The sequence below is a fragment of the Lepisosteus platostomus genome, chromosome 8 (genome assembly GCF_059453375.1).
Source record: "Lepisosteus platostomus isolate fLepPlt1 chromosome 8, fLepPlt1.hap1, whole genome shotgun sequence".
In the NCBI taxonomy this organism is placed as follows: domain Eukaryota; kingdom Metazoa; phylum Chordata; class Actinopteri; order Semionotiformes; family Lepisosteidae; genus Lepisosteus; species Lepisosteus platostomus.
In genome coordinates this window covers 220,088-508,445 of record NC_142618.1, presented here as the reverse complement: position 1 = coordinate 508,445, position 288,358 = coordinate 220,088, and the positions used below count along the sequence as shown (strand labels likewise).

The 288,358-nt window shown below is 39.1% G+C and overlaps 8 protein-coding genes and 1 long non-coding RNA gene across 26 annotated transcripts in view; 1 reads left to right on the top strand and 8 right to left on the bottom strand.

Annotated features, from left to right (window-relative positions):
- LOC148655473 (uncharacterized) overlaps positions 1–8,346 on the bottom strand; it is an 86,179-nt gene extending 77,833 nt beyond the window's left edge. The window contains exon 1 of the long non-coding RNA XR_015940676.1: positions 7,959–8,346. This is a non-coding gene — a long non-coding RNA (uncharacterized LOC148655473). The remainder of the gene's footprint in view (positions 1–7,958) is intronic.
- A 3,614-nt stretch (positions 8,347–11,960) lies between these two features.
- Positions 11,961–44,825, bottom strand: LOC148655472 (histamine H3 receptor). The gene is made up of 3 exons (XM_088641985.1): positions 43,830–44,825; positions 38,177–38,343; positions 11,961–15,541 (listed from the first exon to the last, which is right to left on the bottom strand). Exons 1-3 carry the CDS (start codon positions 44,113–44,115, stop codon positions 14,696–14,698), a joined length of 1,299 nt encoding a protein of 432 aa, XP_088498111.1. The 5' UTR covers positions 44,116–44,825; the 3' UTR covers positions 11,961–14,695.
- Positions 44,826–72,677: 27,852 nt separating this feature from the next.
- Positions 72,678–146,031, bottom strand: impact (impact RWD domain protein). 3 transcript variants are annotated; one of them, XM_088641982.1, is made up of 12 exons: positions 145,755–146,031; positions 145,221–145,349; positions 143,338–143,390; positions 141,936–141,998; positions 140,416–140,501; positions 120,524–120,655; positions 119,682–119,776; positions 109,840–109,913; positions 99,421–99,511; positions 87,385–87,519; positions 86,030–86,129; positions 72,678–74,201 (listed from the first exon to the last, which is right to left on the bottom strand). In XM_088641982.1, the coding sequence occupies exons 1-12, from the start codon at positions 145,797–145,799 to the stop codon at positions 74,197–74,199; spliced, it is 1,008 nt and encodes a 335-aa protein (XP_088498108.1). In that variant the 5' UTR covers positions 145,800–146,031; the 3' UTR covers positions 72,678–74,196. The 3 variants fall into 3 exon arrangements, with proteins under 3 accessions (XP_088498108.1, XP_088498107.1, XP_088498109.1); XM_088641981.1 differs by having other exon boundaries at positions 120,524–120,658; positions 145,755–146,030; XM_088641983.1 differs by lacking the exon at positions 86,030–86,129 and having other exon boundaries at positions 120,524–120,658; positions 145,755–146,028.
- A 345-nt stretch (positions 146,032–146,376) lies between these two features.
- Positions 146,377–199,867, top strand: osbpl1a (oxysterol binding protein-like 1A). 2 transcript variants are annotated; one of them, XM_088641971.1, is made up of 29 exons: positions 146,399–146,969; positions 149,946–150,066; positions 151,607–151,692; positions 151,788–151,862; positions 152,176–152,287; positions 152,722–152,807; positions 153,632–153,776; positions 155,736–155,803; positions 156,266–156,310; positions 156,543–156,616; positions 156,710–156,773; positions 156,891–156,986; positions 157,865–157,987; positions 158,485–158,566; positions 161,188–161,294; positions 172,406–172,568; positions 177,311–177,476; positions 183,091–183,166; positions 185,646–185,780; positions 187,037–187,134; positions 187,444–187,626; positions 188,164–188,271; positions 188,955–189,044; positions 190,007–190,133; positions 192,421–192,537; positions 193,038–193,161; positions 194,110–194,200; positions 194,837–194,857; positions 198,332–199,867. In XM_088641971.1, exons 2-29 carry the CDS (start codon positions 149,946–149,948, stop codon positions 198,432–198,434), a joined length of 2,886 nt encoding a protein of 961 aa, XP_088498097.1. In that variant the 5' UTR covers positions 146,399–146,969; the 3' UTR covers positions 198,435–199,867. The 2 variants fall into 2 exon arrangements, with proteins under 2 accessions (XP_088498098.1, XP_088498097.1); XM_088641972.1 differs by lacking the exon at positions 194,837–194,857 and having other exon boundaries at positions 146,377–146,969.
- Positions 199,868–200,129: 262 nt separating this feature from the next.
- LOC148655469 (uncharacterized) lies at positions 200,130–202,586 on the bottom strand. The gene is made up of 3 exons (XM_088641984.1): positions 202,415–202,586; positions 201,034–201,844; positions 200,130–200,239 (listed from the first exon to the last, which is right to left on the bottom strand). The coding sequence occupies exons 1-2, from the start codon at positions 202,584–202,586 to the stop codon at positions 201,276–201,278; spliced, it is 741 nt and encodes a 246-aa protein (XP_088498110.1). The 3' UTR covers positions 200,130–200,239; positions 201,034–201,275.
- Positions 202,587–207,830: 5,244 nt separating this feature from the next.
- On the bottom strand, positions 207,831–221,679 carry LOC148655468 (uncharacterized). 10 transcript variants are annotated; one of them, XM_088641962.1, is made up of 20 exons: positions 221,540–221,679; positions 220,907–221,082; positions 220,759–220,812; positions 218,175–219,827; positions 217,534–217,674; positions 216,670–216,849; positions 216,161–216,367; positions 215,630–215,836; positions 215,268–215,453; positions 214,681–214,833; positions 213,981–214,094; positions 213,743–213,880; positions 213,327–213,572; positions 212,703–212,804; positions 212,142–212,279; positions 211,455–211,661; positions 211,206–211,337; positions 209,359–210,243; positions 208,220–208,285; positions 207,831–207,970 (listed from the first exon to the last, which is right to left on the bottom strand). In XM_088641962.1, exons 2-19 carry the CDS (start codon positions 221,052–221,054, stop codon positions 208,221–208,223), a joined length of 4,956 nt encoding a protein of 1,651 aa, XP_088498088.1. In that variant the 5' UTR covers positions 221,055–221,082; positions 221,540–221,679; the 3' UTR covers positions 207,831–207,970; position 208,220. The 10 variants fall into 10 exon arrangements, with proteins under 10 accessions (XP_088498088.1, XP_088498089.1, XP_088498087.1 ...); XM_088641963.1 differs by having other exon boundaries at positions 221,552–221,657; XM_088641961.1 differs by having other exon boundaries at positions 221,438–221,603.
- A 3,475-nt stretch (positions 221,680–225,154) lies between these two features.
- Positions 225,155–230,923, bottom strand: LOC148655467 (uncharacterized). Of its 2 annotated transcripts, none has more exons than XM_088641979.1 (5): positions 230,668–230,923; positions 228,585–229,421; positions 226,455–226,979; positions 225,606–225,661; positions 225,155–225,244 (listed from the first exon to the last, which is right to left on the bottom strand). In XM_088641979.1, the coding sequence occupies exons 1-4, from the start codon at positions 230,693–230,695 to the stop codon at positions 225,621–225,623; spliced, it is 1,431 nt and encodes a 476-aa protein (XP_088498105.1). In that variant the 5' UTR covers positions 230,696–230,923; the 3' UTR covers positions 225,155–225,244; positions 225,606–225,620. The 2 variants fall into 2 exon arrangements, with proteins under 2 accessions (XP_088498105.1, XP_088498106.1); XM_088641980.1 differs by having other exon boundaries at positions 229,272–229,421.
- A 733-nt stretch (positions 230,924–231,656) lies between these two features.
- On the bottom strand, positions 231,657–236,540 carry LOC148655466 (uncharacterized). Of its 5 annotated transcripts, none has more exons than XM_088641973.1 (7): positions 236,396–236,540; positions 235,479–235,648; positions 235,335–235,388; positions 233,678–234,709; positions 232,571–233,155; positions 232,146–232,221; positions 231,657–231,758 (listed from the first exon to the last, which is right to left on the bottom strand). In XM_088641973.1, exons 2-6 carry the CDS (start codon positions 235,624–235,626, stop codon positions 232,184–232,186), a joined length of 1,857 nt encoding a protein of 618 aa, XP_088498099.1. In that variant the 5' UTR covers positions 235,627–235,648; positions 236,396–236,540; the 3' UTR covers positions 231,657–231,758; positions 232,146–232,183. The 5 variants fall into 5 exon arrangements, with proteins under 5 accessions (XP_088498099.1, XP_088498103.1, XP_088498101.1 ...); XM_088641977.1 differs by having other exon boundaries at positions 235,479–235,627; positions 236,396–236,538; XM_088641975.1 differs by having other exon boundaries at positions 235,479–235,644; positions 236,396–236,535.
- Positions 236,541–237,693: 1,153 nt separating this feature from the next.
- On the bottom strand, positions 237,694–287,040 carry ttc39c (tetratricopeptide repeat domain 39C). The gene is made up of 14 exons (XM_088641978.1): positions 286,299–287,040; positions 270,904–270,952; positions 259,668–259,796; positions 258,856–258,970; positions 255,407–255,761; positions 252,524–252,692; positions 251,326–251,419; positions 250,909–251,016; positions 249,866–249,975; positions 249,245–249,368; positions 247,896–247,993; positions 247,251–247,355; positions 244,874–244,912; positions 237,694–244,439 (listed from the first exon to the last, which is right to left on the bottom strand). Exons 1-14 carry the CDS (start codon positions 286,436–286,438, stop codon positions 244,350–244,352), a joined length of 1,725 nt encoding a protein of 574 aa, XP_088498104.1. The 5' UTR covers positions 286,439–287,040; the 3' UTR covers positions 237,694–244,349.
- Positions 287,041–288,358: the final 1,318 nt, after the last annotated feature.

Here is a 288,358-nt window from a genome sequence, read left to right as displayed (position 1 = left end):
CCAAGTTCAACAGTTAAGATGCAAATACAATGAGATGCTGTTAACCTCTTCCCACTTGTGCAAGCTTCTAGATCTATACCAATAGCACCAGGTTTTGAACATACAATGGCAGCTGCTTCACTTGAAGACTTAACACAGAAATCACATGAAACTCTCATGAATAGAGAAATGCAGAGAGAACCCCAGTTCCAGAATTAACCCCAGGACCCTAGCACTGCAAAACAATACTAACCACAGTGCTTCACTTTCAAAATCTTCCAAATCTAAAAATAACTGGTAATACACACTTTGCACTGATCATATAACATATAGACCATTTTCAACATCATTCATAATCCTCAGTTCTGTTCAGAAATGTCTAAAAGCCTTAATACCAATGAAAATCTTAGATGCTGCATTCATTTTCAGTTTCAATGCTACTGTAAATACAAATTATTGAATTCCAACAGACAACAGGCATTTATGATTCTCTGGAAGAGATTTACTTCAGATGTGAATGTGCATTTCAATCCTTCCTTTAAACTGAATTTTACACCAGTATATAAGAAAGCACTGTACTGAACATACTTCCACTGGAGCAATAAGCTGTAACAATTTTTGAGTGTCTTTTTGGGACAGGGAGTTTGGCTTTTAGGATATTGTGATAGGACATTTCACAAGGCAGGTCAAAGACAGATGCCACCATACAGCTAAAAGGTTAAAAAACCAGTGTTCTTTATTTATAAAGTGAGGAGAAACAAAATCAATCCCTAGCCTAGCTCTTCTTTGAGCTAATTAGTTCATGTACCCAACTAACGGGCCATGTAGCTAAGCTGCTTACAGGCTTCAAAACAAAACTTTTAAGCCAAAAAAGACATCTAAAAAATTGGGCACTCACAGTGTCTTTGTCCTCTGTTCTGTTTGTCCACACAGGGCATCTACCTTCTGGCCTCCAGCTAGCAGATTCATCAACTAACTCAGAAAGCCTCATCCTTCCTTCTTTTTAAATGTTCACCTGACCTATCAGCTATTATTGACTAATCAGGTGGCTGAGGGCAGAAGAAGCTCATTCTGCAAAGGCTTTTGGGAAATGTGGTCCAGACAGAGTGGCCATTTTGTCTGAACTGGTTGTGCACTCACCATACTGTAATGTATGTGCTTGTTGTTTGTCAGAGGTTTTTTGGTTTTCAAATTATGTTGCTGCCTAGCTCTTCACAGTTAAATTCTGCCCAGTACTGTATTTCATGAGGAATAATGACATCAAGGAATCAGATTAATTGAGGTCCCATGTCTGAGTGTGCTGTTAACCAAGGAGTGGATTTGGGATGGAAGATAGATGTGAGACAAAAAGTGAAAAAGAGGTGTTTGCATGATACATATATACCTAACATCAGTAATGACACTGATTTGGAAGAACCACATAAAATTGCTTTGTTTGTCATTATCCCTCCCATCTCAGGTGAATCACTCCAGAATCAAATCAAAATAAGGTGAATAAAAATCCTAGAAAGCAAGCTAAACAGAGTCTCAACAGCATTTGCACCAGAGCAGTGAAAGCAAAAGCACAACAGGAATACTTCTAAACAGATAAAGAAGTAAAAAAGAACATCAAAAGAGACAAAAATAATTAATCAACAACTTAGTGTTGTAACTAACTAAGAATACAACTAAGAATGGATCAATTGTATTTCACCACAAATTATCAAAAACGATCCAAACCACAGGAAAAAAAAAACTTTGTGGTAACAATGTTCAACAAAGAAAGGGTGAGTGTGACAAAGCTGTTCCTCAAAGAAGGACAGTCTCACAAGGCAAATGCCCCTAGTGGAGTCAGATTTTCTGATACAAACGAGTCAAAGGTTGTTAAAAATAATCACACCCTTTTATTGAGTGGAAAGAAAATAAACCAAAGAAATTATGATTCACAAACAGAATGACCAGAGTCATGACAGCAGCCCAACTGAAAAGCTGTACCCTTGCATACATGAACTCCCCCACTGACAATGATGTAGGAATTGTGCACCAAATCACAGTCACTCACTAAATCTAACCATTGGGACTTCATGGGCAGTCAGAGCAGCCAGTACAGGCCTGTCTAAGGGCTGCAGTTAGATTCAAAAGCAGATAAGGTGAGCACACGTCCCTTGCACACTGAAAAAATATTAATTTATCCATCTTTTAATTAAATAATATTATGTGAAAGACTCCACCCTTAAACAAGGGGCTCCATGAATCTAAGCACGTGATGGTGATAACTATATAGCGCAGGAAGTTTTGTGGCAGATATCTTGTTTTGTGACAAGAACACTCTAAAGACTCTAAAGACTTTATTCTACAAAAAGTTTATTGAATCTCTTCTGACATTCACTGCTGTAGCCTGGTTTGAGAACCTTCATACATGCAGTAAAAACAGACTGAGGACCATGAAAATAGCCAGCAAAACCCTTGGTGCACGACACCTACAGCTTTCAGACATCTATGTAAAACAAATAGTGCAGAAGGCCAATATAATCACTGGCTGTCATGACCAACCTTTGCACAGTGAATCTGAGCTCCTTCCATCTGGACTTTGATTTAGACCCAGATCCAAGGGCAATACAGCAAAATTATACTTTATTCCCACAGCTATCTCCCTGTTTAATTTGGGTGATTGTAGATTTTACTATTGATTACATATTTATTTATTCTTTGATAATACATGCATGTTTATTATTTCTTAATGAGTTCATGTTGTGTTAAAAGTGATGTATACTGTGCATGGTGTTACATCTGAAAGAAAGGAAGTTTGCCTTTCTTGGGACAAGAAAGGCAGGAAGGCTCCCTAAACTACTACCAAAACTTTCACCAAACACTGTCAAACCTAAATATTCCACTAACCATGTGAGAATGTGGAAACCAACCACCATCAATTATCTAATTAATTACTTAATTACCACCCAGTGATCCTATTGACAGATCCTAGCAGCAGATTGGCTAATACTGTATTTCAGCCTCTCCGTAGCTCAGCCCTGCGACATGCTCATTTGGACTTAGAACTGCCAGAAAAGGATGGTGTCAAAATACTTTCAAGGAGTGTTGCATTACCCAGGGACCATCTATGACAGTACTTTATAGCCATGGGACTGTTCCGCTCTGTATGAGTAGCCTGTCCCACAGATGTCTTGTAAGCTGGAGACAGTGAAACTGTTGAATCCGGTCACCTCCCAGCAGTGCCCACACATTGCTTCCTCCCAGACACCCTCAGTCATACCCTGTGGATATTGTGCTGCTTACCAAGGCTGTGTCAAAAAGTACTGTTTCCTCAGTGGGAGCTTGTCTCTTCCTTTCTTCCATTTAGCGTTCATATTTAAGTTAAACCTCCTTTTTCCATTTCCTGCCCACCTTACACATACTGTAAGCTCATGAAGTATGTATTGCGAAGTGGATGTAAAGAACGGGCAATAACGTTAAAACTAGAAAAAGGGGAAGAAACACAAAGGAATTTGTCAGATTGTTAATTTAATGTACAGTAATTTAAAAAAAACTTGAATGGTACAAGTTCTGTATATGAATAATAATATGAAGAGGGAAGGGCAAGTAATTTTAAATTGAGGAAGGGATTAAATAGATTTTCACGAATAATTCTCAAAATTTCTGCTTTGATTCATGTATTGTATAATTTTATTTCTTTGGACAATAAATAGTCATTGTACACCCACAACTGGTCAAGGAGTTTTTTTATTAAATGCTTGAACTCTGTAGATACTGCCCTTGAACACTTATTTCTTTGTTTTTTAAAACATTGCTATGGCAACTGAGTTTCAAATCAGGAGGGGACACATCTAAATTAAGCTGTGAGAACAGTTAAGCAAGGTATTGGTGCTCAGGCTACAGGGCTGTTTTAATTTAACTGTTTTCTGCTTTCTTTGAGACTTTTGTCTATAACACAGTCCTAGAGGTCCTACAAAGTTGCATTACAAAATAATCACTATGGATTAATAAATAGAAAGACAAAGATTTTCATGTACAAATGCTGTGAAAAGAACTGCAACTTATTTAGGTTTCTGTAAATGTGCAAAGAATTTCTTTACTTACACTGATATACTTCACCACAATAGAATTTTTATGTCTTTTTCCTAAATGATTTGGGGGTCCGTCCATTTTTTAACTTTATCTTTATTATGCTCTTTTAGCTGTATCCAGTAAAGAATTGTGTAGTGTAAGAGACACCCTGGACAGGACTCCAGTCCATCACAAACACAGACACAGACATGCACATACAGTACAGTACATTCTCCCCAGGTACAATTCACACAGAAGTCAATTCACCTACCAGCATGTCTTTAGACAGTGGAAGGAATCCTGAGCACCCAGAGGAAACCCACCCGAACACAAGGAGACCATGTCTGGAACTGAAGTCAGGGCCCCAGTGCTGCAAGGTGGCAATGCGAAGCACTGTGTCACTGTGCTGCCCAAAGCATTTACTGTACCATCATGTCTTTTTCCTAATTGATACTTAAGCCCCTGGGTGAAAAGCAGCACTGAGTTCGCTACCTGCTGGCAGATAACCATAACAGCGGTCACTTTACTGGAGAAAGTTTGAAGAGATGAATGGAGACATAACATAATATATTTTAAAAGCTGAATTTTTTAAGTGTGTATCACACAGGCAAAACAAAAAGTAAAAGAAAAACAGACAATTATTATGTAAATTAAATATAATTACATGTTTTGTCTAATGTAAACAATATATAGTAGAGTTGTTATAAATATACTGATGGAAAAAAAAACACAACACCCCCTCCTCCACACTCTGGCCCTCCTGTCTGGGTGGAACAGGCTGAAGAGTAACTCATCCAGGAAGAGGACCTGATGCCACTGCTGTCAAGTCCATCACAGCCTCTGTCTGACCCAACCCAGTCGGGTGTGACGTCTAGGAGGTGTGAGCAGAGGGCCTCTGACAGGTCACCTTGCTCTAAGGCCAGCAGCATGGCGTCTCACTGTCCTGTCACTGATGCAGGCATTGTGTCTAGCAAATGTCAAGCCTGCCTGCAGTATGCCAATGTCCCTCTCCCTTGCTTCTGGTGACATTCAAGGCATTAAGGAATGCACAGAAAAGTGTGGCCTTCTTCTTGCAGTGACCTAAGCTTTGAATTAAGGCCTTTTTAAAGGTAACCTGATCAGGCATTGTTCCACCTGGACCTTGTTGGGTAAAAGTGCACCTAACGAGCTTTCATGTGATGGGCAAGCTGCAATGCCTCACTGCACAAGCTGTATTGCTGGTCAGAGGGCTTAAAACAAATTGACAACTTTTTGTGAAAGTACATATACTATAACTATAGTATTCTCATTCCAGAAAATGTTGCGTTTTTTTCCATCACTATATTTATGGACTAGTTTGAAATATATATTTATAACTAATCTATATATAACTTGAAAATGAATGTATTTTCCTGTTTGGATAATCCAAAAAGAAATGAAAATGTGAGCTGCATTCTAAATCTTTTAAAATAAACTCTTGTAGGATCATTTTTATCCTTATGAAATGTCAGAGGAATTGGAGGAAATATCATGTCATGTCATTTGCCAAACCGCTTTATACCATACGGTGTGGCGGGAAGCTGGAGCCTACCCGACAAGCAACAAGGGCAAGGCAGGGTACACCCTGGACAGGGCACCAGTCCATCACAGGGCCAGTGCAAGCCAGTCATACATGGGGACAGTTTGGAGGCCATGGTAAAGGCCGAGGTGGGAAATTTGGCCAAGACACCAGGATAATTCCCTACTCTTATTGAGAAATGCCCGAGGATCTTTAATGACCACCGACAGTCAGGACCTCGGTTTAATGTCTCATACGAAAGATGGCGCCAACAACAGTATAGTTTTAATGCCACTATACTGGGGCATTAGGACCCACACATACCACAGGGTGAGCACCCTCTGCTGGTCCCACTAACACCACTTCCAGCAGCTTTCCAGGAGGTCTCCCATCCAGGTACTGACCAGGCTCAACCCTACTTTGCGTCAGGGGCCTTTCCTAGTTGAGAACTGCAGGGTGATATAGCTGCTGGCTAGGGCAAATGTCTGAAATAATAATTATTATTATTATTATTATTATTATTATTATTATTATTATTATTATTATTATTATTATTATGAAAGCAAATAATTATGCCAAAGAGTCAGGATTCAGCTCTGTTGTTTATATTATTCTTCCAAAGAAGCTATGCTGTCACTACAACTGTAGTCCACCTACTTTCTCAGTCAAATATATTTTTTCTTCTGTTTAATCTTTAAAAATGATTTGTGCAAAATTTGTACTGTTTGTAATGCATTGATATTACAATACTTTCAAGTTATGGGTAACCTAGCAACATTGTTTCTGTTATCTTCTTTCTAGATATGATATGATATTGCAATCCTATTTGGAGCAACTACTATTGAAAAAGAGAAACACTGTTATTGCAAAGGAAATTATATAGAAATCCTCACCTGTGATTGCACAAGATTGGATTTATATTATATTAACCATGGTTCTTGAATTCCTCAACATCTGAGGAAATGAATCACCATATTACAAGAATTACTAGAGCTTATTGGAACAAAAACTCCAGGGTCTCTCTAAAGGTAATGATATTTGATCTGGTGCCATTGTGTAAATAAAAACTATATAAAAGTGAAATTGGCACTAAAATGAAAATGGTATATTTTAAATGCTAAATGTGTTCAGATTTATGTAATGTCAGGCAATATACAGGATGAGCCTGACCTCATGAGATTTCAGAAGCTAAACAAGTCTGGGCCCGGCATGTACTGGAATGGGAGACCTAATTGCTGCTGTAAGTGGTGTTGATGGACTAATAATCAGTCTTCCCTTTGGACCAGCAATTGTAAATCAATGCCTTAGTACAGAGACTAGGGACACTGTGCTGAAGAAGGTACTGTCCTTTGGAGAGATGTTAGTCCAAGATCTTGACTAGTTGGTTAATGAAGATCCTTTTCCACTATGGGCTTTAACATGTCCTGGTTAAACATCAATATAGCTTGAACAATCTCACCTGCCTAAGCTTTCCGCTTAATTCTATAGGTAAAGTAATTTCTGAATTCTCTACAGGTACCTGACCTTTTGTGTTCTGGGGCTGTTAACACATAATTGCCACATATCACCCAGGTGGATGATGCACATTAGTCGTCGATGAAGTGGGCCCCTCCTACTGTATATGCAAAGTGTTTAGGGATTCTTTCTAAGCGCACTTAGAAAATGCAAATTCATTAATGAATGGAATCAAATTGAATAAGAAGTTGTTCACAAGATGAGCTATTGCTGTCAAACTATTTTTTTAAATAACCTGGTGACAAAAGGATATATTTATAGGCAATTATTGCAAACAATACATTAGGTGTGGTGTAAATGCTATAAAGAAGCATTCAAGTGATCCTCAAGTAGATCCTTAATATGGGTGTAATAATGAAGGTTTTTATTTACTGTAACAATTAGAAATTGTTTACTAATCAATCATAACAAATAGAAATACATTGTCATGTACAGTATGCACATTGTACAATTTCTATTAATACAATAACAAAAGTGCAAAATAAACCAATAAAAGGTTAATATATAATTATAATAATATAGATAGGACAACAGGATAAACATGCATAGACTATAACTCTTATATAACAGATCATATTTTATTAATTTTTTTAAAGATTTAATTCCTGTCATTAATCTTTATTAAACACACTGCTTTGGAATAATTACTAAATTCTCAACTGTTACAATCTGAACATTGAATGTGTGGATGCTGGTCAAGCACATGTTATAATAAGATGAGTTGTGGAATGCTGTATCTGTTTTCAACCTTGTCCAAACAAAATTGTCAGCTGGCTCCATGCCAAAATTGTTCTATAACACAGGAAAAGGAAACAATTCAATTTCACTTTTCAGTGAACATGCAAGGAGTCTCAAAACTCTGGTACAGTTGAAGATTGATACTTACGTATATGAGTGGAGAATTGGAAGTCTGCACACTCAAGGTTGTACTGTAGATGCTATGCTGAGTATCTATTGATATCAGCGGTGTCAACAAAAGTCCAACTGTATTGTTTCATTAATCAGGGAGCTCATACAAAACATCTTGTGTTGCAGAGGGCATCTCGGGCAGACTTCTGGTTTATATACAGTAGTCTCACTTGATCTGGCAGCTACTTGAGGCTAAGATGGTTCGGTGGCTGGTCTGACAGAGTCACGTGATTCTTTTTCCTCTCAGTTTGCCTGTCAAATACCAGTGGGGCTGATTCGGAGCCTGTGCGGGGGAGGAGGGCAGGAGTGAGAGAGAGAATTTGTTTCAAAAACATTCAGATAGGAGCAAAAAACCACTGGTCCTTAACCTGTAGTGCATGAATGGTAACCCTAACCCTCCCTGTGGTCTCGCGATAGGTATCTTAGCCTCCCTGTGCATGGGATTTTAACATGTTCACTAAACCTAAAGATAGGAGGGGGAAACAATCAAGACCTCTGAACAAATCTCTTGTAATTAAATGAGATTCAATAATGCTTGGTGATAAATTTTGATCCCATGGGCTCAGTTTCGGGATTCAACTAGCACATGGTGCAATGTGCCACCCAGGCCCCAGAGAGTTTCTGAAAAAAACAATGTCAGCTAGGATCAAGAAACCACTCATTCTAAACCTGACTTGGGCCCCAAAATCCAACCCAGAGATTAAGAATTGTCTAAGTAGTGTGTAAATGCTGATTCTTACCCAACCTGGGGTGTCCACTGAGCATTTCTGCGAACTCTATCTGAAGTTCTCTGGGCATAGGATTTTGACATGTTCCCCAAACCTAAAGGAATTAGTGGGAAACAATCAAGACCATGGATAGAAGCACTTGCATTTGAATGAGTTTCAATAATGTTTGGGTACTCGTATGATCCGACTGACTCAGTTCAACTGCCGCATGGTGCACCATGACATCCAGGCCCCACTGAGTTTCGGGAAAAAAAATGTTCAGATAGTCTCAAGAAACCACTCATTCTAAACCTGACTTGGGCCCCAAAATCCAGCCCTGAGCTTAAAAGTGTCTAAGTAGTGTGTGAATGCTAACCCTAACCCTACCTGGGGTGTCATCTGAGCATTTCTACTATATATATCTGAACTTATCGGTTGTTGACATTCCCCAAACCAAAAACTATGAATATGAAACAAGTGAGTGTGATTCAATAACGTTTGGTTACAACTTTTGAACCAACCATCTCAGTTTTGGAATACAATTACCAAGCTGTGCGTCCGTCCAATTATCAAGCTGTGCACTGTGCGCCATCCAGGCCCCAGAGAGAGAAAAAAAAGTTTCTGTGTCTCAGAGTGTCAAGACTGTTTCTTTTGTGGTCTCAAAGAATCTCCTAGTTTTTTTATTATGGCCTTCAGATTTCCCCAGTGTATTTCCTTTCTTTGTCTGTGTTTAAAACGTTCCTGTTAGACAACGACTTGGACTGATCCCCGTAATTTGTTTCCCAATAGAATTTTATCAAACTTAAATTCGTCTGTTGAGCCATTAAATTATTGTGTTTGAGTAATATTGCTTTGCTGCATGTTAGCATAATATTGCATATGCTTGGTGTACATTCTATGGGTGTGTGTGTGTACAGTATATTGCAGTTGAAGCAGTTTTGTATTCTGCTATTGTTTTATTCTTATACCAAATTTTCTTCAGGATAATAATTTGTTTTCATAATTAAATAAAGTTCTGTATAAGACAACGGAGAGCTTTTAATGAAGTAGAAAGATCTATCACAGAATGTCGATTGTCACCTGCATGCAAAGAAATGTAGTTAATTGTTTTTCCATATTTAAAACTTTTAATATTTATATCTGTTGTATTTTTTCAGCACAGAGAAGGGATTGATTATTTATACAGAGTAATGAACCATCACTCCTGTATGGTTCAAATGGAACTGGTTGAGAAATTATTCTTTTTTATACAAACTCCAGCTTCCCATTATTATTATACAGTAAACAGAGATTTATAAAAAACAGTCAAGTTGAAAATGTTCTAATACTTTGAAAAGAGAAATAATAATATTCCAATAATTTTGAACAGTAGAAACGAAGCTCTGTTGTTAACGTTCAGGCTGTTTCTAATATACTAATTAAGAAAATTTCTTCTCTCCATGGGGCTTTTAAATGTCAGTATGTTTTGGATCACCGCAGATAAGCTTTCCTTTTGAACTGCTTAACTACATTATGAACATTAAAAACAAAAATCAAAGTGCAGCAACGTTTCTCAACCGACTAAAACTATTTAATTCAAGGCTAAATGTTGTGATTTGCAAATCAGATTTAATTTAAGCAGTCTACTTTCTTTTGTTTAGTTAACTGATTGCTAGGGAAAGACAGCTGATTTGAATGTTAGATGATGTTTAGTTCTTTGACAATTCCGACCATTGATATTTTCTTACCCTATCATACTTTAATCCATAGTGCCAGATAGTTATGATTTCTTTAAAATATGTGTAAGATCTTAAAATGTTGTCTTTGAAGCTATTTGAATTACATTGGAAGTAATATCAAAACAGCTTCCCTTTATTTGAGCAGTAGCTCATTAATAGTGAAAGTAATTCACATTGGGATGAGGTGTTATTCTGAGCAATCTTCCTAGAGAGATAAGTTGCAAAGAAAACCTAGAGAAATCTTCACAAACAACTGTCTCGCCTGAAAGAACCTTCATATGCTAGATAAATTATACAGTAGTAACTCTGTCATTTCCTAGAAATGATATAGAGTATGTCAATATACAGTATACACTATACTCAATATGTATTCCACTGAAGGATGATATCCATGATTGTGTTAATAAAAATGAAGAATCAATTTAAATTGTTAAATTTCTGTAATTACAACATGTAAACTGTTAAATTACAGAGTTAAAACTCTTACAGACTTAAAATAGTCACTAGGAAAAGCTTCACAATGTCTGCAAGAAGCAAACACTGTATCGACTCATTTTGAGATGACAAAATGAAGCAGATGCTTTATGGGTGAAAACTGCCTTAGAGTAAAAATATTCATTTTACAGATGAGTGAGATGAAACTGGCCAGGGTACCTCTTGCTCATGCAAGGAGCCACCTACCTACACCTATGGCTGTGATGTCCCTGACAGCAGTGAGCTTCCCGTGTCCTGCCCCTGCGCTGGAGAGGGACAGCCTGACTCTGCAGCTCTCAGAGATTTCACAGATACAGTAGTTTGCAATTCCATATCATGGGACAGTAGACCAAAAAAAAGCTATTCTTTTTTTTAGTTATAATATGCTTCAATAAAAATAATCTTTAATCTTTTCTTGAGAGTATTTTCTTCCTATAAAATATGCAATTCCAGGTACTTGTACGATGTGTAAGCGGCCTGTGAAAATTCAGATGTAAATTGGATTTTGTTTTATTAAACACCTCTCAGAGTGGGTTTTAATTTTTTTAACACTCTTTTGCACTTTAACGTTGATGATTCAAAACATCACCTGACATTCATCTGAGAATTATTTCAGAGCTCAGAGTTTTTCATGAAAAGAGATAATTTTATTCAGTCTGAAAATACTCAATTTAAATGTTTGCAGAAAGTAGACTTTTCAATTATTAAGTATCCGTGCAGTAAAGAGACTAAAACGAATGTATTGGCCTTGAAATTAAACCTAACTAGAAAAATAAATTGGTGACATAAATGGAATTAATGGATCTCCCTGCACAAAACTATTGATCTAAAAATCGTTTCTATTTTTCATGGGCATTGTTCCGTGTGTATAGCTATGAATTGCCTTATTTTCAGCTTGTGATACAAACTGAAATCTTCATGAATGAAGATATAAAATCTGTCTTCCATGCAGTCAGTGAAAAGAAGACCTTCGGCAACTTCCTTCTTACCTTTGGACGAATGTGGATCTGGTTTACTGATCTGAAGTTAGTGTAGATCTTGCACTTGCTATTGAAAAGAACCACTAGCAAGATTTAAAAATTACAGTTATTCTATCATCAGATTTATTTAATGTACTTCCTCTGCATGATAGGCTTTCAATTTGCTTTACAGAGTAATATTACATGGTATGAGATGGACACATCACAATACTTACATAGCAAATTAGAGTTAAAATAAATACATTAACAATAAAAACATACACATTACAGTAGCTGTCCATAACCCCACTGTAATTTTTAACCAAGTAAAGGACTGAGATTGTTGTTCAATCACTAACACCATGATGGGCGCCTGGTTTAATTATAATTACAGAGTTAATTGTATTTGCATTTATATCCAGCATAGAGCTTCCTATATCAGGGCTCCATGGTGTCTTTTGTTGCTTAACCAGGCTCATATTAGATCATACTATAAGTGCACAACTCCACCCCTAGCCTGACAGAGGTTCAGCAGGTTCAGCAGGTTTTCTGGGTCTCTTAAAATCAGGGAACTCAGTCTACTCATTGTTGTTCCAGCCATGTTGCCAGTTACATTCAAGGTCTAATTATTTAATAAGCTGTATAATTATAATCCAAGGTAATGTGTAGGAAAATGTACTTTAAATGAAGTGAACGTATTGTGCAATCAATTGTAAGGACCTTAATAAAAATCCTCTATATGTCCAATTTAGAAAATAACACAAGGCCCAGGAGAGACTGAGTTTGAGACCCATGCTTTAATTCCTGAACAGCCAAAGACCTTTGAAGACAGTTGCATGGTTCCAGTTAGGCTTATGATTAGATCAGTTAGGTCATTAACAGCTAGGCACTGCTGCTCTCCAAGACTGGGGTTGAGTACGACCGTCCAGATCAGGGCTAGACAGCACCTTGGGTGCTGGGGTCCTGCATTGAAGCACTTTTCAATCAGCACCTAACTGAGACCTGGAAAGCAACTGAATAGGCTTCTTATTCACCTAAGTGGCTCAATTAAGTTATTAATGAAAACCAGAAAGCAATGTGACACTTGAAGAGCGTTAATGCCTACTGGTCTTGTTCATTACTCAGATAGAGCTGTTTCTTTAAATAAGTGTAAGTCAGGGTTAGGCAACTCTGGTCCTCAGGTGCTCTTTTTTTTGGCTTTCATTCCACCTCAGACCTTTAACTATGAAAGGATTAAATGAATAAGAAGTCATATCAGATTTTTTGTCCTGGTCTTCATCAGGTGGTAACTAAAAGATGTTTCTAAAGCCTCCAAGAACTGAGAGCTTTAAGTCTAAGATTGTCTTCTCCAGGTGCAGGGGAAATGAAAAATAAACTTCAGCAAATATAAACATAAATGTAATGCAACAAACAAGATGAGATCTTCTCTAACCCTGTGACCCCACAACCTAAGCTCCCTGTATACTTTGTATACTTAAGATGAAATACGAAATTAACCATAGCGTAATTGTTCATATTGAACACTGCAATTGTGGTAACTAAAGCAGGGTTTTTCCAGATATGTTTTCGTTAATTGTCCAAACTCATGGGCTACAGATACTGTCTCTCTGGCACTACTTGGGAGTCACAATGTTTAACATGTACAGTTACACTGCCTGCAATGTACTGTACCTGGATGAGGCTGATTGGTCACGTTCTTGACCCTTTAACTGTACTTCAGCTGTTTCACATTTTCCTAAATTACTGTGATGGTTATTATTATTCTGTACACCTTTGTACCCAGTTTATCATAAGGAAGGCCACTTTTGCCTTCAGGCCCAGATTTATTTAAAGTTGTACACTTTAGTTAGCAGTGGTTCAGGTGGGTAGCTGCATCAGCATACTGTACGTACACTGCAAAATAACTAGTAATAGGTTTATTCCATGATGAAAAGAGAAGAGAGAACCTTCTTTGGGTGTGAAAAAGACAGGGCAGACAGCAAAGATTATATAGCACAGGAGAAGTTGGAAAAGTGGAGGAAGAGGGAGAGGGGAGAGGCCACTCAGGAAGTGCAAAGTGGAGAGGGGTGGGAAAGGTGTGAAGTCAAAACCTGCATGAGAATAGAGAAGATTACACGAAAACATGTCTGTCATTGAGAGAAGGGGGAAGGTGTGAACTTAGTGAACTTGGTGAACTTCAGGATGAGTTGCGTTTCTGTTGCCTTTCTTCTTTGAGAACAGAGACAGATTTATTTACCATACGTGGTTATTTAAAAAACAAACAAAAACAGAACACGGCAAATGAAGTTATCCATATTAAACATTCTTATTATCTCGCATGCTTCCTGTTCTTATAAAATGCAAATAAAAAATAAACCAATGCATAAAAACATTAAATATATTTACATCATTTCACAATCAAGCATGCAAATATAATAAAAGTCACTGTATTTTCTTCTTTCATTCTTATCTGAAATACAGTACATTGAAAGACAATGTGGTCAAAAAGATAAGAAAACTGAAACAAATACTGCCATTGTTTCAAGTGATTCCACAAAAGTCAACAGCTCTTCTATGTAAACCTTTAAATAAAAGATAAAGCATTTCTTTTCCAAACATACAGACAACATACAGTACAATTATTTTAATACATATACAGTAGACACACTGCAAAGCAATATGCAAACTGTGAAAAAACTATAAATAACCTTTCACCTAGTATTTTTTTCTCTGCTTCAGTTCCTCAAAATGTAATGCTGTTGGTCAAAGGTCCAAATCGGCTACATGTCTCACTTGGAACATCCATAGAAAAAAGATTTTCTATATTTGACAAGCATTTCGTTACCAGACTGCTTTGATATCCCACATGGTTTACCATCACTGGCAAGAATTAGTCTCAGTCTCAGGCTGTATTGACATTCTTTTTGGGCACAGTATCCTAGCAAAGGCTCTTCTAAAACTGCTGTGGCAGAGAGGATACAAAAATGGGTTAATAGCAGAATTTAACCACAGGAGCCAAAATGTGATTTCATACCAGTGGTGCTCAACACAGCTGCCACTGCAGGCTGCTCTGATGATCATCAACAGCGTATAAGGTGCCCAGCAGATCCCAAAAATGCACACGATGATAGCCAGTGACTTGGCAATTTTCTTATCTCTGGAGAGCCGGGAATGCTGAGTGATTTTGTTGTCCAGTCTCCTCTCAGATGAGGAGGGATTGACATTCATGCATGTCAGGTTGCTGGTTGTCGCCTTCTTTTTTAACACAAGGGAAGCGTTGCTTGGGCAGCTGGAGGAAGGTGATGCATCATCTTCAATCACCTCCGTCCTGACCGCTCGATCACCTGAAGACGTTTTGCGGGTTTTCACAAAGAACACTGAAGTCAACTGCTCTTCAGCTCTCCTGGCAGGCAGATGACTGTTCCTTTCCTTCATCTGGTTGATTCTGCTCCTGTTCCGTTTTTGTATATTTAGGTAGATGCTCAAGTTGAAATAGGCCACAGAGATAAATGGAGAAAAGAACTCGAAAGTTGAAGCACAAAGTAGAAAATACCAGGTGTAATAGAACTCTGCAAAGCACTCGTCATCGGGAACTATGCTGTTCCCCACCACAAACTCCCAGAAGATGATGGCTGGGCCATACAAAAGGAATGCCAGTACCCACACTGCAATCATCTTGCCAATGGCATGCTTGGTCATGTTTTGCTGGGCTCTGTAAGTAACCTGAAAGTTAAAAAAGAAAAATGAACCAAAAAAAAAGATCAGCATTTCTTTTGTCTGTGCTATTTTGAAAATAATTTTGATAAAATCAGAAAATAGAATCAGCAAAGATTTATGAATTTTGTTTCCCTTGATTTCTCAGAAAGAAATTGTCACCAGCATCTGTGCCCCACAATACAGTGCAGAGATAAAATTATTTGAATGGCCAATATAATTATAGGAATAACAATGTTTTACCATGACACCCTTGTTTAAATGATTTTTTTTCTTAAATAACTAAAATGATTTGTACATTTTTTGAGACTCAATGGTCTATAAAGTAGAAAAAAATGAATAATTAAGAATAAATGTGAAATACTAAAGTCAACACATGGTTTACAATTAATGGGGTAATTAGAATCAGCTACTAAAACAATTTGATAAACAAGGACTGTGTTTGGGTAGCCTTGTTCCATATAATGGTTTTAAATTTTGTTAAATTTGGTCTTCACCATAAAGGTTAGTGAGAACATGTCACATCATGACCAAAACAGTTTTCAGAGAAACTCTACAGGGAGAGCCTAGAGATAAATAAAATATATTTATTTAAAAGCAGCTGTTTCACTGTAAGCAAACAGCTACACACCACACCTGAAAATAAACTGTGCAAATAAACAGAAGAGAGGTACAATATGATCTTACTTTTTTTTATTTAGAGAGGGTTACAGACTATGTTTAAACATTTTGGGCTCTATCCATGCACTGTCAGACAGAAAATTAACAAAAATAAATTATTCGAGACCACGGTGGCTCTACCCAGGATCAGTCTTCCTGTCAAGATCAACTAGGTGGGGAGTATCATGGTTTGGGGCTGCTTTGCTTGCCATCACTGAGGGAACCATGAATCTGGCGTTGTGTCAGGAACTCCAGGAGGAGGGTGTCAGGCCGTTCATTCATGAGCTGCTGCTCAGCCAGAAGTGGGCCACGACAGCAGCAAGTCAATGATCCTAAACATACAAGCTGATCTACAACAGATCTATAATAGAATGGCTGAAGAAGAAGGAAAAACTGCAGTTTGGATTAACCAGTATGGATCTAAACCTAAACCTAAGGAGGCAGGTTTCTAATGAGAGAGAGTTTTATTGCCCTTAATCCATGCAAAATCCATGCAGAAATTACTACTCACTGAGGTTGTTTTGAAACATAGCATTTACTAGCACTATACAAGGCGCTCGTCAGTCTCCATTTGTTTTAGATAGGGAAGAGAGGGTGAAAGAGTGTGTGTGTGTGTGTGTGTGTGTGTGGGGGGGGGGGGGGGTCTCCACAGTGGTAACACTGTCTTGGGGCAAGGGTCTACAGGAGAAATCCCAAAATAACACTTAAACCAAAATGGAAGGGGGAGAATTCAGAGAAAAACTACAACAGAAAAACATAGAGACTAAAGTAAAAAAGAAGACTCAAGGGGAAAAACAAATTTCTCAGGAAAATATAATTAAGTGCTTATGCAGTACCTAAATGTAAGACGTATTGGTGACAATATGCATGAAATAGAAGGATTTGCATAAGTACTCAGTTATGATATACTTGAAATCATAGAAACAAAGTTAACAAAGAGCAATGGTGAAGATTATAGCATTAGTAAATAAAGAGCATTCTGAAGAGCCAGGAAAGAAGAGGAAGAAGTTCAGGACTATGCATCTCAAGTTGTAAATATTTCTTTTTCTATAGAGTTTTATGTGTGTTTGACTGGGATTAATATTTTGTGCAAACAAAGATGGTGAGTTGAGTTTTACCTTTTGTTATACAGTAGCTGTGCGTATCAGTATTTTAAGTTGTTTATTTAACAAATGTTCTTAGAAATTATCTACGTTTGCACAGCTCTGGTATAATGGGAAGCAGGAGGCAAGGTTGCCAAGGCAACAGTACCCATGTAGCCGTGTTACCAGGTAAAATAAAGGGTCACTGTGAAAATGTACACTAAAAGTAACTGCCATATATGGTTAAAGTGAGTGCTTAGGACTGCTCAGCAATCTTGATGTAGTTATTGTCTGTTGAGTCTGTCTAAAGACCCACTGAGATCAGATTCAACACAAGACTTGTCTAAGGTTTAAATAGGCAAATATGAAAGGGAATAAGAGGAAGGTGTTAACCCGTGTCTTGGTGATGTTACTCAAGACAAACGTAATTTTCACATTTTCTAGCTGCTAATAACAAATAGATCATGAAATACAGTATAACATAAAAACAGTAAGTAAAGGGTCAAAGAATCTGAGGATAGACTAAAACAAATATTAACAAATCTACCAAAATAACTAGAATTTTGAAAAGCAGATTACAGATTAGTTATTACAGAAAAATGGCAAAGTAAAGGATAAAATCATAAAAACCCCTGAAGATAGGATCGGTAGTTTGACGCAGGTTCTAAAAGCAGGAGCAAATTGTATGATGCCATACAGGAGTTAAGATCTGCAAGACCTTATCAGTTTGGAACGAAAGTTAAATGAAAAAGGTATGGTGTCAAAGAACATCAGTTATTAACAGCACGTTCTGTGACTTGCAGTCTAAAATACACAAATAAAGATGAGAGATACATGCCCTTTAAAAAAAATAAATTACAAAGGTTTTTGGAGCAGAGGAGCTGGAGGAGTGGTGGTAGGAAATAATGCTGCAACAGTAAAAGATATAGAAAAGAAAGGAAACCGAGTTTTATTTAGACTAATGAGCATTGAGATGAAAAGGATGAACAAAGAATTATGAAAAAATCAACACATAATGGAAAAATTACAGTGTGAAACAGTCAACTAGGTGATAAGAATGAAATAATGAAAATTGTAATTAACAGTATGTTTTCAGTAGAAGCCAAGTGTACTAAAATGTACAAGAATGAGGTGCACAGCTTAGAGTTATTGTGTTAGAGAGTTACGAGAGTTACAGATCTATGTAGCAGTGCATCTCGGGTTACACTTTAGTTTCCATCAGTAAAAAGCGTTAGATGTGCACTATGTGTAGACTTGTTATAAGAGTAATGCCTGTATGTGAGGGTAATGCGAGAATTTTAAAGAAACGTTAAATAACACAATAAATCTCCGTGGGCCCCTGAGTTTTCACAGATTCGGTTCTTGTGTGCTGTACAAGGATAACAACAGGGATGAGAAGCGAGAGAAAGAGACACCCCGCAGGAGCAGGAGAGAGAGAGCTGGTTGAGAGGGGAAGGGAGTGAACCTCTTTCACCTCCAGCCCTGTAGGCGAGCTGTCGCACTGTCAGTGTGAGCAGAGTCGTCCACTGCATTTACTTTCTGGTCCTCTCCGTTATCACTGCGCTGTAACGAACTGTATTACAGTGAGGCTGGTGCTTTCCTCCCACAGTCCAAAAACATACTGGTAGGTTAACTGGCTTCTGGGAAAACTGGCCCTGTTGTGAGTGTGTGTGTGCCTGTGTGTGTGTCCTGCCTTGAGCCCACTGCTTGCTGGGACAATCACCGGCTCTCCCTCGACCCTGAATTGGAAGAAGCAGTGAAAAAAAGGATGGGTGAAGTATTCCCCATGTGACCACTGCAAAGTAAGATTTGTGCTCAATTGGCTTACCTTGTTAAATAAATTATTTAAAATATGAATTAATGATAATTATTATAAAATAACTTAAGACATCAAGAATAATTCATAGTATATGATAAAGCACTTTTCTGTATTAAATACAGCTAAGAATCCTTTTCCTCACATTTGTCTTTCAGTTAATTCAAATCATTTTGCTAAAAGCCCAATCATTATGCAAGAGTAAACATTGGGACATTATTGTTCTGTGGATGTTTTAGCAAATAAGCATGATTTCTAGAATGGTCTGAGTATTCATGGTAAGCCTGTGTATCATCAGTATTATATATTTATACCATCAGTGTTTATTCTCCAGTAGGTGGAGGGGGAAGATGATCAAAGCAGGATTTTCCAAGCAGGAATCCAAAGTCCCAATATTGCTGTTAACATAGAACTTCAGGGCTTTACTGAAAAGAAAACAGTCTGCCAGCCTTCTGAGAGCCAGGAATACATTAGTGTGGTGTTAGAGTTGTACTTATGAAAATATACAAGTGGTCAGATATTTCATCACTTCTCGTATTTTTCAGGGCACGCTGTGAGATTTAGCTGGTGGCACACACTAGACTGCAGGCACCTTGTGTGGGGTTAATTTATAATACAAAGCCGCTGACAAAGTATATGTGCAGAGATAGTCCACTATTAATCATATGGAGGCTCACCACAGCGTATCACAGTATTGTCACAGTGCAGTATATTCAGTAGAGTTTTAATAGACTTGTGTTCTCATAGCAAAACCTGATATAAACCCAGAACACCATACTGAAATGCACGTGGTTTAACACCATATGAGAACAGATGTTTCAGGCAACCTCCTCAGCTCTTCACCCACTTAGTACAGCACAAACAAGCGTTGGGCCCTCTACGCCACCCAACAACACAGTGGAACACACCTTTCACAGAATTCACACTTCGGAATACTGTAAAGACACCTTTAACACTTTACATAAGACATGTTGTAGAAGCTTCATGAAACCACACAAAGGGTAGTGACTGAAGAAAGATGTTTACAATTGTCATAAAAAATATTACAGTAGAGTTTTGTAAGAGTATTTACTCTTTTATAATGAGGAAACAATTTAAAAAGAAGTGGAATTGTATATGTTCACAGCTGAAATTCCAGTCTAAGTGCTACTCTCTGGTGAACTTGTGGGATGACTTTACAGTGTAGGCTGACAGAGGGACAGGATAATATCCACTGTGGAAAAAGTACTGTACATTGAAAGCAGCAACACAGCTACTTCATCTCTGAAAAAGATCTGTCTTTCGATTTTTCTGGCATGGAGCTACAAAGTTTAAGATCTGTGAAGTTGGTGCCCCTACAGACAGCATAAACGATGAAACCCACCTCATTCGTTAGTGCTACGTTTGTGCCAGTTTGTGCCATTGAAAGTAGTGTTTGTGCTGCTTTCATTCCCGAAATAAAGTGCCTTATTTTTGTGTGATCACATGACCATGCTGTCACGCCCTATGCAGCCGGTGCTTTGCTGTCCTTCCGGTGTTTCTCTCTCTCTGGGGCTATATATTTCTGGGTCTTTCATTTGTCTTCGCTCAGCATTGACGTTCGGATGTCCTGAAACCCGCCTAGCACCAGGTCACCCCACGTCTGCTACATGATGGCATAAGTTTCTACACGGCATTTCCTGAACAGCTGAGCCCAGGCTAACCCCCATCTCGCCACTACGCTTAGGGTCTTTCACTCTCCTGCCATTCCGCGGTTCGTCCTTCCCGGCATCCGTGATACATGCATGCTGACCTTGACCTCCAGTGACCCCGTCTGCCGAGTTCAAGTGCTCTGTTACTGGTGCAAGAGTAACAATTTTACAATTGTGTTTCTCTGTTTGCCCGGGTGGGGGGCAGCGGTGTATTTTGCATTTAATACTAGCATCTTCTGTGAGTTTGTGTGGACAGGAAAATTAAATGTTACCAATATCAGCTGTGGATGTAGTCTTAAAAGACAAACATTAGCAAGCAACTGCATGTTGCAGTGAGACAGTAGAGTTTCCAATGTTGTTTTACAGTTGACCTATGGACTACCTGGGTCAACTTAGTGCATATTGCCCCCTTTAAAAAATCCTGGTTCTGTTTCACATTTACGATACTTTTTGCATAAGAAATATATAAAAACAATGGTCTTGTGATACAGGAAGTGCTACTCCTAACTTTAGCATCCTAACTAACTTTTTTAAATGTCCCGAAAGATGGGTAGAATCTTTAAATGACCCTTGATTTAAAAATTAATTTAAAAGGACACAATGAGAAACCGATTACTTTTTCAGATTTTTAAAAAAGGACACACTACGAAATATTGAGACATGCTAGTTAAAGCCTCTTTGTAAGAACATGCTGTAAGAATGTTCGCCTTTTAAGGCTACATCTGCAACTCTTCTGATTAGGGTATGATATTAGTGATATTTAATTTTCCTGTTCACACAAACACACAGAAGATGCTGGTATAAAATGCAAAACCAACCGCTGCCCCCCCACCCAGGCAAACAGAGAAACACAATTGCAGAACTGTTACTCTCGCATAGATAACAAAGCGCTTGAACTCGGCAGACGGAGTCACTGGAGGTCAAGGTCACCTTGCATGGTCATGTGATCACCTGAAAAAGAAGGAGCTGTATTTCGGGAACAAACAGCACAAACAGTACTTTCAACGGCACAAACCGGTACAAACACAGCACTAACAAAAGAGGTGGGTTTCATCGTTTGTTCTGTCTGTAGGGGGGAAAACTTCACTGAGCTCAAAGTTTATGGTAATCTATTTGCAGAAAATTATTCTCTTTCAAGATTTAAATTATTTTACATACTGTATACTGTAAATAAGAGTTCATACTAGTCTGAAAAGGAATTTTATCTGAATTGCTAGAGTCAAACTTTTCCGAAGTCAGGAGAAACAATGACTGACATTTAGCATATGATTTATCATATTTGAAGTATATAACTGAGGTATTACAACAATATTGAACAAACTAAAATCTCAAACTCTCAGGCAGACAGAACATTTTTTATAGATTATTAGCACTGAAATATATGTAACCTTTAAGAAAATAAATCTGTCCCTGAATATTTGAGTCCATACAATAGTCTCTTTAGAAAGGAAACGAACTACCTTTGATGTCATTGTTCTTTGTCTATTTGGACAGATACCTGAAAAAATGCTTTCAAGCAAACATGATTTGACAAATTCTGATGAGTTGCCTTTGATGAAACGATCATTATCATACACAATATTCTAGTCACAAGAGAAGGACTTAGAAGATCAAAGACTCTTTGTTTAGAAAGAATCCCTGGTGTTATCTTAAACAAGCCCACAAGTCCTAACTTCTAAAGAGTAAAAGAAAAAGGTAAATTATGATAATTTGTGTTCAGTGATGTAAAATGCACAGTGTGTTATGACTGAAACAATGTAAGGTTTGTTCTTAAATGAAGACAAAAATACTTTGATTCATGCATTCCTCAGAAATGAATATACATTTACACTCCATTTAAATATAGTTTTTAATAACAGATAGAGTTACTTTTTTCAAAATATTAAGAAAAGATCTTTAACTTAAAGGGCACATTGGAGGGAAAGCAAGGCTATAATTACTAATAAGTTAAATTACAGTTCAGTGATCTCAGCAAGGACTTATCATAATCAGTATTAGAAAACGTGCCTTCATAACTTAACAGAAGTCATGAAAATGTTAAGTCACGAAAACATTCCACTGCTTATACTACCTGTACGAGTGGCTTTTGCAGGAGTACGCCTTGTCTGAGCCTGAATAGCTCCCACATGAAGCAGGCATCCTTGGTGACGTTAGGGTATCAGTCTCACACGCATGGCATTCCCTGTGCTGCTTCACCTCTATCCCACTGCATTACCGCAGTTTCATGACATCACAGATCTAGTGTAACACCACAAGACCTGTACACACGTCCTCCAAACTCACGAAAACTGTACCTTACTGTACTGCAAACTCATTCATTTTTCATTCGTCAAAAAGATTTACGTACATAAGCTCCTTGTAATTATGTTAAAACAAAAGAAAAAGAAAATAAAACTAACCTGTTTGGTTCAAGAGAAGTGGAGAAGTTTAGATTTCTTAATAAAAGTGGGAGACTGACAAGCTTGATTTAAGAGGCAGACATTGACAAAGAGCAATAGCCATAGTTGTAGAAGTGAATTTGTTTCTGTTTTAATATTGATATCTTGCAAATAAATGGTGTATTTCTGGCCCACTGTTTACCAATTCATAAACATTTAAACCCATCCATTGGTTTGACATGTAAATAATGTATAATGCATGTAATTATTTTTTCAAAGACTAATCCAAAATTTTACATAATGAAAATTAAATTTGGATTACTTCACATAAAAGTATAAAAAATAAGTAAAAGCTTACAATCCATTCATAAGGTCTAAAAAATATTACGCTTAGATATCACCTTAAGAGTACTGAATTATCAAAATAAAAACATGATTCCATGTTTATGATAATTAACTTATTTGACTTCAGCAGTTAACAAGACAAAACATTTAACAACTGTAAAACCATCAAACAGTGGCACAGTCCACCTAAGGCAATGCAAATGTCTTTTGACTACCCATCTTTTTCTGATTCCTTCCAGCACTTCACATTTTACAGCCAAGGGAAGAACTTAGTTTTTTGGGATTTATATTAATCACTGTTTTTGTTGCTTTTAAAACCTTTTGTAAAACTGGCAACATGGTTTGCCAACTTGATGTTAAAAATAGGGAGGACATTCAGCATTTAAAAATACTAGCTAAGAGAGATCACAAATGTGGTGGCTTTGCTGTAGTTATAAATGGTGTATTAGTTGAGTGTTCATACAGCTAGGGATTAAATATACAGTTGCTTATTTTCAGCAGTTATCAAACATGATGCCTCATCAATATTCTTTTCACTATAGATATATAAAAGAATATAAACTATAATATTTTAAGAAGAGTTGAAGAGCTGACTGAAACTGGCAAAACTAATTGACTTTTGTGGCACAGATCAAGAGCAAATCGCTGAACCATCTTGAGGTAAACCAGTTGGACCAGCTAATGAGGATAAAGTCCGCCCAAGAAGCACATGGAGTCATAAACATTTTTTCAGGCTTGTAGAAACACTTAAGTCATTTTGTATACTGCAATTCTTTTGTTGTGTTTAAAGGTTACTACTTGGTCAATATCTTTTTTTTTTCTGATGCTGCATTCTTGACACCTAAGTTTTTCTTGTTTTTTTTTTTAACAAGAGCTGGAAAATGGAGCTTGAATGTTTTCTCCTTTTGGAAAGAGGTTTGGTCCATTGTGTTGGTGATTCATTTTTCTGAGTTAACTAACATTTTTGCTGACAAAGATGATTTGAAAGCTCAAAGCATCTGGTAGCACTTAATGAGCATAGGTGCACACTTGATTCAAGGATTTAAAATCCTCAAAGGTATTGAGAAAGTCAACTCAGGGGACATTTTCAGAATCAAAAGTGAATAAGAAATCAGAGGAAACAGATCAAAACTTAGAGGAAGTTCATTTAAAACTGAGAGAACTGAGAGTGTCAGGGTCTTGTCTGCATGTTTCATCTTCAGCCCACGGTCTGAGGACACCTCCATCAGATGTTCCTGCAGTCTGGCAGGAAGGCTGCTGCTGCTCTCAGTCACACTGACACTGTTCCTGACCCGGTCCAGTTTAGCAGACCTGGTTTCAATGTCACTGGACACACGTGCTTTCACAATGTTTACTACAGCAGCTCTGTCTGTGTCAGTGGTGGTAAGATGGGCACCAAGCAATGGGAAACAGCTCACATCTCCCTCCTCACATTTCCTCTCCCACAGTTTGACCTTCCTTATGAATCCATTCACCTTGTCATACATGTTCAGGATGTGTGTCTTTACCCTGTAGTGATAAATTGAGTTCATTCAGTTTGGTGAACACATCAGCAAGATAAGCCAGATGCACAACCCACTCTGGGTCCTCAGGCAGTGTAGCAAGAGGGTACAGGTGCTCCTTCAGAAAAACACATACCTCGGTGCAAAGTTCAAACAGTCTCACTAGTGTTTTGCCATGGGATAGCCACTGGACATCATCATGAAGCAGTAGCTGCTCATGCTCTGATCCAGTGTCTTGACAAAGACTTTGAAACAATCTGTGACTCACAGGCCTGGACTGGATGGAGTTTATCAATTTAACCACATCGTTCAAAACAGCACTTAAGTCAGGGCTCATTCTCTTACTGGCCAATGCCTCCCGGTGAATAACGCAGTGCGTCCGCTCTGTGTCCGTTTTACCTTCTTGACAAGCCCGCCCAGCCCCTGCCATCTCCCTGTCATCGCTGCTGCCCCATCAGTACATATAGGATTGCACGATTTCCAATGGAAAATGGAAAACCTTGGAAAAACTGTCTATCACTTGAAATATGTCCTCACCATTAGTCTTCCCTGTAAGCTTCTTGTAAAACAAAATACGCTCATTCATATCAGACTCTTCTTTGTAACGCACAAAGGCAATCAGCTATGCCTCCCCGCTAATATCTGTTGATTCGTCCAACTGCAGTGCGAACTGACCTGCTTGTTTCAGTTTCTCCACCGCTTGGCCAACAATATCAAGGAACATGTCACCGATCCGACGGCAGACTGTATCATTTGATAATGGAACTGTTTTGATTGTATCGGCTGGTTTCTTATCAACCATCGTTTCCGCCAAAATTATGCCTGCAGGGAGAAGGAGTTCCTTGGCAATGGGATGGGCCTCTTTGCCTTGAGCCACAAGTATCGACACAGCAAAAGACACCTCCAGCACTTTGGCCGACACGCTTGTGGCTTTCTTCAGTTTGCTTCGACTGGACTTGAATTCAGACAATTTGCGTTGGAAAAATGCACCAGTCTTACCAACGAAGGAGGGGTGTTTGGTGCTCAGGTGCCACTGTAGATGGGCTTGCTTCATAGGCCTGTTCATTAGCACTTCACCGTAGAAAAAACACAGTGGCTGTGGTGGTCCGCGGCCGTACATGTAAAGCCATACAAAACACATTGATTCTGGAACTGGCGATGTGTGGGCTTTGTCTCCTTTTTTCTTTTTTTCGGTAGGTTCACCTGAGTTTGAATTCCTACTGTTACTGCCACTTGGAGTGGCAGCAGCCAGATGTTTCAACCACTTATCCATTAGCTCTCTGCTTTTGCACACTAGCTTTCGCGCCTCTCTCAATCATAAGAAGTGGTGTCACAGTTGACATAGGTAGGTGGGAAACTAGATGAGGCACGTGCCGTGCAATAACATACAGTAGGGATGATTATTGTGATAAATAGGCTAGACATCAACTTCTCACCGATTTAATCTATTTATACTTTTATTTTGTTCCTAATCATAATTATGTTGATTGATAGTGAAACGGTATTTGACATATTTTTTAAAATGTCAAGTAGTAATTTCTATTTTGTAAATTAAATGTAATCCACAATCTTCCTACGTACAGTAGCCCCTGGTAACTGCTCACGTACCCCCTGGGGTACAAGTGTCCCCAGCTGGGAATCACTGGACTAATGAAAAAGTATCACCTTTTGTGTATTTCCTCCCAAAACCTACATTTTATGCAGATACAAACTGCAAGAAGCATTAAGGAAACAGTGAAATATTATGAGATGAAATCAGCAACCGATTGGACAATGAAACACTGCAAGCCTCTGTTCAGTAGTCCTTTACGTTTCTCTTCAGCCTCTTTATCTTTTGATTTTCTTCAGCCTTAAGTCAGTCATTTCTTCTTGTACATACTGTATCATGCAGCTGACAGGATGATTAATCCTTTTGAAATTAGAAATCATAATAACAGTTTAGTATCGGGCCATTTCGCCCCTCTTATACACTTTGATGGGAGCATCTTTGATTGTGATATAACAAAACTGCATATTATATTTCAGACTTATAGACTTCCATTCCGAGGACTCCTACTTTCTATCTGACTTCTCAGATACATACTGTATGTGTACTCTACAGCCTTAGCAGGCTCCACAGCTGAAACACTGTGTTCCTTTTCAGCATGGAAAAAATCTTTACTTGTTCCATATTGTGGTATTACATTTTCAGACAGGACTTACTTTTGATAAATGCTGAATTTCTAGGGATTATCAGATACATACAGAACAGTGCAATATAACAACACTAATTTGAAAGCATCTCACAATTAAGCAGTGTAGGTTTCTGTGCACTGCAGGCTATCCTAAAAAATCATGTGTAGTAAGTTTCTCACCAGTTTCAATTTATGATGCCTCAGTAATAAAGCAAAATGCACCAGAAAAACATGAATCTTGGAGCCAATGGCTCAAGGCGATTGGCATAACTCTTGGTTTTAACAGAATGCAAAAATGAATTAAAAAAACACATTGAAAATTCCACCTGCACCTGATATATAAAGATAAAACCTCAGGTGTTTGAAAGTCTTTCATTTTACTGCCACACTGAAGGGAACAGGCAAAAGATCTTTTCCTTTTAAGTTGCAGGATGAATAGATATTGTTCACTGTCAATCTGCAATGATATCACAGAAGTGAATTTTGCAGCAGGTTAGAAAGAAAGTACTTAAGCAACTTGAAGCCTCATCATCTGCCTGCTGTATGACTAAGATGATAAAACCCTCTCTAAGTGAAAGATATTGTTCAACAGAAGGTGCCATGTGCAATATGAAAAGGAATGAAGCCAAGAATTAAAAGTACCTAAGAGCAAACTTTGTCAGCTGTACATAGCTGAGTTATTTGTACAACTGTATTGCGATGAATGCTGCTCTATCAATAATAAAACCCCTATTGATACAGTTGCTTTTTAGTGATTGATTTCTTTTTAGTAATTGAAGCCATATCAGATATACAGAAGAATCATACAAGCTCACTGACCATCTGAGGTCCCTTACATCAATAGGGCCCAGCAGTGTATTGCACATCTCTTTGGATTTGTGCATATTTGGATATGTCAGATTAAAAAATGGAATCCCGTCTGGTTTACTTAGACTTTTTTACTTTCAAATTATTTTTTCAAAACAGAACTCTCCCTTTAAAAATTAAATTATTAAAAACAGCAAAAATTATGTTACAACATGCACTATATTACTGTATATTTTACATTTTGTTTTCTTTGCAAAGGTACAGTTTATAGAAATTTCAATTATTATAAAGTTATTTTTTAACATATATTCACAGTACCAGAAACATTTAAATCTTCAGGTATAAAAAGCTAATTTGGAAAAACAAATCTTCATTTTAAAGATTCAGAAAAGAATCACAATCAATAAGCAGAAATCCCTCCAAATGACTATACTGTATGTATTCTTTATATATGTCATTTTGGCAGGCTGACCTCTACTATAGCCTGTGATTCAATGTCATAATAGAGATATAAAATATTGAAGGCTATATTTCAGCAGCTAAATGAAAACCACACTACTGTCTGTTATGCTTGTTTCTAGGACAGTTTTCTTCAAATTGAGGTGAAGATATTGCATAGCTTGACCTTTTGTTTTAGGATTAAAAAATATAATAATAACAATCTAGATGTTATGTTTTACTTCTGACATTTTTGTCTTTAACTGATCACCCTACGTGATCTGACTTCATTATATGGAGTTTAAGTATGTTGATTGCATTAACATGGAAAAATTAAGCATAAGCATTGATTAAATGAAGGTAAAATTGGAGGTTTTTAAGACGTCAGCATACTTCATTCACTTTACTGAACGCAATTAAAATGTGGTCTTGGACTTTACAGGAAAACGTCTAAGGATTTAAAGTAGGTAGCTGCGTCAGCATGTGTAGTCCACAAAGGAACAAGTTAAAGGTTTATTCCATGCTGAAAAGAGAAGAAAGGAAACACAACGTTAACACTCAGAGACTTCTACAACAAATTTCATGGAAACTAATGCTCTCTACCATTTTCTCCCTTCTACCCTTTCTGACAACAACATCAAAGAAGCTAAGGATTTTTTTACAGCTAACAGCTCCACACCATCTTCACACCCGAAGAAGGCTACACAGCCGAAACACTTTGTTTGCTTCCTTCTCTTTTCAGCATGGAATAAACCTTTAACTTGTTCCAATGTCTAAGGATGACCAGTTCGCCAGTGGATACTGTTCTTTTATGCCCTTTCTGCACACTTTCCAAACGTTTCCCTTCGGAGAGATTTGTGTGCAAAGGAACAGCAGTATAAATTTGCTTAAGGGTGCTTGTGATGAAGCGCTACAGTAGAACAAAAAATCACATTTGAAACCCCCATGTGTCAAGCAAAAGAAACAAACGCAAAAACCAGGTAGCTTATACAAAAAATGGACAATGTGTCTAAATACAGTAAGTACAGTAAGGTCTCGATATTCACAAGGGTTCAGTGCAGGGAACCACCGTGAAATGACAAATTGACATGTAACCCAGTTCACCACCTACAGGAGATGGTAAAAAGATCCCAACTGCACAAAGAAATTGCGTATGTATAAATATTAACATACTGTATAAGCTTGGTTTTCAATATTTTACACAGCTCTTGGTCATAATGGGTCATGCAGTATGTACGAACATCATATGACTTTCAGAACCAATAGAGAAAGAATTATTTTGCCAAACTGACAGTCAGTGTGCTGTGATTGATAGTCCTGACACACAGAAATAGACAAATAAGCATTTAGTACAACACCTTATTTTCCTAAACTAAAAGGGAACTTCCATGAAAAATTCTCAAAAACGGAATAGACATAATGCAAATAAGGCTTTGTAAAAACAAAATCACGAAATCAGCACACAGGAAAGCAACACCGAAACCACCGCAGCTAAAATCCATCGTGAAGATACACACCTCTCTTTGTCAAAGAACCTACAGGAAGCTCACAGAAAACAGCTGGTCCTACAGTAGGTAGTTTAATGGAGCACCTGCTTGCCTCCGAACCAGACCATAATTTTTGTGCCGTCCAAAGGTATGATACGAGCTTTAGGACCGTGGCATTCCTGTATCCTGTATTCAGAGGGTCCTGTTGCCATGCGGTCCTTTGCAGATTTCACCTAAAGTTACCAACCCTTCGCCAGAGAAAGCACCAGTCAGGACCGGACACCCTGCTTCCCCTGACCTTAGGGAATATACCTTTGAGATGCTGCCATTTGTACTATAGTACTCTCCTCTATGTGTATTAATGTTCTGACTCACCTCCTCTGAGAATTCTCAACAACCTGCCAAGGAACCAGACTATTTTTCTTCATTAACAGATCGGATAATTAGTTAACCCATTGGGAATTGGGGAACTGCCTCTCGCTAACAATGGTCTTATAAACTGTTGCATCGCTAGCCCTTCACCACCTGCTTATAGCAGGACTCAGGTGAACTGTTTCCCTTCATCAATTTCCTCAAATCAAATCCAGTTTCAGATGGTCTACAAAGACTTGTACACTTATATTGAGAGAAGTATCAGACAGATTCTTCCCAGCAAAGCTCACCTTTGCTCCTCTCCTGCCTGACTTTCTTATATTCTTATGTTCGGTGTTTCCCAGCTCCTCTGGGACCATTATAGTCAGCCCATACTGTTCTCACACTGAGATACATATACGACTATACAGCTGGCTACCAGCTCCCACGACTGCTTGTGTAGTTGCGAGTGCTCTCCCCACGAGGCTCTCCGATGTCATTCTCTCTTTGGCTGTTTCTATGCCCTAGTGTGATTCAGAAGTTGCGCTGTCTGCACGCGTGAATGTTTCATTTTGCTTCTCATGTAAAAATGTGTGTTCATAATCATCACCCATATTTCCTCGTTTCCTTATCACTAATCCTAAAGATAATTATTTTCTCCAAGAAAACACAAGGTTTTGTTTACATCTGTCAAATGTGTGTTTATTCTTACTCCCACACATACTGTATGCTTCTCCCTCGCTACTCTCAGGAACCGGCTACAGTTCTAAATGGAAAATGAATATGCAGTTTAGAACTACAGTGCCATCTAAACGCACATCGTCAAACAAGGTTGCTCCACTTCAGGGCCTAGAACAAGTCAGGAATTTGAAGCTCAAGGCAGCCACTTCCAAGACACCACCCGCAGATAATGACATCCAGACACAGCAAGAATAATCTCAATCAGTGCCAGTGCCACCGGCTGCACAAGCAAAAGAGAAGAGGTGGTCACTGGAGACTAGTGTCAGAAACACTGTAATTGAGATATGTGTCAAGGACCCTGGGTCAACAACAGTATGCTGTCTCACTGGATCTGGCCTCATTGTGCAAAGTGTAGACAGTTCCAAGGAAAGGCTAATGAAGATTGTCATTCATTTATGGACAAGTGACATCGGCATAAACAACACACTTCTGATACGAAACCAATTCAAAGACCTTAGAAACAAACTGATGAGCAGTCACACATCAGAGGTTTTCTCAGGAATTCTGTCTACATCAATTTAAATATGAACAACTGAAAATGCTCATCAGGAAATGCAGCACATGGGTCAGGATGCCACGTGCTGAAAAAACATTCAGCTTTCATGGTCACTGGAAACCTTAATATGGAAAAGGCTGTCTAAACAGACATGACAGATTACTTCTTAATGAGAAGGACTAGGGACCAGTCATCTTGGGCAAGGTTCTATGGAGGAGCTGAAATTTATTTAAAAAAGAAGTGAAGCAGGGAGAATCCAAATAAATAGTACAAGGGAAGTACACAGGGGGTAAAGGAGAACCAAAGGGAAAAAGAAAATATTAAAGCACTATGTCCTTTAATGCTTATAATGTAACTACAGTAAGTGTCAAGAGTATTAGGAACATACTGTAAATCAAAGCTGATGAGTTATCGTGTAATTATGATATAGCTGGAATCATTGAAATGATGGACTGAGAGTTCTTCACAACAGACATTTGTGGAAACATGTCATGCCATGATCAAAAGAGCCTGTAGAAAAAGAGTAGTTGGTCATCATCAATCTGCAGAGGGTTGTAAAACCATTTTAAACATTTGTGGCTCCTTGATCAACTGTCGACAGAAAGAAAAGGAAAACATTCAAGACAACAGTGACTTTATGCAGGACTGGCCATGATGCCAAGATCTCCAGGAGATCAACCCAGAAAATCAACCAGGAAATCACAAAGAACCCCAGAGTAACATCTGAAGATCTGCAGGCCTCTTTCTCTCTCTGCACCTAATATCAATGTTCATGCCTCGTGCCTCAGGAAAAGACTGAATGGGAATAATTTTCTTGGGAGGATAAGCAGGGAGAAAACATTGCTCTCTAAAAAACACTCCCCATATCTCAAGTTTACCAAAGAGGACCTGATTGATTCACAAGCTAATGAAGGAATATCTTCTGGAAAGATAAGTGAAAAGCTGCAACCTTTTGGAAACATTCCAACAAAAGAACCTCATCCCTGCTGTCAAACATGGTAGTGGCAATAATATGGTTCGGGGCAGCTTCGTTGTTGTAGGACCCAGACAGCTTGCCGTCATTGATGGAACCCTGAATTCAATGTTAAATCAGCACATTCTGGAGGAGAATGTCAGGCCATACAACTGAAGCTGAGCTAAAGGTGGGTCATGCAGCAAGAAAGTGATCCTGATCATACAAGCAGATCTACCACAGATTGGCTGATGAAGAACAGCTTTTACATTTTGGATTAGTCAAATCAAAGTGTGGATCTAAATCCCACTGAAAAGTGAACTGTGAACTGTTAAATGCAAGGAAACCCTCAGTTTCGAGTTCTTGAAGTAGTTCTGTAAGGAACAATGAGCCAAAGTTCCTAAAACTCATTAGAAGAGAGTTACGGGAAATGACTAATGGGAATCGTTGCATTATTTTCTTATTTAAATAATCCAAATATATTGTAACCCTGACCCTTTTCTTTGCATCATGAACAAGGTGGCACATATATAGCTGAAGTTTGACTGATTTTCTTTTTTGGTGGCGCAACAACTACCTACAGCCAGCAACTCTAAAACTTCACACATTCAGGCTCACACATGTACACTGAACATTACAAATAACAGCATACGAGTTTCTGCTGCAGGGTCACTACACAGCCTCCCTTTTAGTCAATTTGTCCTCAAGAGAAGCAAAAGGTCCTGGATGGGACCCCGTCATCTTCTATTCTGAGCATAGAAGAAAAGCTCCTTGAAGATCTAATTATGCATTAGATCTAAATACGGTATAAAGGAATACAAGGACCCTAGGAAGTTTAAACATTGTCTAAATGTTCAAAGGCTGTATGTATTGCTAGAGATATGGCATCAACAACTGACTTGTTTGTGCAGTAAGCAAATTGAAGTGGGTCGAGGGAGTCTGGGACAGTGCAGTTTATATACAGTATGACAATACTATGCTTTCAAGGTACTTCATGACAAGTTACCTTTGTCTCCCTGGGCAGTGGCACAATTGTTGTTCCTTGAAGCACTCTGGTACGTCTGACAGGGACAGAGAGAGGTTTAAAATGTCTGTGTATAAAGGAGATAACACAGGTTTTAAGGACACGAAAGGAGACACCATCTGGGCCGGCTGCTGTACGGGTTCTCACTCTCTTAAAGGCTCCTCACACCTCATGTTTAGAGAGACACAAAGTTCCCTAGTTTGCTGACTTGATTTTGTCTTGATAGCAGGCTCAGTGTTCTGAGCTTCAAAAGCAGGACTAAAAGGTTTTCAGCTCATCTGACTGAAATGCATCAGCGGAGGAAACAACGCTCATGTTGTCTTTATAGTTCATGATATCTTGAAAGCTCTGCCACATGTGCCTTCAGTTGCCCCCAAGCTGTTTTTCTAATTTGTCCTTGTATTCCTGTTTTGCCAGTTTAGTAGCTTTCTCCAGGGTTTCTATACAGTTCTCTGTCACTTGATTGGAAGGCAGCAGGCTGCGCTTTAAATTTGCAGCGAATGTCTTTGCTAATCCAGGGCTACTGATTGGGATATTATCCGGATTTTCCTGGTAGGAACACATCTATCCACACAATAACTGATGTAGGATGTGACCACTTCTGCAAACTAATTTAGATCAGTGGAAGAATCTTTGAATCACACCAATTAGTAATTGCGGGTCTGCATGTGACCAGCGCTGCACGGTCTTTACTGCAGGTAGCGCTTTTTAGCTTCTTCCTGTTTGTTAACAGGAAAAAGGAGCACAGAGGCGTGGTCAGACTTCCCGAAGTCGTGGTCGTGAAGTGGAGCGGTATGCTCCTTTAATTAATTGGCGGTGTAACAGAGATCCAGTGTGTTATTGCCTCTAGTGGGAACAGAGACGTGTTGAAAGTGCCCACCATGATAGAAACAGCTTCCGGATGCATTTTTTCATATTTTCTAAAGACGCTGTACAGCATGCAGCTAAAAGGTAGTGAGGTATTCCAGATTAGATGAGCAAGACCTCTAGAGAATGTCTATGTCAGTGCACCAAAGGTTATTAATAATCGTCTCCTTTCTCCTTGCCGGTAGGATCAGCTGTGGGGTCCCCTCTGTACAGCAGTCTCTTAAGTCCAGCGGAGTGTTGAAGCGACAGTGAAGTTCGTCGATCTTATTGCCCAGGGATTGCAAGCAGAACACGCCACTCCTCTTACCCATTCTTCCGTGTCTCTGTTTGCTCTGTACTTGAGTAAACCTGTAAATCTCAAGTCCAGGAGTGTTGGTCGCAGGTGATGGTCGCGCGCGTATTGTTTGCACAGAAAACGACACATAACACAAAAATAACATAACCTGGGTCCTAAAATAACAGCACCTGAGATGTCCCCATGGAATGGCGCCATCTCAAATCAATCCAATCATGTTTTCTCTATGTACAGTATATTATAGTACACTATAATATATTTTATATATTGTCATTAAAGGTGCATTCAAATATAGATTTTCTAAGTGCGAAAGAAGAAAACGGGGGAAGCAAGAGGAAAAGAAATCTCCTTCCACTTCAAACAGAAGGCACAGCATTTCACACCTTGGTAACACATTTAATCAATTTCAAAACCACTTGTCTTGTGTGTCTTTAGAGTAGCACAACAGGTCTTATGGAAAAGGATGGTAAAGGCAGGGCAGCTCTCTTTGATTTAGGTAGCTCTTAAATTAGATGAATGAAGACTTTTGATCTCCAGAAGGACCATGAAACATGAAAGCTTTTTATTAGATATTTGAATAAAAATAAGATTTGAGATCTACTGAACTAACTTTAATGTCCAGTTTTGGAATTTCTTTACAAGAAACTGAATTATTCAATGCGGTAGTAACACTCAAAGAGATTTTTTCTTTTCTTTTTGGCATCAAATTAGCAATAAATGATAAACATGATTACTGAATGGCTCATTCATCATTCTGTAACATACAGTACACCCTAGATACATTAATGTCTGCTCTTGCAGATTATTTTCCAAATCACCTCTTTTGATTTTCACTTCCATTGCTGTGAATATGTTCAACTTTGCTTTGAGAGCACCATTTTCAATTAAAAATATTTATGAATTTGCCAAAAGCCCCCGCTTACCTAATTCTAATTCTTATTTTTATGTCTTCATAAAAAGAACCATCCTAGTTGATTGAACTTCAAAGATATGTGAGTACCTTTTTTTCCCTTTAAATTTTCATCCACGATCCTGTATTTCCAGCCACCATAATCTTACACTTCTATATGCTGAATCTCAGACCTCTCTCCTCTATTATTTTCTTCTATGTACACTCTCTGCGCCCTTTTGACATCTTAATGGAACTATGTTTTTTTTACTGTTGCCTCGACATTCTGGATTTTTGCATAATCTGTCATTGTTTATTGTTAATCCCTTTTCCCTAATTTTCATCCTCCCATTTACTTCTTCAAAGAAGTCCTATGAAATGTTGTGATCAGTCTAAATAACAGACACGGAAGGTTTTTGTTCATCTAAAACCAAAAGTTGGCAATAAAGCCACTACAATAAATCTGATCTAAAGTAATGAACACATCCCGAATCACTGGCTATTATAAAATATTCCCCGCAGTGAAGGACAATGAAGTCTGTTTCACAACCATGCATCTGATGGGAAAGCTTAGCTACGACAGACAGGTGATTTATCATGAAGAGGCTGAAATATATATGCTCAGACATACACAAGTTTTCAAGTTGTATAGCATACTATCTATCCATTGTAATGTTATGTACTGCATTCAGAATACCAAACACCACATTAAGAAAAGCTAGACAGCGTGTTGTCGAAACCATTACAAAAGACTGTCACATCTACAATCTGATATTTAAAAAAATTATAGCATATGTGGCTTACGAGCATTAAATACATTTAGTGATGTTTCCCAGGCAAGTAATATCTGTTATAACATAGCAGCAGCTCATAAATAACTGAACAAGGTTCCTGCCAAGCAATCTGACAAAAAAGATCCATCACAAGTCACAAGATTTTAAACTGTTGGAAGTGGACTCAAATCACACTGAACCGTAAACATGTGAGTCATCTTCACAAATGGCAATTTAATGCCATGCTTTCCCACATATATGGAAAAACACAGATTGCAGAAAGCTTTAATAAATAACAGCTGGTCAAGCTAAGGTCTGTCTGGGTCCCTTTAGCAGCTAGAAACACAGGCAACACATCAACCTGTTGAAAATGTTGAGAGAGCGTGGCAAACAGGCCTTTTCAGTTTGGAAATACATGAAAAAATTGAACTACAGTAACATTATCTTGTACCAGCACATTTGCACTGATAGAGTACAAGTACAGGTTGCATGTATTGCACCATACTGTACATGTACTGTACATGTATAGAAAATATGTTTTTCATAAGGAAAAATAAATTAAAATAGACCTGATTCCTTAAGTTTTATTTAGATTAACTGCATGTGGTCTGGCAGGTCATCTGAAGAAAAGGTGCAGAAACTCAAAGCCACCAGCAGCACATCCTAATTTAATGTAATGTGGGAGGTCGGCTTCAAATGGGGATGATTTTACAGCCAAACTGCCACCAGAAGCAACTATATGAAAGACTCTGATTCTTGCAAATAGCCACACTGGATGTGAGGTGGGAAATTAGATTAGACTACTCTAGCACTTTTGTACGTGGTAGATAATGCGTGTGTATGGCACTCGTAGTTGGGGCTTCTTGTTGTGACCTAAAAAGGCAAAGATAACCTGGACTTCTACTCTCAACCATCATGAGTGACCCTCACTTCTACCTGGTGGAGGGGAGGGCCTGTCACACATACACAATAAATTGTTTCTTTACAAGGAGTAGGTTAAATGCCATTATGAAAGTTAAGTGCCCATTTTCTTAGAAAAAATTGTGATTATATGCTCTAAAACTCCATATTAATGATGGATATTTATAACCTGTCTATGCTGTATGTTGCAATTACCTAGATATCTAGTGATATTCTTTTTTATAAATTAATTAAGCAATGATGCAGAGGACAGAATGGAGAACTTCAACATCTTTTCAGCTGCAAAGGAAAAAGCAGAGATTAATTCCTCACTGAAAAATAAAAATAAGGGAAAATACGTTTTGTAGATGTAGCCCTAACACCTGAAGATGGCTCCATAGTTCCACAGCTCAGATTTTTTTTTCAGGAAAAAAAACAAAATTGTATACATTAGACTGATAATTGAATTGCAGTTATGCAACTTTAGTCTAGCAGGACAAGGTACAAGTAAAGAGCAGCTCAGATCTGAAATTAGATTAGTTTTGTTTTTACAAAATCATGTTGGCTTGTACAGTACTTTAAAGCTACTTTTCTTTAGCATATTTGTTATACATGCCTAATTTTGTGAAACAAATTACAAGCACCTTCTTTTTCAACAGCTCAGTACAGTCAGGCTACAAACTTTTGTTCAAAATTCTCCTTCACCATCTACAGTACCTTGCACTCACAAACAAACATGGTGTTTTTTCACATTGTTCTAATGAATGTGCAACCATTAGTATCCGGCAGTGTCACAGTTTGATTCAAAAACTGGTTTAGAATATAAATTATATTTTCCATAGTAAAAATCATTTGGGACATAATCAGCGACTTGCCTGTGAATTACAATCTCAAATATTTGAGAAAATGACACAGGTTATCTTCTCAGCAAGGTAATTGATATATAACAAACATGCTTAAAGTGAAGGTGGAGAATAAAAAGGGCAAAAATACTTACAGCTCTGGTTACAGAGAGGAAGCGATCGTAACTTATCAGGACAATATTGAAGACGGAAGCAGTACACAGCAGGTAATCTATGATTAGCCAGAGCTTACATAAGCCTCTCCCAAGCATCCATCTTCCTGTCAGGATGTAAGGGATGTAGATAGGAATGCAAAAAGCACCTGAAATGCACAGATAGAAGTTATTAAATAAAAGACAGCTTGAAATGTCATTACAGAATAGTAAAGCTTTTCTAAAACCAAGCAATAACAACCATATTGAGGGTAATGCACATAAGCATTAAAATTCATTAACAGTACTGTATATGCCACCTCAAGCAAATGTCCACTTTTTAAAATGATATTGAACTGTTACCTACTTAATAGAGTCACTTCTTAAGGGGGCCTTTAGAGCAACAATATTTGCTATTTGCTATTATCTGTTCATTTTTTTTGGAAAGGTTCTGGATAGGGTGTTAGGAGCAAAATGTCATCCCTGGGAAAATGTCCTTTGTGTGGGAAGATGATCCTATAGCCTCCCTCACAGTGCTTTCAAAGCTCCTGGGTACCTTTCACTTGCAGGACGTAGATCTATTCAACCTACCATTGCCTTTTCTTCTTTGGCCACTTGAGGGTATTTCTGCCTTCTCAGTGACAGATTTAATCATGGAAAATCCATGGGACAACCCACCCACTAAGGGCCGTGACTCTGCTTCACTATGTCCAATTCACTTTCTTAAGCAGCACTACTTATTCTTCATGGTGGCCTCAGCAGGCCTCAATCTACTCCCTGTTTTCTAGATGTCTTGGAAGAGATTCTGTCTTCCTGGAGGAACTGAGCCTCCCAGTGACTCTCACTGCCTGATGGGTATATTTGTAGGGAATGGGTAGCAATGCAAGCAGCTCACACAGTGGGAACGTTTTCACTTGGGGAGACTCTGTGGCAGCTCTTGTCCAAGCAGCTGTCATCTCTGCTATTGATAAGACCTTGGTCTGTTGCAAAAAGCAGTGCCCAACGTCAGAACCATCTCCTGAAGAGGTCTCACAAAGCAAAAGAGTTTTTATAGCAGTTGGTGGCTTTTCTTCTACAGTGAAACTTACCTCCACTGTAGCTCTCATGACAGCACGGGATGCAAAGTATCCTCAGAGAAGACAAAGGAATTAAATATGCTTCCCATCCCAGTCCTGCACACACTCATACCTGACTGAACAAGACTGCTGAGCCAACATGCCTTCTGGCTAAAACAATTAAGTCAGTCAGGTGATGACTGATCATGATCCTTAGGTCCTGCACACCATTACAGAGGGCTAGCAACTGCAGTTCTACGGTTGATCATCCTTGTTCTTGGGCATGCTGTTGGCATCTTGCCTTGTTTCACCACATTGGCATCCTGAATGAAGAGCAGAATGATTCTCCCAGTAGATGCTGTAGACATTGAAAGGGATTTCTATTCCATTTATTTTCTGGTTCACAATAAGGATATTTCTTTCCACCTATTCTTGGATCTCGGGAAGCTCAATACCTAACAGAAGATGTTGAGGATCTTCATTCTTATCTAGTGTCAGCGACTTCAGACTGAACAGTAAACAGGTGTTTGTCCATAGACGTAAAGGTACCTACTGTACACCCACCAGGTGGCCTGCTGTGAGCTCATGCACACAAGAACATTCAAGTGCCCTTCAAGCATGACATTGACATTCAGAAAACTGTGCCTCTACCCAGTGATCATGCAGATGATCGGCTCGCATTTGTCTCTATGGTATCGGTAGTCCACTATTTGCTTTGGTTCTCTGATAGACATGGTTCCTGTTCTGGTCTGTCTCCTGGTTAGTTACCCCTGGAATCAACTAACAGGATGCCCTGTACCTGGATCTTCCGCACGTTTGGCTTTGGTTCCTCATATGGCAGCATCTACGCAGACCGGGCCTTCAAGATGTAATCAACCAGTGTCAAAAAACTCTGATAAGCACTGTGTCTTCATGGTGTCTTCATGGTCTCTTCCTGTACACCCAGAGACTGGAATTCCTACAATATCTCCTGTCTGCTGTCAGCTGTCCTCTGTTGTCCTGGGAGTTGTTGAGGACTGGCGTGACAAATCTGTCACGCCCTCTGCAGCCAGAGGGTGCTCCTTCTCTGTCCTGTCCCTAGTTTCCGGTCTGCTGTCCTTCCTGTCCCTCTCTTTCCCTTGGGCTATATATTTCCGGGTCTTGCACTCTGTCCTCGCGCAGCATTGACGTTCGGATGTCCTGAGACCCGCCTAGCACCAGGGCGCCCCACGTCCGCTCCCTGAGGGCATAGGTTTCTATACGGCATTCCTGAACTCTTTGCACTAATGAGCCCGGGCCTTTTTCCCGTCTCGCCGCTACGCATATGGGTCTTTTTCCACTCTCCTGCTCCCCACGGTTAGTCCCTTTGGACGTCCGTGACAAAATCTAAACTTAGAGTTGCTGCCGTATTGGCCAGCCATGATAGGTTGGAAGGAGTCAGTGACGGATCCCCCCAGATGGTAGCGGAGCACAGGGTCCGGCTCATGAAATCCAAACCAAATCAGGGGAAAATAAACTGCCCAGGGAACCAGCTCAGTGTTATGCTCGCTTCTCGTCCTTACAGTCCTAATTCACTGTATGTTCCAATACGATCTCTAACCAATAGCAGTGGAAAATCCCTCACCAGTTCGATTCTGTTTGCTCTTTAACCGTCTGCCTGTTGACTGGCGTCCCGACGGAAAACGATCAAGATTTCTACACAAGATGTCAAGTCTTAACCTTGTTGCAATGAAGTATTATGTTAGGTAATAGAACTCTCCTAAATTATCTCTCCCTAAAATGTTTTAAACTGTCTACTCCAAGTAACCATGAGCGTCTCACTAAACCAACTCTGGTTCTTCAGCCAGTGCTTATATAGGGAGCTGGGAACCCCAGGTGCCGCATGTTCACCGATTCCACTGTGAGAAGGCAAAGACTGCATTTCTCCGACTGCCGCACTGCCGCCCTCTGGTGGTTCGGCCCATTTATACCATCCCAATCCCTCTGCTCCGCTACAGAGACATAGCAGACTTGCACTACTCCATCTCCCATTTCCTGACCTGGGATATGATACGTTATTAATACGTTATGATACGTTATTAATAACAGAAAGCCAACTCTTCAGCAGAGTTCACCATTGTCTTTCAGACTTCAGAGACTTCTGTAACTGGCAGAGAGCATGCTCCCTGTTACACAGACACACCAACATTCAGCTGCATTAAGCTACAGTAACTAACACAACCATTGGGATCAAACTCAACTGCCTGATGTGACTTCTGTACCTGATTTGCACCTGTCTAGGCACGATGTGCACAGAATAAAAAGGGTGACATTTGAGATGAAATCTGAATGAAATGGCTTGTAAATGACTGAAGTGTTGTAGAGTTCCGAAACTAAGGATTACTAACGGAAAAATAAAACAGCAGAATACACCTCCCCTTGCTCATGGCAGCTTTCTGTGTCAAGTGCACTTGGCTCAATTGGCTTATTGAGACATGAATTGTGAGGTAAAACACAAAATGGTAAACTCAATACATTTTCAACCACAGAGAGCTTACATCTCAAGGTATGCATGGTAATTATAAACTTGTAATCTAGCCTTTCCTTTCCACTACAACACAGATGAATTAATTGAGGGTACCATTCATCTACACTTTATGGCATTATACTGTTTTTCAAATATAGATGCAAATGGAAAATTACCACATTACTGCAGGTGTGGTTATGTAAACTGATTTGCCATATACAATAAATTAAAATTCTATGAGATTATAACTACATGGTAAAATAAAGAGCTTCACTGATTGATCCTACAATTGTATATTAATAATGCATATTTTCAAGGTGAATAATTTTTTTATTTTGATTTTTAACCAAAGAAACCCCCAAAAACATTAAAGCTAAGTTTAGCAGTGTTTTGTCTGACAGTATCCAATGTACTTTTCAATATCCTCCTCTCATTCTAAATATGGAGAATAATAATAGCAGACTACTACAACTCAAGGATCAAACTGGACTTGAAGAATTCTTAAGTAGGAAGAAAAATCAGACAAGCAAGACAATTAAATAAAAAATGAAATCTCTGTGATCACAAAATATTTGTTCTTCAAATAATTTGTTTGCTTTAATATTACTCTGCATGTACAGAAAGATTCACCATGCTTGATAATCGGCAGCCTCCCTCAACTATCAAAATATAATTAACAGTACGATTATCAGAACCATATTCATTTCAAAGCTTGCTTATACTGTACTTTCGTACAATATTTAAATCAAATAGGTGCAAGTCTTATCGGTGAAGCATAGTTTAAGGTCTTCAACTGAGTAAAACATCTATTTTAGTTATGTTTACTTTTTACTTCAGAAATGACTGTTAAGAGCAAAGATGAGGAGATGAAATACGTGGACTTAATTTGCTCTCTTTGATCTGACAAGGAAGGCTAGTGCCGTACAGATCTGTTTCAAACAAAAACAGACCAACACCGGCGGCGAAGCCATGGTGTGTCTTGTGCCAATTCAAATTGGTCATTGATTATCAATATTTCGAGTCGTGCCTATAGTAATAACTTGAAGGGATTTAACAAGCAATACATTCAGTGTACAGTATAGTAAAAGTTAAATATCTGAATATAATTTTAATAATATCAATTATGAAGCGTTGTGCATTTCTCTCAGGAGGGTGGTTTTTGGACGAAGGGCTTTTTTTTTTTCAAAATGGTAAGCCAAAAAAATGCTTACCGGTTTAAACCTACAGTATTTACTTTTGAAGGACTAGCTACAGTACATTCTTTATACCGATGCTCTCGTCTAATAAAATCCCAGATCTGTAGCCTGACTGAAATCATGACGTGACAAGAAAACGGTCGAATTGTTAACCACTAGCTCCAACACACTCTGGGAGAATCCTGTGACGATACGTGTGCAACTCCGATCGCAGTTTTGGTATGAAAAGTATTTCGTAAAACAGTGGAAAAATAAGTTCTCCGTTGCATTTGCATTCGAGAAGTCCGACATTTTTTTCAGGTAAATGAAAAATGAATGTGGTTTTGCTCTTTTTAACAAATTGTGTGCAGGTGTAATTGCCTGTCCGCCTCTAACTCCGACCTACAGTACTGAAGTAAAGTCAACAAGACGAGAACAACATTTATTTGATAACATGTCAGGAAATAAAGCGTTTTTCAGTAACATGTTTCGTTATGCCGTGCAAAGTAATGATACCTGCAACACCAGTTCAGCCGCTAAGAAGAAAGAAAACGTTTCAGAAAACGTTGCTTTTGAGTCATTTTAGTGAATATACAGTATTGCATTTCTCACTATTGTATGATACATAACAACAGCAGGGCACAACAACTGTTGCACTCTACATGTTGTAACTTTAACTTCAAAGAAAAGTCTGTGCATTGCAATACTTGATATATACAAATTAATATTCAATGAAAAATAAAATATCAAACGTTATGAAATTGTCAAAAGTGGATGTAATTGCCCCAGGTGACTATCTTTTGAACTTTGACAGTTATTGCTCCTTTGAAATGAACAGTTTTTGTAACATCATGACATACTGTACCTGCACATTTTTGACGACGTTAATGACGCAAAACAAGAATAAAGCGCAGACAACCACTCAGATTTCTGACACTTACCAACTAGGAAATCTGATATCGCCAGGTTTAGGAAGAAATAGTTACTTTGATTTCTCAGGCTTTTGTCCACAATAAAAGCAAGGATCACCAGTGCGTTTCCCAGCACCGTTACAACCACAAGGGTGACCATCAGCACAGCCAGTATCACCATGATATATCCGGAGAAAGCGGCGTCAGTCCCGTTGATTTTAGCAGAATCTCCTGATGAAGCCGAATCCGAGCTTATGTTCAGACCTGGGATATCCCCTCCCATATTCTTTGTTGGAAATACAGAATATTCTTTCATAAAAGTGTAAAATGTATATTAAATGTAAATTCCGCTGTTCAATTGTGGACTTTTTAAAAGGCGCATTATAAAACTGAAGAGCGTTGCTTCGTGCAGATTTTTTTTCTTCGTTGTTATTGTCAAAGTAGATTTGGTAAATACTTCAGATCCATTAAACAGACGGACGCTGTGCACTCAAATCGTATGTATAATTAAAATGATAATATACAAATAAAGATGTCACGTAGGCTGTACTTGAAGTCCATATTGATGTCAAACTCGAAGAATGTCTAGTTTTATTTTACAAATGAAGCGCCAGACACCCAACTCTCACGAAGCCCGTGACTTCACAATCAGCATTACAAACTATTTGCGCTTTGATGTGTGACAGGTGCCCAGGTATAATAATACCTGGCAGAAAAAAAAACGTTACAGTTATCCAGAACTAACTACAGTTAGTTGCTAAGCGTGCTTGCTCGTCAAAAAAAATCAATCGATAAGTACAGAAAGAAATCGTGTTAGCGCTGTGCAGGGTCCGCTGTGTTGCCTCTTTGAAGCTGTAGATTTGACTCCTGATACAATCAATGGCTCTGTTGCACCGGAGACGTGTGCAGTGCCCTTACCTCTCCGACAGGCTGCTCTCGTCGCCTTTTCTCGTTATTTCATTCTTGCCTGTTGACATCAGTTTAACCAAAGGTCTGATCACCACAGCCGATATTCCTAACTGCTTAAAATGGTTTTAGCATGTCTTCGCTGTCACCACAAACATCCGGAGCAAATATTAAATAATAATAAGTAGTACTTGTACTAGTAGAAATAAGAATTCCCCAAAGAAGAAAGCAACCCTTTTGCTAATGCACATATTTCCTTGGTTTAATTAAGAAGTTTGCACTCGTTTACTTTTTAAAGTATTATCTCCTTTATGCTGTACATTACTGTTTCAGATCTGAATTTGGGTCACTCTGAAGCTTGATAACTATCTGCATTCACGTTTTTCTTACTTCACTGGGCACTAGAGATCTTTTTTAAAGAGGCATACGCGTCCCCGTAGTGTTTTAGGGAAATAGGAAATAGATGGAGTTATAAAGGCGACCCAGTGAACGACTTATTGACAGATCAATCCAGTGAAGGGTCTCTGTAATTGAGGGTGAATATTCAAATATTCCTGTAAGTATCGTAAACAATCAAAACGTTGAAAGTTTGGGCTGGATGTTGATTACTGTATCTCTAATTCCAAAACCTGATTAGTGATCTCAGATTTTAATAATAATTCCAGAGAAGATGTTCTGAGCATTTCTTTCAGTTACATGATTTAGCTGTGGGTGAAACTCCAAACAAGCCATGAGCAAATGTGTGTGAAGTGGCATGTCCTGACTCTTGGTCCTCCAAAGCACAGATGTGTAGGAAATTCAAATGCCGACTGGGGACGAGAGGAGGAGCGGGGGTTACAGTTCAGCTGGAATAAGAGAGAAACAAGACAGTCTTCTCCAGAAAAACATTCTGCCAAGAAGGTTTCGCGTCCCTTGTTCAAACGGCGTTTTCCTGTATAATTCTCGTTTTCCTCATGATGGCAGTACAACACATTTCCCAGGGATGCCTCGGTACAGCTTTCGAAATAGTTTGTATTTACAAGTTCAAACTGTCTACAATGTTGCAAGAAATTCTTTCGGACTACATGAAAAACCCTCGACACGGATATTCCAGCTATCTGCACTGTTGAATCTAACGAGTAACTAGAAAATGCGAAATGTTCCCCCCAAAATTGTGTTAATTCTTTCAAGACGTAAATTATACTTAAATGAATAACAACGTTTTTTGTATGATCTCTGTCATTAAGGAACAAACACAATTCAATTGTTTTGCTATTTTTTTCAGTGGCTGAAAATGCATGTTGTCCTATACAATTTTAACACGCGCTTAGAACATCTCTAGCGGAACATCTTGCCTAGGAAACGATTTTCCCCGAAGCAATTGGCTTCATAACATACTCTCAGAAATCACCTTCTGCTAGTGTTTCCTGCGTGCGCGTCTAATTATCGGGCCAGTCCTCACTTCTGAGCAGGCAAGTCCTTCCGAGTTTCATATTCTTATGAGAGAGAAAGTCACTCTCCTAACAGAAAGAGAAAAGCGCTCAGAGCGGGCTGTTATATGACATAATGTCAGGCACTATATGACTTCAGTCTGGGAGAAATAAGATAGAGGAGTATTAATTTTCTCTAGAAAATAGAAAGGAAGCGTACGAAATATAAATACATTCCCTTAATAATACACAGCGAAAGCACTGCCTTTAAACTGCCACACTTCTTAACATTCTGTCCCCATTTCTGTCCTCAGGTAGGTGGTAACTGCTGAACTGCTTACACACTGGCTTTGTCATCTGAATTTTTTGCACATCACTCCCAATGTGAGTGGAGCTGTCACATGGCTACACCATGCTCAGGTGCGTTTTTTAACTTGTTATTTATACTTGTTTAATTACTTTGCATCAGTACTGTGTAATGAAAAAAAAACAAGCTAGTTAGATTGTTTTACTTGAATCCTCTTTGATATCAAGCCTTTTGAATAAGGGAATGTCCAGCCCAGCAATCTGCTCGTTGAACCCTTTGAGCGAGAGACTCACACACACTTACAGTAGTATACTTTTTCAATTAATTTTACATTTGGTCTACAAGGAAATTCATGCACTTGACTTTTTCTCAGATTTTATGAAAATGTAAGGGTGACAAAGTCAAAATGAATAAGGTTTAATACCAGGATGCAAGGTAGTTTGGTAGGAATTAAAGTAAAGCTTGATATTATTCTCATTGCAATGAAACAGAGACTATTACAACAGACTACTACTACTTTGACTTAGGGCTAACCAGCCTAGAATCTTGAATTTCATCCTAATATGTTTGTATTTGCTCAGATATCCTACTGCTTTATAAAATCTGAGGGTGTTGTTGACAGTGGTGGACTTAATGAATACTGGCATCTTCACTCTGAGACACTAGGGCTGAGGGCAGAAGAGCTACAGTATCAATACAGTATTTAAATTTCAAAGTTTTCCATCTTCCAAAGCCAAACAGGATCATAGCAGGAATTTTGCCATTAAAATCATGCTCTAAGTTTAAGATAAAACAAAAAAATGAGGTTTTAGTCCTAGTTCTATGATCCCAAGATGAGAAACATTTCAAGCAAGAGAAGATGATACAAAACAAAAGAAACCATTGAAGGATGTCCATAATAACAGTTTGGAAATTCAAATAAAAAAACTGATACCTTAAACATTTTCATTAAGCTTAAATTAGTTTTTAAGTATTCATAATATCATTTGGAAGCATCAGAAATCTCAGAGCAATCACCAATAGTATAAATACACAATTTCTCAACTGTTTATGGAACTCAAAGACTCATTCATAAGTTATCATATGAATTTACATAAAAATTCAATAACTATATTTGAAAAGCATAAATAGCTATTAAATTGAATTTTTAATCATAAAATCAACCTTGATTGACAGAATATATTCATGTAATTTTCATTATGAATTTAATCATTCAACATTTCATGCAGTAAGAATGTAATGCAGATTTTCTTGGCACAGGAGAAAGTTATATTTCTTATTAAAGCACTGAGGCATTCCTCCAATGTTTCAGTAGCAATTTAAATTAGAATTTGTATACTAATGAAAAGCAGCTAGAAGTCAAACTCAGTGGTTGAAAAATACCTTCCAGCAGGGTTTAGTATATAACGGCAGATCCTGGAAACCAGAGTGGATGAGAGCAGATGGCTGTTAATATTTGCAAAATAATGCGTGGACAAAAAGGTGAGTTGTAACAGTAAATTCTTTAAATCCCCATACTACAAGGATGTTGCATAAATGAATAGCCTCACCTCCTTTGAGCTAGTGTGTTAGTAAGCATTTAATCAGAATGTCAGCTTGGCAGACAGGAATAACAAGAATAGCAGTAAGATCACTACAATCCCTGAGCACTAATTACTCAACTAAAGAGATATAGTCCTTGGTGAGATGTCTGCATGGAATGTACTAGATATCAGTCTATGTATTTCTAATACTGTATTCTAAGTCCTAGAATAGGTGAGTTTGCCTATTCTCCTTATTTCCACACGGGCTTTCTCTGGGTGAGTAGTTTCCTGTAGTCCAAAGACATGCTGTATAGCTTAATTGGTATCTCTGAACTGCTCTGCCCGAGAGCACAAGGTACTCCAGAGGGTGGTGAAACTGGCTCAAAACACTACCGGCTGTGAGGTACCAAACATCGTGGATATCTACTCTGTTAGATGCCTCAAGAAGGCCAGGTCTATCCTCAGGGACCCCAGTCACCCTAACCACAGCTTGTTCTTTCTACTACCATCCGGAAAATGATACCGCAGTAAACAGACCAAGACTGTTTCGTAACAGCTTCTTCCCCCAGGCAGTAAGACTGCTGATCAGCCAACCACAGCAGACGCCTGCAGTTACCCCAATGGTCGCTGGCGAATAGGCAACCTCCTTGAACTGACATGGTGCACCAGCGCCCTCCTGTCACTTGCACTTTCAGGACACATACAAAGAGCACTAAATACCTCCTATCCCTGTGATACTTTCACACAATCTGTAAATTGTATTGTAAGTAGCAACTGTGTAATGTATGGTATCGTAATCTTAACCTAATCCCTATAAAATTCTGTCCATCTACTCTTCTATTCCTCTTAACAAAGCTCGCAGATAAAGCATCTCATTGCTGACAACACCACTGTATGCTGTACTGTTAGTGCATTGATAAATAAACCTTGATTGATTGATTGATTGATTGAATTCCCCCCTGAGTCGGAGAGTGAGTGTGTCTGTGCTTTAGTTCCCTGCAATGGACTGGTGGCTGGTCCAAGGTGTAGGTCTGTTCAGGTCAGGTCAGGCCTACTGGTATCCTGGATGGGTGAATTGTATAAAGGTCCTAATATTTCATGTTTTTGAATAGGCACAATAGGTTATATGAGTTACAGTTTTACAGTTCATTTATAGGGAAAGTCTCAATAACACATGACAATATAAATCAATTATTATAAACTCATTCACCTGTTTACTGTATAGAGAAGTTTTGGAATTCAGTTGGTTCTGCTAAAAGCTTTGCTGTCATACATGTACAGTATTTAAGTAGAGCCTTTTTAAATATATTCAATCATGTGAAACAATGTACAGTTAGTTTTCAGTTGGTGGGGTTCTCCTTTGAAAGATATGGGAGGCCCTTTCAACAACTTTTATTTTTAATCCAGTAGAAAAATGTCTCTGCCCTGTCCAACTACAAAATATATTCCAACAGTTTTTCCAAAACAGAACCCTGGCCTTCTTTTCCTTTTCCTTGGCTACATTTTGCTATATCTCCCATCAATGTGTTTTCTTAATAAATTGTGAATTTAAGCGAAGCTTTGAAAATGTCCTTCATGCTCTGCTCTCAGTAGATTGGCCCACCTGGCCTCTCAGATGTGGGTGTCACATTGCAGATGGGCTTGAAACTCTCGCTCTGTTCAAATCTAATTTTATTTTGATTAACATTTCCAGGCATGACTTGCTTCACTTTCGTGTCTCTATGCAACCAAAGCACTTAAGACTGTTCCTCCCGTCCATCAAGGAGCAGTATGTGTCACTGATCAGCTTGTTTAGTTTTGTACCACATGAACGATGCATTCCTGAAGGTATTTTAAAATAACAAAATCATATTTAGATGACAGAGATTTAGGTAACAATCCTTCACAAGCATAGTGGTCCAAAGCTGTAAAGTTAACACAGAGCACAGCTCTCCCTCTGGGTGGTCCCAGACCGTCCTCATCAATGAAAATATCTTGCTCAAGGACACAACAGAAGAGTCCACATTAAGGATTTAAAGGGTACATTAGATGTGTTTTAAGAAAAAAAACAATACTTCATGTACCTTTCTATAATGCTTAAAACCTGGGTGTTTGTCACATCCTGTATGTTCATATAAAATCCTCTAAAAAATTACAAATACTTACCGCTAAATCAGGCCTTCCTGTTCCTGTCAAAAGGGTCATTCTGTTCTTGGATCCTTAGGAAAATCTGGGTGAATCTGAATCTGTAACCCTGGCAACGCCACAAGGTCCGTGAGGAAAGCGTTCTCCAACAATTTAGTCCGGACAAAACTGTACGCCACTGCTGTGTGAGTGGCTGAAGAAAAACATGAAGACGAGAAAAACACAAAAAAGATTTTAAACGACAGGAGGTCATTAGAGTACATGAAGATGTAAAGTTGCAGTCCCCTCAAAAATAATTGTGAGTTTTAAATGCATGCTTCAGATATATACTGTATATATATATATTGCTGCCATCTACTGCTGTTTTTGGGAAACACATGTGCACCTGAGCTACAGTATAGCATACAGGTCTGACCTGTATCATATGAACCTCTTCAATAACCCCTGTTAATCCCACATTGAATACTAACCTGGCATGGACACAGCAAAAGAGAATGAGCTATTACTTTTTAATATGGATAAATGTGGAGTGGTCCTCTGATTATAAATATGAGGAATGCCACTTGAAAGTAAAGATTTACTACTGGATATATACTGTATCATCCTTTTAAGACTGACCTGATCAAGTTGAATCAGACTCCTTGTCCTTCTGCAATACCTGTTCCCTTTAAATTTTTTTGTAGATAATAGGCATTCTCTATTCATTAACCACAAAATGCCTAGTATTGGTTGTTTAGTGGATTAGGGCCACATGAAGACATGTTAACTGTTATACGGTTTCACAATGCACGTTGGCAACACTTGTTACAAGTTGATGCCATTTTCAAGTTAACAGGGCTCAGAGATCTGAAAAAGAAAATGGAAAGGAAATGTGCAGAAAAAACTAAAATGGATAAAACAAGCATTTTCTTCTGGGCTAATAAAAAAATATACAGTATTGCATTCAGTTCATTGTTCATTGTTGTACAGTAATGTGGGTTCTGACTGGTTTTGGGGTCTTGCAGGCATCGGCCTCCAACACTTCAAGATCGATTTGTTCGACCATTAAAAAGACGTGCAGCAGTGAAAAGGTTAAAGTAGGACTCAGAAAAGACTGTGCCTATAATGTAACATGATACATTTTGCCTAAATGAGGAGAAATGTGCCTTTCCTATTGCTCCTTGCAGAGGAAGTGTGGCAGAGTACCTCCAGCAGAATGAGCAGGGAGCTCCTGTCACCGTCTGTCTCATTAAGACGTGCTGCTTGCTGTTGAGTCTCCTTTCCTGTATGAAGGCCTGAGCCGCCTTCCTGTTGGCACAGAAATACAGCCTGTCTTCATCAAAGGAGGACATAGATATGCAGCTGCAATGAGCAAAGGGCTGGGTGTGCTGACACCCCCTCAGGAAGCTCGCAGAAAGAGACGCTGCAATATGCTTTATTCAATTCTGTTTTGGAGAAAGTCAGTGAGTAAGCCCTCTTCACTGAGAATCTATAGATGTTTCTGAATTATGAACTCTGTACAATGCTATTTATTGATTAATAAGGAGTATGTGCTGTTTTTTTCACATGTAGGTCAGAAATACCATTACAATATTTGACTTTTATTTAATTGTAATGGAAATTAAAACAACCCCTCACCACTCACTCCTTCACATGAAAAATAGGAGGGGAATTGGCTATATAAATTTATAGACGATACTTCTCTTCAAGCCTGCACTGTATTAAGCATCAATACATCTGAAACAAATATGAAGTGTTTTTTTTATGAAATACTCGTACTAATATACAGTATATCAAATTAAAGCTGTATATCTTATTTAGGAATATATCAGCTCAGATTTTAAGTATTTCTTAATCCCTACTAAAATGCTGTAATCAGCATTATGTTCCACCTAATTTTTAACTTTGTATAACTATGATCTGAAGATACAGAAAATGTGTGCTTTCTTGGAAGAAGACTTCAAATTGTCACACAGTCCAACATTTCCAATGTGCTGGCAGGTAAGAAAATTTTGGCATTTTGAAAGTTTAGCAAAGTTACAATAAATAAAAATCTAATGAAATGTATATTTTTCATGTTGGTGGGATTCTGTCTGACTTGTGCTGTGGCTTCTGACACATCTTTTTCTGTTAGGAATCTCCAGGCTTAATACCAGAACACACCCATTTGCAGTTGATTATTTCTGTCTTTAACAAGATTAATCTGATTCACCCCATCTCACAAGTCCACAAAGACACTGACAAAGATAACCCAGCTGACTGCTTCAGAATCAACAGTGAAACATGAACCAGAGGACACAAGTGGAAATAACAAGAAAGTGCATTTAAAGTGGTGCACAGGAGGCATTTTTTACAGAAAGACTTGTGAGAGTGTGCAAAGGCAGCCAACCAAGTTAACAAAGCCAATATCTTGGCTTTGCTCAAGTAAGATGAAGTAGCTACTATCTTCCAAATACATTTGATGAGCTGAATAGCCCCTGTCCTTTGTAGCCTTTCTTATGTTCAGAATTTCTACTTTTATATGAGACCTAACCCACTTTTATAAGAGTTTAAGACCTAAAAAAGATTTTAAATTAATAAAAAGCAGACACACACTGCCACAAATTGAAAATAAGACGTCATTTTGAGGTTCGTGTCTAACAGAAAATCACTGAAAGTTTAGGCTCAGGAGAAATCTTCTCTGCAATGAAAAATAACCAGTTTGTTTAAAAAAATACAACCAATAAAAATAGTAGATTTTTTTGCTTTCACTCTCCGCAGCCTCAGTTTTTTGGTAGCTGTTAATGGCTGAATAGAGCTTGAATGTCCTGCTTACTTTTTTTACTTTACACTTTCACTTTTTATTACTTTGGTAACTGCTTGTTGGGCCCTCTGGAATGAAACTGATTACTTGTAAAGTTGCCTCCATTAAAGCCAGTACTCCAACAGCATTTTGTTTGAATGGAGGCTATTAAATGAAGTTTAGGTGGGATGGCAACAACAAATTAATCTCACCCAGTTTTTCGTAATCATAATTGTAGAGATGCAAGAAACCACAGCACAGTCCAGCGAAAGTCTGATATGAGTTCAATTGTAAACACTGGAGAACACTGAAGGAGACACACACAAGGTGTATTTACCACAGTGCCCTGCATTGCAGCAGTGACACAGAGAATTTTATAGTCTGAGTCTATCCATGTTCACCCTATGTTAATACCATGAATCGGGGTTTACTGTATGAGTGACCATTCCACTGATGTCCCAGTCAAATGGTCAGATGTCATGTACAACAGCAGATGTCTGCTTAAATTCCCTCAAGCCAGTTCAGGAGTAATGACCCCAGTCCAAAGTCAGATGTCTATATAATCATTACCGAGATTAGCTGTATGTCTAACACAAACTCCTCTTCCTGCATTTTTCTCAAGCATCCCTCTTCTGTCCCCTCTCCACCTTGCAGCTCCCTCTTGGTTAACTCCTCTCTCTGACTGAGGCTCGATCCTCCTCATCCGCTGGCCAGGAGTTAAGCTAAACCTATCCTACCTGAAATACTCAAACATTCACAAAGCATCTGATTCTTGGATGTTTGTTGTCCCTCGTGCTCAGGTGCTGGTTGGGGGGTAGCCGGAGTGCCACACAGCACTTTTATTAAAACAAATGTGCTTTTGGCTGGAACAGGCTGGGAAATATAGAGTGCCCTCTCCATGCTGATGAAGCTTGACCTCTGTAACGAAGTTGCAATGGTCTCTTTTGCCTACTCAAAATAAACAGCTACTCCAGTCTCTTTCATGTCCCTTTAGATATGACCTGAAATAGCTCATGCATTTCCATTCAACTATTCTTTTTATGCTAAAGGTTTCAAAGGCCATGGCTAATTTATAGATTTGGTGAATATTATTCCTCATCGGCATATTAAAGGCCAAAGTGGGTTTAATAAAATTCAAAGTGATCTGCTCTCTTTTTCATGCAAAACAGTTGCCCTCTTATTAATGTCAGTGCTTCTCTCAAAGTGCACTATACTCACCAAGAGTATAGTTTGTCCATCAGTCAAAATACAATTTCTAAATCCTATTTGTAGTCTAAAAATAAAAAAGGTACAGTTACTGATTTTCTGTTATTTTTACCAGCAACAGTTTTTACAGAAAGGTATGTTTTGTTTAGAAAGGACATAAAAATAAATATTTTTATGTGCTCTTCAGTTTTGAAACAATACTGTTGTTTACAGTAGGTATTTATCATACTGTATGTACAGTATATTTAAGAAATTCCCATTACCAATGCAATGATTGCTTTAAATAACATACTATTCTGCCTTGAACTTTCTTCCCTTACAGTTGTTTAATTCAAATTGCAACACTTAGAAGAATTCAAAGCACTATAGAAGACATCAGGCTGATAAACTGAGTACTGTTTTTTGTGTATGTTCGTTATGTTATATACTGTATAATGCATCAACCACTATCAGACAATGTTTCTGATAAGATTTTTTTCTCTTTAGATCAAGACTATTAAAATGATTGATAAAACAGAAACATTACCATATCTCTACTAAGCAGATATGTTACAACCACAGGCTGCAATAACCTCCTTTTAGTGGAGTAATATTACAAATTACTTTTATTTGCGTATTTCTGTATTTGCTGTTTTGTTTTTAAAAATGAAAAGTTTTTTATTTTCAAAATTAAATCCCTTTCACAAAATCCTGATACCTGACAGAGCTGCTATTTCTTGGAATCTTCTTTCAAGATTCAGAGATTTGGTAATGTTATTGTGTACACAAGAAAGCTTTATGATTCCTGTCTATATTAGCTTATACATTACTACCCTTGGTTTTGTTAGCTTAATCATCATGAGATACAGTGAAATGGTTCTCAGACTGATTTTTCATTAAGTGAGTTATTCTTATCTTTGATAAAAGGAATAAAAAAGTAGGCTCCCTGCCTAGATGAGTGACTTTCTAAAAATAGATTAATTTAATTAAATCAAAAGATATGTTTAGTGTACATATACATATGAAAAAGTTGTACTTCTGATCAAATAATTGTTCTGGAGTTAATATATCCCTGCATTTCCTTGACAAATTATGGGATTTTGAGAGAAAATAAATGTTGGAACCAATAATATTAGCAGTATTATTAAAGCAACTCGGTACATTAGTGCATTCATAGATAGTTTTTACAGTAGCAACGTCCAGAAAACTAGCTGCATCTGAGTGAAGTCTTTTCATCTTTTGTAGGAAAAATACTCCATTGAGATTGTATTTAGTGCTGGCACTTGGTGTCTTGAAGCTTTCCAATATGAGTGCAGCAGTTTCAGGAAGTTAATTAATGTACAGTACATTCATTTCTCATGTGTGATATTCCCATTAGTAGCCTGTCATCATAAATATCCGGAGGTTTCTGACACAAAATAACTACTACGATGTACTGTGGTACTTCTAGTAGGCTTTTACTTTTGTTTTCCAATTAGCTGAATAAGTTATGCCAAATATGTTTTAAGAATACCACAGAACATGTTTCTACCATTAATGCATATCAGTCTGGTCCTTAAATTGAGTCTGTTTTGCTATGGTTAATGTACATTCAATCAGTAATGTTCAAAAGAGGAAACGGATGTTTGGGCATAGAAAAAGGAAGGACGTGTCACCAGTAAGTATAACTTTAAGCCGCACCTGTGGTTATATGTTAGATTCAAAACATGATTTATTTTAAAGGAACAAGTAATAGGTTTATTCCGTGCTGAAAAGAGAAGAAAAGAAACACAATGTTGTGGGTATGGAGCCTTGTTCAGGTGTCACCTGAAGAAGGCTCCACAGCCGAAACGTTGTGTTTCCTTTCTTCTCTTTTCAGCACAGAATAAACCTATTACTTGTTCCTTTGCAGCCTACGTATGCTGATGCAGCTACCTGCCTGAACTTCTATATCTCTCAATGATGCCCCTTGTCTAGCCATTCCTTTACTGAGAGAATGGAGAAACACCCCTGTAGCCTCTGCACAACATCTCCTCAGGCTTAAGCCAAGGCATCTGCCTGGGTGTGTTTGAAATAGTGGTGAGTAGCACTTAGAGAAGAGGAGTGTGTGATGTGACCAATGCCACATATGACCTTAGAACTTTATTCACAAAAGCAAGAATACAAGTAATGCACAGTATTACTGCATGTCACAGACACAAAATTCCAGAATAAGCTCAATCACTTTGAGTGTTTTTGTTGTTGTGCTTCTAAAATTTTACACAGCAGTTTGCTAGGAAAGAGTCTCATACAAATTTGAATTTCTCTCAGACCACTAGCAGAATACAGCTGGGTGTCAACTTATTGTCTCTGACTCTTCATTTATACTCATTGTCTCCCTTTGCCTCATTTCTTTGTTAGGGAACATTATTTTGGTGAGCCAGACTAGACAGTATACATTCTTCGACACAATCAGTGGTTGGAATATATGCATGTTGCAATATACAGTGCCCTCCAAAAGTATTGGGACAAGAGTTCAAATTAGCCCATTATAGCTGTATGCTCAGGAGATTTGGATTTCAAAACACAAGATGAATATGAGAGAATATCTCCTTTTAACTATGGGTATTTTTATGCATAAATGTTTTACCTTCATACAACAACAGCACTTGTTTTGTTTAACACACCACATTTTAGATGAGCATAAGTACTGGGACAAACAGGTTTACAGGTGTTTCTAATTGCCCAAGTGTTGCAAACATTTCACACACATAAAAGAGCTGTGAAGGTCTGGCCATGGCTGAGGTCTTTGGAACTGCTTCTGAAGCCTTTCATTTGAGTTAGTCAGCAAAAACCAACATGAAGACCAGAGAACTGACTATGACAGAAAAGAAGGCCATTTTGAAAATGAGAGCAAAGAAAATGACCATCAGAGAAATTGGTAAGAATCTTGCAAAATCAACAATCAAACAATTTAGCCAGCAGCCATATCATTCTGCAACTCACAACTGGGAGCCCAATGAAGCGCAGCACGTGTGATCCTGGTCAGTTGCTGGATGAGAGACCTCCTTGGAAAAACTAAGGTTGGTGCTGGAAGAGGTGTTAGTGGGGTCAACAGGGGGCGCTCATCCTGCGGTCCATGTGGGTCCTAATGCCCCAGTATAGTAGATAGGACACTATACTGTAAAAAGGCACCGTCCTTTGAATGAGACGTAAAACCAAGGTCCTGACTCTCTGTGGTCATTAAAAATCCCAGGGTGTTTCTCGAAAAGAGTAGGGGTGTTACTCCAGTGTCCTGGCCATATTCCCAACTGGCCTTTACCAATCATGGCCTCCTAATAATCCCCATCTCTGAACTGGCTTCATCACTCCGCTCTCCTCTACACTGAGAGCGGGTGTGTGGAGCGCGTACTGGTGCATCATCCAGGTGGGGCTGCACACTGAGAGTGGTGGAGGGGATCCCCATTACCTTTAAAGCGCTTTGAGTGGAGTGTCCAGAAAAGTGCTATATAATTGTAAACAATTAGTATTATAATTAATTATTATTATAACAATCTATAATAGTCTTAAGAAACAGGAAACAACCAGAGGAATCGAGAACAGGCAGAGAACTGTGTGTCCAAAAAAGACAAATGCAGTGGATGACAGAAAAAAAAAGTGAAAGGAAACCACCACAATTACTGTTATAGAAATCAAAAATAATCTCCAGAATGTGGGGGTGTAAAACTTGAGTACAATCAACAGAGGAATTCACCAAGAACAATTCGGAGGCTGTACCGCAAAGTGTAAGTCCCTCATCAGCAGCAAGAACAGAAGGGTTCGATTGGAACTTGCAAATAAAAACCGAGATGAGCCTCAGGAGTCCTGGAGCAAGGTTTTAAAGACAGATGAGACCAAAATAAACATCTATCAAAGTGGTGGAAAGGATAAAGTGTGGAAAAAACCAGGAACAGCCCATTACCAAAACCGTATCACTTCTTCAGTAAAGCATGGTGGAGGGAGTATCTTTGGCTTGGCCATGTATGGCTGCTTCTGAAACAGGCTCCATCATCATTACTGATGACTTCACTGAAGGTGGCAGCAGTAGGATGAATTCAGAGATAAACAAACAGATCTTGACTGCAAATGTAAGGAAAAATGACACCAGACTTATTGATTTGCAGTTCATTATGCAACAGCACAATGTCCCGAAACAAACTGCACGCTTAACACAGAAGTTCATCAGACAGAAAAAGTGGAAGATTTTAAACTGGCCAAGTCACTCAAAAGATCTGAATCCAATTGAGCATGTATTTCATTTGATCAAAAGGAGACTCAAGGCAGAAACAAGCAAGAACTTAAAGAGGCTGTAGTTAAAGCCTGGCAAAGCATCTCAAGTGCAGAAACAAAGAGTCTGGTGAGGTCAGTGGGACAGAGGCTACAGTAGATGCAGTTATTTCAAGCAAGAGATCTGCAACAACATACTGTAGGAGGGAAGAAACCAAGCTTATAATTGAAAATTTTTAATTCACATTGATAAGATTGTTCTGAAACTAAATATGCAGAGTCAAAAAAAGTGTTGCAGGAACTAATTTATCATTTACCAATCAAATCTAGTTTACTTATTGTCATGTGTAAATCATCCTTTACAAATCCATGAGCCTAAAAGGCCCCTTTGAACTACAAAACCAAGATCTATCAGAGATAGTTTGTAAAAAAGGTCCGTTAACCTAAGTATCTGTGTGTCGAGCCATTGCCAGGCTTTTCTCCAGCATGTCTTTAATTCTTAAGGTTTTCTGCAGCACATGAGTTAATTAAATGATTAAGGACAACCCAGTACCTGAAGGGTTCACAGTCATAATGGCGTGGGATAGTGGAAAACCATCTATATAAATAAGGAAAAACTCAGGGTGAAAAGAGGATCCCAGATTTATTTGTGTGCTCTTCCCCTATGTGAAGTGATCCAGCAGTACTAACTTTTTTTTCTCCAATGCAAATGACTTACAGCTTTAATGGAAAATTGGCTCTAATTATCCCTCTGCTTTTCTACTTTGCCATCTTGTCTCACGGACAATGAATCCCTTGATGTCTAAAAAGCTTTTTCCATGTAATACAGGCAAGACTCAGCAATTAGTGGTGGATTCTAAGCAACAGCTGAAATCAGTTAGACCCTTTGCATGATATTCAGCAGTACCACAGTCTGCTTTCTCAACTCTTGGAGTACATTTTGTGTTTGTCATCCACACTTTATTCATGTTCTAATCTATTATTATTGTTAACAACAACATGAGCTGTCTTAACAAAACATGCTGAAGGTTCAGATTTATTAATAGCACTTAAACAAGTCTTGTAGTTAAGCCAATTCCAGACAGTTAACTTCCTCATTAGTTTTGATACAACTTTTAATTTATATTTTAAATATTGTAATATAAATGTTTCAGGAAGATTCCTGAATATGTAAACTGCTTTAGTTAAACATTTGCTTACAAATGTGTTTGCAATATTTTATTATGAAGAGCTGTCATAAGCAATATTTAATTGTGTTGAGTATAGCCTTACCTGCCAGATTAGAATATTGTTAATGTTAAATCATGTTACCAGTGACACCTTAGATCAGACCTGCTATTTGAAAAATAGAGCCACCAAAGACAGCAAAACCCTGAGGTAGAGAAATCTCCATTGGTGAGACAGTGTCTCAGTAAAGGCTTGCACTGAGCTGGAATTGTAAGGAGGACAATAAATTACTGTGATATAAAAGCAGCAATAGCAATAATTGTTAAGCAGAAATACATCTTACTTACCACATAACTTGAAACAAATAAAATCTAGTGTTCTTAAATCCAGTGCTGTTACCAAATCGGAAGGAGTATGTAGGTCACACAGAAAAATAATAGTGCAAGCTTTGAATTTGTCCTGTGCAATGACTTTCAGTCTATGATTACTAAGCTGTGTTAATCAAACAACCTGTAACTCATATATTCTTTACCTTCACGTACACATTGTTTTGAATGTGAGTTAAATTTAAATTCTCACTGGCCATTTAAGCAGAAGTACTGATGGTCTGTTTCCTAATTATGGATAATTGCTTCTTTTCCCTTCTGAACTTCTGAGCTCTGGGCATATCTGTCAGATGCTACAGGATGGCCATGGTAACTGCTTTTATTACTTTAGAAAGCCTGTGGCAATTATACACTTTAATGTGTATTCAAAGTCATATTCTTTTTGATGATGATATAAAGTATACTCAAACCCACAATCTTTGTTTGTGTATTAAATAAATGACCATGTAAATTAACACATTATTGAAATAATAATTGCGGTCCTCCAGGTGATCAGGTAGAGTTAAGTGTAACCTTATTAGGTGTGCACATAATCTAAAAAAACGGTAAAGGGAATGGGACTAATTAAACAAGCATAAAATGCATATGTAGTCATCTTGAGCTCTCATCCTATTTCAAAAAACAATACCAATATATTAATTCACAATGACAAAATCACAATGTTGTAGGTAAACGGGGGAACTCTAGGATAGAGATTCTGTGGGACAAGGGAAAGTATTTGCATAAGGACATTTTGGGATATCTCTTTCATGTAATTCGAGTCCTCAGAACATTATGTATTGGGGTGGGCAGTAGGGTGGGTGATCGTCTCTTTGGGCATGTGGACTCTAGTGAGGAGTGAGGAGAGATCACAGTTGACAACAAACACAGTTGTCAGGCAGTGCAAAGTCCTAATAAAGTACGGTTAATATGGTAACCGGAAATCCAACTTCTTGTCTCTTAAAGCATGTTTCCTGACAGTGGTATTGTGAAGAAGTTCTAATTTAAGAGAGTTACAGTACAGCATGTAGATAAAGATACTCACACAGGCCAGAGAGAGTCTCATTCCAGACACCACTTCTACATTTGTTTCAGTGCAAATTGAATTCAGACTGTGACTCTTTTCCGTTTAAAGTAATAGACACTTGATTATAGAATGTGAAGGGGGCAAGCTCTGAACACAGTTTTTGCACTTGGCATTTACATTGTTGGAGATTAATAAAATTATTGTATTTAATGTATTTTCTTTTTAGTTTAGAATTTTATCATATTTATCGATAGTAACAAAGACAGGAGTGGTAATGTCTTTAAAGACAGAAAAGCTTGTCCATAAGTCAAAGTCCATTACTGAAGATCTTCAGCATCTAAAGTGAATCTGTAGTCCTCCAAAACCAATGTATACAGATTTAATGGATACTATATGAACATGTAATACTGTATGTAAATACACATCCTTCTTTTCACATTATGGGCATTTCTTTTGATGTGTAATGAGCTGAAATGAAAAACCGGACATTGACCAGTTTTACTGGATTTATACAGTATCAGAATGAACTTAATAAGGTTTTCCTGAAGTCAATGAGTCAATTCTTATTCAATATCTGTATTATGCATGTTAGAGGCCAGAACTCTTTCTGAAAACTAAAAAAGATGATACAAAACCTATTGTTATATATGATATATATTGTATATATAAATGCCCTCTTCTTCTAAAAATAAAACCTGATAGAAGATATACTTTTCTGGCATTTTATAGCCATGTTTTTCTCATCCATCCCCATCACCCACATGTATTCTGTTACACAGCCTCAGCAGCATATTGGCTTCTACTGACTTTCATCCAATTCCAATTACCTGCAAGTGCATTTATGCTCATAGAAAACCAGCCTTTCAGTCTCCCACCAGGATTTCCTATGGAATTTTAATGGAATTAATGACAGGCAACTGACAGACAGGTTTGAAAGGCTGCTATTTTATACTCCCCTTTAAAAATAAGATTGAAATTGACTGTATGTTTAGGGTCCTTACCAAGCTGAACAACAAACCTTCACAGAGACATTTCCTTCACAAGAACATCACATTATGTTGAAAAATGAAAGGATACTGTCTCTTTATCCCAATGTACCATCTTTTACTATGTCCTCTATATGAACACCAGCAAAACAACAGTGCACAACCCACTGTTTTACTACATAAGATTCTTGCTGTTTCCCACTTGTTTTTCTTCCAACATACCTTATCACTTTGTTGTTTAAAAGTACACTAAAAACATATATCGATTTTAGTGTCTGTAACAACTGTAAGCTTGAAACCTATCCTGAGGGCAGCAATCAAAACAAAAAAGTATGAAGCAAAGGTTTATGAACAGCTACATGCCCATTGAGACCATCTTATGCTAACTTGAGGGTCTTGAGCAAAAGTTTACTCCAGTATTTGTGGCAAGCTTATGCTCAAGATCTCTGCTGGATCATAACCTAACACCTGGAGAATTTACATTGAGGATTCTGACATTAATATTTAGAGATTTGGGGTTTTCTTCCTCAACCTTTTCTATTTTCATTAGTATCAATCTCACAAGACCTCTTTCATGAAGCATCTGCCGAAACATGGGTATAATATGGGAAAACTCTAGGCTGAAATCTGTTGATAGAGTAGATTTAGTTAGCAAACCACTGATTTTTATAGTTTCTTCATGTGAAGAAATTTATTTTGCTAGGGATCAAAGTGTCCATCACATATTCATCACTCTACAATCATAAACTACATTCACGGTTTTCATTGTCCAACATTATTTCTAACACTATGTTAGTTGACATGTTCTGCTTGCCTAGAAAGTTCTTTAATAGTTAATTAAGAAAGTTAATAGTTTTGTGTCTATGTTCCACAGAGTTGGCCTGTGGGTACAGAACTCTTTTTGAAGTAGAAACAAAATTAGAGCTAACTTATAATCTCTATGAAAAGTGTCAATTTGCAATGCAAAGAAAGGATGCAAATAAGAGATGGCCATTTCCCCAAATTCAGTCATTTGTCAGTATAGTAACTAAGTGATCATGTTTTAAGCATCTTAAAATTCCCAGAGTCCCTGCCTCATCCACTAGTTTGTGAAGCTTGTTCCAGATACCCAAAACTGTACATGAAAAAATATGTTCATTTTTTCCATTCTAATTCTCTTTTAGTTTTCAATTGTGACATCATGTTCGTATTTTACTACTGTCTGTGAAACAGTCTCTTTATCTACACTCCTTATGATTATACAGTATACACTGTACTCAGATCTTCTCTCAATCCTATTTGCTCTGGATTGAAGAGATTTTGTTCACTTAATTTGTCTGTATATAATAATCCATTGACCAGGAATCTTACATTGAGCTCTTCTTTGAACTCTTTATGAGGCTTGGGACAAAATATTAGCTATGATTCTTAGGGAGGCGGAGCTTCTCATAGATAAGTGTGTGCTGATAAGCAATTACAGCTGTAGGAACTGCACAAACTAACAAGTAACAGCTGTGGGCAGTCCTATAATTTCATTCTTCCCTACAGGTAAAATAGCTAGGGAATCAGTCTGAGCTAGACTCAGACCTGAGAAGGAAAAAGCTCCTGTGTTATGTTGCGTCTCTGTGTAGTTCACCTGGCACGAGGGAAAGATAGAACTGGCTGAGTAGAGTGAGTGAGGTGCCGATGGGTGTATTTGTATCCACATAGCTCAAACTGAAGCAAGGCAGTGAAAGTGTCCAGGCTCAACTTATGGAAAGAGTGGGCTTGTTGGTGGCTGAATACAGCAACAGCACTTGTAGTGCAGTCAGCGTCAGCACAGTGAGAGAACTGGCTATGTGCTGTTGGCACGTATTTCTCAGCGGGAGCCAAGAATCAATCACAGCACTCAAGAAGAAAAGTCTAGACGGTTGTATTTCCCTGTGGCACCAGGTGGCTGAAGCAAGGTGAAAACTAAATTTTGGATGCAAAAAAGAAACATGATAAAAAACACAAATTGTAAAAAAAGGAAAAAAATCCCTCACAATGGATACAAAACACAAAAACAGTTCTTATATAGTGTAAGAACACAATGCACCCTTCTCCCAGGGATTCATAGAGAGGTTTACAGCACTTTGAACAACATTCACAGAACGTATGTCTCTGCTGAGCCTTAGAGCAAGACTGGACAGATTCGACTACTGATCATTAATTCAATCCCTCTTTTATACAAAACATAAATTTTAAAAGGAGAAAGAAAGAAAAATGTTGTATTTTGGGGAAACATTAAGGGGAAAAAAAAGACAATAAAAATAGCAGATAACATTACTAACATTTCTGGTAATGATTTCAAATTACTAAATTAAACAAATAAAACAAATGTACTCTATTTTGTACATTTTAGTACTGTATGTACCAGGCTGAGTTTTACAAGACATATAATAACCCAATATCTAGGCGCTGATATTAGGAGGATTATAGTGAGTTAGATAGGCTTGAGAAGCATAAATACAGTCACAGGTTCAACAGGATTGGTTTTCACAGATTCAAACCCAGATTATGTCATCTCCAGGTAAGTTTGTTTCACCTTAGCAGTAAAATGATATATGTTAAAAAAACAGTTAAGTCAGCTAAAAGAAGAAAAGGATGAGATTTAATTTCCTTTGACCCAACAGATCAAAAACAATAATACTGCCTCTAAAAAACGAATTTCCGAAATTATGGTCTAGTAACAGTTATATCATCAGAAAAAATAAGTAAACTCACACCATCAGAATCTTTAAAAATTAGCTTTCATCAAAGAGCACAGTGCCTGCAGGGACCAATTTAGTAATTTAGTATGAAATACGGCAGGCTAGTGAGACATTGTGTTATTGTTTGAGTTGCCCCACATGGAGGAGTTAGAACAACAATTATTGAAAGAATTGGGAGTAAATTGTTTGTGGTGCCCCAAAAGGGGAAGGATCAAGAGCAACATTCCCAGAGGAGATGTGTTGTTAAATGTTTGTAGTTTACTATTGTAGCCCACAAGGGGAGTGTTTTCAGAGCAACATTTCCATGGGGAATTGTTAACTAATTGTTGGTTAATGTTTGTATTGTTGTGTTACCCCAGAAGGGGGCAGATTAACAGCAGCAATTCTGGAGCAGGTTAGAAATTAGGAATCCAGTTTATTTAAAGAAACAGACAGTTCTAGAGGGAGAGGTCCACTGTATGAGAGTTTTTAATTGTGAGAGTAACTGTCCAGAAAGCAGAGGTGCAGTAAAGGGGCCCTCACTTGTTAAACTTGGAGTACAGACTGACAGAAAGGTCTGTCTAGTTGCTGGCCTCTGGAAACAAGTGATCCAGAAATTGGGGTGTAGTAGAGGGACCTTTGCTCTAAAAATACAATGTATGTGTTGATGGAAAGCATGTATCTAGGTATTGACACTTGGTTGTAGGCATGCAGTTAAGAAAGTGAAGTCTGAGGTACTGATGCGTGTGAAGACAGTGAGATCTGGGTGGGAGAGATTCACTGAAAGCTTGCAAGCTGCAAGTGTACACCTTGGAGTGAGAGGTTGAGACACCGGGGTCTTAGAGCGATTATGAGTTATGTGAGCCTGGGGAGTGTGGTTGAAGCACTGGAGACCCCATAGGGTGTCAAGGAGCAGGGAGACTACTAGTAGAACAGTCATTGAGGTGCAGGGAAGACTCACGAATAGTAGCAGCCTTGGACATGGTGACGTGGTGGTCCGACAGTAAGGTAAAGTATGTAGTAGAGTGGTTCCAGCCAAATGGAAACGAACAAGTGGAAAGTATCTTTCCTGCATCTCCCTGAAAGGGCTTAGTGTCAGAGAGAGAGAACCACATTTAGGAGCAAACTTTGCCTGAAATCCATGAGATACTGTATATGAGTCAACCTTGAAACTGACTTTGGAGACTATACTACCCTTTCTGCAATATAGTGCTCATTTCCATATCCATTAGGTGAGTAATACCCAGTAGTACAATCATAAACTGATAGGATTATGGCCCATCAGAGTTTTCCCAACAGATATTGATGGAAATTTTTAACTCCAAAAGGTAGAATTTGCTTCTCGATTTGTGAATACTTCCTCTCAGCAGGAGAAGAAGTACAAGGGAATTGAATGCATAAGCGATAGTACATGCTTGTTCTGAAACTATGAGGTGTTGAATGACAGCCAGCAACTTACATAAACATGCTAACATTAGTGCTAGGTTGGAGTTTTAGAAGATCTGGTCTCCTTTCAGCAGCTCATTGTCTTTGTTGAAAGCATCTTTTCTAGTTTTTCTGTTTCTTTTAGCAATGGGTAAAGTGGAGCAAACATAGTGCTTTGGTTTGGAACAGATCAACCATAGTAATTTACCAATCCTAGAAATGCCCTGCATCGGTGGGTGTGCAGCACTTGCCTCTTTTATGGCAAGCACTTTCTCAAGGGATGGGCGAATACCACTTTTATCTAGCACATACACAAGATATTCAGTTTGTCTTTTGCCAAACTCACACCTGGTTTCTTCACACGAAATCCATTCTCTTGCAAGCATTGAGGCACTTGTCTCAAGTTCTCCAAGTGTTCATCATCATGTCTCATGTAAACACCGAGACATCTAAACAGACAACTTTGAGCAAGTCCTCCATCACATTTTGCACTCTGAAAAGTGGCAGTTGCAGCACTGATTACAAAAGGCAGTTAATTGTATTCATACAGACCGCGTTGAGTATTGATGCTGACATGTTTCTTTGACTTGCCATCAAGTGAGACCTGTTGGTAAGTTGACTCTAAAACAGTTTTGGAGAACACCATTCCTCTGCTCAGTGCAGCTGTCAGCTCTTCTACACAGGGTAGTGGATATACTTTACTGTTAACGGCTGTATTCAGAGTAAACTTTTAATCCCCACACAAACAGATTCCTTTATCCCTTTTTCACAAAACGGACTACAGGAGCAGCCCACACACTGCAATCTCTTCAGCTCTTTGTCCACTGCTTCCCTGATAGTAAAAAGCAACATTTTGTTTTTGCAAAATGTAGGTGATACTGAAGGATTCAATTAAAAATAATAACTTTAACTCCTATTAATGTGCCTAGTTCTTTTTTAAACTCCTCTGAGATCCAGCTGTTCTATTGGGCTTTTGTATTGTATTTGCCTAATTTGTTTAATCCCTTTCCAATTTAAACTGTTTTTGTAACCAATTGCTTCCACATACTGCAATGCAGCGACATCACCTTTGATAACTGCTCAGGGGGGTTGCTCTGTAATAGGAAATAATTGAGACCAAGGAACCAGCATTAATAAACTTAGCTGTAAAAGGTGACCTGTTCCCAATGCATGACAGCGTAAACATTGCAAGAACAGTCTGCTCTGCTTCCATGTACTTTGTTTAGCAGCATGCTGTTTTGCTTTAGCTTGCGGCAGTTTCTTTGATCTATGGGCTCCTTTTAACGCGACCTGTTTAGCCGCCGTTGAAACATTGAGCTATCTCAATGTTAATAAATGAAACAACATTTATCTGGATTCTTACCATCACAGTATCGGCAACGATGTCTTTCTCCCGGTCTTAGCAGTTGGTTTCATTTTCCCAGTTATGTACAGCTCCTGGAGTCCCATTCCTCCTGCGTCACTGAAAAGACTCTTTGTCAAACGCTTCCATGCGCAAAGCAATTTCGTGCGCTTCAGCGAACATTGACGGCAACCTCGGCTGACGAGCTTCTTTCCACAGGCGTCACGTACAGTAGCGCATCATTTCAAGTTGCTCTGAACTCAGTTTACAGAACCCTGTTTTAACGCCAATATAACGCCACATATTGTGCCACAGATTCATTTGCGTTTTCGTTACGGTGCTGGAAACAGAAACGTTCAGCAATAAGCAGTGGCTCAAAAAGGTTCCCAATAACAGCTATTTCATCAAAAGTCCCGTCCTTCGGTTTCTGTGGCTGTGCCAAGTTCCGTAACTTATGGGCACACATCACAGTGCTTTTATTTCATCAGTGCTATGCAAAACTGTTCCACACATTCAACATAAGTGGACTGTGGTTCAGCTTCAGGCCTGAACTCAACAATTCTTCTAAATCGAGCCACGCCTCATTCACTTACTGTCTCTGTGCTTTCAGGTGCTGCTAACATCTGAGGAGTTCTCTTGCTTGACCAAAGTTTTTTAGCGCCCTCATCAGGCAATGATGAGGCACCAAGCTGGCAAGCTGTGTGCCTGGTGATGTCAGCCCCAGGAGAGCATGCAGGGATAGATACTGTAGGAGCTTATCTGGGATAGCTGGGAGATATCAGGGACATTGTTAACTGGGTGGGGGGGACTGGGGTTTTGTGTACATGTTATGTGATCATATGAGTATGGCTGTTCCATGTTTCCCAATCCTGCTCTGATTAATAAAAGTCCACTTACATTCTCAGTCTTCTGTGTGTTTATTGTCCATCTTACAGTATCCTCGTCATCAATATTGTTATGCATTGATGCAAGCAGAGATAGAATTTACATTATATTCAGGGAATGTTTCTTTTTATTATAAAACCCCCAACTATTAAAATAATTTCTGGAATGGAAGAAGTTAAGGTTTATACCTTGCTGAAAAGAGAAGAAAGGAAACACAATGTTCTCAAATTTTCTACCAAAGGGTTCTCACTACTCCCTGCAGCATCCACTTCAGAAACACAGATTGGTACAAGAGTCTAAAGTTTGACCACTGTTGGTTTGACAGCTTCGAAAACAGCCTTCTCTAAGAAAATGTTTCTAGCAACATCTTTGTCCTGGCTTTCAACTTTCCAATTCTCTCCTTGACTTGTCATGAATCATCACCATCATGTAAGTATGAGGAATCGGGCTGTTGTGACCAATCATCAGCATCTGTATTTTGCTCCCCTGAGCATTAGAGAATGTCAAAATTGTACAGCAACAGTGCTGCAAGCCATCTATGTCCTGTGTCATCTAATGTGGCAGTACCAAGCACATACTGTAGGTGAGAGGGTTGTTATCTGTGACTACTCGGAAATCACAATATCGATAATCAAGAGGCTTGTTGAGGACAGCCCATTGGAAAGAAACTCTAATTTGTGAGTTGTGTGTGCCACAACAGGAGCCCTTACATACTTAAAGACTTTTGTGGGAACCGGAGAACCGTCATCTATGGAGCATCTTGACGAGATTGTTCACAGACGTGGTTGCACAGACACAGGATTTGTTGACATTTGATGGTTCCCTAGACCTTGACCTTTCTCACCACAGTTATAACAGAAGGGGTTCAGCCTCACCGCTGCACATGCTCGATCCTGCTGCTCATTCACCGGATTCTGCAGACCGACCCATGGAAAGCAACTGTTCAAAGGTCGAGTTCTTTTCAGAAGATGGGAGTGACCAAATGTAGCGATACCACCCATGTTGTTACAGTTCGCAGTTCCATTGCTCGCTTCAGGCATTTTATTATTGGAGGAAGTTCTTGATTTTAATCATGGCTTGAGAGACAACACCTGTATTTTGTGTGACGCAGTCAAAAGCCTTCATTGAAGATAAGTTTGCAATGCTTATCTACATGTCTTAGTAATATTACTAAATTTTCTGATTGGACATTGTGCCAAATTTCTTATACATAAATATAGGCAAAAGTATAATTTTAAAGGTACTGTAGTTGATCCATGCCTTTAGTTTTGAGATGAATGCATTGCTTATTTTCCTGCCTTTAGATCAACACAGAGTGTTTTATTGTCAAATAATATGCAGACAAACTTCACTTTTGCCCTTTTTAATTTTAAGCAAAACAAAAAAGTTTAAACACACAGGAGGATTGTCAGAGAGCTCTGCATCTACACTTTGTCCTACAGAGGCAGTTGTATTGGAGACACCTATATCCCTCTCTGGACTAAACAAGCCAAGTTTCAGGACATAACAAAGGTAAATCATCCAGCATGGATAGCTTCCATCCTGACTTTTAGCTGACACTTTGGCCCCAATTCTGCTTGAATTGATAACCTAATACCATTAGAAAGGTTCATTTTGGAATAATGTTAACACTGCAGTTCTATAACCAATATAAAAAGGCAAATAATCCTGCACTTTCTGTGAGCTGTTGTGCCTTCTCTCTGATTTCCTTAACTTGCTATGCTGTATGCCAAGGTGCTAACACACAAGCTGGATGTCTAATGATGCATGATAAGATCTGACGCCTCCACTGAATTACACACCCTGGTGAAGACATTGTTCTTTCATTGTATGATCAGGTTTTTGATCAGTTCCACTGGAAATATCTACAGTATAGCTTGTCAGAGATGGATTTGGGTTTAGGTTTTATTACAATGATCAAAATTTTAGATGCCATTCTAATTGTAGATGCGATGTTGCTAAACAGGCAATAATCACTCCTACTGCTCTTTCTAGGGGCACTCAGGGATCACTCTTTCAGTCTGAAACAACCAGCTTGAACTGTTCATCACTCTGTTTCTGGCCTTATTTCTGCCTCGTTTGCTATTTATTTATCATTCTTCCTTATGTCCATGCTTAGTTGTATGATTGCTTTTTCTTTCCCATTAGGGTATTGGAATAAACTGCATACTAGAATTTCAAAATTCATATGAAGGAGGGGTCATGTAGGGTACTGAATTCTCCATTCTGCAGGACAGGACAGGACACCTGAACTCTGCCAAACCTTAAATTGTATTTCTTCTCCTTTGTTTTGCATTCACTGTTGGGTTTAATCTAAATTCTCCTTAACCTGGCATCCACTTAAAGAAAGTCTTATCTCTCTGTTATACACTTCAACTTATGTAATACCTGAGGCAATTTAGATTCTTTTTTGGCAAAGTACAGCAGTTAGGCAATTATGACTTGGCATTTAGTGAAGACTCAGAAAGTGACTCCTATTTCTCTGCTTCACTTTGATGTGACTTGGTTTCTTGCAACCTCTTTCCACAAATTGCAATGTCAGTCTAACTCACTTTCCCTTTTCTTCTTGTATCTCAGTTTTTCTGCCCTTGATGGCCAGGGGACCAGGTTGTGTAGACACCCGCTGAATCAAATACTGGACTTTCAGGGCAAAAAGGATTTAACTTTCACTGTTAGAGGACTTGGCACACTGCTTCTGATGCAGAATATATGAACCAGAACTCGCTTTTCTTCATTACAGAACACTACACACACATGCATATTGTTTTGTAGTGTCATTGCTATACTTCAAAGTCTGGGTAACTACCAAATGTCGATATTTCATTAATTGCATTAGACAGCTTTCAAAATGAAGGTTTTGTGCTGTGAAAAGGTTTTTAAATAATATACTGTTCAAACTTAATCTCACTTGAGTTTCACTCTAAGTTATCAATTTCAAATCTTTACTTCGGTAAGCTGTAAATAACTTGCTGCATTAATGTCAGCATTTGATTTTGAGATTTTAAACATGTCAATAAGTCATGTTTAAATAAGTCTATTGGAAAGAAATCATTTGAAGTGAGGAGTAAGCAAATAAATTCAGTTTAAGTACAGTACATTAATTTACTTAACTGTAAACAACAAAGATGTGTAGAGTGAAATAAATCATTTGTACAGATTAGTTTCTACTGTACAGTACATGCACAAAACCAGAATGTATCCTGGCTCAGTGACTGGCGTATAAACAAACCCAAAAGATTTGCCATTTTGCCATTAAACATAGTGAAGGAAATATGTATGTTTTTTTTTATACTTCAAACATAAATATTTTAATAGGCAGTTTGTACTTTCATAATGTATTATGTCAAATTAAAATCTAGCATTCTCTTTAGAACTCTTCTGAAAAAGGAATTTAAAAAAGGATGACTCATTTACACTACAGTATTACAGCATTAAGAGCAAGAGTTCTTCTAATGTATCTAAAAGCATAAAAATACTCAACATGGCAAAACATTAGAAGCTAATGGACTGACGGAAATAATTAAATCTGCATATTTAACACGAGAGTTCCAATATGAATGAAAGCACTATCCAAACCACCTCTCAGAGGTATTTATCTACCATATGAAATCACTCCTCCTCCGCTAGATGCAGTATTTAAGGTTGTGACTATCGCTTCTCCTAATGTAACCAACATTGTGGTAGCAAACGTCCATTCCTTAGCAGCTGAAATAATAACTGCGGACTATAAATTTCACATAAGCGTGGTCTTGCCACAGCGGCTCCTTGATGGCTGCCCGCTCAGAAGATGCCCCGTTACCTCTGACACAGAACTGCTCCCATCCTCACGACATCGCCTGCCCGCGACGCCACATTCTGACCCCCTAGGTGCTCAGCTCCACCCATGCAGGCCGTGCCTGCTGTTCTGCAAGCCCCCTCTTTTGTGGCAAGGGCTGCTAAGGCTCCGTCTCCTGGCTCCGTCTCCGTCCCGGCGACAGAAACCGTGCTGGCCAAGCCTGCCACCCAGGAAGCTGGTGTGGTTCCCAGAGAGAGGACGGTGGACTCTGCCCAATCTTAGCTCTGAGAAATCCCAACAGCCTCCTCAGAGTGGTGTACTTTGATATGCAACGTTCACAAGCACATTCTCGGGTCTGTGCAGCCGTGTGGCGTGATCATGACGGTGGTCCTGAAGGATGCTCACTTATACACCTAAATCTACCCACACCATAGGAGTTCCCTTCTGTTCTCCTCCCAAGGCAAAGTCTGTCACTCGCTACTCATACATTTTCCAATCTCCAACTACATGCAGTAGATCTAATACACAGAAAAGTTAGAACATAAATCAATTTTTCTTAATCGATAAAATGCACAGATATAAGTTTTCTTTTTTTAAGAAAACAAGGACACATTATGCAGAGATATTCGTCCAGATACATAGAGATATCGTCATCTTAGTTCCATAAGCATCCTCCTGACAATACTGGAAGCTGACCACTGTATCTGGTCAGCTTACGGATTTTAATATCCATTACAGGTGCTATTTTTTCTGTATGCATCAAAACTAACAACACAGGAAACTAAGCATGCTTTTATTCTGATAGGCTCTTATTCCTGTTTTAAGGCCACATTTTACTCAATGCACAGATAATCAGATAATGATGTGGTGGGGGCATCAGGAAAGTGCTATAAATCTGGTAAAACCTTAAAATGAAAATCATAAAAAAGCACTAATATCTGAGAAAGATATATAGTGGAAGTATAGTTATTTATATAAGTAGTAATACAGTATCTCTAGTACTACTTAACGTCCTTGCTTAAACGTTTAACCTCTGCTACAGAAATGATACATTTATTCTTTAGGAACAAATACCATTTGGTTACATACAGGAAAGTGATATAGAGAGCAAAATACAACAATACTATGGCCCAGGCCTCCATATTGCAACATGTTATGAGATCAATAACGCAAAAGCGTTTCATAGCCTTCCACAATAATATATTTAATGATGCTGTTCTTATTAGTTTCTCTTCAGAACTGGAATTATTGTCAAGTGCGCAAAACCATCTATGTATAAAAGGAAAATGAAATAAAATAATAATGAAAAATGCATGTCCTTTAACACTTTATATTTCAAATGTGCATCTGATTTTTAAGTTAAATGGCAGAGTGAAGAAATTAAGTGTCATTTTTAACATTCAGAAGTAAGACTCTTCATTTTTGCCCATATGAATTATGCATAAGCTGTACCAGAATTTGAAGTGGTTTAGCTTGAAACCATGAAAAAAGGATAGTCGTTACTTATGTCTAGGCTTGTTTGGTCAAAGATTACAACTGTGGATCTTCAAAATGCTGACACATAAAAAAAATGGAAACTCAAAACTGAAAACTCATAAAAACACATGAAATCAGAGAACGTAGAAAGAAACAGCTATTCAATTTTCTATCTTGATATAATATGTTATAATATTACTAAATAAAATATTAGTTTTATCAAAATAGAGTGAGAAAGAGATAACTGATGTATGATTATTTATGTGAACAAATTATTTAGTTATTAATTGTTAAGCTATCAAATTTACTTCTTCTAATATTTTTTTTCTTTCTTTGGTAAATTTTGAAATGATTAGAATAAGCATGCCTTAGTAAGTCATCTTGGATAATGTTTTCTGCCAACCAAACTTGATAAGAATACAAAGCACCTTTCAGGTTTCTTTCCATTTGTATTTCACAACACACTTATTGCTTAAAGTGAAGTACAGTTTATTCTTGGAGACAGTTTCTTTAAGATAAAAATGATCTTCGCTCTTTTTCCACAGCAGATGTCTTCCGAATTCAAAAAGCATCTATCTCAGATTAAGGCTGGTGTTGACAAGAAAATACAACAATACAAGTGCAAATAACATGGAATTTAAGGCTGATGCCTTACATTACTGAATAATTTAACTTCTCATTCAAGGTAAAGATGTGAGGTCATTTCTTCAAGTGGTAAAATGGAAAATTGTCTCTTGTAGCAAATAGTGTGTTCGGTTCTATTCTTCATCTTCCCTTTTTGTTCCGTTGCTTTTTGCTTTTTCCTCCTGCTTTGGCTGAGTCATCCTGTAAAAGAAAAACATCAGAAGAAAAAAAACATGATAGAATAAGAGACAGTACTCTGGTCATGTACTTCATCTAGAAAGAACATCGGCTTATTGAGATCAAACAGATGCATTGCTTTTTCAGACAAGACAACTAACATTCTTTAAAAAACCTAGTTAATCAAAGGAATAATTCTGTAACAACATATAAAAAATAATCTAATTTATAAAATGGACAAATCATAAACAGAATTTTCTGTACTTTTTGTATTTTTTCCCCAATGTAATCCTCTCCTTGCTTCCAAGCTAATAGTCTGATTGTTAATGAGAAGAGCAATGAAACAGATAAAGTGATTATGATGTCCAGAATACATGCGAGGATGTGGATTATACATTTGTGTGAATTTGCATTAAATTTCAGCACACCATCTTTTTAGCAAAATCAAATTTACTGCACAAACGGCGAATGGTTAATCGAGGAGGGTGCGTAGCCAGGACACAGGGAGAGGGTCATACCCGGGCTCTAAGAAGTCAGTTGAAAATTACCCCGCAACCAGGGCTGGGAACAGGGAACAGGCAGCAATTTCCTTTGACTGATGAGATTACTCACTTGAAAACTAAAGTAGCACAGATTCTTATTCAATAATATTGAATTATAATAGCCCAGAAATGTTCTCACACAGTTTCATTGGTCCCTGTTAAAGAAAACATGTTGAGTTCTCAAAAGGTACAGGTTTTAATTTGATTTCGAGCTTTCATTTCAAATGATCTTTAAACTAACAACTTGCCTTGTTTCATTGGTCAAAACAAAACTTGAAAACTCAGAGTATATTTTTGAAAATTAAATTGTTTAGAAAACTGAAATTGTTGATTAAAGGTAGACCAATAAAAACTAGTGCTCTCCTGAGTGAAGGTTGGATATTGATTACATCAACTGATCTTAAAAGTCAGTACTTTGAAATTGTGTTTAATTCCGCACTTATGTAATTTCTAAAAACCCGGAAGAAGAAGAGATCAGATGATACTGAATTGTGAATAATATCTAGTTTGGAGCTTAGCATGGACTTGTGGACAAATCCACAAGTTCATTACACATTTTTCAATGCCAAAAATTTTAACAAGACTTTTTCAAAGTTTAAATTCACTTTCTGTACTTTTTCTCCAGTGGAATTTTAGCATGTTGTGATGTTAATTTGCATCCATTCGTTAGCAATCAGCTTCTTTTTAAAAGCCTCTTTCTGATGAAAAGCTAATTACAAACGCAAACATTAATTCATGCACAAACAACAATAGTTTCTCACAGATTCTGTCATAACATACGTAGCTAGGCTTAAAAAACAACATGAGGGCGCAGAAGGTTTAATAAACTTTGTTTGAAATAAATATGTATTTATAGGTAACAGAACATTAATGATGTTGTTAGCAATACAGGAACCACCGATTTCCTCATTTGTGAAAGGGTCACTAGTGACATTGTCTCTGCACTCATTCATCTGCATCACTTGATCAATGTGCTGTTTTTATTTCCATCCATGGAATATTCTGCATGCCTGCTACAACTAAATATTAATCTGACAAGGGTCAAGACTGCTAAAACTAATAGCTCTGCCTATTCTGGCAGCTATAAGTAATGGCATTCACATTGTTGCAGATGCTTGGTATTTGAAAATACCCTTCATTGCAGAGTATCGTTTTTTCCTATTGTGTTTATATAGCCCAAAGGATGCCACAGACACCAGGGATCTGGCAGTGAAAAGCAATAATTTTCATTTTCTGGATAACTGCGCTGCTGAAGCATAATTATTCATCATAGGACAGATTCATTTTAATGACAGAATCATTATGGATTCTTTTTCTCATGGGGTACAGACAACTAAGTCTGCAGACACACACAGGCTACACAGCATGCCAGAGGAGTTCCCCCTCTAATAAAATATTCATGCTTGCGACAGTCAAACACTACCTCTGTGAACCACAGAAAATGCGTGCAAAGAATACAAATTTTAATTACAAAATTAATTTTGTTCAATCCCTGATAACCTTCTCATCCCAATGAGTACTTCTAGAAAATGTTAGATGTTATCTTCTGATGCTGTGCTCACTGAAGTGCACTGGCTTGTTTCCATAAGGCATCCACATTATTGCAATTGCTGACAGTCCAAGGAAATGAATAAGACTGCAAAAGTGAACAGCTGAATGTTGATACTTCGTTATTGCAAAATTGTAACAATTACAGTTTTTGTATTAACCATGCATGTTCTTGTTTATGATTTTTAGTATTGTTTGCATATTTGGAATTGAATTATTGCAATGATTAAAAAAGATCTTAAAATATCACAAATTAATACAGTTAATACAAGTTAATACAATTTAAATATTTCTTATCAGAATTGTAAACAGCACTGCAATGGAATCTGTATGACTTTTGCTGAATAAAAAACACAGTCAGAAAAGCTAAACTAGATTTGAATCATTATATGACAATGAATCACTTCATCATTATGCCTCCAGTCTTTCTTCTTTCAGTGTTTCCCTATTACTTGTCTTTCTCTATTTCCCTATGTGTGTACTATATATACACATGGTATATTTATTTTTTCCTCAATTAATGTATGGTGTATTTTGTCTTCTGCTCCCCACTGTCATGACATTGTGATCAATAGGAAGTATAGAATACAAATTAACTTTGGCTTTCGCTTTTAAATTCACGATTCACAACACCAACCTGTACTTTTTAAGTTTACCTCTTCTAAGTAATTTGCAAACAATTTCTGCATGGTTTGTTTCTTTATAGGTCATTCTGAATTAATTTTGAATTCACACACACAATGAAGCTACCGCCAGGTACAGGAATCAATGCTCTGACAAATTAACTGAAATTTACTGCAACACTCTAAAGCCAAAATTGAAAGGAAGATGGTCAATATATATATTGAGGTTTGCAAGGTCCTTAAAAAATCAATAGAAAGACTTTTTCAAAGGGACCTTCAATTGAAGTGTAAGAGAATTCAATATAGGCACTTACTGGCTGAGTATTAAGGAACTTTTGTTGAATTAAGACTGTTGTTGGTGAAGCAGAGTTTTGTTCAAAGTAATTACAGCTTCAATTAAGCTGCCTCTGCCTACTGTCTAGAAATAAACATGGAAAAATGAGATCACATTCACCTCAGTAAGCAGCTTTGTCACTATTTTGGTAACGGTACAGATTTACACCATATGCATTCAAATTGTCTACACACTGTGTCCAACAACAGACATTCAGTTATATGCAAGTGTTTGAATCGAGAATTGGTTATTAAATAGAAAACAGATGGTACAGATAAGGGGCGAATGCTCAAACTGGTGTGATTTAATTAATAAAGTACAGCAGGGATCTGTACTAGGACCCCTGCTCTTCTTAATATATATTCATGATCTATTTAGTAAACGTGTCAACTTTGCAGAAAACAGCAAATTAAGAGGATTAGCAAACAGTGAATAGCCAATTAATAGAAACAATCAGAAAGGCAAACACAATATTAGGATATACTGTATAGTTAACAGTGTAGCAACTAAATCAAAGAATCTCTTATTTAAATTGTATAATGCACTAATAACTATGCCTCATTTGGAAAATGGTACAGTTTGGGTCACTGTGTTACAGTAAAAATATTGGTGCTTAGTATGCAGTCCAGAGAAGAGCAACCAGAAACATTCTGGGGCTCAAGGGAATGTTCCACACTGACAGGCTGAAAAAAACAAACCTTTTTAGTCTTGAATGGGAATGACTGGTATGGGATTGGATATAAATATTAAACATTCTGAAAGGCATAGGTAAAGTAAACCCAGTCTTGTTCAGAATGAATAGTGAAACAGGGTCTAGAGGGTATCATTGGAAACTATGAGTGCACTTCAAAAACCATGAACAGGAGATACTTCTTTACCCTAAAGGTTGTGGGAGTTTGGAACAAGCTGCCCAGCCACGTAGCTGAAGTCAATACCCTGGCTTACTTCTTGAAATTAGCTACTAACCACCGAACAAGGCGATGAGCTGAATGTTCTCCTCTTATTTGTAACTGTTCTTATGTACGATATATAAATATTTGTAGTTTATGTTCAAGTTATGTACTACTTACTGTATGTAGTAATTATGCATTTTCTTTTTCTTATGTTCTTACACTTGACAATTCTTGTGAAAAAGTGCCTTCCACATAAGACAGCACTGGCATTTGTGTTCCATTATTTATCCCTAGGATAGTACTAGGAAGATTATGGAACCAGGAGTATGTTTCTGAAAAATGTCACCAAATATCTTATTCATTTTACTGCTTAACCACTGGTGTGTGTTTAGTCACTGGGCATATGATTACCATAACAGCATTATACAGGCACTCTTGTTATCACTTATTAGTGTTGTAAATGATCACTAACAAACTCTGATAGCCTCAGGTGTGAAACAAAACATTAGTTTGACTTAATACATCAAACACTGATGATATATGAATCCAGCTTGTTTTATAGTAATTCTTTATTTAACCAGGAAAATCAGCCAAAAACATGTTTTTGCTTACAATGACCCCCTGCCCAAGAGGAATATATTAGTGTGGAAAAACAAAACAATAAATGAAAGAAACATCAATGAAAATTAATAACATAATGGGACATAACAGAATACGACAGTAAGTGTTGAACAGAAACAAACTGCCCTTTGAAAACTTTGGAAGCTGTGCAAGAACTGGCTGCTTAAAACAACGGCATTCTTTTCTCTTAATAGCAACAAGGATTATTTCGGTGTACACTGGTGCAGCATCCAGAATTAAACCTAATTACTGTGATGGGTGCAATACGAATTTCAATAGCACTCAAAAGTCACACAGATTTTCACATCTAGCAGATAAAATAAGAGAGCAGCAAATACTAATGAAATCAACATGTTTTAGTTGAGGAGTTTATTTTGGAGTGTTTGGTGACATATAACCTCTTTTACCCATAGAAGTGATCATTTTAAACATGAATGTTTTGTTTAAAAATACTCCCTTAAAAATGAGTATAATTGATTTGGAATTCAACAAATTGGGAACGGGGTGAATACATTTCAAGTCACTGTGCACTGTCACACTTCTAAGCCAGATTCCATTAATGTAATAATATATTCAGCTTTTCTTAGATTTGCTCCAAATTGAGACATTTAAGTATAAATATTAAGTATTTAAATTATTAAGTACAATTTAAGTATAATCTTTATTTTGACATCAGTTCCCACCCTCAGAGGTACTACCAAATGGACTACTCATTCCTACTGACACTAATATTTTTGGCAATTAGAAAGAGGTACTCTATAAAATTAAAATAACACAACACACTTCCTGTATTTCAACAACAAACTATAAATGTTTATCAATGGAGGGAGAAAGAGCCTGTAATGAAACAGCTTCCTGTAGTTTCTGATTCCTATTTTCCCCATTATCTGTTGCAGACACGGTCAGGACATTGTCTGCAGCTTTAACCCACACAAAAACATGGCCACGATGTGCCCAACCTCACAGGCGGCATACAACACTCCTAGAGACTATAGCTGATCTCAGTCTTAGACCCATCTGTGCAAAACACACTTCTTAGTAAGTTTCATGTGTGAAAATTAATCAATAGTCAGCTTCTAGCCACCCAAAAGCAAGAATGACTAAAAAAGAACAACACACTTGTGAGGAGAGCTCTGGGGATTTGTTGTACAATGACATTAAAAAGAACAAGAAAAGACAATGCACTAATCAGAAAAAGGTTTGTCCTGTATCAGATTATAAAATATTATCCTATTTTGAATGATCTTAAAGTCAAAATGACATTATTTTTTTTACAAGTAAGCTTATTTTATATCAAACCACTACAAATATAAGTTCTTCAAAATACAACAGTACATTTTAAAAATGCCATCTGGAATCTTGAACTGACCATTTCAATCTACCCAGATTTTTAGCTTAATTTTATCCAGCTATTCTCAGTGTTTACTTCTGTCAGTCACAATACGAACAAACATGGTCTTACTGATTGGAAGCACAAGCCAAACACGCCCGTTAGCCTACAGCTTCACCTACAGTAACAACTGAACACACATCTCTCGAAAGACCTGCTGCATCTTTACAGGATAGGATAATATATTTAAGAGCAGCTGGAATCCCTTGTGTCTTTTCTACGGTGATATTTCCCACTGGCCCTTACCAATCATGGCCTCCTAATAATCCCCATCTCTGAACTGGCTTCATCACTCTGCTCTCCTCCCCACTGAGAGCTGGTGTGTTGGGAGCGTACTGGTGCATCATCCAGGTGGGGCTGCACACTGGTGGTGGTGGAGGGGATCCCCATTACCTGTAAAGTGCTTTGAGTGGAGTGTCCAGAAAAGCGCTATATAAGTGAAAGCAATTATTATTATTATAAGATTGATAAAATGATGCCTACTTCAGGAAGCATTTACTTTACCTTCAAATATATGTTGCATTTATCCATTGGATTGTTTTAATATTTAATATGGATTAATTGCCTTGTAAAATATATTATTGTAAGTCACACAAGTTATACCTTTTGTAAATGTATTATGTTTATGCTCAATATATATTTATATTCTGCATGTGTGGATGTAAATGTTAAAAATAAAGAAAAATAAATAAAGCAAGGGAAGATGTAGCCATTTTGTTTTTTTAAATGCTACGTACTTTTGATATAAATGCTACTGTGGAAAAAGCAGTTCTCTCTTGCTTTTTCTTTTAGATCTCAAGCTCATTAAAGGGCTATTAACTATACAGAAACTGTTCTACCAAAGGCTATGGATGAAATCACCTTCTTATTTAACAAACGGCTGTACTCTTTGTCTGTTTTTCTAACGGGCACTTTGCGTGACCACAATGGCCAAGCAAAGAGAAACATTTGACACCTCTCACATCACACACTGCAGAAGGTTAATTTACTGAATACTTGCTTATTGGAAAAATAACACTTTTGAGACTACACATAAAAATGTGTAGACTGAGAAATCAGGAAAAAAGAGAAGTCTATATTTCAAAGAGCCTAAGAAACCCTATTTATTGTAAGTAAATTTATTTTATTTATTATATCTTTTTTTTTTCTCAAAATACCAATTCCTGCTTTAAAGAAGAAGAACTAGATATTGTTGCCAAGGGGATTATGTACTAAAACCAAGACATGGCTTTGCATGAGCAATGTACACTTGACACTCTCCTATTAAAAACGGAAGAAATTGTATCTTTTGATCTATAATTTCTGTCTAGACAGGATGTTTTCTTCTGAGCACGCTGCACGGTCTGTGAAATGGACTTTGTTGAAACAGCCCTGGCAAGGCCAAACTATTTTTTTCTACTCTGCACCGAGGTCACTGCCCTTGGCCATCACCAGACCATGGGAATGACGGTCTCCGGCCTACCTGGATTAGCTGGGTCTGAGCTTTTCTGTGATAGTGATTAAAAGCTAAGCTGTTAATCAGCAGCACTGGAGAGTTCAGTAAATCATGAGGAGACGGCACACCCCTGCTTGCCCTCCAACCCTCAATGTCTCTGCCGTGTAACTCCTGTGTCTCCAGCACAGGGCACCTGAGGGGCAGGGCAAGCACTCCTGTCCCCCTGGCTGGGCTGTCGTTTCCAGCTGCCCACGTCCTCACAGGTCCTTCATTCACTCCCCGTCACTCTCCTGCTCAGGGGGGTTTCTTCTCTTGCGGGACCCTCCGCCCTGCAGAGCTCTTCCATGCGGAGTCACTGTCTAATGCCCTGCAGGCTCACAGCTCAAGGTCCTTCACCTCACCCTGCTCCTTTCAGGGGTCAGTAGCAGGAACACATCTTATTTCTGAGATTAGCAGAGCTCACTCACACCAAAAGGTTAGCACCTCACTAGGTTGAGATGTAATACGGCCCAGAAGCCTACTTTAGTGTTTCTGTGCTATATGTAGTTCTGATCTCCCTTCTCTTTATAAATATCCTTAGTACTAAATGGGACCTTCTGCGGGGCCCTCATGATTACTCCACCCATAGAGCAGGCCACTGAGCCTGTAATCCAGAGGCTGGCCCTACCCTGTCCTGTTGATGGGTCATGAATCCACATGATAATTCCTCGAGAGTGAGAAGCATCTCACATGGAAATCCCAACCACTCACAAATGCTTCATGTTCCTCTAGAAATGTTTTAGGAGGCGACCAGAAAACACAGGGCTAGACTCGGGCTCACAGCTAGAGAACCACATTACTGTGAGAAAACACTACTATTAGGCTAACAGCCCTGGGGGGTTGCAAAATCTTCTTAAACGAAGAACCACATTTTCCTCTTTATGAAAAAACCTGCCCTACTAACACATAGGAAAATGTTGAATTCTTACTGTATATTGCTCAGGAATAAATACTTTACAGTTTACTTTATCACAGGTTAAATTATGAATCACCCAGATTACCATGTGACAAAAAAAAACTTCAGAATAAGCAGCAGGATTTTAAAACTAAATTCATACTTATGAACCTACTGTATGATTATGAAGGAAAAAATACATTACTTATAATTTCCAATACCTGACTAGTGAGTGACAGTTCCCTTAAATACACTGCTGTTTCAAAATTAACATAAAGAAACTACTTTAAAAAGATTTCTTAGCTTCATAAATATTATTTGTCTGACAATCCTAATACAAAATTAACTTAAATTACTTAAGGCATTCTGAAAAATGTTTCTAAGCACTGTTGTTAAAAGACAATGAATCTGATGTATTTGTAGAAGTCCATTTTTCCTCGGTTCATCAAAAGACATTATTTATTTCTTTTAGAAGACATTTTGTATCTTGATACAGGATGTCCCAGAAAATTACTCATTAACTTATTGTTTCGCGAGTGCTTAAAGGGTGTAAATAGCAGTTTCCTTTTCCTTTATTTTGGTTTCACAAAGTCCGAACATTGTTTTTAAGGCTTTTATCTTTAGATACAAAAATGAAACAAAAAAAGAAGAGATCCTTGATCCTACTGAAGAAAAAAAATCTCGGGATAAAGACATAATGGCAAAATAACCTGGGTTGGATCAGAAATGGTAGCTAAATGTTAATTGCCCGTCCTGTAGCTTTGTTCTTGCTCATCTCTCCTTCCCCACTGGCAGCCAGTATAATGAGCTCCGTTTATGGACACTGCTCCTCTTTAAGTTAAGCACAAATTAGGAAACATTTTCAAAAATGATGCTCCTCATACATGCTGGAAGTCATTTTATGTTTTTCATAAAAAGAGGAAAAACAATTTCATGAAAGATTTTCAAGAAACATTTTAACTTTGGCTGATGAAAAGAAGCGCTTTCAATGCATGATTTGTTGAGCAAATGGCTGCAGAAAATGGCAGCTTCTACAGCATAGCTTTGATGTGCTTTAGTTATTCTGATATGTATAAAAAGCGGACAGTTCCGTCTCACCTGAAATGATCTGAGCATCACAGTTGCAACCTTACAGAAAAATCATACAAACCTGGACTAAAATGAGAGATATGGAGTGCTTCTAAGCCAAGCACCTCAATTTACTTTACCCATCCATTCCTCATAGTCACTTCTTTCAAAGGGGTCATGAAGAGCCACAGCCTCACCTGACAGCCAAAGGGCACAAGGTAGAATACTAGATAATGTCTATTTCTTCTCTAAAATGCCCCTGTAATACAAATCTCAGTCTCTGCTTCAACACTAGTAGGTGATAGAGAGAGTCTGGATGCAATGGACAGTTCAACTGAGAAGCAACGAAACAGTTTTGACAGAGCCAAATCAATATTTAAATAACATTTAATATAATACACTGACATGAGTTTTATTCCCTTCAACGAACCAATTCCTACCATCAAGGTATTAAAGATTAAATGACAAATGATCTTTAATCCTGAGTAACTATGGCTAGGAAATAATATATATTATATAAATACCAACACCTCAGTGAACAGGATAATTTAATTCATAAATGAATACTAAATTAATGTTAGCCGCCAACCCCTTTAGAAATCTGACTCTGGACTGGGGTCATTACTCCTGACCTGTCTTGAGGGAATTTTCAACAGACACCTGCTGTTGTACAGAGAAAGAGCTGAAAGGAGGTTCACTGTGCCATTAGTGAAATGCTCAATCATAAACCTACATTTATGGTAATAACATACAGTGACTGGTAACATTCATACTGGAGTTTGACTATAAACACTGCTGTAATTTGTGTGTGTCTCCTTCAATGCTCTCTGGAAATGGAATTCTCACCTCAGACCTTCTCGGGACTGTGCTGTGGCTCTTTGCATCCCCACACTCCCACTCCCACACTCGCAGACACACAAGGACTGTGTTCGCTTGCAACACGCGTTAAAGTAGCACCACACAAAGATGAGTCACAAATTCTATTAACAAAAACCTCAACTGTCGGAGAAAATGGCCCAGTCCTTCATAAAAATAACACAAAATAACAAATGATCACATTTCTATTTCACTTATTTTTAATGTTTTATCACCTTGTGGTTCATTTCATCAAGATAATGTGTTGATCATGTAACCAGGTGACACAGAAACTGCAGGAATCGCTTTCTAGCAGCTACTGGCTGCTGTTTGGAAGCAATCATCCTTTTCCATGACCAGAACAAAAATAGTGATGACGACAGCCTAATAATTACACTAACAGGCCAGGTGTCAGTATTACTGGTCAGGTGTCTAGTTTTTGTCAGATGCATGCTGCTGGGCACAGGCTAGTCTGTTAGGGCAGGTTTTGTAGAAGTAGACGGTCTACTTTCTCCTGCTTTTTCCACGCAATTAGCAGGAGCTCAGCCTTCAGAAGCAGCTCCAGGATGTGCCATTAGAGAAACCGAAAGCCCAGCTGATATTCTGAGCAGTCTTTTACCAGTGGATGAGATGTGTAGGCTTAGCCACAAGACCCATGGCTATGTGGAGTCCTAGAACGTTTTCAATCTCCTCGTGGTCAATGTCTGTTCATGGAAACAGGAATGTGGGGCTAATGTTCGGATTAGGACTGCTGCCTTGGTTATAATGCTTTAATCTGGGAATTTAAACATTTTTCCTGATTATGCATTTACATTGCACTGAGATACCTCCCCCACTTACACCCCTCTGTTTTGCACTGATCTCAAAATACTGCTACCAGTTTTGCACAGAACTGAAAATACCGCCACTGCTGAATTTTATACACAGCTGCTACAATGTTCCTATAGACAGATAGATAAGACATTATTGATCCTGAAGGGAAATTGATGTGTTACAGCAGTCCAGCCCAAGACAAGCAAAAACAGACATCAGAATAGACAAAACATTAAAATACGTACAGTAATACAAAATAAACATGAAATAAATACATAGGTATGTGCAAAATATGCTCATAGTCACTGTAAAAACAATAAAATATGTGCAAAATGTGCATAGGTTTATACAGATTGAGTGTCCAAAAAAAGTACAATGGTGCAACATGCTGTGCATAGAAGAGCAAATGAAGGGCTAACAGTCCTAGCAGCATTATACACCCTGGCAGCTGCCGGGAGGAAAGACCTGCGGAAACGTTCCCTTGAACACCGTAGCTGAAGCAGTCTGTTGCTAAAAGTGCTCCGCTGCCCAATAACAGTCCCATGAAGTGGATGAGAGGCGTTGCTCATGATGGCTGTGAGCTTGGTCAGCATTCTCCTCTCAGCCACCACCTCCAGGGGGTCAAGGCTCAACCCCAACACAGAGCCAGCCTTCTTGATAAGTTTATTGAGCCTATTTGCATCTCTTGTCATGATGCTGCTGCCCCAGCACACAAAAACGTAGAAGATGGCCGCTGCCACCAGTGATTCACAAAAAATGTGTAGCACCTGAGCCTCCTAAGAAAATAGAGTCTGACCTTTCTTGTGCAGGATGTCAGTGTTAACAGACCACTCCAGCTTATCATCCAGGTGTACCCCTAAGTACTTGTAGGACTGCTCCCCCTCTATGTCCTCACCCTGGATGGAAACAGGGTTTAGCGGAGACTTATTCCTTCGAAAGTCCAGGACCATTTCTTTAGTTTTGCTGGTGTTTAGCTGGAGATGGTTAAGATGACACCACTCCACAAAGTTGGTAATCAAGCTCCTATATTCCTCCTCTCTCCCCTCACTAATACACCCCACAATTGCAGAGTCATCCGAAAACTTCTGCAGATGACATGCCTCAGAGCCTGAAGTCAAAAGTGTAAAAAGTGAACAGGAATGGAGCAAGGACAGGTAATGGCATTTGTGATGGCATTTGCTATGTCAATGTTATGTCATCTTTTATGTCATCAATTTTGTCATTTGGCATGTGAGGAAAACACAAAAGTGAGCATTTTATTGTACTTAAGTATATATGACAATAAACTAGAACTAAAACTTGAACTTGAACCAAATACTTGGTATAACAAAATCCTATCCTGAAAACTAACTTTAGACAGATCAAAACAAAATACTGTCAATACAAATCTCTGGCATAGGAAACACTGCTTTTAACCTTTTAGCCTGCTAGCTATTAACACAGCTTTTTAACACCTGTGTCCAGACAAATTAAAATTTTCCACAAGGAATGATGCAATATTATCATAACATTGTTCAAAAAACAAAAACACGCTAGCAGTTTTTAAAATGACATTAACATTGACAAGAACAAACATATCAAATAATCAAGTTTTCGTCAGGCAATCAAAACTGCAAATCAATTTTGTGAAAAAATGTGCAATGCTGTACTCAGGTTTGTGAGCTGCTCTTTATGATCTGTTAAGACATATCGGCACGATGCTGATGGCTTAACGTGTAATCATAATATAAGCATCATGCACCATTACACGGAATCCAGGACTGGGTTCACCTCTGGTTTTGTAATTTCACTGAATTTCAGAACAATACTTTTAACTACATTTTTTACTATTGTAGAAAGTGTGCGTACAGAACCGTAAAACTATAAGCCTGTGTGTAGTTTTTTTACCAAACATCTAGCGACTTTATGATTACAATCACAAAAATGTTGACAGTCAGTTTGATACCAAGTGTGACAAGACTACACAAGAGAAAATGTCTAAATGACTGGTAAATGGAAAAAAAGAATCTGGTAATTTAAATTAGAGGTAATTTTGCTCATTATCATAAATTATACACTTCTATATTGCACTTCAAAAACTGTAATATATTCATACGATTACAGACACTGTAAAAAAAAAACTGGAGAGAATCTGTTCCAAACATTTCTTACCCCTGACTCGGTGTAGTTTTCATCCACGAGTATGTTCCTGGCACAGTTGTTGATGTGCTTGAAACGGTCTGGACCAAGGAGAATCCCTCCATACCATCTGGACACCACCACCATCACATTGCGCACATCTAAAATCTGTACAGGGACAGGAAAACAGACATGTGGCCCCGTCATTCTTTATCTTATCCACCCATTTATACACTGGATGTTCTATACAAATGGCCGAAGTGTATTGGATAAGAATACAGGCACAGTTACACAGGACAAGTTAATAGTGATAAAAGCTAGACACTTTAATCTTTAAGTTTGACACCTCAGCTTCTTACAAAACATCTCAATGAGCTATTTTAGCAGAAATCACAGTTGGAATATAAAGACAAACATATTAAATGCTTTTTGCTGATGTCAGTTATAACCTGCTATTGAGACTTTATGTCCATCTTTCTAAACTAACCTAAGGCATTTCAAAATGTTGCCTTGAAAATGCAGTTATTTCTTGGTATAGAAGCAAAACATCTTTTGGAGCTCAGCCGTAGAAGGATAACAAATTATCCCTTTTGAGCATCTCAGGGGTAGAGTTCTCAGCCAGTAGGGTGCCACTTATGAAGGGGTGACATATATCTATTAAGAGAAAAAAAGACTGGGAGGCTGGATGCAAACTGCGATCCACACAGCTGGAAGATGAATGTCTCACTAATTAGTTAAAAACTCTGCATCAGCGCTGACGGCACTGCTGACAATGTGGCTTTGCATGACTTCAGCGTCAGCCGACACCTGCGAGGCTGCATTAATCAAACATGCACATGAATCACAGTGCCTGCAGGAGGGGTCCGCTATCTGCGGAATGACCAAGCCTTGCTCTTTTCCATTAGTATACAGTATGTGATGCCCACATTTAACATTTATTTTTTAATTTTTATGAGATTCACTGCTCTCAGAGCAGTCACTCACTTACAAAGAAAAACAGATTGGCCATTCAATTTGTTATCAAAATGCGATTGCTTCCTTCAAGCTGTCTCTGTCCTTGGTCAACCCTTAACCTGACCGTCTGACAACTTTCACACAAAGCAAATCCTTTCTGACCGTACGCAGTGTACATGATGTCAAGTAGTGAAAATGCATAACACTGCAAACCCATACATCAAGGAGGAGTTTACCTTAATCGCGCCATTCTCCTAAGACGTGCAAAATATAATGGACACCAGTACACAGTCTGTACAAAACTGACAGTGGCAGCCAACCATCATGCACAACATTATAAAACAGAATTGATTTACTTTTATTTATACATTGTATCAAGCAACCCCCAAGCGTAACACAAATACTTGAACAGTCAGAAAAGTAATTACAAATGAAAACTTAAATGATAAATGGGTTGGAAACAGGCTATCCATCTTTTCAAATGACTGTCCCTTCCAATGTATTCACTTGATAGACTGCCTCAAAGGTAGCCTTCACTCAGACTGAGTGGAGAACATTAAATTACATCTATCTTCCAATGTGATTAGTAAAAAACATTAACCAAAAATATTCATAAAAAAGGACAAGCAAACACCCTGAAAAAATAACAAAAGGTAAAAAATTAGTTTGGCTTAATCACCTGCTCCTGCAGGAAACACAAGTAGAAAATTAATTAGTGAAGTACCAAAGGGTTTATGAAAGAATGTACTTCCTCTGCGCTGGATTACATTCAAGAACCAGCAAAGGAATTTATTCTTCTTCAGGGATTTCCATCATAATGGCTTCGTAATTGCTTCAGCATGCACCACATTTATTTAATACAATATTTGTCAATTTCTAGCTATATGCAGAGGCTTTTTAGATGGTACCAAAGAAATACATTTCAGGATTACATATTAAATATGGGTCTGAGAAGAAAATAGCATGTTTTTATCAGTGAGCTGTCTTTAGTGCATTTTTATGTATCTTTTATTCTGATACCCAAGCAATAATGTCTCATTAGCAACAAATCCGATTTAAAGCAAGCAATGAAGTACTTAACACTCAATGCATGAAGAATGAATTCATAAATCAAATCTAATTAAAGGCTTTTATCCAAGCCCATTAATCCCATTAGGCTGACTGAACCATGAAGTTGCCTTCAGAACTAATAGTTATTTCACAGTTTAAAATTTGTCACCTGCCTTTCTGCAAGACAGTGACATAATTTCTACAGACAAAAGGTTACAGTATATGATTTACAGCTTTTATATGAAAATATACTTTATATATAAAGGGTTAGAACGTATCCAGACTTTTCTTATTTTAAAGGGTGTCAACACCAACCTGCAGTTAACAGTCCTCTGCAGAGAAATGCGCGTACAACTGCAATCTCATTCATTGGAGGGCAATACTTTCCCAGTATAGATGGTGTCATGTATGGAAAGCATGTTTGAGCACAAAAGTGATCCAATTCCCCGCAATGAAGAGCAATGAGGTTGTGGGTACAGTATGCACTCAAGGATAATGCACTTAGTCAAAGATGTTGACTAAGATGAGAATACGTCCCGTTCCAGTGTGTGACAGTGGGTGTAGCTGTCCAGAAAGTACCAGAGAGGTTTGAATGATGCGTCAAAGTCTTGAGCCCTGTGAACCACAGAAAACACTGCATCTACTGAGCAAGTGTGCTGGAACACTTTCACAGAGAGAAACTAGCACTGTAAATCAGTCCATATCAGTCTCCAGATCATTTACATGAACACTTTCAATGCAAGAATAAAAATGTTTGCATGTTTGTGCAAGCAGGGAATACTGAGCAGCAGGTGTAACAGGGTACTTGACTTTAAATGGGACCAGAGATGCAACCCTGGATCTCAGTACCTAGAGTGGGATTCAGGCTCACCAGATTTGTTTTCCTGCATGCGTGTTGAGCGATCTCAGGGTCTGGCAAGTGCCTGAGAAAAGGCGGACTGAACCCCATCCAGGAACGAGCCCAGCTTCACACTGGGGGCCGTGACGAGGGCTCTCAGTGCAGTGGAGATCGCAGCTGCTGGAGAAGGCACTGAGTGGACTGGAGCCGGGACGATGGTTGAGGGAGCCTGATTGAATTCCGGCTGGGGATGAGCTGCACATTTACTCCCAACCCTCAGCCACACGTACCCTCAGATTGAATGAGCCCCGATATGTGATCAACACAAATATGAAAAATTTTGCATCTGCAATGAGATGGTGTCAGTGGAGACATGGAAAGTGGTGTATTCATTCATCGCACACTTACCAGAGAAGAAACATGAATTCACCAGTTGGAAACTGAAACCACTACAGATCACATTCACTGTCTTTTGGGACTGGCAGGGAATACTCATAACTGACTACCTCCAGCCCAAAAACATTGTCAATGAATACTGCTAATACACAACCTTTGAAAGAAAACTTCATTTCATCAACTGGGAACATTACAGTTTGCAATCTGTGACAATCTCTGCATCATTGCAATACCCAGCTACGTACTGCTTGTGAAACAATAACACATCCAGGGACCTTGCATTCTCACTTTGCCTACATTTGGACCTGTTACAATATGACACACCATATGTCTTTTTATAGTCTCCATTGGAAACTGGTTCAAAAGATGTACATTTAATTACACCAGTGGAGGAAATACATTTTAATGGATGGGAATACTAATGAGTGAAACTGTATACATTGTGTCTTTCATTTGTCAAGTATAAAATGCAAAGCATTTATACTCAAGGTGCAGACAACAAATCCAAATGCTCTCCGCAAGATCGTTGTATAAGCGCATCCCTACAAACATATACATACAGTATGCACGGTGCTTTATCTGCAACTATTATCATCATTACACTTTGCACTGGGTGAATATATACATTTTTATTAGAAAGGCTATCATGAAAAGCCTTATAGTACATTGTGCTTGTTGTTTAGACTCTAATATCAGGTAAGACATGAAGCATCGATGAAAAGTGTAGCTCCTCTGTCAACTGTATATCGGCTGTTACTAAGCAGTTAAGATGACAATGCTGGTTCATCTAAATTGACTGAAACAACCGCTGCTTGTTTGTTCTTTTGGGTACACTGCTATAATCTGATGTGATCCAAGCATATTCACAAATAAGGCAGGAACACAAGGATCCTTTGTTTCTGGGTGATGTATTAAAGATAAAAGGTCTAGGAGAAAACAAAGGTTTAATATTACGACTTAATTGTAAGTGCAATTTTGTACAGTAGTTCTGTGAGTACTAATCAACCTTTTCCCTAAAGGCTGATTAGTACTGACAGTACGGCAAAATTTAAAAGATTATGGAAGGTGTCTGGTTTTCATTGTTATACTTCAATAGCACATTATGGTGAACCTCGGAAACCTTCTTACATAATTTATGAATGTGCAGTAATTCTCTATTTTACACTGCATATTTTTCTCAGACTTTTATGCACAAGAAGAAGCATTCAAATAGGAAGCTAGATTTTGTCCAAAATAAACAGCTAAAATGACAACTAACAGACTGAAATCAATAGTAAAGGGTCCTTTGGATCTTTTACTGAATGTAGTCTTAATAATAATACCTTCATAGAGGCTTCATATTATAACAACACTCAGACCAAATTATGACCAAGTACTCAATTATGACCAAGTACTGTATATACTGTATGCTTTCAAGTAACTCAAACCTTTACCCTATAACTAACACAATCCAAATTCTAGCACTGAAACATTTCAAAGGTCTAAATCTAAAACAGGTTTTATATGTTAAGTTTATAATATGGAGTGTGACAAATGTTATGAACACTTGTGTATCTGTCTTTTCTTTTGGGCTCAACAGATACAGTACGTCAATAGTGGTAAAGGGATATGAATTGTGTGTAACTTTTAATGAGAAATTCTGTAGGATGCTTAAATCTCCCTAATTGCAAGAACATGTGCACATTACTCTGTCCATAAGTAAAGGAGATTAGATTGCAAATGGGCCACTTCCAATCCCAAAGCTAGTCCGAATGAAGGCCTAGTTCACCCTTTAAACAGATACAGTAGAAGCAGGGGAAATCTCCCTACTCAGTCGAACCCATTTGGTCACCTAACACCATCATCCCTCTTACAGGCTTCTTACAGGCGGTTGCCAGAATACTAACCTAACCAGTTAAGTTTTAAATCCTGCTCCCATGTGTTGCAACTAATCTCACTGCCAGGAACACTTGTGAGGGACTGAGTAGACAACTACTGCCTACTCTGAGTGTCTATTTATACTGAGCGTGAGTTCACAGGTGAAGTGAGTGTGAGTGTGAGTTCACCAATTTCTTGATTTCCTCATGAAAATGTCAGATTTTCCTCTTTGGGCATGTCTCAATATCGCCCTCTGGTGACTGAGGTCCATTTCTACGCTCCTGATTTGGCTGTCCCACTACAGATGCAATAAAGATAGATAGATAAGACTTTATTGATCCCGAAGGGAAACTGATAAAGCCTTACGTAAAGTAAGTGTAACCAAATCAATAAATGTAAAATAACAGTAACAGGACTTCCTGCAGGATTCATTACACTATTCATTACCCTGTATACTTGGCATGTGATGAACTTGCGATCATATGTAGTGTTTTGTCCTGTATTCCACCCTGTGCTTCCAGGATTCCAGTGAGGTGCAAATTACCGCTCATTCTAAGCTTTCCTTGGGACCCAAAATCCAGTACTGAGCGTAAAACAATGTCTAAGTAGTGTGGGAATGTTAACCCTAACCCTAGATCGAGTTTCAACAGAGCAATCCAGCCATCTGTCCATGAAGCCCTCCAGCCATCAGAACTGATGTTAATCCTCAAACCATAAAGTATTGGTATAAAACAAGCAAAAAAATCAAAAAAATCTTTCAGAAATTGATGTACTTCAATAATGTTTCTCCTTTAGGAAAATTTAGAATCAGCTGAAATATAGTGTAAAAATAGTATTGAAATCAACAGGCATTTCAGGCCAGTGTAGGATTTGGGTTACAAGAACTATTAACTGTTGACTCCAATTATATATCTAGTTGCAAGTTAAATGACAAAATTAAGAGAGTTTACCCAGTAGAACAGGGTTTCTTACAACTTTTGATCTGACTCAGATTGGAATTCAATTCCTGAACACTGCAATATACAACATACAGAAGGTGGCCAAAACTCTCAGAAAAGAAAAGTTGCAGATACAAACAAATTACCACTTGTTCTAAATTCCCTTGGGGCCCAAAATCCAGCACTAAGAGGAATAAAGTGTCTAAGTAGTGTTAACCCTAACCCTAGCTGGGGTTTCAAGCAGAGCAATCCCACAGCTACTCCAGGTAGCAGTGACTCTTACCAGCAATAAGTGGCTGTCTCCTGATGGATAGATAGTAAAAGCTTATTACAGCATATCTCTAATGATTACCAGTTAAACAAAACAGCTGAGTTTGAGTAACACTGTAGATCAGTAATCAGAAACATTATTATATCTCTTACATTAATTTAACCTAATCAATCTTTTTGGAAATTCTAGTCATCCATAATTTCCTTTATTTCACTGTTTTTTACTTGCTTCAGAGAAATAAGTTCATAATTAAGGATCAGTATGAAGTGCACTGTTTGGTTCATTGTGTTGTAGGGAAAATCCCCAGGAGAAGGTTTTGAGGTGAAATCTTGCTTGACCTCAAAGTAAACACACCATAATGGAGACATTCTTTCTACTTAAGTACAGATAACAAAATAATGTTTAATACAGTTCAAGGGGAACTGCAATCCACATTTCTCAAACCAGTTATTAAATCGGAGTAAAAAAATAAATTTTTTGACCATATAATTTTTTTTTTACAAATGTCAATTTAAGTACAAAATTGTGATCTTTGTAAAAGTACTGTAAGTCACCATGTTGTCGAGAGAAGAGAGAAGAGCTGTGAGCACACAGGTCTTACCTGTGGTAAAGAATATTAATCAAACAAAAGTGACATTTGCCAAGTATGAAAAGAATAGGGTATTGTTACGCATCAGCGTATCAGAAGGTTTAAATTATACCTCGCAATGCACCATTCTTGAAGGTAAGACAATGGGTATTCTTTGTAGCATTTGTTCAGCTGTCACTTATCAGCATCCAGGTGGATGCTGCACATTGGTGGTGGTGGAAGGGAGTCCCCATTACCTGTAAAGCGCTTTGAGTGGAATGTCCAGAAAAGCGCTAAATAAGTGTAAGCAATTATTATTATTATTATTATTATTATTATTATTATTATTATCTTGTCATGTAAAGCAGACACAATAGCCAACCATCCAGGGGGCCAAGCAATTGTATAAATTTTTAACGAAGACTTACTGTAATGGCAATATATTTAATCATTAAATTAGCCTTAGAATAGAAATAGAAAAAATGGAACTGTTGAACAGGGAGACAGCTACAAAGCATCAGAATCTAGAAACATGACTAACAGAGAGTGATGGTAAAAAATAGAATAATTACTGGATAGTCAGCATTTCAAAGAGAATATAGAAGAGACAGAGGTGTGGCTCTATACATTAAAAAGAGCATCAAGGCACAGGAACATTGGACTCGCAGTTCCCAGCCCTGCAGCTGATCTTGGGGACCACTATCACTTCTGTTTTCTGTTTTTCGGTGACCTGTAAATCAATCAGATTTGGGGTTTACATTTTTCTCATCCCAAAGTTTCTACCCTACTTCAAGGCGACTCTCTTCAACAGGTTCATTGTACAGAACTTTAATCTGCATCTTCTCAGGTTGCTTACCCCAATTTGTAACTAAACAGCTCTTAATAGGTTATCAATTTATGATGAGCAGACACAGATGGAAATGACAGTGAATTATCCTGCCAAAATGAACCCTTTTCCCTTTCAGCAGGTGACATTTCCCACCAACACACCTGAGTGAAGACAGCTCTGAAACTCAAAAGCTGATGCCGGGATGATATCAATTCCCAATCCCATTCAATCTGTTAATGGCTGAAAAAAACTAAAAATGTTATAAATAGAAAACTAATATCAGCCTGTGATGAAAACCTTGGCTGGAACAAAAACCAGAAAACATACCGGAACTAGATGAATCAAGCATCTCAGACGCAATTTGCCAACTAAACTCGAGCTTGGATTATCAAATCTATTTGATGAAATACTATGAATTAGTAACGTGTAAAGGAAGAGATGGTTATCACTGATATCATTCCTACCCATAGGAATGTCAACACCAAAAACTGAAATGATACCCATGGCTAATTACTACTTTCTTACTCTGTTTATCAGAGCACCTACTAGTAGGAATATCCCCGTTGGTCTAGTCTTCTCAAACAATCAAACAGAGTATTGAAAAAAAGAGGTGGCAGAACTATTAGAGAGCTATGATAATATGATCAGCTTTAAAATATACTATGAAGCTGTACAGTCTGGATCCAGTTACAATTTCAGAAAGTAGGCTTTAAAGGAAAGAGAGAGCTTACAAGAAGCAGAATCGGACAGAATACATACCAGATCACTAGATTAAAGACATTCTGCTTAAAGTACAGATCCAAATGGTAGAACAAATCAAGAATAATATAAGGAGAAAGAAAGCACTTTATAAAATGAGAAAAAGAACAGTATCTATTTTAAAGGAAAGTAATACACTGAAAGGCAAGCAAGAGATAAAAGGGTATTAGAAAGCTAAGAGAGGCAGAAGGAATATTGCCATGTAGCCTAAAATATTTTTTTCTGTATTACAAGATCAAAAGAATAGTAAAGAATGAAGTGTTACAAGGATTAAAATGGGACACTTTTAGATGATTAAAGGAAAATGGATGATGTGTTAAATGAATATTTTACTCAGGATTTTACCAAGGAAGAAATCGGTAACATGTCTAAAAGTGAGGAATGACTGAACTCTTGTTTTCTATTATATTAGCATAGGAGGAAGAATGGTTACAGGTACTGGAAGCACTTAAGATAGACAGCATGAGGGTATACTACCATTTGTAATTAAGGAAACAAGATTAATGGAGAAACGGGGATGGTCACTTTCCTGTAAGTTCCACCATTATACCCTTATAACTTTTTTACCTAATACCTGGTCTTTTTGTTAACTACTAACTACTCATGACTTCTAGGGAAAGAGACAGCTGTTCTATGTGTGACCTCAAAAAGGGAAGTGGTCTACATAGGACTCTGTAAAAAAAGAGCATTTATGGGGTGCAAGAAAAAACCCATTAATACATGTGGATGGTCACTCCCTTAGTTCTCTTCCTATTACCCCCAATCAACAGCAGCCATAATCAGGTCCTTCTTTATGGTAGTTAGTAGCTAACTAATCCAAGGATCTCTTCCAGCAGTTTATTAAAATAAGCCAGGATATCAGCTTCACCTGACTGGGTGACTCTGGGGTCAAGAAATCTTCTTATGGTCAAAATGTCATAGGAACAGTTTTTTTTTTGCTTCTGTTTAAATCTCATTATATAATCAGAAAATGTCTAAGAGACATCTGGCCAGGTTGAAATTGTACAGAAAAAAAAATGTTGATTATTTTGGCGTAAACACAATACTATAAGGAAACCGAATACTCTTTTTAATTTGAAAATAGACTGATGGATTCACCACTGACAATAAATTTTTTTTTTGCTAAATGTGGGACCATCGCAATTTAAAATGCTGCCAAACTCATTATAGCACAGCATATAATGAACACTATGAAGACCCTGAAAGACCTGGAAAAAGAAAAACAGAAGGACCAGGGCACACAGGGCTCTGCTGAATGCTCTGATAACCACAGCGGACTGGCTAGACCTGACTTCAGCAGGACCGATGTGGGTTTGAGGTACAGACACTTTCAATTAATGATGCCATCATAGCTGCAACAGCTGGGCCTACTGGTAAGCAATTGCTCTAAAGGTCAGTAATCAGATGGTCTGAAGCAGTGACCTACCATCCTGCCTGAAGTCCAGGGCAAGCGGCCACCTACTGGGTCAGAACAGAAGCAATGCCATAGAGAATCAAGACCAACATGCCAGCAGAGTGCAAAAATTTTAAATAAAACAAAACCACTGTTTTGCCAACAACTGTCTAGCCATCATAATCTTCCCAACTTTTGTTTTTACTATATGATATTACTTATGATTATTGGCAAAAAAACATAACCATTGATATGAAGAATACATACAGCGGTGTGTAAAAGAAGTATGCCATGTGAAAAGGTTAGTATTTTTTTTACATTTTTAGACAAAAGGATATTTGGTCGTCATTTCAACAATACTGATAGATAAAGGTGATCTAATTTTAAAAAATAACATTGAAAACTATTTTGCACTCATCTTTACTATTTAAATCAACAGAAATGCAATTTCCTTGTGTGGAAAAAGTTAGAACACCCCTACTTTTATCATTGCATCAAATTCCTAAAATTAGAATCAGGTGCACCAAAACAGGTGCAAATGATTAGAACATCATTAGAGAGTAACTTGGAGGGCACTGCCTTATATAAACATCAGAAACCTGTTGTCTCATCTTAGTAATTGAGGTGTGTGGCTACATCAATGCCAAGATCAAAAGAGGTCTTTGAGGCCCTCATAGATTGTTGATGCCTATGAGTCTGGGAAGGGTTTTAAAGCCATTTCCAAGCAATTTGTAGTCAATCACTCCACTATCCAAAAGATCATCTACAAATGGGGAAAATTTCAAACCACTGGCAATCTTAAACCCTTCTCGCCTTAGGAGGGGTGTATTCCCTGCCTTTCTCCTGACTGTGCAATGTAGGTGCCCACAGGTTCCTGTCAACAGAGGCCGCCAGACCCATCACAGAACAGCAAGCTCACATGGAAGGGGAAACATGCCACAATGGCATTTTGAAATGAATATTTATGGCTTGTCTGTTAATCATAACATGCCACAAGAAACTCTGAAAATCTGGATGTGTTATTCAGAAGAATGTAAAATGTATAGCAGGAAACAACATTTTACCTCTGTAAACAATTTTTACATAAAGCATATTTTCAAGCTGAAGTGACTAATATAAAGCTTGTATAATACATTTAGCAGACTGATTGACTTGCTGTGTTTAAATATTCCAAGACTACTTAAACAAAAAATTTACTCAACCACTGTCAAAGCTGCCAGAAGAGATACTCATAAGACTTGAATACCAAACACCAAGTGCACCATATGGGAGTTTGAATTATTCATATAAAATCACAAACAAGACTTTCAAACACAATCTGAAACTCATCTTGTATGGAGTACAGCCCGAAAGGTGTTTGTGACCCATAGTTCAATTTCCATCTTCCAGGAGTCTATTATTTACACCCATTTACACCTTTTGTATATGGAAAACACTTAGGTGTCACAGCACATAATTCCCTGTTGGTTTCAAACCTGAAGGTCAAAGCATCATTCACTGCTGTTTAAAGAACAGATACTGTAATTCTGTAAGGCAGAGCTGTGCAGAAGCACATTTAATTTACACTTTTTCGGGGTTACTAGACACCCTTACCTCAAGGGCCCAGTGCCAGTGTAACAATTACGAGGAAAATCATGTAAGAAAGCAGGTGCAAATGTGAACAAAAGAGAGGTTACAAATGAGAGGAGGCCAATTGACCCACCTGACTCGTTCGGCTGCTAGTAGCTGAAGCAGCTAACTGATACAAGAATCTCATCCAGCCATTACTTAACAAATGTTAGGGTATCAGCTTGGACAACATGGCTCCACACAGTGTGGCAGTGGCAACCGTAAGAACCAGCAGGAAAGGACGTGGTTAACGATCGTGGGTTAAGGCGCATTCCCGCTGGAAGGCAAAGAAGAGAAACGCAACGTTTCAGCTGGGGGGCCTTCTTCAGGTGTGCAGGAGAGGGCCGGGTAGCAGGTTAACGAGGTGAAGGAGAACAGGAGACAGAGCAGGTGAGAAGGGGTGGGGAGCAGTGGGGAAAGGGGAATAAATCAGGCGAGAATGAGCGTCCAAACTTGGGGAGAACACCCAAAGAAGGCTCCACGGCTGAAGCACGGTGTTTCCTTTCTTCACGTCTCAGCACGGTACGCCCCTGTTCCCGGTCCCGGCACACCCTGATGCACGCTGCCGTACTCGTGCGCTGTTCAAGATCGACAGTCCTCGTCTGTACCTGCAGCAGATGAAGCAGTCTTCCTCCTGCTGCCGTTTCGCCATCATCTTCACAATCTTGTATGAAAGTCTGCTTGTCTTCACAGTATATTCTGGAATATAAACGATAAAAATGAAGTGGACTGCTTTGAGTAAATCGAGCATGAAGAATGGATGTCAAATTTCCCCTCTCACATCACATCCACTGTTACACTGACTGATTATTTTTAAGATAAGACATTCATATAATTCCACAAGACATCAAATTGGCCATGTAGCAACCTTTGGAAGATGTTGAGGTCCTGACATTATCATCAGTACCATAACAAAAACTTAACTGTATTTAACTTGGAACTCGCAAGTAATTTGCTCCAATAATGGGATTAAAGGTCCTGCAGAACAGAAATGTTTTTGTAAATAACTGTGAGGCATCTGACTGACTGCAATTCAGAAATAAGTAATAATATTTTTTCTATGGAAAATGTAAGCAGAAAAATTCCAACAGATAAAATAACACTGTTTATGATCATCTGTAAAAAAAAGGCAACATTAAATATTTTTAAACAGCAGCAGGGTTCCCAGAATGAAAGCTGTGGGTGGCTATACTATCACAAGCAGTTCCTAAACAGTGCAAATGCTTAGTTTTCCAACACTGGCTCAAAACATTCATAATACCGAACTATCAGACACTGCTGTTTCCTTGCCTGCTGTTTGATGTTGAGCCATCAAAAATAATCTGTGAATATAATCTCAGTGTTGAAGCTGTTCATTTTAAACTTGTAAAGCTCTGTATCAAAATGTTGCATGTATAAGCTGTGCTAAACGATTAAGACCTTCTTTGCAGTGTTCGAAGCTAGACGTTGGTCGCTCAGTTAGTTATTCAAGCCCTCTACACATAAAAACAGGTCACAGTGATCAACTGGGTAGGTGAGGTAAGGCTTACTTTGGAGATACTGCTGTTCTCTTTTAATCTCTATTAAAAGTTCTCTTTTCATTTCCCTTCGTTTAAAGGGGGAACATGAGTCTTACAAAAGCTACAAGTAAACGACCATTGTGTATCATGATTATTTGGTTAATAGCTGAATGATACAAAAATTTAGTATCATTTAGTCCTTTTGTGAGAAATAATAATTCTTTACACTTATATAGAGCTTTTCTGGACACCACTCAAAGTGCTTTACAGGTAATGGGGACTCCCCTCCACCACCAACAGTGTGCAGCCCCACCTGGATGATGCGACAGCAGCCATAGTGCGCCAGAACACTCACCACACACCAGGTCTCAGTGGGGAGGACAGCAGAGTGATGAGGCCAGTTCAGAGATGGGAATTAATTGGTGGCCATGATTGTTAAAGGCCAGGGGAAAATTTGGCCAGGATGCCGGAGTAATACCCATACTCTTTTCGAGAAACACCTTGGAATTTTTAATGACTACAGAGAGTCAGGACCTCAGTTTTACGTCTCATCCAAGGATTGGCACCTTTATACAGAATAGTGTCCCCGTCACTATACTGGGGCATTAGGGTGGCGCAGGGTAAGCGCCCCCTACTGGTCCCACTAACACCTCTTCCAGCAGCAACCTTAGTTTTTCGCAGGAAGCCTCCCATCCAGGTACTGACCAGGCTCACACCTGCTGAGCTTCAGTGGGTTGCCAGTTGTGATTTGCAGGGTGATATGCCTATATTTAACATTATATTAGAGTCAGAAAATTATATTATACTTAAATTTTCTGACTCTTCTTTTTTGTTATAAAATGTATTAAAAGAACATTTATCGTGATGGCTAGGTCTTGTGGTCTATTTGAATGACTCCAGTCAGTAAATATGACATATGCACCCCAAACCAAGCTCTTCAAGGTTAACTTTGTATCAAAGTTTTGAAATTTGAAATTTTGTCTTTGCAGATATTCCTCTATGACTGAAAGAAAAACTACTGGTATTCGTTTTTTTTTTATATTTCTTTTACAGTTTGTCAAAGTAATTGGTTTCCAGAATTAGCTTTGAAGAACCTGGTTAAGAATTAATGTCTTTACTCTCTGCCAGACTAAATTCTAAATGACAGTTACTGTACACTCATAAGAAAGACGCCAGATTCCCACCTTTTGCTTTTTCAAAACATCTTGAACAGGTGTGAGAATATTCTTAGAATAAAACTTGGATATAGTATTGTCGTGACAAAAAATGCAGCAACTGCCTTTGTTTTCAATTTAAATGATCAATTTTTTCTCAGACACTACAGCTTCAAAGAATATGTTACAATCCAGTCATTACATAACAAGCTGCAGTGTAACAATTGCAAAAATGTGCATCTCACATAAAAGGTCATGTCTGAAGCAGATGTAGAAAAGCTACAGAATGAAAATAACAAAGCTTGACAGAAGACAGCCTTCGGTTTGTGCAATTCCAATGCTCTTTTGTGCCACAACCTACAATGCTAGAGTTCAGCCTCAAATGCAATCACCGGTTGCCATTATCTGTTGCTAAGGAAAACCTGTTTATTTAAAAGATCTTAGAGAAATTACGGAGAAGAAGAAATGTCTAAATTCTTTCAGACATACAACAGAAGACAGGATTGCAGCATGGATGAACATTTTTTTCAAACATAAATAAAGGAGATAAAAATAACAATAAAAAGGAATACAAAAATAGTACAATCTCCTGACCTATCAACACTGGTACCCTCTCCAGGTCTCCTCTCATGGACTTCTGAAAATAAAGTTTGACAGCTGCAGTAGAAACCCCAAGTAACAAGGGCTTGACTGACTGCATCATTAGCAGCACAACAAGCCTCCATCATCCACCTACCAGCTGCATGAATTTGAACCCCTGTGTTCCATATAAATTATATCAAGACAGACCAGGGTCCAAGCAGTGTAGAGTGTCTCAGCTCAGTGTCCTTTTAGCTGCAGGCAGACCAGCCGAGCCAAATCAATTTCTGCAAAAGGCCCAAATTGGATGCATCTAGCAGGACTAGTGAGGACAGGGAATAACCAGTTTTTTTAATAATGAACAAAGATGATGGAAATGTTTCACTCATGGAGCAGATGTTAATGATCCTAGTTTTGAACTTCTTGGGTCACAACGACAGCGGGACATTATTGTTGCTGATTGTCTACACAGTCCATGAGGGTCTGGATATTCCAGTTTTAAAATGTTTATATTCAAGCATTTTTTCTACTATGGGGAGGTAATTCCTCAGAACATGGCTATCTCTTCAGGATTGATGAGACAGACTGTGTTTACCATTTCTAATCTCAGTGAAATCTGCCAATTGCATGCCACATCATGACTATCCTGCCCTAATCACAACCAGCTGATTGCCAAAGATCTTGGTGGTGGGGACTGAAAAAGCCTGTTACTGTTTGAGAAACAGCAACTTCTACACATTTCTTGATCAAATAGCATGTAGACCAAGATGACTGGAGGTTTCTTTTTGTTGCAGCCTTCAAAACAAAAGCCGTTCCTGGTTCAGAAATTTCTCAATGGCAGAACTGGTACCACTTCTCCTTACACCTGTTCTCCAGTTTAAGGACTTGGGTGCAAGAACCTCATGTGCTGAGTATCCTGGAGGCAGCAATCCTAAGACACCTTCATGGAAACTAATGTGGCTGAAGGACATGAGGTGTAATTCTGCACTTTATCTCTTGGGTGCTGTCCCAACTCTACTCATTGTCCAGGTTCAAACTGGATTTCTGAACTGTAAAATTTAAAAAGTAAACAATTCAAAATGTGTAGTTTATCTGCATGGTATCTGAAAGCGCTTCCCCCATTCTAATCTCCTGGCAAACAAAATATTCATAACTGTGGAGGCACAAAGTTAATAATTGGCCTACAGAAGCCAACTGAATTTCCAATTCAATCATTTTCTTGCAAAAAAATGTATTCATTAAACAACTTCCAAAGAGGTAGCTGCGTCAGCACGCATAGGCTGCAAAGGAACAAGGAAAGGTTTATTCTATGCTGAAAAGAGAAGAAAAGAAACACATCATTTCGGCTGTGGAGCTGACCCGAAGAAGGCTCCCCAGCCAAAATGTTGTGTTTCTTTTCTTCTCTTTTCAGCACTAAATAACTTCAGTGACTGTACCCCATAGAATGTGGAGGTCATCGACCAAACTACTGCTGCATTAAAGACATTTAACTTCATACTGAACCAAAATGTCTCAGTTGCACAGAGTGTGGTATTTAAATGCCAAGTGGGAGCACAGGAGGATTTATCTGTTGAAATGCATCAACAGAAATTGATCTGGTTATGTGGTGAGCACCATGAATCTAGAACCTACTGTACAACTCATCTGCATCCTATGATGATGTGAAGAGACACAGTCTGCGAGAATCAGTGGATCATAAGCTCCACAGGGTAAAGCCATGTTACTAGCGAATTGTTCTCTTGGAAGAAGTGCAGCAAAGATACCTCCTCCAAATGAACAGAACATGACTGTGTCCTTCTTTCAAAAGGAGCTGTCTCAATGTGTGTACTAGACAAAGCTGAAAATGAACACCTGGGGCTTGATGCAGCCTCCAGAAGAGCAATCACCATTCATCCATGTGTCCTCTCAACAAATAATTAAGTCTCACTGTGCCAGATTTGCAATCCACTTAAAGATGGCTTTTGTTGAAGAATTAAACAAGATAGTTGTGCTCTGATCCCTCCAGATCTCCAGATGGGTATGTCTGTGCCTTTTGCCATATAAACCAATTGCTGTATTTATCATCTGGTTTTACCCAAGCAGGGTAACAAAATGTTAAAAAAGGGGACTGTTAATAGGAGCTCTAGACAACCATTCTGGTATACCAGTCAAGTGACTTTATTTCCGTTAGTCTGGGCTTCTCTTGTTTGGTTCAGAATTGTTTTTTAAATGAACAATTCAACCTTTATATCACAGATGTGCTCTGACACAGTTTGAATAAGGGGGATAGATAATTTGTAGACTGTTAATCAGGCTTTAGATGTGTTGTACAGTCTTATGGCAGAAGGCAAGAATGACCTCCTGTAGCGCTCCCTGTTGCACCGTGGATGGATCAGTCTATTGCTGAACGTGCTCTTCATTTCTACAAGCATGTCATAGAGGGGATGGGAGACGTTGTCCATGATGGCCTCTAGTTTGGACACCATTCTCCTCTCAGCCACTACCTTCAGGGGGTCCAGGCCAGACCCAATGACGGAGCTTGCTCTTCTGATGAGCTTGTTCAGCCTCCCCTACTCTAATCCCAGAGCCCCAGCATACCACCACATAGAAAATGGTGCTCGCCACCACCGACTGATAGAACATATGTAACATCTTACTACATACATTGAAGGACCTGAGCCTCCTCAAGAAGTAAAGTCGGCTCTGACCCTTCTTGTAAATGACCTCGATGTTCTTAGACCATTCCAGTCTATCGTCGATGTGCACTCCCAGGTACTTGTAGGAGTCCACCATCTCCACGCCACTCCCATGGATGTAGACAGGAGTAGGTTTGACCTTTTTCCTCCCGAAATCTACCACCAGTTCCTTCGTCTTTGTTACATTCAATTGCAGGTGGTTCTCCCCACACCACTCCACAAAGCTGCTGACCAGTCCTCTTTACTCTTCCTCCTACCCACCCTTGATACATCCCACATTTGCAGAGTCATCTGAGAACTTCTGCAGGTGACATGAGTTTGAGTTGTACTTAAATTCCGAAGTATAAAGGGTGAAGAGGAACGGAGAAAGAACCATCCCCTGAGGAGCCCCTATGTTACTTACTACCTGTTCAGACACACAGTTCTCACAGTCTCACAGACTGTGGTCTGCCTGTCAGATAGTCAGTGATCCACGAGATCATGGAGGCACTGACTTGCATCTCCTCCAGCTTCCTCCTAGCTGGTAGGCGAACTGTAGGGTCTCCAGTGATGAACTAACCAGGGGTCTCAGGTGGGATAAGATCAGCCTCTCCAGTGTCTTCATGACGTGAGAAGTCAGCGCAACTGGTCTGTAGTCGTTGAGGACAGAGGGGCGTCCTTTCTTCAGTACCGGGACCAGGCATGATGTCTTCAAGAGCACAGGGACTCTCTCCAAGCGCAGGCTCAGGTTGAACAGTCGCTGGAGCACTCTGCTCAGCTGATCAGCACAAGCTTACCCTGGTGCAGCCTCTTCAGCTCCCTTTTCAGCTGGTCAGCCGTGATGGTCAGCCTGGCCTGGGGGATGGTGCTCATAGAGCTGTCAGTGCTGCAGGTGTTAATGGCGGAGGTGTTGGAGAGTGGCGGCTGTGGGGGATGGGGAGTGAGAAGCAGTTGGGGGTTTTAGATGTTGGCGGCCATGATTGTGGGGGGATGGAGTAGGTGTTGGACAGTCACAGCTGTGAAGGGTTTAGCAAAGAGAACAAAGAACATAAAGACCCAAATGCAAATACAGTAAGTCAATATATTAGCTATTCATAGCTATTAGCTATGAAATTCTTGTCAACACATCGCTTCCATATGTTTCTTTTCAACTATGATTTCTGAATACTTTAATAGTTAAATGTCACCAGTCTCAGTTAATACAGCCCTCCCTGTGTAAAATCATTTGCGACAATTTGTTATAGACCAATAGTGAACTGCTAGCTTATACAATATTATAGATCACCAAATAATGACAGCCACCTATGTCATTTATTCACAATAACCTGAGATTCATTTGCTACATTCACTTCCAAAACAGGCTGAGGAGTTTCCAAAATAGTAAATTCCCACACAGCCTTCTGGCTGCTCTGTTAGACATGACTGATCATTGATGTTTTACTTATTTCATTTTTTTTTAATTCTGGCATTACTGGGATGGAAGAGATACTTTATTATTGTTCAGCTATGATAAAGAAAGTACCCCAGAGAGAAAAAAGAATCGGGAGTTAATCATATGTAAACAGCCTGTAAGACTTCCCCAGTCTCTTCAGATGAGTGTAAGAACCAGATATGATGTTTAAAATATGATGAAAAGTAAAACGACTGGCAATGCAAGGTGTAGGTCTGCAATACTGAACCATATGTTTTGTTCTTTCCCCTCCTATCTGAAAGTGAAAGCATCCCTTGTAATGTTGTTTCTGCTAATGAACTGCCACTTGCTATGAAACAACCATTTCTTGAAAACCTAAAGCAAAAGCATAAGAACTTGATTTAGATATTTAAGACCATCTGGCTGTTTTACGAGAGCTACAATACCCACTGCCTCCCTCTAGCACGGCTGTAGAAGTGTTGTATTACATTTCACAGTTTGAAATCGCTGACTCCTGCCAGGTTCACTGATGCAGTCTCTGACTTTGACTCACACTTGTTAGATGCCCAGGCCAAATCCACTGAAGATTTGGTTGAGTTATACAGCAGGTCTCCGTCAAATATATGTGATAGCCTCCCGAGAAATCTCAGTCTGTTTCTTCTTCTCATCTTCTTCTGAGCATTTGCACTTTGTGAAATCTGTGGGTTGCGAGTTAGAACACAGGGGGAGGGACAGCCATCTACAAGTAATTTCATTCTTTACTTTTATTGAGTCATCCCACACGCCTTTTCTCAATCATTAACATCCATCCAGTATACAAAAGCCTCTTATTCGTGTCAAGGCTGCCTGGAGCGTATCCAAGAAGCACAATGGTCCATGGCAGGACTGTGCCCTAGACTATACACCATTCCTTTACAGGACACTCACATCAGTACGCAGGGACAGCATACAGAATGAGTCTCAATCCAGAATCAAATACAAGTCCCAACAGCTGTGAGGTAGCAGCAGCAGTAAACACCACAAAGGAAAATCTAAATGGGTTATTTGATGTGCAGGATTTCTGCAAGCCAAATGTATATTGTCCCAGATATTGTAATAACGTATTCCTCTCCATTCCTCCGAACATCTATTACACCTTCCCCTTCACCCACAGTAACTGTGTGCTGATTTCTATATTGGAGTTTTGGGGATTTCTTTCTCTTGATCTGAGAAGGTAGCTCAATCCACTTTCACTGACACAGTACGTGAAACTCTTCTCCACACCTTGTTGTCATGATCCGATTCTTACTTCTTTCTGTGTCCAAGCTTTTCAGTTCTTTGCTGATTTGTTATAATATGTAATAATGAGTTGCTTGGCTCTGGCACTGTCACATCATCACTCAAACTATTAGAACTTAAAGATTTTAAAAATCTACATCCTGAAAGCTAACTTTTGGCCAAAGTCATACAGCATATCATAAAAAATCTTAACTGCATGGTCATTTTTAAAAAGCAGCTCTATGAACTCTCTCCATCACCTTTCATACAATTTCAGACAAAAGTGCTGCCTCTGACACTATCAATCATACAATCCTCCTAAATACAACAGAGACCTAAGTGGGTAAAGTAACTCTGGGATTACTTTAAATCAGTTTTAGTTTCTATCTCTCTGATCAAAAACAATTTCTGACAAATAGGATGCAGAGATTTTTAGACTTCAGCCACACGTTAGTTTATGGATTGCAAATTACGACACTATTAATTATATTAAGTCAGCTGTTAAAACATTTGTGAAGTATTATAGATGGAACAAGCCATCCTCTGCAAATAAATGTGTGGTCAGAGATATAGTTCAGTCTATGGCCAGCACTGGGGTTTTGTCACTAGCATGCCAATTAAACTACAGGAAAAGCTGTTTATTACATTTGACACTATCAATACTTTAGTGGTATTCTACTCATCACCCAGTTATCAATCACCACTCCTTTGCCTCATGTTCCTGGTCTGTCCTCTTTCTCAGCTCACCTGTAGTTGTCTCCAGCTGAAACATTTTGATTTCTCTTCTTTTCAGCACGAAAATGAACCTCTACTCTATACTCCTTTGCAGCTTACATTCTGACATAGGTCCCTGCTTGATAATATACTAATTTATGACACATTAGTAAATAGCATTTACAACCCCTAATCCAAAGGGTTACAGACATTGTAAGAGGAAGAAGTAAGTAAGAACTTCTGGTGTCCCACAAGGCTCAGTTCTGGGTCCTCTTCTATTCAGCCTCTAAATGTTATCACTTGGCCAGCTCATCTGCTGCCATGATGTCAACAACAAGGTTTTTACAGCACAACAGTGACAAGATATGGTCATGCCTCTCTACACACTGCATGACACCTTCACAAAGCGAGACAAGCTCGGCAACTCAAATGAAAAACCTTGGTGTACCTCTCAAACCCATTGCTAAGATTTACAACCCATCAGAAACATGACAAGGCTTTTTTTCACTTGCACAACATTTCTTGTTTAAAACCTTTCTAATTCCCATCAGATTTAGTGTAACTGGCTTCTATATTCCCATTCTCGAGATAGGATTACTGGTTCCTATACTCCTGTTCTTCAGATAAGACCCTACCAATAGTTTATTATAGGATTATTGTAATGGAGTCCTTATCTTGACGTACAGTACCTGTATAAAAATATAAAGAATCCAGCTCCTTGCTGCCTACAACACAAATTGAGTTATTATATTCCTTCCTGATAACTACTCTTTGGATTCTGTTTTGCTATCTGTTTTCATCAGAAGACAACATACAATGGGCAATAAATCTTTGTAGAATTATGTGCCAAAACCGTGGCATGCATAATACTCACAGCCAAATTAAAATGTTTTTGAAACTACCATTACCAAATTTGTAATACAACTGGACATGTTTTTTTGGTCTTTTAATTGTAAAGTGCTCAGAAATTTCCTGACATGAAAGGTGTTATTTCAAAATCAAATTATTAAATCCAATAATTCTAACACTTCTAGAATTCATCAATGATTATATATGTTTTTTCTTTTGAATTTTAACAAGCTTATTTAGTTGATATTTTAATAGGCAGTAATGAAGTCATGGAGGTGATCTTGCCCATTTTCACATACTTAGCAAAGAAAATAATCATAAATGTGAAGTTTATTCCATGCTAAAAAGAGAAGAAAGGAAACACAACGTTTTGGCTGTGGAGCCTTCTTCGGGTGTCAAGAAGAAGGCACCTGAAGAAGGCTTTACAGCTGAAAATTTGATAAAAATGAGTTGCTGTATCTTACTATCTTCTTGATACCCTGAGGTGCTTTTCCACTCGGGCTCGGTTGAAATTTGCCGTAATTGCAAAAATGTGAAAATTGCCGCCAAACAAGACAGTCAACAACAAGAACAAGCAAAAATTATAATAGGAATGAGGATTTAAGGGGATAAACTGGCCAAAATATCTGTTCATTATAAGTCAGTTTTGCATAATACTTAGAATAAAACATACATGCCTTCTGGCACTGCTTACAAAAATGCAATATTTACATTTGCACTTTGGCATATTACAGAAGCATATTACAAATGTTCTAGCATTACAGTTACGGGCGAAACACCTGTTTCTAATGCTAAGCACTGAATCCCAAAGTGCATTTCATCTCAAGGCACAGACATTGCAAAAATATGCCTAAACCACCCTTTTATTCGCATTAAATGTACATAGTTTCTTTCCCTCGTGGTTACATACCTGTAAGCATAAATATTGTGGGTGGCATTTCCAATCTTCTTATTTTCATGAAGTTTACTCAGGACCATTTTCACCTACAAAATCAAAGATATGGACTACAGATTATTTATACTATAGATTATTCTATTAATCTAGCAGACAAAAATCTGCACCTTAAACACTTTTGAATACACTATGTGATTATGAAATCTTATGCAAACAATTATTATTATTGTTCTTGTTCTTTTCATTCACCAATGGCTTTCTAAGCCTGTTCACACCCTGTTCATGATCTAAAATCTTTCCTAAAGCCCCCTGTTGGCTCTCTGATCTTCTTCAGCAGGCTGACAATGAGTACAATGAGGGTTTTAATTTCTACATTATAAAGAACACATTAGATGATTTCTTGGAATTTTAATGACAAGAACTGAAGGTCAATTAAGGTCGTCATTATGTTGTGAACCAACATGTTTACTGATATCTGATTGGTCGTATGAGAACGTAGCCTTGCTTAGCTACTGGGAAATAATGGAACTGGAGTGAAACCAGGGCCATATCACTGCTGGCAGAACTCGGAGACTAGAAAGATGCATTTTATGTTGAACAGGCTCAAAAATGAAAGGATGTTTACAAACGTAGAGTTCTGTCCAGTCAGAGGCTTCAATAAGGTCACCATGCACAGTGTCCATGTCCTGGGTACAGAATGAGGTCTGCTTCCTGGAGTCAGGCATTACTGGAATCAGTGCCATTTGCCATTTGCCAACTGTAGCTGGGTTATCTCCTCTGGCAGTGCTTACAGTACTTCGACAGCTGTTGTTGGGACTGGGTGGGAAAAGTATCCAGGGGACGTTCTCAGTTTTTCAAAACCACAAAACACACTCTACATGAGGATATTCAGCAGGAAACAATGTTACGGGAGTATCCATCCTCACAGGACACTATATCTGTAGGACAAAGCAGATACAGCTGCACAGCTCTTACGGTACCAACGCATTCACTCATACTACCAAAGCCTTTTCATCACCGTTAAAAGCTAAGAGGAACTTATACAGACATACATAATACATACTGTACAACGAGAGGAATTAAAAACGCAAGAAATACTGTTGTCTCCAAAACTCATTTGTTGACTCTCAGTATTATTAGGAATATACATATCAGTATAATCAGTATATATAGGAATTTACTATACTTTAATTTTAAACAGTATGTATATGTTAAGATATTCATCTATTTCAGTGTAATTTTTGTATATTTTCTTGCTTAATATCGCAGTTGCCACAACTCCTTTTAATAGCTTCACAGAATATGATTAAACAAACCTAATTAACTGTGTAATTAAGTTGTGCTGTATTTACATTAGCATTTATTCAAGTTTATTACTGTTGTTTAACCTGTGAGCACAAACAGTTCGGGAACGGAACTTGATTATGTGAGTGTATCGGAGATGTGACACATCTTCTTTTTCACAGTTTAGATTTAACCTGATTTGATTCAAGCAATACGTTTAATAACAACAACTATCCTTCAATCTCATGTGCTTCTGTCTTTTCTCCAAGACAATTAAAGGTATTAGAATTGTTTCAAACAATATTATAATAATTAACAAAAAATATCCTTTCAAACCTATTTAAAAACCTCCATTAATATTAATGGATTTCAGTCTGAAGCTATAACTCTAATTTGATTTAAGGCCTCTCGATATGGAAATCTATATTAAAATGTAAAAGTAATCATTTTTTTCCACACAGGAAAAAAAAGAAAAAAGGAACTAAAAAGACAATTAGAATACCTGAGTTTTCATGAAAGGTTATACCACACCAATAACATTTTCTATGTGTGTAAAACAGCCATCCTCAGTTATTTTTCAATTCAGACAAAAGTCAGCCCTAATAATTTGCAAAGAGTCATCAGTGAGTACAATGTGATCTTCTTTATTAGAGAGGTGATTCTGCCATTGTCAAACACTTGACAGGAGGTATAAATGACATAAATTCACATTATATAACCAGTACTTACCAGCTATTAAAACCAAAATGCTAATATAGAGAGCAAACAGAATCCTCAATTTAAATACGAAAATAATTAATCCTGTCTTACACAGATAACGTGCCAATGTGGATATGAATCACTGAGACATACCTGTATAAAGCCTGACTGTAGAAAACTATATAGTATTTGACTATGAAAGTAGGGTTTTGGTCTTTCAAATATTGGCAAATTTACTTGAAATAGGTTCATTGCTGGTATTTCTGTGATTTTGTCATATTTAGATCATGATACCAAGCAAATAATCTACCCATAACTATCCATTTCTCCCTGTAAACGAATGTCTCATATGTACTGTATGCTCTTACATAAACCATGCAGAGTACAACTGTAACCTGCCTGAAAGCTTTTCCCTACAGAAGCATTTTTTTTACTAAATTCTGACCAATAATATCACTCCCGTTTTGCATTTTCGAATCTGTGTTGGGAGACCTTGCAAAGCGATGTGTTAAACACTATTTCAGAAATCCTATGCCGATCACAGTAGCTCCACAGGTGAGCTACTTGAAGAGAATAGCACAGTATTACCTAACTTTACATCCAGGCTTCAATTACAGATTGTCACTTCCCCTCACACTCATCATAAGACAGAATGAGGTATCCAGCATAATCAGAGTGCATTGTATATCACAGAATCTCTCAATTTTAAACTCAAAATTACTAGGAAGAAATGCTAAATAAATTACCAGAAAACACTACAGGGCATGGAATAAATGGAATAAAACCAAGACAAGCCAAGGCAACAGGAACTGAATTTCAAAAGCATTGTATTTGAATAGTCCTTTAATCGAATTTTCCAGAAACATATTTCAAGCCCTCTTCCGTGATTTCTTTTTTTCTGTTAAATTATCTTTATGTACGTGCTTTTATTAACTACAAGATCTGAAAAAAAATGTTTTTAAAAACTATTCTTCTGCGAAACGCAAAGGACTTCCCTCAGGAAATGGTAAAAGCATATTTTACTTTTATGTTAATATTCATTTTCTAGCAAATGATTACTTTGAAAACCTTAACGAAAGCCTTAGTATTTCTTGATTAATGACACACTTTGGTTTACTAAAAGATCAAAAAGACTCGGTAACCATTGTCTGTGATTCAGAAGAAAACCTTTTCAGAATGTTAAGGGTGCTAATCTGCTTGAAATCCTCTCTTCTGTACTGATTTAATCTACACCACATCTTTGTAAGCTTTAGCATTTTTGTATTTACCATTTTGCCTTTCATCTTACCTGACTATCAATAACAACAAAACCAATACCATGTTGTATAGCAACATTATCAAGATGATTCAAATCCGATGTAAATTCAAATCTAATACATGTAAATTCTGGAAAACATAACGTGAATTACCCCCTGCATGATATTATTAGGCTGTTTTGCACCTACAATGCTTTGCTGCAGTGGTAAAGGATGCAGTAGGATCTGTCTTCACCTGCCAGCTTGAAATGACCTACTGTATACAATATTAAGTATTAATACAGTATTAAGGTTTAAGTTTTAAGGTAGAAGAATAATATAATAATGCTGTAAATTAGAAAAACATACCCCCACCACCCCTTTCCTTATGCATATTATGGAATAGATAAAATGTGTGTTGGGGATATGTTCTTCTGGCCCAGGTTAATCCCTGGTTTGATTTGATTACTATCTGCATAAATCTTGAAACAAAACCGCTTCCACCTTCAGATCCAACTGAAATATTTATAATACATTTTTAAAGGATGAAAATATTCAATGTAATATAACATAACTTGACTTGGGGCGGTGGGGTGGCTCTGTGGCTAAGGATCTGCGCCTGTGGCTGGAAGGTTGCTGGTTCGCATCCTGCGGCCGGCAGAGGAGTCCTACTCCGTTGGGCCCCTGAGCAAGGCCCTTTACCCCAGCAGCTCCAGGGGCGCTGTATAAATGGCGCTGTGCTCCATGCTTCTCTCCCTGTCTGTGTGTCTCATGGAGAGCAAGTTGGGGTATGCGCAAAGATGAATTCATAAGACAATAAATTGTATATGGCCAATAAAATGATCTTATCTAATTGGTCTCAAAATGATTCAATGTTATTTTATTGCTTTACAAAAAATGAATGCAGGTTGGAGGGCAATTTTAAACAATACATAAATGTCGATACTGGGCCTGTCATTTCAGAGATTAAAGAAACTCCTTTTTTTAAAGGAACAAATGTATAAATGTATTTTTGTAGAAAGAAAAGCTCTAAAATTAATAACGTATGAAAAAAACTAAATATAAAGTAGAATATCTTTAATAAATTTAGTCTATGGCAGCAAATAATTTACTATTGTAACAGCAACAACTTTCACTTGTGAAGGTGGCCTATATGTTTTCAGTTTAGTGCTTGTAATTTCCTCTTGGTTATGAAAAAGCTATAACTGATTTACAGTAAATTATTACTCGAATGTATTCTAACAGTAAAATCGATATGTCATTTCCTCTGCACCCTGTTTTATATCTCACACTGTCTGAAAAATGAAAGAAATGAAATATGTTGTGACATTCTTCTGTAGCACCTTTATTGCTTTACTTCAGAAGTAATGGAAACTGACTAAATATAACCTGTACAGTACTTGTGCCAAGTCACAATGGCATTGCATAAAGGATGGACATCGACTTTTAACAGGTAACTTCTGCTCAATTTGTATTGTAAATGTAGAGTCAAAGTAATTTTCATGAAATGCCAAAGTGTTACATAATAAAAGAAAAAGCACACCTTTTAAAAGATGTGCTGAAAGCGCCAAAAACCATCTGAGAGAGGGAACCCCTGCAGTCCCGAAGCAGTCACAAACAGAATAGAAACAGATATCCACAGAACTACAATGGAACCCCTGCCATGAAAACCACTCATTGTCCACACACAAAACAGTTAAAATAAACCTAAAAATGTCCTTGAAACACTAAAAGCCTATCAATTTGTTCCCGATTTTCCCTAGGAGCGACAAGATACAATGAGCTGCTTCGTTGGTTTTACTAGAATTGTTTGCCTTTAAAACATGTTAAAACTGCTCAGTGAAATGTACTTAAAGTTAGAAATGTTGGAACATGGAAATGTAGCTGGCAGTAATTTAATGACATAAGGTATCGTGGATACAGTCACCCACAATCTTCTGAACCCCTGAAGCACTATAACCGACAGAAAATTCCTGTAATTTACCCAGACCTGGTCAGGTATGTTAATACATGATCAGATTTGTAGATACTACTTGGACAATTGCTTGCAAACACCTACAACTACAGCCACTAACACAGCTGGACATCAGAAACCTGTTCAGGAACCCCGATAATAATAACGTCATGGATCAATGTCAATGTCAACATGAATGACAAGCCCCCAGACAACTAGAAAAGGGTAGTGTTTTCTGATGAATCTCAGTTCTGTGTTGCAAAGGGGAAAGACAATGTTTGATGGCATAAAAAGTAATGGAAGGCTCTAATGTCTATTTTAGGAGGTGTATTTTACAGCTGCCTATTGCAATTTCACCACACAGGATAAGATAGTTGCTTTTTCAGACTCGTGTTCACACCCAAGGAAAAACAGAGAAAAACCAGCATCAACACAACCTCTGATAATGATAATGTTCCAAATGATGTTAATTGCATCTCCGCAAGATTTGGAGGCTTTCTGTGTCTGTCTGGTATCAATGTCCACCTTATCACATGATCTGAACCTGAGGATCTATAATACCGCCACAGCAGGTTTTTAATAAGTTAAATGGAGAACCATCCCTGTGATCTGTGAGCAATTTATCTACCAGTTCCAGCTATGACTTACTGCATACTACTACTATTACTCATGGTAGGAACACTGGGAAATTGATCCTTTATGTGAGGGTATCTGACACGACAGCACAATCTGACCCATATCTTTATAGGAACAAGTAATAGGTTTATTCCATGCTGAAAAAAAGAAGAAAGAAAACACAATGTTTTGGCCATGGAGCCTTCTTCAGGTGCTCACATAAACCTATTACTTGTTCCTTTGCAGCCTACTTATGCTGACGCAGCTACCCACCTGAACTCCCATATCTTTATATACTGCATTATAGATAGATCGATAAGACTTTATTGATCCCGTAGGGAAATTGATTAAATCTATATATGACTTTATATATATATGAGATATATATATATGACTTTAGAACTAAAGCTGCGGTTGGGCATTATAGTAGCAATTCTCCAGTCTCTGGGAACTACCCCTGTCTTGAGCGACTACTGAAGGAGCCGTGTCTCTGAATAATAGACCCCCGATTATGTTGGTGCTGCTCTGGGTGCCTCTGCACTCCCAGCTCTGCCACCGCTGGATCTGACCTTTCTTGATATTTCTATGCGGCTCTTGCTGCTCCAGTCCTTGGTGCTGTTATCGGCCTGTGATGTGAAAAGGTTACCACCATTGTCAGGGGTGAGGGTAGTAGGGTTTTTGTTATTTTTCCTAACTTGTTCTTGATTTGTTCATTTAAAATGAATAAAAATTTGTTCATGAATAAGTGTACTTTCGAAACCAACACCAAAATTACATTAGAATAAGTGTCTCCTATAGCCAAAAGCTTTAAACAAACTTAATATTAAGACTTTGTTTTAGAAAACGAGGAACTCCTATATTATGTAAAAGATGTTCATGTATAGTATAACATTTAAGGGACAAAACTCTATGAACATAACAGCAGTGTATTTAAGACCTCTTACTTTCTAATGATGCAAAAAACATATTACATATTACAAATTCCTAAGATGTATACGTAATAACAGTTACAATGAATATTGCAAAGCTTTACTTTGCTTTCAGCTAATAATTTCTTACCTTCAACATCCTGGAAAATTACAAATTGCTCAATGGCATTTGTGTAATAGGTTTATATAACACAGTGGGGACAGCTTCTAGAACAAACAATGACAAGCAAGCATCCTTAAATCTCTTTGTTAAAAAATTGATTAAAAGTCCCCAGTGGCTCAATCAGTAAAGACAATTGTTGGGAGCAGAAGTTGAGCCCTATAATCCACACATCAGTTGTTTGAGTCTGAAGTGCCGTTAGCAAACTGTGACTGGGATTCCCCATGCAGCTGCTCATAATTGGCCATGCACCACTGAGGCAGAGCTTGAGCTGGCCAGACTGTCTTCCGTCTGACCTGCAATATCGACTTTCTGAAAGCTTGCCGTGCTCTCAGTGAGCACTTCAAAAGGTTAATACTAACCCTGCTGTAGGTGCACTGTTTCAGAGGGCATTGACTATTAGGTGACCACTCAAAACATATACATTTACTCCAACATATAGAATGAAACTATTTGCCTTTTTCCAAATTAAAAAGGAAAAAAATGAAACCAAACAATCTGACCAAAAAGATGGTATTGACTTGTTAAAAAATGCACTTACTGAGGCCAGTCAAAAGTATAATATTACTTGAAAATAGTTGAAGGTTCCCTAAAACATATAACATACAGTATCTGTAGAGCATAGCGGAAACTGTAGGATAATAAAAATGTACAACACCAAGAACAACAGCCAAAATGCAAATATTTAGGAACATTATATTGATAAACCTTTATCTTAAATGCAGAAAATATAAAAACTTCCTTTTAACAGAAATATAGATTACAATTTTTATAGGTTAAAGACAAAGTGGATTTTTTTAAAAGGATGATTTCTGTACTTCTCCATGTTTTGCAAAGAGCTTCCAAAAACATTTCAGAAAAAAGAAGCTTGATAATTTAAGATTAAATAATTTGCTGAAAAACAACCGTATATTAATATTAAGGTGCTGTAACTGGTGGGAGTGTTTACATAAAGGTATATTTTTGCTTTGTGGAGGCTTGGAGGAGAACTACATTTCCCAGAAATCTTAGTAATGATGTCACTGAATGATCTAGGGTAAAAGGTGAAAGAGGGATATTGGACAGGAAAGGAACACAGTTATTGTGGTTCTGCTTTGATCTGTGGAACCCAAGTATGCAAATAACTTGAGTTGGGAAATTCTGTTGTTTTGTTTGAGGACGAAAAACTCTTCTGGAAAAAGGACTTTGAATCTTTTACCCTACTTGGAGAGAGGCTTTTGCGATGGTAATATTTTGCTAGATAGGTGTTTTGCTCCACCTGATAGTCATAAGAAGAAGTATAATCAGGACTCATTGAGCTATGTTTCTCATAACACAATACCAGCAGTCTTGGGAAAACATCTGATGTGTTCTTAATTCAAACACTACTTACTGTATTATAAGAACCAGATACAGAACACCGACTCAGCCTTTCATATCACACTGCATTTAATAATTATTGGAAACCATGGAGTAATCACAACAGATAAGGGGGAATCAGATTATTACTGATGTGTGTGATACGAAACAGTAAATTAACAGTACTGTGAACCTGTTTATTATACACCAATTTTTCTATAAGGAGATGAAGAAAGAAGATCGGACACGGCCATTCCTTTATAAATTTGTCATCCAAACTACAGCATATATTCCTACATTCAATTTAACTAAATTACATAGCACATAGTGCTGTTTGTATGAAGAATTTCAACTTTGTCATTCAATCAAAAACTTTAATATTTTCAACATTCCTAAACCTCAAAGCTTAATTTTAGATTTTCCTAGTGTCATCATCATAAAATGAAAAAAGGAAGGACTATGTATAAATGAATAACATTCTGACTTTCAGCACTTCTAACAGTGAAAAACATGGCCAATGCCAGTCATTATTTTATTTCCATACTCATGCTGAATAGAATTTATGACTCATGAATATAAGTAGTTACATACCTATATAAGTGCATATCAGACTCAGACAATGCTTGTAAGATGGCAAAGAACTGACAAAAGTTTAAAGTTTACATTCACATGAAGTGAATGTCTGCACCCCGGAATGTCTTCTTTGGGAATAACTATTGCGAATAAAATGTTATTAATTAAACCACTATCTCATTTTTGCCATTTACAAGAAGTGTATAAGAGCTAGTAAATGTGAGAATCCTGCCATAAGGGGAGTAAAGAAAAACAATTTTACCAGTCACTGGACCACAATATCAACAATCTCCAGGATTTAATTACGCCATTAAACAGAAACCAGTTAACAGTGCAGTACAGATTTGTATCGGCTAAAATACAATTTACAATATGAGACAAAGTCATTCAAAACACTACTGAAAACTTTCAATTTCAATCTTGCCACTTTTTTTATTTTTACGTGTTTATTTGCTTTTTAATATGATATGATTTTAAAGCCACTATGTATACGTTTCATGATCAAACTCTAATTACTAATAATTCTATATACTGCATATCATTTAAAAGATAATTCTATTAGTGTTATGCAGTATTGTGACAGTATGTCATTTGAAATTGTGGTAGCAAAATGGCAACAACATTCTGTCTCACAATGTAAACATTTATTGAGTGAAATTGTGTGTCACTAGTACAGTAGCATACAGTATGATTAGTGCAGGAAAGAGCTAATGGTTTAATAAAAATTTAATACTGTACCGATTTGTCTGTCAGCTGATGTTATATGTTATAAGTTATATGAATGTCCTACATCAGATTATTGGAAAAAATAAAAACGCTGTGACACACTGCTGTCCGGGGTACCGCAGTGCCTATGGCGATATATTGACTGACACCTAACGCATCTGTGTGTGGGCACAATTAGACCTGTCTCATTAACTGCAGGGAGTCAGTTCATTCATTACACATAGCTCAGCCTCTGCAGTAGAAAATTGATCCAGGCTCTCTCAGCTATTCCAGGCTGGTGTCAAACAGCCCCAGTGCATTTCGGACATGCCAACTAATAAGGAGTACATCGTTAAAAGGTATACCTGTTTGAGTGTCACAACTGGAGCTAAATGTGCCTGGAAGGTACTACGCCTGTCAGTCACTGGTTCACCATGTTTAATTGGAGGCAGCTCTTTATCTGTGCAGAAAAAAATAATTTATAGGAAATGAATGAAAAACATGCAAAGCCATGAATAGTACAGTATAGGTCAAATGTTCACAAGCACAGTTTTAGAATTACACCGTAAATTACCAGAAAATACTTTTAAATGTTGTGGATGCTACAGAGACTATAAAAATAATAAAAAGAAGGGCTTTCCGAAAAAAATAACCTACAGTATTTATCGTGTATTGTTTTTCCAGGTCCAAGGGGAAAGTAAGATGATGCCAAGAATAATTAGCAGATGGAGAAATAACCTGCCTACATTGAATACCATCAAATTAGAAGCCCTGAAGATCCTAGAACAGGCAATTCTACAATTTGCAAAGCAGCTGTTAAAGCATTGTTACAAAACATAACACAATTAATGTCTCTGTTTTCATAGAAAAAATGCCGCTAACAATGTGTTATATAATGATTTTTTTTTCTTTTTAACAGGGAGTCCCTTTAAAGTGCAAAGCCTGCAGTTTAAATATTTTAAAACCGATCAAAAGCGGTATATCATTTCCGAGTGAAAATTAAGAAACACTGAAACACAGTGCTAACCTAACAGGAGTGAAGTTATCAATTAGTTATCAATCTGATTCTGAATTTATTTATAAAAATAAAGTAACAAAGCTTAAATGGCCAGATGGTATTAAACACACATGGTATACTGTAAGTGGAGGAAAGCGGACAAAAACAAATAATCTTCAGAAACAAATCTTTATGGAGTCACTTCAATACCTCCAGTATCTTTACTGAAAATCTGCACCGAGTTCTGCTCTGAGCTCAGCTTCAGTAAGTTATATTCCCGAATGAACTCATCCTCAAGGTCATCATCCACCTCCTCTGTCGTCTTTGTCAGTGGAAGGCCATCTGCTATAAAATAAAATTAACATAATTTAAAATTCATAAATAACTTCACATTCCATCCACATCTCTCTAAACTCCTACTTCTCTAAGCTGAAAGCCACTAAGATACAGTATAAACACATTCCAGGAGAACGAGTAAGGAACGTATATCATTTTACTTCAAAATACACCTCGTAATCTATATTCAAGTAGCTTAAGTATACTCCAGACTATTCATTTTGACATAATTTAATGAATTTACCTACAGAGTTTGTTGGGATTTAATTATTTCTGAGATGGTGCTACCAATACAAAAATTTCATATTTTAATCACACCAGAACTCTTATCAGTAAAGGCACATTCCATGTGAGGCAGAGTATGTGATAAAAGTTGGTATCTGAGTAAAACTACAGTACCATGAAAAAATATAAATATCTACAACTAGAACAGAGGAATAATTATGCCCAGTGGGTGTAATGGACTATGTCTACACATGGCCATAGGACCTTAGGGTGGACACTAACTGCAACTGATTTTTTAAAATGCTCATGTTTTTTTAAGACATACAGTAATCTACCTACACTTTTATTGACTCAGACAGTGACACACTGTGTTGTTATCTCTAATGAAAAAATAAAATATTGTTTTATATTTCTGGCTCTAGAATTGATAATACTACTTATATTTCAGTATATCTGGACTATTTTCATTACCATGATGGAAGTCTTCTAAACTGATCTAAATTTCTAAATGATCTCATAAACAGGCATATTAATTACAATACCTTTTTAAAAAAATAAAATAAAATAAACCTAATCTCAGGACAATGGAATTAATATTAAAGTGGAATTGCATTATAAAAAGCCTGTGCTATCATCCAGAATTACCTGAAATTCTAAGAAATTCTAGCTAAAAATGAGAAAAGACAAATAGCAAAGAAATCTTTTTGTATTGTTGCATAAAGCTGAGAGTAATTTTTTTTTAACAAGGCCTCGTTTCAAATATATACTTAATCACTGCTGATGACAAGATATATCTGATGGCATGGAAATTACTTTCCAGATGTAGTAATCATCATAATTATAGCATTTCACATTGCAAAGTACTAAATGGTTTAAAGAGTGGTATAAAAATCATAACATGAAAAATGTGCCTGCAGGCCACAAGTAACATATAAAATGTACTCATATCAAGATTTTCAGTTTTAGTTTTCAAAACATGTTCTACTTACTAGTCCAACAAACATACATATATTCTACTGAATGACTGTAAGTTTGCTAAAGAAATGCTAATTGAAGAAATAATTACTCATTAGTTCTAGTATTCATGTTACTTTTCTGGCCTTGGTCTTAATTTGCATTTTTAATATATATATTTTGCTACATCTGACTGCTTTTCAGACAGTTCCAATTATACTAAAGCACCTGACATTTTAATGTAGTACAAATTTAATCTGTATTAATATTTCTGTTAATGTAAAACAAACATTCATTTGTGTATTCAGTTTTAGAATATATAATTAATAAAAACAATAAAAAATCATTGTGTAGGTTAATGGCTTGGATTATACAATTAACACCGCCTTTATTCCTAAGAAGAGAAGTCTGCAATAAACTACAAAGACCTGCTGCTGAAGTGAATATCCTTGATTCAATTACTAAAGTTGGATGAGATCCTGAAATTAATTCAATACTAAAAGCCAGACAGCCTAGATCAGCCAAATGGCTTCATGTCATTTGTGAACACTGCTAAGTTCCTCAGTTTTTGTTTATTGCAAAATGGTATTTATTAGCAAGATAAGATCGAGATCTTAGGGAGGGTAAAGGTGCACTTTCCTGTATCTCAAACAGAGTATCAGGCCGCAGACTAATACAGGAACGAGATGAGAAACACAGGGGTCACACTTATATGCTAGAGAGGTCAGTTTTAAAGGACAGTGACAATGAGACATGTAGAATCTGAATGGCCCCAACATGGACACTGCAGGGCCAGCTGGAGCTCGAACCTGACCTGACTATTTCAAAGCACCACATACTGCAGTTCGCGATGGCTATCTCGAGGGGAGTGGCATTGTGGGTGCTGCACAAAAGGCATCTTTTCAGAGGAAGCTATTCTGACCACCACGGTACCGCCATTGCTGGAAAAATAAAGTATTTCTTTTGATCTTCTAGAAATAACCTTTACTTTTACTTCAGTTTTTCTGACTGTGTGTTGTAATGCTGTGATTCATTGTAATAAAACCTGTTGCACTGCCACTGTTTATCTGAACTCTGATTCACTTCTTTAGAACCCTTGAGGATAGAGATGTACTGTAGTTAATGCGTTACAAAGTCCAAATCAAACCCTTTGGGTTGTTTGTTTGTTTTTTTGTGTGCTTCACATAACAGAGATATGGAAACAAAAATGACAGATACAAGAGAAAGGAAAACATAAATACACACATATACAAAATAGAATATGATGCTACATTACAGTGAAGATAGAATCCGCAAATTTACTAGTAAAGACTTTCATAACTGTTGAGTTAGCAGACCAAACAGCCTCAGGACTGGTGCTCTTCCTGCAGAACTGATACATGTCATTCCTGCTTCTCAAGGGAAGGAGTTCAGACAGGGCGGAAGCTGGTGGGAGGGGTCACTGATGTTGTTCAGAGAGATGACAGTAACAGCCATTTATAAATGATAAAAGTTGACATGTGACACCCATTAAATTTCTTACTACAGTTCAGAGGAAGAGTTTTCACATACTTGCTCCCCTGACGATGACGGAGCTGGTGGAGCTCTTTATTATTTTGCAGGTCTGGGTTTTGATCCATCAGGAGCAAAGTATCTCTATCCCAAGGACAGCATGAGCACAGAACCACACTGGAAGGAGACCTGCACACCCAGATAAATTCAGTCATTGCATTTAATAATAATAATGCATTCAATAACTGCCTTTAAAAGAAGGAATTGCTGTTTTTTTTACTCATACTATCTGTATTGTTCTGCACTGCATTTCATTTCGACATCTTAATTTTTCACATACGTGATTAATAATTCATAGATTGTTCTCCAGAGAAGAGGTTGTTTAAATTCAAGAGACCTGCCTGGACAGTTTTACAGAAGTGATTCAATTTACAGTAAATCAAGCCCAGGGTTACCTAGTTTTTGACACCTTTTTTGTTGAATTATTAAAGACTTACAAACCTTTTGACCTGATATGATTAAACAGACACAGACAATTTTAAGATACTGCTAATTTAGCTCATGCTGATAAACTGTCAACATACACTCGGTGCATGACAACAGGGAATTGCTTTCATACCAGTTAATCAACACATATGTGCTGCATTACCAGGGAACTTGTCAGATTTCCATGAATTGATTTAATTAAAAAACAAATTTCTTTCAAACTACTGTACTCTTGAAACATAGTGAAGTATAATGGACTGTGTTAGACCTATTATCAGTTAGATGAAGCTCACTCACTACATTTCAGCTCAATTTCCCTTCGGGATCAATAAAGTATTATCTATCTATATTTAATCCCCCTTCATTTAATTTTCTATTTGTTCTATGCTCATAAGAAAAGGTTAAACAGAGACTTTCTTACAAAAAAAAGTTTTGTGCATGTTTCAAGTGCCTCCTTTCACTCGAGACCTGCATAACACTAACCTCTTGCTCAGTGCAAAATAGCAATATGATTTTTAAAAGTAGAATGCAATAAAAATCCACTATAATCTATCATACATAGTAGTCAATTGCCATTCCCTCAATATTTTACTATACAAAATCCATATGACTGCAATTAATCTACTAGAAAATCAATAATAATAATGCTCAAATTAGAGCACATGCAACACAAAGCAGATAAAGAATGAGTATTTTCTAAAAAATAACTAGCTTTTTTAATATCCCCATTGTGACAATTAGCTGATGTAGATATGCTTTCTAGTAATTACTGAGGCTTTCAAACAGTTGATATCTTCTTTGCAAAGTCAACAAGCGAAATGTATGAGCCATCTAAGGACCAGTATTCACTGCACTGACATTGTTAGATCCATTGTAAAGATCTAAAGCCAGGCACTCAATTTCAGATCCCAGAGGCTTTGATCTTTGTTCCAACCAAGATATTACTTTTTCAATTTGCATAAATCTGGCCCCGCTCAAAATGTTCAATAGATACCATAACTTTTAAAACATAATTTGAACACAATAAGTAATTACACCCGTTATGTAATTAAGACCTTAAGCTAGGCTGAGGAGACTGTAGTGCAATACCATTTAGAAGTACATATGTGTATTTATCATCTTAATGTAATTCTCCCCATGAAGTAGGCACCACAGAGGCTATCCAAGGAGCACAGGGTGTGAGGGATGGGAAAAGTCTATCGTAGGGCAGAAGACAAATGTTTTGTAAAAAATAAACACATTTACAGTGCAGTCCGTAAGTATTTGGACTGTGCATAATTTTTGTTGTTTTGGCTTTGTACTCCAGCACACTGGATTTGAAATGAAATAATGACTATGAGGTTAAATTGCAGAATATCAACTTTAATTCGAGGGTATTTATGTCTTTTTTTGGTGAACCATATAGAAATCACAGCCCTTTTTATACATACAGTAGTTCTCCCATTTCAGAGGACCGAAAGTAATTGGACACAATAACATAGTCTTAAATAAAATTGTCATGTTTAGTACTTAGTTGCAAGTCCTTTGCACTCGATGACTGCCTGAAGTCTGCGACCCACAGACATCAGCAGAGGCTGGGTATCTTCCCTGGTGATGCTCTGCCAGGCCTGTAATGCAGCCATTTTCAGTTCCTGCTTGTTTCGGGCGCTTTTTGCCTTCAGTCTTCATCTTTAGTAAGTGAAATGCAGGCTCAATGGGATTCAGGTCAGGTGATTGACTTGGCCAGTCAAGCACATTCCACTTTTTGGCCCTGAAGAACTCCATACTTGCTTTAGCAGTATGTTTGGGGTCGTTGTCCTGCTGCAAGCCAAAGCACCGTCCAATGAGTTTTGAGGCATTTGGTTGGATCTGAGCAGATAAGACTGTCACAAATGGCACACAGGCACGCAGGCAGCACCACATACCCACGCGCACTCCACACCACTCAGGAACTAATTGACACCAAGCTCTTTTCTATTTAAACGTTCCTTCCTCAATCCGCCCTGACTCATCACTGAGGCTTTCTCAGCAAGAGCTACCCTCATCTTAGATCGCAACTTCTACTTCTCTCTCGATCTTCCAATAACGACCTTTTTGTCTCACATCCTAGACTCCTCTCTTGATTAACGATTTGGATACCTTTGCCTTCTTCGGATCTTTATTTGAACCAGCTATCCAGCCACGCACAGGGTACACCTAATTAATCTTAGTTTAGGCTTTCCTGCCAAAGACGCTTCTGTACACTTCAGATTTCATCCTGCTGCTGCCGTCGGTGGTCACATCATCAATAAAGACAAGTGAGCCAGTTCCACTGGCAGCCACACATGCCCAGGCCATGACACTACCTTCACCATGTTTCCCAGAGGAGGTAGTATGCTTTGGATCACGAGCAGTTCCTTTTTTTTTCTCCCCACTTTGCTCTTTCCATCACTTACAGGTTAATTTTCGTCGGATCTGTGCATAAGACGTTGTCCTAGAACTCTACAGGCTTTTTTATGTACGTTTTAGCAAACTGTAATCTGGCCTTTCTGTTCTTGAGGCTTACCAGTGGTTTACATCTTGTGGTGAACCCTCTGAGATTATGCTGGTGTATTCTTCTCTTTATGGTAGTCTTTGCCACATCTATGCCTACATCCTAGAAGGCTTTCTTGATCTGTTCAAGGGTTGAAAAGGGTTTTTTTCTTCACAACTGAAAGTATTCTTCAGTCATCCACTACTGTGGTCTTCTGTGGTCTACCAGGTTGTTTGCCATTGCTAAGCTCACCAGTGCATTCTTGCTTCTTAAAAATGTACAAAACAGTTGATTTTGACACACCTAATGTTTGGGCTATGTCTCTGATTGATTTATTCTGATTTGTCAGCCTCATGATGGCCAGCTTTACTGGCATTGACACATCTTTGGTCCTCATAATGAGAGACAACAGCAACAGACTCCAAATGCAAATGCCACATCGAGAATCAACTCTGAAACTTTTGTTAGCTCTCTTGTGGATGACCTAACGATGCAATGACACACAGCTGGCCAAGAAACAACTGAACAGCCAACTTTTCAATTACTTTTGGTCCCCTAAAATGAGAGGACTATGTATAAAAAGGGCTGTGATTCCTATATACATAAATACATTTAACTTTATAGTCATTGTTTCATTTCAAATCCAATGTGCTGGAGTACAGAGCCAAAACAACAAAAATTGTGACACTGCCCAAAACCTTACGGACTGCACTGTACTTCAGATGTACCAAATGCATTCATTTTTTCTCACATACAGTAGTAACCTCCCTGTAATTACTAAGATGACAAACACCTGAACTCAGACCATTCTTGAAGCATGCAAAATAACTCTTAAATGTGTTTGTAACCTAGGTTCACGTTTTAAAATGAATTGTTGTCAGCCATTTAACACTGGGTTGCATTATCCCTAATCCAATATGACATTTTTAAACGTGTACCGAAATACATCTCAAAATCCATTTAAAATGACCAGCTGCAGCTTACACAAAGGAAAGTTAATATTTTAAAATCATTTATGTAAATATAGACTTTCAAAATATTTCTGAAAACGAACGGTTTAATCAATCGGGTTAAAAACGAGATTTTCCTGTTGTTGCTCTCCACTTTCATGATTACTTTTAGATACTAAATTGAACAAAACATTAGTGATTTGCCAATCATATTCTCAAAATTTAGGCAGTAATTAATTAGGCTTTGAGTTGCCGAACAGATGGGACTCAATTGTGACTGATGCAGAATGAAAGCTTGCCCGTACTCCAGAAATTTAGAAACTGCATGTTGATGAGAAGTGCACCACTATTCAAAATTTTAAATATCTGAATACAGCAAGCAGCATCTGTGCCTCTCCAACAAAAAGCATCAAGTGAATGCATTTTTCATCACAGTACAGTTCACCTACAGCAATGAAAATACGGCCACAGGAAATGAGTCTCCCACAACTCTGTCTTTCATCTTTTCTTGTTCTGCTGGACTTCGGCTGATCTGAACAGATTAGAGGGGGCTGGATCTGCTGGAATGACCCAACTGAAAATATTTTGTGCTGGGCATTGTTTCTCCTCAACAACGTTGGTCACATCTGGTGTCCCGCAGGGCTGTGTTCTTGGTCCCACTCTTTTTAGCATCTATTAATTGGCATTGAGTCAGATTACTTGTAGGCTATGAGATCAATTTTCTATTCAGATGAGTGTGAAATTAAAGTTTTCCAAGAAAGTTTAGATTAATCAAGTACTATCTGCTGTGTCACACTGCTTAGAATATAGTGAGAAATGGATGTCACAAAATATTTTGCCCTTTAACTCCGATAAGACTTAAGTTATCCTGATTGTCTCTCCCTTTGTACTCCACAACTCTGTGTCAGCTTGGGTTTGACTATTGATGGTGTTGGAATTTTCCAAGTATTGGGGTCAAGAATCTTACTGTCATCTTGCATCTGAAGAACAGGTTGGTGTTTTGAAAATTTTAACTTCTTCGTAATATTGCTGGTATATGTTCATGTCTCTCCCAATTTGAGGAACAAGTAGTCGGTTTATTCCATGCTGAAAAAAAGCAGAAAGAAAACACAACATTTCGGCCGTGGAGCCTTCTTCAGGTGTGTCAAGAAGGCTCCATGGCGGAAACGTTGCGTTTTCTTTCTTCTTTTTCAGCATGGAATAAACCGACTACTTGTTCCTTTGCAGCTTACGCATGCTGACGCAGCTACCCACCTGAACTAATCTCCCAATCTGATACAGAGTAGTTAATGCATGCATTTTGTATTCAAACTGAATACTGCAATGCACTGCTTGTGAGTGAATCCAAACATTTTCTTCACAAGTTGTGATACTGTATGTGCAGAACTCAGCTGCTCAGATCTTAACTAAAACTAAAGTACAGTAGGGTCTCAACATCTGCAAATTTATCATTCGTGAATTTGATTATTTGCAATTCGGTTTGGCCAATGGGGGGTTGGGATGAAAGTTGAACAGGATGAAACTGAGCCAAGCTCTCGAGAGCAACTTTCAAATTTGCAGCACAACAAACTGGAATCCTGAGACGAATCTAGCGAGTGAGTGAGCCTCCCTCTGACTCCGGTGATCTTGTTTTCATATTGTAACAAGCGCCATCAGCTCTGTGTCAGCGGTGTGGGGAATGAAAGACTGGAGACAAATTTACTGGCTCTCTGACAATTTTATTGCTGTTCCTGTTTTATTACAGTGGGCCATGAGTATGATCACAGAGGCAGAGGCAGGGGAAGTGAAATTTGTGTGGTTTATTTTAGCTGATTACTCTACATTTGTGATTACTGTTGTTTCTTTTATTTAATCAGTATTGAATTACCTTAAAGTCAATGAATTAGAATTAGGGAGGGATATTTATGTCTTTCAACCCTACATACATTTGAGTTCCTTTACAATTCAAATGCTGATATAGTTCCCAACTCAAACAGCTGTCTAGATTTTATATTGAAGGGAAGCTGTCCAACCTGTTAAGCCCTTAAATGTGAAGAGCATAGTGTAGCACTTCTCATCCGTGTTTCACAGACATTTAATATGCACCTAGCATTATAATGCTTAGACAGTGACTGAGTGTGACTTTTCTGCTATTTCTCTGGGCAAGGTGTAAGGAAAGATATGCCAAGCATCTTCCACTAATGCATTCTCATTCCTACAGTAAAAAAAGAAAAAACGGTCAGTGCATATGGTACTAAAAGACCCTTCTATAAAAAAAAAATCTTACAGGCTAGACCAGGATAGATAGCATTTCCATCCCTTTACATCACAGGAATTTGATCCCATCAAATACACTTCATTCACTTAATTCAATAAAGGATCAATTAATTTGCTCGGCTGTTGAGGATCACTGAAAATCTACGGTTAGCTAGAAGACAGAGCCAGGTTTCCATCTCAGAGAGCAGACTGCCATTACTTGAACTACAGCATCAGAAGACCACTGTAAGATGGACTGATGTTCATGGTATCTGATGACATTCATCTTCAGTTTTAGGATTAAAGACTTTTTATTTTCATTTTTAGCAAATCATAAAAGAGGAAAAAAGCAATAAACCATTCCTGAATGGCTTCTTTGAAAAAAGGTCATTACTGGCTTCAATAACTGCTATCTATCAAAAGACTTCTAACTGCATCACAAGTCAGATATGAATTAGAAATCTGTTGCAATTGTATAATGTAACTAATACATTATGTATAAATGAAGAAATATTTTTTGTGGGCGATTCTAACTTTCCTTACATACTACAGACTGGTAAAAAACAAGAAGAAGAAATGACAGCAACAGATACTGAAATGTCTTGTTAATTTGTCATACAGCCTACGAGAGGGCATGCCTTTATTAATCTATAATCTTCTCAAACAATCAAGACTGAGTGAAGAATACAGAGATGAGAGACCCATTAGGGAAATGTGACAATAGTATGGTGTGCTTTGAAGGGTAATAGTTCAAATCAAAGGTTTTCAATTATGAAGGAATGAGACCGAGCTTTAGAAAAGTAGAATGGGCCAGGATGGATACTAAATCAGTAGAGAATAGGAGGTTTAAAGATATTCTGATTGAAGCACATCACAGATTTATCCCACGAGTAAGCATTTTAAAAGTTAAATAGCAGTGGCCTAGATAGTTTAACAAATCAATTAAGAAATGGCATAAACAAAAAAAAGAATAGAATGAATTGTAAGCACAGACAAAAAAAGGCCAAGAGCAAGAAATAACATAATACTGAAATGTAGCATAAAATATATTTTTCAGTATTACAACAGCAACTAAACAGTGAAGGGTCAATTAAAATCTATTTGGCATAATCATGTGAAACCTCTAGATGATGAAAGGGAAATGGCTGATGTGTTTACCACGGAAAAACAGACAATATGCTTTGGGTTGAGAAAAGACAAACATCAGTATTAAATAGTATTAGCACAGGAGAGGCAGAAATATTAAAGGCACCAGACGCACTTAAGGTAAGCAAGACTATGGAGCCAAATAGTATTCTACTAATTATATTATTGAAACAAGAAATGTTTTTCATAGACCATTAACAATTCTCTGACAACAGTCACTCAAGACAGGGATAGCACCAACAGCACATAGTGGAAAAGTGGCAATGTACCGCCCACCAAATAATTATAGATCACTATAATTACACCAATGCGTAAGGGTACGGAAACGATAATTAGAACTAAACTAGAGTATTATCAAATTGCACTTAGGATACTAGGAGTCAGCTGGGATCTAGAAAATGTAAGTCTTGCATAACTTATTCATTGGAGTACTCTGAACAAGCAAAAACTGCATGGACAAGCAGAGTCAAACAATGTCTGTCTAATGTCAGTTGACTTCCTCAGAATCAACAGTGAAACATGAATCATGAAGAGGACTCAGGTCGAAACTATGTGGAAGTGTAGAATAATAATAATAATAATAATCGTAATAATTGCTTACACTTATGTAGCACTTTTCTGGACACTCCACTTCTGGACGCGCTTTACAGGTAATGGGGATCTCCTCCACCACCACCACCAGTGTGCAGCCCCACCTGGATGATGCAACGGCAGACGCCAGAACGCTCACCACACATCAGCTATCAGTGGGGAGGAGAGCAGAGTGATGAAGCCAATTCATAGATGGGGATTATTAGGAGGCCATGATTGGTAAGAGCCAATGGGAAATTTGGCCAGGACGCCGGGGTTAAACCCCTATTCTTTTCGAGAAGCACCCTGGGATTTTTAATGACCACAGAGAGTCAGGATCTCAGTTTCACGTCTCATCCGAAGGACGGCTCCCGTTTACAGTATAGTAATGCCCCATTACTATACTGGGGCATTAGGACCCACATGGACCACCGGGTGAGCGCCCCCTGCTGGCTCCACTAACACCTCTTCCAGCAGCAACCTTAGTTTTTCCCAGGAGGTCTCCCATCCAGGTACAGACCAGGCTCACATCTGCTTAGCTTCAGTGGGTTGCCAGTTGTGAGTTGCAGAGTGATATGGCTGCTGGCCAATAGAGGGCAGATTTTACAATAAAGAATGCTACTCAGCCAATTTGTGAAATACAATATCCTGGACCCCTTCATGACATGTTTGGATGAGATCTTGGGATCATTTTCATTGCAGGCGGTCCCTGTCACAAGCTGCCTGCTAGAAGCTCACTCTTACACTATGTCATCAATGAGCCGACAAAGTAAAAATCAAGTTAAATCTGTAAACTGGTTGACGGTTGGGTAGGGACACACTATATGATTGAACTCCCTTTCCATCTGTGCCATCTGACAGTGTTCATCTCATCAGGGTTTTGGACAGGTTCTGAAGCATGGCCTTTAAAAACCCAAAAGGGAACACAAGAGTGTGCACCAGAAATAAAGTTCTCAAAGAGAGCCTCTCCGTTAATTTTAAATCTGTGCCTCGAGCTGCCTTGATAGTAAAGCCCCATGTAAAACCAATAGGTAAAGCAAATGCATTTAACCACCTTAGGTCAAACAAATTACCAAAGTTATCTGCAACAGCCCTTTCCTCCCTGGTGACTGGCCAGACAAAATTGCAAGAGTGCCTCAGTAATCAACCTATTTGCAGTCCTCTCTTCTGAAACAGCTCCCTCCGAGGGGTGTAAGTCCTGCAGCACTGCCTCTGCCCCCCAGACACGCTCTATTTCCCCACGCAGACACTCTCGGGCGCAGAGCTGAATCACTTCCACTGAGATGCATCTTCAAAGCGACGGCTCAGACATGCTCTTAAAAAATGACACTTATTAGACCTGGTTCAGTAAAAGCTGCAGCAGGGGAAGTATTACGAAGCAATTGTAGCAGAAGGGTCTCTGGATTTCTAAAAGGCCAAGGTTTAGATTTGCACCTTACTGTTTACTGGAAATATAGCATTTAAAACAGTATTTTTTTCCTAAAGCTGTAGGTTGCTTCCTTTCAAGGCACGTATTTTCTTTAAAAAACGTGTTTAATCTGTTTCGCACAGCAGAAACAGATTGTCTTCTAACAACAGGGGCTCTATACTGATGACAGGCCAAACATGAAGTACGAGAGCACCATTATGCAGGGTAGGGAAGTGAAGCACTGTGGTGCTCAGGTTGGAGGGGGAGTAAACTCAGACCCATAGGGGCCTGCCTCCTCACCTAAAAAAATTACACCACCACTAAAAAATGTTAAGGAGGCAACATCAGAGATTCTGACCGTAAGAAAATATTTTTTATGGCAAGAGCGAAATGAAAAACCTAATGATACCTCCTCCGTCATTTTTATGAAGCTAATAAATATAATAGTTCAGTTTCATAAATAAGAAAATCATTTTAAGCAAAAACTGTAAAAAAATAGATTAATAGTTTAAAGTCTAGCAATTGCAGAAGTTCTCTCTTCTTAAAATGAGATTTCCATAAAAAAACTCTGAAAATTATGACATCACATGAAGCACACGTTGGAACGGAGTTCCAGTAGGAAGGTTTTAGTTCAAAAACACTTTTGTTACATGTTATCAATTTGACTGCATTTTGTGACCATTCTCCATATCTATAATTGAGATCTGTTACTTGAAACACATCTATTTAAAATGAAAAGAACATGTGCAAAATATCAGCAATATTCCTCAGTGGAAGACTATCAGTGTTTTTACACTCCATTCTCAGAGACAAGTTATTGAAATGCCTTAGTGTACTGAGCAAGAAAGACATTTCTCCACTTTTTCAATGAAACAATCAAGCTGAGCATGTGAAACCCCTAAAAAAGAAAAATAACCTGACCACTTCAGATCTTAGCTCGTAGCTCGGTGCGCAGTTAACAAAAGCCGTCATCAAATTTGAGATCTTAATCCATGATTTTTCCTTAGCTTAAAGTGCCTGCAAGAAATAGCTTTTGTGAAAGGAGCCCTGGTTGCAACACCACTGCATCCTGAAACAACAGAATCACAGAACTTCCATCCAGATGTGTCCTACTCATGCCGGTCACCCGACTGGCATCACACTCGACCCCCATCCTTCGCCCTGAGGGCAGTGAGCCCTCATTACAGCACCACGCCACCGTTTAAGGAGTCTGTCTGTCATTTTGTTATTAAAAAACATTTGGGAACACCTGAATTTGATAAAAATCTTTGTGAATGACTGTCAGTAAGAACAATCTTTTCTGTGTTCATTTAAGGGTTTGCACAATGAGATTAACCCTGATACATACATTTAAATTAAGGTAAATATGCTTCTTCAAAATAATCAAAACTCACTTTATCAGATCATCCACAGTAATTAATTAATGTGATAATTATGGACATATTTAAACTGACATAAGACAGATCTTTCACTTGAAAAACCTAACAACAAATGGGAACACATTTACAAAATCCCTCCAAACCATAAGTCAATTTTTTCTCATTCCATTCCAGTCAGTAACTGTCTTTTAAAAAAAGGAACACTGCAGAGTACTTCAGCTACAGGAGTTCATAAACATGACTTCCAGAATGAAAGCAATCCAGAGGTACTTACAATACATTCTGGAAACAAAATGCATTCACACAAACCTCAAAGGACTTACACTGACTCCTGTGGAGGCAATCTGCTTGGCAAGCTTTCTGATCAAACTCTTCCCAAATTATCCCTTTCAGGTTATGGTATATTGTCTTTAAAACCATAGCAGCATCTCAACCTCACATTGCGTCTCTTTTAACTGAAAGTATTCTATCCAGAGGGCTTTGACTTCAGGCTATTTGCAGGCAGTCCTGTCTTAAAGGATCTCATGGGAGTACAGTACAGTCAACATCTGACTTCTTGGGTATGAAACCTTATTTACAGGCAGTTCCATGGGAAAGCAGTCAGGACAACTCCCCCAGCAGATATTCCAACGGTTACTATATGTCACTACATTACAAAAAAGGAATTGCTGCTCTGGAACCAATGCAGAGAAGAGCAACCAAGAACAAAGCCTACAGAAAGTCTACACTCCCCTTTGACTTTTTCATAGTTTATTGTGTTTCAGCATGGAATCATGACATATTTAACTGAGAATGTTTGCCACTCATCAACACAAAGTACTCTACAATGTCAAAGTTTTAAAAAATCGTTTTACTAAATTAATTAAAAATAAAAAACAGAAAATAATTGAAAGCATAAGTATTCACCCCCTTTCTTTGACACACCTAAATTACCTCTGAAGTAACTGACTTGACTCTCTTCTCCAAGTCTCATAATTACTTGACTGGGGTCCAGCTGTGTGCGGTTGATGTGTTTCTCATGATTTCAGAATAAATACACCTGTCTGGGAGCTTCCTCACTTAGTTATTGCATTTCCAAAGGAAACATAACACCATGAAAACCAAGGAACATTCCGAGCAGGTCTGAGACAAGGTTCTTGAAAAATACCAGTCAGGCAAGAATATAAGAAAATTTCCAAGGCATTGAATATACCTCGAAGCACTGTGAAGTCCATAACTAAAAAGCTGAGAAAATATGGAAAAACCGTGAATCTGCCCAGAACTGTCTGTCCTCCAAAACTGAGTGTCTGGGCAAGTAGAGCCATAGTAAGGGAGGCCAACAAGAGGTCTACAGCAACTCTAAAGGAGTTACACCCCTTCATGACAGAGATGGGAGAAACCGCACATGAGACAATAATAGCACACACTCTTCATAAATCTGGCTTGTACAGAACGGTGGCAAGAAGAAAGACTTTGTTGAAAAAAAACTCACATCACATCTCGGCTGAAGTTTGCACAAAGGCATGTGTGAGACTCAACAATTTGGAAGATGATTCTAGGGTCTAATGAAACCAAAATTGAACTTTGGTGCAAACCTAACACAGCAGATCACACTGAAAACACCATCCCTACAGTGAAGCACGGTGGTGGCAGCATCATGCTTTGGGGAAGCTTCTTTGCGGCAGAGACTGGAAAACTCATAAAGATAGAAGGAAAATGTATGGAGCTAAGTACAGAAAAATCCTGGAGGAAAACGTGGTGCAATCCACAAGAGTACTGGGATTCATCTTCCAACAGGACAATGACCAGAAACATAAAGCAAAAGCCACACTGGAGTGGCTTAAAACCAAAAAGGTTAATGTCCTGGAGTGACCCAGTCAAAGCCCAGACCTCAATCCAATTGAGCATCTGTGGAATGACTTAAAAATTGCTGCTCACAAACGGTCCCCATCCAACTTGATGGAGCTTGAGCAATTTTGCCAAGAGGAATGGGCAAAAAGTCCAGTGTGAACATATGCAACGATGATAGAGACTTACCCAAAGAGACTCACAGCTGTAATTGCTGCCAAAGGTGGTCTTACCAAGCATTAACACTGGGGTGGGGGGGGGTAAATACGTATGCATTCAATTATTTTCTGTTTCTTCATTTGAATTGAATTTGAATATATGTCTGAATTTTGTTTTTACTTTGACATTATAGACTACTTTGTGTTGATGAGTGGAAAAAATTCTCAGTTAAATACATCATAGTTCCATGCTGTAAACAATAAAATGTGAAAAAGTCCAAGAGGAGTTTAGACTTTCTAAAGGCACTGTACATTTCTGGGCTTAAAGGAATGTCAGCTCTGACCGATTGGAGAAACAGAACCTTGAACAGACAAGACTACAAGGAGGCCCAGTCCAATTATTCAAATTCCTCAAAGGCACTGTCAAAACCAACATAGTGGAAATCAGAATGAACAGTGAAACATCTACAAGAGGACACTAGTGGAAATTATGTGAAAGTGCATTTAAAACCGAAAACAGGTGGTACTTCTTTACACAAAGGATTGTGGGAGTCTGGAACTATGGGAAGACAAGTTTTTCAAGTCTTAACTTCTTCCAGGAAAGGACAAAAGACCTCCTCTCTTTTCTAACTTTTCTTATAATTTCTTCAGCACATTAATTACACTACTGTAAATGAAAACATGGATACCCACAGGAGCAGACCCAGGCCTGAGCTCTTCGTGGGTCTAGTAGTGCATTGTTTTTTTCCAGAGCATATACATGGGCAGCAAATTTTAATGAATCAAGATCCATAAGATAAGAATGTACCATAAAACATGCTGAAAGGTCGTCAGACAGTTCTAGATTAGTTTGGTCAGAAATTACCAGTACTTTTAAGAGCTGCATCCTAAAGAAACTGACTACTTCAGTCAATCAGTCTCTTCCCAAAGAAAGATTACAATCCAACATTTATACTTATTGGACCTGCATTATACAGGTTGCTACGTCTCTTCCTTTATTCTTAAGCAAAACATCAGTGTTATCAGAAAATCTGTTAAGTGTGTCTTGTATGAAAATAAGAAATTATGTTTCATAGGAAATTAAAAATATATACCTAAAAGAAGTCTACAGCACAGCTAAAGGGTGAATGTTGTTTATCTGTTTTGTCGAGGAAAAACCTGGGATCTTAAAAGCAGAAGAATAATCTATCCTTACTACTGCTACCATTGTTCAAAAGAAAAAAGTAAAATCAGATTTTAATCAGGAACAATTTATTCAATGCTTTAAAATGTGCTGCGAGCCATTTCAAACAACACCATTCACAAACATGAACAGACTTAAACACTATTTGCCTTATAAGAATCCCAAAATGATGTACTGCTTTACCCTCTGCATTATACACGATGCATTAAGTCCAGATTTGATTTCCTGGGAGCACAGACACTGATGGAATAATAAGACCTCTGGATGCTTCTCATTATTAACACGTCTGAAACTAGTGCAATGACTCAAAATAATAAAATATAATTAAATAAAATAGATGACAAAAGAAAATGACTCAGAATCATTAAATATTACCAAATGTGAACATTTGTGCAATTTTAGTTTTGGTGTTAAGCAAAGTTTTTTTTTTTTATTTCTATTACATATTAAAAATTGAGACTTTAAAAATAATGCTGGTGCACTGCTGTCTGACAGCACTGGGACCCTGGGCTCAATTAGAGACGCATGCTGCTATCTGGGTGGAGTTTGCGTGTTCTCCCAATGTTTGTGTGGGTCTGAGATATCGGCTGGTGTGAGTGTGTACGTGTCTGTAATGTCTGTGTGTGCCCTGCGATGGACTGGCATCCCATCCAAGGTGTACCCTGCCTTGTGCCCCCTGCTTGCTGGGATAGGGGCACCCAGCACCCCCGCTTCCCCATGTTCAAGATAAGGTGGTTCGAAAACAGCTGGAATTTACTACTGCACATACAGTCCCATCAGAGCATCAAGGAAAAGAAAAATGTGTTCACAACACAAACAATAAAACAGAGGTTCAAGACGTTGATTACTGACTTGTATTTTCATATCTTAAAAGACAGGCAGGTAGTAAAATGTCAAGTAAAGTCAACACAGTCCGTTGACAAGCCTTAAAGGAATCCAACAAAATTAAAATAAAATACACATGACTCCAAAGAAGAAGAGGACGAATGCTTGTATGATGCTGATAGTGAGTTTGAAATACTCATCGAGAGACATTAAACAAGCACCAAGCACCAAGCCCTGGACAGACAGGAGGAAGACCAGTGCTATAATAATAATAATAATAATAATAATTGCTTACACTTATATAGCGCTTTTCTGGACACTCCACTCAAAGCGCTTTACAGGTAATGGGGACTCCCCTCCACCACCACCAATGTGCAGCATCCACCTGGATGATGCGACGGCAGCCATAGTGCGCCAGAACGCTCACCACACATCAGCTATCAGTGGGGAGGAGAGCAGAGTAATGTAGCCAATTCATAGAGGGGGATTATTAGGAGGCCATGATTAGTAAGGGCCAATTGGAAATTTGGCCAGGACACCGGGGTACACCCCTACTCTTTTCGAGAAGAGCCCTGGGATTTTTAATGACCACAGAGAGTCAGGACCTCGGTTTTACGTCTCATCCGAAGGACGGCGCCTGTTTACAGTATAGTGTCCCCATCACTATACTGGGGCATTAGGACCCACATGGACCACAGGGTGAGCGCCCCCTGCTGGCCATCACAGAAGGCCAGGGCAGATTACAAAACCAAAAAAGGATGTCTTTAAAACACACAAAAAAAAGATGTGCTTGTTGATTATATTACACACTAAAGCACAGCTGAAGAACCAGAGTCACAAAACCACAACATAGCTGCCGCCCACAATGTGCACTTCAGCATGCAGAGTGTACAAGAAAATATGTTGGCAATCCACTTCTTGACTCCAGATAAACCCCTTATTACCTGACATAATGGAGAACACTATTCAGTCACTTTTCTACCACTGATAGAGTGAAAAATGAAAAGTAATAGTTGGTAGAATATTTCAAAAGGTTAAATAGCTCAAGTCTGAATCTGGCTTCTGTTTTGACATTACAACCAAACTCAGACTCCACACTTAATATAAACAATGTTCCTTGTTCCTTAAAGGTACTAAACCAAGCATCCCAACATAACCATATCATTTAATAATTATGAAGCTCCTATTTAAAAACTATTCCATAATGTAAAATGTATGCATTTGTTAATGAATAGCGCCACCTGCTGCCTATGCAGAAAGGCTGCCTGACATTTGTGAATACAGGCAAAGCCCAAGGGTTCTTACAGAGTGAGAGACACTTTACTGTCTGTGAAACAACAGAGGCATTACAGAGAGACCACCACGGCCAGTGTCTGCAAATAGGTGGGCACTTTGCTTAGGTTAAAATGTAAATTTTATTTTTTCATGATGATGGAGAAGCATTTTAAACAAATCCAATGCAAAGAGTTTCAAAACATGATGTGCCATTACTATTACTAATACTATTGCAGTCCTCCAGAAAAGATATAGAAACAAAACATTAATTTGATCTTTAAGTGTTCAGCAAAGTTTTTTTTTTTCAAATTATATATAAAAATTGAGTCTTTTTAAAAATAATGGGGGCAGCACAGCGATACAATGGTTAGAACTGCTGCATCTCACCGCTGGGGCCTGGGCTCAGTTCCTGTCTGGGTGGAGTTAGTATGTTCTCCCTGTGTTCAAGTGAGTTTCCCCTGGGTGCTTCAGTTTCCTCCCACAGTCCAATGACATACTGGTGGGTTAAATGGCTTCTGGGAAAACTGTCCCTGGTGTGAGTGTGTGTGTCTGTGTCTGTCTGCCCTGTTAATGACTGGCGTCCCATCCAGGGTGTATTCTGCTCCAGCTCCCCAATGATCCTATGTTGGATGAAGTGATTAGAAAATGGATGGGCGGATAAAAAAAGTGGGGAAAAATATATTGAATAAAAAAATATGTCTTAACGTACACCAAGGTACTGTATATCTTATAGGTTTTACAATGGGTGAAAAATAGTGCTTTTTTTCCTCTAGAAGATTTAAGTACTAGAAGGGCTACACTAATACAGAATACATTATGAATGACAAATTATGATGCACTTATTTACAATGTGAATAATGGAACATAAAAAACATTAAATTTAAGTGTGCAGCCTTGGTGGTAACAGCGTAAAAAGGAGTCAAGATTACATGTGATCATTCAATTTCTGATTCATTGAGAAAAACATATGTTTTCGTTAAATGGTGTTTTATAACTTATTAGTTTATAAACTTTATTAATTCAGTGGTCTCAGTGGTAATTACATCTCTGCAGCTTTGCAAAATAAAGCGTTATTTGAAGTGTGGTCCTCAGAGTCTAATCTTCAGGGAACAGTGAAGTAATCAGAATGTTTAACTGCGTAGAGTTAAAGGTTTTTAATGTACCTGAGTCAGCAGAATGTGATTTTTCCACAAGGAATTCCCTGATTCTCTCCACCCACAGATAAAGGATGCTCTCCCCAAGGTTCTCTCTGTTAGAAACATGAAAGAAAAGAATCAATTGAAGTGTCTCAGCAATGATGAAGAGAGACTGAAGTCAATTTAACTCATCTGTACAAAAGGCCAACAAATAATGTTGGCCATGGATTTCTTACAATCAAATTCAATTTATATTTTCATGTCTCATGAAAACACAAATGCACGGTCACAACTTTATGTAACTTTCCCCAAAAAAAATGATTTGAGAAGAATTTTTGCAGTACTCTAACCTGATGGTAATGTTCACTTATAATGCAGTGGAAAAAAACATAGTAATTTACACTACACTCAACTAAACAATACATACACTACAAAGGAAAACTGTGTAACATGTCTGTCTAGAGTGTTCACTTGAAACAATGTCATTTTTCAAAGAATGGGAAACAGAATAGCCCTTTGTATTGCACAAAGAATGCATTTTTGGTTTTTAAACAAAAATAATTTTGAATAATGTTGTATGAAGACTTACAAAGAATATGATAGTCTAACTGTATCAACTACCTATTAGGTCACTGAAAAGGTTACAAACGAGAGCTGCCATCAGTAGCTGGCAGGTAGTAGTTACTGATCAAGAGATCTCACCTAGTTTCTAAATGTCTAAAAGACACCAGGTGTCAGATTCAACCACATGGCTGAGTAGCCTCCTCCTTAATCCAACAGCCCTTTGAGTAAAGAAGTGCCTCATGTTCTTGTTTTAAATGCATTTCAAGGCAGTTACTGCAGATATTGCAGTGGGGCTAAAAAATGTTCCGACTCGGTTACTTTTACTCCTGGGGACATTCCCATAATGCTCTTGGCTGTATAATACCCCGCACTTCTTAACATTAAACATCATATTCCATAAGTATGCCTACCCATGACTTTTATCTTTTTGAGTTTCATTTTCTATAAATTATATACATTTAAAAAAGCATAAGACTTAATACAGATCCCTGCGGTGCTCCACTAACTACAACACCTCAATTTTAGTATTCACTATTTTTACTTAATAACCTATTCTTAATCTTTACAGCCTCTTTTCCCTGATGGAAACTTATGAGGAACTTTATCAAAAACCTTCTGAAAATCTAAACACACCATATCTTACACCCTGTGTGTATCCATTACTGTTGTGGCTTATCCAAAGAACTTCGACACAAGGGTTAAGGAAGAGCAGTTCATCTGTCTGATATGTGACCAGCTGAAAAAGCGGGTTGTGAGAGCCTACAAAACTAACTGTCAATGAGCACAACTGCACAACCTTCAGAAAAACGCAGAAGGTCTGCAGCTTAAGTGTTCCACTGCTTGTAACTCAATAGGACTGCATACTCATCAACAACTGTCACAGAAGAAAACAAAAAAGACCACACCACATCTGAAGAGTGAATTACATGCTAGATATAATTTTTGAAGCTAGCATTCTGGTATATCAGCACTGCTTGACTTACGCATATAGTTCTTCTAGGCTGTTCGAAAGCTCCATTCTCTCAGGTCCTCTGAGCCAAGGAGCACTGCAAAACAAATAGATTTGAAATAAGCTGTTTTCAAATAGCAGTTATTCAGACAATTGTTTGCAAAGATGACTAAGAAGCCTCCACTTTCTGAAAGCTGCAGGAGCAGTTCAGAAGTGTGTGCCTTGCATGACAAGCTAGCATGTCTAAACAATGGTGAAAGGAAAGCAGTTCAAAAAGACACTTTACCCAGTGTAGGGATAAAGTCACTTAGCCCTGTGAAAAGACTGCACTTAATGGGCAAAAAATACTTCAGGAATACCACGGCATAATTTAACAGCCTACATCTGAAGTGTAGCTTTTATGTTGTTTTGGCTTCAAAGACATGGGATTAAGGTTAAGGAATACAGAAATATTAGATCTCCTTATTCATTTGTTTACAGTGTTGTGAGCTCCCTTGAACGCCCACAGCAATCATCCACACCAGGCATTTTCCCCTGCAACAGAGCTCACTGTATCACCTGCAAGTACACATCTAACACCGAATTCATTCAAGACCCCTCTGGACAAGTCCGGATCACTCTGATGACATAGTGTATTTCAGAGTGCATCTCTGGCAGAAAATGTCCAGCTTTTTACAGGAAGGAGACTGGGAGACCGCTTCAGGGAACATATCAGAGTTATGACAGTCAAAGATCACTCCAAACCCATAGTTCCCCATTTCATCTCTAACCCCATTGATCACACTGATATCTCTGTCTGCGTTCTCACATAGGCATTTCTTAACTCCTATTGCAGAAAGACATCCAAAACTAAAATTATTCTTAAAATTGGATCACATTTTCCCCCTTATCTCAAAGACAGACTAATCTCCTTCTAAATTCTGTCTATTGCCAGTTCTCTCCTGTTTTCTCTGAGTTTCAACACTCGTTCTCGTGTCTCGTCGGAAATTTGCAGCTTTCCTTTTGTCCCTCACACCTGAAGAAAGCTTGTTGTGCTTCTTTCCTTAACCTTTAAGCATGTGAGGAACCTTCCTTATTAAATCATATGAAAATGTTGTTCTTGTACAGAAGGCAGCCCCTCATCCCAAACTAGAATTTCCAAGACAATAAGCCAATGTGGTGACAGTGTCTAGTAGGAGGCACTGTGCCACTTGGCCACTAAAGATCCCTTGATCCCTGGTGTCCAGTTTACGTGACACTGGTCTTACACAGTCTCACAGATCACAGATCTGCAGTGCACTGGGGCAGCTGGTGCTCAATGGCAGCCGAGGGGTGCACTGCACTGCAGTGGTGGAGGAAGTGAGTCTCACACTCTACATGAAGCATTTTGGCAACCTTTGAGATGAAAAGTGGTATACAAATTCAACTAGTTACTCTTATTTATTATTAATACTTACTTCAGCTGATACATAGGAGGTGCAGCAGTTGGATACTCTGGAGGAAGAACAACCTGAGTAAAAGTGAAAAGCATATATAAATGTAAATGTCGAAAGACTGAAATCATCTCACAGCAGTTGATAATTTTGTTATATCTTCCTTTCATCTATGTGCTCGGGATGGCTTAAAGGCATATTGAAGCCAGCGTGCATTCTCATAATTAATTAATCTTCATATTTAAATAGGACATGAATGTGCTTATAAAGCTCTTTGAAGATACACAAAGTCACTACTGCTACAGACACCCTCAGTAAGGCTTTTATTAAAAAAACACAGGAAAAGTCCATTTGAGTAGATACTTTCTTGCATCATAACCCTCCTTGTTTTCAAAAGAACATGGCTTGATCTGCAGAAATTCTGCAACTCAACTGAAAATAAAAATGAAGTCTCAGTAAGGGGAGTCCAGATGCAAAAGAGGAATTTCAAAATGAGGGGGGCCATAGGGATTTGGAAAATAAAAACCTTCTCCTTGTCGATTCCAAGCTCCGACTCTGCCAGGCATGCGGCACAGAAGAAAAATGTTCTTCTTTTAGCTTTTTTTCCACCTAACATTTTGCTAAATCAAAATCCTCTTAATTGAAACCATTTAAAAACTTGTCCCAATGACTTACAGTAGAGATAACCATTACCTATGGAGCTGAAGTAGCCTGTATAATTTTGCTTGCCCTTCTTGGTAGTTCTGCTTATGACCTGTGGCCTATGACCTGTAAATTCCATTATTCATGGGATGGTCACTACATGTAAATAGTCCATCTTCGGTGCAGCACCACCTGGTGGCAGGTGAACAACAGACAGCTCCAAAGAATTGGACTGCATTTCTGCATACAGTATGTTTAAAATCAAATCAAAGTTTATTTATCAAATGCACAACAATACAGAATGCAGCAGTAGTTGCTGGAAATGAAATGTCTTTTCTGTGAGCTCACAAAAATCACAAGAATCACAAAAATCACAAAATTAAGGTTTTGAAAATAAGGTTACATAATAATAGATAATAATGTAATAGAAATTGAATAAAACTCAATATGAAAAGAGCTGCTATGTATCCATGTTGTATGCAATATATTATGTCCAAGTAGTTCAGTATGCTGAATACAATGAAAACTGTATGTCCATGCAGCCATTACAGGTGATCTGCTGAAGGAGCTGCAGGTTGGCTGTTTAGCAGTCTTATTGCCTGGAGGTAGAAGCTGTTCCGTAGTCTGTTGGACTTGGACCGAATGCTTCGGTACTGTTTACCAGATGGTAGGAGAGAAAACAGTTTGTGACTGGGATGACTGGGGTCCTTGAGAATGGACCTGGCCTTCTTAAGACATCTAGCTGAGTAGATATCCTGGATGTTTGATACATGTCCATTATGCAGTATGTACATTTTATGTGTTTGTACAGTGTATGTGTTGACAGGCAACAAAAAACTAAACCTTTTAGTCTTGAACAGAGTAAGAGACCTAATTCGACTATTCAAAACCTTTAAAGACACTGACGAAGTCAGCCCAGTGAACCTCTTCAGAATCAACATGATCCAGAGGACACAAGGAAAAGTATGTGCCAGTGCATTCAGAATTGAGACCATGACACACTGACACACAGTGCTCTGGGGTTCTGGAAAAAGGAGGAACAGTCGAGTTTTTGAAGAGGATACCCTAGCTTTTTTCTGGAAACAGTTGCATGAGATCCAGGGATCAATTAGTTACTAACGAAACCATACCAGACACACTAAAAGACCAAAATGGTTTCCTCTTGTTTGTAACTTTTGTTATGTTCTTCTTATGAGTGATTACTGGAACATACTTCAGAACTGGACGTGACACATGCCTCTGGCTTAGAAACAGCCCTTACTTACCTGCAAGCATAGTGTCCATTTTGGGTGTTCTTGATTATCTGAGATTTTTATACAGAAAATTCTCGAGGCTTCATCAATAACACACCAGTCGTCTCCATATATTGAGGAAAGTGCTTCAATCTCGTCGATCTGTTGGTAAAACCAAATACAGACTCAGTGTCTCTCTTGCTTCATTAGTGTGGTGGTTTAATTCGGATAAATAGCATCAAATATAAACCAGGTTTCTGTTAACACACCAATGTATCATTCTCAAATCCAGCGCGTTACGGCATTTATTCTCATTTTATATTCAACAGAAAATCTAGGGGGAAGAGAGTTTTATATTGAATTTTGAAACATCTCGGTTTTTTGAAAAACAGTGTGCAACAGTCTGCAACACAACACCACCGAGAACTAAGTACTACAGTTCTGCAAAAGACTTTTTTCACATTCCCCTTTTGATTTATAGAAAACACGTAACACAGAGATTAAAAACGACTTGTTTATCCATATGATTCAAAATTCAAAATTGTGATTTTTTTTCTGGACACGTACTTGAGCCTGGAGATCGTCCCCTACATTAACTGCAGAAACAGCCATTCATTCATGTTTTCTCCAGTTCCTCTGGAAACTGAAAGCAGCGATTCAGGCAACAAGACTGACAGGGTGTCGAGGTGTGTAAACAAAAGTGTTCAATCACCCTCTCAGGTGCGAACTTAGACCAGATGCTCACTTTCTGCAACTACTCCACTACCTCACTAAAGTTACACACAAACAGACTGGTCTAAGCTGCAGCTGCAAAGAATCGGAAACCTATTTTTACTTTCTACTTCCGGGGCATCCCGGACAACGTGATTAACCCGGAAATAGAAAAGACCCTAGTGACATAAATATTTAAATTGAGGAATTTTGGATAGTTAGGACCGCATCACTTCGAAAAGATATATTTTTTTAAAAAAGCAGCTAATGCAAAGTGTTATATTGAGCTTCAGTAGTTCAAGCTGTTTTTCGGCAGTATTTGATACATTGAAAATGTATTTTGCAGACGATTTAGCATCTGTCCTTATCACGGATTAGTGCTTTCATATGTTGTTTATAGGACGAACGCATAACTCCCAAGTTCCTGTTGATCGATTATTGCATTTATTTTGCATATGTGCTAATAAAGTGACTGAGAGAGGTATTTCTGAAAGGTCTTGTTACAAAAACACACTGCTCGCACAACTTTCAAACTGCCAGGGAAGACACGCTTCACCTGTCTCAGGTGTGCAGGCGCTTCAGCCTGCCTGCCCCCTTAAAACATCAGCTGATGCCTAATAATTCTCGCTTTTCACTCACAATGTTGCTCAAGGAAATCGCTGACGTTTTCACTGAGTCAACGAAATTGCAAGGTTCTTTGTTGTCCACTAAATTTAAAAGACGTACTGTTTAAATGCTTTAACTTAAACAGATTTTTTTGGTGTGTGTGGAGAGGATTCGTTATTAGACGTTTTGCCTTAAAGAGTGAGTGTTTTGTAAACAGGAAGAGTCAAACATTTTGGGTTCAATCACATGCTGACTCACATACGGAGAAACTTCCCTTTCTACGTCCACAGTGAACTTGATCAACATGCTAATCTTGCAGTCGTGAAGCTTGTGATCACCAACTATTGCGCTGAAACACTAGCACTTTTGAAAGGCGAGATAGGAAATCCCGTGTTCGTAAAACCGCCGTATTTTTCGTATCCCATAAAACCAAGGGATGACCAAGGGATCTGATTCTAATTAAAGGTAAGTAAAACTGTATTTTAGTTCTCGAGGGATTTAATGAATTTAAAGAGTGAGTTTAAAAAGTACTTTTAAATACGCAGCGACGTAAATTAACTCGTTGTTATAATTATTGTTGTTGTTTGTTAATGCATTACCGGAGTACTCATTACTTAAATAGCGAAATATGTACAGTATGCCACGTCCCATTAGAAGTGCTTTATGATATATAACCCATATTCTCTCAAAATAAATTGCGTGAGTTGACCTGCTGGTGAAAGAAGTCCCTCTACACCCTCTCTTTGTCACTTTTGTGCAAATAATTTTGTTAAGAGCAGATTGCAGTTACAGAGAAAAACTATGGCAAGCTAAACATGTTTTTAATGTATAAATGTATTTAACTTCGCATTTTTCGATGTTATTTGTAAAATAGGTTTAGAATTAGATTTATGGCCTGTGTCTTTTCTAACATAATAGTAGGGTTAGTAGATTTGTAAGAACCCAGGCCCTCCCAGTTTCAAACTGGGAAAGTCTAGTTCTTTAATAACATCAATATAAATACGTAACTATATCTGGCATCCCTGAGGCAGACAGGTGTGATTTTGAAACTCTGTTATGCAGTATATACACGTTTACCTTTTTAAAGAAACATTACTATTTTCAGGAAACTAACTCTAAAGAAGTATGCTTTTGTTGAACCATTTATTTAGGCAATGCAAAGCAAATTAAAATGCATGTAAAGGTGGCTTGTTTCTTTTATGTCAATTGCCAGATTCTGTCTTCATAACGTCTTCCCGTAGGAAGTGTTCTTATACATTATGGGGTCTTAAAACACAACAAGAAATACGCATACCCTTTATTGTAGGATATTTAGAAATTGTTGCTGTAAAATACTGAAAAAAAAAATATTATTGGCCTGTGGAATACATAAATAATATAGTGAACCTACGTATCACAAAAGCCTGACTTTGCCTGGAATTGAATCAGCAGGTTTAACTAACAATGGATATGCTTCAAGTCTATTTGGAATGTGAAGATGTAATTTTTACTCTTCGCACAGACTCGATATTGAATTGAGCCACTAGAGGGCAGCCATGTGCAAGTGGAACAAACTTCTACTTGACCTGAACAGAGCATTTTATTTCCATATTTTTAATCATTAAGGCTATAGATGATTTATTTTGTATTATAGATATAAAACATTATCTATAATATAGAGAACTATGTTTTGTTTTGTACTTTTAGGCATACCACATGTTCCATCATAGAGTTGTCTAACATTTTGCAGTGATGGTGTTTTCAAAATGAGATGATTAAAAAACAGATATTAGTTTTTAAAGACAGTCCCTTGTGTTTGAAGAATGTTTCACAAAAGAATGTTAATTCACTAAAGTAGTGACCAATAAATCCTCATGTTGAAAAATACATCAGTTATTCACTGGAAATATTACAAGCAAGGTGACTGCTCTTTTAATCTTTGTTCAGAAGCATTACTGAAGCATTACCTTTAAAGCAAAAAGCACTATAATAATCATTTGTATTGAAGAATTGTGAAAATGCCAAAAAGGGTGATTACTATTTGTTAGTTCTGCTCACAAAGTAAATAAACTTGTAAACTATGATCTGGACTTAATTATTTATGTATTTTGGTGATACTTTTATCTCAATGAACAACATTTGCATGCATTTACAGTATACAGGTGGGAATTGTACAGGAATGACTGAGTTGAAATCCCTTGACCAAGGTTACAGCAGAGTCTCTCCTGGGATATAAAACTGCCACCTCCCACTTACAAGTTCAGAACCCTGACAACTGCTGCATAATACTGCTCCGCTCTGCCCCAATCTGAGTCACGTCAAGTCACTGAGGACGTGCTGGCAGCAGAGCATAGTTCTGTCATTATCTTGTATGGTAGCAACAGAAGATGTGCAGTGAAGCTTTCATCTCCTCTTGTGGGGCCACAGGATCCTGTTGCTGCCTCTTAGGTCCACTGGGTTGTAACAGTATTTGGGGAAAAAGAGTAATAGGAGATGACACTCTCTGACATGCTCAGTGTTCTGGGCTTGCCAGTGAAATAATGATGGTTGGTACGTGTGCAAAATCAATACTTTTAGAAATAACTATGCAGTAAATATAATGATATGAAAGCTTACAAATTCAATACAGGTGGTATCAATGACATCATCCGAGTAGTAAAAAATAACCTGGTAATTTGATCAACTCTGCCCATTATCTCATACACTTCAATAGCTATGATATCGAAATTTAAACTTTTTTTTCTTTTTTCGGCCTGATGCAGCCCAAGACCTGTTCAGTGTTTTGGCCTGACATATTTCTATACCCTTATTTTTGCCTAAGAATTAATGACCGTAGTGGATGGGTTTTTCTTCCTAACAGGTGTTCATTTCAAACTGTCACCACCTCCAAACACTCAGGGTTTATAAATTGCCATGTCTTACTTACAAGTACTGCTCTCAGTTGCTTTGCACCGGTGTTTAATAATCATGTAATATGAAAGCATGGCAATGACTTATGTTCAAACTTGTGAGCCTGTAGGTGAAAGACTGCTAAATGAGAAGGCTAATAGCATTTAATAGAGACCCATTCACAGTAAAACAAGTTTTGCAGTGTAGGAGTGTAGAATGTGTGAGAATTAAAACTGCCATGTATGCACGTGCATGTGTTGTTCTTGGACGTCTATAGAGCTGTGGCACAAGAAAGTTTGTGTTTGTCTGAAAAGAGCACCTGTTTATTCTGGAACTGCATGCCACACTAGGAAAATAGGAGAATTGGTAGTGCCTAGCTTAAGGCAAAAGGCCAATTCTCTGCTTAAGAGAGCAGAGTGCTTTCATGTTGTATGGATTAGCCTGGCTGTTCATATCTGTTGGTTCACAGCCCATTCTCACTATGAAATAATTTGCGCAGTGAGGTCCTTGTTTTTCCTACCCTGACTTCTTTTTATTCTAACTGTTGGTTCTCCTTGTACTGTACTGCTAAAGATGGAAGTGAACCCAGAGGATCAGTTTCTTCACGATGCCCGAAATGGAAACCTTGAAGGAATTCGAAAGGTTCTGGAATCCAAGAAACAAGGAGAAACGGACATAAACATTAACTGCAAAGGTATTCAGGCATGATCATTGTGTTAACTTGCAGCAGGTTCATGTGTATATGTGATGTATACATTGTTGTGTACTGGGGTGGTATTCTCATTACACCAGTATGAGTATGAGCCACGAATTTGGTCAGGTCCAGGTCAGGTTGGAGGCTTGGGATTTTTTCGACTACGTGCCAATTAGAAGTATGTCTCTGAGGCTTACGTGAGGCACTGGGTTAGCTTCAGAGGTCAGTTGTACTGGGCTAGAAACTGAAAATTGGTGTAAACCGTACATAACCACACATCCATCCATTTTCTAAATGCTTAATACAATTCAGGGCTGTGGGGAGCTGGAGCCTATCCCGGCAAGCAAAGGGTGCAAGGCAGTCCATCGCAGGACAGACACAGATGCACACATTGGTGGTGGTGGAGGGGAGACCCCATTACCTGTAAAGCGCTTTGAGTGGAGTGTCCAGAAAAACGCTATATAAGTGTAAGCAATTATTATTAATTATTATTATTATTCAAACCAGGGCTATTTTTCCCAGAAACAATTAACGGCCATTATGCCTTTGGACTGTGGGAGGAAACCGGAGCGCTCGAGGAAATTCACATGAGCACAGGGAGAGCATACAAACTCCACACAGACAGCGCCCCAGGGCCCCAGTGCTGCGAACCTGCAATACTGTCCACCGTGCCATCGTGTCACCCCTCCTAGCCACACAGATTGAGCTTTTTTCTTTGTGTAGTTAGGCAGACTCTCTGTGCAAGACACCTGAGCAAGGTAATAAAATTCAAGCTGAGAGGTGAATAGTGGTCCAGGATGTTTAGCTTAGTGTATCAGTAGAAGGGTCTAACATAACCCTCTCTCTCATCCCTCTGGAGCTGAAGAAGCAAGATGTGGTGAGTGTTTTCCACCATCCTACAAATTCAGAACGCCTCCTCTTTAGGGACAGAAACATTGCACAAAGCTCATGTATGACAGAATATTGCTTTCCTCATTACTGTTTGATTTTATTGAAATGGTTCTCGCAATTGTGCATCAGTTTTAGAAAGCAGATTGTCCCTTGGAGGTCTTTTGCTCTTTAAAATGCTGTGTCTGTTAATTTTCAGTAAGCTTACTCTATTACTTAGGGTGCACGTAAGGTTAGGTCTGGACCAAGGTACTCTTAGTTTTGCAAATAATATATGCCATCTCACTCTAGCAGGAAAACAAAGAAACCACTTGTTTGGTTTTTATTCCTGATTAAAGTTGGCTGGTATTTTAAATAAACATCAGGATTATAATTGTTTTTACATTTACTGTGTGTAGACTGCGTCCCAGTTTATTGCTACTTGAATACAAACAGGTTTATTTATTTTTATGCAATAGTCACAGAAAAATGGTGTATATTTTGCTAGAATTTGTTTACACCTTTTGTCTTCTATTCCCTTATTTTCCAATAAAGTACTATGGCAATAAGTCAAATCAATAAGTGACCATTCTGTTACTTAAAAATTAGAAAGTGTAATCTGGTTAGCATGGGAAATTAATTAGTGGGTGTCTGGGATCTCTGTCTCTGGCAGGGAAGAGCAAGTCTAATTTAGGATGGACACCTCTTCACCTTGCATGTTATTTTGGACACAAAGATGTTGTGGAAGAACTACTAAAGGTAAGAGTCTTCAGTTTATCACCTATTCCAAACTTCTAGTAAATGAAATGGAGCTCATTCTCTCTCAGTTAAATGTATATATTTAACATGTGCAGGGTGGTGCGGATGTAGATGTGTTAAATAACATGGGGGACACTCCACTGCATCGAGCGGCCTTCACTGGGAGAAAGGTAGGTGTGTTGATTCTGTGTGATGCTTTCATCCAAAGCCACATGACATTTGTACCCATTTATGTAGCTGTGTGTCTTACAATTCTCTCCCTGCCAGTGGTGTTCCATTTTGTTGAATTGCAAACGATGTGTGCCCCATTCTTAAAATGAATATTTTAACAAAAACTTAAATTCACAAACTGAGTTCCTCTGTCCAGACAAAAAGTCCAGACAAAAAATGTCATGAAATTGATATTTCTTGCCTGCAGTATATGGATTCATTAAAAGGGTGTTGGATTTCTTTTACTTATCGTTCCTTTTCTTTATTTTTTAGGAAGTCGTTATGTTGCTGTTACAGTATAATGCTTGTGCTACAGTCCTCAATGGAACAGCACAAACTCCAAGAGATGTCACTAAAGATGTAGAGATCAGAAACATGTTAGAAGGTACAGTGAATACTACAATTTAACATATTTAAAAAAATAAAAGCTCCAAAGCTTTGTACATATAAGAATATATCATCAAGGATGGAAAGTTATAGTAATGTAGAACACAGGTTGTGTAACTTTTGGCACGATCATGGCATTAAGTATTAAGTTTATATAGATCAGATGTGATCTGTGTTTAAGGAAGTAATGATGTACTCTAGTTGGTTATGATTTTTTGTGTAGATTACACCAACATTTTATTATCCAGCATTGCTGGGTACCTTGTGCACTTCTTTACCCAAATAGGTGTACAGGAGGTGTAACAAGCTGCCCAGCCAATACCACGGCTTTTTCAAGAAAAGGCTCAAAGATGTTCTTGGATGAATTAGCTCCTAACTACCGAACGGGCAGACAGAGCAAATGGCCTTTATTAACGTCGGATCCTTTAACAGCTGCAGAGAGGACCGAAGAGAGGAAACAAGAAGAACTGCTTTTAGAAGCTGCCAGGGAGGGCAATTCCACCACACTTACTGAACTGGTAAGGTTGTTCATCTTAACTTGGGGGCGCTGCACTGGGTTTGCTTTTAATCCTTTTAAAAGCACTGATGTGCAGTTTGTGATCTCTGTTTTAAATACAGAATAGAATGTAGTTGTGTGGGAAAGTAGAATTTAAACATTTACAATGTAAATATATGCGCAGTTTGCAGATCTTTTGTACTTTGACTTGATCATAATTATAGAAAAAATATGGTACCCTTAATTTTACTTGTTGATCTTTGTGCTTTTTTCCCAATTGTAAATACTGCTTAGTGACTGCAGGTGTGTTCCATTGTGCACTGTTTTTAAACTATCTTTGTTCTATGAATCACAGCCACAAAGCATTTTTTTCTCATACCGTAGCACTGAAACCGTATATATGGCATATTTTATTTTGATGTGGTTGATCTGTGTAAATGGTTAGACATTTGTCCTACTATAGCTATGCAGGAAATGCAAGAAGTGAAGGAGAATACAGAACAGAAAGGAACATTTTGCTGTGTTGAAGTATTGAATAACCCAACATCATACTAATAAGAATCTGTATTTACCAACATTGAAGACTATCCCACTGTTAAAAAAAATTGAATAATACTCAGAATCCTGTAGAGTTGCATTAAAAAAAACTTATTTTAACAATGACCTTACAGTACATGGCCTATTACATGGAATATTACATTATAGGTCCTGTGAAAATGAAATGATCAAGCTGCATTAATGTAGGATGGCTGCATGTCCTTCAACAGGCTGATCTTTTAGGAAAATTGTTTTTATGGCAATTGTTAAAGCCTTCTAATTTCGGTCTTTCGTTTTTCATTTTTGCAGCTCAACAGGAAAAAGCCGCCTGACATCAATTGCTCAGACCTGCTGGGAAACACCCCACTGCACTGCGCTGTCTACCGAGGCCAAAAACAGTGTGCCATCAAACTGCTGAAGAGTGGAGCAAGCCCCAACATCAAGAATCAAAATGGTGAGTTAAAAGTCAGCTGTTTTAAAATCAGTTCTTGGAGAATGTATGTAGCACAAAGTTTCACAAAGCAACTACATCTACTTCCTTGGTTAGAAATAATAATAATAATAAATGCTTACACTTATATAGGACGGCGCCTGTTTACAGTATAGTGTACCCGTCACTATACTGGGGAATTAGGACCCACATGGACCACAGGGTGAGCGCCCCCTGCTGGCCCCACTAACACCTCTTCCAGCAGCAACCTTAGTTTTTCCCAGGAGGTCTCTCATCCAGGTACTGACCAGGCTCGCACCTGCTGAGCTTCAGTGGGTTGCCAGATGTGAGTTGGAGAGTGATATGGCTGCAGCCAAATAAGTGTCTGATTTTTTTAAAATTCTTTAATCAGATATAACCATTTGTAAAGCAGGACATTTCCTGGAGAAATTTGTATGAAGCTGCTGGCTCAAAGTTGCTACAGCATCCTAACAGAGATATGAATACACGACTCAATGCTGTCTGCTCAATTTCTGTAGTATATGGATTTAATTATCCTCATTGATGTAATCCTTTTCCCAAAGCAAACGGATTTCATGATTAAATATAATATAACTTAAGGTTCAGTTGAAATAATAATAAATGACAGCTTCAGCAATTTGTTCAGCTTTCTGCTCCTACTGTTATTGTACCAGAATCGTTTGCAGTGTAGTAATAGACCTGTGTTCTATGCTCCCTGCTGTTATATCTAAATTACTCGTGCAATTTCATTATAAAGTATAAAAGCACTGCTTGACCTGAAGACTATAAAAATATCAGATTTGTTTAAAACAGCTATAATAATAGTGCAAGTGGGATTCATATAATTATCAAAATTGTATAAAAATGCAGAGGAATATCAACAAATTTTCCAGTATACCATTTTACCCCACTCGAATTAATATTTCCTCAGAAAACTGAAAATCAAGTGTTTTTTGTTTCATTAAATAAAGCTTGTATTATTAACTGTATAGTTTTTACACACTGGCTAGTATCAACAGGTACTTTAATTCCTGCATACATTTCTTCAAACTCAGTTGTTTATTTAAACTGCTTATAGAATTTGGAAATAGAACAGTAGCTCTAGAATATTTAACAGTCAAGTACAAGTATTGTGTCATCGAAGGTTTTCAGATGTTTATTTAACTGCCAATGCACATTTCAACTACATCTATCTTTACCAGAAAGCAGAAAGTTTTCTTCTGCTCTTAAAATAGGCCAATACTACAGTATTTCTACATTGAACAATGCAAAAACATTTAAGCTGTATAAAAAGGAGAATAATTAAAGATCCATGGGACGTGCGTACAATGTATGTGGCAGGCTGGTCTTTAAGGGGTTTGTTTAACAGCTGACCTGGCAGTAGAGGTCCTCAAGGAATCGATTACTTGCTAATAGACACACTGGGTGATAATTAGCTAATGAATTAATTATGGGTGGTGGATCATTCCACATTCACACATGGGGGCCCTTTATGAGTAAGAATGTATGTACTGTATACATGTATTCATGGTGTTGGTGTGTTTTAGTGGCTGTCTGTGAGGCTGTTCCAGAGTTGGTTAAAAGACCTGGCAGATCTCTGTAATGCCTCTTGTACTGTACTGTCCTGTTTCTAGTGAGCCATCTTGTCTAAGGGTGAATGAATTCTGCCACAGGCTAGTTTTCAGTCTAAGATTATAATAACTTATGTATACATATAAGCTTTGTATCTAAATATTTAAAGATGAATGGTAAAGTGTCTGATTTCTGTAATTTTTTATATGTATTATTAATGTCTATGCTTGCCTTTTTTGCGGCAGTGATCTAAGTTGAACATTTCATTAAGTTATGTGGACATTGTGCAGTTTGGTAATGAAAGAATGACTTCAATTTTAATTTAATACGGTTAGCTGATGTCGTTTGACTGATCTGAAGGAATGGCCTTCTCTCTTCTCCCATTACCAGATCAGACTGCGTTTGACCTTGTTAACAGTGCTGAGATGAAACAGATTCTTGAAGGCAATTATCTGAAGGTTAGTATTTATTAAGGGTAAAATAAACTGTAAAACTTCTGTTAAAGCTAGTGATTCTCTAATGGATGTGACCTTTTTAGTTTATGGACTTATTCAACTTTACCAAACTTACTACTAGTATTTGGCAAGCTCTGGGGAATTTCAAAATTTAATGCACAAATCAAGATTTTTTTACCACATTAGAACTGAGTTATGTGTATAGTTATCAATGAATTAATGAAATAACTCATCTTGATTTCTCTTGAATTCTTGAATTCATGCATTCTTTATTCTTTATTCTTTATTTTTGATGTGTACAAGATAGACCTGTTTTTTTTCTTCTTTTTGGCTTGTGTTATTGACATACCCTTGTGTGTTAATAACGGTATTAAGTATTGTATAAGACTTCTAATACAAGACTGCTTACCATTATTAGCAAAGTCTTTTTCCAGATCTTTACCTCTTTTTCCTTTTTATTTTAAGGGTTTGAATCGAAATGTGCCATCATTTGAGGGACCTCTTTGGAAGGTGATTGTTTTATTAACTCAGCTGTGCAAATGTATAAAGTGTAGCAAACTGTGTTTAGGAATTTTATATTGCAAGTTCTCATATTCTTTAGGTAACCCGAAGAAAGCTCTCTTTATGGAGATACTTTGAATTTTGCTTTGGAACAGAATAGTGTTTTTTCTTTTGAATGCTGGAATACATTTTCAGAGAAAGATATGTGAGCAAGTGATTCGTTTCTGCGTCTCTTGCTCAGAGTTCTCGTTTTTTTGGATGGAGGTCCTACTGGGTGGTTCTCCAAGATGGTGTCCTATCCTGGTATCCTAAGCAGTAAGTGAACATTTTCTTCAGCTTTACAACAGTAATTCTGCTTCTTTTACTATCACATGTATGTTGAAATATCCGATTTTTTTTGTCCTTCAGGTCAGATGCAGCGTCTAATAATCGGCGTCAGGGATGCAAGTCCTTAACTCAAGCTCATTGCACGGTAGGCTGGCTATCATAGCAATTTCTGCTTAGTTGTGGATTGACAGCTACCGTACATATAGAGAACGACTCGTATAGAAATGACTTTTACATTGTTTTTCATGTTTTGTTATTTAAGGTCAAAGCGAAAGACAACAGCCACTTTTCCATCAAATGTTTTGATGACAGTATTCATCTCTTCAAAGTTCATCCGAAAAATGAAGTGACAATAAAAGTGAGTTAAGCTGTGTATTCTATGTACATTTTGACAGTGCAAAGACACTTCTTTGTTTTCAATTACTCTTCTTAATTTTGATAGGGTATATGTACTATCAAATCATTGGAAGGCGTAAAGTATTGAATTTTATCTGAAGTAAACTGTCCAGGAAAACCATCTGCAAAACTAAATAATTCCATATAAATAAGATTTCACTTTGTGTTATTCCCCCTAAATTAAAACACCTACAGGATAAACGCATATACTGTCTGTAGCAGAGCGGCAGTGGGAGGAGTCATAGCAAACAGCAGTAAGAGTCGATGCCCCGTCTGAGCGGGCGGAGGCTCCGGTGTGAGGCTAGCGAAAAAAAACGGGGGAGAAAAGAAAGCAACAAAAACAGGAAAAAGAATAATTCATCACTTGGAACAGCGGCTGGACTGTCCTTATTTAGCAGGGTCCAGACTGGGAGAAAACAAAAGAGAACTCCTCCTGCCCTGAATCCTGACAGCAGGACAGGGGAGGAAAAATCCAAGGCGAGATGGGAGAAAAGAAAAGAAAATTAAGCAAAAACGTAGTCTTGACGCTCTCGTCACAATTCCCCTCTGGGGTTGTGGCTGGAAGGGTCTCCCCTTGCAGGGGTCTGCTCGTCCCTCTGGGGAGGAGCTCCGTGTGTCTTAAAGGGCCCCACAACTGCGTCTTGTCCTTAATCAGCCAGGACAGCTGCGGTCACTAAGGCATCGCGTCACCCTTAACCCAGGGTTCCGCCTCCTCACTGAACATTCCCCCACGTTACACCATGTGTATAAGTTATTTAACACTTTGTCAGTAAAAATTTAACTGTGCCAAAAAGTGCATTTTCTACGAGTTAGCTAGTGACTGCTGCTGTCTCTTTGAAGAAATGGCTGGACGTGATTGAGGAGCATGCAGCCTACAGCACTCACTACTGTTCCCAAGAGCAGGGCAGTGAAGAGGATGAGGAGGATGGGGTGTCTGTGAGGGAGCTGAGTGACTCTCTGCAGGTAGGTGACTCTCTAGCTGAGAGGACCTGGAATCTGAAACTATGTGCAAATTCTCTTTACACACGAGGCAACCTGCAATCACCATGCACATTGAATTTTTAGCCCTTGTGCAAGCCCACTACAGGCAGTGTGTAAGATAGCTCATACCCTAAGGTGCGTGAGAATAAGGAAACAAGCAAGTGTTCCGCCCATACTTTTAATGAATGGCAGGATGAATTGAGTGGATCAATTACCAAACAACTACCAAACAGGCTGGAATCCTCCTTTCATTTTGACGCAAAAAATGACTTCACGAGTAAAAGTGACATGCAAGTAAGGTTTAAACCTAAGTAGTACAAATTGTTCTTCTGGGAGCACTTAGGTGAAGTGTTTTTTGCTGTAATGTTCTGTGTCACTTCAGAGTTTTAGTCAGCGTGCTTTATCAGTTGTTTGTGACAGCAACTTATTTTCACCAGTTTTTTGTCTCTCAGTGAGTGTTTGTGGTTCTTCCATCGCAGAAAGCTCAAGTTTGCCAACAGAAGCTCGAGATGGCAGTGTCTGATTTTCTTGCCATGGTGAAAAATGACAAGGTGGCTCAAGGTGAGACTTTTCCTCTCCTGCTGTTCTTAAATATCCCTTATGAAGTCTGCAGGTTTGCACTCATGATCAGAAAGGTAGTATATTCTTAAAGTGTTTTCCTGATGGGCAATAGTCTTAAAGTGGCTTTTGGAGAAGGGAAGTAGCCAGTCTAAAATTTAAAAATCCTTCATTTTTATACTAAAATCTATGTCTAATTTGGACGTGTTGCAGATATTTTATGTTTCCTTCCTGTGTGATTCTATGCCTTAAGAACTTTGTTTTTTTATTTTGCTTCAATCTAGCATTAGAAGTTTTTTCGGTAGATTTAAATGGTGACCTCAAGGAATCAGGTATTGTGCTTTGAATTTTCTTTATTAGCAGAACAGTTTCAGATGTAGGATAGTACGTTTTCAATAACTCAGTATACCTTACAGTATACCTGCAAATGATTCTAAACAGAGAAATAAATTAATCTAAAATACTGGGACCTGGTTGTTTGAGTACCCTTGTCGCAGGCTGTTGGAATCTTCAACATCCATTTTTCCCCTGGACATTAGACTTGTGTGTCTGTGCGACTAAAGAAAAGAAAAAGATTCTCTCAAACACTTTATTTTGTGTATACTGTGCAATCATAACCTCCTTCATATGAAAAGCAGTGATGTATATTGGCAAAATTACAGCAATACTTATAATATTGGTCAAAAACCATTTTGCTGATTAAGAGATCTTTAAGTGCAGACTGACTTCAGTGGATCACACATTGCGTTAGAAGAGATTTTCTGACAAGTGTGTCTATTGTATTCAGATGAGTTGTGAAACCATGATATAAACATGTATGTCATAGAATCTGGAAATTTTTCAGAGGTGTGTCAAAGATCAGTTTTATAAGTGTGCAGTGTAATAATACTTTCACTTTCTGTATTCCCAGGTCAGGGAAAAGGCTTTTAACACTCTCACCCGTTTGATAAAGAATATTATCAGGCAAAGGTCTCGCTTGTCAGAGACCACTCACTGGCGGTTAGTTTCTGAGCAGAAATGATAAATCGATAGGATAACACTGTTACAGACTTAACGGCTTAAAAGTTATTTTTGGAAATGCTGATTAGCTCATAAGATCTGTCTGTTGAAAATAACTGACAGTGATATTTGTGACTAACATATGTAAATAACTGTTTTACTTAAAATGCTACGTGGACTGCAAGAATTTAAAATTTAGTGTAGGCTTGGTCAGAATGTCCTTATGTTTAGATGGTTGTTGCTTTTTGATTGTTTTGAGGTAAAAAATTAAAATAAACATTCTACTCCATGAGTGAATATGGAGTTGGGTTGTTTTGACACTAATTTTAACAAAGTTAACTTGCCAATCCGTACTATAAAAGGTAATGGGTTTATACTGAACACACTTGGTTAGTTGAATTATGTTTCTTGTCTTTGACATAAGTTTCCATATTTTGTTATATACAGTATGACTTTATATATTGTGCTGAGCCAGCAGACCTTTTCACTATACAATTAAATGATAAAACCATTGGCAGTTTTCTCAAATTCAAAGGTCATTACTATAAAATTATTTGATGCTTTACGTTAACTCGCCTAATCTCACCAACTAATTTCATTTCAAGTACAGTGCATTGGCAAAAGTATTCAAAAGCTTGCACAATTATCTAATTTTGTTGTTTTAAATCTTACTGTCAGGACACATTGAATAAGCAATTAATAAATGTTGTATACACAACCTACATCATACATTCAAAGCAAAAAAAAAAAGAAGTGAATTAATAATATAAAAAAACACAAAAGTCATGATTGCATATGTATTCAAACCCTTTCCTATGGCAAACTTAAATTTACTTTGGTGCATAAAAGTATCTATTATCTGTATCTATATATTAAATACACCTGTCTATAAGGTCCCTCAGTCGGTCAAGTGAATGTGGGGTACTCTGGGATGTACTGTAGTTGCATAAAGGAACAGATCAGGAGAAGGGTGCTAAACATTTCAAATAACTCTTAATATCTCATTGAGCATTGAGAAATCAGTCATTAAGAAGTGAAGACGTGTAGTAATTCTGTTGATCAGGCGATTACTGCAAACAGAGCAACAGGCCAGCAGTGACTCTGAAAGAGTAACAGAGTTGAGTGGCTGACATGGGAGAAAATGTCCATGGGTCAGCAATATCCCAGTTGCTTCACAAAGGAGACTTTCATGGAACTGAAAAAAATACTACATAGGGTAATGCAAACATGGCAAAAGATTTTGTGGTCTGACAAGACAAAATTGGACATTTTGTGGTCTAAATGCAGTGTTACATCTGACAAAATCCCATAGTGCATCATTCTTCCTGTGAGGCTTGGTGGTGGAGAAGTATATTATTGTTCTGCTGGGACTGGGGATGTTGCCAAGACTCGGGGAACAAAGATGGAGCACAGAGTACTGACAAATCTAAGAGGAAAATGTTCTTCATTTCTAAACTCTGAGATGGGCAAAAATGGCTTGCTTTTTTTTCTTTCTGTGTAATGATTTGTGTTTTTCCTTTTGAAGGAGCCCGTTTGTCGAAGTCAGCCCCAGTTGTTTCATGTCGGGTCAGAATGTTTTAAGCCTGAATGTCAAGGTTTGAAACTGGTCCTCTGTCTTGCACCAGGATTGCTGCCTCCAGTGCTGCAGAATGTGAAGGAGCTGTCTGAGCTTTCCTCGGAGACCTGCTCAGCCCTGAGAGACTGCCTCGCATTGTTCTCCAAGCAGGAGGGGGTTTGTATTTCTGTACCATTTAGTGCCTTATCATTTACATTTCAAGTCCAACACCATATACTGTACAGATACCTGTTACACATGTCCATGTGTTCAATTGCTTTTACAGTGTGTGTATTTTGGGTATTCTATTAACACCTCAACTTGAATAGATTTTTATTACTATAGAAAGTTTAATACTTAGCCCTTGTATTCATACTAAGCATTTTCATTTTAATGTATCTGAGTGCTTGTGTGGTTTTCATATCTAATACTTAGAAATAACCATTAACTGGTGTACATCATGCTTCATCTTGCTTCTGGAGCTGAATGGAACTGAACTAAAATAGTTTTTAAATAATTGTATTAACAAGAATTAGGAGCATGAGATAGTGCTCAACTCGAACCATGTCAGATTTGTATTTTTCAATGCATACCATAAAATGAAGAAAACGTCATTGTCTTTAATGTAGTGAAATGAGGCTTATTAAGAATTTCATTTGTTCTGTTGGTATTTTTAAAGCCAGAAAACTAGAAAAAAGTATTTCTGGGAGTTTGGTTTCTGGTTTGACTCTTCTGCTTTGTGCATCTCCTGGTCTGAAACGTACTGAACCGTATTATTTTCTCAGTTGTAATGGAAGTGAAGCAAATCCTCTTGTCATTAAAGTATTTAACAATAATGGTTCTATATTTAAATTTCCCACTAAATAATTTTCTATAATAGCTTTGCTATAACTAAAGTCAGTAGAAATCATATGTTCTACAGTACTTATCCCTGGGCAAAATCCTTTATTTCCTTTTTTTATGTATTGCCTCTGCCCTTTGAAGCAATTATGATTGTAGTTGCCCCTTCTTTTATGTCAGCAGTCTATTGCAGACCTAATAGCCCCCAGTATTACCAGATAAAAAATTTGACACACAAAAGTCACTCATATAATCTTGCATACTGTAACGTGATACATTTTCAATACGACCTCTGGAGTTTACAATGCTCCTTTTTTCCGGTGCTATAATGTACTAGGTGTTGCTTCCAGAGATGTGGATCGTAAAGTCTTTATTATAATAAAGAATTTGGCAATTTTTTCACCTTTTTATGTAGTAGTTTTATGCATACTGTAGCCTGCAATAAGCTATATGATGTAACAAATGTGTTAAGTGATAAAATAAGCTCGGTGTTCTGTTTCTGTTGCCAGAATCCTTGCCGGTTCAGTTGTTTATTTCTACTGTAGCTACATGCACACCTGTCCTACACAGGATTGTGCCCTTGGGAAGGAAACATCACTGTAATCCACTGTAAGGCGCGAGACGGGGATGGGGATTTTTTTTCTGCTGAGGTTGGCAATCAGCCGGGAGATCTTCACTCGCATACACGCTCACTCAAGGGAGCTGCACCGTTCTGAGAATTCGAACAGTAATGAACAGAAGCTGGTAAGATAACAGAGAGACGCGGGATATCAACAACACTAAACCGAGGTATTTGCTAAGTTGTAATAAATTTGTTTTGGCTCTTTTGGATCTGAGTTTAGGGTAGGCATTTCTTATAGTACTTGATGGCTACTATGTAGGTGTTTTAAAAGTGCAGGATACATATTGAATGCTATAAATGACAACACCATGATCTGTAGTCTTGAAACATTTTCTGCTTTATGTTTAGCTTTGCACTGGATACGTGTATCAAAGGGTAACACTGGTGTGATATTTATAGTAAATCTGCAGTACATATTTTATGCATCTAGTAATGTGCTTACGAGAGGTGACTGTATTAAAAGATTTGAAGAAAATATAAATCTCTGTCAAGCTTGTGTTCGTTTATCATATTGTATGATACCTTAAACAGGTTTAAATAGAAGCCTTTGAAACTTACCTTTTTAGAGTTGAATTGGTGTCTGAATAGTCCGTTGGATTATTAGTTATGAAATGATTGTTTTGTAAGGATCTGCGTCCAATAAATGTGAAGATGTAGTACAGAGAGCTATATTTACTTAAAAACTTAATTCCAGCCTTGTTGTAAGTGCAGTGGACTTTGTAGTTTTAAAGAGTTGAGCAGGCCTGGTGAGGGTTGTAAACGATATGCTGTCTGTTGGCTGTTTAGCTCCTTGTTTTAAACATTAGTTTGTAAATTATATAATCATGAAAAATATATAATGTACATTAGAAATAAACCCAAACTTTTTATATACACTATCTCTTTAAAACATTTTTTACAATCTTAAGTGCAGAGCATTTTTTATTTAATAATATTGTCTACACCAACCTTTCTTTCTTAATGTGAAAGACTTAAGTTCTTCATTTTGGTATTGTATTAAAGAATTCATAATTGTGTAAAATGTGAAAAGCTGTTATACTTGGGTGGTCAGGTAATCGTTCAACAAAAGCCTAAGTACACATACATGAGGAAGATGTTTTTTTTCCCCCAAGTAGGTTTCACCAAGATTTGGGGAAATACTAATTATGTGCATTATAGATTGATTTGCTGGTGTAGACTTTGTCAAACCAGTTGTTTCTTTTATGAGGCTGTCTTGTAACATTCAATGTTACCACCTCTTCATCTTTTGCAAAATTTGATCTCATTGCAATCTGAGCGGTTTGACCTCATCATGTTGTAGATATTAAGTGGGGTTTTGTGTTGATGTGGTGCTGGTGGGCCTCTGGACCAGACTCTGTAAACTGGGGACACGTGCTGCCCCTCATATGAGCAGAGCTCCTGGCTACTCAATGTTTGCACCGGGGGGCCCTCGGCTCCGCTCATCAGAGCAGTGATGTTCACCCCTGCGTCCTGGCTTGCACAGCGTGCCTGTCGTGTCACCTGGGAAGCTCCAGCACTTCAGAGCTGGACGAGCTGGTGGAGGGTGCTCAGGAATCCCTCCTTGTGAAGAGTGCAATGGAAAATTCAAGTCACTGTCATGGAAAGTGCAGGGGATAGTTATTGAATTTTATTCCTCTTCTGAAAAGTTGGGAACCCAAGCAGAGGTTTACAGCGGCACAGATACTGCTTTGCCTTTTGAAGTTATTGGGCAGGATGACTGTTTTTAAAAAAGAAGCAGAACCATATCAAATGAGCATGGAGTAGGAAACCCTGAATCGGCTGAATAAAGAGTTAAATAAAGCTGAATGGATTATACAGGCTTTCTGCATATGCAGTAGGTATGATAATGGTATTGCGCTAATCCTTGCGCTGTCTGTTGTATTTGCTGTCTAAAGGCCTGCTCCTGGGTGTACTGCACTGTTACTTTCCCCATTGTGATCATATTATTGTAGGTTTTGCCTAACAAGCTGTGCTTTTGAACGTAATGGTAATTCAACATGGTCATGTCATGCATGTCTTTGAAAACATGTCTTAAGAAGGCAGATTTAGCTGGAGTATATTTTATATAAACTTGTCATACTCCACTATAAGAATAATTGATTTTTGTAGGCATTATGTTTAAGATAGCTGTATAGGCTAAACATGAAACTTCAGAGAGACAATGTTTTTAGTGACAAAGATTTTAAGTGGAGGTTTTCCCATTGTCATTTAGTTCCATTTAAATGTCATTAGAGAACACATTGGAAACATTGCATTACAAATGAGCTTTAATTAAATTACTTCTAGTAATTCAATGTTTTAATGCTTTTTGGAAAGTGTTAAAAAGTCTTTAAAAGTTCCCTGTCCTGCCCCTTCCATGGGAAGAGGATAAACAGTTCGGACAGAGCAGCTGCATAAACAGAAAAAAGTTTTTTTTTCCAGGTGCACTTTGAATTGAGGGCAGCCTTGAAGGGTATGTTCACTTTTAGGACATTGAAGGGCAGTGATCTACAGTAAATGTCTTAGTGACCTCTGTAGGTTGTGATATGAATTTAAGAATCATCTGACTGGTGAAGATGCTGAGTCAAGATTTTATTAACTTTGCTTCTTCTCAAAGAAGCACAATGCAATTTTCTATAATTAAAACAGGTGTTTTATTATTTTTAGTCCTTAAAAAGTTAAATTTAATTTGCAATTTCCCCAAATAACTACAAATGTGGAATGGGAGAAGCAGCACCACGATCTGGTCTTTAGGTTGGATCCTTGTTTATGGTACAGTATGTATTATGCTGCATAGGTTATGAAATTCTCTCTCCATGCAGGCAGAACTTCAGTGTTTACCACTGAGCTGTACCTAAATACCCTGAGGCATTATAGAAAAAACAAACTGCAAATGGTCACAGACCGAATTAAAATCTGGTCAGAAATGAGGTTGGAGTTCAAGTGCCAAAAGCCCCATGATTGAGTGTGGTCTGAAACTGTTTTCCGTAACTTAGAGAACATCACATAGCTGTACTATGAATATATGTTCACACACTGAAAGAAGCGGCGTAATCTCGTGGAAAATGTGATAAACATTTCCAGGTAATGTCCTGGGAGTAAGCACTAGTGCTGTTTATTACAAGACTTTTGTACCCACCAGTGAAAGCTAGCATGATACCACACCCTTCACAGAGACCTGGTAGGGACCTTTCAGTTGTTCTGTCAAGAGATGTATATAATGTACAGTAACAGAATTCTGTTCCTAGCATCCATAAAGTACTCCCTGAGTTTACTGTCCAATGTTTTAATCTTTTCAGCAAATTCGGATCACTACAGATCTTTGTAATAGTGCTATTCATTCAGGTTAATTTTCCATTTAATGAGTTGAATACCCTTCCTGAACAATTAATTCTAAGCAGCATGATAGCCTTGCCTATTATGACAAGACCTCATAATGTCTTGTTGTGTACTCCAGTCTGTACTGTATCTCTCTGTCAATTATTATTGTTCAGTTAATGTATCATTTAGCAACTTAAATTATCTTTAAATTATCAGTGAATCATAAGCAGGTGATGTTTGATCTGAAAAACTGTCCACGCAGGATGCCTACTTTCCATGAATAAGCCTAGCAGGAGCTATGCGTTTCTGAAATTGATTAATTAATTATTCGGAAATCCAGACATACAAGAAACTCCTACAACCCCCAGCATCTGGATTTGACTTATGAAAGTAACAGCAAGCATTCCTCCAGTGAGCATACTGGTGGCGTAGATGCCAGATCCACTATCGCAGCATCAACTTAGAAAGGCAGGACATTTCAACAGAAGATAGCGTCAACATTCATGCGGCTCATATTTAATGCCAAGAAGGGAGTTTATCATTTATCAAAAATGGGTACAGCATATTTCATCACGTGACAGAAAGATTGTGAAAGTATGAACAGTCACCATGGAGTGCCTAGCAAAACGGCATGTGTAATGATAGATTTTGTATTGCACTGGGCACTGAAGCCACCAAAAATAACTTCATTGGCAGGAGTGCAGCACAATGGAACTCATTCTCCGCAACACTGAGAAGAGCTTTCTTTTTGTGTTAGGGTACAGGGGAATGGGTAAGAAAATGCTGTGTGATTACATTTCAAATCAGCATTCTTGGATTTCGAAAGGCACTTTGTAAGAAGTTATTAATTATTTTGGGATGAGCACCCCCTGGTGCTGTATCTTCTTTCTTGTGTTGAGGCGACCCAAGACATCCCTGCTAGTGTTAAGGGGGAGGGGAGGGTCCCCTACCCGCATAGAGGTTCCCTTTATCACAAGTGGTCATTGACTTTGCTGCAATAAGTGAAAACACCCCCAGATGTTGAGGTCTCATATGTCAGGACTTCAAATTTCATAACCTTGCTTTTTAACTGACATTGCTGTGTATCTGTGTTTGTTGGTGAGTTTCTGTGCAGAGCTGCATGGTTCTCCTGTGGTCTGAGTGAAGTATAACCATATACAGCCTTAATGAAGCAGAGGGCCGCTAACCCTAATTCAGTGCAATCAATAAAGCGGAAAATCAGTATGATTTATTTTTGCCCCATGGTTGCCACCCTCTTGGATTTAATGTCAAACTCCATTGAAGTGGGCTGTGCGGTTGGCTGTGTCCCAAGAGACTCCTGGCACCCTTGCGCTTTCCTGGTTGTGGGTGCTTGTCCTGGATTTGACCCCCATTAGTGCCATGGCTGGCAACAGCAGGTCACACAATAATGGACACCATTCATACCTGTGATATGGATATTCATCCATCATTAGACAGCTGGCTACGTTCACGGCAACTCGGAGCATTTATCTGAAGCTTGGAGTGCTCAACAGGGCTACACTGCGGATGCGTTCCAGTCCGCTCCGTTGTTGGGAATCCAGAGGTTGAGCCTCTGTACAGTCAACCCGCAGCTGTTACCACACAGCCTGCCTCTGAATCCCTCGAATGCTTCAACTCCTTGAAGCCTCGTGATGGTTTGGAGTGAACGAATGCAACACCAGGGCGGAGGAGTGAGGCTGATGGTCTTTGAGGCAGCTTGTGTTTTTTCTAGAAGATCCTTTCAATACTTCACTAGGCTCTCCTGTTGGCTGAGTCCATTGCCACAAGCCTTTGTTCTTTCAAGCTGCTTGATCCATCAGCGCAAACCATAACCTACCTACTGTACCACATGGACATACAGATGGTTTTATCTTGCTAGACTGGGTCCTTTGATTTGAATTGATTAGTTGTTAAGTGATCCAGTGTTCTCATCTAGCTGCTGCTCAAGAGAAGCCAGGGAATCGGTTTTGAACACATGCCTGGGCAGCTCGTTCCCTACTCTCACAGCCCTCCGCTGGCTTTCGTCCTTGTTTGGCCTCCTGCAGGAGCCGCTTGGAGCCGGACGGATCGACCTTACTGCTGTCTTGGTGTAATTAAAGTGATATTAAACATGAGGAGGAAAGCGTTAGACTCAGCTTGCTATTATAATAGTTCAGTCACGGTGCAGGTCATTGGCTTTTCAGGTGATGTCAGGGAGCACGTGCATTAGAAGAAACTCTGTCTCTCAGGCTATTTTAGAAACATCTCTAAGTAGGATAGACTGAAAGCAGTATGTTGGTTGGTTCCTATGAGAGAGAAGAGTAAGAGAGAGAGAATCATCCTGAATTATTTCATTGATCACTGTGGAGAGGTCATTTATAGGTGCCTGATGCAGCAAAACTAAAAAAGCTTTTTGGCTGGAAGGGAAGCTGCTGCTGGGGGTTGTGGCATGGAGTGTTGTTCCGATCTTCCCTTGATGCACACTGATGATCACTGAGTCGTCTGTTATCAGTGTCCTGTGGGAAAAGTTGGGATTACTCCCATCATTTGAAAACGTATGGATCAGACCTTTAATGTAAGTACAAATGTATATGTATACTGTAAATGGATTGTTTTTCATCCTGTGCCATGACGAAACTCTTCAGTGCAATTTCTTAAAGGGCAATTTTTTTTTAGCTGTGGAAAATGAAACATTTTAATGTCAAAGAAGGAAGACGTGTTACTGACACTTCTGATGCAATGATAGTTCTTATTTATGTTTTATCTGTTAACATGAAGAGCAAGAGTTCATTGTTCACTTGGGTTTGAGTGATGTTTGTGTTTCAGTAGTCTTGTTCTGGGTGGCAAACTTTTTTTGCTCATGTAATACTGTATATAATAGATCTAGACGACCTTGCTTATTGATCCCTTTAAAATACTATGATAAGATATAAAAAGAAAACGATTAACTTCTCGTCTTACCTTTACCCTCTGATGCAAAGGCTTGTTGTGAAATAGCTTGTGTTGTGATGTACAGTAATAACAGGAATTCAATTACGCTTTCCTTCAAAATGTTTTGTTGAACATTTCTGTCTCTTTTATAAATGTTCTCACTGAGACATTCATGCTCAGAAGTGTGTGCTTTGTCATCTGTATAGGAGATCTTTCAGTTTGAAAGCCTGTGAATCCAAAGGCACAAGATTCAATTTTGCTGGATTAATTTTAACTACTAAATAGTTCATGGTGCCAAAATACATGTCAATCAGGTATCTAGTGGCTTAATTGAATATGACAAATTATTTCAGCAAGCTGAGACTCACTGGTAAATGCCTTGTGAGAAAATGGGCTAGACTGACAAATTAAGTACAAACACTATTTTTCTGCTTTCCCAGTACCTAATATTCCATTTTGATTTATGTAGTTTACAGTGATCACATTGATCTCCCTTTTCCAAATGCTGCAGTGGTTTAAAATTAGCTGTTAATATTGATACTGATGTCTTTGTAGTACAGTTCAAATTCTCTGTATTGTTTCCTGGAATGGTACAGTATATTCCAGGGCTGAACTTGTTTAACGGCAATGTTAATGCTAAAAAAAAAAAATCACTGTTCACTTCCTCCAGTTCCCGTTCTTATTCATATGAACCATTCCTTTAAAAGTTCTTTAAAATAAAAAATCAATGAGAGGTCTTTGTCTTTGTGACCAAACCTGTGCTTAAATGTGCAAGTCAATTGATTTGGTGTGAAGTTGATGTCCGCCTGAGGTATTTTGTAGCATGTTAACAAAATCCTCAAATGGGGGGTGGAGAACCGATACATGTAGCTGAAGGAAGTGTATATCAGAGTTGAAATAATTCTGGAAGTGACTGGTGTCCCGGAACAATGATCTAGATCAGCGATGCAAAACCCTGCCCAGGGCCTCAGTTAGACTGAGTTTTCACTCCAGCACCTCTTTACGAAATCTGGGGGAACTCGTTAGTGACTCACTTGGCGCTGTAGTACATCGTTCCTCAGCTCTTCACATACAGCTGTAAGTCCTCCACACGGCTGTGGCTCTCCTGGGGAACCCCCGGAGCAGGATCGACTCGGGCACCTTTCTCTTTTCCAACCGCTTCTTACAGTTCAGATTCGCGGAACAGCCAGAGCTGGGTACACCCTGTACTGGACGCCACTCCATCACAGGGCATGCTCAGGCGCGCGCACACACACACACAGAGAAAAAACAGCAACAGGGTCCTACTTTGCACACTGCTAATAAAACTGCTAAAAATATTTATTCAGATATCTTGAATTGTATGTCCAGGATTTCCGATATGTGTCCGGGTTTTTTTTTTCAAGGAGTAAAACATGAGTTGCTATAGCTTAAATTTTTAATAAAAACATCCAGGTGAAATGCTGCTGCTGAGTCTGAGTCATGGCTACAACTCTAATTACAGTGTATAAATTTATAATATATGATGTTGGGTGAAACTAAAAGCAAGGTGATGCCTTAACTTGCTAAAAACTAAGGTTGCTGCTGGAAGAAGTGTTGGAGAGGCCAGCAGGTGGTGCTCTCTCTGTGTGGGTCCTAATGCCCCTGTATAGTGACGGGGACACTGTGCTGTAAAAAGGCTCCGTCCTCTTCCGCTATGCCCTACCTAAAGGCACGTTGTCCTTCCAAAGGACTCTCAGGTTTATTCAGAGTTCCCGGATCCTTTTCCAAGGTGCCTTACAAACCACTCTTCTGTACAAATCGGGTTTAGATCTTTTTCCAGAGCTTACATTTTTTAACATGTTTGGTAATATATAAGTGTTGCGATATTAACTTAAATGTGTTTAGTCTATTGATTAGATTTTAAAAAACTTTGTATTTAGTTTGGGCAGCACTGTGACACGGTGGTTAGCATTGCTGCCTCGGTCCTGGGTTCAATTCCTGGGGTGTCTGAGTGGATTTTGTATGTTCTCCATGTGTTCGTGTAGGCTTCCACTGGGTGCTTTGGGTTCTTCCCACAGTCCAAAGACATAGGAGTAGGTTCATTATCTTCTGGGAGAATTGCTCCTAGGTATGTGTGTGAGTTTGTTTGTGGTCTGCGGTCTGGCAACTTGTCCAGGGTGCCTCCTGCTTTGTGCCCATTCTGGCCGAGAGAGGCTCTGGATCCCCTGTGACCTGGACATGGAAGAGCCAGTTCGGAAATGGATGGATGTTCACAGGCCGGTGACCAGTGAAGACTACAGTACCTGCCACCAGGCCTGGGCAGTCCGGAAGTCAAGTGTCAGAGAGCACAGTGAAGGGCAAAAAATCTTACTTTAAGTACAGTACAGTATGTCGAATGTATTTCATAATTAATGTACCCATAATTAATCTTTTAATTTAATTAATAAGATATTGCAAAAGGTTATATATTAACATCAGAAGTCCTTATTATAATGCCGTAGCAGAACGTCCCAATACAGTTTCAAATTAATTTTAGTGTGAATCCATAAGGATTTCTTTCAAATTTAATGTACAGTAAGTGCTCTGCTACTGTTAGTTTAATAAAATTAATACTCCTGTGGAAAAAAAGTTTTTTTTAATTCTGTGATTCTGCAGGAAAGAATAATTAAGATACAACAGAATTGCATTTTTGTTTTTTAAAAACAATAACTATATCTACTAACCTAACTGCTTATAAGAGTAAATTCAGGTTTATTAATGTTCTGCATGAGCTGAATGGCTGCTTCTCATTTGTAACTGTACTTACGTTCTTTAAACCACTGCTGTGATAGCCAAAGTTATTACAGTATATTAAAGTCTATTTACCTCTAAAACGTCTTTCGCAGAACTCAAGTTGTAGAAACGTATAACGATAAGGTGGGAAGTAACAGTTTGAAACCATTGGGGAGCAGCACATTCTAGATGTCTTTTTTGGTTTTGTGGACATTTCGAGGAGCAGCATCAGACAATGGGTACGTGCTTTTCTGAAAGATGATATGTCACAGGAAGAACAGCAGAGCTCATGTTGCCCACCCTGATATCCAATCCTGCGGTTAGGCCGATCGCAGGACTGGGCTGCTCTTTCAGACAGGTGGTTGTGTTCCAGGCGGGAGAAACCTGAGCCGAGAGCCTGTTGGAACAATGATCTGCCTCCTTGGAGGCCATGAGTCTGCACATGCCGGCTCAAGCAGACCACCTCCGCACTGTCAGAAATATAAATACTGGGATGTCCCAGAACTCTCCCACGTTCTTACCACTCTTACAATTAATGTAGCAAAAATACATTCTTTTAAAATGAAAGTTGGTCATGATGGCAACACAAATGATGTTTGCACACTTTAATTCATTAGACTATAGTCTGTTGTACAACATATTGACCTTGATGTATAGGAAATATCCTGTGATGAAAATAATAAAATGAGGTTCTGACCTTGAATATATGCATGCAGTATAGCTATGAATGAAAACTGTTTAAGTGAGATTTTTTTATGTCCTTAACAGATGTATGGACTTTTGCTTTCATTTGATTAATTGAAACAATGAACGATGGTATTTGTGAACTAGCAGGATACCGTCAGGTTAACATGCAGTTAACCGCCTCTGTGATTTGTTGTAGGTGCAGAACTTGAGGTTGGAGCAGGAGCAAGAGAAGACCAAGATTCTTTCAGAAGCCCTGCAGACTCTGGCCACTGAGCACCACGAGCTAGAGCAGTCTGTCGCTAAGGGATCTCCTCCACGGACGGCACTCAGTGAGGATGAGTTCTACGACGCTGTTTCTGGTGAGAGACTGTTCATCTTCACACAGCCCTGTATCCTGCAACCTTTCAAGAAACCTCTGGGATCCTCAGATCCTTAATTAATGTGCTAGCAATTAAAATAGACCTACTGTACAGGCCTCCCCTCATCTGTCTTGTGTTCTTAAAAATTAGTTTGTTTTTATACCATCATGGTAATCCATCTTTGTCTACTATAAATTCTCAATTGGTCAAGACCCCAGAAATGTTTGCTATCTAGAAAATGTGATTATATAACAGTTCTTAGAAACTACAATGTTAGAAGAGGATTTGATCCTGTAGAGCAGACTTTGGGTTCTAAAGATATTTTCTGAACAGTTTACAGTTATATGCTAATGTTCCATTCTTGCACTGTTCGATGACAAAAGGAAAATTAGTTATGGCCAACCTAGTAATGGTAATAAAATGCTAATATTAAAATTCGGACTAGTCTTTATGATTATCAACAGCTGCTATGTTTATAGTTTCCTTGTTGTTTGTAGCTCTGGTGTAATTTGAGAAGTAATCCAGGGTCACATGGAAACTCATTCAGTGCATTTGGGTAACGTTACTTTGCCTCTAACAGTACCAGGAAGAGAAGTACTCCATTGACTGAGACTGCTTTGAACACACAAGCCTGCATCTACTGTAGTCTATGTGAAAGGACATCCCTATCAGGGGACTGAGGATTAGGTTACAGCCATTTTGTTTTTAAACTAAACTTCCCAAACATATGTTTGTATTTTGGTAGTTAAAACTGATAACAGTATTCTGAAGATTTTTAAAATGGTCTATGAATTTACAGCATGGTAAAACTGGCTAAAAAGACTGAAAGGCAAAATGTGTTCAAAAATGGGTTTTAATATTTTAGTTGAATATCAGTCCATCCCAGTCACTAGTTATAGTATTTCTGTAAATATTAGAAACAATTTTTAAATTAAAGGGACATCAGTTTTTATTTGTCTCTGAATTTCAGCTGAACATATGAAATCTGCCCTGATGAGCAAGAATCAATTAGCCTACTTTCAGGAGGAAATCCCAGAAAGCACTGAACTGAATAACTGTTCAGGTTCTTTGATCTTTTTTTCTTTGATTCTTTTTTAACCTTAGATCAAGAGTTGCTTTGAACCATTGTCATCTTTAGGTAAAATCAATTGCATTACCTTATATACAGTTGTTACATGTAAAGTAATAAAACAGGCCATCAGTTTGCATAATGATTCCACTGTAAGGGCAGGTGAGGTGACTAAGAAGGGGTTGTTATATTGTTAATCTTTTAAGACTCTGGAGTCTAAGCCTTTAAGATGGTACTGTCTCGGTGCTATGGTTGTAGTATTATAACTAGTATAGCAATTATTTAGCCAGCAGTCATATCACCCTGCAACTCACAACTGGCAACCCACTGAAGCTAAGCAGGTGTGAGCCTGGTCAGTACCTGGATGGGAGACCTCCTGGGAAAAACTAAGGTTGCTGCTGGAAGAGGTGTTAATGGGGCCAGTGGGGGGCGCTCACCCTGCGGTCCATGTGGGTCCTAATGCCCCAGTATAGTGACGGGGACACTATACTGTAAAACAGGCGCCGTCCTTCGGATGAGACGTAAAACCGAGGTCCTGACTCTCTGTGGTCATTAAAAATCCCAGGGCGCTTCTCGAAAAGAGTAGGGGTGTAACCCCGGTGTCCTGGCCAAATTTCCAATTGTCCCTTACTGATCATGGCCTTCTAATAATCCCCCTCTATGAATTGGCTACATTACTCTGCTCTCCTCCCCACTGATAGCTGATGTGTGGTGAGCGTTCTGGCGCACTATGGCTGCCGTCGCATCATCCAGGTGGATGCTGCACATTGGTGGTGGTGGAGGGGAGTCCCCATTACCTGTAAAGCGCTTTGAGTGGAGTGTCCAGAAAAGCGCTATATAAGTGTAAGCAATTTTTATTATTATTATTATTTATTTTTAATTAAGGAAATACATTTTTTAACATTAGGAATACATAAAACCCATACATACTGTATATGCAAGCCATAATATGAATTTAAAGGTGCATAATAAGAGAAGAGGCCTCTATTCATTTCAAGCAGTGCATTTTCTAAATCTGCCCATTATTAAATTGAGATGATTGCTATTAGGAAAAGGTAGAAGGGACTGCTTTTTTAATTAAAGTATTATAAGGTCCTGACTGGTTATTACAGTCATCATATAGAGGACTTAAACAAAGCCTAAACTTAGGAAAGGATGTATTTATTCAACATAGGACAGTTAATGCATTTCAGAAAAAAATCCCCTTTAAACTCACTCTGCCCATCTGATCTGCAGCAGTATCATCAATTATTTACCTTAGTCTAACCTCCCTATTAATTTGTATGGAGTTTACCAAGTCTTTCCTCAGGTGTACCACTGTGCAAGTTACTGGGCCTCAATGACCTTCATACAGGACATACTCTCTTTCAGATAAGTAACATGACTAGGGTCACATTGTAAGACACTGTAGCTTCAGTTGTTAAGTAGTAAATTACTTTTGGGAAACACATCCTCATTATTGTCATTGGCTTTTTCCTGATTCTAGAGAAAATTGACACTGACGCATCTTTCAAGAAAGACCAATGTTAAGATGTATCTTAGAATCTGATAAAGCTATTTATAGATTTAAAAAAATCATATTTCTGAGATCTAGAAAGGCAAATGTTTAGCTTTACCTGGATCATTGTGTCACTGCTGTCTGGGACAGGGTCCTGGATAATTACTGCTCCACTGCCTTTGCTATCGCCTTTCCACCACCAGTATGTAACCATAATTCCCCAAACATACTGGGCAGAAACGCCAGCATTGAAGCTAAAAAAAACAATAGAAGAGCACATTTGCTTAGCTCATGGGTAGTGCCTGGAGTTTTATTTGAGCTCTAGGGCTCCTAACCTGGAGTTCTGTGCCTCTTTTCTGATTTCAGTGTTTTTTTTGCTTAAACAAAGCAAAACCTTTTTGTTGACGCATAATATACATGTTCCTGGTGATCGTTTATTGCCACAGTAAGTATGATACTATTGACTAAAATACGCTTGTGATTACATCATATCCTTTAGTATTTAGTATTAATGATAATGCTAGAGTAAAGGGATGATTGTTTAATAAGTGGCTTTAGAAGAGGCTGCAGTATCGACCTGCTAAAGGTTTGAAATTTGGGTTATGAAAAGGTTAATGACATCACAGTACCATTAAAAGGCTTTGTAACTATTTTGCCAAAATGTGCTGAATTTGCACAATTGTAGCTTCTCTCTCACAGCAAACAAAATTACATAAAAAGAATACAGTACCAGGGATTCCTGCAGAAAAAAGCTTAGGCCAGATGGTAACCCCTCACCCCCTCCACACAGCTGGATTATTGTACGGGCCTGTGAACTAACTAGCTGTCTTCTTATTGTCCCTAAACTTCATTATTATGAACAAGATGTTAATTGACCACAACAACTAGTGTGATTATATACAGGATTCAGCAGAGATAAAGATGTTTCTGAAATGTGTTGCTATTTGTTTTCTGTCTGCATCAGTTTGGCTGTAGAGGCAGTGCTCATTATTTTGTGCTCTTTGATGCAGTATTTTTTCAATTTAAAAAAAATGTGACTTTCACTCCCTTTATTATTCTTTAGAAATGATGTTTCTCATCAACTTTCACAAGTAACAAAGGGCTACAGTATTTGTCTGTGATCTGCTGGTTCAGCTGCAAAAATTCCCTGTGTCTTTTTTTCTACATCGATTAGTAACATCGCCCTCAGAGTCCAAAGCCCTAATGCAGAAAATTTTTGAAAATTGCGAATTGCAATTTGTATTCATGTTTCTTTTATTCAAACAAAAAACACAGTGATAAATTAACAGAATCCGGTGTCTCTACAACAATTTCAAAACTTTATGGTCCTTATGTTTTTCATCAACCTAGACTTGATGTGAAATTGACTTGTGAAATCTACCTTGAAATAATTTGTTTTAGTTTGACAGTACGTCTGGATCCCTTTTCTACACCCACTGCCTAACGAGCACATTCACTTTAAAATGTGTCCTGTTTGCATAGCGATTGTGTCACTGGAGTTCCCTATGGCAGGTTTCTTTCAATAAAACAGTGTAACTGCTATGTAAATCCTGTGCATCAAATGGTTTGTTTTTGTATGTAGAGGGAATAGTCAAAACATAGTAAATATATTTAGGGGATTTATAACTTTTTTTCAGTGGTATATATTGATGTATTGTTTCCCTTGTAAAACAATTTGGGATCAGGTATAGTATATATACAAGTATAGTTATGAAGTGGCCATCCATTTTTGACCTTTTGGATTGTAGTGTCTAAGGCATTGGTGAACACTAGACATCTTAACATTTTTGCCTTTCACTACCCAAGTTCATTGTGGTTTCAGGATACATGCTTTATCCTATTATCTCAAAACTCTTCATCTGGAGACATCTGTGTTTCATTTGAAATAAGAGATTCTGCACCTTAATCATCTTTTGGTAATGGATTTCTAACTTTGTATTCGTTTTGTTCTCATCTTGATAAATCATTCACCGTTGTTTTTGAAAGTGTGCAGTCTCAGTGGATGGGCAAATATTGTTCAAGGATGTTACCAGGCACAGCCTACAAATGGAACAATATACCCTGCTCAGGTTTCCAAGTCCTCCACAGCGTGGAAGGTGTCAGTTGTTGAATGGGTGATTTAACAGCCAGCAGAGTCTCTCCATTAACATGTTTCCTTCTGCTCCTCTAATGCAGATTCAGACTCGGAGTGCTCTTTGAGTGGATTTGAAACTGTAGCGAGCTATTCCTTCGACGAAGAGACCATCCAGTTCAGCAGTAACTGCAGCAGTCCGGTCAGCATGTCTGAGGAAAACAGCCCTGACAACCAGGGGCCCCAGTCCAATGGGATCAAGAAACACAGGTAAAGCAACAGGTGTTAACATCTCCAGACGTGGAGCTTTCTGCTCGTGGAAGCTTAAACTGACCTGTAATTAAAAGTTTTTTTTTTTAGATCTATATTATGACCACTTGGGAAAAAAACATGAGATTCTCTGGACTCCACAGCATTTTTAAGAGCTTGTATTTTCTTGGTTTTGTGCAAATAATACACTACTACAAATTAGCTTTGCTACAAGTGTGGAGGTTGTGTTTTTATTTCAGATATATGAAGTTTAAGAGTCTCTGCAGGTTTTGAAAAGTTAAATACGACACTTGAGCAATAGAAAAGCCTGGTACCGTAATTTAATGAAGTGTAATAGATATCGCTCTCCAGCATCAGTGTCCTTGGAAACAGTTTACTGTACTGTTTCCATCGTCCACGTGGAAATCCTTTTAAGCTACAGTACAGCAATTCAGATTTTTCTGATCATTTCTTTGCTATGTTAGTTGTGGTCATTCTTTTTTTTTGTTTGTGAAAATGTCAGGTGGTCTATAAGTTATTTAGAGTAACTGCTTGTGTGAGGTTGAAGATAGCAGGCCCTGCAAAAAAAAAGAGAGAGAACAAACCGTATGTAGGACACATAAATCATTAATAAGCTTGCAGTGTAATGCAGTAATTCTGGTACTTCAGAGAGACCTTGTGATGACTGATGGTAAATGTGCATTCTGTGTAGGGCAAGTAGTGTTTACTATTTAGGGCAAGTTTTTTATTTTTTGTTTGCTTTTCGCCAAAATGCATGCTGATGCTCACAGCTTTAAACCTTTTATAATTTGTAACGATATCTTCAGGTTTTATAGGACTCATGAAATCAACAGCTGGGAAAATCTGTGTGACTGTTCTCACTTAGCTAACAGTTCATTCAGTCATATTAAGATGTCCTGGAATGCAAACCTGCTGGACTGCTCCAGGTCTCCTCTAGGCCGGGTTCGGGAACGCAGGGTTTAAAAGTGGTTTAAAATAAATTGATTGATTGATTCCTATTGATTGTCTATCTTGTTGAAGCCCCCGTGAGTCTTGTGCACATTTTAAAAGCAAGGGAATGAACTAGAGACCATGATGCACCCCAGCTATAAGGTGGTTACACAACTGACATGTGTGTGGCATGAAATGACAGAGGACACTTTCCTGGTAATTTGAATAGAGCTTCATAAAGGAGGAGCTCAGGGGAGGAAGCTTCTGAAATTAGCTTCTTTTGAGGAATCGCAAGCAGTTGGTGGCATTTCCTGATCTTTAGAAATAACTGGGAACTTACAGAGTTGGTAGTTCTTGGAAAGAAACAGGAAAGTCACAGTAAATCTGTGAAACACTGAGTACATGTAATAGCTTAAAACCTCCATCTTCAGTGCTGCATCTCAAGAATCTAAGATCAGTTTTGAATGAAAAGAAACAGGTTGGTCCATCTAGCTGTCTTTTCAGTAATTTATCCAAGCATCTACAGTAAGTTTGTAAGGGACACCAGGGTATCTGCTTCAACAATAATGCTTGACACCTTGTACCATGCTCCTACTGCCCTCTTAGTAAAGCAGTGCTTCCTGCTGTGTGTTGTAAATGCACTTCCACACAGCTTTCCCTTGAGCACTCTAGTTCGTGCTTCACTGTTGCTTCTCAGGCTGGGCGCTGAGCTTTTTAAATATCTCCTTACACATCAGGAATTAAAGACATGTAACCCACGGAGGAGTTATGAATGCATTAATATTCTGGCCACCTTTTGCATTCATAATCATAGTAATATTATCTAAGTTATCATCATGATGTGGGTTTATCCTGGACTCTGTTTAGCACCTATTAAAAATAAGGATTTTTAACCAGTTTATAACCACATTTTGCGTCTTTTTAGAGGACACGCGATGGTCCGGCCAGAGAATTCTCTTTTCCTGCTGGCAGTGCCTCGGCACTCAGATTTCAATACCTCCTAGCATTTAGTATTGTGACTCACGTAAAATGCTACAATGTGAATTGCTGTCTTTCCATGGCAAAATGCAAGCTTACCAGCCCTAGTTAATGCTTGCAAAGCCACACCCACTACAGTTGGAAAATATCCCCTAAATGTGTAGAGTAAGGATAACAAATGGATTAGAAAGACAGGGCTCTTCTGTGGTTGCCTTGAATAGAAAAACACTCTTGTTGTTCGAAATGAATGAAGAACTAGCTAGAGCTTACAATGTACTGTATATGGCAAAAGCATGAACTATTGGCCTTGAACCTAACCATAGTGTTTAAGAATCTTCAGTGTTACAGTATCATTCTGATTGATGCCTCATTTATATAACCAACGGCTTAGTTTTTCTTTGCTTCAAATTTTGAATAATTCTCATTCCTCATATTTTCTTCTCCGTCATAGAGACACAGTGACACCATAGTCCAAGACTGCATCTTCTGGCTTGTAGTGTCATCGACATATATTTAACTTTAGCTTTTGTTAACTATAGTAAATTGATTGCTCAAGGACACAGTTTTAGTAACACTTGAAAGATGTTTTATTCTATAAAAATGTTTTGTGCTTCCATTCATTATACATCTGAGTAACTGTATCAGTATGTAAATTAACATTCCCTAGTAATCATGAATGTATTACAAAGGTTCCTCATCTACATTTGTTTTCCATGCACAGATGTTCAGGGATGTTTTAAATTAAAATGCTTTGAATATTTTTAACAAACATTACTTGACTAATGTTCTTATGTTTTAGGTTTATTAGACATTAATAGATGTCTAGCTACTGTAGGCTGCTACAGTTAGATACAAGAGTTACAGTATCTTTTATTATCTGTTGTGTCAAGGTGAGCTTAGTGTGTACTGAAATACCTAACCCCTTCCAGATTAGGAGCACCTCCATAAACACTTCACTGAGCTTTTTCCGCCTTAAATACAGAGAAAAACATTTTGAAAGTCAAACACAAATTTTACATCTCACACTCTTCAGTATAACGGTTTTATTTTCCCAAGTCATATCAGCGACAGGAAAATGTAAGGACAAAAGCATATACAGTACAGTAGACATTATTTTGGATTGTTGAATAGCATTGTGAGGTAAAATTTTAATGCTCTCACTTTCATTTCATTCTTAAATTTGTTATTCTATTAGTATACAATGTGGTTAATATTTCACATGTGCAAGTTGGTCAAAATTCTTAGAAAATTTGGCAGCTGGTTTGCCTAACAGCTAACACCACCATTAGTTCTTGCTTGATAGGAAAGTAAAGAATTGCCACAAACATGAGTAACACCGGTAACTGCTATCCAGCTGCTGGATTTGTTTGAATAAGCAGTAGCTCTGCTGTGCCTGCAGAAATGAGCCAAAAGTAAACACCTGTCCCTGCTGCTGTTTTCAGCTAACAAGCTGTAAAGGAGATTGTACAAGCACAATCAAGCAGGCCCGTATCTACTGTTCATGCATAAAATCAAAGGCTTTGGAGGAGTCTAGTGTAGTATAGAGGTCTTTCTCCATGGGAGCAATTGTAAGACAATTTCTAGTTCAAATGATTGATGTATTTTGCCAGTATAGGATTTCATCTTGTGCCTTGTGCAAAGCTTTCAGCAGACACAGACCAAGAATGGAAATGAATAATATAGCAGTTGATTTAAGGCCTTGAGGAAATTGGTGTTTTCCTGTTTGCAATTAGACCATTAATCTGGTCCATTCAATGGTCTTAAATTTAGTTATTTTCAAAAGTAAAGACTAGATTCGCAAGCCTTTTACTTTTCGTAGCTTCTATCTGAACACAAAGCCAAGACCCAAAGAGTGGTTTACTATTTCTGGGACCAAACAATTGCAGTTATTATTTTAGAGTTTACTGTCTGTAGTGAAACACTGTAATGAGTTGATGGAGGGAAAACCATTAAGTGGGAGAATGTGAGTAGAATAGGAGCAAGCCCTCTTCCATTAGAAAATACTTTCCTTCAATATTTAATTAGAAAGCCTAGTCTTGCATTTTAACAGACTTAAAGGCATGTTGAAATCTTTCATAAAACCCAGTCTCAGACCGCAACTTGTCCTGAGCTGGGTAAGTACAGTCATTTGTCATTTTAAATGGCAGATTTGTGACCTTCAATTTAGAGTCTGTTTTAACAAAGGTTGAGCTCAGTGCTTCTGGAATTACCGTGGGCCCTACCTCTTTTATTAATTTTACTGTAGGTGCTTCTTTTAGATCACATTTTATTTTAGTGTCAACAAACAACACAGGACAGGACAGTAACAAGATAAACAAAAAGATAAGAAGTTTAATTATTTCCCTCCCTTTGCACAATAATCGGACCCCCATCAGTCTCATTTCTTCTAGTTGTAGCTGCCCTCCAGATCTCCAGTGGGCCATCGCTAGCGTTGTTTCTCCTTCCAATGCAAAGCTCTCTATGTTCCTGAGGTACGACAGCCATTGCCGTATCGGCAAGCTATGAGGAGCTGTGTGCTTTTGACTTTTTTGCCGCACTAAAACCGGTGAGCCAAACATTCTGTCGACAATGCTTTAGTTGAAATTACCTCATTACCTAGTCCCACAGCAAGATCCAGTGGTATGTTTCTTCAATTCATTCTGGACAGAATGCATATCAGGTGAACCCAAAAATGACCTCTGTGCACCACCAAAACATGCATGGAAGTATGTTTCCAGAGAGGTGCTGGGACAGTTCCCGCACAGAATCTCTTACACAGTGTCCAATAGCCTGTAAGGAATACCTACATTAATTAGCCTGTGGTTAGGAATTTAAGAAGCATTAAATATGTCCCAAACAGCATTTCAGTGAACTAGCCCTAAAATTATTTTATTATTTTCTTCTTTACAGATGTCTGTGTTGAACAGAGAATCACACTGGATACTTTTGTAAAATGACACTTCATTTTGTGATTCATACTGCAACGTTTACACCAGTCAATCTTGTATCCATCGTAAATATCACATACTTAAAGATGATAAAAATAGATTTGGAGCGATTGTGCTGAGTGACTGAAAACATGTATAAAAGGTTACATTGCCAAGTTTAGCAGAGCGAGCATCGAATACAGACATGCCAGTTTATATAGTTTAGCCTATCTGATATTTGTTAGAAATAATCCAAATTATTGTTGCTATTTTTTGCAAGATTGAAACTTTTATTTTAGAAACGTGAAAGATTTCCATTTTGAACCTGACACTACAGAAAGTCTACAAACCACTGCATATACAGGGATGCATGATAGCCAATAATGCAGTGTGTTGGTGGAGTGTTGTATGAAATTGTACTTAAACGGGGTGAACTGAATTGTCCTGAAGTTGAAACGGACAAAAAAAAATAAAAATGGGACCAAATGTGCCACCAGTTTCGTGATGTGTAATATCTTAAGAGACCTGTCCAGAGAAAAAAGTGCAGTCTGTGTCTTTTTATTTTAAAATGTGTTTCAATATAGAAAGCAACCAGTTTGTTTTTTTAATACGTTTTTTGTTTTCAGGGCTATTCAAATGATGCATCAAGACTACACTGCGTTTGTATTGGAGTAAAAGCAGCACTTTGCTGTATCCTGCAGTGACCTGGTCTGAAGTATCAGCACTTACTCTGCACATTATCGGATTTGAAATAAAGCCCAGAGATGGCGCATCATAATTCTTGTATGTTTCTTTTTTAGAACAAGTTTACCTGCCCCCATGTTCTCACGGAACGACTTCAGTATCTGGAGTATCCTGAGAAAGTGCATCGGAATGGTACGCTGATCCTTTTTTCCCTCATCTTAACCGCAGTGGCACCTGCTTTGTTTATAATGACATGATTCTAAAAATGATTCCTAACATAGTCTTAAAGTTAAAGAAATCTCTTCTTTCTCTGTCTTTAATTTCTGAATTGCGCCATATGTGAAGGTTTGCCTGTATGAAGAATGAGCTTGAGGTTCTGCGGTTGATTACTTCAACAGCAGGAATTTCTCTCAGAAGTAATAACTAATATTGCACATGTTGGCAGGTTGGCTAGTGGGTGCTGCCTTAGGGCTCAGTTCTTTCTTCATATATCTGTGGGGAGTGGGCTTGTTCCCCACGGTCGCGTTGGTTTTCTGTGGGTGCTCCAGTTTCCTCCCGCCTTCCAAGGATGTGCTGGGCAGATCTGACTAGCTGCTCGTAATTGACCCGTGCTCTGTGGCCCTGCATTGAACATGCCTTCCCTCCGGGAGGAGGGGCTCTCAGTCCGGCCTTGGTCCGCGCCTGACCCTGCCTGGAGGAGCAGCGCTCTGGTAATCAGTGATCGAGGGGACTGTGTTTCAGCACAGTTTAAGCTGCCTGTCGGTCATCCGAATTAAGATTAAATTGTTTTATTTTGTTTGAATTCTAGCTGAAGAGGTGGGAGTAAAAATGTTTCAAACAGCCATTCTAGAAAGAAAAGGGTGGCTTTCAGGGAGCAGGGGGATCACAGGCGACTCTGGAACAAAATATCACATGCTTTCCACATTGCCCATTTCTGTAACCATGCTGCCTCTCATTTATAAAACTATACAGATTTTATTCATGCATATCAAAGAAATCTCATGCTTTATTTTCTTACCATGCTCAAGGGCAGTTCTCTGTTGCAGTTGTTCCCAGCCCTGGTTGGGGGACGCCAACACCTACTGGTGTTCATTCCAGCCAAACTCCGTACTTAATTGATTCTTTAGCTGAAACAAGTTGCCTGACTGTAACCACAACAAGCTTTTTTTCTTACTTATAAACTGGAGATGTGAAAAGCATAATATTTTACAAATGCTGAAAAAAGAAAAGGCAGCATTCAACATATTTAGGAGCTGGAAACAATGTTAAGAGTAATTCTGTTATTAGAGCAGGTTTAAAGGAGTATGAAACTTGAAGATGCAGATGTTCCAGACTCCAGGTCCAAAGTCGGGAATGAGCTCTCGCGCTAATAGAATTATCAAGGATGTTGTAAAACACCTTAGAATGGCCTTTGCCAAATCGCAAACGTAGAACTCGCAAACATACAGATTTTACTTCAGTCTTCCTTGTCAGGTTTTGTTGTGGTAGGTAGGTCACTTTTCAGGCCATCAAGACCCATAGGGAAGGTTTTGTGGTGAGGCTAAAATTGTTTTATTTTGTCATCTGATTTCCCGTTCTATCGGGTATATCAGTAGATGGATTTGTATAAGTTTTAAATGTGCAAAAATAGATGCAAAAGCTTAGTCCAGGTGATGGTTATATAATAAGTCAGTGAAAACACAGGAGGATCTGTGAAATACTGGTTTCAAATCCCCTTCTATTTTTATCTGCATATGTCCAAGACCAATTCTGTGAGCAGACTTTAACCCATAAACAGTGACATAACAGTTGTCTTTGTAAATATGCAACTGCACTCCGAAATCTCAGATATCTTGGAATTTGCCTGGAAAGAAACTTTTTGTGTGATTTAATCAGATTGTGGTGAGAGCCTTGGTGATCCTTGCTGGCATTTGCTTAGGAAACACATTAGCATGTAGGCGGTGTCCATCTCAGAAAGCGGAAGTGATCCATCCATCCATGATCAGAAAGCCACTTGTTCTTCCTATAGCAAGTTTCCCAGCGACCTTGAGCTTGTATACAGGGTATAAGGTTTGTGTGTTTGTATATAGGCTGCATAAGACGCATAAACTGGTGGATGAGAGAAGGCGAATTGGCTGATCTAGTTTGTATCTTGGAACGATTTCAAGAACAGAGGAAAGGTATGGGTTTCAGCAACATGGCTCAGAATTATTTGCAGATGCTGTGCAACCTGGAGCAGCTAAATTTTGTTAGAGTTACAAAAGGAGCCATGAGAACACAGTTCCCATGGAAACCTGGGGAGCTTTCAGCAGCTGCAGTACTTGCAGATGTTCACCATGTCCTTCAGTGGATGGGAGCCCTTCTTGGACACACTGTGGGGACCTTGAGCAGTGGGAGAGACCTCTGGTCATCCTGTTGCTTAAATCTATCCTTTTCTCACCAGAGGTTTGTGGTAGCTCTTTATTTCCATCATTGTTTTGTGCTTTTATAAATTTCAGAAAAAAATCCATTGCTCTGGGACAGAAAGAGTAGTAGTTTTCTGGTCATGAGGCAGTCTTTGTTGATGTGAAGGAGTTGCGGTGAGCCTGCATGAGCGTGCGGCACGTCACATTTTCCACTGGTGGGGTGGCTGCAAGCCCTCGGTCTCGCTGGGCAAGGGGTTGACCAGGGCCCTGCCCTGCTCTTCCCACAGGAGCTCTCCAAGATCACCATGCCTGTCATCTTCAACGAGCCTCTGAGCTTCCTGCAGCGCCTCACGGAGTACATGGAGCACACGTACCTCATCCACAAGGCAAACGCCAGCCCGGACTCCATCGAGAGGATGAAGGTACTGTAACACCACACTGTCCCGCCTGAGGAGCTCCCCAGTATGCTCCCCACACCAGCTCTCAGTGGGAAGTAGAGCAGAGCTATGAAGCCAGTTCAGAGATGGAAATTATTATGAGGTCACAAATGGTAAAGGCCATGGCCAGGGTTTTTATGACCACAGAGTCAGGACCTCAGTTTTACGTCTAATCCGAAGGATGGAGCCTTTTTTCCAATATAGTTTCTCTGTCACTATACTGGGGCATTAGGGCTGTGAGTGCCCCCTGCTGGCCACTCTAACACCATTTCCTGCAGCAACCTTTGTTTTTTCCAGGAGGTCTCTCATCTAGGTACTGGCCAGGCTCACACCTGCTGAGCTTCAGTGGATTGTCAGTTGTGAGTTGCAGGGTGATCTGTCTGCTATCTTTTAGTGTACTAATGTATCATTAGTATATAGACATCATTAGTGATGAAGACTGATAGGGTCATTTTAAATTACCTTCAGGACTTGTTTATACAATTTAATAAGAAATGATATCTAATTTGAATCTGGATAACAGTATTATGGAGGTATGTATGTGTATTGGGTCATGAGTACAGGGAAATGTTAGTTAAAATTATTTCTCTTTCATAATATCTCAGAATTATATTTTAACTTCAACCGACTAAAGACACAGGTGTATCATGTTTTTTAAGGCCATTTAACCAGAAATGGTGCCAGTGCTGATGAACTAAAATTTAATGATATAACACATTCCATTGCTGGTGTTGCATGTTTATCAGGGAATGGGGTAAGAGGATCTTCAAATGTCTTTAATTTTCATCCCATAACATTTTAAAAAGTATTGTGCTTTTGCCTTGTCTGAGTAATTCATTGTTATTTCTCAAGATGCATTTTAATTTGGAAACCATATTTGAAAAAATGAGGATTACAGTATAGTGTTTTATGTCTAAAAGCTCTGTAGTTCATGGAAATAAAGCAGTTGAACACTTTATTCATCTGAGTCAGGAGCTGTTACATGTCAGGGGAGGTTGTCTCTTCAGTGTCTGTTGTAATGAGTCCTCTGAATATCATCCTTTCCACAGATAGTGTCCATTTTGTCATTCATGTTTTAATTAAAAGTGTGCATTCTGGTTCCTACAATATTTTATTTAAATGCACTGAACATAAAAGACCTAACTTTTCTTGTACTACACAGCAGCCAAGGATTTGCAATTGTGTCTGTTGCACATGAAGCTGAGGTGTGGCTGGCTCACGCTGCTCTGTTTTCCCGACAGTCTGTCTCAGCGTTCGCGGTTTCTGCTGTGGCCTCGCAGTGGGAAAGGACAGGAAAGCCCTTCAATCCACTCCTGGGGGAAACGTACGAGCTGGTGAGGTAAGGCAGAGCGTGCCAAGAGCCCTTGTTTCAGTCTGCACTGTCCACCAGCCAAGATCAAGTACACACCGCTTCTCGGACTCCCGGACAATTGAAATGTAGGTACTGTGTAGTTACTGTCGGGTTCCGGTCTTCCTTGCATTTGGTCAGTTTCTTCAGGGCATACAGTAGCTAAAACCATTGCAGGATTTTCTCCAGTCTGTCAAACATAATTATTTTCCCATAATTGTTCTTTTTGTAGTTGTTTCAACAAACCTACCTGCGATGATCAAAGCTGTTTAAGTTTTTTTTTTTCTTCTTTGTCCCCAGAGAGGACTTGGGTTTTAGATTAATCTCGGAGCAGGTCAGTCACCATCCTCCCATCAGTGCTTTCCACGCCGAAGGATTGAAGAATGACTTTAATTTCCACGGATCTATTTATCCCAAACTCAAATTCTGGGGGAAAAGTGTGGAAGCTGAGCCCAAAGGAATTATTACACTGGAACTTCCCAAGTGAGCCAGCAGTTTTATCCCTACTTCTTTGTCTGATTAAATGACATTTGTAGCAATAACTCGCACATCACTATGGCTGTGGTCAAAGTCAAAGCACTCTAGGTCACATCCAGTCCATTATGTTGTGCAAGCAGTAAGAGAAAATGTTCAGAAAACTAGGATTTCCAAGGTTCATTTTTAATTTGCCCCTTTTTTTCTTCTCGGCAGTCTCACTTTTATAGAGCCATATCTATAAAATAAAGGCAGCCAAGCAATTAACTCATTTAAAGTTTTAAGAATCTGCCAAGAAGCCTAACAGACTGTGGGCTGCAGCAGGTGTAGCCTGCTCTCCTGATGATAGGCTTCTTGCAGAGTGATCATGAAGGATGTCAAAATTAGTGGTGTAGTACATAAAGAGGGTTGTCCCAGAGTGATTCTTTGTTTGGTTTAAACGGCAATGAGTCATTAAGCACAGCATGTTTTGTAAATGTTAAATTACCCAAATATCCCAAAGAAATGTGTCATGCAAAATTTAAAAGCCTGCACATTTTCCTATAGGTACAACGAGGCCTACACATGGTCGAATCCCACTTGCTGTGTCCACAACATCATAGTGGGACAACTGTGGATTGAGCAGTATGGGAATGTGGAAATAACCAACCACAAGTAAGAAAGTGTTGTTTATTACGTTTCACATGTCAATGTAGTTTTTCTTCAGTTCAGCAAATATGTTTTTCCTACACTTGTTCAAATAAGAAAGACAAGTTCAGTTGCCTGCTGGTCCAGAAGAGTATGTTTTCTTTGAAGAGTCATAAAAGGGAGTCATTTTTTAATGGGGGTAGTTTCACCTGAATTAAAGGTTTGGCGATTGTCGAAACAGAAAAGGAGACTAACAAGATCTGTTTTCTCACACAGGAGACTAAGTGTCCTAGGCTTACTGCTAGGATTTGTCATATTTTGCCATGTGCTCCTCCACCTTGCTGGTTTTTGAACATCAACAGGCCACTCAGATCCTACAGTGTATTTAGAGGTTTTTTATGAATTATTAATGTGCACGCTGTGAAAGTGCTTAATGACCCGTAAAAAAATAGCTTGTGCACAGTGACAAACATTTTCTGGAAACTGTCACTCATAACAGCAATTTTATCAGCCACACTAAATAATCAAGGAATTACACCGATTGGCCTGCAGCACCAAACCACTGGTGTGAGAGGAAGGCCTGACCCAGTGGACTACAGGGCAGAATAACTTTTTAAAAACCACCAGGAAAAACATACATTTGTACAATGGAGAGGATACAGTGCTCATTTTTAATAACTGACACTGAATAATCTTTTTTTTTTTTACAGAACTGGGGAAAAATGTTGCCTGACCTTCAAGGCATGTGGCCTGTTTGGTAAAGAGCTGCACAAAGTTGAAGGTTATATTCTAGATAAAAGGTAACATTTAGGGTTTTACAAAGATTCAAAGATTTGGTAAATAGTTGTACATGCATTGGAATATTACAGAATTAATGCTTGTACAACAGTTTACTAAAGTTTTTACTTCTCCTTCAAATCACTTACTTGTGTTTCTTTAGTCCCATTTGTGCAAGAATTGTTTCTATATGATTTTAAAAAAATATAAACATCTACTGTCTGGTCGTAGTACAGTACCTAAAATGTGAGGGCCCCAAAGACTACACAGTGAACAATAGTTAATTTAGTTTTCTGTAGCAAAGTCCATATTCAGACAATAAGAAGGAGAATGTCATACAGTATCTAAGGTATTTAGTATGGCCAACCTGTATAGGAAAGAAATGCATGTAATGGCACACAAACATACAATCTGTCTAAAAATGAAATGTTCTGCACACGTTTTCCACACGTGCTAATTCATACTCTTTCCTCTTGTTCAGCGCTGCAGACTCAGGGCTGTTTAAGGTTAAAATGACTAGATCATGGTAGGCTCGAGACACTTGGGCTGCAAGGGAAAACCTAAAAAGATAACTGAAAGAAATGAGTTTAAAATTTTAAAGTGGCTTTTCTAACATTGACAGTTTAACTGCTCTAGCAGTAGGTGGCTTTAAGGGCAAACTTTGTAAAATTGATATGAAAGAACCTTTTTTCCATTTGTTAACACAAAGTGCTAAATTCGTGGAATAGCCCCACATGTCCTCACTTCGCATGCAATATGCTGGCATTCTTAAGGAATAAAGGGTCATTCAGATTGCATGGTACCAGTGTCACATGCTGTACTACATCTTCTCAATATATTTTGTTAAGATAAGCTTTATATGGAAAAAGGACGCAATTTTTTGGAAAATGCAAATGCATTGTTGGCTAGTTATGAAAGTCTTTATTCTTTTAGCATAAGACTGAGGTCAAGTCTTATGGCACAGTTTTACCAACTGTTTTTGCAGCAAAAAGAAGCTGTGTGCACTATATGGCAAATGGACCGAATGCCTGTACACTGTCGATGCAGCAACATTTGATGCCCACAAGAAAACGGACAAGAAGAGCTCAGAGGACAAGAAAAGCAGTAAACCAGTATGTATAAAATCTAAACACATCGACATCATACTTCATATGATATGAACGTGACATTTGACGCTTAGTTTGTCCAATGCAATTAACAAAAAAAGAAATACAGACTTGACATAAACTAGGAGTTCTCGTCTTACTTAATTCAAGTTCTGAACATATTTTGTTAACGGAGGTTGTTCTCTTTTTTTCCTTATCTAAACCAGCTCTCCTCCATTTCGATGGAATGGAGAACTATGCAAATTAGGTGGTAGTCCTAATTTGGAATCTGTCTAGAAAAGTAGGTTTTTCCTCCCCAAACGTAGTAGACAGGCTAATCCAGTTGCAACTTGCATATAGAATCTGTGTAACGCTGTACCGGTGTTCCAGACTAAGGTTGCACCTGGCTCTCCCTGCCACAGCTGCCCAGTACCCAGCACCTACACTGTGGACGTGTCCCACAGCACAGTGACGAATGTGCTTCCAGGTGTGAGTGTAATTAGGCTGCCGAGCCCCCATCCCCTCCTATTTAATGATGGTTCTTGAGGTACTATTAATCTTCAGGCATAACCCTTCCTGCTGGCAAATTTAGCTGCACACAAAAAATCTGATCTTGCTTTTTTACTTTTTATTTAGCAATGAAAGGATTTACAACCGAACATAACCAAAATAGCAGAATAAACATTTGCCTACATATTTTCTCCTAAACTAAAATCAGGTTCCTGTAGGGAGATCAATTTTAATCTATGTTTTCCAGTATTTGCTTAACCTCTCTGCCTGCAATCCGAAAGAAAAAGTTATTTTTTCCATTATATAGGCCTCATCAACAACATTAACCCATTGTTCATGTGTTGGAGGGTCTTTTATAAGCCATTTTCATGTAATTGCTTTTTTTACTAGCTGCTAGAAGAATCCCTAGTATTGTATATATCTATCTTTTACTTCAATATTATCAAAGTCGAACTTGCCCAAGTATATAACATGGTATATTCACATTTACTAAATTATTAAGAGTTATACAGCATATATAGATTTCCAGTATTGGTGTATTTTGGGGCATGACCAAAATAAGTGTGAATGAGTCACATCTTGCTCTCCACAGAATCTTCAACATTGTGAACTGCTGCCTTTTTGGTTGGCTAAAATTTTAGGGCTGAAAAAAAAAATGGGTCAAATTCCCATTCCCAAGTCTGTGAACTTGTAGAGCCTTGTTGAAATCTACTCATATAATTCCATTGATCCATAGAAATTGCTGTTGATTTATTTTTCCCATTTTATTTTAATATATTCTGTTGAGTCTTTTTTCATATATTCAGTACTACTGTATAGCTTTGATATTATGTTTTTCAAATTACCTTGTTGATATGCAGCTATAAAATGATCAAGCAGTTTACTATTCTTTATATGTGGCTGCTATTTATATAATGTCTGATTTGAAGATGTCTATAAAAATATATTTTTTTCCAGATTATATTGTTGTGATGGATCTTCAGTGTTTTTCAGATGGTGTTGTTTCTTCATAGTACATATTGCCGTAATCCCTTTTGTAGCCCAAATCTTAAATCGTGTGTCAGATTTCCCAGAAGGGAAATCATGTTGGAAACTATCCATGATCTTGAAGGTTTGAGTGAAGGATGACATACATTAGGGCAGCACAGTGGCGCTGCGGTTAGCATGGCTGCGACCCTGGGTTAGCTTCCCAGGGAGCTGTTTGCATGGAGTTTGCATGTTCTGCACAAGTTCTCGTAGGTTTCCTCCAGGTGCTCTGCCTTCCTCCTGCAGTCCAGAGACCGGCTGGTGGGTTAATTGGTTTTTGAGAAAAACTGTCCCTGGTGTGAGCATGTGCATGTTTGTCATGGATGGAACAAACATGGGGCCCATGAGTACCTGGATGAGGCACTTTAGTGCCTGCTTTGAAATTCAGAACTATAACCTTTAAATTTGGTGTTTGCTAATCCAGATTGTTTTGTGTGCTTTCAGGGAATTCTCAGACAATTGCGACTTACTAAAAGAAGCAGCATCTTAACATTTTAACCATATTACATATTTTGAACATGATACCTGCTGTAGTGTTTTACAGGTTTCCAGAATGATTTTAAAATTAAAAGGTGGACTCGAGCACTTACTGATATGTGTAGTAGCCATACTCCTTTGTGACCTACCAGACGTCAACCACCAATGGGCAGGAAGACTCTTTCTGCATGTTTATGTTGGCCACTGTCCTGAAAGATATGAACCCTGGACTCCATGTCAGGTGCACTGAATTTGAATCCACTGTGCTGGAATGCATCAGTGCTCTGTTTGTCCTTCACAGAGCTCCAGTGCTGAAGACCCTGATGAAATGCCACGGCCAGATGCTGAGTCTGTGCAGGTGATTCCAGGAAGTGAGCTTCTTTGGAGGATAGCCCCCAGGCCACCCAACTCGGCACAGGTGGGTGCGTCACACGCCTCCTCCGCTTGGGCTCTTTCACAGCTGGTTTAAAATAGTCACTTCATTCCAGGTGGAGGCTCATGTTTTTCAAGTATCCTAAAACGTATTTTGTGATTTGTCCAATTCAAATCACAAAATGTGTTTTTGTTAGGCTTCCCACATCAGTTTCATTTTACAGCCGAGCAGAGAAGGCTTTCCAATCTTTCATTTTGCTTTGCTTTAAGGTATCGCCGCTAACTTGAAACACAAGGTTGCTTGTGGGTAGAGCTAAAAGTAAGCACTGCTGAGCTATTGAATACACATCAAAAGCCTCTTAAACATTGCTCTTCAGAATACCCAAATCACTCATTAGCAAAGGGAATCACTCCTCCCACAATTTTGAATGAATGCCTATTTTGATTTGTCTGATGTCAAGATTTTTATCAGAGATGCTCCATAGCCTTGTGCTTATTACACAAATGGGAAATCTATAGATTATTTTGTTGTCTGTTTATTTGTAGATGTACAACTTCACCACCTTTGCCATGCAGCTGAATGAACTAGATAAAGAAATGGAAGGTGTTATTCCAAAAACAGACTGCCGGCTGAGACCCGACATTCGAGCAATGGAAAATGGAGATATAGGTAGAGTGGCATTTTGTAACTAAGGGGCTTAGAGCAATGTGGTCATTGCATGTTACAGTGTTATTTCATGAACCCACAAAAGCTCAGGGAAAAACTTGTTAACCTTTCCAAACAGTTCTCGCATATTCACATGGTTTAAAAATTGTTTGGTGACAAATATTGTTATGGAAAGAAATTCTCTTTTTTTTTTCCCCTAATGTCTTTGTGTTGTCTTTATGTGATGGAAAAACAGGTTCTTAACTAACATAATACGAATTATTAAAACATTTTTTTCTAAATCCATGAATTTTACTATCCATATTTCACAGTTATAAGAATATACGTGCTGGTTTAACTGCAGCTTTTATGAAGATTTAGTTTCCAGTAGTGTTTGGCTGTACACTGTCCCTCCCACCCCCGCCGCCCTGCAGCCTGGAACCTGGGACGTGGTGATTTGCACGTCTGGGCTCAACCAAGAGGGAGGAACTCCTCTGACCCTGCATTCCTTTGACACGCCACAGGCTGCACAGCTCAAGACAGAACACTGTGCACCTGCAGCGCATGGAGAGTCACATTCCCTATGACCCCAGGAGCCCAGAAGTCCCTGGACTTCCCTGCCTCGGTGGAGCTGTGGAGCTCAGCCAGTCGTGCGCTTGTGCATGGCCACAGTCAGTCACAGTCGGCTAGTGACAGGGCCAGGTCGAACCCCAGCCTCAGGCCTGGCTTTCCCTCAAGTCTCTTCTCCCTGGCTGTGGTGGTGCTGGGGGGGGGGTTCTGTTCACATTTTGTATCCATATGTTGTATCAAAATAAACGCCTCTGATTAAAGTTAAAAAAGTCAGAAAATTGAAAATGTTCACATTTTGAATTCCCGTGTTTGGCAAACAACACCGGGTAAAAACGTATCGGGCTGCTCCATGTTTTACAAGGGCTGACAGAAATGTTCTCTGCATCCACCCCCACTGTGCAGATCTGGCAAGTGAAGAGAAAAAGAGACTAGAGGAGAAGCAGAGAGCGGCCCGAAAAAACCGCTCCAAATCGGACGATGAGTGGAAGACCAGGTGAGTGGACTTATGGAATGAGGAAGGTCCTAGGCTTGTGCGGGATGGGTTTAGTGTTTGTTGCTGTGCCAGGGAATAGGATTATTCTCTGTGAGTAGTTATGAGATATTCCAGCCACAGAAATATACAACAGAAAGTATTTAAGGGGGCATACTGTAAATGTATTTAAAAAGGTCTCTCTGTATCAGTTTTGTGAATAGTAAACTGCAGTACTTTATTTACATACTTTGCATAAACCGTTTCAATTTTTTTAAAATAAAAACAAAGTTTTTATTTCCTTACGGTTTGAGTACATTTTGTGACTTTCTCTAGGGGGAGGCCTTGACATCAGTTAAAACTGAAGTCTTGAAGTGGTCTTAAAAACATTTAAAATCAGTTGTCTCCTACACCTTTCAAAGTTTAATGTCTCCTATTAATATTTAAAAAGCTATATAAGCTTATTTCACAGGATAATGTCTATTACAGTATTAAACTTCACTGTCCTGTGAGGTTTTTTTTCCATCACGATTCAAAATATTGTGCTTGTTCTCAACTACTGATATATTTACATTTTAAAATTTTCTTTAGTCTGTTGTCATTTATGCTGTGTCTTCTCCTAATTAGTTCCCGTTGTTTCTCTTTTCTTTTCATGAGAAGAATCCCTGCTCTCGGCCCCAGGTTTGAGTTGTTTGCGTTATGGTTTGCTTTGGTTTGTTCCAAGTAGAACCCTGTGTCGTAGTTGCACTACCAACACTGAAGTACTACAACAGATGCTTTTGTTGTGCAGAAATAAACTAAAAACACCTCAGCAGCACAAAATGAGGAAAATAAAACAACTGGATCTAGTTCCTGGAGTTTCTGAAACTGGTTCTGTTCAGAAAACAAGAAAATATATATGCATCACAAATAGAGGTAATTGGATTGACTCTTCTTCCTCAAGAGATGCCAAAAATAGATTAAATTCTATGTTTTTTTGTATTTATTTCTTCCTTACTGCAAAGGAATGTTCTTTAACCTTATTTCTTCCAACTGCATTGATTCTTTGTGACTCTGAACCCTTGGAATGCTTAAAATTGCCACTCGTGTTGCACAAACTAGTAATGTGATCTTTCTGGTTTGTGTTTCAGGGAAAGATAAAGCTGTTGACGGTGTCAACTTCAGCTAACAATGTCCACTTCTAGGATTTGAACTAAGTGAAATAGCATGCACATATCACTGTGGTAATATGCTTGATAAATCAATTATACAGAGAATTAGATTCAAAAATAGCTCTCAATATTTCTGTTGTGTATTTTAAAATGTTTGCTTAAGAAAATGAATCATCAATGATTTATATCGGGAAGTTAGATTTCGTACTGGAAGTAATTGTAGGGTTTGATCTGAGAGAAAGGGTTCATTTAATTTGGCTCCTTACATGCGGAAGCTGGGAAATGGATGTCTGTGATATTTCGAAGTAACAAAATAACTGCTGAATAAGTTCTAGTGCATTTGCAAGAATCTCTCCTAAACACAGCATTTTTGACAGCTGAGAGAGATTATCTAAAGAGCTGCTTGTACATTTTTGGGAGCATTATAAGAAAATGTGCTTTTGCTCTTCAGAAATGGCCATTTTTGTAACAAACGAAATGCAGTTTTTTGCACTTTAGTTTATAAATCTGCTCAAACCCTCTTAACTACAGGATGCCAGGGGACCCTGCCTTACTATCTCACACAGGAGCTGACCGAATTGTTTTTAAAGCTTCTTCAAGCAGCCTGGTCTCATCCCTGTACAGCTTTCTCACATACTGTATAGTAACATTAGTCCTTGGCTCGTCACTCATATGAGACCGAGAACTAGACCACCTGAGTAGGGAAACGTTCCCTCCTGAAGACTATGTAGACCGGCTGATCTATTTTAGACTTCCTCGATGACTCTGTGTAGTATTCTGTCACAGACGGGCCTGGAGTAGGTCTGGCACCTGTTTAAATTCATTTCAGGAATGCCTTGCAATCGAGCTCTTGGGAGACTGTAACTGGGATTTTGGTGAATCTAACAGGTGTGACCATACTAATGAGCCTGTTCCCATCTTTTCTATTCCCTGGTGATTCACAGATTACTGTCACTGGTGCCAAGAAAATCTATTTTAGTGCTCTTTAATGCTCTTCAGACCCTATTGGGAAATGTTTTAAGCATCTAAGACAGTTGTCTCCACTGATGTGTTGTTTTAAGTCAAAGATCGCAAAGATTTCCTTTGTTTTTTCCATGATCTGCCATCTGCAGGAATTGTCATTTTATAGCATCATAGGTTTTTAACACTGGTGCTGTATTTCAATAGTGTTTTCTTATTTATTCGAGTAAGCTGTGTGTGGTATCAATACAGTGACTCTGATGAATGTTTGTACTTCTAGTGTACAAACAGAGACTGAAGCTACTAGCAACCAGAGAATCTAGATAGAACAAATGTCTTGTTTGTAAACATTCTTCTGTTCAGAATGGGGAGGTAATCGAGTGATTGTACGACATGTTCAACCAGGAAAAAACTAATTCTGCACTATTAAAGCATCTGTGTAGTACTTTATAACTAACCTTTGCTATAGTAACTTGAGAAGAATAAAGAGCCCAAGTAGATGGTAACTTCAAATCCTTTTCTAATACATGTGCAGTACTGTATATGGTTGTTAATTTAAAAGCATGTGCTATATAACCCAATCAAAACAATATGTGTTTTGTATGTACTTTTTACTTTTTAGGACTATCTATACAGTTTATGAAGTTTTCTCATCTTCTCCTAATGGTGCTTTTTTCTCAGAATGAAAAAGCTAATTTTAAATATAGAAAGGTGGAGCTATTTACTTACATGAAAGTCAGAACCAATATTATAAAAGTAGAAATGTTAAAATAACTTCCTAGTCCCCTTACCTTCTGGCCTTTTTAAAGAGGAAGGTCTTTTTCTAGTAATCATTGCTGATTTTTAGGCCTGACATTCAGCACAACATAAGCAAGAGATTAAGAGTTCTGTTCTCAGAGTACTGAACACTGCAGGTCATGCAGAGCCATGAATAATTCAAGCCTCCTGACTGTTTCTGGGTGAGTGCAGAAGAGGTGTGAATGATCTGAAGGGCACACAGCAGACTGTGCAGAATGTGCCCTTTTGTGTAGACTTAGAACTTCACACAATATTCACTGCATGAGACTATCTAGCTGTCCTGTACATCTTTGTTCATGACAAAGTAATGTACAGTACTGATTCATTTCGATTGCGCAGTTTAGGACAGAGAGTTATCAAGGCCTGGTCTGCAAGGTCAAGAATCCACTTTGTGAAGGCTGATTTGCTTCTCTGAAGTCTTGAGTTTGGACCACAGTTAGGCACTAAAACCAGCACATTCCTGCCTTGGCTCTATTAATGACAGTTTAATGACTCACGACACAGAAATGGCATGGACAATAACCGTGGTTCAAACAAGCTTGCATTTCGGATTACTGTACTCGTAAATTCTGCTTCTTGGTTTACCATGTCTGAATCGTTCTACATGCAATGGCCTGCCTTTTGAGTGCGTGTGTATTAAGAATGGGCTATTGAAGGGAAATGCTGTTTTCTACTTTAAAAAAAAATGTTTTCTGTGTTGTTTTAACTTGGTTTTGATTATCTCATTGGAAAGTCACTTTTTCTCCATGTTCCTTTTAAAACTGAATTAAATATTCAAGTTAAAAAGCAGGTGTAATCTGTACAATAAACTGTGACAGAGGCTCTTCCAGGGACTGAGAGTCTCTGCCATTTCTCATTGAGGCTGTAATGGCATCACCGATACATACACTTGTACGAAAGAGTGAAAACTGCCATAAGCTGTAGTTTTTCTCTTCACCAAATTCTAACTTAGGAACCACATAAATATATACTGTAACAGATGCATATGAAATGCTGGAGTAACCAAAAGGGGAGACGACACAAATCAATTCATGTAATGGTGTACCACAAGCCCATTAACCATCGCTCACAGATATGGATATTGGAGAGAAATGACCGTGCGTTCCAGTGGCTGACTGGAAACTGCTGCTGCCACTGTGAGCAATCTGAAAAAGGGGCAAACAATTAAGTCTTGGCCATTTGGCTGTGGTTGTTTGAAGTGACCTGTAATTAATTGTTCGGTGATTTATTTGTTATTGTGTCTCAGGTGGTTTCACCAGGGCCCCAACCCCTACAACAGCTCCGCAGACTGGCTATACTCCAGCGGATACTGGGACAGGAACTATTCTCAGCTGCCTGATATTTATTGATTTCATATTTGTGTAGGACCAATGCAAGCATGAGTTGTTAAAACCTGAACTTGAATTCCATTTTAATGCTTTTTTTTTAAAAAAGACTCTAATTTAAATCGAGATTGTAATCTGCTGAATTATTTTTATAGGATTTACAGACTTCTTGGTTTGTGTGAACTCCTGTCGGTAACAAATACAAACAAGCCATTTCTAATCAATGTCACATTTGGGGTCCAAGAGATTATTTTAACAAATTGCAGAGAGAATTTTAGTGATACAAAATGCACATAGAGGCACTATAATTACCTTACAGCAGATAACATGATGTGAATAGCTGAAGTATGAGATTTAGTAGAAGTGCTCAATGATGATTAAAAATTTGTTTTTTGTCCCTGTGTTGAAGCAAAAAAATCCCCCTGGAAACAATCTAAGACTGTTTTGACCTTTGTATTGATTGACCATGTTAAACCAAGTAGACCCGTTTCTTCTTTGACGTTAACCACTCGGTTTTATGTTTAATGCAGTGTTTTGAGTTGAATGTGATCTGTCACGTTGCGGTGTTTCTCCCCAGCACCAAAGGCTTGCTTCAAGAATAAAGAAGCCATTTATGTTATCTCTACAGGACTTGTACAGCAGTGAAGTGTAAAAAATGTACTTTTATTTGTAATGAAAACAGAGTTAAAGATGCTGAAGCCGGGCTGTTCTATTTCAGTCGCATTATGGTTTTTAAATTAGTGATGCCATGGCTGAGATTGTACATGTTTTATTCAAAGTGTCCATACTGGACACCCATTTCCACTCTTCAGTGTTTCTTCCCCGGAAGACCCATTTATCCCAAGATTGTGCAATTTTCCTCTTTATTCTTTCCATGTCTAAAAAGGCATAGTCTATCTCCCAATATAAAAATCATGAATAGGGCTATAAGCCTCAGAAAGAGATCAGTCTCCAGGAGGTCTCGTTTTCACCGGAGTTGAACTCAAGTTATCAGCCTTTCTGAAAGTAAATTGGACCCCCCTGAACATTCAGTTATTTCTAGGTTTCATAAAAACTTAACACACAACTTTTAAATCTTTGTTGAAGTATATAACTGGAGGAGAGTATTATGTTGGAGGATAAGTTAGAAGTATACCACTGAATGGAATCTCAGTTAAATGGTTGCTGCTTTTGAGGTTAAGATCCCTGTGAATCTACCCAGTATCTAGCAATACCTGTACTGTCACAGCACTGCACTGATTATGTTTCTGTTTTTTGTGTGGGTAGATGCAGTAATAAGTATGAATTATGCTGTATTTAAATGTAAAAACAAAAAAGTTTTGTTGTATGTACATAAATGGGCCAATGGGCTCTTTACATACAACGTTTTAACTCATGTTCTCATTATCATGTAATTAAAAATGTTAAAAACAGTTCTAAATGCTGCTAAATAAAAGCTTATTGTTGTATAGGAATAACATTGCAATTTCCTTTATTTGATTAAACAAATGTGTAGCTGATCAATGGTAAACAGTTATATAATTATGATTAGGAACTCGCAATGTCCCATCTGTGCTGTCCAACCCCATAAAATGTTGATGAGTCTTATCTTACACAGTTTATAAGAAGTGCAGCCTCAACAGTTTTTCATTTTCTCTGCTGTAGATGTTAATAAGAGCCTAGATTCTCTGTGTGCATCCTTATTTTTTATTTGAAATGACCAGAAAGGACGAACGTAGCTTTGAACACATGCATTTATTAACAGCGGAAACAGTAGGTGAATGTTTATCTTCCAGATGTAAACCACTTCAGGTGTCTATGTTCCTGAGGAGGTCAGACTGCCAGTTGTGCTGTTACAGAAAGATTTAATTTGCATGTTAATACATGAGTTAAACTGCTAAGGCTGACCTTTTATTTTTACCATTTGTTAAAATAAATCTGATTCAGTCATTCTATCAATCTTCCTGGAGTCTTCTCAATTGTAGATTTAACTATTAACCAATAGTGAAATGTTTAGTATTTCTAGGTATAAAATCTAAGATTAAATGCATTAATGTTAAGATTTTACTTGATGTTACGTAGGTAGGACTAGAAGGGGTCCTATTTTAGAATTTATGGTGAAATCTGTCTGGTCATTTTCAAGATAATAGAAAAAGACATGACAAACATGAGATTTTATCAGAAAAAAACTTAATTTATTGCCATTGCCAATAATGCCATATTCTGACAAATTACATTGAATGGACAATGGAAAAACGCCCCTCCTTTCTCCTTTGACAGTAATTGGAAGCAGTTGTGATGGTAGTTAGGTTGGGGTCCTTTTCTCCATCATTTCAAGCAAATAGGATGATGTACGTAATGAACTGACTGAGGTCAGATAGGTGTGGGAAGAGCTGTGTCCCAAAGTGGGGAGCTTACAGTGTGATAAAGCAGTCCTAGTCCTCGCTTTGATTTCAGTCTGATCACCTACTGTACTTTGATCACTTATAATCACCAAGTAGCATTAGTAAACTGACATCTCACACGACTGGGACTCCAAACTAGAGAATCTGCCAATCTACTGTAAACATGTACAGTTCAAGCAAGCTTCCTACGGTACTTTGGCAATCTAAAATGAACACAAGCATTAACATTCTTTCCATACCTGAGTGCTGTCCATGATGGCTTCTCCTGTCGGTGATGTCTAAATAGATCCCTTTGGGTGGGGCACTGTAGGGGCATCTGCTCCCGTATTCCCCCTGCAAGGATGCATTGACCAGGCTGCCAACTGGTACATATGCTGGGGAACAGACAGGAATGACGGCGCTGGCTCTCCAGGTCTGTGGAGGATCCTCTACCGCAGGTATGGGGACAGAGATGTATCTGGGGTGTCAGGAGTCCGGTTTGTTATCCGGAATCGCAACAAAAATTGGTACAGAAGCCTCTGTTCGCTGGCCGCTGTAGCTTCTTAGCGACAGAGCAGATATGCGTTTTCCAGGAGGAAACCCCGCTGCTGGACACTCGCTGGCCACGTGTGCGTGAGGAGGCAGGTCTGCGCAGCTCGGACCTAACTGAACGCACCGCAAGGGAGGGGATCTCTGCAGAAACGACCGGGCTCCTGGCGTCACGAGCACCGCCGGGGGTAAGGACTGAGCCTGCGGAAAGGGCAAGAACCTGCCAGGTACTTAGCAGGGACACCGGGCTGGAGTGAAGAACACCACTCTGACAGACGCCGCAGTGATGACAGTATTGTTGAAAACCAGGACGAGGTGTTGGCCTGTGAAAAAGCACTTGCTGCTGCCAGAAAGTGTGCAGCAGCTGTCCGTGGGAAGCAGCGTGTGAACTTCCTTGCGCCGCAAAATCGCTGAGCTGGTAGAGAACCCAAACATCATTCTCGAGGTTGCCTTGAACAGCACCCCCGGACACTTCCTCGGATAAGAGGGGTGTTTCCTGAGCCGTCTTTTGTCGTTCCTCATCTGCCAGAAGAGCAAAAGCGCATTTGCATCTCACACAGTCTTTTAACTGTCTGCTTTCCAGCATGGACTGTATGAAGTTTTACACACACATACACAGGTGTCTTTCCTAGTATGTTCAGTCTATTATACAATTTGAATCCATTTCAACATTTTCCATGAAACAGCTCACTGGCAGTTAACATAGAATTATGTTCAGTTATGTAGAATTTTTTCAGTTATGAACCTCTTGGTTGCTAAACGAATCCTTTGCACGTGGAAAACAAATATTGCGATACAGTAGTTATAACTGGGCAGCATGGTTGCGCAGTGATTAGTGTTGGGGCCCTGGGTTGTGTGTACTGTACAGGCATACAGGTACTGTAGCTTAACTGGCATCTGGGAAAGTTGTCCCTGGTGTGAGTGTGTGTGCAAGTCTGTGTGTGTCCTGTAATGCCTTGCGCCCATTGCTTGCTGGGATAGGCTCCGGCTAAGAATAAAGAGGGTAGAAAATGGATGGATGGAAGTTATAACTATTTTTTGTGGAAACCGGCATTAACAAGTGCAGAACGTTATCCTAATAGTTACTCTTACCAGCTTCCTTTCTCAGGGCTGACGCAGGGGCAGCTTTAGGTAAAGACTCCTCTGGAATCATGTTCTTCTCAAGGACAGAGTTGGCTGGCTCTGGTCCTCTGGGTAATTCAGATTGTGCATTGCGGTTAAAAACTGGAGTTTTGTTGGACAGTGTTTCCTGAAGAACAGCCATGTGTGTTGTGCAATATTCACCAGTTCTTAGTAAATATTCTCTCTCTTTTTCTAAAGGGGCACTGACTAAATGATGTGCTGTTGAAGACTGTGCTCTAGCAAGGGCAGTTGCATGTGGTATTGTCCCCAGAACAGGGTATTCAGGAGAAGGAGCTTGATTGATTTCTACCGGGAATCTTTCTAAATCTGAGCTCTTTTTACCATCTTCTTTAGCTTGTGCCACAGTGTGGACTGCTGCTGTCTTACGAAGGTCTTTTCCAACAATTAAACCACCTTCTGTGCCTGTCAGAATAGCACCAGGGCTACCAACCGCCACTGCAGCTGCAATACTTTCTTCCGTTCTGGCTGCTGAAACGCCTGCACAAGCAAATCCTTTGGGAATTCCCTGCGGAGAGATGTCTCTTCCCCTGGTGCCTGGCACAATGAAAGCAGGAACATTCTCGGAGCAAGAGATACTGAAAGCTGCTTCTTTGGAGCTCTCCGTCTCAGAAAACCTTCCTACAGGGACCGCATCTCCCGCCCTGCTTGACAGACTGCCGGCAGGATTGACACACGAAGCAGGGATCTGTGCAGCTTTGTCGTTTTTGCCTGAGCGTTAGGCAATTTCAATTTCCCTGGAACACAAGGGGAGTTGCAACTAACAACATGCACCCCCTGAGATCCCAGCACGGGGTCTGGGTAAAAGGATTCCTGTTGACGAGCCGCTGTTGGAGGAGGCGTGTCAGGCACTGTGTTCTCTGCACCGGGATCTTGTGAGCAGCCTCAACAGTCTGCCTGAGGAGCTCTGATGAGCCCTGCCTGTCGGCCGCTAAAACGGCAACATCCCCAGCTGCCTCTGCTGACATTGAGATTGCTCCTCTCTCTGCTCTTCTCTCTGCTTCAAAGCCATCTGATCGCAACCTGGCAGCTGAAAGCAGGTTTCTTATTTTGAAACCTTTGTAACTAGACAAAAGTCTACTTTAATGAAAATAAAAACATGAAATAGTTTACAGGTGTAAAAATAAAGTCTACATTAATTACAGTACCTATTGGTCCATCTGCATCATATTTATGCTTTGATCTCTTTAGTAAAAGCTACACTTTCAGTACAATGAAAAACAAAATGCTAGTATTATTGATATTTTCTGCAATAGATAGTCGTCCAACATTATGGATTTTGGAGTTTCACTTATCTTACACTTTAAAATGCAGTATAGTCAATTCTGCCCTTGTGTATTTCTAGAACATAATTTATAGTTTAGGGATAATGCATAGTACTAAAACAGGACCTAAAATAGTATGCTGTAGGAGCTAAGATGTTCCAATGTTTATTATATGTAATAAACCATGTTTATTAAACAGGTGTGCAGAGTGGCGCAACATTTAGCATTATTGGCTTTAATTCTGGACCAGGCTGCTTGTCCCATGTGGAGTTTGTATGTTTTCTGTGTGTTTGTGTGGTTTTCCAGGTGCTCTGGATTCCTCCCGGAAGTACATGCTGGAGGCTTGATTGGCTTCTGAGAAAACTGGTGCGGGTGAGTCTGTGTGTGCCCTGCGCAGGACTGGTGTCCTGTCCAGGGCTTTATCCTGCCTTGTGCCCATTGCTTGCAGGGATAGTCTCCAGCTCCCCAGTGCCCCTGAGTTGGGTAAAGCTGTTAGAAAATAGACGGTGTGGCATTACGTGTGGGCATGTTCAGTGAGGAGGCAGAGCCAGGATTTAGGGTGACACGTTGCCTTAGTAACCTCAGCTGTCCTAGCTGATTAAGGACGAGACGCAGCTGTGGGGCCCTTTAAGACACACGGAACTCCTCCTGGAGGGGAGAGCAGACCCCTGCAAGGGGAGGACCTTACAGCCACAGCCCCGGAGGGGGATTGTCACTGAGCGTAAGGCTGTTGTTTTTTCGGTTATTAAACATAAAACGAAAGGTACAGCTAAGAGGGCAATACTCAGATTGGAGTGATGTAAATAGTGGAGCACCACAGGGATCCACAGGGATGACCTCTGCTCTTCTTTGTTTATATTAATGATACAGTACAATATAATTAGTAGGCACATCAAATTTGCAGACGGTACCTAATTAGGAACACTGTAGAAAATGTAAATCAAATTAAAAATATTTAGATATTTGGATAAAATATTTAGATAAAATTTAAAACGTGACAAATATCTGGCAGATGATGTTTAATGTAGAGAAGTGTTGGCTTTTGCATGCAAGTAGTAAAATCATAATCTAGAAATACAAACTTGAAAATACTGAAGTGCAAGAGGCTTTTAATGAGAAAAAAAACTTTGGTCTTTATGTTCATGTACATCATTTACATCTAAATAATGTAGGGAAGCAATTAAAATGGTGAAATAATATGCTCAGATCTATATTTAAAAGCATGGAATTTAAATCAAGTATATAACATTAGTATAGTGTACAGTATATATTAAGTTAGTGTATAATGCACAAGAATGGCTTCATTTAGAATATAGTGTTTATTTTTGGTCACCACATCATAGAATATTGCTACTCTAGAGAAGAGAATTCTACAGGTTGAAAGAACTGAACCTTTTTAGTCTTGAATAGAGAAGACTACGAGGGTATTTAGTGTCATTGTGGTCACTTGCCTTGGGTTCTGTGAAATTCTTTAATGAGCTTCTTTATATCAAAAGAGGGGTTTTCTGGAAACAAAACAGCATAGAAAATATATTCAATAGTGTTAAAAGTTTTAGTAGTTATTTCCATTTTTATACTATATTTGTATTAAAATTTGCTCTGAATTACATGGACTTCCTTGAAGGAGGATTTTGTACAGGTATGATTTGTTTCCCTACCATGTCCTAATACTTTCCAGAGATACTCTAAAAGCCATGCTAATGTAATGAAGATTTCCAATGGCCTTGAAATTCCAGTCCCATATATAGATATCGGTGAATTAATAGCTCACCACACAAGAATCCCATACCTTCTCCGAACTCTCTTAGCTCTGTGAAGAAGTACAACACAAATAAAGTAATGTCATCTGGTCTTTTCTTCAGGATGGCTCTACTCACACCTTCCAGAACAGTCCTCAGGCCAAAGGGGACGATGAGTTTAGATTTTGCCATCCTGCCATAACATCGCTGTTCTTATCCAATGCAGAAATTGCATATCAGTAGGGACATTCAATTGCGCTTCAGCAATACCGCTAATGGAAACTTACAGTACAAATACAACACAATATTTACAACAACTAGGTATATACTGTACATACATTTAAAACATTTCCATACTGTATGTAGCCTACCGTAGACTATAACTGTAACACTCCTGAACGGTTGCTTAAACTATCAAAACCAATTGCGCAAATAGCACTTTAAATCGTAAATACTGTATGCAGATACAGACATTTCTCTTTTGTCCACCAGAGAGCGAGGTCTGGGGGTTACATACGCTTATCTTGTCTCCTGCAATTAAAGCTTTCTTATTGTCTGCAACGAACACAGTACTTTTACGCTGAAAAACATGGAAAGAAAAAAAACGTTTTGTATTTTTGTAAAAAATTTGTTAGACTCGTTTATTTCTAAAAGCTGTTCGTTCATTTCAGCGTTTCGCTCTTAGCTTTCTCCCCAGAATTCCCCATCTCTACCTGTTCTTTTCCCTGTTACCCTCGGATGCAGCTTTTATTTATCGACCCCAAAGTTTAACTGTATCACACTGCGGCGGCTGAGATGTGTCTACAGGCGAGGAAAAAGACACGTTCTGTGGATAAAGCTTCATTGAGCCTAAAAAACCACCTTGGCGCCTTAGCCCGTAATGCATATCTGCCTCCCGGTTCTTGCCCCTGTCCTGGGACAGGCGACAGGGTGGCAGATCTGGCTGTCCCGGGACAGGGCGGCTCACTGTGCGCTCACAATGGTGGGCGCGTCCTCGTCGTCTGGCCAGCGCTGTACGCAGAGGCAAACTACTGTGTCTTCACCGGAGGGCTCTTGAAGCTTAGATGACTTGTCCCTTTGCCCTTTAGTGATATGTGTGTAACAGCTGTATTTATTGCCCCTTATTAACTCAGCAAAAACATTTAAAATGCGGTCGGAATGGTCACCCAACGTGGGGTCCGGGCATTTCGGATGATTTCGGTTTCCCCCAGTGATACACAGTAAACTAGTCAATGAGCTCTTGCCATTTGCTATTGTAATACATGATGTGTCACCCGAATCACTCGCCTGCATGAGACAGAACACAGTACTGCTGTAGCACGGTTGTAATGGTTTGAAAACTGTAATATCAGCGCTAAAACATATTTACGTTAGTGCTATTTTAAAAATGTCGGGGTTCGAGGTGCAGAAATCCAGTCAAACATGAATTTAATCTGCACAATGACATTGTCGAAAGCTGTTTATTTTTTTAAAAAAAACTTTCAGTTCGTTAGATGAGGTGAACATTTACTGCCCTTGTGTCTAACATTTTTCGACAGCTGTCGAAAGAGCCGTTGATTTATGCCAAGATTACCCTTCTGGTCAACTGTAGCCTGGAGGTGACACCGCGTACAATGTAAATTTCAGAGGTGTCAGGATCTTTAGTTCCAAGAACAATGTGTTTTGCTGACCTTGGTTATAGTGGGCAAAACAAACTGTTAGGTTTCTTTAATAGTATCCAGTTCTTCTTTCACTGAAGGTGAAGATTTTATCATTTGCTTGCATAGCTTAGACTAGAGCGTTGTCCTGCGATGGAAATGATGAGTTCTTAAATTCATACATAAGGCGTCAATTAGGACAACACAAATCTCTTTTAACTTGGAATCATATAGTAAAACTTAAAAGCCAAAAGTGGTTATTTGTAACATAAAGATCCAACAAACTAAAATATTCAGCTTGGCACCATACCATGAAAGAAATTAGGAATGTGTCTTTTTGAACTTGTCTTCTGCATTCAGAGCACAGGGTCAGCCATGTATACGGCGCCCCTGGAGCAGTTGGGGTGAAGGGCCTTGCTCAGGGGACCAACGGAGTAGGATTTCTCTGCCAGCTTCGGGATTTATACCGCCAACCTTCCAGCAACAGGCACAGATCTTTAACCACAGAGCCACCGCCCCCCCCCCCCCCGAATTTAGGTATTCAGAATTAACACAGTATGAACTTGTATTATTTCTGTAAGTTTCCAATAACTTTATAATTGACTACAAGGCTATTGTGTAACTCTAAAGACAAACTTTGTCATTGTCATCTGATTTACAGCACTGTTATTAAGGATTACTACAGTTGCATTATTTTTTCTGATATCCTTAAAGAAAAAAATAACAATAACTTTGCCGTTGAAGTTTATTGAAAGCACACACAGTTAAGACGCAGGAAAAGAGGTCACTCAAAGTAAGGCTTCTATCTGTAAAGGCCAAAACCTGGCAATGCTGAGAAATCCTTCCTGTTGTCCAGCATGTTGTGACCTGTTTGAGACAAGCAAAAGAATATTATAAAGCAAAATTTACTAACAATTATGAGGAGATGAGCATGTTACTGTGTTTATAACACTTCTTTATTATTTTAAAAAAACAAAACAATTCAAACAGGACAGAGATATCACGTGTTTAGAGATTTAACATACACTGAGCAAAAAAATATTTAATTTTGCTATGGTGACAAGGCTCATGATACTGTGTACATCGTTTTACATTTCTTAAGGTAAAAAAGCTTACATTATCTTTGCTGGTGGGCCCATTGAGTCTTGGCTGTTCCTTGTTTATCACCATTCCTGATATTCACTATTTCACAAGACAAATCATATTAGTTTTCATCCATTACCTTTATACCATGTCATAATTTGCAATGCACCTTCAGCAACTGACATTATGCAGTGCTGTCATTTAAATAGTGTTGTACAGCATGACTAGCACTGCAGTTGTCTTTGCACAATAGTTAATATCAATTAACTAGTGACATTTGGCTAAACTAAAGTTTCAGAAAATCGTTTTAAGCACTAAAGAGCACTAAAAAATGTGTGTGAATTCCATAAATCACAAAATGTAGTTATGTCATGTAACAGGGGGCTTTTGTCACTCGAAGTCAAGGTGTAATACAAATGGCATGGTAAGTGCTCATCTAGTGCCCATCCATAAAACACCAGCCAAAACCTCAGGTTACTTCAGACGAGACTAGCTGTGTTCTCTTAACAAGCCACAGAGGTGCTGTTCTAGCTCTGGAATACATGCAGAGAAGAGGAAGCAGAGTCATTCCCAGACTATGAGAAATGTTCCATTTTGACAGGTTAAAACTAAATCTTGGCTAGCAACGACTACAATGGGACTCAGTTCAAGTATTCAGAATCCTCACTGTCACTGATAAAGTCAAGCCAGCAGACTGCTTCAGAGTTAACCACGCCCTTGCCAGCCACGCCTGCCAGAGGGCACAGATAGAATTTCCTGCTGCTGGAAAAAGAGAACCGAGACCGGGAGGCACATGTTTACACAAAAGGTTGCGAGAGTCCGGTTTAAACTCCCCAGGCCTTCTGTTCAAGCCGACACCCTGGCTTGATGCGATCTTCAAATCAGTTAGCAACCACACAGACAGCCTCCTCTCGGGGGCAAGTTTAGCCATTAGTGACAGAAGTTGTGCTGAAAAATGCATTTATACTCCACTTCTGAATGAGAGTTTCTGAATGACTTGAGCCAAGTCACCCTGTACACATTGAAGATAGTGAACAGGACCAACAAAATCATGCCTCTTCAACATGTAATTGTAGAAACTACTTAAATGATATGTATAATATATCATAAGTTCTTACGTTAAGACCACTGTAAGCTCAGTTTACTCAGGCAGCGAGGTGTTGCCACTGTACCTGAATCTGTTTGCTGGCAGGGGGGCGCCTTGGACAAACTCAGCTTGACTGGAGCACTGCACGGCCGCCTCTGTGCTTGTGCACCGAAGGCTCCCTCTGTGCCGACGGGCTGCACCAGGTTCACCACATGGATGTGCACAAGTGAATAAATCAGGTTGCCCTCATCACTAGTGACGTTCAAGAGCTGGCTTTGCCTCCTGCTGCCTGGAAGATGAAGATCATCGAGTGGAATTGAAAGGGACAGGTACCTAGAAGAGTCCCGCTTCCCCATAGCTGGAGATCTCACACTGCCAACAGGTACCGGTGAGATCCCTCCGTCCGTAAGCAAGTGTGCTTTAACATCCCTGGAGCCCACTTTTGCTGATGAAGTAATCTTTCTTTTTCTCTGGTCTTCTCCGTTGTTGGACACTACCAGAAAGTAATTGGGGACTGTTATTTGCTGGGAAGGTGTACTGGAGGAGGAAGCAGGCTGGATGATCAAGTTATCTGGCCCAAGAGTCTGGCAGGGTGGCCCAGAAAGAGGAGCGCGTGCTGGGTGGAGATTCCCACTCCTGTGGCTCAGGTAGCTTCCCTGGGATGTGGGTCGGAGTGGCTCCAATTGCTGCACGCTCGCGGGCTGCTCTGTGCCTGTGCGTGTGCTCTGAAGAAGCTGCTGTGTCAGTAGGACGTGTCCAGCCCCAAAACTCCTGATGGCGGCGCTCCCGTTGAAAGGAGGCTGGGATAACACTGTTGTGGAGAGAGTTCCTTCCTCAGCATGATGTGCCAGGTGATATAATGTCCAGACTTGGTGCACTGAACTGTCAAGACCAGGACCTACGTGCTCATCTGCAGTAACGCCACCGGCTGCTGCCGGGCCTTCCTCAGCTTCCTGCTGTTGCTCTGATGCTGTTTTTATTTTTAAAAAGTAGAGAACAATGTTTATGAATGCAGAAAAAACACCTTTCCACACTCTAATAATGTCTGGGGTGGGGGTCATATTTAAAAATCTTATGTCTACAGCATCAATTAAAAAGTGTTACAAATGACAGGTATACAAAGACGTTCATCACTTACAACATATACTGTAGTTGTTATTAGGAAATGCTTTTTGTAGCAGGTTCAGTGATTTTATTGAACACACATAATACACATTTCTCATCAACAGTGACAAGCTAGCTCTGTGTGGCCTGTGTTAGAAGAAGAAAAAGACAGACATTTGTGCTGCCTGTTGTGCACCAGGTCACAGGAACTGTCTTGCGACTTTCTGCCACATTCCTCTCCCAGTACCTGGACATACATGCGCCCGTTCACTGATCTCTGGACCACAGATGACACAAATTAATCCAGCTCATCCCACAAATAGAATAGAGCTCAAAAGTGCTGAGTAGGAAATCCACAACATGACAGTCTTGCAAGAAACCTGTTGCTCTAAGCGCAGCCCCAGGATGGGCACTGCCCTGCTGGGATACTAGCACGTGAGCTAGCAGGAGGGACAGCAGGCAATGTCTCAGGACTGGACGGTGCTGTGCAGTCAGGCTTCCACCAAACACTACAAGTAAAAGACCACAGCAACTGGACCCTCCTACCAGCCCTTCTCATTAATGTTGTGCACATTAATAAACATGTTGTTCTGCATGTCTGTTCCACACCCACTGATGCCCACTGTTCTACACATGAGACTGGCTAAAGAGGACTGGGTTCTCCTGCTGACCAGTCCACTTGAGGTAATGTCTCCTCCTTTAGTTCCTTAATAACATACAGTAAGTGCATAAATAAGAGTCCTACTTTTTTTGATGCTCAGTATAAACTATAACAAATTCTCCATATTATGCCAGAGAGGTATTTAATAAAGGAGCAATAATCATTACCAGGTTCCTTCTCTTCCTGGGCAGAGGGGACTGCTGAAGGAGCATCTGGCTGGGAGGGAGCACTTTGTTCTGGGATGGCTGGCAATGCTGTTTCAGAAATCTGTTCAGTTTTTTCTTCAGCAGCTCCCTCACCTGAAAGTGGGATCGACAGTTTCTGATTTTTTACTTGCTTTAGGTTTTAGGGTTTATCTGCTACTAATTTCTGAAATGCAGTGACCAGTTTCCATGACGAAGAGCTGTGTAACTTACTAGGCTCTGTGGTGAAATTAAGGGACGCAAGAGGAATTTTTATTGACTTCACAAAGGCTTTTGCTCCCTCCACTGCTGATAGGAAGAAAGGAAATTTCGGTTTTGAAATATCTTCTGCAGCAACGCTGTCTGGGGGCATTTCGGCTATTTTTGTGTCAGGGGAAGGTTCGACAATAGCTGGATGTTCCTCTTTGGCCACGTACCCAGCTGAGTGAGAAAAATTGAGGAAGGTTTTCTTCATTGAAGAGACATGTTTATTCAACGAGTGTATTTAATTCAATATATCGGAGAACCTCTTTGCCCTGGTAGAAGTAGAACGTTCACAGTAATTCTCAATACACAATCTCACCCTTCTAAGCTTAATTGAAGTTTTGGAGGACTAAATAGACAGATACTTTATTGATCCCGTGAGGGAAACTGCAGAAATGATTGTAAAAATAGAAGAAATCCGTGTTGTCTAAAAAGGAGTAGCTGGGATGTAATTCCAGCTGTGAACTAATGTTTGCATTTCAGTATTTGACCTTGCAGCTACACAGAAGGAGGCTCAGTTTCCTTTATTATACATTTTCATACGTCATTTATTAATCTGATGAACTCAGACATGAACTGCATTCTTCATATTGATTGGATTCCTAATACTTTAAGAGCTAATACTGGTTTATCATTATTGAAAATGAAACAACACACCTGTTTCCATTTCTCCACCTTGTCTTCCAGGTTCAGTTAGTGAATCCTCTGGGGTTTCTGCTGGACACTCTGAAGGAGCAGGTTCTGTCCTGGCAGGGATGTGAGAAGATGCACTTTCAGGCTGCAGAAGCTCTTCATCTTTGGAGACAAGATGCCAAGTTTGAGAGATGATTTTAGCCTGATGCCCTGGACAGAGGTAGTGAAACTTTAAAGGGTTATGTTCATTTTAAAGATATTCAAAGAGATTTTTCAACACAATAATAAACTACCATAAGTCTGTATTTTGTAGAAATGTGAATAGAGGATTTTGTAAAGTAATCTTGTGAAATATGTTATGTACTGTAGCAGTCAGGTAACCTTGTTACACCTTGTCTGCAGATTTTCAAATGGCTTTTTTCTTGTTGAAAGGCAAGAAGACCACATAAGCATTTTAAAATTAAAAAGGGGACCAAAAACCGCAATCTTGCATATGACACTTGACACATTAGCTCTTAATTGCACGGCTATTTGTGTACAACATGAGACCAGCCTATAACTAAAAACACTGAAGTGAAGCCTGACCAGCCTCCCGATCCACACGCTTGATCTCAGCTGATTTTTCACTGGTGTCTGGTGAACCAGCAACATGAGCTTCAGAGACAGCTGGGGCCTGGCGGTCATGGGCTTCAGGGAGAGAAGGAACAGGAGACCAACATGAAGGAGAGAAAACCGCTCATTCACCTAGTGCAGGCAGTGGTTTTTAGGAACACTCCCAGTCTGATTTATGTTCATAACATTTCTCTGATGGAGAATTACAGAAACGAGAGCACAGTAATGTACAGTGAGGATATGAGCCACTGTTTCCCTTAGGGGACAATAAATCTTATCTTGTCTTGTATCTATGCAGGTAAAACAACCAATGAGGTTAATACTGTTTTCAAGTAACATTCTGAACAGTTACATCGATCATTTTCCATTATGTACATGCTGTATACACACATTAAATTTTTTAAGAATCACTTGAAAACAAGCTATAAGTACTAAAAGGTTTTACTGTTTTGGGAAGGGAATTTCGTGATTATACAGCATAATTTCTGGTACTTAACTGAAAATTTCTCACAGTGTAAAATAAATAACTGTTCACTGTTCAGACTCCTTTTACGGTTCTTACTCAGGAGCGTCCAATGGCGAAAACATTAAACGTACCGGGCTGTGTCGGAGTTCTCGGCTCTTGAGACGCCGGTGGTGTGACTCGGCCACTTCCTGCACACTCAGTTTCGCCCACTGGTGTGGACACCTGCTGGGGTTCGGGGGGTCCCACAGGAGGGTGGGCAGGCTGCACAGGCAGGACAGTCATGTTGGGGCTTTGGGGTAGCATCGCTTCCACATCTTCGTGCTCCGTGTCCAAATGAGCCACTGGCAAAAACAGATTGTCCAGCATATCCACATTTGCTTTATTAAAAGAGGAAGAGCAGAAGTGTGAATGAGAGGAACGGTCCGGCACTGTATCCAGGCTACTCGCTGATATTTCAAACATGATCATATTGACTCAGCTTATTCGATAATTTACATTATAAAGGAAAAGCATCAAACATTGAAGCAAATGAGAAATATCATCTCACTAGGCTCCTTCTCCACAGCCTGCGGCTCATCTGAGGTTTCTGATTTTTCGGGGGCAGTTCCTATTCTGTCCTCTTCAGGAGCCTCCGGGGCGGAAGTAACGTCGGGGTGGTCAGACGCTGTTTCCACTGGCCTCTCTGCTAACAAGGCACAAACTTTTTAAAATACTGCGGAAACAAAGTACATTTAGTATGTTTTTCTTTAAAAGAAAAGGAATCACTAGATTTTTGTTTTCTTCACCCTGCTCGTGTGTCTCTGGTCCCGTTCCCACCCGGGCTTCCCGACTAGACGTCCTGATTGAGGGCTCTTCGTCCTGCGAAACCACAGAGTCTTCCTCACTTTCTACCGGCACACCTGGAAGAGAAGGCCAGCCAAAGTTATTTTCTGTTTCTTATTCATATTTCTAATCAGAGGTTAAAGAGAAAAGATCATACTGTAGGTAATGACACAAATAGTGAATTGTCCAGTTACTGCATATCCAATAAGTCTGTAGTTGATCCTAATCCATGAGATACAGCAGCGGGGTGAAGTGTAGAGAGTACTGTATGTGGTGAGCCTTGCCTACAGGAGCCGAGAACATGGTACCCAGTCATTAGGATTAGCTGACCACACCCCCTCGTTTTTGCGGGGAGTGAGCTAGGTGTATATGGGGAGGAAGATGAGAGGGAGAGCTACTGTAGTTGAAAGGAAGTCCTGGGTGCCAGACTTACTGTATATATGCAAGAAAGAGGTAGTGTGTGAAGTTAAGATCTAATGTTCCTCCCTAACTTCTATTATATAATTATTTTATACTTCAAACACAAAAAAAAGCAAAAATGTCTTTTCTAAGACGTCATGTGCTGGCCTCTTCAACAGGTGCACAATAATGTTAACAGATTTTGCTACTAATGAAAGTAGCCCTTCACATGCAAGTATCAAAAAGTCTGAAACATTATCTTGCCAGGTTTCTTTTCCACGGTTTGAAATTTTTCATCAGCAGAGCTGTCGTGGGCTGGGGCTCCTCCAGGCTGGAAAGGAGCTGCGTCGGCAGGGCTAGTGGGGGGAAGCGGCTCGGAGACCCCCTCAGGGCTGGGACTGTCCTCTGGGCTTTCTACTAGCAAGCGAAAGAGCAATGAAAGATCAAAAAGACAAAACAACTGATGATCAGTGTGTTTCTGAGAAGGGCATTTTAATCTGAAAATGTTTTTATTTTAAATCAAATGCATCAAATCGGATCAATACTCTTTGTTAGAAACTACAGAAGCACTTCAGATCTATTACATATACCAATCAAAAAAAAAACAGCCACTACCTACAGTACCTCGGGCTGTGTTTATGTAATAGCAACACTTCCAAAACACCCAAAGGAGTGTACAGAGAACCTTAAATGCACTCAATTTTTTCCTTCAGTTATAATTAAAGTCAAAATCTAAACGGATATAATTTCATTAAAATACACGCAGCAGAAGTGTTAAGCTCACTAGAAGGAGGCCATGCTAGGTCTGTAAAAAATGGAGGTGGAAGTGGATTTAAAAACCGCCTCGTTACCAGGTTTATGCTCTTCACGCTGCTTGTGTGTGGAGCCCTGCGATGTCCCCAGTCCTGTTCCCACCCAGCCCTCAGGAGCAGAGGTCCTGGCGGAGGGCTCTTCAGCCTGCAGAGGCACTGGGAACGGGCACATCCCTGTGTCCTGTTCTGCTAGCTCACTGTCCAGCGCAGCCTCTACTGGAAAACCTGAAACCACAAGCAAACTCAAGCTCATAAATAGAAAACGTATTCGCTTAAAATTTCCAGTCAGGTTTTATTTGTGCATTGACAATAAAATTAAAAGAGTAAAAGTAAAATCTAGTAGAATCACATGCTTATTTTCTCTATCGATATAATAGAGCAATCAAGAAAAATAACAGTACCAGAGTCCTTTTCTATAATCTGCAGGTCAGAGGAGGTTTCTAGTAGTTCCAGCGATATTCCTGGTGCCTCCTCTTCACTGAGTTCCAGGGCTGAAGGGACTTCAGGTACAGACATCCCCTGGGCTGAAGTATTTTCAGTGTCTTCTAGGATGGCTTGACACTGTATTTCACAGACATCTTCAGGTCTGCTGCTCTCCGTATAGCTCTCTACCAGCAAGGGAAAATCAAGAATAAAAATTTAATGTGACTTCTTCATAAGCAGAACCTAACAACCTAACTGATACCTGTACAATCAGGGCAGTTCAATGACAGTATTTCATATTGTCTCCACCTCTATGGCATGTTAAAAAAAAACTTTTTTACAGTAAATGGTAAATGGAGTTTATTAGCTGCTGAATCTTGCCGTATTGTGGACATGATTCACAAACTTCCCGTAGGGGTCTCTAGAGCAAGCCAGATTACAAGCTTGACACCTCGTTTATAATTGTCAACGTTCTTATTGATAGAAATACATGACGGGTGTTGCCTCACCAATTTGTGTTTCTTCACTGGGGACTGCAGAGGTCTGTAGAGTATCGGGGGCCTGAACAACACATTCCAGCAGACTGTGAGAGGGCTCCCTTCTGTCAGCTACTCTGGGGTCTTCTGCTGGGGAGTCTTCACCCCGGAGAAGAACAGGGTCTTCTGGCCTTGCCAGCACTAGTGCATCAGAGTCCTCTGTCAGCTGAGCTCCTTCACCTGGTTCACATACAGTAAACAGACAAAAACCATGTTAACAAATTTGTAAAAACAGGATTATCCATCCATCCATCCATTTTCACACGACATTTAGTGAGAAGGGGGTACATCTGAGTTGAGTACAATTACAACAGGCAACTTTGTTGCAAATGTGTTACACAATAATTTAGAAAAATTATAGCATCGTTTTAAACTGGTTCTTCCCTCTCCTATTTAAAAAACTGATGAGAGCACCGCAGGCTAGTTTTGAAGACAAAAAGATCAATCTTGCAGTTCCAAACCCAACTCTTGGAAAGCCTTACCGAACCCCCTCTCCAGAGTTGGCCCTTCTTGAGACACCTGGAGAAGAGCAGGTGCAGCTACCCAGCCTTCACCCTCAGAGCCACTAGCCTCAGGGGCTTCTTGAGCTCGATCGCCCTCTTCAGGAGAGGGCAAAACCTGCCCTAGTTCAGAAACTGGGTGGTCCTCTTTCACACCTCCCACTTAGGAAAACAACAAGAGTTTCAGCATTGCCTTTTTTTAAAACATAATTAAATATTTACGATTATGGTCTTGATTGCAGAGGCACAGCGTTCTACAATAATCTGTAGAATCCTCATGTATAACGTAAAGACTTCAAACCTTTAAAGACAAGGGGTTTATCAGCATGAATGTGGTCTAGATGCACAGCAGGGCTGAGGGCAGCACGGTTCAGATGAAGCATTTGTTTGTTTATTGAATTCAAGCTAATTAAGTTCAACACAGGTGCGGCACAGCAGTCTGCATTGCTGCCTTGCACTGCTGGGGCCCCAAGTTCAATTCTGTGTGCTATCTGCATGGAGTCTGTATGTTCTCCCCATGTTTGCATGTCTCTTCTCACAGTCCAAAGACATGATGGTGGGTTAACTGGTTTCTTGGAAAACTGGCTCTGCTGTGAGTGTGTGTTTGTGCACTGCAATGGACTGGCGTCCCCTGCAGGGTGGACCCTGCTTTGCACCTGTTGCTTGCCGGGACAGGCTCCAGCTCCCTCACAGCCTTGAATTGGACTGGGAGTTCAATACACGCTAATGGCCAATTCTCCATTAACTCCTCCAACAGCATTTGTACACTAAGTACGTCATGATTGAAAATGTAAGCAAATACATGTGATTCTTCATGTCATAACTGGGGGCTGGGTTTCTCCACACCTGATGTGGGAGACGCGTGCAATGAATCTCCAAGACATTTTTCCTCAGCATCGACTGTGCTGGCAGTGTCTGATAGCAAAGTGTCTGATACTGTTATACTCTCGTCTTCTTCTTCTTGTGAAGGACTCTCTGCGGGAGAGACTGAAGGAGCAGTCAAGACATCTCTTATTTAAAAAAACAACTCTTTTGAAAAAATAAGATTTTGTACTTCTAGCTTCTCAAAATCATTTGTATCTGTTTCTGTCGTACTTTGGCAAGTATATATATATATTATATTAGTAATATTATTTTTTATATTGCCACTGTACATCCATAAGAACATAAACATCTAAGCAACAATAGATCTCAACCTCATCTAGATACAGTATACAGACAACAAAATAAATGACTGGGTCTAATCGATGTACCTAACTTTTTTTAAATAATTGTCAATTTTACTTGAAAACATAAATACTTCATTTCAACATAACACACACTGTTTTGCTAGCCAGATCTGAAATTTGAAACACAGCACAAAAGTAATTTCTGTTCTCTCTTTTACCATGGTAGGTTCAGCCAATATAAAATACTCAATATTACGAACTTTAAAGTATTCTAAGTCAGTAATATCTGCATATTCATATTAAAGGTATTAATATTACCAGGCTTCTTTTTCAGTTGCAATGGAGCTACCAGCGATCTTATCAAGGCCTTTGTTTCAGCAACTGCTAACTGGATAGAAGGCAGCCTAAACCTTTCGGCTAAGGAAATCTCTACAGCCTCTTGGGTGCTGGGTGGTGTCGTTTCCAAAATGATTTCTGAACTTAAGGACGAAGACAGTGCAGGTGTTTCATTGTCAACTCTTAAGCATTCGTTTCCTGGTTCAGTGGGCGTCTCTGTTTTTGGTTCAGTGGTTGGCACTTCTTCAAGTACAGAAGGGACGGGTCCTTCAGAAGACCCGAGAGTCAGACTGCCCTGCTCACTGCCCAAGTTCTCTTGAGAAGCAAGCTCTTTGGGAACGTGGTCTGCGGTGCTTGCTTTCTGATCAGGTGACACTTCTAGCGGAGCTGATGGAATTTTATCCACGATCAATGATGGCAGAGGCAGTTCATGAACAGAAGGAACTTTGTGGTATACAACTGCTTCAGCGGTGGTTTCTATAGTCGCTGATTGTCCCTCTTGGTCCAGATGGAGGGCAGCAGGAATACTGACTGAGCTGGAATGTTTTAAACTATCCTTTGATGCCTGAGCCTCACTTTGGAATACTATTGTTTCAGGGAGATTTTCAGCATGAATAATGATTATATTCTCAGAGGGAACAGAAGCTGTAGTGATCAAGACTGTGTCTAATGTGCTAACTAATTTATCTGATGGAACTCTCTGGAATACAGCTGATCTCACAACAACAGGCTTATGTATCTCTTCTTCACCAGCTGGAGGGCTAACAGATGCTCGAGAAGGTGCCACATCTTTGCTATCTACTGCATGAACAGTACTGGAACTGTAATTGCTGCTATCCGCCAAAGATTCGGTTTTGGAAGGCTGTTTAGGAGGTGTCTTTGCATCACAAGAAGCTGAATCCTTTGCAAAATAAGAAATTGGTTGCCCAACACCGACTGCTGATGCCGTGCCATCTTCCTCTTGATTCGGAATATCACCTGCAGAAACCACTTCTGCAAATAAAGGAGAAACTTTGGGGACAGGAACAAGCTCTGCATGGCCTACATGTATGGACTGAATATGTACTTCAGCAGACAACGGCTGAGCTGCACCTTTCAAATCTCCATCACCTTCACTGGGCCTCTCACGAACATTACCCTCAATGTAACTTATTTCAGGTTCGTTTTCTTGGGTGTCTTCATCCCCGGGTGGTGATGGCTTCACTCGTGTGACATCTTGCATTGAAGGCACTTTCTGGGAGTCGGGTTCACATGTGACATGTGAAGACTGCGAAGGCGTATTGCCACAGAGTGCTTTCTCACTTTCTCCTGCTTCTACAGGACTGGCGTGAACAGGAGAATCACTTAGACCAGACTGTATGGCAGAGGAACTCCGCATCAGTGGTTGCTGCTGATCTGCAAGCTCCTCCACTCGTCCACTGACCGAGGGGGTCTCAGGAACAGGCTGACTGGTTTCTGACGAGGACGCATGAAGGGGAGACGGAGAATCACCGTCTCGTGCACAGGAAGGTTCATTATGAACGTGTGTAATGTCTTCAGATGCTTCGGGTTGGAGAGATGCTTCATCTAACACATCCACTGCAATCCAAGGTGTCGTTGCCGTTTTCTTCTCCTCTGCCACTTGAACCTCCTCTTCTGCAAACATTAGAGCTCTGATTAGTTGTCAGGACTAACATTACAGCACCCACATTCATGTTACTTAACTTGATCGCAAGTCTTACGTCTAACTTAAGTGTTGTAGGCGATTCTCTCCTGCTTCATCAGTTTAATAAGCAAGATTAAAAAAATATTTGCTCAACTGGAAAGAAACTCTTTTTTCAACTCATGTTTTCAACAGGTATCGTACAGTTTATAAGCATTTATAAGGTAACAACTTCTGGCACTCACAATATAAAAGGAAAGACGTGGATTTGAAATTTTTTACAGAGGGACAAGTGGAGCACCAGTTCTAACACATTCTCCACCCATGACCAGAAAGCTCCATATCTTGGTGACACTCACAGCAATCTAGCCTATCCCAGAAGCACAGCGACAGAGACATGAAAACCACACGGGGTGCCAACCCATCGCAACTTCAACAGATTCACCTCTTTTACTTTAAAGCTTCTGAATAACAGTGCAGCAACAGACTGCATTCCTCATCTGTCCCAGTCACTTAAAAACACGTGGACATGTTTTTATTATTCTTCAGAATTCCCCTTTATCTCTTCCTTCAAAATCAAACTCTTTTCTCAACATGCATTTACATCAAAGTGACCCTCTGCTTACTTCCCACCTTTCACCGCAAGTGTTCTCCTTTGCAAGGCTAAAATTAAGTGTGCACAGATGTCTCTGCAATGTATAAACTTTAAGAGGATGTTTTGGTAAAGATTATGTACAATTCTTTGCTGCAGTGTTCTGTATTTTTATCTATCACCAAATAAGAGATAGACACAAATGGATAAATAACAAAATTCACACAACGTTTGTAGCTGTAGGCACCAAGCTATGTCAAGCATTGCCAACTAATTTATTCATCAAACGTACATATTATTCAAACGTGTAACTGTATTAAATGACAGCCTACCTCTTAGTTCTTGAAATTGCTTTGCGAGGTCCTTTATGTCCGTGGAAGGATTTTCTGAAAAATCGGAACACAGGTACAGTACAGTAAATTAAAAAAACAGATGCTTTCTCTCGGCTGCGCTCGGCCCGTGAAACGAACAGCCGCCCACCGTTCCTGAAGGAGAGCAGCTCGGAGCAGTAGGAGGCGATGAAGCTGTGTATCTGCGGCGGCTGCTCCGTCACCACAGCCCTGCTGACGGACGCCAGCAGGCTTCTCAGGCCGTAGGGCACGATGAGTGTCGGTGGGGGCTTGAACATCTCGGCGCTCCCAGTCCCAAACCTGTGACTGCATAAACGCACTATGCTCACACGGGTTTTTTTTTAGATATCCGTAGCGGAGAGTGCCGAGGAGGATGAAGAAAGCCAACTACGTGCGTGTAGGCTTATGTAATGATGAGACCGCTTTTAAACATTACTTCCAACTACCTGAAAATAAATTACTGTCGATAGAACAGTAGCCGAAAATAACCCTAAACAAAAATAAATTACCCCCTCTTATTTGCTAAAAGATTTTAATTAAAAGCGTATTGCGATTGTACTGCGCAACGTTGCCAAGTGATAGTAAGAATATTCCCGTAAGAAAGTACAAAGCAAATTCGCTTATAAAAATAAAGGAGGGCGAGACACTTTTTTGAACGTACAGTAAAATAATGAGCGTAAAATGAACGTAAACGCTTGATGTAGGCAGTCGAGTAATACACCGTAACCCGACCTTCACTTCAGGTTCTGTATCATTCTTTTACAGGACTAATTACTCTTGTCTAGTGCCGCTCCTCGCTCTTCTGGTCCCGGGGTCTGGCTCCGGCGTCGGAGGTCATGAAGTAAAAACCCGGGCGTTTGTAGCAGTGACGCCACAATACGTTCCGTGATGCAATTCAACGTTATGTCATTTCTCACGAAAATCCCCAGACAGCTAAACCAGCAATAACATTTTTTGGCTACAGCAATTTCAAGAAATCTGAACGTATTTTCTTGAGGAAAGTTATGTACTATTGTCTTAGTTCGTAAAAAATTAATATTCAATGTAAAATGCATAACATTTTCGTTAATGTAGTGATTTTCCCTAAAGCCCAGTTCATTATTCCCGGTTTATTACCCCTGATGAAATTATCATTCATGGTTTCACGTTTGCAAAAGTAAAGCATGGTTCCTCATTGTTAACACAATTGATTATTTTTTTTCTTCTTTCTCAAGATGTGTAACCACTTGGATTTAGAAGAGATACAGGAGGTCTTGCTCAGCTTGTTAAGAGTTCTTTGAACAACAGCACTAGTGGATACAGAGCGTACGATATCAGACATTTAGATTTTCAGAAGGCTTCCAGCAGCCTTATCTTTCCCAGGAAGTCTCCCATTCAGGTACTGTCCAGGCTCACACTGCTGAGCTGCAGGCTGATATGGCTGCTGGCTGAATATTGTGTTCAATATTGCTCACTATATTACAAAATACATACCGCTGCTCTGAAAGCAGTCCAGAGACAGGTAACCAGGCTCAAAGGAACAAGCAATCTGGCCATGTTGTTACAGCTGGTACCCTGGGTTCATGCAGCAAGTGGCTGAGTGAGATCCTGGTACCAGTTAGAAAAAAACAAACAAGCTAAATGAGCTGAATGAGCACCTCTTGTCTGTCACCACTCTCCTGTTCTTCATATTTTTAATGGGGTTTCACTTCCAGATCCCTTTCTGCTGTTGTTATTGCGAGTGTCAGTACTGAGTGCAGGACTGCAAAGTGTCTTGAGGAACAAGACGTCAACACAGAGGACCAGTCCCACTCTGCACCACCTGTAAGAGCGGGCATAATTTAGTCTTGGGGTTTCCAAGGTGCTGACTTTGTTGCTGGAGTGTATGAGTTCCAAATGCCACCCACACACCTCATATCCTGCGCAATAGAATACAATACATTTGTGTTAACCAATCCGTTGAAAAATAAGGTGCCTAATGCTGAGTACTGTATATCTGTTTTTAACTTTTCATAGTCAAGCAATTGAGAAAATAAAAAGAATACATAATACCAGTGTCTAGCTGGGCAATCTGTAGGGTTGAAGGAATGTGTGATTTTGGCCCACAAGCCTAAACTTTGGAGGAGTTTAAGTATTGTAACATGACCAGGGGAAGGGTCATTCATAACAGGTATTTTCGGAATGACCTACTTAAAATACTAGATATGGCCAAAAAGAATCAGCTGACCGGTAAATGGAAAGGGTCTACCCTGAGAAACAATGAGACACAGCTGAGCCGCATCAGGAATCGAAATATAAGTGCCCCGGAGGCAGTGAACGGGCGGAAGCCGATACGGTGAATGCGGTGTGGAGGAAAAGAGAGGAAAGAGGTGTATGTTAAAGATCGGGCTAAAGAATAACGGACTACTGAAAGGAGAACAGGTTTATGGTTTTTGGATTATGGACACTGGATAAGGATACATCGCGGATTGGCTTTATTACGGATTTTTGGAATTCGGATCGGATCAGGATTAAGGGAACGGATTACGGACTGTGTTTGGAAGATAGTTGGAGGAAGAAACGCCACAAATTCAGGAAAGAAAAGTGTGGTGTGAGTACTACTTTCATTTACATAAACTTTCCCCCGGAGACACCACAGTATGTTCTGAGAGTATTGGAGACATTTTGGTCAGTCCAGGAATAGAAATAATTATCTTCCTCTTGGCGGTTATGAGTTGTGTCTGTTTTACATTAGAAGAGAAAGAGTTTTATACAGTAAGGGTGTCATGCCAGTCTTTGATTGGACTGTAATAAAGGGAGCGCCTTGCCAGTAGAGGCCTCTATCACTTGTACAAGGCTTAGCAGGTGGTGATTAGTTAATTATTAGATTATTGGTTAAGGGTTAAAATGCACATTCTCACATTCTCTTGAGGTTATTTAAGTAAAGGAAGAGCTTCTCTTGCAGAATCAGGAATCTTGCAGAATGTATCAGACCTGCATAAAATCTGAAATAAATCCTCCTGCACCTTAAAGTGACTGTTTTTTTTTTGTATGTCTTCAGTTCCCTGCAGCCACAAACCATAAAGGTGAGATTTGTCACAACAGGCCGCTGTTGTAAAAATGGAGTTCAAATGAAAATGACTCAGACTTACACTTCTATCGTTTTTACAGGGCAGTGCCAGAAAGGTGGTTTATGTGCACAATAAACATTGAGAATCACTTCATGAAATCCGCAGTTGTCAGGTATTTAGAATCCAGGTACTTATATGTAGGTGGACGAGATTAAGGTTTTACCTCCTCTAGAACCTTAATTTCAAAATTCTTCAAACTTTCATGCTTGATGCATTTTAGGATTAGACCAACACTCAGTGCTGACTATATCTTCGCTTTCAGTTGTGGATTCTACCCATTTGTGATGCACTCTGTGGGATAGTGGGAGGTGTCTTGGAGAGAGAGCTGCTTTTTGAGGTTGCTGGGTGGTGGCTCCTAATAAAGCCACTGAGCTTCTTCTCCCCATAGCGCAGAGCGAAGAAGGAGGTGGGAGTGTTCTGGGTGTTCACCCTCACCAGAAAGGTGTGGGCCTGATAGCGGGAGAGAGAACCGACCTGTGACCCCCACTGTGTCAGCGGTTAGTGTGACTGTCAGGAAGAGCAGGGTCCCTGGCCAAACAGGATCAGCTGCTCCAGGAAGAGACTGAGCAGTGAGGAGAAGATGAGGTGGTGAAAGAGCAGAGCTGCTTGGTTACTGGAGAGGGTGACAAGGTTAGCGTGACAGGGTAGTGATGAGTGGGGTGCTGGAGTGAGGGCTGTGACTGGCTGGATACTCCAATGCCTAATTAAAAGTCAGTGATGAGTAGTGGAGGTGTGAGTGAGTGAAACGCAGAGAGAGGAACACGGAAATGTGACACAGATGCAGATGTCCCTGGCAGGGGAACATTGTGTGACCTGGTTCCCACTGTGAGACTGGATGACCGGCCACTAAAAATGTGACAAATATTTAAGTGATGCACTGGCAGGGCTGCCATGATTATAGTTAATTTTCCAGGGAAGTTACACACCCATTGTTAACTAATCTCAACGAATGGAATAAATAAAGAATGGCATGGTAGTGCATTGCTGCCTCACAGGATTGGGGTCCTGGGTTTGGTTCCTGGGGTGCTATCTGTGTGGAGCTTGTGTTCTTGTGTTTACATGGGTTTCCTGTAGGTGCTTCCCTCTTCATTCTCAGCTTTTTGTGTCCCTTACCTCATGTCCCCACGTACTGTATTAGTGTTAGTTTGAAATTCACTTACACTTCTGATGCTGTTGGTTGGGTATTTTTGAAAAAAGACCAAGGGATGTTCAAAAATGCATAAAATAATCTTAACTTATCTTAGAGAGTTCTAACAACCTATATGCTAATAAATAACCAGTACTGTATGTTGTTTTGCAAGAACTGTTTATTTGCAAGTACAGGAAAAGAAGGGTCTGCGAAAAACTGAAGTTTTTGGATGAGACAGCTTTGGATGACACTGAAATAAACAGAAGAGTAATTAGTCAAGGCAGTCAATGGTTCATATGTTAGTAAACAGGAGGTACATTGTAGTTAAGTAACAACTTGAACACCAATTTCCATGTAGAGCGATGATATGTTTTCAGTTGTAAAAGGTATGTTTATTTTATACATTCTAGCTTATGGAGACATGCTTTCCACAACCTTAAATGTTTTATTAACCTTCAGATAATCAATGACCAATATCTAACAGATGTGAGAATCATGTAATGAAAACAAGAACATTCACACTATCATAAGTGAAAAGTAATTATGTAAATATCTATTAATTGGATTAGTTTAATATTTATTTGCTTAAAAAATAATATTTAAGAACTTACCATAACAGCAGCATACTATCCTGTCTTGTTAGGATTGCTATCATTTGTTGACTTCCCTATATTAAATTGAAATAAAAAAGTTTTCTTTCTCCAATAAGTTATCAAAATGCAGAACTGTCTTTGATTTGTGTATTATCATGGATTTTACAAAAATGGAAGCTTAAGGAATTAATTTGTAGTTTAATTTCTATATGCATTCCAACACTTAAACACTTAAACGTTCTTTACTCTTGATTAAGTAAATAGAAAATTATCCATATTCTGTTTCACAGAAAATGTGTTTTATAATGTACCTTTGCTCCCACCTAGTGGCAACATAAAAAAATGTAACATTTGATGTTTTAGTTATTAGCTAACCATGCTTTTGGGGCATGTAAACTACATTAATGTTACGTTAACAAAAACCAATCATGTAATAATGAAAAATTCTTGTTGTCAGTCGTTTTGGTACTTATGTGTTCTTTTGTGTGATTCCATAATACATTGTGTTCTGTTTAATGAACTGTTTCAATAATATTAAAATGTCTGGATATGTGTATGTTATTTTGGAGGAATTAACATCAAAGAGACAGAACAATTAAAGTTTTAAGAAATGACATTAATGCTGACATAAAACAATGAGCTTTTCTTCAGTAGTATAGAAATTGTTTCCAAGATTGTTTAAAATAGTTTAAATATTGTTTTGGTGGGTTTCATTTTACACAAGTACAAGCTAGAATAATCTTTTTTGGGCAATGAAGCACTTTGTCTTGACAAAGGGAAAAGATAAGCATCAAATCTGCAGTATTGGACTGTAGCTACCAATATAAATGAAAGAGAAAATCTTAGGAAATACTGTATCTTTCTTACCTGGAAGGAGGCTCGTTACTCTGGCCATGTTTGAACCTTCCACACCGGCAGAGCCGCTATGCGAGTCAGCAGGAGAAGAGCTCGGCAAAGTGTAGGCTGGGGAATAGATTTGATTGACTTGATCGGAAACAACAGGAATGGGTGCTGGATGAGGTTTCTGGCGGTCTAACGGATTGATGACAATAAATTGCTGGCCAGACATTCGGCTCTGGACAGGCACGAACGAGGACATGGCAGGCTGCATGACCATGTTGGATTGCGTAACCAGCTGAGGATGGTGACATGGGATTATGGCACTGGTGGAGTACAGCTGACCCACGCTCTGGACTGCAGGTGGGCTTGGGCTCAGCAGCGGGCCAAACTGAGGTACTGTGACACAGCTCAGAGGCTGCTGGGAGTAAACCGGAGTGGGTAACTCAGGTGTTCTGAGATCTGACAGGCGATAGAGCTTCCATACTGGAGCTGGCGGGTTTTCGTGAGCCATCCGGGCATCTGGGATGCTGCCTGACATTGCAGTCGGCAAATCTGTGGGAGAAACAAATTGAAAGTTACTTTATTACAGTTTGGCAGCACCTTTGCGCAGTTGCTAGCATCGGTGCCTTGCAGCATTGGTGCCCTGTGTTCAGTTATTGGGGTACCATCTGTGTGGAGTTTGTACTGGATGTTCTGCCAGCATTCATGTGGGATTCCTCTGGGTGCTCTGGTTTCAGTCCATAGTCCAAAGACATACTGGGAGGTTAACTGGCTTCAGGGAAAACCTTGGTGTGAGTGTGTTTTTGTGTCTGTGTCTGTGTGCCCTTGGATGGCGTCCCGTCTAGGATGTATACTGCATTGTGCCCGTTGCTTCTCAGCACAGCCTGTGGACCACTGTGAGCCTGAATTGGATAAGCAGTTATTGAAAGTGTTGGTGAGGATGGTGATTATTACAGCTGCTTATTTCTCATTTAGGAACGCTTCATGTACCTCTAGGTGAACAGACTTTCATCTTAAATTATCATCTTGATAATCAGGCTATTAAGCTAAAAATGCAGTTTTGGAAAAGTAGGCAGGATACATCTAGACTTTATAAAAAGCGGAGCACAGTCTGCTTCATTGTAACCGGTCGGTGAATTTGCTAGACTAAAGCTACAGTACCTTTGTCACCAATAAGGATTTTGCTAATTAAGTATAATCTTGTCATCAAACTGACAGACAGAAGTGACAATTCTATGAACTGCTCCTGAAGTACAGGAACTCAAGAAATGACTAATTATCTCACAGGTAATACCTGCAGGGCTCCCTGCAGTAGCTATAATGCTTCAATTACTGTTGCCCCCTCTTGCGAACCACATACTGATGCAGTATTTTGCAATATAATTAATAATAACATTGAATATTTGAATTGATTAAAACTTACTGTTGGAAGTGCAATATAAGATATAGCACTTTCTCAACACAAGAAACTATGTAAAATTCAGAAAATAATTTTAAACTGATAGATTTCAGGCTGTTAGGGGTGAATAGTTTCCTGTTAACGAATATTTATTACCTTTTTTAGAGCAAGCTATGAAGGCAACTGTAATCTATTTAAAAAAAATAGAATATGATAATAGTAATTGACTAAGTGTTTTCTATTTCAGGGGCTGCCACCCATGGTTATAGAATCATGATCTCACAGGATTAATAGGTCACCATTACATCACCAGTTTTTAAACCTTTGGAAACCGCTTTACTTTCGACCACAAGTACATAATTTGTTCAGGAATGTAATTTAAGGATTGTTTAAAATATAACCAACACCCTGTAGCTTTCGAGGCCCATAGCTGACCATTTCTGATTTACATGAATCAATTAACTTAATAAATTGGTAACAGCTCACACACTGAATTCCAGTTTTTCACAAATCGATGATTCAATGACAGTCTATAAGATTGTGCTGGACTGTGACTGTCCATTTATATGGCACCCCTTGAGCAGTTGGGGTTAAGGGCCTTTGCTCAGGGGCCCAACAGAGTAGGATTCCTCTGCCAGCCACGGGATATGAACCAGCAACCTTCCAGCCACAGGTGCAGATCCTTAGTCACAGAGCCACCACTGATGAGGGTGGCCATTCCTACACTATTGCATTTAAGAGAGAAAACAATGTCTGACCTGGCTCTTTTTTCACAGCCTGCTCTGTTCCTGGTGATGGTGGCTCTTCTTTAGCAGTGTCAACAGGGACAGGTCTGACCTCAGCAGGGACATAGGATAGTATTCCTGGCCTTGGGCTTGACATGGATGTTGGCGGTACAGTTGTTGGTAAATGTTTTATCACAAAGCTGACGACAGGCTCAGGCTTGACAGGCAGTGTTTCCATGGCTGCAGTGGGCACTTCCTGTCCAGCAGCTGTAGTAACAATGCTTGCAGTCTCCTGGGGTGACATGTTTTTGGGGGTCTGAACCTCAAAAAAGATGTTTGCTGCTTGCTCAGTTGTTAATGGACGAGCCATTGATTCCATAACCACAAAGGATTCTTCTTTCCCCTGATCTGGAACAACTTTTTGCAAAATGACTGTTCCAGAGTGGTCTATTTTCATCTTAATCATGTGATGAGGAGACTGTGCTTTGACATTTGTCAGAGGGGCAGGAGGTGCAGTGATAGCAACTGACCCTGGATCTGAGGACTTTTCAGCACTGCAGGGGGCTGTAGCAGATTCTCCTGGAGTCTTGGATGCAGTATCTTGCTTAGCTTGAAGTGAAGAAAAACGTCCTCTAAAGATGCTGGAGATGTGCGGTTTCTGAAAATGTTTTATCAAACTTGAGAAGGGTTTTGGGGATGGCTCTTGCTTTGAAAGTGTACCTTCTTTTACTGCTGGTGGTTGGTCGTGTGCACATAGTGTTTCATCAGGTTTCCGGGGGGCATCTGGTTGTGTACCATCTGGTTTAGCAGAAGCCTGTGTTGTTTTCTTTTCTTTGTCCTTGTAACCCACTGCAACAGACACCTCCCCACCTAAAAACATGAAAGAAAAAAATCCATTCAAACCAAATAAAAAGTAACATGTTCATTAATTTCATCTTAACACCTGAGTCTCAAAGAAGCCCATTTTGTGTTCACAGATCACAGGGGGTGGGCCAGCTTTTTTTCTCCACTGACTTTGTGGAAACCTTTGCAATCCAGAGTACCCTCTGAATTTAAGATTTTCATTCATACTGTAAGTGGTTGTAGTACTTTGTATTGGATGAAGTGCAAATTCAATTTAATAGGATATTTTCTCAGATGGAAAGCAATTACATCATATAAACAACATTTTTGCTCTGTAAAAATGTTGTTCTTAACTGTCTGTCTCATTTTTACAACAGCACATAATCAATAATCAATCAATTTGTTTTCAATCTTGGGTGCTTGTCATTACTTAAATCAAATAATTTGCTCTCATCCATGTCCAGTTTAGCTTTTGTTGATTAAAGAAAAACACATTCTGTAACACAAAGCAGGGGTTGGTATATAACTTACATTTCACTTTTTTTTGCATGTTTCATATTTTGTACTTGGATTCTTTTTGTTTCTAACAACTACTGTCATGTTTTTCTAACAAAATAGTTTTCTAGAGCAAATTAGTGATGTTTATTTTCATGTCTTCTTTTTTTACATTTCCATCTCTATGCCTGTTAAGTTTTAGTGCCTTGTCGACTTGATTCTGTTTAATAAGAGCCCGATGTGTTTGTGGTGTGGAGGTTTAGACAGCTGCCACGTGCAGAATGTGAGGTGTCTTAGACTTGTAGATTATTGATATACTATACTTAGCTTTATCATGGTTGGTAAAAAAAAAACAATGTTCTGTAAAGCACTTTTGAAAGTGTCAGTGGTGTAGCTTGAAATTATTTTAAAAAGGAAACGTCCAATATTCCCAACACAAGCCACTTTCCATAAAAGAGGATGTTTTATTTTAGACATTTACAGTAGTGTCAAAGTTCAGAAAAATGTTCCAGTCAATTACATTATTTATTACTATGAAGAACACTTCAAACTTTTGAAAACACTACAAATACTATGTTTACAATTTGAAAGGTCCAAAAAAGATAGAAAATGAATAAGGTACATAATTTGGTCTGTTCATTACATGTGAATTAACCAAATTTGATTTAATATTTTACAACACTAGATTACAAACAAGGTGGAAGTCATTCAGTCCATGTTGCTTGTCTGTTAAAAGTGTACATACTGTACAGTTATTTTTATTAACAAAGCAACTTACCACATAAGTTTGGACTACAGCAGCTCATTGCTGGTTTTTCAGTTTACAAGCAAAAATCTCCTGTGGGTTTTCAAATCTTAGCTGTCCAGACAATTACATTGAAGACTGAGTCTCCAGTAGGGCATCAAACCACTGGAGGTCTTCCAGTACAGCGCAGAGCCTATCTCAGCCTCATAATTTGTCTTTTAAAACAGTTGAAATAAGTAAATTAATTAACTGTTTTTGAGTCCAACAGTTATTTATTGAAAATTCCACTGGTTGCCCTAGATACTGTTGCTATGTTAGCAAAATTCTGTGTCTGTCAAATATAAGGATTTTACACTTTTTTAAACATAAATGATTATATTTACAAACACAACAATTTGCTGTGAGGGTAGGGAAGCCTGTCAGAAAATTGAATCAGGGAAATCGAATGTCATGGAACCTACAGACTCTTGTTGTGTATTTTATCATATTGGAATATTAGAAGAAAATTGTTTAAAAAAATGACCACTTGTCTGCAGTACAGAAAAAAAGGGCTCAGTAGTTTAACATTATGGATTTCATAACAAAAGAAACATGATAATCTACACTTTTTATTTCATGGGATTATTTTTAAGAGTTATTTTAATTTGCAAAGAATTAAAGGAATGGTTGTTAATTTCTAGGTGCAGGATTTGTGCTGTGTATGAAAGGGTTTTTGGAAAGTTCTGTGCATGGTGAGGAAGAGACAGAACCCTGTTGTGTGAAATGTTTGTAGAGAGAGCAACTGGAAGATAGAAAATACAGTGTCAAATACTGTGAGGTATAAAAAACTACTTGGAAAGGCTCATGTTCTGAGCTTTGCAGGAGAATATACATTTAGCATCTCTCTTTTCAATACTTCACTGAGCTGAGCTGTGACCTTTGTATCTCTATACCAGATATAGGACTTTGAAAGCTATATCTGAAGATATCAGTAGACTCCATTACAGTACAAGGGCAAGAAACAATACAAAACAGGCGAAAAGCAAGTTGCATAACATCGGTTTATTGTTGCTTAGAAAGATAAGAGGCAGAATCACAAAACCTTCTGTCTTTCAGTTGCAAAACAAAACGCCAGCCTTCATAACCTAAAAAGAAAGAGACTGAAGATAATATTGTAATATATAAAGGCTTTCAATAATCTTCCAAGGGCTAACAAAGGTTTCAGAGACTGCTGGCACCTTTTGACTTAATTTTACACACTGGCTTTTTAAATCCATATTGTTGATGTATTTATGCTATTGTGATTCACGTTATGCATAAAAATGGCACAGTTTAGACCTTTCAACTACTGTATGTTCTATGAATAAATACATTATATGTAAATATAATGATTTAAACCTTTCCTATGACCATTCCTGATTATCCAGACTGATTCTGCTTTTTTGGTTTTGCTGCATTATAACCTGTCACATTCCACACCCTGATAAAGACTGCAAAGGAGGAATGAATAAAGTCCCTTTTAAAATCCTTACCACGCTGGCTTTGCAAGAACTAAGCAAGGAGACCTGTTTTACCCCGTGAGTGTGGGGCAGTAATTCAGGAGTAAGCCTGTTTAGAAAGAAAAATAAAAGTTATCCCTTCTGTAAAGAAAAAAACAATCTTTTTCTGCATTGTTTTCGGAGCCCTTTGGTAAAGTCTGATAAAACCAGTGCATTTTCATAAAGCAGTATATAATGAGCTCAGGGCAGGACATTTAAATCAGTGAACTTAAATAACATACATTATCTTTTGCAAGTAACGTAGTATAAACTGCTTCCAGTTACCCAGTGCCTTTACCAATTTCTCTATACTTTTTTCAGCGCAAGGTGACATCTTGCAGTAAAAAACACATGATTTTCCACCCAGGAGTGGGTGTTCCTAGCGAGCAGGGGGGGTGTTTCATTGGGAGTCAAATCACCTGTGGGCGGCGTGTGTCTTGGCTCTGCCAGCACCTCCGGGGTCACCTGCAGGAGCTGCCCCAGCTGGCCAGGGGGGCTGCCGGCCGCCCCTGGTGTCTGGGCTGCTTCACCCAGGGGGCTGAGCCGCAGCCCCTGGGGGTGGGCACACTCCTGAGCCAGCAGCTGGCACGACAAGGGAGCCGTCTTGAGGTCCTGGGGAGCAGGGGGGCTGATCACGAGATAGTGCGGTGGGGGCACCTGAGGGAAGGGTGCCTGAAAGAAGGTGTTTCCTGCATAGCGCTGGTCAGCCACATGGTGGGAGCACAGTCCATGCAAGGCTGGAAAGGTCGTCGTCAGGTAGGGGGCGCTGTGCTGCTGCCCAAAGCCCGGATACAGAGGAAGACCAGGCTGTTCAGCTATCAGCACGTGGTCAGGACCACACTGTATGACCGAGGGAGGGGTGTGATACGGGACCACGGATGGCACCCCACCCTGTGCCTCAGGGCCCGTGAGGATACAAAGGGCCCCCAGGGGCCCGAAGATACCTTCCGGTCCAGCCTCAGCAGCCTCGCTCACAGGCGTGGCTCCCGCAACTCTACGCTGATCTTGGGAAAGAAGGGCAGACAGCAGAAATGAGCGGAAGACTGCGGCTCTGAAGAGGCTCAAGACAGGATTTCAAAAGACCGTACTCAACATCGTAATCTAGTCTTGACATGCCTGCAAGGGACTAAAAGATGAGTAATCAGATTAGATTGTTAATCTGCAGACACACAATTGTATCCCTGCATGCATGGTGTCTGCCTACTTCTTTAAGAAACAAATGTTTCTGCACTACTCGTTCTCAATGTGACATTATTTGAAAGGGTGACAAAGTGTACAGTCATTCCAAAATAATAAAGTTAAACTGAAGATCATCTCTGTGCTTGTAGGGTGATGGGTGATTTAAAAAATCCCTTTAAACCCTTTATGTCATAAATGCGAATTATTCTTTTTTTTTTTACAAAAGCAGGTGCAAAAAACAAATTAAACTAAATAAAACAACATGCCAGGCAGTACTCTCTGAGAGCCTCAATTTGTTTTGTCAATTAGCTGAATACATATTGGTTAAGTAACTACTGTAGCCTTACCAGGTGTCCTTGTACATTCAGGAGTGGGTTCAGTATGTAGTGACCTTGAAGCCAAATTGGGGATCATTAAAGCTTCTGTTTTACCAATGTATGGTTTATCAACAGACGGTCCACAAAGTCCAATGTTGACTGGCTCAGCAAATGTAGTGCTTTCATGTGCAAATGTCTGAGTAGAAGCATCTCTAACGGACAGAGGTCTTTGGTAAGGTTTTGGAACTGTTTGTGGTCTAGGATGGGATTCTCCTGTCCCCAGTGGGGATTCTGTGCTAAGCTCATCAGAAGCTGAGTGTTTCTTCAGAATGGCCTTATCGTCCCGCCAGCAAGCGTCTTCAGGCTGTTCAACAGGTGGCAGTGTTACCATGTTCTCCAAGACAGAGGCAAGTTGGTAACTGATCATATCCAAAGGAGATTCTTCCAGTGGTAAAGAGGTGCTTTCCAATGGTTCCACCTCTGGGATGCATTCCCATTCAATTGGCTTTTCTTCATCCGCTGGCGCTGGCGGTGGAGTGGCAGAGAGCGTGGATAAGGAAGGCTTTTTCGCTTCTTCAATTTCTGACGGATTTCTATGGAATACTATTGTCTCAGGAACGTTCTCGGATTGCACCACGATCACATACTCACAAGGAACAGAAGGGGTTTTGATCAACACTGTATTTGAAGTGATATCAAACTGGCTTGACGGCACTCTCTCAAACAAAGCCGAATTAATTTCCTGACAAGGAATCTGATCCTGGAGCAAGATTTCAGCATCTGGAGAGGCAGTGCTGATATAGGACTTTCGCCGGAAAATGACCACCTCTGGCTCTTGATCATGATCAGTCTTGGGCTCGGAAACGGGCTGTTGGCTTCCGGTCACTGGGAAGGGAGCACTGCTTTCTGTTAGAGTGGAAGACTCATAGTAAACACGAGTTATCTCATGGGACCCCACCGGTCCTACTGCTGGTGGAGATGGGATGCATGCCTCCCTTAGCACTGTGTCAGTGATCCCTGGGGTGCACAGCTCTCTCCTGTCTTGGCCTGATATTTGTCCAACTGAAAACATTACAGAAAGAGTTCTCCTTTTAAATGTAAACAGAATAGTTATTTAATACTAAGGCTAGGCATTATGTATTTTAATTTTAGAAACAGAAAACTAAAGGACAGCAGTGGGCACAAGTCATTTTCTGTTTTCTTCATAAAATGTTTGCTTGCCTCTTCCTTAGTAGAAACTCACAGTTAAAAGCTTTGATAAAATGAACAGATGTACAAATGTGAGCAAATTCTATTTAAATACCCTTATTTATTTGTCTGTTTAATTTTAACCAATATAGACAGTGTAAAAAACACTGCAATTGAAGAACTAGAGTATTTATGTCATTTTCAAATATCATGGTTTCTTGATGTTTATATCAGTCATTCTTCAACACTAGAGATTATTGACAGAACTGAAATTTAGCAAATAAAATGTTAACCTGGTCTTTACAGCACAACAGCACCAATGTTAGCCAAATAAATGAGAAAACAATGTAAAACTCAATTAGATAATGCACACATTTTATTACTCTAGTCATAGACTCTTGATCTTAGACTCTTGAGATTAGGTCTAAATGAGCTATATAATACTTAAAAGGTGCCACACTAACTCAGAATATTTCCAAAAACTCGATGTTTAATGTACCTTTGGCTGCCTGGGACTGCTTTACAAGGTCCTTAATGTCAAGGGAAGGGTTTTCTGAAAAAACAGACGAATAAAAGCACCCATAAAAAGAAACACCCTGGCACTAGGGAAACATGCCATGCACATACAGTAGCAGAGACTCACCAGCCCTGAAGCGGAGCAGCTCGGCGAAATAAGAGCCGGAGAACTGGGAGATGTTCTCCGGCTGGTGGCTCACCACTGCTCTGCTCAGCCCCTCCAGCAGAGTCCTCAGGCCGGGGGGCACAACCAGCTTAGGGGGACATCTGTACATCCTGCAGCACAGTCGAGACTTCCTCTGGGTGAAACACGGTCACTTACACCAAGGAGCTGATTGCTAAATGTTTGTGAACAGCAATTGACACGACACTTGAATTGCATCATGAACGACATTAGTTCAGGCGGAGAGGCTGGCAAAATGCAGAGACATACTGTATAAACGTAATTTCTATCACAACTGTTACCGTTAACAAATATACAGTAGATCTAAACCTGTGTCGATTTCAAGTAATTGCGTGTATTGTAACGCAACGGGGGCTCAGGCGGGCGCCCTTGCTGCATTAGGTCGGCCCCCCACCGTCGGGGGCTCGAACCCGGGACTCCCGCGTCACTCAACAGGGACCCAGCCCGGTGAGCCAAAGAGAGATCTCTCTACAGCCCAGTAGCTGTAGTCCTGCTATCACAGGGAAGGGCGGCGACGTCACCGCTCTGGTAAACCGGCTCTTACACAGTACCTGGCGGCCGTAAGCGTTACAGTATATTCTTACTTCTGAAGGAAAAAAAAGTGATTGTTAAGGAGAATATTCATATTTTTGTGGCGTCTGTGAAAACGTTCATTTTCCCAAATCTTTCTGCCGCCTAGGTGGAGCCAGAGTTCGGAGTGCACGGAGTAACATTTGCTATTCTAAAAAGCAGCCGGCGGTGGTATAACAGGTGTTTTAGTCTTCACCCCCCCTTGTGAGGGCGGAGCCGCTGCAAATCCTCTTATTTCACAGTAGAAACTACAGTGAACGCGTTTCATTTCCGAAGCTTTCTGTACTCACCCGGGCCAAGTTTACAATGTATGCGTAAATCCTCCGAGATGCTCTTTAATGATCACTTCAAGGAACATTAACATGGCAAATACATACCGGCAGCAGGATAAATATGCGCACTTGTGAGCTACCTGTTGACCCCACATATTATTATTCATCCGTCACAATCACGGGCGTGGCTGGGTGATGACTGCGCTCAGACACGCTTAATCATACGTGATGTAAACAAGCAAGGTTTGATGTGTGAAATATTGTTTTAAAATGAGCTTTTTCATGGGATGATAACCCGTAAACTGTACGACACGCTGTCCTGCTACGGTTAATTTTGCACTCATTGCTTAAGCGCTACAAGTGACAATATTTTCCCATTTTGGAACAATCTTCCATACCTTTTCTTTAAGGGTTATGAAACTAACAATACAGACATTCATCTAAATTAAAAATGATATTATATTTTACGGTCAAAAAGATATACTGTATGCAATTATGATGTTTTTGTAATACTCGCACACAATACTGTCCCATCAAACAAACTAAACAGGTCAATCTAAATTCAAGACATACTATGTACACCATGAATTACATATTTCTGTAAACCTGTATCAAAGCATAGTAAATAAGGGTGTATTTATACAACCGGAAACTTCTCTGCCTTTTGGCTAAGATCAAGTGTGTGTGGCTAGTCTGCAGCATTGGTTTTCCAGAGGTCTAGAAGGCGATCAAGAAGTGCTTGAGCTGGTCTCGCTCTGGGTTGAGCCCCGGGGGTTAAGGCCAAGCAGCAACTGAGCTGGGTGGGATCCAACACTTTCTTGTCCTCTTTCCTCTCTCTGCCTCATAAGGTGCTCGTGGCCTGCGTGCGTGCATGTGTCTGCCCACAGCACTCGTCTCCCTCCTGGAGACCAGCAAGGACTCTTCCTACTTTCACTCCCCACTGCGCCGGAACCCGGGTTGGAGTAACCCCAAGCGGATCCAGGCCAGGGCCTGTCACACTGACCGTTGAGCTTCTTTGGAGCCTGGTGTGTTTCCTCCGCAGGAATGGCTTGCACAAGGAACAGCTTCCGATTCCACTGGAAGAAGACAGGGGAGGAGGTGCCAACCCGGTGTCACTTCACGGTGACTCTCCTGCAAGGACTGCCGAGACTCTGTAAATCTGTCTGGTATTTGATGCTTATTATTCCTATTTCATCATGGGTGTAAATTAAACAGGTCATAATAGAAGACCATTTGACTTTGCATCTTTGCCTCCGTAAATACCCCTCCTTGAGTCCACACTTCGATATGCAGTAAATAACCACATTAGACAAGCATTAGAGGGTAACCTTTCAACACCAGGTTTATTATTTCATGACAATTTTCTGAATTCCATGAAGAAAACATTTCTCAACACAGGAAAACCAGTTCCTGCAAAAACAAATATTTACTCCTTTCCCAATGTAGAGTGTATCTAACAAGTTCTAACAAGGCTTAAAGTTCTGTATATGGTTTTTCTAATGAACAGGATTTTGTGAGACCTTGGTTTATAGCTACATATTGACAATGTAACATTAATAAAGAATGTTTTTAATGCTTACATTGTGGCACAACTTTATTTAAATTTTAGTTAAAAAATAAACTTAAAAGGGATGGCTGAAAGGTATATTTAAAGATTGTCTATTAAAACCATAATTGTTATCTCCAATATTTGGCAATAAATAAAATTGTGCACTTACTTTACCACTACAGAAAAAAAACACAAATGCCTCAGAATACATCAATCCCAGTTAAACAACTCAAAAACACTTAACTCCAATGTATTGCTTCATGATCATACCTCTGAGTACTAATGAAGAGCACTAAAATCATACCGTTAGTTTCTGTATACAGTACCATATACTGTATCGGGAAAGAATCAAAACCAAAGGATTTCGAGAGGAACAGTTAATGAGCACAATATTGTTAATTCTTCAGTCTAATCCTTGAATATCTGCAATGCTCCTGCTACAAAATGTGGTAATTTTGAGAGCATATTCACCATGTTTTGAATTATAATGGGTACTGAAATCCCAGTTTGTAAAATTATTTCCCAAGACTTTAAGATATGGTGGTGCAGTGGTCAGCACTGCTGCCCCACAGCACTGGGGCCCTGGGTTCAATCCGTGAGGTGCTGTCTGTGTGGACTTTACATGTTCTCCCTAGGTTTGTGTGAAGTGTCTCTAGGAGCTCCAGTTTCCTCCCATAGCCCAAAGCATGCTGGGAGGTTAATTGGGCCTGGTGTGCCCGTGTGCGTGCGTGCGTGCGTGCGTGCGTGCGTGCACGTGCACGTGTGCGTGTGCGTGTGCCCTGTGATGGACTGGTGTCCTGTCCAGGATGTGTTCTGCCTTGTGTCCAGTGCTTCCCAGGACAGGGCCATTATGAATGGGGTAAGCGGTTATTGAGTGATGTACGGTAATGCTGGAAGCAAAAATAAAAAAAATACAGGAACATCTGTACACAACTGCAATACTTCACTGTTGTTATGAAAAAATAATGGACAGATTGATTTTCATTTTATTAATAATAATAATTAATAATTGCTTATACTTATATAGCGCTTTTCTAGACACTCCACTCAAAGCACTTTACAGGTAATGGGAATCCCCTCCATCACCACCAATGTGCAGCCCCACCTGGATGATGTGACGGCAGCCATAGTGCACCAGAACGCTCACCACACATCAGCTATCAGTGGGGAGGAGAGCAGAGTGATGAAGCCAGTTCATAGACGGGGATTATTAGGAGGCCATGATTGGTAAAGGCCAATGGGAAATTTGGGCAGGATGCTGGGGTTACACCCCTACTCTTTTCGAGAAACACCGTTTTTAAAAAAATGCAGTGCTACAGGGCTTTGTATGCGCTACATGTGGATTTAAATGTATTTAATATGTAGGTGTAAAACAGAATGTAATCAGTATAGTTGTTTCTTTCATTTACATATTGTGTTTCTGTGACAATTTGTAGGTTTGCTGCTTTCTGACATTTATATTTTTGCTGCTAAAATATTGTAGTAAGACGCCCATATTTTCATGTTAATGGTCTAGACCTACTAATGACTTTTTCCGGGAGGTGGTGAAGCTCTTCCACTTAAGATTAGAGCTGCTGGAAGATTTATTTTTTACTTCAGTGAGACGCATGTTTTTTAGAAAGGGGGAGGGGGAGATGATCAAACATGAGGTCATATTCTGACTTCTCATTTCTGAATTTTATGCAATTTGGCATCACACCATTATTAGTTGTATAACATTTTAAATTGTTAAATACTTACTGTAAACACCAAATATTGTATTTCAGAACAATATATACAGCAACTTCACTTAATAAATCCTAGAAGACGTTATGTTTTACTAGTGTACTGTGAACAGCAAAAATACAGATGTTGAAAAGGAACAAGCCTGTTAATAACTTAAACTCACACCACCAAGATTATTCAAGGTATCAGTCAATACATGCAAGTCTTACACTAAAGCTAATGCATCCAAAAAATGTTAAAATACATAAAAAAGAGCAAGAAAACATTAACAAAATCTTACAGTTTACTGTATACCCACATATAGAACTCTGCTTAATTCACCATTAAAATTAATCTTGATCAATATGTGGAGTGTTTATAAATGTTCTAGGCTTTCAGAAAATAGATGATTATTTAATAATCTCACCTCCACAATTACTGGACTGATGCTCTCCAGGACCATAGTTGAGACCTTTATTTCTGTCAGTACAGAATCTGAGATTCTGTGGTGAAATTACTGCTGAGGCCAAACAAATAAAACAAAGACCAGTTAACTGCCTTTTAGCAGTTGATTTTATCATCTAGAGGACCTGTCTTTGGAATCAATCTTACAAACTTTTGTTTTAATTTGACATCCAAGTGAGAAAGATTCTGAAAAGTGTATATTTCTAGATCTTTCCTTACCCTGTCCTCCATATGGAGTAGTTTAAGTAGGGAGCTGCGTCGGCATGCGTACCCTGTAAAGGAACAAGTCAAGGGTTATTCCTTGCTGAAAAGAGAAGAAAAGAAACACAACATTTCGGCTGTGGAGCATTTTTCTTTTCTTCTCTTTTCAGCATGGAACAAACCTTTACTTGTTCCTCCATATGGAGTGTTTCACATCAACAGAGCGGGAATTCCAGTTTGATTAGGTACCTTAACTGGGAGGATCAATTCAAATTACTTTATGTGTAGCTCGTTCTCACAATAATCTTACTTGTCCAGTCAAGGTGTTGACTTCAAGGTTTCATAATCAGAGCTCAGCTGAGACATTTGACAGCCACCAGCTGGGAACAGTCAACCAAGAATGGGGAGCAGTCTTTAGCCAGACATCATCACACTTGCAAGACAAGCAGAGATACCTGCCAAGTAAACTGAGCGCAGAAGACGTCTGGTTTTCTGAAACAGAACTTATAGGAACTGTAAAATGGCCAGCATGGAAAATGTTATGGGCTCCAAAAGATGCTGGAGAGGTCACTGCCGAAACACTCCCCATTTATAAGTGCAAGGGTTGCATGCATTTGTTATAACTAGAGAGTATTAGCGTAGAAGAGGGAGAAGTGTTTCAGCAGTGATTTCTGCAGCATGAATAAATCTCTAGTGTCTGATGGTATCTTACTAGTTGGAAATGAAAGATGTTCTTCAGAAGCCATTGACACAACTGGAGAATTGCTAACATAGTACCCATACACAACAAGGTTTAAAAAAACCAAACCAAGTAATTATAGCCCAATAAGTCTGACTTAAGGCAATGGAAATAATTATAATTAAACAAGAGGAGCTGTACATGGAAATTATTTCCACAGCATATATTTAGAAAGCAAGGTTTTGCATATCTAACTTGTTCCTTACTCCTTCAGTCCTTAAACAATGGGGTAATATGTTCAGGAAGACGTCATCAAGTAATCAACCTGCGGTATTGTACAGAAGTTGGAATTGTGTTAGGAAGGCATACTAACGGAAAATCTCACTCATCAACAGGTCCCAAAGGCATGTGCTAACATTTCTGTACCCTTCCTGCAGTGAAAGCTAGCAATGGGACCAATTTCAAAAATTGAGCTGTAGATCCCAAAAAATCTGCAGGCCAAAAGGACAAATAATTACTTAATACTTCAATGGCTAAAATACACTTGGAATGTAAAAGTGGTTCCTGAAGAAGTTGTCTTTTGGTTATTCAGATTAAAGAGCTCTTGACTCCTTACAGCCATAGGAGGGGACACAGATCAAGTCCCAAGAGTCACCCCCCAGCAATGCTGGTCCCTACTTCTAAAGCTGGATGGACTGGGATCACTTGGATAAAGTACCTTTCTCAAGAGTACAATACCAGGGTCTGCAGTGGGTGAACCGACTCCTGGTGACGGGCTCAATGGCTGATCCACTAGACTACACTACTCTTTGACATTTGCATTGGTAACAAAAAGAGCAAGTAAAGGACCCACAACCAAGTCCTGTGGAGCACCAACCTTTACAGCACCCAGAGAAGAACTGTATTTTTCTGAAGCAGAAAGATATGAAGTCAACCCACCCAAAGGCTGAGGCGGGGAGGCCATAAGTTTATACCCAAAATACTTACAGTACAAGGCACCTTTCGCACCAACATCCGTGGTGTAATTTAAAAATTAAACAGTGACCTGTTCAGAGACGCAAAGATATTAATAATGCGAACACTAAAGAGCAGAAAAGGTAACAATAGTGTGCTCAGTAACCACCCCACTGTTGCCACCTTCAAACCTTTCCATGGCACTGAATATCGATATATTACAAAGCACTCGTCACCGGTATGATCTGATATGAAAGCCTCATTGTAATCCTAAAATAAAGGATGAAAAACTATTTAAAAACTTTTCTATCCGTAAAACGAGAATAAGATGTCTGAATTTCTTCAGACTATATTGCAATTGTATTCAACCTCAAGAAATGAACCTGATTATGAACATGCACTTCTAAGATACTATGCTTTGCTATTCTAGAAACTCAGGAAAAAGATACAAATATTTTGCGAGAAAATATCCTAATCATTACTGCGCTACATTTTAGATTTTAGAAATAGGACAAAACCCCTGCAAAAAAGTAGCAAATGTTCTAATTCATATATATACACACACAGAAATACAAGGTGATTTATGGGGGATACACAAATCTTTATCAATTTATTTTGATAAGGACTTTATAGGTACTGCAAATGTACTGATTTCCCAAAAAGATTCAGCAGCATTTTTTTACCTGCAATCTCCATCACCCAGGCAAACACAGCTACACACACATTATCAACAAATTTGGCAATATATAGATATCTATTTTTTGTCCATTATGTCCTTACTGTTTTTCAGACAATATACAAACTGGCTGAAATTTTCTTTAACTGTTGGTTAAAGCTCTAACTTTAACATTACATATGGATTAACATTGAAGGCCTGCATTAAGTGATATGTATTTGTGGGTGTGGGTGTTAACAGAATACAGCCTTGGTTTAAATACCAATAATAATTAATGGAAGTTGTAATTTGAATTAAAAGGAGATTTGGTATCTTGGATTTCAGTGGGACTTCCTGGTGCGCTTCTTACTTTGAAAATTATTTTTTTGTGGCAAAAGATGGTAAATAGTCATGCACAATGTACTTGTGAGACAGCAGCTTGTTCAGTCACAAAAGCCAAATCAAAGGAATAAACCAAAACCAGAAATGAAAGGCAATAAAAGCTGCTTCTCTCCTCCGTTATATTTAAGTGATACGCAACATACAAAGGTTATATACATGTGTGAATACTATATATACACATACTATATTTATGTGTTAATTGTGTAAATTTGAGGTATTTAGTTACTTTAGAAAATACATAGAAAATAGTTTTCCAATGTATTTAAGGGGTAATTTAGTGGTTCTATGTAAAGAAATTTAAGAAAATCCTACAAGGTCTAAAATCTCAACGGCTTAAAAAAAGACTAAAAAGATCATGTTTGGGTCAAAGGAGATCATGTATAAAGAGAAGAGAGAAAGATTTTTAGTGTGACATTAAAAACATTATTTTAGTGGATGGCACTTTAAATAACAGATTTTGGCTCCACCTTTCACAGTGTAGGACAGTAAGCACATTCTGCTGGTCTTTTACTGAACTACATTATAGCTCTGTTGCGTAAAACGATATCCAAACTGCTGCTAATTCATAACCAAGAACAACATTTCGTGCACACAAGTCAAAGACTTGCGTTGACTTTAAATTTAAAATCATTGTTGCAAGTCTGAGAAGCGTACCTCCATCTTGCCTATTGCTATACCATCCCAAACAAATTACCTTTATAGTATAGTATGTTTGTTTTAGTGATGGCTGGATTCTTCAAACACTTATGTACAGCAGGCCTCACTGATGCTCACAAACAGTGAATTAACTTCTAAGTAAGAGTTAATGCATTGTCTTGTATGGCTATATTGAAATGCCATTAACGTTTGTCTGGTTCTGTGAAAGCAAGACAGACAAGTGACTAAAAACCTTTCCCTTGCCTCTTGACAGAATCAACACAATAGCTTCAAAACTGCGATTTGTTGATTTGAGTTTTATGCCCCAGCCGCAAATGGATGTGGCCTGAAGGAAAATGAAGAAGTAAGACTTCTCTTGGCTTTTCAAGCACTACCACTCATCGTTCAAGTCTGTAGACGGGCAAAAACAAGACTGACCAGGTTAACAACACGAAACAAGGGCCACCTGATACTCTGCTATGGGATTGGGACTCTTCATAACTTCATTATGTAACAAAACAACTCAGTGTTAAACAACGTAGCTAAACGATTCCCCTACTGATGAGAATAAAACAAATTCAGAAATAAAATTAAGTCACAGAATTATGCACTGCTGGCTTTCATAAATAAAGCCAGGCTCCCTGTGTCCACTTAGTCTTGCGCACAACATAAAGTGCAGATCAGGAGTGCTTTTTTGCCTGTGTGACGGGAGGGAGGGATTACGGTGTCACTGTGGAACAACTTCTTTAAGGGAGGCTAATGCAGCATGAATGCGCACATGCAGCCTGTTTTCAAAATCATAGCCGGAGAATTCCTCCTGCAGGAGAGGAAACAAAAAAACGGTTTCAGAAAGCAGAAGTAGAACAGATTTCCTCCCTGTTAAGACAAACCTCGGCAGCTCTGGGATATCTGCAGAATTAGTAATATGATTATACTGAAGATGTAGAATGTTTGGACCCAGGCTATGCACTGAAGTGTATTCTGTGACCTACAATAGGATGCTCAGCAAGGAAGGAATTTTGCTCATTACAGCAAAAGCATTTAAAAAAAAAACTGGCATAGATTAGTAGACTTGGTACCGAAATTTCATAAATTAAGGGATACCTGTAGGATTGTAAGGAAAAGTTTAGTAAGTTCATTGTTTCCGCATTACCTTCTTAGCATTATATTACATTTCAAGTAGATTTTACAGTAGTTCACTGTGTAAATTCACAATATACAGTAAATGCTCGGTAACACTGTATACCGTACCTTAGCCTGAAGGAGCAATATTCTTCCTTTCCCTGTAGTCTGAAATAAAGAAAATCAGAAGTTTTTAGCATATATACAGTACAAACACCTAACATTTCCTGCACAGAACACTGTGTATACCATAATTTAAAATGATTAATTTTCCAACTTTTTTTTAAATGTAAACTTGCCAGTTGCTTTTGATACTATATATCGACAATGTAGAATAACTGTCAATTCACTGGGAATATCCTCGTACCCACAGGGGAGGATGTGGAAGCGGCTCCTGTGATGCGTCCACCTTGGAGCTACTTTCCTCACAGCCCTGCTCAGGAGCATCAGTGTCGACTGGTGCAGAGGAGTGTCACTCAGTGATCAGCCCTCACTGAAACACCAAGAACTGAGAAGAGCGACTGTGCACGATCACCTGGGCAATCCCAGTCACTGTCAGCTAGTGACATGAACTAGTCCGTTAGTCCATGCTTGAACCCCTGACTCCTGGGTCAGGCAGCCTGAACCGAGGGCCTATGTTACAGACGGATATGGATGTGGATCCGCATTTTATGCATTTTGCAGAAACTGAAACAATTCATGCCTCCTGAGGATGAGTGCACCAAACCTGTTATTCTTTAAACATTGATTCACACATTTTTATCTCCCAAGAAAGGCATGTGGACAAGCAAGTGCCTGCTGGAATGTTGTCAAGTCAGGATGAGACACAGATGATGTCCCTACAGTATAGCGCTGTGCAGTCAGGATGCCATCGATGAGTACAAATTGCTGATGTCCATCACAGCGGACTAGAGGACCAGGATCCAGTGCTTACTCCACTGGACTTACTCCAGCCTCCAACACACCGGCCACAGACGTGTGGTGCTCTCTTGGTAAGTGGGACATACTGGCTCTATAATTTTCTTTCTTGACTTTCACCTGGCCTGATATTCAATAGGTTCAACTACCCCATCACTCGTGCCCAATCAACCACAGTGGTGATATAGAGCTGATGTAACAGACAAAGAGACATAATTGTATCACAGTCAGTCACGAATGATCAGTTAATCACAATGATGGCAAAAATAGTTAATCAATGTCCAAAATCCTTATACTTTATTTTTCTACATGCATAAAGTTACAAGCTTAATTCGATTACATTGTTTCCATTCAAAAGTGGCATTATCGGTTTGAACATATTGACGCACACCTTTTTCACATTTTTATGATGACTAATGTAAATGCACATATTTATGGAATTAATTTGTCAGCGCAGCGACAATAAATGCGAAGTAATCCTTATTTTATGGTTAAAATCCTTGGATGACTCTACACGTTGGGCAGAAGACTGATATAATGTTTAGAACCAAAATGTGTATTCTATGATATTGTGTTAGGCACTACACAGAGAAATTTAATGAAATAGACAGAGATGATTTAACTCAGACTGGCATAGCATGGTTTGTTATGGTGTTGGTTCTGAAACCCAGGAAAAAAGTATTACTGATAAACATTCAATCTCATCTGGTAATTTACATGTTTTAATAGGTCTTTGTCTGCTTTAAGTGGTACCGGTTAGTGTCAGACTTTTTAAAGGGAGATGTCTGATGGCTGAAGATGTGTATAAAGCACCATCGATTGTACATAGATGGCAGGTGTTATGGTTACTGACAGGAGTCCGGTAGCTTGTCAGGTAGGAGCAGAGCTTTTCTGCAACATGGTTTGGAATATTGCTGGCCAACGTGCTTGGACAGGGTAGTAGCATAGTCATTTAAAGCAGGGAAGGGAAGCAAAAGACTGAAAAAGGACAATTAAATAATTACACATATACAAAACACACAGCCTTAATTTAATGAGTCCCTTTAGTGTGTAAACGCCTGACAGGTTCCTATTCATCTGTGAAGAATGAAGTGTTGAGCAGTATAAAATACTGGCACTCTCTCTCTCCTGTCTGCTTCATCTCTCCTGTTATATTTTCTCTTCTGTACTCTCTCTTTTATGTACAGTGTTAGTCACGTGATGTGAGTTTGGCTGGTCAGATCCAGGAAAGTCACCAATAGACACATTTTTGACTCAATTTAGGCTATTATCTGATGAGATAAATTCACCAGCGTGTGACACTCCAGTTGATATTCTTGTGCTTCTTCCCTGAGGAGCACAATTTTTTTCCAAGATGAGGGACAATACAATCATCAATGCAGTCGGAAAATGCTCTCTGATTTTTTTTAGATGGACCTGTTTTCAAAATATTAAAAGAATAAAGTAGTTCTAGTGAATTTTATATGCTTTAAATACAATAAACTAATTTATGGAAAATAATTATGTCATACTGTCAGACAAACAAGAATGAATTCGTTTTAGACTTGAAGGAGGATATTTTACAGATAAATACTGAAATACTTCTTACCTCTGGATTTTCCAGAACGATACAGCCGAGCTCATAACAGGAGTATGGCTGGACGTAGGAATTGCTCTGGCGTCCCAGCTCATCTCTTACAGCCAACTGGAAGGACTAGAGAGAAGGAATTATTTAAGAGAAAGAAACAGGTTTTTGGATACAAAGACATTGCTGCTCCCACATATTTGTGACTTGGTTTCAGTTTTTTAAAAAATAATCTGATCTAATCGTTCTAATGCTCAAAGATCAGATCACTTCATTGGCCATATACAATTTCTTGTATTAGGGATTCAGCTTTTCACATACCCCAACTTGCTCTCCATGAGACACACAGACAGGGAGAGAAGCTGGGGGTCAGAGCGCAGCGTCAGCCATTTATACGGCGCCCCTGGAGCAGTTGGGGTGAAGGGCCTTGCTCAGGGGCCCAACGGAGTAGGACTCCTCTGCCGGCCGCGGGATACGAACCAGCAAGTTTCCAGCCACAAGCCCGGATCCTTAGCTACAGAGCTGCTGCACCGCCCCCTAACGGTCTCAAGACCTAAAGATCTACCTAACCACAAGCATGTACAGTAAATGAATGGAAAGTGACTGGCTTTTTTGCTGCTTTTGATTCGTAAAACAATTCTAAGTACAAGGCTCTTTAAACGGGCTTACCTGAATGGCATCCTTCGTGTTTCCTAGACATTTGTGTATGGCACCAAGCAGTAAGTTCTTTAAGCCCACATATGCCGGATCGTTCACTTCTTGTAAAGCTGAAGACAGAGAGAGGTTGTACGGAAATTTGTCAAATCTACCAGAACAAAGCCTTTCTAAGCAATACAAGACACTACATGGCACTAATGCAGTAAAGAGCACAGGCACTCTTCCTGCTGCCATTTTTTAAAAATTAAACAGTATTGTTAACTGCAGTGGAAAAGAGAAAATAAAGATGTTCCTGAGCTCTGAGACCTCAAAGAAAGAACATGGAACCCACTATTTAACAATTTTTCTTTCGTTCTTGCTCTACAAAAGCGATCTGGATAATTGAAATCCATGACATTAGAGGCAATACTTAAGCGTCTAATAACCTGAGTGCACATGCAGAATACTTAAGAAACAGGCATGAATTACACGGCGATACACCACAGTGTTACAGCACATAAGTGTGTGACCATGCCTTCATTTAATTTTTAAAAAATCTTGTTAATGTTGTGCAATCATAAAGGGGGTAAACTCCAATGGGAAGTAAAGTATGACAGCTGGCCATTCTGCACTGAAGGAGATTAAAAACAAAATAAACAACTCCCCATACATATACTGCATGTTTTAATGAATTCCAACCCTAATCATGGGTTTCAAAGTTCATAAAGATAAAAGTAGTGTGGTAGCACCATGCCTTGCAGCACTTGGGCTCCAAGTTCAATTCTTGACCTGGCGTACTGTCTATGGGGAGTTTATACAGTATGTTCTTGTGTCCATGTGGGTTTTCTCTGGGTGCTCCAGTTTCCTCCCACAGTCCAAAGACATGCTGGTAGGTTAACTGGCTTCTGGGAACGCTGACCCTGGTGTGAGTGTGTGTGTCCTGTGTGGACGGACTTCCCATCCATGGTGTACCCTGCCTTGTCCTTGTTGCTTGCCAGGATAAGCTCCACCTCCCTCTCAACACTGAATTGGATGAAGCAATTAGAAAAAGGGATGAATAAAAGTAGTGCAAAAGATCGTTCTTTGTCCATTTCGGTCTTATAGCCAATACACAGAGCACAGAGGAGAGAGACAAAGGGGCTGCTCCATACAAGGTCAGAGGTAGAGGTAAAGAGATAGACCTGCATAAGCCCATCCAACCTTGGGGAGAACATGCAAACTCCACACACATCACACACTTCACCTGCTCAAGCTGTGAACCAGTTGCCTTGGTGCTTTGAAGCAGTACAACTGAACGCTACATAAGTTAAAAACTATTAAGGAGATTAAAGATGCAATTCAATGAGTGCACAGAGAGTGGTGGGATGCTCAGTATGTTTCACCTTGACTCATGTGCTGCAGCTTGGAGAATGAACAGTTAGGGAGAGCCTTCCAAAGGTACAGCACTTCTATTGCAGCCAGGATACACAGTTCCTTAGTTGGGGACATTTTCCTCAACCGCTCTGCCTGTCCAGAAACACAGCAGTGATAAAGTAAACATGCAGCTTTCAGGATAGAAACAAGTACTATACATCACAGATGTATGGGAGAGGGGTTTATATTCTCCAATCCTAGTGAACAGTACAGTGTAGTGTGGAATTCATATTCATTAAAAGGTTGGTTGGTTGCCATCTAGTGGTAAAATGAAGACATACAGTGTTTTCTTTTGTGTGTTTTGTGAAGTTTCTCAGCTAAAGAATCTGAGTACCCCAGGATTCATTTTTAGAACCCTTGTGAATTGTCATTAAGGAAAAAATGTATTGATGTGCTGATAAATTGATTGTTTTATAAATCTTCAAATAATTCGAACTAGTAAGCAGTATGATTAAGCAACTTCTCTTAAATCACGAGTGCATGATTCTTTTACTGAAAATGTAATGTTGGTGAAGATAAAGTTGGAACAAGTGTTTTTTTGGTTTTTAAGAAAGATGCTGAATATACAGCTAATGATAAAATAAAATTACCTTCTTCAAAGAGAACTGTTCAATCTGATTGTTCTTCCTCTTGAAGAGCTTTTGAACTTCCTTGAAAACCATCTTTGCACCCTCCAGATCTCCTGTAGCTCCCTGGCAGACTTCATGAAGCACATAAAAAGATTATCAGGCCTTCTTACTGGTTTTATCTGGTGTTTCACTAAAACACATTCCAATAGGCTACTGTTGTTACAGATCTCTCTCCAAAAGTTAATGTTATTTATCTACAAATACATCTTCATTGCTGCTGGCTGATATGTGCTGACACAGGAAAATGTTAAGCAAAGTGTCCAACAATAAGACAGAAGAGAAACATACTACACAAACCAAAAGAAATGTTACAAAAATAAGGAGTTAAAAATGCATAAGGATCAACGTCTCTGGGACTTTATTATTATTATTATTATTATTATTATTATTATTAATACAGATGTCTGATCAAGTTTAGTTAATTCCCTTCATCACAAAGAATGTTTTAATTATTTTGTTTACATTACATAATTTAACTTATGGCATTAGTATTACATAATATATCCTGGAATTGAAATTTCAATGTTAATGCAAGGCTTCCTGTAACCTTTTAGTACATTTAGTCTACACCAGGTAATAATAATAATAATAATAATAATAATAATAATAATAATAATAATATTGACTGTTTCAGTTAAAGCATAATTCATACTTCAAAAAAACATTCAACGTACAGTAATCCTTGCCTCCTTCAAAGTTACTGTTAGTATAGCTCATTAGTAAATACATATATAATAGCAATTTAGATATATTTGAACTTTTCTAAGAACATACCACTGTAATTAATTCCTCAAACAAGAAGAACTAAATATAGTTTTTCTTTCTAATATTCAAGGTTAAATAACCACTACTTGTTTCTGACTGTTATACAGTATCTGTGAGAGCCAACATCTGAAATCCTCACTTATTGGTTATGATTTTGTGTACTGATGAACTGTTACAATCTAGAACTTCACGGGAAAATGACAGATAATTATTGGCTCGGCTAAAAAGGCTGAACAAACCTCCAGTCAGATAAGCATAATAGCACTGAGACCATCGCGACTCGCTCTTGAGCCGCTCAAAGGACTTGTATGCATCTTTAAAATTCATCTCAATCATGCTGCACCACCCTGAAAGAGAAATGCATTAGTGTCCATTTGCAACGGCATGAATAAAACGGGTACCTGCAAGAGGACCTGTATACAGCAGAGCTAGGAGGTGGGAGGACTCGAAGACTAACTAGTTTTTATGGTCATCATGAATCACCTATAACCCAGGTCATTCATATCAGGCTATTTCCTTTCTTACAATTACCACATACATTACCACTATTATACTTATTATTCAACAGAATTATATGACTTATTACATAAAATGATTAATTATTCAACAAAAGCTCTAAGCTTCACTTTCAGATAACCCATGTAAAGACCACTTACCAATTTCATACAGACACACGTGCTGAATTTCTCTTTGATCGCTTGCAAGTTCCAGCGCCTCATGGAAGGAAGTCAAGGCACTATTAATCTGGCACTGGAGGGAAAACAAATGTTTGCTATGAATGTTCTTACAGAGGTTAATAATACTCCTGTAACCCTTGAACTGAGACGATCTGAGATTTCACAAAAGGGTTCAGGGTCTTCTTTGGCACCCCTACAAACCCAGAAAAAGGAAGGAAAAAACTAATATCACAAACTACTACTACTACTACTACTACTACATTTTATATAATAGTAACAATAACATATTCAGTTCTTACAAAGGCATGTTAATGAGGACCAGCGTAACATTTGCTGGCTGAACAACAGAGGAGCAAAGAAGAAATTTACACTCTAATGTGCACAGTGAACTGAATAACAACAATATTATTTGTATTTAGACAGCTATTTTCATGCTGAAGGGCCCCACAGTGCTTTACAGATAAGAATGGGCAAACCCAACCACTGAAAAGCAGCACCCACCCACCAGGCTGATGTGCAGCAGCCTCTGTGCACCAGTATGGCCTGGTATGGACCGGTATATGCTAGTACGTGCTAGTATGCACTTTCATGACACAGCAAATCAGGTGAAGAAGTCAGAAAGGGTTTCACCAGTTGAATTAAGGTCAGACATGCCAGCCCAGAATACAGATTTAGCAAGGACGCTGAGGTCAGCACCCAACTCTTACACCCATGCCAGGGGATTATTCCCGAGTAAATTGCCAGGATGATGGTTTAATGTCTGACCAAAAGAATGGGACCTCCTAGAGCAAAGCATTCCCTGGCACCATACTTGGCCTCCGGTTTAAAATCCTGGACCCGAGGCAAGAATGCCAAGTGGTCCAAGTGCCACTGTATACTGAAGACAAGACAGGATGCTCCTCACTACCATATGGACACAGTCTCGAGCAGTGCAGATCTTGATCATGCAGTGGTACGCTGCCTCTCGTACATCTGCTGTTTGCTGGGGATTTTCAATTCTGGTGCTAAATTTCTCTTTGTTGGGACCATTAATACCAGAAGTATTACAAATGGAACTACTTCAACATTACTTGAAGCATTAAACCCGGTTTTCCTTGGGGGCGCCTGTGATCTCAGTACTAACGAGAGCCAGTCTTGCGCAGCTTCAAGGTGGGAAAAGAAGGTAAGGTCACTGTACCTCTAATCTCTGAACCCTGCCTTTGAAAAACATGAACAGGGAGGAGTTGGGGTACACCGCTTCTTTCTTCTGAAGGATGGCTTTTGCCTCTGCTAGTCCTGCCTGCGTGTCTGTCCCATCCAGGGCGAAGAAGGGTCGCACCACTGTGTGGTACCACAGCAGAGCCAACCTGAAGGACAAGGACAGGGGCAGCTCAGAGACCACTTCACAGCCTCTGCAACTCACTGAGGAAGACACTGAGACCTGCAACATCGCCTGCTGATGGTAGGACTCTCATACACAGCTTATGGGCTAAAGCAAAGAACTGTGAAAAATTGTGGGTTTTTTTTCCCCCATGAACTCCGCATTTTTTAAAATGTGAATACAGGTTCATTGACCACTTGCATTGTGGGTAATGAATACCATCTGGTTACCTCCCAGGTAAAGTATCTTGAAGTTACGTCACATATACAGGGCCTTGCGAAATTATTCACGATGTCCTGCCGTGTTGGAACACAAACATATAAACATTTTTAAAGTATTTTAATCAAAAGCTGAATGCTGAAACTGACTATTTATAGAGTTAAATGTCGAATTTGTAACTCCAAAAAATAAGACATCAAATTAAAGGGGTGAACACTTTTGCAAGGAACTGTATACACAGTATAAATTGTATTTTTTTTCCCACTTGCCCGTGACTGTGCTTCAGCAAAGCAAGGCCATCATGCCAAGAGAGAATGAGAATGCGCTCTGAAATGCCACAGAATGAATATGCTCCCGGCAAACACATCCTGTACTAGAGTTGACATAATCTGGGTAAGGCACAAGACTTTCCATCACTGTCGAGTTCTTACTTACACAAGCAAGAAAGATGTTGACAGAAAAATGTTAGCTATACTATTTGCATAACTAATAAGCCTTCACTGTGTACTGCTGACTCTGAGGAGGGCACTACTGTATTTAAGGTGTGTTCATTGTGCACTACATACAGTATAAGCTTTCCAAATATTGGTGTGCATGAGGACCTCGCCATGGAGCTCAAAATATGAAAGAGGCACACATTGATGGAAGCAGATTAAATAAATCCAATAATGCAGCCATGGACCTGTATATATACTGTAGATATGGAATCAGGAAATTAACAGTGGTGGGTTTTATCTAAATGTGTTTCTTATACTGATACAGAAGGCAGGTTATAATAGTAGACAACCATTAGATTTGTTTGTGCAATAAACTGATTAGCTAGATGGTGAAGAATTCAATGGCTGTACTGAATTGATTGCCTGTGTGGTAGAGCTTATGAATTATCACTTGATTACTTCAGACCTTTTTGGGCAAAATTTACCATGAAGTATTTTTAACTATCTTAACTTAACAGCAAAAATAATCTCTTTAGAGAAGGAACCAAATGTGTTGGGAAGATATACAGTACAATTTCTCTCAAAATGATCTTTTTGTCCACCAACCAGCTAAAAGATGGGTTGTAAGAATGCAGGCTATTTTTTTAAACTAGATATAAATGACCAGAAAACATATGTAATGTATACAGTTACATGTTTCTCAATGGTTTCAATATACAGCATGATAACAGGGATATTCTTACAGATTGCACAAATATTCATGCAATATCAGAAATGCACACAGTAGAAAGAATAAGAAGAATTGTTTTGGACGATGAGTTAAGTTTGTATTAACCACATGGCCAAAGCTCTTCGGATGACTTCTGTGTCTCATTTCCATACACTAAAAGTGATTATTTAAAAACTATTTTTATTGTTTACTCAGATCAAGATAGAGCAATCATTTTACTTAATAAATAAAAACAATAGCACAAGGCTTCTACTCCTCAGCTGTGATAACAATACACAGAAGATGATCAATGGGAATTGTTTTTGTTTTATTCCATTTTTACATGATTAATGTGTCAGTGTATGACTTGTTCATTTTACCAAGTTATATTATTATATTATATATTATATTCATGTTAAAAGTATACACATACATTGTTATGTTAGAAAAGTATTATCGTGGGAGGAATTTCATTTCTGATGGTACCTGAGGTTCAAGTCATCTTGCCTGAGATACTTAAGGCTGTTACTAGGAGAAAGGGGACTTAAGAAATTTTCCAGTTCAATCTTGCCAGCCGTAGCCTTTAAACTACAAAAGGATTATCTGTTGTTTTCCACGACGCAAAGCAAAGGCTTCAGCTCACCAGCCTAAATCAGTTTAAATCTTTGTCAGGAGCTGGACAGGGAAACAAAGAACAGAGCCGTGCAGTTTCTGTATTTGCAAAACTGCCCCACATTTCCTTCCTACTAGATCACTGTGGTAATGTGTGGGATCACATGCTGGGATAAGACTATGGGTGGGGATTACATTCCAGCCTCAGTCTCCTGTCCACGTTGGTACAAGACTCTACATTCCATTCCACTGTTCTCAGTCATGTTATTTGCGATGATTGCTAGACACGATGCATTTGCTCCTTAATGTGCCAGTACTAAATAATTCAGGTGGGTAGCTGCGTCAGCATGCATAGGCTGCAAAGGTACAAGTAATAGGTTTATTCCATGCTGAAAAAAAAGAAGAAAGAAAACACAACGTTTCGGCCGTGGAGCCTTCTTCAGGTGACACCTGAAAAGTGTTTTCTTTCTTTTTTTCAGCATGGAATAAACCTATTACTTGTACCTTTGCAGTATTAAATAACGCTTGTTATTTAATAGTGGTTTTATGAATGAGGTACAAAAGTGGCAATGTAGAAATGCGGGGTGATTTTTAAGAAGAGTCCCCTGCGGATAATGCACTGCAAGATAAAGAAATCCCCCCAGTGCAACAGATAACCACATTCAGCTGCAGACACTTTATAAGAAAACCGATTACCCCATGCAGTACAATACACCTACTCACGTAGCGAGAGGGGCCTTCATGTCCTTACTTTCACTTGCGTACATGAGAGAAGACAGGCCCTGCAGCCGATCTCCGGGGAAGCCCAGCAGGTTGATGATTTTAAGCAAGTGAGGCGGCACCATAGAGATGCACAAGTGGAAGAGCCCGTATCCAAAGCTCACGGAGCCCTTCAGTCGGCTCAGGGATTCTGCCGAAAGCCCCTCCTGGGACAGAGTGTTGTCATTGGCCTGATCTGAGGGCAGGGATCCCTGGGAAGTCCTCTTCTGACACGAGTCCTGGAGCAGGCTGATGTCGCTGTAACACTTGTTGTAGATCTTCCAGGCCTTTCGAAGGATCCAGCCCCCTTTAATATAAGCTACAAAAAAGAAATATATAATTTTCCTCTGTACCACAACTAGGAACTAAGAAAATGGATTTACTTAGCAGCCATGTACTGTAATTATGAAGCTGCTGCTGTAGAAATAGCCTATAAATAAAAAATGGAAAACACAGAGCTAGGAGAAATTAACACTTAGGTGTTTATGTCGACACATCATTTGCATCTTCTAGACAATGTGGGGAAAGCAATTAAAAGAGAAAATAAAATGCAAGGATACATCGTTAAAAGCATCAAATTGTAAATTGTAAATTGTATAAGGCACTAGAAAGGCCCCATTTAGAATCCTGAAGACACTTTTGGTCTTCATGTTATAGAAAAAACAAATGCTGCACTGGAATCAGTGCAGTGACAATCCACCAGAGACATGCCAGGGCTCGAGGCAATGCCCTACCCTGCCAGGCTGAAGGAACTGAACCTTTTTAGACCTGGACAGAGACGATTGAGAAGGGACCTGCTGCGGGTATTGAAATGCCTCAAAGTCAATGACAAAGCCGACCCAACAGATTTCCTCTGAAAGAGCGGTGAAGCTCGAACCAGCGGGCACAGGTGGACACTATGCCCACGGGCTGGAGGAGTGTGAAACAAGCTGCCTGGCCATGTGGTTAAAGCTGATGCCCTGGTGTCTTTCAAAAAATAGTTGCAAGAGGTCCAGGTGCTAAAGGTGATAAAGATCTGCGTGGACCAACAGGGTTCAGTGTTGCAGTACATCTTCAACCTGAGCCTGAGATTAGAAAGGGTTCCGGTGCTCTGGAAGACATCTTGCCTGGTGCCAGTACCCAAAAAGGGGCACTCTAAAGCCTTGAATGACTACAGACCAGAGGCACTGACATCACACCTAACGAAAACTCAGGAAAGGCTTGTATAGGACCACCTCTGAACCCTGGTGAGTACAGCACTGGACCCCCTGCAGTTCGCCTACTTGGGAGTGGAGGATGCAGTCATCTATCTGCTACACAGAGCTAACTCTCACCTGGAGAAGATGGAGAGCATTGTGAGAGTTATGCTCTTTGACTTCTCCAGTGACTTTAACACCATCCATCCACCTTTACTGAGAGATAAACTAAGGGCGGCGTAGGTGGACACTCCCCTGGCATCCTGGATTACAGACTATCTGACCTGCAGGCCACAGTATGCACATCTACAGAGCTGTGTGTCCGAACAGGCTGTGAGCAGTACTGGGGCTCCACAGGGGGCTGTCCTTGCTCCATTCCTGTTCACCTTTTACACCTCTGACTTCAGGTACAACTCTGAGGCATGTCATCTGCAGAAGTTTTCAGATGACTCTGCAATTGTGGTGTGTATTAGAGAGGGGAGGGAGGAGGAGGAATATAGGATCTTGATTACCAACTTTGTGGAGTGGTGTCATCTTAACCATCTCCAGCTAAACACCAGCAAGACCAAAGAAATGGTTCTGGACTTTCGAAGGAATAAGTCTCTGCTGAACCCTGTTTCCATCCAGGGTGAGGACATAATAATAATAATAATAATAATAATAATAATAATAATAATAATTGCTTACACTTATATAGCGCTTTTCTGGACACTCCACTCAAAGGTAATGGGGCCTCCCCCTCCACCACCACCAGTGTGCAGCCCCACCTGGATGATGCGACGGCAGCCATAGTGCGCCAGAACGCTCACTACACATCAGCTATCAGTGGGGAGGAGAGCAGAGTAATGAAGCCAATTCATAGACGGGGATTATTAGGAGGCCATGATTGGTAAGGGCCAATGGGAAATTTGGCCAGGACGCCGGGGTTTCACCCCTACTCTTTTCGAGAAACGCCCTGGGATTTTTAATGACCACAGAGAGTAAGGACCTCGGTTTTACATCTCATCCAAAGGACAGCACCTGTTTACAGTATAGTGTCTCCGTCACTATACTGGGGCATTAGGACCCACATGGACCGCAGGGTGAGCGCCCCCTGCTGGCCCCACTAACACCTCTTCCAGCAGCAACCTTAGTTTTTCCCAGGAGGTCTCCCATCCAGGTACTGATCCAGCCAGTTGTGAGTTGCAGGGTGATATGGCTGCTGGCCATATACATAGAGGGGGTGCAGTCCTACAAGTACTTAGGGGTACACCTGGATGATAAGATGGAGTGGTCTGGTAACACTGATGCCCTGTACAAGAAAGGTAAGAGCCGTCTCTTTTCTTAGGAGGCTCAGGTCCTTTGGTGTGTGTGGAACATTGCTACACATTTGTTATGAATCAGTGGTGGCAGCGGCCATCTTCTACGCTGTTGTGTGCTGGGGCAGCAGCATCATGACAAGAGATGCAAATAGGCTCAATAAACTTCAAATCAAGAAGGCTGGCTCTGTGTTGGGGCTGAGCCTTGACCCCCTGAAGGTGGTGGCTGAGAGTAGAATGCTGACCAAGCTCACAGCCATCATGAACAATGCCTCTCATCCGCTTCATGGGACAGTTATTGGGCTGTGGAGCACTTTTAGCAACAGACTGCTCCAGCTACGGTGTTCAAGGGAACGTTTCCGCAGGTCTTTCCTCCCGGCAGCTGTCAGGGTGTATAACGCTGCCCTTGGCTAGGACTGTTGGTTCTTCATTTGCTCGTCTATGGACAGCATGTTGCTCCATTGTACTTTTTGGACACTCAATCTGTATATACCTTTGCACATTTTGCACATATTTTATTGCTTTTACAGTGACTATGATCATATTTTGCACACACCTATGTATTTATTTTCATTTATTTATTTTATTTCATATTTATTTTGTATTACTGTACATATTCTAATTTTTTTGTCTATCCTGATCCCTTCAGGATAAATAAAGTCTTATCTACCTATCTATTTAATTAAGCACTAACTACCAAACGGGCCTGATGAGCTGAATAGCCTCCTCTCGTTTGTAAATGTTCTTATGTTCTAACAGGGTGCATCACTTCTGTTTGTCAAGCAACGTTTATTTCAAACATTCGGAGTCTGTCAAGGGACACAGAGCAGCACAATGTGCAGTCCTTCATGGAGACTTCCAAAGATTAGAAACGTGTGTCAGTAATTACTCTTTAGTAGTTTGGGTTTTTAAGCAATAAATTGAAAAAAAATCAGCAAACCTGAGAGCTCTTGTTTGACAAAGGAGAGAACGGCCAGGTACACCTGGCAGTCTGCTACAATAATCTGTCTCTGAAGGCGATCAACCACTGAGGAAGTGGATCTCTGGGAGTCAGTCTGGAAAAGCAAAGGTATGGTCATGACCAGGGACGCTGCAGTGGATGTACTGCATGTGTGTAGTACAAGGAACAATTACGCAGGTACATCAAGGCAGCAATGGATGACAACAAAGCCAAATGAAATAGTAAGAACTAGAACTAGTATACAGATAGCATGAAAATACTGTAGATGAGTCATTTAAACACCCTCCTGAAATCCTCTCTGGGCTCGTGAGTGTCTAGTGATGGCACAGCACATACATCCATTGCTTCAGATCATAAAACCTACACAACAGTGATGAACATTTGTCAATGAGAAGTTTAGAACTTCAAGACTGTTGCCGTTAGTAACTGAGTACCAGTTCTCTGACAGAAATGTCCCAAGGAACTGTAGAGACAACACAGGGGAAACAGTGCTTAACAATGCACTGAATAAGCACACCCATCCTCAAAAGTAGGGAAAGACTGTTGAAGGTGTCCATGCTGTCCAGCCACTGTACAGAGATCCATCACATCCTGGAACAGCAATTAACTAAAGAGACTTAATTAAATCTTCCACAATGTCTATTTTATTAAAGGTGCAAATGCTAATCACATTATTATCATTGGCAGAAGGCTTACATGTCATTTGTAACTCTAAAGGAACTGGTTTCACTCCTTGGGTTACAGACCAATGTTGTTGTTTGTCTGGGTAACAGTCAACAGCTCCAACTCACATTCCGCTTGATCTTGTTCTTGATTGTCTCAATGACTCCGGTATCGTCACTCTCACACAACTTCTCTGTCGTCTTCAGGTCTTCACAGGCCATGTGCATCTTCTCCTCCTCAAAGGTCATCATGGCATTCTTCAAATATAAACACACATACTGTACAGAGCAGCAGATAGCCATTTCTACCACAGCTACTGTACATAGACTTTTGTGATCAAAAGCATACACTGCCCTCTATATAGTATCATACCACCCCATCAAAGCTTACAAAATAAAACCCTCTTTTTCAATCATGTTTGAATATGTACACATGCTACAGAAAGCCAGGAAATCTTTCCAACTGAGAAATTGAGCTGATACAGCAGGACATACTTTTTCCATGTTTGATAAAATCCACAGGAAAGAGCTCTCAATTTCAGCCTGGGCTTCAAAGATAACAAAGCAGCTCTTTTTATCTGATACACTCAGATATAAACATTTTTGAAAGACCACCTTGAGAAAATGCATAGTTAGGACCTGCTTTCATTTTTCTGTTCAAGCCTGCATAAATCGTGTTTGTATAAATCAGTATTTACAAATATTAGAGGAGTGGGATTAGAATCTTATCAATAAATAAGAACAGTCATTTGTAAACTAGATGTATTGACACAACGTTCAATAACCCAGGTCATGTCAGACACAGGTAACTGCACAAATTAAAAACACAGATTACAAAAAAGGAAAATCTGACAGAAGATGGGCAAGTACAGTATTACTATTATTACTAGTAATAATACTAGTAATCATAGTATTGCAACAGCCAAGGCCAGCAGCTGAGGTGCCCAGACACTCAGCTAGGCAAAGCTCTGGGGTCCCAAGTAGAAGACATCTGAGCACTTAATTTGTATTGTTTAAAAAAGAAATGACTTATAAACAAATTACACACACTGTATGAAATCAACATTGCAGAAAAAACAGAACTGTAAGAAAACAGCTATAAATATACTGTAACAACCCATCTAAATGAGCCATTTAACTTTTACTGTTTATGTAAAAGCAGCTTTGTGCGGATTATTTTAATTGATTCACTTAAGTGAACAGAAGCTCAAAATTAAGTCGATAAATTGCAAAGCTAAAAGCCCATGCTCACTTGTTCTGAAACCTTACATTTATTCAGTGGAAGATACCTTTTATCATTTTTCAAAAAAACACAAATAGTGTCAATTTAAAAATGTCAGGATACAGTAGTTCCCACAGCGCATGTTAAAATCCTAATCCAAGGGCTCATTCACTAAATATATTTTATGCAGTGCATACAAAGTGACGGAAGGTAATTTTCACATGGCTTAAATCCTAATATTCACAAATATGGCCTGTCTTCAGCATGCAAAACAATGTGAATCAGGATTGAATTTTTTTACCTGTCTTAGACAAAATTACATTATTATTGAGATGGATCTTGTGTCTCCTTGCTAAAAAAAATATTCTGGAAGAGAGATACCTTACGATGGTTCACCTGCAATGTTAACGCATAAGATGGAGAAAAGGTCTGTCAAAAGTGCAGTCAAATAGCTAAAGTGGTCACAAGCTACAGCTGTGCAAAGACTTGGTTAAGAATAATCTTGCACATTTGGTGTGTTAAAATTACAAAACAAGAATTATACACCATTATCAAAATAAACTTACAATGCAAGCAAATTATAAAATTAACAATTACAGCCACTGCAGCCAGAGAATACTGAACATAACTCAGGCTTAGAAATTAGAAGCATGTCTTTGTAATAAAATAATAACCAGGTTAAACAGTCCCTGTTCCTGCCTTCTACAGACACAGAGTTTGTCCTATAACTGATATATAAACATTAGGAAAAAGAGGGATCCTGGGTCTTACAAAATAAAAGGATCTGTATTGGATACTAAACAAATATTGACCTACTGTGTTTCCCTATTCAAAACAGTGCATCACTCAACAGGAAACCTTCCCTAGCTTATGGATTCCATGAGAAAAATCAGTATTTCCCCAAATGCAAGGTAATAAATTCCTTACTTAAAGCCAGGAGGAGAGTCTGGTCTTTTTAGTGCTCAACCTGGACTGATTTTGGTCTCCTACCAGAAGCGTCTTTTTGAAGTAGGTTTCTCTCTCACAAAACCTCTTCTCACGACCCTTCTCACGACCCTTCTCCTGAGCATGAGTGCCAGTCTTTGAAAATGATATGACTGTTTTCATCAAGCTTTTTTCTGCTCCACTCTCACACTTTAAGAGAAAAATTGAAGCATTTCTTATGTTAATGAAGGGAATAGTAATAGTAAGAACTGGTTAACGAACTATATGTGCCTCCAGGTTGTGCTCCTGCTAATGAAGGTGTTTATGGTGTCTTCAGTGTCCAATCAATCAGAATCTCTGTGAATATGGGGCATGGATGAGCATTGTCTTTTTCTCATCAGACCGTATCATTACACATACGTTCTGTAGGTCTTCAGACACATTCATTCTTTCAAAACCTTTCAATCATATGACAAAACTCGGCCCATCCATTCTTGATAAATGCATTTCCTTTTGTATTCCCATTTTATCATTAAATATGAGCCAATTTAATGTTGAAATATCCAGTCTTTCTTAGGTTTTGCTGTACTTGTGCTGCATTCCTCGACACCATTAAGATCACTATGACTGTCATAAGTCTAATAAGGTACAGATACAGGGCCTTGTATCAGTGGGGCTGGTTTCCCAAATTCTTCAAATTCAGATTTCTGACACTTTAAGATTCCTGAGATGTACAGCTCCTGTTAGGTTCACCAATGGATGCGACGGCAGCCATAGTGCGCCAGAACGCTCACCACACATCAGCTATCAGAGGGGAGGAGAGCAGAGTAATGAAGCCAATTCATAGAGGGGGATTATTAGGAGGCCATGATTGGTAAGGACCAATGGGAAATTTGGCCAGGACGCCGGGGTTACATCCCTACTCTTTTCGAGAAACGCCCTGGGATTTTTAATAACCACAGAGACTCAGGACTTCCGAAGGACGGCGCCTGTTTACAGTATAGTGTCCCCATCACTACACTGGGGCATTAGAACCCACATGGACTGCAGGGTGAGCGCTCCCTGCTGGCCCCACTAACACCTCTTCCAGCAGCAACCTTAGTTTTTCCCAGGAGGTCTCCCCAGCCAGGTACTGACCAGGCTCACACCTGCTTAGCTTCAGTGGGTTGAAAATAATAATGCAAAGGAACAAGTAATAGGTTTATTCCATGCAGAAAAAAAAGAAGAAAGAGAACACAACGTTTCGGCCATGGAGCCTTCTTCATGTGTCACTAGAAAATAATAATACCTCCTTGATGGGACACCCATACGGAGAGACTCTTACTAATTCTCCTATGAATAGTGCAATGAAAAACGTAATTTCTGTTTTTTATAAATAATTGTCATAGTTCACAGTTTTTAAAAATTCACTGCTGCCTCTGAACAGCTTTGGATTTTTATTGATTTAAAAAAATGACAGCCACAAAAATAACACAGATCATCATAACTTAAAGATAAGGTGTGTTATTATAGGTCTGGGATAGGTTTATTATTTTAGTGCTCTCCCCCAGTGTGGCAGTTTTGGTCAGGGTTTTTATATTACCAATAACATATGAAAGAAAAAATCTGAATTAAAACTATTCCATTCATTTGCGATGAGCAGGTGAACACAAAATAGACTGTGTGACAGAACCTTAGCAAGTGAAACCCTTATTGAAGTGAAATAAATCTAGATTTGTCCGCTCCTTATAATTTGAAAACAGTGCTGAGAAAACGTTGTCGACCCCCCAGATTGTGAATCTCAGGTTGTATTCTTATATAGTTTAGAACTAAAATGTATTAACATCTTCACAAATGTTTTAAAAAGAGATTAAGATAATCTAGTTGAATGTGTAACAACAACAACTGATCGACCTGTAAATATCCTCTTATAGATAAGAATGCGATCCTTTAATTTTCAGAAACTGGTGGCACCTTCTTGAGCACCAATGACTTCTACTAGAGATTTACTGTAACTGTTTATTAATCTCTCGCATTGGCTTTTAGGAATTTTGGTCCTTTCTTCCTTATAGAATTTCTTCCAGTTGATGAAATTTTGCCATCTATAACATATCAATGCAGTTTAGGTCCAGGCTTTGGCCGATCCAAAATGCAAGATCTCTTTCTCGCTAGCCATTCTGTTGTAGATCTGCGTGCATGTTTAGTATCATTGTCTTGCTGCATGGTCTACTTTCAACTCGGCATCAGCTGACTGACTGATGGCCTGGCATTTTTCTCTGTTGAAACAATGCCAAATTTGTGGTAAACAGCCTGGATCCTCAGGCCGCAACGCAGCCCCAAACCGCGATACTTACTTCGTTTGAACAGTTTCCAGTCTTTTTCCTCTTTCCACAGGTTCGTCTTTCACATTCATCTGACACAGGATGGATGGAACCACAAATGTTTGGAAATGGTTTTGCATCCCTCTCTATACTGATGACCATCAGCTAATCTTTTACTGAGGTCCTTTGAAGTCTCTTTTGATTGTGACATGACGTTTCCAAGATACTGTATGATGAGAGTGTCTGAACATTATATATGACAGGCTGCCCAAACTCAGTCCTTGCTTACTTGTTTCCCAATTAACCACCCGATTCTAATTTCACGCTTAATTGGGCTACATAAACTAGGGGTTGCCTTATTACTTCACATACACTGTTTTGTAACTATTCATTTATGTCATAAACCATTATGTCTCAAAAAGCATTGAATTGGTAAATATAAACTCAATGCTGAGAAGAGAAGAAAAGAAACACAATGTTTTGGCTGTGAGGCCTTAGCAGTAGAAATGTCTTGTTTCCTTTCTACTCTTTTCAGCATGGAATAAACCTTTACTTGTTCCTTTGCAGCCTACGCATGCTGACGCAGCTACCTACTTGAACTAATATAAACTCAAAACCAGTTTCAATTAAAGAAGCATATTACAGCTTGAAATGTTCATTTCCGTGATTATTTTGGTGATGTTTTTTTTTCTTTGCACTTTAGCACACATGAATTCCAATAAGGCTTTCATAAATATCGCAAGGTATTGGATCTTTAATTCAAAGAACACAATATGTATTTGAATTGTAGCATATTAATTTGTAAATGAGTAACAAATCCAATTTCTTTGAGGCAAAGCAAAGATCAAATTGGCAAGCATATTCTAAGCATACCCTTAAGGAAACACAAATCAATACCGATGCTACAATCATCATGACTAAATATTAATATTCATTCCCCACTGTACTTATTAGAACAAAGTGCTCGATTTTCTCCTTGATACCTCAATTGCTTTCACCAGCAGACAACATCCATCATATACGTGCTTCCCTAAATGGCAGCACCCTTGTGAGTAAGCAACAGCCATCCATTCACAGCAAATTCAGTTAAATGCTCAGTTTAATCAGCATCCTTCTGGTACGGAACACAGAGGCAAGCGGTGTTCATTCGCAAATGTTTTAAAAAAAAGTGATATCAAACACTTTTTCCATGCTTTGAACCATTTGACATTCCATTCATATTAAAACCTGTAACTTACAACTAATAACGACATCTGACAGAAACAACAAACAATCCACACAATTAAAAAAAAAATACAGGAACATCATGAGAGTGAAAAAAGGAACTACCCCACAGTGAAAATGTATTATTTTTAATAATTTGCTTTCGATTTATAAATAAACCAGCTGAGGAGTAACATTTTCTCAAATTCATTTTTCAGCATTTGTCATCTACTAAGAAATTTTGTTCTCACTGTTCAATTAATTCATTTTACCTTTTGCAGGGTACAGTTCCAGTTTATGAAAAGAATTATTTCTCAACAGTTTTCAGATCTAATCCCCAAAGATGAGTTTCAGAATATTTTAAAAGCAGTCTACTGCTTTAGAAATCAAAATTGTTGTTATATTAACTCTGTATTGTACAGTAATGAATTGCTGTACAGGGCTATCATTTATTCCCTCCAATGTTCTGGAGTCCATGGTGCTCAGGAACAGATTAATAAGGTTGTCACTACTGAGGGCCATTAGTGACGCAAGTCCTTATTGGAAAAATGGGCACCCTAAACAAGCAGGCTGCTTTAGGACTTAAATGTTTCTAGACTGGATATGTAAACGTGAAGAAACATTTTTGGGGGAAAAAGGCAGAATAGACGTCAGTGTGAGCCGGAGATATGCAGCGTGGAGGAAACTGCAACACTATAGATGACAATACAGGTTAATGGAGATATTTTACAATATTTAAACAACATACAGAAAAAGCAAACATATAATGAAGTGCTTTTTAAAATGTACAGAGATACTGTACATGTTACATACATGCATGTCTACATTAAAATTGACAGCATCTAAGGTACAGAAATGAGAATGACAAATTCCTCCTGGAGCCCCTCAAACGTTACATGTAAAGGACTGCACTCCAGCAGGCTGTCATCTCAAAAACCTACTTTTCTCTGCAAGCACCTCTGAGCTAAAAAAAGCTGTAGTGTGTCCAGTTGCTGATGTATTGTACAGTGGAGTAGTACTGACACAGGCCTTTAAAAAATGCTGCAAATGAGAAAAAGACAGTAGTGAAAGCTGAAAAGCAATGTGTGTTTTCAGCTACCCTTGCCCCAAAACATTATCATGTGAGGGAATGTACCGTCACAATATACTCGATATATATTATTAATAGTGGTTCTTTGATGCTTATGAATATTTGTTATTGACTGAAAATCTGACCACCGTATGTCAGATTTATCAGAAAAAAATATATAATGGGAAACAAGTATTAGTTTTTCTCTCTTTTTAAAGACATAAGTATATGCCATGATGCATATACTTGCTTCAGAAAAATCAAATGAAACACATTGTTACATAGACCTATTAAAAAATTAAAGACCATAATACACTAGATTGTGCGTGAGAAATCCATCTGAATTTTGTAATGAAATTTAACCACTATACTCTTCTTGGTAATAAGCTTAAATCTGATTTTCTTGTCATCTTTGATAAGGCCTTTGATAAAACAGAAAAAAGAAAAAACAAATTCGTAAAATGCTCTTTGTTATGCTGTTTGTAAATGTGCTCTTTGCAATTAAATCTGTGTAATTATTTTTATTATTGTTTTGATCTCCATAAAAATGCATATTGCAAACTGAAATAATGTCTTAGGGCAATTAAGATTCTAAAGTATTTTAAAAACCTCCTTGATATGTTTTGCCTGCGTGAAAAGACATGACATTGAAGTATACGCCTTGAGAAAAAACACGAATGATTTTTTCCAGTAAAGTGCACAGTAGCAATGGCATATGAGTACACAGAAAAAAAGGTCTGAGTCATTACCTATCTCTGCACGGAATTTATTTACAGAAAAAAGGGTTGTGACCTTGTATTGGATAAAGCGGTTAGAAAATGGATGGGTGGAAGAACAGGTAAGAACAGACTATAAAGATATCGGTGTATAATACAGCCTGTCCAATAAGGTGGTTCTCTACAGATATAAATATGACAGATGGCCACGCTGTGAATGACACGTTTCTTGGGAACCTTATTCGTAAAGAAAAGTGCAACTCAGTGAGACGTGACTCGGGGGTGCAAGAGGAGTCTGGGAGTCTTGAGGATGCCGGAGAAAGGCCACAAGACGGACGGGAAATCCGAAATCCTCCTCATGTCTAACTCGGCAGCCTCACCAGGGGGAAAGGGTGGGTGTTGGGAGCCAGGTGTCGAGGACCATATGGATATTGGTGGCGCTGATGGGCCAGTGATGCCTCAAGTGTTGTTGCAGTTCACAGCCCTGATCAAGATGCCCACTTCACACAAGCCCCAGGCAGTTACCCCATCATTCAGGTCATTCAGGGCTAATGTGTGGGGCTGCAAACAGATTTGAGTGGACCTGTGACTGAGAGGGGGGGGCTAGGAGCAGGAGGAGATGGAACAATGCCTCAGCACACCTGGCCATGCTAGGGATGCCACGTCCTGAAAGAGACCTGGACAGGTGGCTTCCCAGGGGGAGAGAGTCGAGAGAGCTTGTCAAGAAGGCATGAAGAGCCCCAGTCACGACAGCAGCATGAGGAGACCCCCTGGATGGAGAAAGCGAGGTTGGAGGACAGACTGCAGCAGTCAGCCAGGACGCCAGGGACTGGGCACAGTGAAGGAAGACCACTGCATCGGGTCTCTCCCCCTTCTCCTCGAAACCGGACCAGGAGAAACCTGGTAGAGGGGGCAACACATGTTCAGGATGCCCTCCTGGACTGCTCTAGGAGCAAGCCGTGGGATGTGATCTGTCTAGTGCGTCAGTGCTCATAGGAAGCCTGTGTACAGGTAAGTCCTTGTGTGTTAGGGAAGACCACTGTAAAAAAAATGGGATATTGCATATGATCTTTGTCTTGTCTGGTCTGAGGAAGCACTGGCGATTCTGAGAGATTAAAAGAACCTGCGGCAAGGAAGTCAGGGGCCTTGAACACTTTAGAATTGTTAGGAGGTGCAGCTGTGAACAAGGCAGGAAGAATCCTTGTTTGAGGGGTCACTTGTCTGTGACCTAGGATGACCTTGGTTGCCATGAGAATGCTGGAGCAAGGCTGGAAGACGGATGGGAAATCTGGACTATCTTTCAAACTGAGGTGGCAGATATTGTGCTACAGGGTGGCTAACCATGCATATAGAAAAAGCGCAGTTTAAAAAGGCAATGATAACATATGATGAAGTTATCAGAGTTCCTGACCTTTCTGTTTTATGCTTAACAAATGAGCTGATGTTGTTAAACTGACCAAATCTGCTCAGTTATGAAAAGAAAATCAATGAAAACTCCATCAGGAGAGACATAAGGAGGACCATAAAAAGCAGGCTATTGAAATTAGCAGGCACACTCAGTCTCTCCACCCTGACATGGGACAAGTGAGGAGCACAAACTGGAATATGTAAATGACCTGCTAAAATGTGTCATCCTGGCTTGATGTTGATTATAAAAGGCACTTCAGTAAATGAAAGCTTTGGCTCGTTTGTTGATTTGACATCAGACACCACTGCTCTAATTGGTGAGGAAAAAAACAAAGACAGAACTCATGTATTTTTGACATTTCCATTTTGTCAAAATCCATTTGATGTCTTTTTCAAAGTTTTTTTCTAAACGGTGTGTGTAGATATCAGGCGTAAGTAGAAAATGGTTAAGTAGGTGGCTGTGTCAGCATGCGTAGGCTGCAAAGGAGCAAGTAAAGGTTTATTCCATTTGAAAAGAGAAGAAAGGAAACAACATTTTGGTTGTGGAGCTTTCTTTGGCCTTCTGACACCCAAAGAAGGCTCCACAGTCAAAACGTTGCATTTCCTTTCTTCTCTTTTCAGTTGGAATAAACCTTTACTTGTTCTAGAAGTAGAAAACGTTTACAATCTGTATTTTTAAGAACACATATAGTACAAGAGAAGAGGCCATTTGGTCCATTTAGCCATTAATGATTTAATGATTAGTCATAGTACTGGAAAACAAAGTACAGATTTACGTTGAGAATAAAAAAATCTATTTTATGCTTTAAAAGCTCTTCTGGGCTCCAAGCCCACACTTCCACAACTAGCATCACATCTGTCAAGGTGTCCCAGAGGGTTTGAAATGTTTTTTAGAAGTCCAGTTACAGTAACGACTACTATTCACTGCTGCAGGAAAAAACTGTAGCATGTTCTTAACAAAACACAATATAAAGACCACTTCTGAATCTGACACCACAAAATAAAGATGGTGAAGTAGCATTAAAAAAAAATATTCTATCAACAGACTTTTTTATCCTTTTTATATTTTATTTAATTTGGTAAAATCTGATACGATCCCTGTAGATCTGTTTCAGCATTGCACTCCTGCTCTTGAGAGACTTGCAGAAAGGGCATCAGAACAGCTCAGACAAACTACAATCCATGAAAACTGTGGAATGTCCTACCCGTACAACCTCTGGGCACCCGTCGCAGAAATATCAGCCTTAACCTCTGACGCACGAGGCCAAGTTCTGCTGGCACTGGATCTTCTGGTTGTTTTTTTGTGCCAGCTGCTTTACTTTATCTGGATGTAAAGACTGCCCATTTCAATGTGGTGGGACTCCACCACAACAATAACTTTACAAACAAAATGGAAAAAAGGTCTGGACCACACTGCACGGAGCAGACACAATGATACCCTCACTGCTTTAGCCACAGATTTCCATGGTACGAAATACTAGAGACACTGGTAGCGTCTCGTATCTTCTCTTGCTGTACCACACTATGCTGTCCTACGGCACTGCCGGAGAGCAACAGCTCTGACTCAAGGAGCACCTGTGGATGACTGTTGTGGAACAACAGTGAAAAGCTGGATGAATGTTTGCTTTTTTTATTTTTTGAGAAGAACATTTTGAAGCCAGCTGTAAGCTGTAACAAGGTTGCTATTTATCTGGCTTTTCACCCTGTGAATCAAACCAATGAAATACTGGAGACCAGAACTGCTGAAAAAGAAAACATTTTCTGCTACTTGTTATCTGAATCATTGAAGCAACATGACAGTTTGGAAAAGTATTTAAGCAAATTAAGCATAGAAGAACAAGAGAACCCACCCTCCATATAAAGAATATTAGCTAAAACTGAGAAAGAAGCTCATCTACCAGTGTGAATGTTTTACCAATAATAATAATATTATTTTAGAATTACTAAGGTCTGTTGTTGATCGATTATAATGTATGCATCAGAAAGATTAAACAGAACTAGACATGCAAGAAAGCATAACAACAACAATAATAACAATAACAAAAACAACAATAATAATAAATTACCTGGAGTAGACTAAATTTACAAAAAGGTTACAGGAAACCGTGCAGTAACATCTACATTTCAATTCCAGGATACATTATGTAATACTAAGATCATAAGTTAAATTATGTAATGTAAACAAAAATAGTTAAAACATTTATTTGTGACAAAGGGCATTAACTACACCTGAACAGACTTCTGTATTATGCAGTGTTGCAGAGTTCCTGAATCACGTGGCACAAATAATAAATAATTCCACAATCAGTCAAGGCAGAATTTCCTGTCAGGAAATTATTTTAATCATTTTTATAAAAGAATATTAACACTGGATATAAGATGTCTGTCAAAAAAAGATTAAGATCTATGTGCATATGTGTTCCATATTTTAAACTACTGGAAGTTAATCCAAACAATGTACAGTACAGGATGGTATCAAGCATTTCCTGCAACCATAAAATTAAAAGGTATTTTAGCCACTTACCAAAAAACTGACAAAACTTGCTCCAAAACTCATTAATGGGCTGTGGTTCCTATAAGGAAAAAAAAGAGGGGAGAGAGTTTTAAAATCATGATGAGGTAGACAGGAGCTCTTTACAGGATACTGTATTTGTTCTTCATCCATCGAAAGCCTCAAGACCAGTGGCTGGATACCAGATGACCGAATGTTGTAACAACACTTGATTCATGTTCTCCCACTTCTATCAGCATGTCTGTGTGAGCTCTGCAAAGACCCTGCCTCCTTCACAACCAGCCCCTCACTGCCATAGTGCTCATTGAGCAACATTACAAAGACAAACCGGTTAGGAGGAAACTAAACACTATCAAACCATTAATTCCTTCATCTTCCAGGTGGAGAAAACACTTGTTCCCAGCCTGCACCTAATAAAAAAAGCTTTTTGCGTCAGGAATCACAGATTTTTCTCTTTAAACTAGGCTGACGGGAAGCAGAAATCTCACTTACTGTATGTGCAGCAGCATTCTAAAGTGATATTCAACTTTGAAAAAGAAATTAAAAAATCACTAACATAGTGTTTATTACTGGTTAAAAAGCTAAGGTAGAGAAATGATTTTTTTTTTATATATATACTCATTGACTCTCTGTCCTGCGTTCAATAATGCCAAGTGTTCTGCAGTCCGGCTGCATGGGAAGAGCCCAGCTAGCATGCAGTCAGCCTGCATCAGCAGACTGTAGAACTCACTGCAGTGATAGAAACCACGAGTACAGTAAGCAGATATGACAAGGAACCTGGCCTTAAGTCCCTTATTCAACATTAACCTGGGGTTGAGCCGGTTGAGCCTCTCTGGGAACGTGAGCTAGGCCATCTTACACAAACGGCGGAATATAAAATACTCTGCAGTTTTACCCATCCTTTTTTTTTTTTAGAGAGATAACAGCAAAAAGACCATGACAGAAAGGTTTTAGCAGGCGCACCAGAGGGCTAAGGTGTGCCAGCTAAGGGCAGATGCCTGCAGGGGCTCCATAATCTGGACGCACTGCTCAGCTCACGTAACCGGCGCCAAGAGTTTCTGCAGAAAATCGAGCTGCCTCCAGGATTTAGAGCTCAGAATGCAAGGACAGAACAGGGTCGGACGTCTGTGGCAGGATTTGTGTTTCAAATTGTGTGCATCAGCGTGAAATTCAGTGCTGCGCTGAACGATGTATCCCACAGGCAACGAACAGTATACAAAACTACACACAGCACTTGTCTCTAGACTTCGGTGTCTTAGCCTTACCTAGTAGTTTCTAGCAGGCATGGTTAGCTAGTGTCCATACTAGACACTCCAATAAAAGAAATACATGCTCTATTGTAAAGGTGTGAACCTAGCTTTGAAAAAAAAACGCCTCAGAGGTCAGAAAAGCACTACAGAAGAAAAGGACAATTTTCAAAAGCAGAACTTTGATCCAACGGAACAAATAACATATTTCATCAATAGAATTTGAGAGGAGTTATTTTATGTGCTCTATTGAGGGCAAAATACAGATAAACATGGCCTTATGAATAATTTCCATATAAATGGTGCGGCAAACGAGAATGAACCATGACCCCAAAACCCCAGCGATAACGAAATGCGATCATAAAGCCAGCCCCAGAAACCCATCAGGCCAGAGTCCATCACCGTTTCTGCAAAATGAATCATAAAACGAATCCACCACGTTTAGGGTGAAACACCAGTCTTAACATTTTTCCCTTTCGTTATAAATAATGTTAAAATACCGCCCTGTCTCAAACTGTCCTGGCAAAATACGAGTCACACTGGCACCCAGATGGGTGGTCAGAGGGTTCCCTTGTTTTAATCAGATGGTTACCTCCTGAAAACAGTACTGTACACCATTATATAGTATTTACAGTATTTATACAGCTGAGTGAACTACAAGTTCAAGTGCAAAGTAATTTTCTCATGGAAATGACAGCAGTGCCTACGGATAGGAAATAAACCCACAGTCATTTGGAACGGTGCAAGTAGAATGTAGCAATATATAAATAAAGAAGAGCATTATATGTCCATATATAATATATCTTCATCCATTTACCAACAGAGTTGCAGGTGAGCTCTTATATCTGGCACAAGGCAAGGTACACCCTGGACACAGGGAACACACAGGCACACACACTCATACCAATTGTCCCGAAGCCAATTAACCTACCAGCATGTCTTTGAACTGTGGGAGGAAACTGAAGTACCCAGAGGAAACCCACATGAACACAGGGAGAACATACAAACTCCACACAGACAGCACCCAAGGTCCGGAATAAAACCCAGGTCCCCAGCACTGCTGACCCCTGTGCCACCACGCCACTTACTATATAATACAGTAGGTAATGCAAAGTATTTCTTTGAATTGTAAATTTGATATAAAATATATGGTAGTATAGTACTGTAGCTGTATAGGTTTGGCATAAATCTTCTGAATAATCTTAGAAGGTTTCACACGTGCATAACTGTTGTATTCTTTCAGAACATGAGGCCCCATTAAGCTGCTCCCTGTAAGCAGCTTTTCTCACTCTGCACAATAGCCCATTTCCATGGGAAAAGTGTCAAAGAGACATTCAATGGGAAAACGCTCAATAATAGCCTGTACAAGGCACAAAACTTTCTGTACACATTCTTGACGGGATATTTATATAGAATAACCTCTGAAAGAGCTGGCCCTGGTGAAGGGTGCACCTTTTAACACATAAAACCGTTTGTTAAGTTGTGCTTAAAATTACAACAAGCAAAAACTCCCAATTCTAGTAAAAGTTTATGATGTCCATGACAGTAAGTAACACACAAGTGCAATTCTGCTTGATTACATTTAGAGCAGCAATTTCTCCTGAACAGAAATTTAGCCACAGCACAGTATGTGGCCCAGCCTTCAAGGGAATCAGTTATGCAGTGACATTTAAAATGGCAAAAGGGAATTAGCAGCCTTTTAGTATATTTAATGAAATTTGCATTTCAGGTTGGATTAAGCGGCCAGACCACAGAATCTGAGGCGTTTGTGATGGTGGCACTGACGTGGCTTCACAGCACATTGGCATTTATTTTTTTTTTAATTGAAATTTGATAAAGGTGCCAAACCTGTTTAGCCACATTGCTGTCCTTGCCAGAGGTAACAAATGATTAGATCATAAGCATGAACAACCATAAACAGAAAAAGCCAAGTGCACCAACTGTAAACACTTTCCTAAAGCACAACAATTTATGTTTTGATAAGATTACACTTTACTAAAAATCACATCTATTGTATTTAATTCCGATAGTAAACATTGGATATTCAAAGAGTGGTCTTATTATAGCAGAATATTTTTTAAGAACAGTTTTCAAAGGCTTGCAGTCTTCAGTACAATAACTGTAGTGAGTGCACTGTGGTTTGTAGTCTCCAAATAACTCTCAAGAATCGTATCATGACGGCAGAGCTGCTGGCAATCCAGACTCAGTGATCAGCCAGGATAAAGCCTCTGATCTAAGAGACTCTTCAGCTGCTAATGGTTATATGCAATGGAGATCTAACTGGGTAATTGATCAGCCTGAGTGATCAAGGCATGTCTTCTCTCACTGGCAGGTCAATTAATCAATCAGAGTCCCTGAGAACAGCACACATCAGCCATGCAAATGGATAAATTTGCATTCATATTTTTAGTTCACTATAAAGATTAACATTTTTTTCTGATAGCATCTTGCCTGTTTATCCCTTCATATAGTTTGGTGTTCAATTTACTTTATATTTAATTTTTTCTAAATATTTTCCATTTTTCGTGTACTGTATCTAGTTCCAAATTTGTAATTCCTATTATGTGGTAAGCATACTGAGATTTAACATTTGGGCTGCAACACCCAGCACTACAGACCTGGGTAAAGGATGGTTCCTAGAGATGGTGATAAAGTAACTTCACGAGTCAAAGACACCTCGGTTGCACAGCAAAGATCAAAGCAAAGGCATGCAAAAAAACAAAATACAGGGTCCAGAGCTTGACTTGTTCTTTTGAAGAAACAAAGTTAATTCAGAGTTCTATCTTTTCAATTTGTTAATATGTGGAAAATATCAAGCAGCACGCATTCATTTCAGAAACATGCTTCAAAATAAAAGTGGAAAACATAATTGCCGTTCAATTATATAAATAGCAGAGAACAGAAGACACACTCCATGAGAGTAGTTTCGAGAGGAGTTAACCACATGCAGAAAAACAAACTGTCCCTTTCACTGGTTTTATAATTTTTATTGGTTTTAATCAGCAAGTAGTATTTCATAGCTTTATCTGAAGTAGAATGATTTTTTACCAGTAACACTAGCAACACTTTAAGAGATAGTGTTGCCACCTTGAAGCCTGATCTCAGAAGTTATGCATGTTATACACACAACCTACTCCAAATATATAGACAAATATATAGCAGGTTGCATGTGGTTAGCATTGCTGACTCACAGGACTGGAACCCTGGTTTCAACTCTGGACCTGGGGTGCTGTCTGTGTGGAGTTTTTATGTTTGTGTCGGTTTCCATTGGGTGCTTCTGTTTCCTCCCACAGTCCAGAAACATGCAGGTACTGTAGGTTAATTGGCTTCTGATAAACCGGTCCTGGACTGAGTGTGTGTGTTTGTGTCTGTTTTCCATGCGATGGACTGGCGTCCTGTCCAGGGTGTACCCTGCCTTGTGCGTGTTGCTTGGTTCCCCAGAGACCCTGAATTGGATGAAGTATGAAATAAACAAAGCATGGATGGATGAAAGTAAAAAAGGAAAAATCACTGCTGCCTAAGTATTCAAACCCTTTGCAGAGGCAAACAAATTAATTCAGGTGTACGAAATCACTTTAACCTTAGTTTAGAGGCCTCTGTGTGCTATAATAGATAGAGGATCACATTATTACAGAAGAAATACATTTGTCTGGGTAAGGTCCTTCAGTCAGGTAGTGAATCTCAAGCAAGGATTCAACAATGAAAACCAAGCAGCTATCAAAAAAACTCAAAGAGACATAGCTACAGAAAGTCACAGACCAGGAGAGGGGTACAAAACTATTTTGAAGATCCCTAATGTGTTTTTGGAGCCTGGTGAAGACAGTCACACAGAGGTGGAAGGCCCTCTGACACTGCCTAGATCAGGCTGTCCCTTCAAACTGAGAAGCCAGGAGAAAACTTCATAGAGATGCTACCATGAGGCCAACAGCAGCTTGGAAAGAGCTACAGAGTTCAACGGCTGAGATGGGAGAAAATGGGCAGGAGTCAACCATACCCCATTCGTTTCATACGGCCAGCCTGCAAGGCAGAGTGGAAAACCTATCTCACATCCTGCATGAAACCTGAAAAAATATTTAAGTGATATGGAGAACATGTCAGACAGGACAAAACAGGAACTTTTTTGCTCCATATGCAAAGTGTTACATCTGACGTGAACCCAGTGTACTGTATCACTCAGTCAGCACTAACCTCTACTGTCCAGTTTGGCAGTTGACCATTCTGTTACTGGTATACCGTAGAGGAAAGCCTTTAAACCTCATTCTGGGGCAGATATTCCACTTTCAGCAAATGACAAAAAGCAAAACTCAACAGCCACAGTCAGCTGATTTACCGTCTTCAGGTTTGATCAGTTTGACACAACCAACTTTGACCAACAACACTGTCTATTTAAAAAGCAGCACCTGAAAAGTCAGTTAATTTGGTACAGTACAATTAAGCCACTTACTCATTAAGAGCTCTGTAATAAAGACAACCTACAGACAAGACTGCACAACCCGGATTTGGGTGAAAAGTGTTTACTACAGAAATTATGTATTAAGACAGCATTCATCTCTGATCGTTATTTTATGTTTACAGCATGACAAGTGTAATTTATAGCATTATTCTTTTTCATACTGTAAATAACATATATACTGTAAACAATGGTGCACCATGGGGTACTTCAAGTAATCAGGATGTTAAAGTACAGAACTACGCCAAAGTAGGCTTTTAAAACAGACTTTTGTCTGTTTTTTAACTGGAAAATACCACAAGAATTATTAAAATACTTTTTACAGTAAACTTAAAAAATACAAAAAAAATGCTTACTAAAAACATCCTCAAAGTCAAAGAAATAGGACTACATCCCATCCTTAAATTACATCATTAGAGACATCTTTTTTTATTAGAAACTGCATTCTCCAGACATTTTTAACATTTTTATTTGTTAATATTTAGAAATTTCACAGACTCCAATACGCTGACACAGGGATACTTCAATTTTACTAATAAGGACATGATGAGGTCTGCGTTAACATTTGAAATGGACAGTATACTGTGCAGTACATTTCTACTCTCATTCGAAAAAGAAAAATTGTTTTTAAGTGAACTATTTCGTGTTTATCTGCTCAATGTTTCAAGATTTCTGCCCCAACTGCTGTTCAGAAAAAAAATCTAAATATTACAGTTTTTTGGTCAAAGGTCCAATAGGGATGTCATTTCATAGCAAGCTAACAAAACTGAAGGTAATGCGCCCACAAAACAAAACAAAAGTTCTACAGCACCGCAGTACATGTCCCCTGTGACAGACTGAAAGCCTAAAGCTAAGGCTTTACATGGCTTGGCACCTCAATACCTGTCTGAACTTTTATCGCCCTACTCCCCACCTCGCAACCTCCGCTCTTCAAATTCTGCCCTCCTTACTGTCCCCCAAGCCCGTCTACATTGTATGGGTGACAGGGCCTTCTCCTGCTATGCCCCCAAGCTCTGGAACTCTTTGCCCAAGCATAATAGAGAGTCACCTTCTCTAAACTCCTTCAAATCCAGACTCAAAACCTTCTTCTTCAGAAAAGCCTTTACTTAACTGGTTCCATTCTTCACCCCTCTGCTCTTCTTAATACCACCTTCCATGGTCTCCTCTATTGTTATTGTTGTATTGTTGTAATTATAATTGTGTCCTATCTTATGAAATCTTCTTATTTATTGTTGTAGTCTTCTTATTTATTGTTATTGTCATCCTGTAAAGCGCTTTGAGAAGCCACCTTTAAAGGCGCTATATAAAATAAAGTTTATTATTTATTATTATTATTAAAGAAACACGGGTCAAACTGAAAGAATAAGCTGGTTCTTCCAAATAAAATGTGCCTGGCAACAGCAGGGGAAAACAGATTCAACCGAACAGGGCGCACACAGCTTCTTGCTGTGAAGAATTTTGTATTTTGCTGGTGCCACAATACCATAACCCCAGTCGTGTGACCTGTACTGTACCTCTTCATTAGAAGCGTTTTGTGGTTCCGGAGCTGAGGAAAAGAGCGACTCAGCCTGTCAGCACTGAGCTGCCGCAGCCCCCACAGCGAGAGAGAGCTGACCAGCGATTCCCACACCAATACTGATTATTTCTACCGTATTCACCATTTTGCTCTGTTGGTTTATTTGGCGTTTACTAATTTCTAACCTACAGTTAATTTCTAAAATCTACAAAGTGTACCAAGGGACGGTCCGCATAAAGACAAACAACGTAAGGGCATCCATTTCAGAGGAGGTCACAGTACATGGCCATCGGGTTCAAACCCATTTAGGAACAGTAAAACCAAGCATTACTTCAGCTGGTTGTAATATATTATTCCTCGCATCGCCTGAAAGAAGTGAGAAAAAGACCTGAACTGTAAACGGGTACAGATCTACTGTAAATCGCTTTAGATACAAATACAAAGAGAACAGTACAATCGGTACGTATCTGTCCAATTCGCGTTTCAACAACGTTCCGAGTTTCCAATGATCATAAACAAGCAATGCTCCTTAGTATCAGCAGTATCTTTGTAAGAGCTCAAAATACTCATACAATCTTTCAAATTAAATATTTCCCTAAAGAGATTATAGGTCACATTATCCGCTAGATTAGAAAGGCATGATAGTGATTAGAATATGCAGTCACCTTGTAAAATCAAGATAATGTTTTTTTAACATCAACATTCCTAAATTTCTGTACTTTAATGGTATGATTGAAAACGTACTATTTTTCTTTGATGATTACATAATGCACTTTCATACATAGGACTGGAATTTTTTTAAGTGAAAGTAACCGTTTCAGCAAAATGGATTCTGTTGACGTGACTAATTTCAATTCCTCAGAGATTACACAAACTGCCTTTAAAGAAGGATAAACAAGTTCTGTCACTTGTAATAGTAAACTTCAATAATTCTTAACATTCACAGCAATTATGGTGCTGTGAAGTGATCATGGCTGTATAGAGACGAAAGACCTGCTGAAGATAAGTCCAACAGGGTACAAAATGGTTAAATTCAGCCTCATGGTTTGCAAAACACCCTAGTTGTGATAACAGTGATCTTCACTCTGATATGGTTAGGCATATCTTTGATAGTGAATGTCAAGCCAGGAAGTAAAGAGATGTTATTAAAGCTGACGGAACCATACTCTGCTGAAAGCTGAATAAGTATTAAAGCAGATGTGTTTTTTATTGTGGAATAAGTGAAGATTGTGTTGTTGGAGGCTACAAAACCAACAGTAGAGACTGCGGGTAGTACCAGGCATTCACACATTTTTAAGGAGGATGGAATTACTTTTAAGAAACTGCCACTTGCTGCATCATAGAGAAACAGAAGAGTCTGTTCTACTCTGCCTCTGCTGCATGCGAGTTAAACATTTCACATCCTGAAATTTGCATCAGTAGGCAATGTGCAGCAATCCCTCGATAACCGATCTATCTTCCCCACACGTTTGCGAAAGGAATTTGAATAGTGTTTTCACCACGTCTTCATGCACACAAACTAATAACTTTTATTTGTACTGAAACCGGATGTGTGTTTTGACGTGCAGACTGGGAAACAGCATCCAGCAGAGACCGGCACTGTGTTCTGTTGTGAGACAAATACACATTCCTATGCTGTGCATGTATGGGATGAAAAAGAATAAAAAATACTTTTCTGTGAGAGAATTTATTGTGCGCATTATTTGATTTTATAGTGATTGGGAGATTAAAATAAAAATGTCTTTGAGCAACGGCAATGAATTCTGCTTCAAAGTTTTTGCCTGAAGTTGGAAGTTTGTGCTGTATGCCCTCTGACAATGGCGAGGAATGGCATAATCAGCCTGTCACATCATCCACATCACCAAAGACAGTCTGAGCCTTGTGCATCCAGGTCAGCCTTACCTGTCTCTTTTCATTACCGCTGAAGCAGAGCTTGACATCAGAATCCATCGTGTGCATTTATAAGAATGGGACATCATTCAGCATTTAAATATAATTTAATGATATGTTATACCTTAAAATATTTACATTTTCGGAGCTGAATGGACAATCCCAGCCTTAAACATTTTGTTTTTGTATCGACACATGGTACAGACTTCACAGGGACGTCTTTTACCAGTACAAGCTCGAGCAAATATTTTTAGACACTTAATAGATCTTGCAGTATTTATAAAGGTGTGACCGGTAATCTCTGCTTCAGTGTTTGTCTTTTTCTTTTACACAATTTGGCAAGAAAAGGAATGAATACTGTCATTAGAGAAAGAGAATCAGAACCAACATTTAAAGTCACATTCCAGTAATTCACAAAGAGAGAAATAAAAAAGAGCACAACCCTGTTATTTCTAACAGACACACATCATATTCATAGTTAAATACATGGATATTATATTATAATATATAATATAACATATGGATAACCAGCATACGTTTTAATAGCTATCACTGACATTCAGAAGAAGATGCAAGAGTCACTCTTCCTTTCTAGGATGACAACCAAGCAAGAGCATTTATATCTGCCCATCCATTTTCTAACCACTTCTTCCAGTACAGGGCTACAGGGGAGCCCAGAGCTTATCCCAGCAAGCAACGGGAGCAAAACAGGGCGGAAAGATCTGACACCAGTCCATCACAGGGAATTTTTTATACTATTTAAAATAACAATTTTCTAAAACTGTCACACAGAGCCAGTTGAACACAAGGCAATTAAGAAGTATTACGGGTTGAAAATCCTTTATCTGAAATTCCAAAATCCGAAAACCTCCGAAATCCTAACGTTTTTTTTTTTAATGCTGACATGACACAAATGGAAAATTCCACAAAGTGCGGGATGGTTCCACCACGTACAGCTGTTGTGCGTCCCTTTCACCTCCACATAAAACGCTATGTATGAGTGTAACATGACTAGCGTAATTGTTGCATTACAAATATAATGCTGACGTTTTCAGTTTTCATTACATTTACCTGAAATCAAATTCCATGTTTTGTTTTTATACAAAAATCTTTATGTACTGTAACCTTTTAATCAAAACATGTCTTCGTAGGTGGATACTGATAACTAACCGAACTTTCCAGCTCACAGTGATGTCATCGATGACGTACCCTCTCCCTCACGTTTCTCGGACCTGATGTAGTTGTAATGTCTGGGGCTGCATTTATCTTCAAGTTTGTAAGCAATGATCATCATGTTTTGTTTTGTTTTTTTATATAGTAAGTACAAAACGTTATTCTTACGTGAGATCTGAATTTCACCTCCATGTATGAGTGTAACTTGACTAGCGTCATAACTTGTACATTACTTTCAAAATAAAATGCTGACTTTTTTCAGTTTTCATTTTATTTACCTGTAATCATATTCAATGCTTTGTTTTTATACCTTACATAAAACTTAATACCTGTATAGTAAAAAATAAAATATAAATGGCGTACGTGTACTGTAACCTTTTAATCAAAACATGATATCGTAGGTGGAGACTGATATCTTACCTTCTGATGGTATTATGTTTAAAAACTTATTAAAAATTTATATAAAACTACATTCGGGGTATATGCATATTATTAAAAGTAAATGGATATTGTGTTTAGACTTGGGTCACATCCCCAAGCTGTCCCATTTTATAGATGCAAATATAAAAATATTCCGAAATCCGAAAAAATCCAAAACCCGCAACACTTTCGGTCCTAGGAATTTCGGATAAGGGATTCTCAACCTGTATAAGGTTATTGGCAATTTGTTAGTCATGAGTCTGAACATACAAATAGATTAACTTGAATCTTCTTGAAATCTGAAAGTTTTCAGGTGGACATACCTGAAGAAGGCTCCACAGCCGAAACGTTGTGTCTCTTTTCTTTTCAGCTTGGAATAAACCTTTCCTTGTTCCATTTTATTCAATACAGTGCAGAGCATAGAATAATTACTTTAATATAATAAAACTCATAAAGCACAGTTGACATAACTAATTTTGTCTAAAGCATAAGATAAAAGCTATTGAGTTCAACAAATAAACCACATAACACTTAGAGCTCTGGTCTGCGTAAGGAAAATGGCACAAATCCCATGATCTGTTGATTTTCTGTTGAAACCTGAATGCATTCTTCTGTTAGATTTCCATTTATCTAATTATTAGTGCTTGCTCAAAAGAAATGCTTGACACATCCTTGGCAAACGTTCCAACAGTTCTTACCACACCTACAACTCTAAAGGAAGTTTGCGGCGCTTGTGACCAAACTGCTGGATGTTTGCATCTTGCATAATAACACTTTTAGCATTTCTCCAGATGAGAGCACTGAATTAACACATTTTTTAAAAATAAAATTAGCTTGTGTATTATGTGCCATTCATTAACAATTGTCCACAGGCTGAATGTTACTTACGAAGACACATGCCACATATCAGCCAAATGCCCAGGTCTCAGCTACTGGGCTGTGGTCTGTTCAGCCAACAAGGTCTTTCATGAGTCAAGTACCTCTTTAAGAAAATAGGAGTTCACCTCCATCATAACCCCAGAAAATCAGTCTGGTTAATTCTCTCACCAGTGCGACACAGCCCTATATTTCCTAACACACTTCAGAAAGCACTCAAGTGATACATTGATGACTGCGTCGGTGCCGCCACATGCTCCAACGACCAGCTTGAGTGCTTTCTGCATCATTTCACCAACTTCCACCCATCCCTTAAATATACGGTTAACATATCTTCCCCTACTCTTCTGTTTCTAGACATCAACTTCTCCATCAACCACCCTCAACTCTCCACTTCAGTCAGAAACCCACAGATTCACACAGCTATCTCCTGTATAGCTCATTTCACCTCAAACACACTAAAAACTCTCTCCCTTTTTCACAGTTCCTTCGGCTACGACGATTATGCAGCGACGACATCGACTTCCAAAACCAAGCCCTCAAAATGTACTCCTTTTTCATCAACAGAGGATACCCCAGCAGTGTTACTGACAGGGCCCTTGCCCGAGCTAAAAACACCCCTCGGAGCATCAACTCAATCAGGAACCCCCGCCATAACAACCGCATTCCTTTGTGCTTCCCTACCACCCCAACACACTTCCTATCCCTAGGACTATTAACGACAACTTTTCCTTCCTACAGGATGATCCCTCCATTGGGGCCCTCTTTTCTGACCGCCCCATCATCTCATATTGCCAATCACCTAATCTGTGCAACCTTCTTGTTCACAGCTCTCTTAACCGCCCTCAACAACCATCCACACCAGGCACTTTCCCTTGCAACAGAGCTCACTGCATCACCTGCAAGTACACATCCACCACCACACTCATTCATGGCCCCTCGGGACAATTCTGGATCACCCAAATGGCATCTTGTGCCTGCAGCAACCTTATTTACTGTATCTCTTGTAGTAAATGCCCAGCCATCTACATTGTAGAAACAAGAAGGATACTGGGAGACCACTTCAGAGAACATGTTAGGGCTGTGAAGATTAAAGATCTCTCCAAGCCCATTGTTTCCCATTTCATCTCCGACGGCCATGAGCACTCTAATCTCTCCGTCTGTGTTCTCAAAGACGGTTTTCCGAACTCATATATCAGAAAGCTAGGATCACACCTTCCCCCTTCTCTTAACGACAGACTACTTTTCTTCTAAATTTTCTCCATTCATAGGAGGTTTCATTTCACACCTCTTTACACCTATTCTAACTTCACACCTCTTGATTGGCCTCTCTTTCTATCCCCTGCTCCCGCCTCTCGCTCCTCCTCTCTCCCAGCCTTTGTTCTCCCGCTACATTAACTTTGCTGTCTGCCTTGTCTTTCTCACACCTGAAGAAGGCTCCACGGCAGAAACGTTGTGTTTTCTTTCTTCTTTTTTTTCCAGCATGGAATAAACCTATTACTTGTTCCTTTGCAGCCTACGCTTGCTGACGCAGCTACCCACCTGAACTATTATCTCCTTAAAGATTACTTGTACAGCATGCCCAACAGGAAATTACATTTCATTTTAACACGATCTCAGTACAGTAGTATCCTAATTCAGCAACTCAGGACAGAAAACAACAGGGGAAATGTATTTACTATGGGAAAACTGGAAGGGAAGTTGAACACATTCTTATTTTAATTAAATAATGTATAACGCGTTCAGTGAGAAATATGACTTTTTATGGCAAGAGTGACAGACGATATCACAGGCCTGTTCAGAATTGGGAAAATGAGAGAGAGAGTCTTTATTATCCCCAAAGGGCAATTTGTTTTATAGCAGCAGACAATATAAAGAAAACAAACAATACACATATGCATGCCCCCAAAAAGAGTTTATTAAGCAGGTTATAGCCACAGGTATAAATGAGAACTTAAACCCGTTTGCTTTTAAAGTGTCAAATCAGTACTGTATATGCGCCTTGAGGAGAGCAAGAGGAATTCATTAAACAAAGGCTGTGAAGGGTCCTCTGGGACAGAGTATGCTTTATGCCAGACCCGGCGGGCAGGGCCGAAAAGATCAGCACCAGTGACTTCCTGACACAGTTTGACAATACTGCCCAGTTTGTTCTTACTGCTCAGATTCAGATGACCAAGCCAGCAGATTCAACAAAAGACCGAAAAACATGAACCACAACGATTTATCAACCTTCAACTGTTAAAGCTCTCTTAAGAAAAACAGGCCTGGCGTTATTCTGGCAGGAATAAATAAAACAAATCAATGTTCGGCTCCTTGTAAAACATTTAAAGCTGAGGACAAAATGTAGTAAGGTTTCATTGTTTAAAATCTGTGATGCATTTTAAAACTGATGAGGTATTTAGTAAAGGTTAAAAGGTATAACTGACAATTAAAGTATAACTGACCATTCTACATTATTAGTGCAACATATTTTACAGGTTCTTAATTTACAGTATCTTTGCAGATCATTGTTTCTTGTGATACCACTGCTCTGATGCATCAATAACATCTATTATTACAAAGACACACTCCTATTGTCCTTCAACCACTGGGGGCTGGCTGGTGTGTCAACAACAATACACAACAATACACAGTGTGATTCAAGGTCCTGTTGCTGCAACTGCTAAGCACTCCTGCTGCACTCGGGAATTGAGACATCAATTGCACCTGAAAGTATCCTAAGAATATAGTGCTTTTTAATGTATCTTGTATTTGATGCTGCTCCTGGTGACATAAACAAGAAAGCACAGAAACTCAGGATGCCAGGAAACAATTCAAGACTACAGAACTTTCCTTGAGCTCTCTTGTGTCTCAGCTGCCTGCAACATTTAAGGTGGATATTAAGTTGGCAAAACTTGGACCAACCCAGTCATGAGTCAGTCATGAGGGAACAAGGTCTGACAATCTCACCTGAACACCTCTGGATTCATAATCTTCAGGCTGGGCTTGGTGTTCAGGTTAAATTCGTTTGTGCTCCTGAGAGGCCGTTTTTTTTGCTAGTAATGCATTTTGGATTTTTGTATTAAGGGCTGACTACACATAATAATGCAAAAATCACATTACCACAAAAAAACCCATCTGAATAAAGCTAAAATGCCAACTCACCATGAAAGCTTTGCTTGTCTGTTATGGAATCTATTCCCAAAACACACATCCAAAATTAGAAGAACAAGGATATCAACACAAGTTCAACTCTGAAACCACAAGGTTAAATGATAATGTTTCTTCAAAGGTGGCTGTTTTAAAATGTGTCAGGCTCTCATTCACTATGGCTACAGAGGTGACAAACAAAACTTCAGCAACAACAGGACAAAGGCTATTGGTGCACCTGTAATCTTTATGCTTGATCAGTAAATACTAGTAGAAGTAATAATGAACAACTGACCATCTTCAGTCATGACATATGGCAGATGATTAAAATAACTGTATATGCAGCCAATCTAATTGTACGTCATAGCATTACGTGCAGAATGCCCGACACCAGTGGGAAGATTATAGTACAGGATATGTGATATACTGTACTATACATCCATATAGAAGCTTTACTTAGTCTTCACTGTTGACAAACACCGACAACAGTGCAGGCTTGCAGCTCAGAACGTACTGCAACTCTCACGCAGACTGACGAGCACGCAGGCGTGTGTTAAAGCGTTAAATGCCTGCTTCACCGCTCTGCGATGCGGGCTTTTGTGGAAACACCATGGGGATTCACGCAAAGCTCGCTCACATTTAGTCCAATTCACGGCAGGCGAGAATGACAGCAGGGCCACGGTGCGAGGCGAGCGGCGGTGCCTACCTGTGCTTTCTAAAGAGGTCGTCGCTCTCTCTGAAGCCGTTGTTCAGCAGCATGTTGATGCCTTGCAGGGCCAGCTCCGCGTCATCCAGGTGCTCCGCTCCTTCGTCCACCTGCTGCTGGGCTTGCTCCGGCCCGGCCATGTCGAGGAGAAAATCCCACTGGGGAGGGGTGTGTGTGTGTGGTGGTGTAAGGAATGAGAGACGTGCCCGGGATCCGGGATCTCACCACCTCTTGTCTATAAATCGAAAGCACAGAGAGAGGAAGAGGTGGAGTCGCCGGTCCCTTTCTGCACAGAATTAGTCAGCAGGCGGCTCCAACATCACCCACTACGGCAAAGCACTGCGGGCGCACCGATCTTCCCCCGGCGCACTACCGGTCCCGGAGCAAGCCCCCTGCGCGAACCGTACCCATCCTCTTCTCTTAACACTGCTTAGATTCGCACTTCGTTATTTTTTTAAACATCCCTGCGGTGGGCAGGACCTGGATTCTGCCTGGTGCAATACTGCATGACTCCCCGGATATTCCCGCGGCCGTACATTCACCTATAAAGCACGACGGAAGAGAAGGAAAGAAAAAAGGCTCCCTCCCCCCGTTTTTTCTCACTGAATGAGCAGGACTAACTCCAGAGGCCAGAGGGGAGACCGCAGCTAATGCAACACCCCGTCAGCCCCGTGTAGCACAGCCCCGCTCGGCGCGCACAGGTGCTGCGATCCTGGCGCAGACGTGCGGATCAGCCAATAGCGCCGGCGACCCGGAGTCAGGTGCGGCTGCTTAACACTGGAACGCGCAGACGCGCCGCGCACGCTCCGAGGCGGGGGCGAGCACGGCGGAGGGGGGCGCGGCGGTGTCATTCTGCCAGCCATTGCGAACAAGAGCCGGAGCAGCTACAGTCTCTGTGCCCGCTAGCTGTGTAGACACGGCGGCTTCAACTCGTTTGCACCTCTGTTACGATCTATCAGGGTTACTCTGCTTGAAATATAGGACTTCGACGTAATCTCGCAGAACACCGAGTGAGGTTCTCATATTTAAAAAAAAGACTGTATATACAGGATTTCTGTAGTATTAAAGTGTCTGTTTTCTTCGTAATTCCTATGAGCAAAGGCACATACTGTATCCATTAACAGACACGTCCACCACCACGCTGTTAGGTATCTGTCGTTAACTAGTGTGCTCCCGATTTGTTTGTATAATAATAAATTAGAATTATTGTCACAGTAATAATAATGAGTAATAATCGCTGCCATTTTGAGAAGAAATATAATTTGCTGTTGTATTTATTTTTGCTCCCTTGGCTAATTGGGATAGAGTATAATTTAAAAATCGGCTATTTACATTCGTATTTGATTCCTCCGTTTATGCCTTTTTGTCTGACGTTTTGGCATGAAGCTAGCAAGTTCCAATTTCAATTTCCGTTCTGATTTTTAAGTAAAGTCGTGTAGGAATAATTTTAAAAAGCAAACCAAGGAGTAAGTAATACAGTCCAATATTTTGCACCTCTGTTTTCGCTCCATCATCACTTCTCGTACTGACGTTTGTTTTCCGTCACAACCGCTGCGTGAATGAACTCTACTGCTGTACCCAAGAGCCGGAGTTCACACTTGGTCATTCCAATAATTCCAGTAATCCCAACATTTCAGAAGCAAGAGAAAAGATATAGGAAGATGTAGGAATCAGCGGCAAATTACATGTGCCTGAATTCTACTGCAGTACAGTATTCTTTACTATGGAAACAGTAGTGATGATAGAGTATTGTCTATCATCACTACTGTATGTGATCACTTCCATAAAATGGGTCCTTTCTCTAAATGCTATGCTGCCAGCCTAATTCAGTAATATTGCAAAATGCATTGGACTCTCCCCGCTTTTCATCTCCAGTTTGAACCAGAACTACCACTTAAACAGCGTCTGTCTCCCCAAGGGAAATTTCCAGACTTGCAAAAGGTTCAATGCAAGCCCACATGTGAAATGAGAAGGCAGAGGGAGATGGGGGTATGTTTATGCTGTATGTAGTGTTTTATGGCTAGGACTAGTTTGTGTTTTTAACGTATTTATTTTATGTT

What these genes read in the sequence shown, in the direction of transcription:
- LOC148655472 (XM_088641985.1), bottom strand. Translation starts at nt 44,115, where the DNA reads ATGAAAGAATATTCTGTATTTCCAACAAAGAATATGGGAGGGGATATC. An exon ending in GATATCAGATTTCCTAGTTG is followed by an intron (nt 38,344 to 43,829) that starts GTAAGTGTCAGA and finishes TGTGCATTTCAG; the next exon opens with GTGCTTTTTGCATTCCTATC. An exon ending in TCCTCTCTGTAACCAGAGCT is followed by an intron (nt 15,542 to 38,176) that starts GTAAGTATTTTT and finishes TTTAACTTTCAG; the next exon opens with GTTACTTACAGAGCCCAGCA.
- impact (XM_088641981.1), bottom strand. Translation starts at nt 145,799, where the DNA reads ATGGCTGTTTCTGCAGTTAATGTAGGGGACGATCTCCAGGCTCAA. An exon ending in GGGACGATCTCCAGGCTCAA is followed by an intron (nt 145,350 to 145,754) that starts GTACGTGTCCAG and finishes TTTTACCAACAG; the next exon opens with ATCGACGAGATTGAAGCACT. An exon ending in TTTCAGTAAAGATACTGGAG is followed by an intron (nt 119,777 to 120,523) that starts GTATTGAAGTGA and finishes TTTTCTGCACAG; the next exon opens with ATAAAGAGCTGCCTCCAATT.
- osbpl1a (XM_088641971.1), top strand. Translation starts at nt 149,946, where the DNA reads ATGGAAGTGAACCCAGAGGATCAGTTTCTTCACGATGCCCGAAATGGA. An exon ending in CTATCCTGGTATCCTAAGCA is followed by an intron (nt 156,617 to 156,709) that starts GTAAGTGAACAT and finishes TTTGTCCTTCAG; the next exon opens with GTCAGATGCAGCGTCTAATA. An exon ending in AGCTGAGTGACTCTCTGCAG is followed by an intron (nt 157,988 to 158,484) that starts GTAGGTGACTCT and finishes CTTCCATCGCAG; the next exon opens with AAAGCTCAAGTTTGCCAACA.
- LOC148655469 (XM_088641984.1), bottom strand. Translation starts at nt 202,586, where the DNA reads ATGGCTGTTCTTCAGGAAACACTGTCCAACAAAACTCCAGTTTTTAAC. An exon ending in AGCCCTGAGAAAGGAAGCTG is followed by an intron (nt 201,845 to 202,414) that starts GTAAGAGTAACT and finishes CTCTTCTGGCAG; the next exon opens with ATGAGGAACGACAAAAGACG.
- LOC148655468 (XM_088641962.1), bottom strand. Translation starts at nt 221,054, where the DNA reads ATGTTCAAGCCCCCACCGACACTCATCGTGCCCTACGGCCTGAGAAGC. An exon ending in ACCAGAGACACACGAGCAGG is followed by an intron (nt 213,881 to 213,980) that starts GTGAAGAAAACA and finishes GTGCCTTGTTAG; the next exon opens with CAGAGAGGCCAGTGGAAACA. An exon ending in GCGTGTGGATCGGGAGGCTG is followed by an intron (nt 212,280 to 212,702) that starts GTCAGGCTTCAC and finishes TTGTCTCCAAAG; the next exon opens with ATGAAGAGCTTCTGCAGCCT.
- LOC148655467 (XM_088641979.1), bottom strand. Translation starts at nt 230,695, where the DNA reads ATGAGCTGCTGTAGTCCAAACTTATGTG. An exon ending in CTGTAGTCCAAACTTATGTG is followed by an intron (nt 229,422 to 230,667) that starts GTAAGTTGCTTT and finishes TCATGTTTTTAG; the next exon opens with GTGGGGAGGTGTCTGTTGCA. An exon ending in AGTAACGAGCCTCCTTCCAG is followed by an intron (nt 225,662 to 226,454) that starts GTAAGAAAGATA and finishes AATTTAATATAG; the next exon opens with GGAAGTCAACAAATGATAGC.
- LOC148655466 (XM_088641973.1), bottom strand. Translation starts at nt 235,626, where the DNA reads ATGTACAGATGTCCCCCTAAGCTGGTTGTGCCCCCCGGCCTGAGGACT. An exon ending in GCAGTCCCAGGCAGCCAAAG is followed by an intron (nt 234,710 to 235,334) that starts GTACATTAAACA and finishes TAATGTTTTCAG; the next exon opens with TTGGACAAATATCAGGCCAA. An exon ending in TGAATGTACAAGGACACCTG is followed by an intron (nt 233,156 to 233,677) that starts GTAAGGCTACAG and finishes TTCTTTCCCAAG; the next exon opens with ATCAGCGTAGAGTTGCGGGA.
- ttc39c (XM_088641978.1), bottom strand. Translation starts at nt 286,438, where the DNA reads ATGGCCGGGCCGGAGCAAGCCCAGCAGCAGGTGGACGAAGGAGCGGAG. An exon ending in GACCTCTTTAGAAAGCACAG is followed by an intron (nt 270,953 to 286,298) that starts GTAGGCACCGCC and finishes TTTTCCTTATAG; the next exon opens with GAACCACAGCCCATTAATGA. An exon ending in GCAGGGTTCAGAGATTAGAG is followed by an intron (nt 251,420 to 252,523) that starts GTACAGTGACCT and finishes TTTTCCCTCCAG; the next exon opens with TGCCAGATTAATAGTGCCTT.